General features: G+C 40.0%; 1 protein-coding gene across 4 annotated transcripts; it reads left to right on the forward strand.

Annotated features, from left to right (window-relative positions):
- Window positions 1-387: 387 nt before the first annotated feature.
- Window positions 388-140,807, forward strand: CDK8 (cyclin dependent kinase 8). 4 transcript variants are annotated; one of them, XM_012441713.3, is made up of 13 exons: window positions 388-1,033; window positions 79,555-79,630; window positions 89,203-89,313; window positions 93,937-94,077; window positions 118,152-118,209; window positions 120,566-120,697; window positions 129,161-129,304; window positions 131,738-131,807; window positions 132,609-132,681; window positions 136,005-136,102; window positions 136,840-136,918; window positions 137,037-137,195; window positions 139,532-140,807. In XM_012441713.3, the coding sequence occupies exons 1-13, from the start codon at window positions 906-908 to the stop codon at window positions 139,655-139,657; spliced, it is 1,395 nt and encodes a 464-aa protein (XP_012297136.1). In that variant the 5' UTR covers window positions 388-905; the 3' UTR covers window positions 139,658-140,807. The 4 variants fall into 4 exon arrangements, with proteins under 4 accessions (XP_012297136.1, XP_012297146.1, XP_021533070.1 ...); XM_012441723.3 differs by having other exon boundaries at window positions 137,040-137,195; XM_021677395.2 differs by lacking the exon at window positions 118,152-118,209.
- Window positions 140,808-284,173: the final 143,366 nt, after the last annotated feature.

A 284,173-nucleotide genomic window follows, 5' to 3' on the forward strand; every position in this document is an offset into this window, starting at 1 on the left:
AATAAATAGAAATAGAAATTTCCCCCAAGTGATTGAAACGAAATCTCACTCTGGACTACGAGTCCCGTCATGCAACGCTCCCATATTCCCACCGTGTGGGGCGGAGTTGTAGTAGGGGCTGCAGCGGCAGCGGCCTGTGGATTCTGGGTATTGTAGTCTGGGGCCCGGCCACTGCTGGGGCTGGTCCCACGTGGTGCGTTTGGCGGCAGCTTTGGGCAGTGGCTCCCTCGCTTCCTCCGCACGGTCCTCAGGGTGCCGGCGCCTGCAAGGGTGGCGAACCACCGCGGGAGCGGGCTGGAGCGTGGCCCGGAGTCAGCCCGAGGCTTCGCGACGTTTTTGCGACAGCCGCGGCCGTGTTCCGCGAGTGCCCTCCCTCCTCCTCTCTTTGAGGAGGTACCGGCTGTTGTGCGGCTTTGCCTTTCTGTTTGAGTGTATGGGAGAGTGAGTGAGTGAGTGAGTGTGAGCGTGTGTGTGAGAGAGCGTGAGGCGTGAGTGCGCGTGTGAGAGGACGAGAGCCCGCCTGGCCGCCCCGCCGCTCCCGCCGCAGCAGGAGCAGAACACACGGCCGGAGAGAGCGGCGGAGCCGGCGCCCAGGGAGCCCGCGGGGACAAGGGCAGAGACACCGCTCCCCACCCCCAGCCCTCGTCCCTCGGCTCTCCTTCGCCGGGGGATCCTCCCCGTTCCTCCACCCTCAGCCGGCCTCTGCCCTGCCGTCCCCCTGGATGTCCCCGGCGCTTTCGCGGGGCCTCCTCCTGCTCTTGCCGCATCAGTCGGGCTGGTGCTGCGGCCGGCGGGCGTAGAGCGGGCGGGTTCCCGGGGACTGCGGCTGCCCGTGCTTCCCCGGTCCCCACCCCTGCCCCCCCCCGGCCCCCTGACCCAGCTCTCCGGCCTCGGAGGCTGTGACAATGGACTATGACTTTAAAGTGAAGCTGAGCAGCGAGCGGGAGCGGGTCGAGGACCTGTTTGAATACGAGGGCTGCAAAGTTGGCCGAGGCACTTACGGTCACGTCTACAAAGCCAAGAGGAAAGATGGGTGAGTGTGTGTGTCTGGGCCGGTGTCCGCGCCGGGCGGCGCTCCCGCAGGCCGAGGCAGGTAGCCCGGAGGGAGAGCGGGCCGCCGGGGTGCCCAGCTCTGACTTCCTCGACGCCAGTATCTGGCTCCGCCAGCCAGGTCTGGGGAGGAAGTGGTGTACGAGGGATCCAAACCCACAAGAAATCCTGCGTGCAGCATCTGTGTTGTGCTTTGGTGTTAAGAGGGAAGAGGAGCCTCTGCACCATGGGCTGTATACTTTTCAAGGATTTCGAAGCTGATTTATGAAAAAATTCGTTCTAAAACGCCGGGTTAAATGATTTTTTTTTTCCTTTGGTGGATTTATTATGGTAATCTGGGGATTTCCTCACCCGCCTCTGGAGTGTCATCCATCGGTCTTAGAAGGAAGGCTGTGATCCTTTCCCCCACCAGTTTGTGATCGATTTTTAATCAAATTTGGGTTTTATTTGAGAGAAGAAAGGCAGCGAGTGAATGTGGTTCTGAAGAGAGTTCCCCATAGTGATCATCTGCAACATGAATGTTGCAATTGCTATTTAGATATTATTAGCTATGAATTTTTACATAGAACAATGGGGGTTTGGTGCAGGGTGGGTGGTGGGGAAGAAGGCAAGTGGCATAGGTACTATCTCATTCAGGCTGTTTTCCCCAAATTTAGCGGTTGGCAGTGAACTTTAAATAATCCCTTTGCTTTAAATATTCTTCCCTAGTAACAACTTAATTAAATCCTTGACTGGTAATGCTTCCAATTTAGTTTCTTAACAGGCAAGTGAAGTGTTCATTTTTTCTCTTTGTCAGTAGATGAATGTCTTGTAATATTGACGAAAGACAAGGCAATTCTTAGTTGGGGGGAAAATATATTTTATTAACTCCAGGTTTTCTTGTAAAATGGATGTTGTCTCTGTTGCCTTTGACAGAATAGAAAATTATTGAAAAGTCAAAGCTTATTGTATAATCTTTGGATTTTATTAGATACAAAGTAGCATTACTTGAACATCCCAGTTTAGTTACCTGCTATATGATGTTTAAACTAGTCACTTAAAATTTCAAATTAGGTAGGAGAGTATGTTCAGACTACATTAGCACTAAAAAAACCCAAACCATTCATAAAGCTGAAGTTCCCTGGTGTGGGGGAGGGGGGCGCATATTTATAAATACTTCAGTGTTCTGGATGTGGAAAAAGAAAGTGAGTATTTATTCAACATTTTTCTTAGATTTACTGAAATATCTTTCTAAAAGTATTTAAAATGGACTCTATGAGGAAGGTAGGAGTTCTGATTCATTTGGAACGTGTATTGTAGTGCTTTTATGCAACAGTAAAGTGGTACAGATCGGCAGAAGGTAGGGATTTAGATGTGAAAACTTGATACTCGGGCGCCTCACGTATTTAAAAGTACTTTTTAGCGGAATGGATTGTCTGGTGACATTGGAGAAATCAGCGTCTGGAGATACTGCTGACTCTGTTGTTGTCTAATTAGACTTATCGTTGAAGTTTTACTCTGTGATGATATATGTTTTTTAAATTACGTTCATTAACTTATTATACAATATTTTTCAAAACCTTTAAACCATCTCCCCTTCCCCCAGTATTATGTAATTTTGGGCATATTAATAAAATCCCCAATCCCATGAGATTAGACATTACGGTACATTTGACTAAGCTGTCATGTTATATAAAATTCCAGCGCCTTTACATTATTTTTAATCTGTGTGAGAGAAGCCAGTTCTGTTTTCATAAATTACCAATTTAAGCTAATAAAATATGCATATTTGTTTTAACTTTGTACATTTTATTAAAAAACTATGATATTGTGTATTGGCAGGAGGTACTTAAGCACATTTTATATCTCTATGGTCAGGTTTTAATTTAGGCTGTTAATAATTTGAAAGAATAATTTCAATATCTTTGAATTTAAATATAGTTGAAGGTATAACTATGAACATTATCTTAGTCATCTGTGATAGAAAAAAGAACTTAGTATTTCTAATCCTTGGGGTTTGTTTTCCATCAGTCTTTAATGATTCTCTTTATGTGATGAACTTTTTTGTTTTTAGTGGCTCAAACGTCAAGAGAGTTTTAAAATTACTTAAAACAGTTTTTGTTTTCCAGAGGGAAACAAACAGGGATTTTTTTTCCGTTAGTCTTTTTTTTTGTAACCTCACTCTGGTAAAATATTGCATAGTATTTATGAGGTTCTTTTGATCTTATGTCAGTGAAATGTAATGCATTTTAGTCCTGGTAAAATAAAATTTGTGGCTGTTTAATATTTTATAATAAGATGATGATCAAATAATTTGTTTCTAGTATTGATTTACTTTCAAATTACATTATATATTCTGCAGCTGAGATTTGTTCTCTAGGAACTCAGACGGTAACACCTTCAAAGAGAACCTGAGATTTACCATAAAAGGAAATAACACAACTAAGCTTGGTTTAGACATATTTGACTACTGAAATGAATATATGTAAATGTTGTATCCTTTCAGTTGCCCAGTGAGCATAGAACATGAATAATTGGTAAAATAATTTAGATCAGAGGAGTTAGCTGCTTAAATTATTAAGTTTTAGGAAATAAAATAGCTTGAAAGATATCATTTCTTTGACTACTTGAGGCATGATTGCATAGTAGGGAAAAGGGACCTTTTATAATTGTGTTAATTTCAGGTTATAATAGAATTTAAAGAAATGCACAATAAATCTTGGGATTAATTTGTTCTCACTTGTGTTGCCATGAATGAGATAGTGTCCTTTGTGTCTGAACACTAAAAGGGTACTTAGTGGGGAGCAGGGAGGTTCATTTTTTTTCTGAGTTGATTGTATCTCCTCTGCAGAGTTTAGGCAGCCAAACTCATTTTGTTTTAAAGAATGGGGAAGCGTTAGAAGACAGAAAACAATCTGTGTTTTTAAATTCTAGACTTTCGATATATACACTGGATGTTTGGAGAATTTAAAATATCAATTTGAGATAAGCGGTTTTTCTTCAAAAAAGAAAAACAGAAGGAATTTTCTTAATTGGATTTTTAATCTGTTATAATCTATGTTCCAAATAATAGATAATTATGAGTGAGGAGTGAGTGTGTGTGTGTGCGTGTGTGTGTGTGTGTGTGTGTGTGTGTGTGTGTGTGTTAGATAGATAGAGGGAGAGAGAGAGAGAGAGAAATATACTGCCAGCTTTCTTTGGGGCACATTTGCTGAGAACCCAGAGATTAGTAGGCAGTGATAATGGCAATAATAGCTAAATTATTGAATAATTAAGTACTGGGTCCTAGGCACAGCACTTTATGATTATCATCTATTTAATCCTCACAAGAAGTATATCAAATCAATTCTGTTATGTTTCAGTTTTCCAGGTGAGGAAACTATTGAGTAATTAAGTACTGGGTCCTAGTCAGAGCACTTTATGATTATCATCTATTTAATCCTCACAAGAAGTATATCAAATCAATTCTGTTATTTTTCAGTTTTCCAGGTGAGGAAACTGAGGCTTAGAAAGGTTGAGTGAATTTGCCCATGGGTACACAGCTAACTAAATGTCAGCTAGGATTAGAGGATTAGGTGCAGGTTTTTTATTCCAGCACCCATGCTCTTAACCATTATGCTTCATATAATTAATATATTAAATAAGTATAAACATAGTTGTGGAGTTTGATTTCTAGTGGGTTACTTAGAAAACATAAATGCTTTGTAGAACTATTAATATTTGTTTCGATAAACTGGTATGCTTTCTGGGTATATTACTGAAGTGCCTGAGTTTTTTCAAGTGCTATAACACTGTTTATGTAGATATATGGGTGCGTCTATATGTATATAAACAAACATACTTGTGTATCTACGTATGTGTGTATGTGTAGTACTAAACTCTAATGAAAGCCATGTAGAAGCACTTCATCTAGTGGGAAGAACTCTAGATGAGCAATCCTGGAAACCCGAATTTGAATTCAGACTCTGCTTCTGGTAGCAGTATGACCTTGGGCAAGCCATTTGTCCTTACAGACCTTAGTAAGGGAGTTTCAGCAGATAATTTTTAGAGTCTTGTCTAGTATTATGATTTGAGGAAGTAAAAATTATGAACATAAAGTATAATATTTTTTGCAAGATTAGGCAAACAACCACTAAAATATTTTACTTTAGAGGATGCTGAATTTCCATATTTTTTAGTCTCATGCTTTAATGTTGGTTCTTATCAACTGCCAAAAAGCTTGGTAACTCCCAAAGACCTATCAGTTACTTAACCCAACATGTCTTATGCTACCTTACCATTCCTCTGTATTTATCTCAAGATGTTAAGGATTTATGGGGTAGTACCTGTTCCCACTCCCTTGAACCATTCATTTGGTGGTCAGCGCAAAGGGACTCTTCTGATTCAGTCTGCATTGGAGCATCCCATTACCTTTTCCCCCCTCTGACTATGATTGAACCCTGTATCTTAAGTTCATTTTGATTCAAATGTTTCTTTAAATGTCAGAAATGCCAAATACAACATGTAATTTCTATCACTAGAATATTCCATGTATGCAGTAAAGAGTATTTCTTATAACCTTCTAAAAATGTGACAGAAAGGGACAAGCAGAATACAGTTTGTACCCTGTATCTGCAGGTCCTGCATCTGTAGATTCAACCAACTATGGATCGAAAATTTTCGAGGGTATAGGGAGGAAGGATAGTTGCGTCTCTACTGAACATGTACAGATTTTTTTTGTGTGTCATTAGTTCCTAAAAAAAATAGAGTATAACAACTGTTTACATAGCATTTACATTTTATTAGGCGTTAAAAGTAGTCTAGAGATGATTTAAAGTGTGCGGGAGGATATGTGTAGGTTATGGGCAAATAGGACACCATTTTATATTAGAAACGTGAGCATCTGGGGATTTTGGGGAGTGGTCCTAGAACCTGCCCCTTGTGGATACTGAGGGATGACTGTGTTTACTGTGTACTTCTTAATCTCCATGTGGTTGAAGATACCTTCCTTAGATACTCAGTGCATTCAGATCCACTGTTTAGGCCATTTTGAGATTTCATGCTTAGATTTCATTTTTTTTTTTTAGTGGCAGCACTGGCAATCAGTTCATTGGGGATTTGTTTATGTGAGTTATTTTACTGTGTCTTTGAACATTTGAAGAAGTCAGTTACTCATTCATTCAACAAGTATTGGACCCTTCTATGTGCCAAGCACTGTCCAAGGTATCAGAAATGCAAAGATGAGTAAAATATTGCATTATTTGAGGAGATAACTACTGAGGAAACAAACATGTAAATAAATTGTTGCAATTTAATAAGCTCTATAATAATTAATACAAGGTATTATGGCAGCACAGAGAAGGAAGCCCCCAGCTGCTTAAGGTTTTTAGGAAAAGCCTCAAAGTTTACAGTGTTTGATTTGGATCATAGAAGACAAGGAAGATCTCATCAGAAAAGACATTCCAATAAAAATAGGACCAAGAGGGATTTTTTAAAATTGTGTTTTCTGCAGACCCCAGGAAATTCTGTAGGTGTTATTTTTTTCTTGCCATCCCTTTCTCCCCTTGTTTTCCCTGGCCAGCATTTTTTGAGCTCTTGCTGTACGTATGGTAGTATATATATGCACTACAAATGTTCCATTGCACCCATTGGACATGGCTAGGTCCCCATTATTTAACAGCAAAGATAAATTTATCAGCTTTTGCGCTGAACACCATAATTGTGTATATGTCAGTTTTCAATCATGAGAACATTGGCCATTCAAGACAAGCAGCCTCTGAAATCCAGAGGTCTCTGATTTAAGACTCTCTCATGTGTAAAACTGCCATGGCAGAACTCTATTTTGCCTGTGGCTCTGGATGGCAGATGATTCTGCTGTGGCCTTACCTCCATGAGTAAGGAGTCAGAATTTCCTTTGCTGCTGAGCTTGATGGATGGTAACAAATTGGAGGGGGAAAGAAGTTCTTTTGCTACTTAGAGTTTAGGAAGTAATGGAATTTCTCTTGTTGGGGCTCTGATGTGTGGAAAGATGGAAGGTAGAGACAGGGCTTCTGGCATACTGGATTTCAGCTAGGAAAACAGGAAGAATGAAAAATTATAGTTATTGTAGGCCATTTGCAAACTTAACTACTTTGACAGTTTCTCTGGGTGAATGTGTTCTAACTCTGATTTACAAATATTTGAAATGTGATTCATTTGTTAGATCGGAACTACATATGCCAAATCAATGTTGATAAATACATTTTGTTCCCTGTGGCTGGTGTTAATCTTTCTTGTAGTGCCTTTCACTATTGGATCCAATCCTCATTGTCTTTTTACTCTTTTTCTGTTCTTAGATGCTGCTAGAAAATGAAACTCCTACTATCCTTTCCTCCTTCAGAACACCTTGTGAATCCTTTCATTCACACCAGATTATGTAGCCTTGGTCATGTTACTTATAAATTACTATGATATATTTTATCTTTAGCAATCTTTTGTCACCTCAAGGCAGCTCTTGATGTCACTAAAAGGTGGCTTTTACCTGTTGTTTGGACTTTAATACTCAAAGACTTAATGGTATCAAGATTCTGAATATTCTTTAATATTGTTATTGTCAAAGTTCCCAAACCAGTCCCTGCTGTGGTAAGCTGCCTTTACTGATGGAGTTATGTTATGTTCTTCAGATGTGTTGCAGTAGAAAAAATGCTGAGAACTCCTTTTTAAAAATTGAGATATAAGTCACATAACATAAAATTCGCCCTTTTAAAAGTATGTGATCAATATAGTGGTTTTTAGTAGATTGACAAAGCTGTGCATCCACCATCGCTGTCTAATCCTAGAACATTTTCATGACTCCAAAAAGAAACCCCACACTCATTAAGCAGTCACTCCCATCCCCCTCTCTCCCCAGCCATTGACAAGTGCTAATCTACTTTCTGTCTCAGTGGATTTGCCTGTTCTGGACATTTCATATAAATGGACTGATTCAACATGTGGCCTTTTGCGTTTGTGTTTCTTTATTTAATGTAATGTTTTCAAAGTTCGTCCATGTAGTGCCTGTATCAGTACTTCATACCTTTCTATAGTTGGATCATATTGCATTGTATAGATATACCACATTTTGTTTATACAGCCATCAGTTGGACATTTGGGTTGTTTCCACCTTTTAACTAAAATGAATAATGCTTCTATAAACATTCATATGTGACTTGTTATGTGGACATATGTTTTCAGTATATACCTGGGAGTGGAATATCTGGGTCATATCCAGAGCAGCTGAGAACCAATTTTGAGTGGCTTTACATTGACTCTAGTTTAGGACCAAGTTCTTTGTCCTTTGTCTATAAGACCTGACTAGTCTATTTTATTCCAGGACAGTGCTTATACCATAATCTATTGCAGTGATTTTAAAACAGAGATTCATACAGCTGCTCCTCCTCCATCAACTCAGACCACTCTGACCTTTTTCTTAGGCAGCACCTTGTGCTGGAAATTTTTTCCCCTCAGTTGAAATGTACTAACAGCCTCAGAAATCCTAACTACTTAACATACAACTCCAATAATTCCCACTTTACCTGTCAACCCTGCAAAACATAGTTAGTTCTTCATTGATATGTTATGTAACTACTTCAGTGTATATGTGGTTAATGTTTATATGTCCTTTGGGTCTTCCTGGTGAATGTTTATGGGTTGAAATTATAGATTTCCTCTAGGGCAGTAATTGTGTTCGCCTCAGCTCCTGGCATATTGCCAAATTTTGACAGGTATTCAGTACTTTTGTATGTGCATGTATCTGAAATTCATATTTGAAAATCTTTTTTTAAACTTCCTAACATTAAACTTGAGGCATATTTTGGGAGAGTAGAAAAGCAATACCTGTGAAAATACCAGGAGAAGCAAAATTTGATGGGCTTGCTATATTGTTACCCAAAACAGCACTGAATAGTACCAAAATCCAAAGGCAATAGCAAGCTTGGTAATTGACTGAATCCAAATGGTGGAAGGCCAAGGTATTTGAAAATTGAGTCACTAGAAATAATATTTTTTTGAAATACACCTTGAAAATGAATCCTTTTAAATCTGCTCAAATCTGTATTTCTGAAATTAAGGAAAACATAATTAGTTTCTGAATCACTGTTGGCATTTAATTTTGCTTAAAATTATTGGTTTATATAGCATGATTGTTTTATTTGAAATTTACCTTTTGTTACATGAGTAAAAAATTATTTAACTTCTATTCAAGGTAACTCAGTTACTCATCTCACTAGACAAGCTCTTTAAAATTTATAACTTTATTATAGTCCATTAATTCTAACAAATAATCATCCTTCAGAGAGGAATTTTTACATCATGATTAAGGGACTACTCTGGGTGTTTCTAGACATATGAGTTTATAGGTTGTCTAGAGAACTAAAGGGACTGAATAAAAAGAAAACTTGTCAAGCAGTGCTAATGTGATTTATATTAAACAAGTCATATTTTTTGGGAAAGAGGGAGTAGGCATTAACATTTTTTTTTGAGCTGGAGTTTCACTCTTGTTGCCCAGGCTGGGGTGCAATGGTGCAATCTTGGCTTCTTGCAACCTCCGTCTCCTAGGTTTAAGCCATTCTCCTGCCTCAGCCTCCTGAGTAGCTGGGATTACAGGCATGCACCACCATACCCAGCTAATTTTGTACTTTTAGTAGACACGGGGTTTCACCATGTTGGTCAGCTTGACCTCAAATTCCTGACCTTAGGTGATCCACCCTCCTCAACCTCTCAAAGTGCTGGGATTACAGGCGTCAGCCACTGCGCCCGGCAAAAATTATTTTTTATAAGGGTTCTGTTTTAAGGAAAACCTATAAGTCATGTGAAAATTTAAGTTCATATGGGATAAATTTGGAGTTTTCATCACTTTATGAAGGACTCCCTTAAGTAAATGAATCTCCAGTGCTTTGTCATGTGACTTAGGTTGCAAAAATTAAGTTTATACCTGATTTCCAAGAAAACGTCATACGTGAAACAAGACATACTTGGAATTTGTTTTTAATGCTGACTTAACGTTGATGGTTTTTTAAAATGTAAAATTAAATTATTTAAATATTTGGCATTTTATTATGGTTTCCCTTTAGCTGCCGTTCTTTTTTTTCTTTCTTAAAATTAATTAATTAATTTTATTGAGACAGGGTCTCACTCTGTCCCTAGGCTGGAGTGCCGTGGTGCGATCATGGCTCACTTCAGCCTTGAATTCCTGGGCTCAAATGATCTTCCCACCTTAGCCTCTCAAGTGGGTGGGACTAGCATGCCACCCCTCCCAGTAGCTGCAGTTCTTTTAAGTTTGTGTGCTTATAATTTATTTGGTAACTGTTTACTAAATGTCTCTTATGTGCTAGGTTCTTATTTGTATAAATGTATGGGGCACACAAGAAATTTTGTTACATGTATATAACACATAGTGGTCAAATTTGGGTATTTAGGAAGTCTATCACCAGACTGCAGTGCGTTTTTGTTAAGTGTAGTACTCCTACTCTGCTATCAACATTGAATTTATTTCTGTTATCTTACTATATGTCTGCACCCTTTAACTGACTTCTTATCCTCTCCTCCCTTCCCACTGACCCTTCCTAGTCTCCTTTATCTGTTTTTCACTCTCTACATCCATGTGTTCACTTTTTTTAGCTCCCATGTATGAATTAGAACGTACGATATTTGTCTTTTTGTGCCTGGCTTATTTCACTTAACACAGTGACCTCAAGTTCCATTCATGTTGCTGCAAATGACATGATTTCCTTCTTTTTTGTGGATGAATAATATTCCATTGTGAATATATGTCGCCTTTTCTTTATCCATTCATCTGCTGGTGGACACTTAGATTGATGCTATACCTTTGCTATTGTAAATAGTGTTGCCATAAATATGCGAGTGCAGGTATCCCTTTGATATACTGATTTCTTTTCCTTTGGGTAGAGCTACCCAGTATCTCTTTGATTGCTGGATTGAATGATAATTCTGTTTTTGGTTTTTTGAGAAATCTCCATACTGTTTTCTATAGTGGCTGCAGTAGTTTACATTCCCACCAACTATGGCAGGGTTCTGTGCCAGATTTAGGTGATTCAGCAGTGAGCAGCCCATGGTTTAATAACTCTTTAGGGAACTTACAGACTTTTGAGGGGCACAGGCAAGTAAACAATTATAATATAGTAGGATAAGGGCTGCAGTAGGGAAAATTGTAGGTTGCCATGGAAGTACCTAATCTGCCCTTGGAGGGCTCAAGTATATATCACTTGTGACTGGAAAGATAATTAGAAATTGTGGCTGGGCAATAAATAAGCGTTAGTGGGGTTTTGAGGAGTTACAGTGCAGGTGAGAGAGGTAGCACTCGTGGCTCCAGAATTACTTTATGAGGAAGAAGCTACCGTCTAGTTGAAGAGGGAGTGCAGTAATATGTAGTAAGCAAGTTGTAACTTAAACTGTTTATTTGAGGTAATTTTGGGAGCTTGTGTGTTGCGTGGTAAAGCTATTCTTTAGAGCTGCCACTGAGTAGCATGCACAAAGATATAAAGGAAAGATGGTATATATGGTGAGACAATTGGAAGAATTTTGGTGCCAGATCTTGGAGGGGTGGAGGGAGAGGTATAAATAATCAAATTGGGGAAGTAAGCAGATTGTTGTAAATCATGTCATGGACTGTGTACTTTCTTCCGAAGGCAGCGGGAACCGTGCATAGGGTTTTAAGCAGATAGTAATAAGTTCAGATTTCTCATTAAAAAAGATTGCTTGGTAACACAATCAGAATGGCAATAGGAAGCTGTGGTTAGGAGAATGTAATAGTAATCCAGGTGAGAGATGCTAGTGACTTGAATTAGAGAAGTGAGAGAGGGGATGAGGAGGGAGAATTGATAGGACTTGTTGATTTACTGGATGTGAGAGATGAATGAGTGACAACCAAGGATGATGCCCAGGTTTCTGGCTTGGGCAGCTGGATATTGCCATTCCCATAGGCAAAAGAGAAAGAGGAACAAGCTTGAGGTGGAAGATGATGATTGAGCTATGATATATTGAATTTTAGGTACCTGTTAAACATCTGAGAAGAAATGTCCATTAGGCAGATATGTAAATGTAGTGTTCAAGAGAGGAGTCTGGATAGAGTTAGACTATGTACTTAAAAGTAGCAGCTTTGAGTGGTGGTGAAATTGCCTAGGGAGAGTGTATACAAGTAAAGGGCCTTGTATAGAATGTGAAGAAAGAGAGGTCTACCAGGAGGCCAAGGAGGAGAAAGGAGGAGAAAACCCAAGGTTACTATATTGTATAACAGGAACTGTGGAGTGTGCAGCTTATTGGCTGTATAGGGCAGCTTGGAGAAATACTAGAAGCTTGTAGGTAGAAAAACAGCCAGGAAGAAGGTCTTTCTAGGAGTCAGAGATAGGAAGTGTCACCTGTGGCTCAGAGGGCAAGGGAGATAATGAAGTGTCTGGGTTAAATAAAATGTTTTAAATGAAATAAAACTTCAGCTAAAGATTTTTGGACACCAAAGGTTTAGTCCTAACACACTTTGTAGGTTTTATCCAGCATTTTTGGTACTTTGATGGTTAGCCTTATCATTCAGAGCAAAGCAATGCCATTTCTGCTTCTCTCCTGACTGTATTACTGAAGCTAAACCTGTAGATGCCATTTATTTATTTTTTACTGCATGTTATTCAAGATAGTTATTTTTTTAAAAAAAGAAAATAGTTTTTTCTTTTTCTCATTATAAAAATAATGACTATTCATTGTGATGAATTCAGATAGTCCAGAAATGTATTCTTAAATTAAAACCCTAACTCTACAATTAGGAGACAATATTTTCCTTATCTTTCCGGATGATTCTATGAATATATGTGTACATTAATAAAATCTATGGTCTTATATTTTTTCATTCAAAAATATTATGCATCTTTCCATGTCAGTAAATGTAGCCCTAAATCACCATTTTTAATTATTGCAGAGAATCACATGATACGTATGCATATATTAATAAATATGCAGTTAACCAGTTTTCTAGGGATAGATATTGAGGTAATCTCTAAATTACAGCCATTACAGTTAGCAAGGGATATCAGTAAATATGCCTACAGTTCTCCCATGTGGTAGGAAGTCCTTGAAGTAGAATTTCAGGTCAAAGGTCATATACTTTCAACAACTGTATTTAATTGTAAAATTAGTTGGGAAAATTAATATAGTCTCATGATAAAACATTCAAATTGTACATAAGGATATCCAAGAAAATCTTAAGTCCCCGTTTTGCCTCAGATTCAGCTTCCACTTTTTAGGGATAATTATTACCAGTGGCTCCTTGTGTAGCTGCATATAGAAGCAAATATATGTATGCGTAGACTTTAGAATTTACTTTATTACTTTATTCTCTTTTTTTTTTTGGAGACAGTTTTGCTCTGTTGCCTAGGCTGGAGTGTCATGGCTTGCTCTTGGCTCACTGCAACCTCCGCCTCCTGGGTTCAAGCTGTTCTCCTGTCTCAGCCTCCTGAGTAGCTGGGATTTCAGGCACATCCCACCACGCCTGGCTAATTTTTGTATTTTTAATAGAGACAGGGTTTCATCATATTGGTCAGGTTAGACTCGAACTCCTGACCTCAGATAATGTGCCCGCCTTTGCCTCCTAAAGTGCTGGGATTACAGGCATGAGCGACTGCACTTGACCCAGTACTTTATTCTTTTTGAGCAGATAATACATGCCTGTGGGGAAAAAAATATGTATTATTCTGTACTTTGCATTTTTTAGTTCGTATGTTTTGGAGATCTATATCAGACCTGTAACTCAATTCATTTTATCAGCTTATTGTTCTGTTTTATGTTTATAATATACTGGTCCAATGCAAGGACATTTAGGTTGTTTTCATTTTTTTACATTATTGAAACAGAACTGCAATAAATGTCCTTTGCATGTGTCTTTGTATACAACATGCTGTCAGATGCAGGTAGAATTTCCCAGACTCCCAAAGTTCTTCATGGAGACGTTTGCTGTGGATGGTAGACTGGCAGGAAGTGAGGTTTCCGTCAAGCAAGAGTAGTTCCCTTTGCTAGATCCACAGGGAGTTTTAGTTTTATCCTTCCTGGCTTCCTTCAATGGTTCTAGAAACTCTGATCACTATGCCAAGGAAAAGTAACTGATAATAACCCCAGCACATCACTGCAAGCAGGTCAGTTTCCTAGGAATATCTCTTCCCAGGCCTGGGCCAGACTCTTTTGAGTTCTAATCTTTGTCATCTAAAAATGTTGCACCAATTATACTCACATCAAAACTCCAAAAACAAAACTTTTTGGAAAGAAAAAGTAGAAGTAAATTTAGTAATGACATGTTGAATCATGGGGTTAAGTACATTGTAAAGTCAGAATTGTTTAGGTCTTTTTTTTTTTTGGAAGTTTTGCTTTGCTCCCCCGCTGCCCCCAACACATACATACACAGTCCAGTGTATTTTATTTTATTTTGAGTCAAGGTCTTGTTCTGTCACCCAGGCTGGAGTACAGTGGTGCAATCATGGCTCACTGCAACCTTGAACTCTTGGGCTTAAGCCATCCTCCCGCCTCAGCCTCCTCAGTAGCTGGGATTACAGGTGTGTGTCACCACGTCTGGCTAATTATTATATTTTTTGTAGAGATGTGGTTTTGCCATGTTGCCCAGGCTGGTCTAGAATTTCTAAGCTCAAGTGTTGCTCCTGCCTCAGTCTCCTGAATAGCTAGGACTACAAGCACAGACTATAGGACTGTGCCACCACACCTGGCTAATCCTATGTGTTTTAGATTACTGGTGGGGATTAAAAAAAAATTGAGAGCCATATAGGTATTTAAAATTACAGTTATTTCATTATTTTTACATCTTATTTTATGTTTACTTTCATCAGATTTCTCTTATCCAACTTGGTAATGTTGATAAAATTTGTGACAAACGATTGGTGCCCTTGATGTATTTTGTCTCCGTCCAGTTTATTTAGCACTGACCTGTAGTAGTCTTACTCTTGCTTAGATCATCTCTCTTTCCATTTCTTGTTGGTTGGCCTTGGTCATCCTCTCATTCCCTGCCCAACACTGACATTCCTACTCCTGATTTTTTTCCTTTCTCCCCACTTTTTGGCTTGCTTTTTCTGTTTCACACTGATTTTGGCTTTGACATTGTTTATTGTTGCTTTTCTCAGTTGTGTTCACTTATGGGCTTGCCTCCATAGAACGAGAGGCTGGAGCACTTTTTGCTACCAGTAGAATTGCTTGACTTTTCATGTTTTACAGAGGTAATCATTCATATTAGGTAAGCAGCCAGGTGATTGTAAGACAGCTCTGAAGTATTTTGTTAATTTTAAAGAAGCTTTTAAAGTAAAACTTTAATACAGCTAAACATAATTCTTCATAGATTCAATGACTGGTTAACAGACTTTGGAAAGTACTACTTATAGATAGGAAGCTGAAGTACACATATATTTTATCTAAAAATCTATTTTAGTACAAATGAGTCTAGCTCTTCTTGAGCATTTAAACCAGATATCCTGGAGCTGAAAGTCAGTATTGTCTTGTTTTATAGCCAAGACTAGCTGACCTCCTCAGATTTTTTTGAGTTTGTGGCATAAGCTAAATTTGGAAGTGTGTAAATGAAAAACTTAAGGAAATCTATCAAAATAACACATACCTCTCTTACTTGATCTATTTCTCTTTGGGATTTTTTTTTTTTTTTTTGTAGGGGACCATTCAATTCTAAAAGGTGATTCAGTTTGATGTTCTTAAGTACATAAAATTTTCAATGCAAGCCAAAAATACTAAGTATATATCACTTAAAAAAAATCTTATATCTGGCATTTCTCTGGGGAGGAAGGCAGCAAACCACACTGACATGTATGTACCTATGCAACAATCTTGCATGTTCTTCACATATACCCCAAAACCTAAAATGCAATAAAAAAAAAATCTTTGACTTTGATCATGCAATATCTTTTCTCCATTTCTGTTGCACTTTGTGTAGCAGAACTTACTGAATTTAAAGTGTGCTTGCTGGTTTTCAAATCAGAATGTAGTGCAATTAGATTTTTTTTTCTTAGTGAAATTCTGTACTACATCCTTGAAAAGTTTTGGAATGTAAGATAACAATTGCATTAGTTATTTATTCTTATTTATTTAGTTTATTTTAGAGCAGAAGAACTTGATACTTAAGTATTTAAAAAGTAATTTTGATTTAGTTGTAGCATACAAAGCAGAAAAATTAAATCTCAATTGTCTTCATGGAGAAATATTAGTAATACCTTCCAAAAAGATATGTAAATTTGTAGTTAACAAAGTTTTTTTATATGGCTTTATTGAGATATAAGTCATAAACCATACAATTTACCTATTTAAAATATAGATTAGCTGGGTGTGGTGGCTTACTTCTGTAATCCCAGCACTTTGGAAGGCCAAAGCAAGTGGATCACCTGAGGTCAGGAGTTCGAGACCAGCCTGGCCAACATGGTGAAACCCCATCTCTACTAAAAATACAAAAATTAGCTGGGCGTGGTGTCACGTGCCTGTAATCCCAGCTACTCGGGAGGCTGAGTCAGGAGAATTGCTTGAGCACAGGAGGCAGAGGTTGCAGTGAGCCCAAATCACGCCATTGCACTCCAACCTGGGTGACAAGAGTGAAACTCCGTCTCAAAAAATAAAATAAAATATACAATTTAGTGCTTTTTAATATATTCACAGGGTGGTACAGCTATTACCACAATCTGATTTTAGAATATTTTTGGTCCCTCTAAAAGAAACTCTGTACCCATTAGCAATCACTCCTTGTTTCCTCTAATCCTCAGTTGTAGGCAACCACGGATCTACTTTCTGTCTCTGCATTTGCCTATTTTGGACCTTTCATATAAATGATGAAATCATACAATATGTGCTTTTTTGTGACTTTCTTCACTTAATGAAATGTTTTCAAGGCCCATCCGTGTTGTAGCGTGTATCACATTTTGTTCATTCATGGCTGGTAGATTTGGGTTGTTTCTACTTTTTGATTATTATGAATAATGCTGCTATGAACATGAGTATACAATTTCCTGAGTCTCTGCTTTCAGTTCCTAGGTATTCATTATAACCAAGAGTGAAATTACTGTGTCATGTTTAACTTTTTGAGTAGCCGCCAAACTGTTTTCCACAGCTGCTACGCCATTTTGCATTCTCAGCAGCCGTGCACCAGGGTTGCAGTTTCTCCACGTTCTTGCCACACTTGTTTTCTGCCTTTTTGATAATAGGCATTTTAATGGCTATTAAATGGTGTCTTATTGTGGTTTTGATTTGTATTTCCCTAGTAACTAATGATGTTGAGTATCTTTTTATGTGCTTATTGACCATTTGTGTATCTTTATGGGCAAATATATTCAAATGCCTTGCTCATTTTTAAATTAGGTTGTTTGTCTTTTTATTAGTGAGTTATAGGAGTTCTTTGTATATTCTGGATACTGAACTCTTATCAGATATATGATTTGCAAATACAGTTGTGTATTGTTTAATGACAGAGATACTTTCTGAGAAATGCGGCATTAGGCAACTTTATGATTGTGTGAACATCACAGAGCATACTCAGACACCTAGATGGTATAGCCTACAACACACTTAGGCTTTATGGTGTAGCCTATTGCTTAGTCTACAAACCGGTACAGCATGTTACTGTATTGACTATTATAGGCAGTGGTAACACAGTGGTTAGTATTTGTGTATCTAAATATGTTTTAATATAGAAAAGGTACAGTGAAAATATGGAATAAAAGATAAAAAATGAGCTGGGCAGAGTGACTCATGCTTGCAATTCCAGCATTTTGGAAGTCTGAGGTGGGAGGATTGCTTGAAGACACAGGAGTTTGAGACCAGCCCGGCCAGTATAGTTGACACCCCATCTTTACAAAAAAATTGAAAAATCAGCTGGGCTTGGTGGCATTTGCCTATAATCCCAGCTACTCAGGAGACCGAGGCGGTAGGATTGCTTGAGTCCAGGAGTTTGAGGCTGTGGCGAGCTGTCATTGTGCCACTGTACTCTGTCCTGGGGGACAGAGTGAGACCCTGTGTTTTTTTTTTTTTAAGACAGAGACATAAAAAATGGTCTACCTATATAAGGTAGTTACCATGAATGAAACTTAGAGGACTAGAAATTGCTCTGGGTGAGTCAGTGAGTGGTAAGTGAATGTGAAGGCCTAGAACATTACACCACTGTAGACTTCATAAACACTCTACGATTAGACTACTCTAAATTTATTTAATTTTTTTTCTTCAATAATAAATTAACCTTAGCATACTGTAGTTGTGTACTTTTCAGTTTTTTTAAACTTTCTGATTCTAATAACTTAAAGCACATATTGTACAGGTATATAAAAACCCTTTTTTATATCCTTATTCTATATACTTTTTCCTATTTTTAAAAGTTTTTGGCAGGGTGCAGGGGCTCACTCCTGTAATCCCAGCACTTCGGGAGGCTGAAGTGGGAGGACCACTTGAGGCAGGAGTTCAAGACCAAACTCTTCTTTTTTTATAAAGAAAAAGGGGAAAAAATGTTTTTATTTCATGCTTTTAAAACATGTTTGTTATGTTAGCCTAGGCCTACACGGGGTCAATATCATCATTATCACTGTCTTTCACTTCCACATCTTGTCCCACTATAAGGTCTGCAGGGGTAGTGCATACATGCAACTGTCATCTCCTAAGATGATAATGCCTTGTTGTGGAATACCTCCTGAAGGACCTGCCTGAGGCTGTTTCACAGTTAACTTTTTAAAAAATAAGTTGACGTGGAGTATACTCTTTACTTTTTATTGACCTCTCAGGGATGAAGAAAAAAGTACATTCTTAATGGTAAAAAGCATAGTATAGCATATACACACACCAGTAACATGGTCATTTATTATCAAGTGTTATGTACCATACATAACTCTTATGTGCTATACATGATGGACAGCGCATTAGGTTTCTTTACACCAGCATCACCACAAACATGCCGGTAATGCGTTGCACCATGAAGTTAGAATGGCTACAGTGTCACTAGGTGAGAGGAACGTTTCAGCTCCATTTTAATCTTGTGGGACAAGATGCTGTCTGTCCTCAAGTGAAACATCATTACATGGTGCATTACTGCATTTGGCTTGTCTTTTCACTTTCTTCTTGGTATTGTTTGTAGCACAGAAGTTTTAAATTTTGGTATAGTGCAGCGTATCTATTTTTGCTTTTGTGGCTGTGTTTTTGGTATTGTATATTAAAGAAACATTGCTTAATCCAAGGCCACAAAAACTTCTATGTTTTTTCCTAAGAGTTTTATAGTTTTAACTCCTAGATTTAGGTGTCTAAGGTGTTGAACTTCTTTCTTTCGGTGGTGGATATGCAGTTGTCCTAGCCTCTGAATTGTTTGGGCATACTTTGTTAAAAATCAGTTGGCCATAAATATAGGCTATTTTTCTGGCCTCTCAATATGTCTGTCCTTAAGCTAATACTACATTGTCTTTGTTGCTGTAGCTTTATAGTTAGTTTTGAAACTTGGACGTATAAGTCTTACAACTTTTACTTTTCCAAGGTCGTTTTGACTTTTTTATAGTTCATGACATTTAAACTTTACATCTGGTATTATTTTTCGCTAATAGATTATAATGTTGGTTATGTTAGAAATATATATGTATGTATAGTTCCAGGTAATTAAAGTGTTTTGGGTAACTGATTCACTTTTTATTCACCAAATCTTAATTATTGTGGATGAAAGTGATTTACTCTGTATTATGTAGTAAAAATTATACCTATACATGTATGGTATGCTGGGAACACAGTTTAGCTTTTTCTATGCAGTTCAGACTTATTATTGTAAAATGTTAGCCATTGTATGTTATTTCCAGGTGCTTTAAAAATATGCATATGTTGTGCATTTGGCTTCTGTACTAAATAGCTAGGTCTTCAGAGTTCATCCACCTATGATGTTTTCCTTTATTCTTCTCCTTATTGTCAGCTGTTACTTAAAAAAAAGCTTAATGTTTTATCCTTTTAAATTACAGAATAAATATCAATTGTCAAAAATTCAAATAAAATCTAATAAGAAAATAAAATAAAATTTACCTTAATTTGGCCACACAGACTTTTTAAAGGCATGTTTTAAAATTAGATTATACTGTGCATATTGTTTTGAAACCTACACAGATTGTATATTCTATCTTTCTAAAACTTTCTATTAAGTTTTAATGTCTTTATTGTATTATGTGACTGTACTTTGAAAAATATTTACATAGTTTCAGTTTTTCATTGCATTTAAAATTTTGTTGCTGCATCTTTGTAGACACCCATGATTTTATCCTTAGGAAAGACTTTTATAAGTGTGTTTGCTGGATCTATTTTTAAGGTTTTTGTTACATGAAGTCAGATTTTCTGACTCAGACAATTTTGAACTAATTTGTAATGTCTTTCATAATGAACAAGAGTAATGCTTGCCTCCTCCTTGAACAATAGTTTTATTACTATTTTCTTTGATCTTTGCAATTTGATGGGAAACCTATGGAATTTTGGGTTTATTTACATTTGTTTTAACATTTACATTTTTAGTTTCATGTTTATTCATTATTTGATTTCTTTTGTGAATTAATCATATTTTGCCTGTTTTTCTGTTACATTTTCTTAAAAATTTCTTTTTGTTAAGTTCTTTGTTTATTGGGATGTTCATCTTTTTATTCATGTTGCAGGAATTTTCAATTTTTTGTCTGTTTTTATATTTATGACTTCTTAAATGTGCAATCAAATGTATCTTTTTTTATTGCTTCTGACTTTTCTCTGTTATATGCCTTTTACTTACATTTTCACGTAACGTTTTTATAGGTTTTAAAATTGCAATTAAAGTTTTATTTAATCTTAAAATTTATTTGTTAAAACTTGTTAGGTAGGTTCTGATTTTATTTTTTCTACTTCTTTTAATGCTATTGAATAACTCTTTCTCAATTGATTTGAAATGCTACTTTTATCATTATCCTACATTCCCAACTTGAAGTTTATTTCTGGACTTTCTGTGCTAGTCCATTGATCTGTCTATTCCTGTGTTACTGTCCTTGTTAAGTCTTTTATAATAAAAATTTATAATATCTGGGGTAAGATTGGAATTTTTATGTTGCTCTTTGAAAAATAAATTACAGGGTTTTTTTTCCATTTATTCTAGGTAAGCTCTAAAATCAACAACTCAAAGTCTAAAAAGTATTTTGAGATTTGGGTTGAATTGTACTAAATGTATAGATGAATTACTCTCCATACTCAGCAATATGATTATGTTTTTTATTCAGATTTTATCTTAACCTTGATATAAAGGCTTGTAGTGTTTTTCATATGGGTCCTACATGTTGTCTCTTACAAGGAATTTTATTTCATTTATTTTAGTAGTATTGTGTACAGGTTTGTGCACCTGTAGGTCTCATGCTATATTTGTGACATTAAAATTTTTTTCATTGTTTATCTGAAATGCAGATTTATCTGGGTATCCTGTATTTCATTTGCTAAATCTGGCAACCCTCTGCATAGTTTTTTAACTATTAGAAAATTTTAAAAATGTACTCAAAAGTAGAGACAGTTCAAGAAAACCTCATTAACCCACTATATATCTCAAATAGTCATTAACTTTCTGCAACTTTCGACATTTCTTATTGAGGTAGTTTACATTTTTTAGTGCTGGTTTTTAGCTTGCTGTCTTGGATTTTCTAGGTAGATATTCATGTTACATAGTAATAGTTTTATTCTTTTCTAGTACTTCACCTTGAGAAAATTTGGTGTATTGCATTGGCTGTAACTTTTACATAACTTTTTAATAACTTTACATTTTTACTGGCAGTGTTGGAGATATTTTTGTCTTTTGATTTTTAAATGGGAATATTTCTAGTATTTCTCTGTTAGGTAAGTAAGAGTCCTTACTAAATTTTGTTTTCTTAATATTATTGGATTTGGGATTGACATATATGATTATTTATGAGCTCTTTGAGCTTGAGCAATTCATTCAGTCTCTCTGAGCACTTCTGATTTTTCATCTGTAAGATGAATTCATCCACAGAGATTTTTTTTATAACGTAAGACAATGCATGCAAAACAAGTTTTCAAGCTCTCATAAGGCCATGTAAGTTACATGTACTTTAATATATTTATTTAATTAATCTCTTTTGTTCAATCATTTGTGATTACTCATTTCTCCAGTGCCCGATTATTCTGACTTATATTTTTAAGAAGAATTTAAGATACTTAGTGGTAGATGATTATCCTAAATATGTCTGTTTGCAGATAGCAGCCTGTGGTTGTTTCTGCTGTAATGTCATGGTTATTTTTCTGCTAAATCTCTTATTATGAAAAATCTCTCATGAAAACAGCAGTTTCATTGGAGAAAGAGTACTGGAGAGTTTCTATAGGACTAATATAAGTATTAAGTAGCTTTACTCTAAAAATCATAAACATGCTGACTAAATTCAATAAAAACAAACCAAATTTTTCCTCCTTTACCCTTGAGTCCATCCACATACTCAGAAGGTTCTTGGCTTTTCCTATCACATTTGTCCTTGACCATGCAGTTTTACTTGTAGATCTGTTCACAACTGCCAGTGGTAAACAAAAGAATAAAAGAATCCTTGAGTAAACAAAACAATTCTATTTTAGAAGAACACGCAAGCAATGCAGCTCTGTGTGCTTATTCTTTGATGCAACTATTATTATTTTTTTAACATTGTACTTATTCTAGTTGGCATTGTAATAATGCTTTAGTGTGCTGACTTTTGCCCTTAATTGTTGATGTTATTATCTACATTAAGTTATAAAAACTCATGCTCTAAGAGACTTGCCTATATTTGCTAGTACAGGGTAAATAGTAAGTATTGTATTAATAAATTACCCTTGTTGATTGCAAATGGCCATTTCAAATATTGAAGCCCATTAAGGCTGTTAGTGCTCTCGCTAGATGTAGGTATTCAAGCCTGGCTCAGTAAACTGTACTTATTGGATACTGGTTCAAAACAAAGTAAAAAATATAATCCTACTATTGTGCAAAGTCATCATACCTTTTTACTTTTGACAAGTGTTGTTACATTATAGGAAGATAAGAACTAGAGTAGGTTTGGAAAAAGGCAAGCTAAATGACTAGGAGAAAGGTACCATAGTATATAAAACTACAGTACCATCTAGCATAGTAGATGGTACTATAAAACATAGTATATAAAACATAGTACCATCTACCATAGTAGATGGTTTGGGCGTTTCAACTTGGAAGGTAAAGGGTTGAATTTGCAGTATAGAAGACTGTGATCATATAGTCAAGTTGAACTTGTTTTTAAATCTCAGCCTGATTAACTATTGTCCGTTGTTTCTTCCCCCCTCCCCCAGTCTTGAAATAAGACAGTTGGATAGAAGCACCTTATTTTGAAACTGAAAATGTAATTAACTTCTCTGAAAGTTTAGCTGTATTCACGAATGGTAGATTCATAGTTAGTTACCAAATGGAATTAAGCTATTTTAAGGTTGTATCCTCAGCCTTCTGAGGTATAAATCAAGGGGCAGCATAAGCATATTCTACCATATCGGTGCTAGTTCAAATATTTGCTTTACTGTTACGTAGAATAGGGACAGAACTATTTTGTGACCTCAAGTATAGAACTGTGACCAATAATTTTGGTACTAAACACAGGGAGGAACTTTGAACAAAGTAGCCCAGATTATGGAATGGAAAAAGGGGAATTTGTTCTTTCTACAAATGGTTTCAGCATGTTCTAAATGACAATTTGGTGGAGTTGTTGTGGAAGAAATTCAAGTATTAGATGGATGTTTGGACTAGGTGACTTGTATGATCCTACCAGTTCTGATAATAAAGTGTCAGGAACCACTATTTGTTGGAGAACATAGACCTGAATGGGCTATAAATCTAGAAAAAGTACAAGAAATTTTGCTGAAATGTGGAGGTGGTTGTTTTGCCTTTAAAAGTTGATGAACCATAGCCTTGTTTTACATTTATAAAATAATGCTTTTTAAAAATGAAATGATCATGGAAGAAATATAGACAGTATAGAAGGGCATGAGCTAGAAAGTAATAGTGCTCGAATCCTCTGACCATTCCAACTAGTAGTGAGGGAAAGGGAGGTGTTGAGAATTATTCTTCATTTTTTGGCTTGAGTAATTGATTCAACAGTGGCAGTGCCATTAACCAAGAGATGGGATAAAACTGGAAAGAACAGGGAGCTGTGCAGAGCAAGCTTCCTGAATTGTCTTACGTTGTTCACTTGATTGAATTATTTAGACCTTCAATTCTGTTTGTGCTCTAGTGACATTTTGTCTTCAAAGTTGTTAAATTATGCCAAAAGTAATAGATGCTGACTTGGAGATGTTTTTATTGGCTAGATTTAGGATAATTTGAACATTTGACAGAATATACAGTTGGCCTTCTGTATCTGTGGGTTCCACATGTGCAGATTCAGCCAACCACAGATCCAAAGTGATCTGTAGTTGTGTCTGTACTGAGCAGGTATAGACTTTTTTCTTGTTATTTCCTCCTAAACAATATAACAATTATTTACATAGTATTTGCATTGTGTTAGGTATCATAAGCAATGGAAAGATGATTTAAAATACATGAGATGGTGTGTGTAGGTTTCATGCAGATACCACATCATTTTATGTAAGGGACTTGAGCATCTGTGCATTTTGATATTTACTGGGAGGTCCTGGAACCAATGTATCCCATATACTGAAGGGGACTGTATATTATAATTTGTCCTGTAAAGAATTCATGAGTCCATCTTGATAGTAAAAAAGGTCTGGTGGGGGTGGTTCTTTACAGAAGAATGCTAGTTGATAAAATGTAGAAGGAATGATGAAATCAGAAAAACCATTCTGTAATTCTCAATGTAGTAATTGATTCAGGCAGGAATCATTGATGGTGAAAGTTTCTTGGGAAAGTAAATATTCATTGGTTTAAAAGTATCACCTCACAAATTATTTACTAATTTCAAAGGAGAAAATATACCTTTGTAATTGAGAGATCTGGCAATCATCAGCTTAACCGAATGATGAATTTTAGCATCATGAACAGTGGGACAACCCATTATTTTTGCCTTCCATGGGATTCAGTAAGAAAAAAAAAAATCACTAGTATAGTTGTTCCACCAAAAAATGTTTAATTTAAACCTAATTGTGATGGAACAATGAGACGGATCTAGAATTTTTGCTGTTTTAAAGCACCACTGGCCTAGTCTCTTCAAGAAAGTCAGTATAATGAAAAGTGTTGTAGTAGTGGTGGGGGAGAGTCAATTAAAACAAGACTAAGGAGTCTTACCAACCAAATTCAGTGGATTAATAAAAATTTAGTTCAGTAAATTTTGATTTAATAAAAACTCATAAAAGACATTTGTGGAACAGTTTGTAACATTTGAGTATGAATTATACATCAGATGAGTTTATAAAATGTTATCTTTGGGGGGTGTTATATAAATGATACTTTGATTACATAGGAAAATGTCCTTATTCTCAGAAGAAGAAGTATTTAGGAGTGAAATGGCATGATGTCTACAAATTACTTTTGTTTTCTTTTTTTTTTTTTTAGATGGAGTTTCACTCTTGTTGCCCAGGCTAGAGTGCAATGGCGTGATCTCAGCTCATTGCAACTTCCGCCTCCCAGGTTCAAGTGATTCTCCAGCCTCAGCCTCCCGAGTAGCTGGGATTACAGGCAGTCACCACCAAACCCGGCTAATTTTGTATTTTTTTAGTAGAGATGGGGTTTCACCATGTTGGTCATGCTGGTCTCGAACTCCTGACTGCAGGTGATCCACCCACCTTGGCCTCCCAGAGTGCTGGGATTACAGGTATGAGCCACTGCGCCTGGCCATTACTTCTGTTTTTTTGTAATATCACCACATGAATCGTGTGCTACAAATTACTTTCAAGTGGTTCAGAATAGTGTGTGTGTGTGTGTGTGTGTGTGTGTAAAGATGTGGTAAAATGTTAACAATCTAGATGAAGGATATATAGGTGTTTATTATACATCCTTCATTTTCTCATTAGGTCTTTAAATACTACATTTTTCAAAACATGATTTTTAATGACTACATTGTAATTCCACATGGCTGTATATGACAGTTTGTTAAATAATTATGTGTAAAATTTTCAGTGAGAATCCTTAGGGGTTATTTTATAAATGGTGGCTTAGAACCTTAAATAAACTTTCATGTATTCATTTAACCTATACTGTAACTGAAATAGCACTACAAGTAACCTTGTCTGATTTTATAACCTTATAAACACTTTGCCCATTCCTCTCTGAAATCTCCTAGTCTCATTCAGAAGGCTGAGTTGATAAGGATTTGGTATACATAGATGGGGGCACTCACAACTAGACAGGTCCCAGGGCTTCCTAACAGTAAGTAGCTCATAGTGACTCAACATGGGAACTCGATATAACTTGTCTATGATTAAAGCCATTCCAGTGATATACAGTGGCACCTCAAAGTGGTTTTAGTTTTGTTTCACTGATAGCTAATGAATGTCAGCATCTTTTCATATGATTAATGGCCACTAAGTATCTTCTTTTGTGAAATACCTGTTCAAGTCTTTGCCTGTTTTTCTACTATGTTTTCTTGTTGACATGTGAGATTTCCTGTCTTGTTGAATATAAAATATATACACAGCTTTCTTCCTCCTTCTTGGTCCCTGTAGACATGCCTGATTCCTCTTTGCCTTCTGGCATGATTGTTCAAGATGTTGAATAGGAGATAGGGCTGACCTGCAGCTCTTAACTTGGATAGACAGAACAGTGTGTGGAGACTCACACCGTGGATTTTTGCTCCAGGAACCACCACAGGAGTGTAGTAAAAAAAACTGAAAGAACTCACAGATCCTTTGAAAGAAGCAGCAGGCTGCTTCAAATTCTGAGACAGGCAGAAAATTCTGGTGCTCTCTCAAAACTGCCACCTTCTGACTGGAGGCTAACGAATTCATAACATTACAGCAACTCATGACAGAATAATCCTGCTCCAAGGAAGGAGAAAACAGCAGCTCATTCTACTGCCTGCAACATCCTGGCCAACCAGTGGTCCTGAGTCTCTCCATGTGACAACACTGCTAGTATAACCAGCATCTGACAAAGCCAGCACACTAAACATATCTACAATCAAGGACTCTCACAGAGTCTACTGTCTACTTCACTACCTTACCATCTCCACCAGAGCAGGTGCTGGTATCCACAGCTGGGAGACCTGAAGACAGATTGTATCACAGGACTCTTTGCAGACATTTACAAGCACCAGCTCAGAGCCTCGTAGCCCCGCTGGGTGGCTAGACTGAGAAGAGCAGTAACAATCACTGCAGTCTGGCTTGCAGGAAGCCCCATATCTAAGGGGGAGTGCATCACATCAAGGGACCACAATGTGGTACAAAAGAATCTGAGCAACAGCCCTTGAGTTCCAGATTTTTCCACTGAAATAGTCTACCCAAATGAAAAGGAATCAGAAAAGTAATTCTGGTAATAAGACAAAACAAGGTTCTATAACATCCCCAAAAGACCACACTAACTTCCCAGCAATGGATCCAAACTAAGAATTTAAGTCTCTGAATTGCAAAATAAATAATTCAGAAGGTTGATTATTAAGCTATTCAGGGAGATGCCAGGGAAAGGTGAAAACCAACTTAAAGAAATTAAAGAAATACAGGATATGGATGAAAAATGCTCCAGAAGATATTTACTCTAGAGAAACAAATCTCATAGGGATATCTATTCCAGAGAATAAATAAATTATATTCCAGAGAAATATATATCATTAAAAATTCAGAGAATTATATTCCAGAGAAATAAATATCATTAAAAAATTACAACTTCTGGAAATGAAAAACTAATTTAGAGAAATACAGAATGCACTGGAATTTCCACAACAAACTAGAACAAGTAGAAGAAGGAACTTAAGAGCTCAAACACAAAGCTTACGAATTAACCCAATCAGACAAAGATAGAGCATAAAGAATTAAAAAATGAACAAAGCCTCCTCAAAGTTTGGGATTATGTTAAACGGCCAAACCTAACAATAATTGGTGGTCCTGAGGAAGACAAGAAATATAGAAGTTTGGAAAACATATTTCAGAGAATAATCAAGGAAAACTTCTCTGGCTTCACAAGAGATCTAAATATCCAAATACAAGATGCTAAAAGAACACCTGGGAAATTCATCACAAAAGATCATCATAGTCATCCGATTATCTAAAGGCAAAAGCAAGGAAAGAATCTTAAGAGCTACAAGACAAAAGCATCAGGTAACCTACAAAGGAAAACCTATAAGATTAACAGTAGATTTCTCACCAGAAATCCTACAAGCCAGAAGGGATTTGGATCCTATCTTTAGCCTCCTCCAACAAAATAATTGTCAGCCAAGAATTTTGTATTGATCAAAACTAACCTTCATAAATGGAAAGATAGTCTTTTTCAGATAAGCAAATGCTGAGAGAATTCACCATCGCCACAGTAGCACTACAAAAAGTGCTAAAAGGAGTTCTAAATCTTGAAGCAAAACCTTGAAATACACCAAAATAAAACCTTCTCAAAGCATAAATCTGACAGGATCTATAAAATAATAACACAATGAAAAAGAAAAGGTATTCAGGCAACAACCAGCATGGTAAATAAAACAATATCTCATATTGAATATAAATGGCCTAAATGTTCCTCTTAAAGCCTGGGTGACAATGTGAGACGTTGTATCAAACAAACAAGCAAACAAAAGAAACAAAAAACAAAAACAGAGAATGGCAAAGTAGATTCAAATCCACCAACCAAATGTCTGCTGTCTTCAAGAGACTTACCTAACACATAAGGACTCGCATAAACCTAAGGTAAAGGGCTGGAAAAAGATATTTCATGCGAATGGAAGCCAAAAGCTAGCAGGAATAGCCATTCTTATGTCAGACAAAACAAATTTTAAAGCAACAACAGTTAAAAAAGACAAAGAAGGACATTATATAATAATAAAAGAATCCAGCAGGAAAACATCACAGACCTAAATACATATGCATCTAGCATTGGAGTTCCTAAATTTATAAAACAATTGCTACTGGACCTAAGAAATGAGATAGATGGCAACACAGTGATAGTGGGGCTCTTTTAATATTCCACTAACAGCACTAGACAGGTCATCAAGACAGAAAGTCAACAAAGAATGGACTTAAACTATACCATAGAACAAATGGACTTAACACATAATTACAGAAGATTCTACCCAACAGCTGCAGAATATACATTCTCGTCAGCACATGGAACATTCTCTAAGATAGACCATGTGATAGGTCACAAAACAAGTCTCAATAAATGTAACAAAATCAAAATTATATCTAGCACCTTCTCAGACCACAGTGGAATAAAATTGGAAATCTACTCCAGAAGGAACCTTTAAAACTATACAAATACATGGAAATTAAATAATCTGCTTCTGAATGATCTTTGGCTTAACAATGAATTCAAAGTGGAAATTAAAAAATTCTTGCCAACTGAACAATAATAGTGACATAACTTATCAAAACCTTTGGAATATAGCAAAAGTGGTGCTAAGAGGAAAGGTCATAGCATTAAATGCCTACATCAAAAAGTCTGAAAGAGCCCAAATACACAATCTAAGGTTATACCTCAAGGAACTAAAGAAACAAGAACAAACCAAACTCAAACCCAGCAGGAGAAAATAAATAACAAAAATTAGAGCAGACCTAAAGGAAATTGAAACAGACAGAAAATACAAAAGATAAATGAAACAAAAAACTCTTTCTTTGAAAAGATAAACAACATTGACATTAGTGAGATTAACCAAGGAGAATATCAAAATAAGCTCAATTAGAAATGAAATGGGAAATACTACAACTGATACCACAGAAACACAAAAGATTAAATATTCAAGGTTACTATGAACACCTTTATGTACACAAACTAGAAAATCTAGAGATGGATAAATTCCTGGAAATATACTATTCTCCTAGATTAAATTAGGAAGAAATAGAAACGCTGAACAGACCAGTAACAAGTAGTAAGATTGAAACCATAATGAAAAAACTGCCAACAAAAAAAAAAAGTCCGGGACTACATGGATTCACAGCTGCATTCTGTCAGCCATTCAGAAAAGAATTGGTGTCAGTCTTACTAAAGCTATTCCACAAGATAGAGAAAGAGGGCATCCTCCCTAAATAAGTCTGTGAAGCCGGTGTCACCCTAATTCCAAAATCAGGAAAGGGTATAATAACAACAACAAAAAGAAAAAAAGAAGGAAGGAGATGGGAGGGGGAAGGAATATGGAGGAGGGAGGAAAAGAAAACCATATACCAATAAACCTTGTGAACGTAGATGCAAAAAAAAAAAAAAAAAAAAAAAAAGCCAGGTACAGTGGCTCATGCCTGTAATCCCAGCACTTTGGGAGGCCAAGGTGGGTTGATCACCTGAGGTCAGGAGTTTGAGACCAGCCCGGCCAACATGGTAAAACCCCGTCTCTACTTAAAATACAAAAGTTAGCCAGGCATGGTGCTGCATGCCTGTAATCCCAGAGATTCAGGAGGCTGACACAGGAGTATCACTTGAGCCTGAGAGGCAGAGGTTGCAGTGAGCCTAGATCACGCCACCGCACCTCAGGCTGGGCAACAAGAGGAAAACTTCATTTCAAAATATATATATGTACACACATACACACATACACAGAGAGACACACACACGCCAACCAAATCCAATAGCTTATCAAAAAGGTAATATGCCATGATCAAGTGGGTTTTATACCAGGAATGTAGGGTTAGTTTAACACATACAAGTCAATAAATATGATACATCACATAAACAATTAAAAATAAAAATCATATGCTCATATCAATAGTTTCAGTAAAAGCATTTAATAATATGATTAAAAAACCCTTAGCAAAATCGGTATAGAAGGGAGATACCTCAACGTAATAAAAGCTATCTATGACAAACCCACAGCCAACATTATACTGACTGAGGAAAAGTTTAAAACATTTCCCCTGAGAACTAGAACAAGACAAAGATGCCCACTTTGACCACTTCCATTCAATATTGTACTACAAGTCCCAGGCAGAGCAATCAGACAAAAGAAGGAAATAAAGGGCGTTCAGATTGGTAAAGAGAAAATCAAACTGCAGCTGTTCACCAATAATATGATCATATACCTAGGAAACCGTAAAGATTCAGAAAGCTCCTTGATCTGATAAATGAATTTAGTAAAGTTTCAGGATATAAAATCAGTGTACACAAATCAGAAGCACTGCAAAACACCAACAGTGACTAAGCTGAGAATCAAATCAAAGACTCAACCCTCTTTACAACAGCTGCAAAAAATAAATAAAATAAAATAAAATACGAAGGAGGTGAAGATCTCTGCAAGGAAAACTACTAAACATTTCTGAAAGAAATCATAGATGACTTAAATGAATGGAAACATATCCCATGCTCATGGATGGATAGAATCAATATTGTGAAAATGACCATATTGCCAAAAGCAATCTACAGATCCAATGCAATTCCCATCAAAATACCATCATCATTCTTCACAGAACAAGAAAAAACAATCCTAAAGTTCATATGGAACCAAGAAACAGCCCACATAGACAAAGCAAGACTAAGCAAAAAGAACAAATCTAGAGGAATCACATTATCTGACTTCAAACATAGTTACCAAAACAGCATGGTACTGGTATGAAAATAGGCATGCAGACCAATGGAATGGACTAGAGAACCTAGAAGTAAAGCCAAATACTTACAGCCAGCTGATCTTTGACAAAGCAAACAGCCTGTGTATCTGACAAAGGACTAATATCCAAAATCTACAAGGAACTCAAATCAGCAAGGTAAAAACAATCCCATCAAAAAGTGGGCAAAGGACATGAATAGACAGTTCTCAAAAGAAAATGTACAAATGGCTAACAGACATATGAAAAATGCTCAGTATCACTAATTAGTGAAACGCAAATCAAAACCATAAGGAGATACCACCTTACTCCTGGAAGAATGGCCATAATTTAAAAAATCAGAAAACAGCAGATGTTGCTGTAGATGTGGCAAAAAGGGAATAGTTTTACACTGCTGGTGGGAATCTAAACTAGTACAACCACTATGGAAAACAATATGGAGATTCCTTAAAGAACTAAAATAGAACTACCATTTGATCCAGGAATCCCATTACTGGGTATCTACCCAGAGGAAAAGAAGTCATTATTTGAAAAAGACACTTGCACACACGTTTATAGCAGCACACTTCACAGTTACCAAAAAAAAAAAAGTGTGTGTGTGTGTGTGTATGTGTGTGTGTATATAATGGAATACTATTCAGCCATAAAAAGGAATGAAATAGTGGCATTCACAGCAACCTGGGTGGAGTTGGAGGCCATTATTCTAAGTTCAGTAACTCAGGAATGGAAAACCAAACACTGTATGTTCTCACTTATAAGTGGGAACTAAGCTATGAGATGCAAAGGCATAAGAGTGATATAATGGACAGTGGGGCACGGTGGCTCATACCTGTAATCCCAGCACTTTGGGAGGCTGAGGCTGGTGGATCACCTGAGGCCAGGAGTTCAAGACCAGTCTGGCCAACATGGTGAAACCCCATCTCTACTAAAAATACATAAATTAGCCAGGTGTGGTGGCAGGCACCTGTAATCCCAGCTACTCAGGAGGCTGCAGCAGGAGAATTGCTTGAACCTGGTAGGCAGGGGTTGCAGTGAGCCAAGATCATGCCACTGCACTCTAGCCTGGGTGATAGAGCAAGACTCTATCTGAAAACAAACAAACAAACAAACAAAAAAAAACAAAACCAAAAAGGGGACTTGGAGGGAAAGGATGGGAATGGCGCGAGGGATAAAAGACTACATATTGGGTACAGCGTACACTGCTCAGGTGATGGGTGCACCAAAATCTCAGAAATCACCACTAAAGAACTTTTCTATGCAACCAAACACCACCTGTTCCCTCAAAACTATTGAAGTAAAAATATAAATAAATAAATAGATAGATAAAATAATTATAAAAAAATAAATGATTGAAATTGGTCAAAGGTAATAATACCTTATGACATGTAAAATGATAGGAAATCCCAGTTTTAAGACTACTCATATATATATCAGATATTTTTTGTTATCCTGTGACTTGTGTTTTTACTCTTGTAATGTTGTCTTTTAATGAGCAGTTCTTAATTTTGGTGCAACTTAATTTATCACTTTATGAGCAGTGAGTTTTTTTGTGTTATTTAGGAAATTGTTGCCTACTGTAAGGTTAGTTTTTCACATTTAAAGTTACCATACATTTGGTATTGATTTTTGCATCTTGATTTAGATAGGGGTCAAGATTTATTTTACATTTTGTCTTAATTACTGTAACCTTATAATAAGTCTAATTCATAATATAGGTAGCATAAATCTTCCAATTTGTTCTTTAAAATCACCTTAGTCATTTATTTCTTCTTTTCTTTTTTTAGAATTTGTTTATAAATTTCTAACCCATTGCACCCCCACCCCAAACACACACATAAACACACTACTGGGATTTTGATTGGGATTGCTTTGAATCTATTAATAATTTGGGGAGAATTAACATCTTTACGGTACTAAACTTACCAACCCATGAAAGTGGTATATCCCCCATTTTTTTAGGTCTTTCATTTCTCCCAAGCTTCTGTAGGTTTTTTTGTTTGTTTGTTTTAGACAGAGTCTCACTTTGTCACCCAGGCTGGAGTGCAGTGGCACTATCTTGGCTCACTGCAGCCTCTCCCTCCTGGGTTTGACTGATTCTCCTGCCTCAGCCTCCTGAGTAGCTGGGACTATAGGCATGTGCCACCACATCTGGCTAATTTTTGTATTTATGGTAGAGATGGGGTTTTACCATGTTGGCCAGGCTGGTCTCAAACTCCTGACCTCAGGCAATCCTCCCACCTCCACCTCCCAAAGTGTTGGGATTACAGGCCTGAGATACTGCGTCTGGCTGAGTTTCTGTAGTTTTTAAGTGTAAAGCTCTTAAGCATCTTTTATTAAATTTATACATAGGTATTTGATGTTTGTTTTTATATCCTTCTGTAAATTATATTGTTTGTTACTTTAAATTTCTGTGTGTTTGTTGCTAGTATATAAGGATACAGTTGGTTTGTATATATAGACCTTATATCTAGCAATCTTGAAATTTGCTTCTTAATTTTAATTATTTTGTAAATATCTTCTTGGTTTTATTTCTGACCTAAGATGTTTCTACCGGGAGGCCGAGACGGGTGGATCACGAGGTCGAGAGATCGAGACCATCCTGGTCAACATTGTGAAACCCCATCTCTACTAATACAAAAAAATTAGCTGGGCACGGTGGCGCGTGCCTGTAATCCCAGCTACTCAGGAGGCTGAGGCAGGAGAATTGCCTGAACCCAGGAGGCGGAGGTTGCGGTGAGCCGAGATTGTGCCATTGCACTCCAGCCTGGGTAACAAGAGCGAGACTCCGTCTCAAAAAAAAAAAAAAAAAAAAAAAAGATGTTTCTACCATGATTTAATGTACTAAACATTTTTAGTAAAACTGATTAGATTTTCTTGAGTACTGTGTTGCATTTAGATCGGAAGTCACAAATATTTGATCTAAAAAAAATGTTATGAACTTTGACTTTATCATGTATGAGTGGTAGTCCAAATGTTGTATAAAATGTGATTTCTTATTTATAGCAAAATTAAAGAAACTAGATCCAGGAAGTGGCTAATTTTTAGCATGTGTATTCTTCTAGAAATAACTTGAGTATAACTCTATATTAAAAAGTGTTAAAGTTGTTTTAAAAGCAATAATTCTCATTTGTGAAAATCATTTTAATCCACACTTTACACACACACACACACACACACACCCCTTTTCTCCTGGGTCCCTATGAATGGATTTCTTGAAGGTTACTTTAAATCTCTTTTTGCATTCTTTTCACTGATTAGTTAACATTGAAGTGAGTTGAGATACTTCATCATTATATTGGTATTTGGGTTTCTAAAGGAAAATCATTTTTTAAAGAAGGCGTGTATTCAGTGTCATGATCAGGCTATTACATTTAGCAGTCAACAGCATGGGTTTGTGGAAAAAAAAATCTGCTTATGTTTAGGTACACAAATACTGTGTTACAGTTGCCTATAGTGTTCAGTAACATGCTGTACAGGTTTGTAGCCTAGGAACAATGGGCTATATCATATAGCCTAGGTGTGCAGTAGGCTATACCATCTAGATTTGTGTAAATACACTCTGCGATGTTTGCACAACAGTGAAATTGCCTAGTGATACATTTCTCAGAACATATCTCCATTGCTAAGCAACATATGACTATACATATATGTATGTGTGTACATAAAGAAAGACTTGTTAGCTAGTCTTTTGGTAGAATTCTGAAATTGGGAGCCATATGAATGAGAATTAGGATAGGAACAATAAAATGGCAACTGTTCAAAATTTTAAAAAATCAAAATAATATATGTTCAGATGTTTAAAAGTAGAATTACACGGTAAAATTTATAATAAAAGGCTGGGCGTGGTATTTTGGAAGGCTAAGGCGGGTGGATCACGAGGTCAAGAGATCGAGACCATCCTGGCCAATGTAGGGAAACCCCGTCTCTACTAAAAATACAAAAAATAATGGCATGGTGGCACACGCCTGTAGTCCCAGCTACTTGAGGGGCTGAGGCAGGAGAATCGCTTGAACCTGGGAGGTGTAGGTTGCAGTGAGCCAGGATCGTACCACGGCACTCCAGTCTGGCAACAGAGTGAGACTCCATCTCAAAAAAAAAAAGTACAACAAAAAACAAACTTTGGCCCCAATTCTTTCTACCTCATGATTTTTGATTATAAGAAGCAAACACTTTCAAATCTTGGATATTTCTTCTCTATAATTTCAGCATGACATGGTATTATTTCTCCCATTTTTAAATTTAGAGTAATCTGTTGCAATTTGCTATCACAGAATATGAATGATTTGATTCTGTTACATAGTTTTCTCCATCCTCACATATATGCAAACTTTTTTCTCCATCTTCATGGGAAGTCTTTAGGACTTCCATATACCTTCATCCTGGATATTCCCCTTACCTCTCTCTTTTGTTGGAGTTTGATTTCTAGGTCTCCATCATCTTTCTGAGTTATTCCCTTATTTTGCTGCCATACTTCTCTGAGTCGTTTTCTGAAAGGGATTGAATGGACGGCACATTTTTTGAGTCCTTACATGTTTAAAAAACATCTATTCAGCTTTATATTAATTTATAATTTTATATTTCACACATCAGATTCATGTATTAGGTTCATAGAATATATATAAACAAATAAAACAAAGAAAATTAGGGTATTTTGAAAAGTTTTAGGGAAAGACAGTTATTTCATGTATTTAAATTAAAAAGTCAACTTGGAAAATAAAGTGTGTGTGTGTATGTGTATCAGTGGTTTAAACAATGAAGACATTTTTTTCAGTCATCCATGAGTGCAGGTGCCTTCTGCCTTGTTCTTACACAGTTTTCTACTCCTAGGCCTCATTACTCAGTGTGCTTGCCAGAAAGAGCAGCAGCATCAATTGGGAGCTTATTAGAGATGCAGAATCTCAGGACCAGCCCAAACCTGGATCCAAGTAATTCATCTGTTTTTTAAGAACTGCCTTAGGGTTTATCTTTATTTATGTGCTGTAAGATGGCTTACCATCACCCGGTATTCTTATTCCAACCAATAAGAAAGGAGAGAGAATGGAGGGCCTGCAGATTTGTTTTAAGGGCATGAACTAAAATCTGCTTACATCACTTTTGCTCATATCTAATTGGTCAAGTTTGTCATACAGCTATGCCCATTAAAAGTCACCCAGGAAGCAGGAAAATATAATATTTAGTTAGGTTGTTAGCTCAGCTCTATCTAGAGGGGATCTGTTACTAAAAGGAAGAAGAGAAGAAGGGATATTGGGGCAAACTGGCAGTGATACTTGGGCTGGATGTGGAATTCCAGGTTGGAAATCCTTTTTAAAATCCTAGAATTTTGAATATATCGTTACATTCTCTTACAACTTCAGTGTTGAAAACTCCAGTGTGATTGAGATTTATGATCTTTGTGTATAACTTACTTGTCTTCTAGAAAGCTTAAGAACTTTTTCTTCACTTTAAATTTCCATTTTTCTGAACTTTTATGATTATGTGCATTTGTAGATTTTATTTCATTTGTTATTCTCAGTCCTGCGACGTAGGACTGGGTGCTTTTGTTTAGAAAGTACTTGTCCTTCAATTTTAGGAACTGCTATTATTTGATAATTACTCTTTTTGTATTTTCTTTATGTTTCTCTAGATTCTTGGTTTTCGACTTTGTCTTTCAACCCTTGTATTTAATTTTTATTTCTGCTTTCATATGTGTATATAATTTGTCATCTGAATATTCTTTTTCATAACCTTATTTATATTTCACAGATGCAGTAGCTTACCTCTTTGTGATAATACAGTCTTAATTGACAAATAAAAATTGTATATATTGGCTAGACGTGGTGGCTCACGCCTGTAATCCCAGCACTTTGGGAGGCCGAGGTGGGCGGATTACCTTATCTTGGGAGTTCACGACGAGCCTGGGCAACATGGAGAAACCCTGGCTCTACTAAAATACAAAAATTAGCCGAGCATGGTGGCATACACCTATAGTCTCAGCTACTCGGGAGGCTGAAGCAGGGGAATTGCTTAAACCTGGGAGGCGGGGGTTACTATGAGCCGAGATCATGCCAGTGCACTCCAGCCTGGGCGACAGAGCGAGTCTCTGTCTCCCAAAAAAAAAAAAGGATATATTTATGGTGTCAACATGTTTTGGAATATGTGTAGCAAATTTTTGCGATAATACAGTTTTAATTGACAAATAAAAATTGTATATATTTATGGTGCCAACATTTTGAAATATGTATTACTGTATTACATTATGGACTAGCTAAGTTGAGCTTTGCATTAACTCATACTTATCTACTCTGCAGTTTTCAAATATACATTATTTGCTATAGTCCATTTGTTCTATAATAGATATCTTGAACTTATTTTTCTTGCTTATTTGAAATTTGGTATACTTTGGCAAACCTCTCTCCAATCATTCCCCTCCTCCTTCAGCCCCTGGTAACCACCATTCTACTCTCTACTTTTATAAGTTCCACATTTTTAGATTCCACATACAAGTGAGATCATGTGGTATTTGTCTTTCTGTGCTGGCCTATTTCACATAACAACATAATGCCCTCTGGTTTCATCTATGTTGTTGCAAATGACCACATTTCCTTGTTTTTAAAGGCTAAATAATATTCTATACCTTTTGTTTTCTTCAGAGATTGGGATCTTGCTTGGTTGTCTAGGTTGGAGTACAGTGGCAGGATTGTAGCTCACTGCATCCTCAAACACCTGGGCTCAAGCGATCTCCTGCCTCAGCCTCCCGAGTAGTTGGGAGTACAGGCGTGAGTCACCACGCCCTGCTCTATGTGCCATATTTTCTTTATCCATTCATCTGTCAGTGGATACTTAGGTAATACTGTATCTTGGCTATTGTGAATAATGCTGCAGTGAACCTGGGAGTGCAGATATCTCTTCAACATACTGAATTCATATCCTGTATACCCAGTAGTAGGATTGTTGGATCATATGGTAGTTCTGTTTTCAATTTGTTGAGAAACCTCCAGACTGTTTTTTTAAATGGCTGTGTTAATTTCCATTCTCAACAGTGTGCAAGGCCTCCCTTTGTTCCACATCCTCACAAACACTTGTGTTTTTGGTATTAGCCATTACAAGTATGAAGTGATATTTCATTGTGGCATTAATTTGCATTTCCCTGATGATTAGTGAGGCTCAGCATTTTTCCATATGTCTGTTGGCCATTTGAAAGTCTTTTGGAAAATGTTTATTCAGGTTCTTTGTTCATTATAATGTTTCATTTATTTATTATTTTTGGAATCTTTAATTTTACAATTTTATTATTATACATAAAGTTGTTTGGGAGACTTCTATTTGGCAAAATATAGAAAGTGTGAAATGAAGCATCACACTTGCTTAATTTGTCAGCTCATTAAACATTTTATGTGTAATATATAACTAGTGTTATTCTATGGCTTGAGACTCTACAAGAAAAAGATAGCTCGGTAGTTGTGAGACTCTCGGACAGACAGTTCTGGCTGTAAAGACAGACATAAGCTATTACAACAACAGCAACAATTTGGGCACAGTATAGGAATACCTTGGAGATACTGTAGATTCAGTTCCAGACCACCACACTAAAATGAACATTGCAACAAAGCAGATCACGTGAGTTTTTTGGTTTCCCAGTACATACAGAAGTTACCGTTTTACTGTAGTCCATTAAGAGTGTGATAGCATTATGTCTAAAAAAGTAAGCTACATACCTTAATTTAAAATGCTTTATTGCTAAAAAAAATACTAACAATCATCTGAGTCTTCAGCAAGTTGTAATCTTTTTGCTGGTAGAAGGTTTTACCTTGATGTTGATGGTTGCTGAATGATCAGGGTGGTGGTTGGTGAAGGTTGAGGTGGTTGTGGCAATTTCTTAAAATAAGACAACAGCAAAGTTCACCACATCTATTGACTCTTCCTTTCACAGAAAAGTTTCCTGTAGTATGTGATGCTGTTTGATAGAATTTTATCCACAGTAGAACTTCTTTCAAAATTAAAATCCATCCTCTCAAACGCTGCTGTTGCTTTATCAACTAAGTTTATGGAATATTCTGAATCCTTTGTTTTCATTTCAACAATATTCATAGCATCTTCACCAGGAGTAGATTCTGTCTCCAGAAACTACTTTCTTTTCTCATGTATAAGAAGCAACTACTTATCTGTTCATATTTTATCTTGAGATGGCAGCAATTCAGCTGCTTCTTCAGGATCCATTTCTAGTTCTCTTGTTTCTCCCACATCTGCAATTACTTCCTCTGCAGAAATCTTGAATTCCTCAAAGTCAGCCCTGAGGGTTAGAATAAACTTCCAGATTCCTGCTAATGTAATTTTTTTGACCTCCTTTCATACGTCATGAATTTTCTTAATGGCATCTAAAATGGTGAATCCTTTCTAGAAGGTTTTCAATTGCTTTTGCCTAGGTCCATCAGAGGAATCACTATCTATGGCAGCCATAGCCTTACAAAATTTATTTATTTATTTATTTTTTATTGCATTTAAGGTTTTGGGGTACATGTGAAGAACATGCAAGATTGTTGCATAGGTACACACAGGGCAGTGTGATTTGCTGCCTTCCTCCCCATCACGTATATCTGGCATTTCTCCCCATGCTAACTCTCCTCAACTCCCCACCTCCTGCTGTCCCTTCTCTATTTCCCCCCAACAGACCCCAGTGTGTGATACTCCCCTCCCTGTGTCCATGTGTTCTCATTGTTCAACACCCACCTATGAGTGACAACATGCAGTGTTTGATTTTCTGTTCTTGTGTCAGTTTGCTAAGAATGATGATTTCCAGGTTCATCCATGTCCCTACAAAGGACACAGACTCATTGTTTTTTATGGCTGCATAGTATTCCATGGTGTATATGTGCCACATTTTTCCTGTCCAGTCTATCATCAGTGGGCATTTGGGTTGGTTCCAGGTCTTTGCTATTGTAAACTGTGCTTCAATGAACATTCGTGTGCATGTGTCCTTATAGTAGAACGATTTATAATCCTTTGGATATATACCCAGTAATGGGATTGCTGGGTCAAATGGAATTTCTATTTCTAGGTCCTTGAGGAATTGCCACACTGTCTTCCACAATGGTTGAACTAATTTACACTCCCACTAATAGTGTAAAAGTGTTCCTATTTCTCCACATCCTCTCCAGCATCTGCTGTCTCCAGATTTTTCAATGATCGCTGTTCTAACTGACGTGAGATGGTATCTCAATGTGGTTTTGATTTGCATTTCTCTAATGACCAGTGATGATGAGCATTTTTTCATATGTTTGTTGGCCTCGTGTATGTCTTCTTTTGTAAAGAGTCTGTTCATATCCTTCGCCCACTTTTGAGTGGCATTGTTTGTTTTTTTCTTGTAAATCTGTTTTAGTTCTTTGTAGATTCTGGATATTAGCCCTTTGTCAGATGGGTAGATTGCAAAATTTTTTTCCCATTCTGTTGGTTGACGATTCACTCTAATGACTGTTTCTTTTGCTGTGCAGAATCTGCGGAGTTTGATTAGGTCCCATTTGTCTATTTTGGCTTTTGTTGCCAATGCTTTTGGTGTTTTGGTCATGAAGTCCTTGCCTACGCCTATGTCCTGAATGGTTTTGCCTAGATTTTCTTCTAGGGTTTTTATGGTGTTAGGTCTTATGTTTAAATCTTTAATCCATCTGGAGTTAATTTTAGTGTAAGGTGTCAGGAAGGGGTCCAGTTTCTGCTTTCTGCACATGGCTAGCCAGTTTTCCCAACACCATTTATTAAACAGGGAATCCTTTCCCCATTGCTTGTTTTTATCAGGTTTGTCAAAGATCAGATGGTTGTAGATGTGTGGTGTTGCCTCTGAGCCCTCTGTTCTGTTCCATTGGTCTATATCTCTGTTTTGGTACCAGTACCATGCTGTTTTGATTACTGTAGCCTTGTAGTATAGTTTGAAGTCCGGTAGTGTGATGCCTCCTGCTTTGTTCTTTTTGCTTAGAATTGACTTGGCTATGTGGGCTCTCTTTTGGTTCCATATAAAGTTTAAGGTGGTTTTTTTCCAGTTCTGTGAAGAAGGTCATTGGTAGCTTGATAGGGATCATCAACAAACTGGATGTCCACTCAGAGACCCAATCTGAAAGTCAACAACTACAAAGATGACAGGTGGATAAATCCACAAAGATGGGAAGAAACCAGCACAAAAAGGATCAAATCACCTGAGACCAGAATGCCTCTCCTCCTACAAGGGATCACAACTCCTCACCAGCAAGGGAACAAGGCTGGATGGAGAATGAGTGTGATGAATTGACAGAAACAGGCTTCAGAAGGGGGGTAATAAGAAACTTCTGTGAGCTAAAAGAACATGTTCTAACCCAATGCAAAGAAACTAAGAACCTTGAAAAAAGATCTGACAAAATGCTAACGAGAATAAACAACTTAGGAATGTAAGTGAATTGATGGAGCTTAAAAACACAACATGAGAACTTCACGAAGCATGCACAAGTTTCAACAGCCAAATTGACTAAGCAGAAGAAAGGATATCAGAGGTCGAAGATCAACTCAATGAAATAAAATGAGAAGGAAAGATTAGAGAAAAAAGGGTAAAAAGGAATGAACAAAGTCTCCAAGAAATATGGGACTATGTGAAAAGACCTAATCTATGTTTGATAGGTGTACCTGAATGTGACGAAGAGAATGAATCCAAACTGGAAAATACTTTTCAGGATATTATCCAGGAAAACTTCCCCAACCTAGCAAGGCAGGCCAATATTCAAGTCCAGGAAATACAGAGAACACCACAAAGATATTCCTCAAGAAGAGCAACCCCAAGGCACATAATCGTCAGATTCACCAGGGTTGAAATGAAGGAGAAAATGCTAAGGGCAGCCAGAGAGAAAGGTCAGGTTACCCACAAAGGGAAGCCCATCAGACTCACAGCAGATCTCTCAGCAGAAACCCTACAAGCCAGAAGAGAAGGGGGGCCGATACTCAACATCCTTAAAGAAAAGAACTTTCAACCCAGAATTTCATATCCAGCCAAACTAAGCTTCATAAGTGAAGGAAAAATAAAATCCTTTACAAACAGGCAAATACTCAGAGATTTCATCACCACCAGGCCTGCTTCACAAGAGCTCCTGAAAGAAGCACTAAACATAGAAAGGAACAACCAATACCAGCCACCCCAAAAATATACCAAATGGTAAAGAGCATCGATATAATGACAAAACTGCATCAACTAATGGGCAAAACAGCCAGCTAGCATCAAAATGGCAGGATCAAATTCACACATAACAATATTTACCCTAAATGTAAATGGGCTAAACGCCCCAATCAAAAGACACAAACTGGCGAATTGGATAAAAAGCCAAAACCCATCCGTGTGCTGTATCCAGGAAACCCATCTCACATGCAAGGATACACAAAGGCTCAAAATAAAGGGATGGAGGAAGATTTACCAAGCAAATGGAGAGCAATAAAAAGCAGGAGTTGCAATGTTCGTCTCTGATAAAACAGACTTTAAACCAACAAAGATCAAAAGAGACAAAGAAGGACATTACGTAATGGTAAAAGGATCAATGCAACAAGAAGAGCTAATGATCCTAAATATATACACACCCAATACAGGAGCACCCAGATACATAAAGCAAGTTCTTAATGACTTACAAAGAGACTTAGACTCCCACACAGTAATAGTGGGAGACTTTAACAACCCATTGTCAATATTAGACAGATCAAGGAGACAGAAAATTAACATTATAATGTTTTAATGTTCTTCTTTGTGCATTGTCTCTGTTTCTTCCAAGCTATTTTGGTCTCTTCTTATTAAAAGTTTTTCTTAAATATGGTGATTCTGGGAAATGTATTAACACTTAAGAATAAAGCACCAAAACATTGACTGAATGATCTGTTTGTATTGGCAGGTCCTTGCTTATAGGGAGATCAGGTAGGGAACAGGCCCATTTTTTGAGATCCCGTAGACTTTGGTTATGTGTAGATTTTTTTCTCTTGGGCTTTTCAAACAATTGGCCAAAATATCTTATTAATATAGCAATGCCTAGTTTATTCCCTATTATAATAAGGGAGTCTCCTGCCTTTCAAGAATCTTAGTAGTGTCTCAGAGAGGAAGGCAAAAGAGGAATATTTATGAGGCTTTTGGGTTTGGTTTAATGCAGATCTTTTCACCGCAAAGGCCTGTTTGGAATATGGCAGGATCATGACAATCAGCAAGGGTTTTAAGTGAGTCTTACAGAGTAAAGAGTCTTTGAAGAACTTTGTTGAATGAGTTATTGTCCTGGGCAAGGGTAATGAGTGGTCTGTTTTTCAGATAAATATATTTTGGAGATGTTCCTGAATCCAACTAGACTATTTAAAACTTAATCTTCCTGGGCAGGAGTTATTAAGTTATTAAAGCATTGTGGTTCCCCAAATCATGACTACTCTTAAAACTGATCCATTCTCAGTTTTCTATATATAGTTACTTGTCAGTTAACCATGAGGATACAGCCTGAGAAATGCACTGTTAGGTGATTTTGTCATTGTGCAAACATCGGAGTAGTATTCTTACATAAACCTAGATGGGCTAGGCTGCTACACACCTAGGCTGTGTGGTAGATCCTAGTGCTCCTAGGCTACGAACCTGTACTATACCTGGTATTGTGTAGGCCGTTGTGACACCACTGTCGTTTGTGTGGTTCTTTGTTGACAAAAACATCAATATATAGTTTGTGACTGTATTAACCATTCACCACTAGCTACACAGTTAACTGACAAGCTCTGCTGAATGCAGAGACTTCAGTCATCTGGGCATAGCTTGCCTCTAGCATTGGGTTTCATTATAGGTGTGAGTTGAGATCTATTCCAGAAAAGCCTGCCTCATATTTTCTTGTTTCATCTGAAGACATGACCAATCAACAACCAAGATTGAATCTGAATTTTTTAGAGGAGTTTCTGGTAAGTCTATTTAGGACATTGTTTACTGACAGTAGTTTTCTGCTTTTTAAGGAATAAAGGAGTAGCAAGGGTCAACAAACCCTTTTCTGTAAAGGGCCAGATAGTAAATGTTTTAGGCTTGGTGGGCCATGTATCTGTTACTAATTTTTTAAAACAATTCTTTAAAAATGTAAAAACTATTCTTAGTTCATGGTCAGTGCAGAAATGAGCCATGGGCCAAACTTGGTTAAATCCTTTAATAATTATATAATTAGAGAAAAATGGGGACCCACTACCTTCAGTAGTCAATGAGATACAGGAATCTCCATGATTTTCCTAGTGACATACCTCAGAAAGGTTTGAACAGTGTGCTGTCTGTCCAGAGTAAGAGGCATATACCTCCTTAGGATAATCATGCACTAGGTAATACAGTAGTCTCTCTGTATCCCTGGGAGTTACCTTTCAAGACCTCCAGTGGATTCCTGAAACCATGAACTTTGTATAAACTATGAATATGTTTTTTTGATCTGATAACCAAGACAGCTACTACGTGGCTTAATGGGTAAGTAGGGTATGCAGCGTGGATAGGCTGGATGATGGGATTAGTCACATTTTAGGGGTGACGGAGGTGGGCAGCATGAGATTTTATCATGCTACTCAGAATGGCACACCATTTAAAACTTATGAATTGTTTGTTTCTGGAAGTTTTTATTTAATATTTTCAGACTGAGATTGACCATGTTTGACCACAGGTAACTGATACAGCAGAAAGTCAACCATGGATTGAGCGGGGGACTACTGTATACTTGAGTAAGATTATAACTTCTCTTTGCTTATGTCCTGTCTGAGTTAAAGTAGAAAAATGTAATGTGTCTTGAAACCTACTTATTTTTCAGACACAAAAAAAGGTTATTCAGATATTAGATTAGAGTCGAAACACAGGGAAATTTAAGATCCTTGAGATACTAGTTGAGGACTTGTTGAAAAAGTGGAGTGTCTCAGTAAACTCTAGGGCATAACTGTTCAGAAGTATTGTTGATTTTCCCAAAGCAAGCAGGTATTGACTATCTTGGTTTAAAAAGACACTAAATTAAGACACAGGTCTACAAGTGTGAAATATGTAGCTTCAAGAGGTGGTGAAGATAAAATAATATTTGAATTTGGTTCTGTAGGAAGGTTGGGGTGGGGAGAGAGATTAATAGTCTATTTATAGCCCTGGCATCCTTAACAAAGCTGTATCCTTTCCATTGTGGTGTTTTTGTTTTTTGTTTTTGATCAGGAAGATAGGAGTACTGCAAAGATAAGTATGAAGTCACGAGTCCTTTCTGTATTAAGGCTTCAGCTGTTGGTTTTAGTCCTTTTCAGTTGTGCAGCTAGAGAGTATTATTCAAATTTGGGTGGATGTTTGCTATGGGTGGGTCAATCTGAGCCTTGATGGGTTCAACTCCAATAAATCTGCCATTATCAATAGATTTTATTTATTTTTTGGCCTACAGAAAGTCAAATTTCCTAGAGATGTTCAATGTGGGCTTGATGTAAATTAAGAAACACTAGTAATCAATGTCCAAATTAGCTATGGCCTCATTGTTGAATAGGGGTGACCTTGGGGATTTCAAGGAAATCGTCATTAGGCAAAATTTAATCTGGTAATTAATTTTTTTTTGTACAATAATTAATTCCTCCCTATGAAATTGCCTGTTGTGATATCACAGAGGAGGAAAGAATGTTTCTCTGTTAGAGGCCTGAGGATGAGATTTAAGGGTGGTATGTGGGGGATGTCTGAGCATTATGAGAGATGCCACCATCTGAGTAGTTTGTTGGCTCCATTGGAGAGGTTCTGTAACAGTGCTAGAGTTTAAAGTTGATGTTAGGGCATTGGTATCAATACAGGTTCTACAAGGTTGTCATTTAATATTTAAAGAAATTTCTTCCTGTGAATTTAAGGATAGGATGGGACATTTCCCAGAATTTCACCTTTGATTACCCTCTTATCTAACAGTAGAATTATTTTTATTCCAGTTCCCTTCCTGATGATGGTATTTTTAAGTGTCTTCATCAAGAGACTCCTTGCTCTGGTAATTAATAACGGGAATGTGGGCATCTAGTTGTTAACATGTATAATGCCATCAGTGTATTCTGAGTCTTATCCTGCTTTTGTTCAGTGAGAAGTTGGTAGTCTGTGGAGCTATTTCCCACTCTGGTTTTTGCTTGCATATTACATTCTCTATTTCTAGCTTAAGATGGTTCACAGAAAGTGAGGAGAGAGAGTGGCCCCATCTGCTTCAGAATCTCCTGAATGCTGTCTACAGGTGTTAGTGAGCCTGGGCAACACAGCAAGCAAGATCCCAGCTCTAAAAAATGAAACAAAACAATAAACCTCATAAACTTCTGGATTAATCAAGGACCATGTAATTTAAAGTACCCATAAAACACACTAACTGCAATGAGTGCCTTCTTTATTTGCTTAAGAACTGAATTAGAATTCAGTCTATTTCCAAAAGAGAAATTGTGAATTAGCCTTCCAAAAACTTAGAACATCTGTAGTATTTCTAAAACTCTTTGGTTTCCTATAAAATTCAAGGTTTCACCCATAGGGTCTTTCCAATTTTTTGCATTTGTATTTCCTATATGGGAACCAATTGTCATGGATCTGGGAGCCTGGGATTATATATTCCTAAGAGTTCACGGTTCCTTTGGAAGGGTCTTTTCATGGGACAGATAGGACAGCTAAGGTAAATTTGGACCCAGAGGACTAAGTTTCTGTTCTTGGTGTTTTACAGTTACTCTAACCCTTTCCTATAGCTGCTTTTTTGCAGCTTTGTCTTTCATCATGTATGATTGTCTTATCTTTCACTTTTAGAAAGGTTCTTGTGGCTCGAATGGGGAGTAGATTGGATGGACAAGTCTGGAGACAAGAAATAAGATAGATCATTGTTATAGTTTAGGAGAGAGATATTGATGGTGGAGAGTATCTCCAAGAAACATTCCCAAGCCAAGTTACAAGTTTGAAGTCCACATGCCCATATCTTAACTGTTAATTTAAAATTCTATTGGGGTGTTTTATGGGTACTTTAAATTACATAGTCCTTGATTAATCCAGAAGTTTATGAGGTTTATTGTTTTGTTTCATTTTTTAGAGCTGGGATCTTGCTTGCTGTGTTGCCCAGGCTGGCTTCGAACTCCTGGGCTCAAGTGATCCTCTTGAGTAGCTAGTATTACTGGCAGGAGCCACTGTGCCTAGCTGGTTTGTTGGTATTTTTAATAAGTCTGTGTTTGGAATTGTTGGTCCTTTTTATTTTATATTTCTTTTCTATTTTATGTATGCAGGCATATTGTGTTTCCTTTATGTTTTATGTATGCACGTATATCTTTGGCTGTTATATTTTTTCTTTTTTATCTCCTTTTAGTTTAATTTTTTCTCTTTACTAACTGTAGCTTTAGTGGCATTCCATACATTTTTATTTGCAGTAATTTCATTATTATTTTTTCCCACATTTTTTTCCTAATTTTCATTCTGATATCTTTATTATTGATGCTTAGATTATCTAGAAATATATCTACGTATCTTTCTTTCTTTCTTTCTTTTTCTTTGTTGTTCTTTCTTTCTTTAGACATGGTCTTGCTCTGTCTGGAGTGTAGGGGCATGATCTTGGCTCACTGCAACCTCCGCCTCCTGTGTTCAAGAATTCTTCTGCCTCAGCCTCCCAAGTAAATAGGATTATAGGCACCTGCCACCAAGCCCAGCTAATGTTTGTATTTTTAGTAGAGATGGTGTTTCACCATGTTGGCCAGGCTGGTCTTGAACTCCTGACCTCAGGTAATCCACCCGCCTCGGCCTCCCAAAGTGCTGGGATTACAGGTGTGAGCCACTGCGCCCTTCCTAGAAATATATTTCTTCATTTCCCTTCTTATTATTGATTTTTAGCTTAATTTCACTTTGGCCAGCCAGAGAACATACATGAACATTTATGATCTTACATAGAAAACATTTATGATTTCAATTCCATGAAATTTGTTAAAACTTGCTTTTATGATCCAGAATATGGCCAACTTTTATACATGTTTCGTGTGTTTAAAAAACATGTGTACTTTGCATTTGTTGAGTAATTTTTTTATAGGTATCAGGGCAAATTTAGTTAAAATTATATCATTATAAACTTGACAATTTAGTAATGCTTTTTCCTTAAATATTACATTGTCTGTTATTAACCCAGCTATACTCGATTTCTATTGATTGGATGTTTGCTGTGATGTACCATTTCTCCTCTTGCTTAAACTCTTCTGAAATCTTTTTATTTTCATCTCTTACATGCAATGTATGTTAGATTTTGAAAATTAAGTCTAACAAATATTTTATTTATTTTACCTACTATTTCATTTAAATCTTTCATGCTATCTATCTCTCCAGCTTTATGTTTTTTCTACTTTTTGTATTAGTGTGTATTATTCTATTTTCCTCCTCCTATTAACTTGGATGCTCTGTATTCTTGCTACTCCTTTAATAGTTTTTCTAGAGACTAAAATATGCATTTTTTTTCAACTTACCTGTGACTAATGTTAATTGGTGCATATACCCTTTTTCCAAAGTTTAACTCCATTTACTCCCCAGCCCTGATTTGATAGGACAATTATGTTTTATTTTATTTTATTATTATTTTTAGCGACAGTCTCTCCCTCTCTTGCCCAGTCTGGGGTACAGTGGTGTGATCAGAGTTCACTGTAAACTCAAAGTCCTGGGTTCAATGGGTTCTCCTGCCTCAGCCTCCCAAGTAGCTGGGACTACAGGTACATACTACCACACCCAGCTAATTTTTTAAATTTAAAATTTTAAAATTATTATTATTATTCTTTAGAGATGAGGGTTTCACTGTGTAGCCCAGGCCCATCTTGAACTCCTGGCCTCAAGTGTTCTTTCTGCCTCAGCCTCCCAAATTGTTGGGGTTACAGGCATGAGCCATTGCACTTGACCTGACGATTATATTTTAATTCTGTGTGTTTGGAGCTTGTAGGATATTATCACTGTTGTATATAGTAAGTATTAATTTCACTTTCACTTTTACAGTTTGTTATTTCTTCCTGAATTATCATGCTTCCTTTTGGAATTATTTTTTTCTGACTGAAGAATACCTTTTAGTGTTTTGTTTCGTGTGGTACTGTTAACAAATTCTATTTTAGTTTGTCTGAAATGTCTTTATTTCACCTTTAATCTTGAAGGATATTTCTCTTGGTGTAGAATTCTAGCTTAGCAATTGTTTTCTTTCAGAATTTTAAAGATATTCTTATCCTTCTGATTTCTGTTGTTTTCATTTATAAATCAACTGTCCATCAGTTGAAACTAACTGTTTTTTTTCAGGTAATATAATTTTTCTCCTGGTTACTTTTTAAAATAATTTTTCAAAGAAGTACCCAGTGTGATTTTTTTTATGTTTATATCATTCATAATGCTTCTGAATCTGTAATTTTATGTCATTAGATTTAGAAAATTCTGAGTCACTGTCTCTTTAAATATTGATTATACTCCCTTTCTCTTTCTTGTCCCTCTCTCCTCTTTATGGATTCAATATGTATATTAGTCCTTTTTATCTGTATTGCTTATTGTTTCTTATCCTCTGCTTCATGGTTTTCATCATTTTGTCATTCCAATATTTTGAATATTTTCCTACAGTATCTCTTCCAGTTGGTTAATCATTTCTTCTACTGTACAGCGTTTGCTTTTAAACTCGTCAGTTGTGTTATTAAGTACAGTTGCTATATTTTGCAGTTTTAGAATTTTTTTCTCAAAAATCTGTGTTGTATCTTGAGGTACTCTGTTAGAATTCTGTATCCCATTGAATATTGTGTAATAAATATATATTCATATTATCAATATGCATATTATGAACGTACTATGAAGAGGAATATTATATGTAAATATATAATATGCAGTATAGACTGCTCTTCTATTTTGAACCCTTATGAGTCTCTTTATTGCTTGTGGTTTTTGCTAGTTGTCTTCTCTCTTCATGTGCCTGGTTATTTTTTTATTGTGTTTTAGACATTGTATTTGGAATTTTTCTTGAAAAATAACTTGATACTAAGGAGATAATATCTCTCAACAATGAGCATTTTTATTTGGTGCCTGAAAGAACTAGCAGTCTAGGACTACATCAGTCTATTTTTAGCTTTGATACTCGAAGCTGAACTGCAGCCTCTGCCAGAGTCAGTATACTTCTTGTTTGTATTGCTGTCAGAGGACTGCTCTTCAGGTCTCATCCAAAAGTCCATGGGCATTTCCTGGCATTTTTTCCCCCCTGTATCTTCCCTGGCATTAGTGGTTCCTGAACTGTTAATTTTTATCTCTTGAGTCCTACAAGGGTATTAGAGGCATCATTCAGCTCCTTAATAGTCTCTTTTGTGGGACTGAACATATTTCTTTGACTATCATTAAATCCTGAGTTACCTTGCTATTTACTTCTTGTAGCATATAAATAAGTTTTATTTAATTATAGTTTTGCTTATAATCTAATGCTAGTGATATTCTACTTTTTCACTTATTTAAAATAATTTGAATCCTTTTTCTTTTTAAAAATGTTTTGTAGAAAAGTAAAAGGCAATGAAAAAATAATCTGTTCAGATTGAAGCAGGGCCAAGGGCCAAGGCCTTGCTTCTTCCCTACTTCCCTCCCTTTGTCCCTTACTGCTTTTTTTTTTTTTTTTTTTTTTAAGTTAGAGTCGTGCTCTGTCACCCAGGCTGGCGTGCAGTGGCATTATCTCTGCTCGCTGCAACCTCTCCCTCCTGGGTTCAGGTGATTCTCCTGCCTTAGCCTTCTGAATAGCTGGAACTACAGGCATCCACCACTACGCCTGGCTAATTTTTGTATTTTTAGTAGAGACAGGGTTTCACCATGTTGGCCGGGCTGGTCTTTAACTTCTGACCTCAAGTGATCTGCCCGCCTTGGCCTCCCAAAGTGTTGGGATTACAGGAGTGAGCCACCATGCCCAGCCTCTGTTATTACTCTTGGGTGATGTTACTGAAATTTTAGTACTCTATGGAAGTTTAAAAAAGTTGCCTTAGGAGAGAAACTCATATTAAAAGCTTTAAACATTTGAGGCATATAGAAAGACATACTAAGAACACAATGAGCACCTTTATTGCCTACTTGAAGAATAAAACATTATAAAGTTGTAGCTCTTTAAATACATTTCTGTGGTAGAGGAGATAATACACCCCACCACCCCCCGCAAACATGTTCTAATCCCTGAAGTTTTTGAATATGGCAAGGGGATATTAACGTTCCAGATGGAATTATGGTTTCTAATCAGCGATCTCAGCAGAGGAAAATTATTCTGGATTATGTAGGTTGGCTCTACATAATCACCAGGATGCCTAAAAGTGGAAGAGGGAGATAAAAGAGTCGGAGAAGGAGGTACGACAGCAGAAGCAAGGTCAGTGTGATATTATGTGAGAACTTGACCCACTGTTTCTTGCTTTGAAGATGGAGGAAGAGATTCATGAGCAAAGAAATGTAGTGGCCATCCTTAAAGTTGGAAAAGGCGAGAAAATCGGTTATTCCTTAGGGACTCCAGAAAAGAATGCAGTCCTGCTGGTACTGTGATTTTAGCTCAGTGAGACCCTAAATATGGGTATTTATACCCATAAATCCGTAAGAATGTAAATTTGTGTTGCTTTCAGCCAAGTCTGTAATCATTTGTTACAGCTGCAGCAGAAAACCAATACATGTAGATCTCCTGCCCTAGAAGTAACCAACATGCTTGTGTTATATTTTATATGAATGCCTTTATACTTCTATACCATGTATAGATATATGTATCCCTAGAAGACGTGCATTGCTGTGCATGTTTAAACTTCATAAGAATGGTATTTAATGATACTTATTCTGCAACTTAAAAAAGTGTTAGCACTTGCTAACAATATCACATTGTTTTTTGTGATATGCATGTTGATTCATGTAGCTGTACATTACTCATTTTATTGCTATCAATTCCATTGTAACTTGTAAATTTATTTTCCTCTTGATGGATATTTGGATTGTTTGACAAGCAGACATATAGTTGTTGTTGTTTTTAAAGGAACCAGCATTTTAAAATTAGAAGATTTCCCATTAAAATCTTTATTTCTTGCTTATTCTTAAACAAGTGGTACATTTGCAAACAATTTTCTAGAGTTGTGCTGTGTGTAGTGCAATAGTCACTAACTATATGTGTCTGTTTAAATAAAATTATATTAAGATGTAAAGTTCAGTCCCTTAGTCACACAAGCCTTATTTCCTGTGCTCCGTACTGCCATGAGGCTGGTGACTACTGTGTTAGACAGAGCAGACTAAGACATTTCTGTCTCTCAGAATGCTGTGTTGGATAGTACCAACTATAATTGGAGGTATAGGTAGACACCAGAGTCCCCTTATCACATGCTTTGACCCTTTCTCTAAAAGAGGGCACTCAGGACAGGCTTAAATCCTGTCTAGCTCTGTGACCTTGGCCAAATACCAGACCTCTCTTTACATCAGTTTTCTCATCTGCAAATGGGCCACTTGGCTATTAGCATTACATTCATTGATAGATAAGACATGCTTTCAAGAGTACCTGGCATACAATAAATGTACATAAGTTTTGGTGACTGTTAGTATTATATAAGTTACCTTCCTGATCTTAGTAGATATTTGAGTTTGCTATTCTACCTCTGGTAACAAGTTTAACAACCAAAGTTTTTCTGGGCACTGAATCTTTTTCAAATTACCACCCTATCTTTCACCTTTCCTTACAGGCATATCTTTTAGAAGAGCTGTTTGTTCATAAAGCTTCTAGTTCCTCACTTTCCGTTTTCTCATCAGCCCACTCCAATTTGGCTTCTGCCTCCCTTACTCCACTTACCTGCACTTGCTAATGTCATCATAAACTCATTGGACACTTACAGAGTCAGTATCACATAATGGTCACGAATTCAAGTTCGGGAAGCTGCCTGGTTTGCTAGCTGTGTGACCTTGAACAAGTTACTTACCTTCTCTAGACTTTAATTTGTTCAACTGTAAAATGGGGACAAATTAAGAAGTTTTCTTATAGGGTTGTTGTAAGAAATAAAAGAATCAGCAGTTTCCCCATGCTAGGAACATAGTATTTAGTAAATACCTCCTGTCATTATCATCATCATTTTATATTTTACCATTTTTCTTCTGAAATATTTTCTTCTTTAGCTTTTGAATTATTATGCTTTAGTGCTTTTTATTTTATATGTATGGCTTTTTCTTCTCATTCTTCTATGAGAACTTCTTCTACCCTAAATGTAAATGTTGAGTTCCTCATAGCTGGATCGCAAGATGCCTGAATTCCAGACCCTCTATTCCTCTTCTTATGTTCTCTCCCTAGGTGTTATCCCCCACTTCTAGGCTCCAGATACCATTAATGTGCTGACTAATGTCACATTTACATCCCAGCCTAGATGCCTGTTCTGAGTTCAAGACCATAATGTAAATTTTTCTTTCATTCCTTCTTTTTTGTTTTTTTCTTTTCTTTCTCTCTCTCTCTCTCTTCTTTCTTTCTTTCATTTATTTTTGAGATGGAGTCTTGCTCTGTTGTCCAGGCTAGAGTGCAGTGGTGTGATCTTGGCTCACTGCAGCCTCCACCTCCCAGGTTCCAGTGATTCTCCTGCCTCATCCTCCCGGGTAGCTGGGATTACAGGCACACGACACCATGCCTGGCTAAGTTTTTGCATTTTTAGTAGAGATGGAGTTTCACCATGTTGGAAAGGCTGGTCTCGAACTCCTGACTTCAAGTGATCCACCTGCCTCAGCCTCCCAAAGTGCTAGAATTATAGGCATGTGCCACAGCACTCAGCTTTACCATCTTTAAATGTACAGCCTAGTGGTATTAAGTACATTCAGATCATTGTGCAACTCTCACCACTGTCTATCTCCAGCTTTCTTCATCCTGCAAAACTGAAACTACCCATTAGCTAACTCACCTTTCTCTTCTCTCCTTTGCCACCACCATCTGCTCACTGTATGTATTTGACTACTCTAGGTACCTCATATGAATGAAATTGTGCAGTGGTGTTTGTGAGCCATAAGTTTTTTAACTTGTTCCCTGAATGCCAGCAGTCCCCAACCATTTTGGCACCAGGACCAGTTTTGTGGAAGATAGTTTTTCCATGGACCAATGGGGGCAGCAGGTGGATTTGGGATGATTCAAGTGCATTACATTTATTGTGCACTTGGCCCTGAGCTTATTTTCTTGCCACTAGATGGTCCCATCTGGGGGTGATGGGAGACAGTGACAGAACATTAGGCATTAGAGTCTCATAAGGAGCGCGCAACCTAGATCCCTTGCATGCAGTTCACAATAGGGTTCATTCTCCTATGAGAATCTAATGCTGCTGCTGATCTGACAGGAGACAGAGCTCAGGTGGTAATGTGAGCTATAGGGAGTGGCTGTAAATACAGATGAAGCTTCTCTCACCTGCCACTCATCTCGTGCTGTGCAGCCCAGTTCCTAACAGTCCATGTACTCTTATTGGTCTGAGGCCTTGGGGGTTGGGGACCTCTGCCCCCCGTCATATTTCCCTCAGTTTCATTTTTTTCTCCACATAGTAGCTGGTTGTGATCTCTCAAAGTTACTTTGATCAAATCTCTCCTTGGCTTTGCAATGCATTTTATGATTACCCAAAAATCTTTAACATGCCCTGTAAGTCCTGGGTTATTTGTGCTTTGCCCTTCTCCCCACCCACCCACAGCATCACTTCTCATCATTTTGTCCTGTTCACTGTGCTTCAGCTTGATTTTCAGTTCCACTTAAGCAAGTACCAGGCTCTTTTTTTTTGACCTTAGGAAGCTGGTGTCTTATAGACTGCAGATTTTTTTTTTTAGACTGCAGATTTTTAACATCTGTAACAAAATCTTGAAAATGGTAGCTGTGCATTAAAAATGGTTGAATAAATGGACTCACGGTATATTTTACTTAAAAACAATGGGGACCCCTAGCAGATTTTTCTCATCCTGCCTTTTTTCACCTTAATTCCTTGTAACATAATTTTAGAAAGATCTTTCATTTTTTTCCTTTACCGTATCTTTTTGTTCTTCTCCACTTATTCTTACTTCTTTCTCTTTTATGTTCTTCCATCTCTTTCCCAAATAAATAAAAAATATTTATTAAGTCATTGTTTGTCTATTAGGATGCATTTGGCCGCAAATAATAAAAAATTCTGATTCAAAGTGATTTAAACTGTAAGGAGATTTTAGTATCTCACAAAACCATTAAGCATGATTTCAGGCAACTTCTAGTTACATTACTCTAGCCACAGTACCTCATTGATGTCATTAAGATTCCAGATTCTTTTCCTCTCTGTATCTGTTATCCTCAGCATCAACTTCATCCTGAGAACAAGTCCCTCTCGTGGATATAAAATAGTTACCACAGGCTGTGGGGCCGTGTGTTTCCTGAGAAAGTCAGCCTCCTTTTATCTCATCAGCATTGGCCAGAATTGGTTCATAGCCTGTTTCTTAACCAGTCACAGGCAAAGGAAGTAAGATTATCTTTGGATCAGTCTGACCCATTGTCTTTTGAGGCACATAGTTACATTAGGTAAAAGGAGATAAATCTGGACAAAATCAGCATTCTATAAAGAATCAGAAAGAATGGATATTGGGTAGTTAACCAGTAGCATCTGATGCTAAGCTCTGTAATGACAAATACTTGTCACTGCTTCCTGAAGGGGTGTCTCCTTTCTAAGGTCTGCTCCTCCCCTTGTGTGTCCTCTTGCTTCTGTGCTCTTCTTGTTTTGATTCTTCCTTATGTTTCCCAAATGTGAGCATAGTATTGTATTGGTACTCAGCACTTTGTACATTCAGTAAATTTCATTAGAAATTTCCCTTAATAGCTTCAGATGTCACTTATGTACAGTTGATTCCTGTGTCTGCAATTTGTCTCTTGGTCTCTAGTCTTCATTTCTCTACTTCTTCACTGCATATTTCTATATAAATGCTGTTCTATCAAGCTCATTTTCTCCTGAAATCAATTACTTGGCTGTTTTTGACTCATTATTTTCATCTTCCATCCAGTTAACTCCCAGGTCAGATTGGTTATCGTTTCTTTGGAACATGAATTTATACCATCTATTATTTTTATTTCATTCTCTTCACTTAGATTGTGACTGCCTTAAAGGCAAGGGCTTGGTAGAGTTTTTTCTTTATATCTCCATCACTAGTCATAGTACTTAGCACATTATAGGTGTGTATATGTACTTAATACTATGTGCTGAGTACTAAGAATGAAAAAGAGGCCTACTACACATGAGACTCTCAAGTAGGGTGGTAAAAAGGAAATGGAAAAGAGATGAAGAATTGATAATTTGTTGACTCAAACCAATTCTTAAGAAATGGATAAAAAGTTTCTGAACTTTCATGTCCAGTTGAATGTGAAATAGAGGCTATCATTAACATAAGTAGGGAGTAGGGAAGACATATTTGGGTTTTAGACATAAGTTTGAGGTGCAGGTAGAACAGTAAATCAATAATGTCTAGTAGTTTAATTGGGATATAGGACTGAAATCCATTTTACTTTATGCATTTTCAGGATATGTATCAAGCTATGCCTGGGAGATTTACATGTGTTACCATATTTAATCTCTATAATATATGTTAATATCTGGTGATACATGATCATCCACTGTCCTGTATCACTTTTCAGATGAGTAAATGAACTTCAGAGAGATTGACTGATGTCATGAATCTGTTGATATGAGCAGAGTAACTTGATGTAATTGTTGTGAGTGAATTGAAGTAAGGTGGAATTGGTGATAAGGAGGCCTGTTAGATGTCTACTCCTTTAACTCAGAAAGGAGGTGATGTGGACAAGGAGTGGCAATAGGTTGGAGAATAGGGATTTGATAACTAAATAGATAGATGGAATAAAGGAGAAAAAGAAAATGATACTGAGGTTGGATAAATGGTGAACCACTGAGTTTGGCAAGTTTTGAGGGTCTAACGACCAGATGACTGGGTTGAGAGGGGATAGGACAAAGGTTTAGAATTTTTAAGCATGGAAGCAGATACCTCTGGACTATTGTGTTACTTTCACTCCAACCACTTTGCTAATCCAGAGTTTGAAGGCTGAGGAAAAGATCTCTGAGAGCTGTTGCAGATGTTAGTTTTCTATCATGCCATGGATGGCCATCATTTTAACCTTTTATTCACAAGATGTTTTAAAATTTATTTAATTTTTTTTCTTTTTCCAAGATTTATTTTGGTGATAAGTCTTACAAAATAATTTTGTCCAAATTGTCCTATATATAACTTTCAGAATAGATCTCTTCTGAGAAATACAGTTACTATTTCTAAGTTTCTGTTAACATCATCAATCTAAATTCTTTGCTTTTAGCTAAATTTAAAGAAAGAAATCAAACATTAAAATACAAGTTAACTGTAGCTATGGCTAATACATTTTGGAAAATTAGGTTACTGGGATGAAATAGTTTTGATATTTGTAGTTATAGATCTGTTTCATATCTAAATCACTTCTTAAATTCAAACAGATATGTAATTGCAGAGTTGACATTCATGCAGGTGTTTTCATTCTTATAATTAGATGTATATGTATGTTTTCATCTTGAGATAATAGTCTAGAAATGTGTAATGTGGGAAAATTTGGCATTGTAGTAGTCCATGCTGTACCTGCTCTGTAGTCAGAAAAATATACTTGTTATATTCAGATAACTGACTTCTGGCTATTGACCTTCTCTCCAGATGTTTATACAGAAAAAATTTTATAGGTGCTTAATCACAAATATTTTATTAGTAATACATGATCCAGATTATTTCTGTACGGGCTTTTATACAAAAATTGTCATTAGAAGTATTTAGCTCTTTAAAGATATAAAAGTCAATTTAATATTACTAGCAAAGCTCATCAAACATGTAGGAGATATTAATGTCTTTTTTAATAAAGAATCTAAATTTATGCCTATTTTTATGAGCTAGTTGGAAATGAATTTTTCCCACTACCTTTATATCTGGCATTAGTCTAATTCTGATAATCATTGATGTTTCTCTGCTTTTCTTTAGTCTATTGTGCTTTTTCTGTTGGCTTGAAATCACTCAAAGTGTACAATTTGTTGAATTGTAGTTTTTATATACAATTTAAAATTTTCAACTGTTTCCTATTTTTTAGTTTTATATAAAGATCATAGATTTATGAATGATACAAATAAAACTTGAAACTTTAGGTCTCTCATCCTTTGTGTTGTTGTTACAGAATATATAACAACAGCTTTAAATGAAAGGCTTCTGACAGCTTATGTCTGTTCATTGCCAGAGCAGTTAGATGAGCACTGACAAGAGCGAGGGGAAGATGAATCAGTGTGTGTGTGGTGTGTGTGTATGAGTGTGTTTTGTATTAATGATACATGTATTAATGATAAGCAAAAATGGTCTTTTTTTTAAATCTTACTTAGCTAGGGGAGGGGTGTTCCTTCATTACATTATCCATTTATGGCTGTAATGACGCTACCTAACACAGTTTTAAATGGTGGCAATTTGTAAAAGAATTGATAGTCACATTTCTTTAACAGTGAAGGGACTGTTCACTCTTGGCACATTAGCAGCCACCCATCCTCCCTGCCCAACTTTCTGCCAGGAAGCTAAGCATGTGTTCTGGGAGCAGCTTGCACATAGCTTGAGGGAGCCAGAGTGGACAAAAAAGGACCCTCTGCTCCAGATATTGGGAATTTGTGCTCTGATCACTGATTGCTACTTCTGATCAAAGAGGTATAGGCAAACAGGCCTGGTGGCTTATGCCTGCAATCCCAGCACTTTGGGAGGCCAGGGCTGGAGGATTGGTTGAGTACAGTTCTAGACCAGCCTGGGGAACATGGCAAAACCCTGTCTCTATAAAAAACATAGAAACTTAGCTGGGCATGGTGACACATACCTGTAGTCACAGCTACTTGGGAGGGTGAGGTGGGAGGATCACCTGAGCCCAGGAAGTCAAGGCTGCAGTGATCGTACCACTGCACTCCAGCCTGGGTGACAAGATGAGACTGTCTCAACAACACAACAACAGTAAGAAGAGAGATAGATATAGGCAAGGAGATGGGTAGTCATCATTGTTCCTCCTCCCATTGTTGCAAACCCCTTTCCCTCCATCTAGTGACTTCTGGCAGATTTAAAAAGCTGCCACCTCTTTATCCTTTTTTAGAAAAGGGCATTCAAGTCTAAGATATTCAAAAACAACTGCATATGTGGGAAATAAAGAAAGTGACTGCTCATGCCCCAGGAAAGGTAAAGACTCAGAAAAGACCTGAGAAGACTAAGTATATGCCTCAGGCTCATCCTTAGTACAAAGGCAGTCTATAACAAAAAACCGACACACAATAACACAAAAGTAGCAAACCTCAGGGAAGAAGAAGAATCTTTCTAGAGTTACTGCATTACTAGATTCAAATGTCCGGTTTTCAACAAAAATAATGAGGCATAAAAAGAAACAGGAAAATGAGGCCTATTCAAAAACTAATTTAATACATATTCCTTGAAAAAGACCTGATAGAAAGTCAACTAGGCAAAGACTTTTAAAAACAACAGCTATCTTAAACATGCTTAAAAAAATTAAAGGAAGATGTGGAGAAAGTAAACACACACACACACAACAACAACAACAACAACAAAACATCTAGAAACAAAATGGAAATGTCAGTTAAGAGATAGAAAACCTAAAAACCTAAAGGACAATTGAAATGATATCAAGTCTGAGGAACAGAAAGAGAAAGGGTTGAAGAAAAGTAAAGAGAGTCTAAGTGACCTGTGAGACTCCCATCAAGAGGACCAACAAAGGCATTGTGGGAATTCCAGAAGGAGAAGAAGCAGGGAGAGAGCGTATTTGAAGAAATAATGGCTGAAATGTTTCCAAATTAAATCAAGACAAAGAAAGAGATTATATATTAGTACAAAATTCACTGCAAGAAGATATAACAATTATAAGCATTTATGCACCTAATGACAGACCATCAAAATGCATAAAAGGAAAAAACTGATAGAGAGAGACAGACAGTTCTGTGATAATGAAGTTGGAGACTTCAGTACCTTCTCTCAATGATGGACAGAAGATAAGTAAGGAAATAGAAGACTTAACACAGTAAACTAACTAGATCTAACAGATACATTTACAGAATATTTTACCTAACAACAGTGTACGCATTCTTTTCAGGTACACATGGGACATTTTTCAGGATAGGCAATATGTTAGGACACAGATTAAGTCTCAATATATTTTTAAAGATAGGTATCATACAAAATGTATCCTCCAGCTACAGTGAGGTAAAGTTAGAAATTAGAGACAGAAGTAAAACTGGACAGTTCACAAAATTGTGGAAATTAACACACTCTTTAAACTTCTATTGATTCAAAGAAGAAATTACAAGATAAATTAGAAAATGCCTAGAGACAAATGAAAATGAAAACACAACATACCAAAACTTATGGGACACAGCAAAATCAGTAGTAAGGGGTAATTTTATAGCTATAAACGCCTACCTTAAAAAACAAGAACAATCTCAAACCAACAACCTAAGGAGCTAGAAAAAGAAGAACAAACTAAACCCAAAGCTGGCAAAAGGAAGGAAATAAAAGAGTAGGGGGCAGAGATACACAAAATAGAGAATAAAACAAACAGAGAAAATAACAACCCAAGAATGTGGTTCTCTGAAAAGATCAACAAAACTGACAAACCTTTAGCTATGTGGACCAAGAAAAAAAAAAAGTAAGCAGACTCAAGTTGATAAAATTAGAAAAGAAAGCAGGGGTATTACCACTGATTCTACAGAAACAAAAAGTAGTACTTTTATTTATAAGAGTACTGTGAACATAATTGTATGCCAATAAAGCAGATAACCTAGATGAAATGGGCCAATTCCTACAAACATAAAACCTACAAAGACTAAATCATGAAGAAATAGAAAATCTGACTAGACATATAACTAAGGAAATTGAATCGGTAATCAAAAAGCTCTTGATTAAAAAAGCCCAGGACCTGATGGCTTCATTGGTTAATTCTACCAAACAATTCAAGAACTGATACCAGTCCCTTTAAAACTTTTCAAAAAAAATTGAAGAGAAGGAAACACTTAACTCATTCTGTATGAGGCCAACATTACCCCAGTACCAAAGCCAGACAAGCACTCTAAGAAAACTACAGACCAATATCTCTTGTGATCACTGTGCGGAAATTCTTCAGAAAATACTAGCAACCTAAATTCAACAGCATATTAATGGGATTATATTCCACGACCAAATTATTTTATTTATTTACCATGTTTATTATTACCTTTTATTCCTGAAATGCAAACATGGTTCAACATATGAAAATAAATTGTTGTAATGTACCACATTAACTGAATGAAGAGAAAAACACTTGTTCATCTCAATTGATGCAGGAAAAAAATCTGACAAAATTCATCACCCTTTCATCATAAAAACTCAACAAACTAGGAATAAAAGGAAACTACCTCAACGTGATACGAGCTATACATGATAAACTAACAGTGAACATTATACTCAATGGTGAAAGACTGAGCACTTTTCCTACAGAGCACTTTTCTTCTAGTACCAGGAACAAGGCAGGGATGCCAGCTTTTACCACTTCCATGCGTTATAGTACTGGAAGGTCTAGTTAGAGCAATTAAGCAAGTAAAAGAATAAAACGGCAGATTATATGATCTTATATATAGAAAATCTTAAAGATTACACACACACACACACACACGTAATAAATGAATTGAGCAAAGTAGCAAAATAAAAGTCAATATACAAATATCAGTTGCATTATACTAACATAACAATGTGAAAAGATTATGAAGAAATTCCATTTATAAAACATCAAAAATAATAAAAGACAATGTCTTGTTCAGTGAAAACTGTAATGCATTGCTGTAAGAAACTGAAGACATAAATTGATGGAAACATATCTTATGTTCATGAATTGGAAGATTTAATATGGTTAAAATATCAACAGGACCCAAATTAACCTACAGATTCAGTGCAACAACTAAAAAAAAGAAAAAACCCATTCTGAAATTCATAGAGAAAGCCTAGGGACTCCACATAGTCATAACAGTCTTGAAAAAGGAAAACAAAACTGTAGGACTCACAATTCTCAATTTCAAAATTTATTACAAAGCTACAGTAATCAAAATAGTATGGTACTGGCATAAAGTCAGAAATGTATACCAATGGAGTAGAATAGAGACCCTAGAAATGAACTCTTGCACATATGGTCAAATGACTTTTGATAAGGATGCTAAGGTTATTCGATGGGGGAGAAGACAGCCTTTTCAACAAATGGTACTGAGAAAACTGTATATCCACATTCAAAAGAATGCAGTTGAATCCTACCTAACACCATATACAAAAATTACCTTTAAATGGATTAAAGTTATAGATGTGAAACCTAAGACAGTAAAACTCTGGCCAGGTGTGGTAGCTCATGCTTGTGATCCCAGCACTTTCGGAGACTGAGGAGGGAGGATCATTTGAGCCCAGGTGTTAGAGACCAGCCTGGGCAAGATGGTGAGACCTTGTCTCTACAACAAATGAAAAAAAAAAAAAAAAAAAAAAGCTGGTCATGGTACACACCTGTAGTCCTAGCTACTCAGGAAGCTGAGTCGGGAAAATCGCTTGAGCACAGGAATTCGAGGTGGCATGAGCTATGATTGTGCCACTGCCTTCCAGCCTCAGCAATAAAGCAAGACCCCATCTCTTAAAAATTAAAAAAAACTCAGTAAAACTCTTAGAAGATAACATAGGGCAAAAGTTTTGATTCTTGGATATGGTACCAATAAAATTTAAAAAATGGACAAATTGAACTTCATGAAAATTTTAAATTTTCTTGGATCAAAAGACCCTATCAACACAGTGAAAAGACAACCAACAGAATGGGAGAAAATATTTCCAAATCACATATCTGATAAGGGATTAATAACCAGAATATATAGAGAGTTCCTAAAACTCAACAACTAAAAAACAACCTGATTCATAAATTGGCAAAGGACTTGAATAAACATTTCTCCAAAGAAGATATACCAGTGGCTAAGAAGTATATACAAAGATACTCAACACCAATAACCATTAGGAAAATATAAATCAAAACTACAGTGAGGTACACCTCACACTCATTAGAATGGCTACTATAGAAAACAAAAACAAAATGACAAGTGTTGGCAAGAATGTGGAGAAATTGGCCGGGCGCGGTGGCTCAAGCCTGTAATCCCAGCACTTTGGGAGGCCGAGGCGGGTGGATCACGAGTTCAAGAGATCGAGACCATCCTGGTCAACATGGTGAAACCCCATCTCTACTGAAAATACAAAAATTAGCTGGGCACGGTGGCGCGTGCCTGTAATCCCAGCTACTCAGGAGGCTGAGGCAGGAGAATTGCCTGAACCCAGGAGGCGGAGGTTGCGGTGAGCCGAGATCGCGCCATTGCACTCCAGCCTGGGTAACGAGCGAAACTCCGTCTCAGAAAAAAAAAAAAAAAAAAAAAAAAAAAAAGAATGTGGAGAAATTGCAACTCTTGTGCACTGTTGGTGACGATGTTAAATAATATAGCCACTGTGGAAAACTGCATAGTAGTGTCTTAAAAATGCAATTACTATATTCAGCAATTCCACTTCTGGGTATATACCCAAAATAATTCTAAGGAAACCTTTAAAGAGGGATATAAATTCCTCTTTGCATGTATCATGCAAATATATAAATACTGCATGATTATAGCAGTATTATTCACAATAGCTAAAACATAGAAGCAACCTAAGTGCCCATTGAAGGATGAATAGATGAGCAAATGTGTAAGGACCATTAGTAAACCTTAAAAAGGAAGGAAATTCTGACATATGATACAACCTAGATGAATCAGGATGTTTTGCTTAAGTGAAATAAGCCAGTCACAAAAAAGATAAATACTGTATATTTCCACTTCCATGAAGTACTTAGAATAGTTAAGATCATGGAGACAGAAAGTGGAATGATGGTTGCTAGGAGCTGGGGGAATGGTGAAGGGGGAGTTATTGTTTAGTGGTTTTGGTTTCTTTACACAAGATGAAAAGTGTTCTGGAGATGGATGGTGGTGATGGTTGTACACATTATAAAGGTATTTAATGCCTTTGAACCGTACTCTTAAAAATGGTTAAGAAGGTAAATTTTATGTTAATCATATTTTACCACAATTAAAAAATGGGAAAAATGTGACAGTGTAATAAGCTATGTAAACTATATAACTATGATATTTTTTCCTTATGAAATACCTGTAAAATTGTTCTACTGGCCTTATAAATTAAAAACAGTACTGTAGGCAGTGAGTGACCTAAGTATAATAAGAAATTGTCTCATCTTCCTCTTTTCTCTTTCTCTTCTATATATACATGTATATCTTTATGTAGCTTTATATCTGTCTATATGCAGATATGTAAATGTATATATTATATATGTGTACATATTTATGCTATTTTTTATATATTTATATATGTATAGAAGAAGCATGTATGAATACCCTATTATACATACTTACAGACACGTAAAATACATATTTTGTATAAATAATTTCAGAGCGCATGTGGTGCTGGCTTCAACATGTATCTTAAATGCCTAGTATCTTGATATATGAAAAGTGATTGCTAAATGTCATCATCATCTTATAGAAATCCCATTCCTGATCTTCCTGCCAGGAGGTCCCATTGATTGAAGAGTCCCATTCACTTGCAGAGAAATGGGCTTTTTGGTATTCTGGAAAGTTAGAGGCAATGGTGTTTTTCTGACTGTTGGGAAATGATGTGGTTTCCTCCCCCCAAATAACACTGAATTTGATTCAAGAATTAGGAGAACTTAGGGTCTATAAATCTATTAGAGCATTTTTTTTTTTTTTTTTTTTTTTACAGAATGGTATGAAATTCTCAAATAGAAAAGGTTAATATTAACAGTGCTACAAGACTTAAGCTCGATGACCCTAAATGACCCTGCCTTGTGAGATTTGCTGGCCGCTGATGCTCCCATTCATTCATCCCCATCCACTGTGACATATACTGATCTTTTCTCTCTCTGTGTGGTTATTTCACTTTTGGTAGGATGTTACATATTTACCTAATTACAGTGAGACCTTAATCTACCTCTATCTTATGTGTAATTGGGGGTGGGTGGTGAGTAGAAGGAGACGGGAAAACGTGGCAGGTTTCTTCTTGCCAGTTTTTAATTCATGCTAAACACCATACCTATATCTGGTACTATTATTAGGCAGCCAAGGTGAGTTTATCACTCCCTGAGTTTATCACTCCTCTTGCTTATTTGTATACTGAAAATAGAAAAATTTATTTTATATAAATAATTCTGTAGTGTAAATCTCATTGTTTTAAATAAAATTTTTCTGCTCATATATACACACACACACACATTCAGTTCGTGACTTTTGACCACGTATTCTCTTTAAATGTATCTTTAAATGCATATACCACGGGTTACTTATCTATTTCCAATGATACCTCTATCTATTTGCCTCTGCAAAGATGCTACTTTTTGCAGCTATATGAAACCTTTCCTGTGGTTTATAATCAGCAGACACATTGGCTGGCATAGGAAATACACATGCTGTACTTAATCACTATGCCAGATTGGTCCCTAACATGTGTGTACAAGTTTATACTCTTAGTAGCAAGGCATGTGGAATGGTAGCCATTCCTCCATATCCTTATCAATTTAATTGAGAGCCATTAAGTAATGTTAAATGTTAGTCTTAAAGCATCCTGGAAATAATTGATAAAGAGTGCAAGAGTGAGAAGGTATATTAATTTCTTCAAATAGCAAAGCTTGTGGTCAGATATTTTTGTTTATAAACTCAGGCAGGTTTAACATTGTGTTGCTAATGGTTCAGTAAAGACTCTCCAAGTGAGAGGCAGAGTTGTAATGATTTTAGATCTCTTATTTTTTCAACAACTAGCATTGATAAAATATTCTTTACAATTACTGAGTATCGTTGATGGGCTAGAAAGTAACTTTCTATATTTGGTGGCTATATTGATAAAGAGATAGAAATGTTAGAAAGTCACTTAAGGAGACAAAGACATTTTTAGGGTGCCTTATTAGCACATGACTCTTGAGTACTTATTTATAATAACACTTGGGAGTATAACATGAACACTTCAGAAATGTTCAGGTGCATTCACATGTCTGAATGTAATAGTGCTTTTAAGAAAAATGTGTTTCAGGCCAAATGGAAATAAATTAGGTAGATATATGAAATAGCAGGAAATACTAACCATTTGGGTACAAAAGTATTCTTGTACATTAATTTCTGTTTTTAGGGTTGCCTATGTTTTCTAGCATGAATGTTAAGGAGAAAAGAATGATTATAAATGATCAATGTCAAAATATAGTTCTTGAAGTGAAGATGCAGTAAGTGTATTGTTTTTCTTAACAGAGTTGTTGTTAAGGCAGATGACTTTGGGAAGATAGTTTAAGAAAGACTGATTGATAAATAATTTAGTGGAAAACCTCCATATTCTAATTCTGATAATGTACTCTAATTTTATAACTGAAACAGACAGGAAAAGACCAAGTGTTTCTTTCAAACTCCAAGGCAAATATATTTTTTTAAAGCTCTGCTAGCTGTTTCTCCAAACAAGGTAAAGATGAATTTGAAGTATAAAGCTGGCTTGAATTTTATGAGATAATGCAGATGAGAGGTATTCATTGCTAAGTTTATAAGAAGCCTTGTAACTTCTTAGAGCTTGGCATATGGAGCTGCCAAGAAACTTGGAAGTAATTCCTGTTGAATCTATCTTCTTCAGTGCCGTATCTCAGAGATTATAACAGTGCCAAGCACAGGAACTTCCCCCCAAATTGCCAGGAAATTCCCACAAATCTAGAACTAATAGTTCTAATAATCTTTTGAATAAACTTATGTCATTAACTAAAAAGTTACCTTGTCTATTTTATTTGTCAGAGTGATCAAAAGAGCAGTATGTGTTAATATGGCAAGGAACCTTAAAGAAAATGTAGCATAACTAGCTAGAATGTGCTCTTTCAGGTTTTACCTCATTTAAAAGAAAGGGTTGTTTAATTTGCTGTGATGCATTGAAATCTTATATAAGATTATTGGGCATGATAAATGATAAATACCACCAGGAGTGCACCTTTAGTCAAAATTTATTAGCCTGCTCTAGCAAGGGAGAGCTCATGTCAGATGAAGTATGAGGTATCTCAGTAAGAAAAGAGCAAGTGCTTTATAGGGATTGGGTTTGGGCTGAATGATGCTAAGGAAAGAATAGAGGAAGTAGACCAGATCTGGATTGGATACTGTCATGAAGTGAGGTCAGTTTGGTAATTAGGTGCTTCAGCATTCTGTTTGGGAGAAGTGAAGCAGAGGGGACCATTGCTACTGGCCATGCTACTGATCTTTTAGGGAAATCATAATTATCAGTGGGGCTTCATTTCACTTTCTCAGTCCCTCCTTTTGGCCAGATTCAGGGTATTCAGATAATTGTTCAGTGAAATCTAGATCTTTAACATTGCTAGGAGATAGGAGATTATTAAGACAGCCTTATCTGTTGTTGGACTGAAGTCAGTTTTTTATGTATACCTTTTGTTATTGTTTTAAGGTTAGCTGTTGAGTCATCTGAACCAAAAATGGCTGTACACATTTAAGATTCTGGAAGTCACATTTGAGTAATTTAACATTGACAAATACCGAGAGATTATTAACAGAGTTTATATTCCACTTCTAAGTCAAGAGCCAAGGTCCCTAAGTGTGGTTTTGGTGTTGACAGAAACTTTCCTAAGTATGACATCATAGGGGTATCTGTCCTGTTCACTATTTTTAGTTTACTATTTAAAGAGTTGCTTAGTAGTTGAATGTAATTGCCTAGGAACTAGAGTAAGCTGAGTTGTACCCAAAAGAAAGTGGCTACAATCTCAACCATTGGTTTGATTGCATGTTTTAGTAAAATCATGAGCAAATTGTAGACTGACAGTAGACTCATACACAGAGTGACTAGGAATGCATAAAGCAATATTAATGGTAAGGTCTTATAGATATCGTTATTGGAGTTAACAATTGCCTGTTAATTTAGAAATTTAAACTAGAGGAAAGAAAATAGCGTGGACACAAAAAAAGAGCATGCAAGTTAAAGCATGATAATCTATGGTTCTGGTCACCTTGATCCTTGTTCCATGGGCCCTGAGTAGAAGCTGTCTTTTTCATTCCTCTTGATCCAAAAGTCTTGGGTAGAAGCTATATCTGTCTCTAAGATCATCTTCTGGAAGATTCTTAAGAATCTTCAGTTTGAGGTCTCTGGCTGGGACAGAGCTTTAGTAATTTGAGGATCTGTTGTGGTGCTGTAATTCAGAGCTACAGAGCCAAGGTATTTTACTGCTGCCTTAGTTCTTAATAGAATCTGGCAAAGTCACTGGAGCGTGTTCAAGTGCAGTCTTTGGCTAATGATGCTTTAAAAATAGCCAGACACCTAATCTAAGACCATATACAGCTGATTAAGTACTTAGCAAAGGAAAATAGTTGTTTCCATCAGTGGTAAGTATTATCTTAACTAGAATTATTAGAATAGAAAAGGCTGGATCATCTATTGTCACATAATACACAGATTCAGTCAGTAATTGTGCAGGGAGTTAGAACATACTATGAATAGTGAGGACTTTGACAAATCTACGTGGCTCTTTCAATAAGGATATTGAAATCTAGAAACAAAAATCAAATTGAAGTAGTTATTGTACCAATTTTTGTTCATGAGCACGAATTTGCCTTTTCTCAACTTAAAGTACATAACCATTGAAGATATATTCATTAATGTTTTATTTGCATATAATTGTTTATAGAGCCCAAATTTCTCTTGTGATTTACCAAATTAATTTAGAAATAAGAATTTTTATAATTTTGCATTAAATAACATTGTAGGAATATTGACCAAATGTAATTATTTCTATTATCCCTCCTTTTTTAAGGTAAAGGAGTAAATCTTTGTGTTACCTCATGGCCATTCCAGGAAATTTAAAGATGTTTTAGGCATAAAATGCATTTTATTAGCTTTGTTATTCTGAATTTGGGATCTAAATCTAGAAGAGTTTTAAATGATACAATTGTTAACCTAAGTCCTCATATCCAAGGTAAGAAATAGTTCTGGGCAGTTTTTGAAAATAAAGCATGAATAGCTGGGTGCAGTGGCTCATGCCTGTAATCCTAGCACATGGGGAGGCTGAGGCGAGCAGATCACCTGAGGTCAGGAGTTTGAGACCAGCCTGGACAACATAACACAAAAATTAGCCAGGGGTGGTGGTAGGCGACTGCAATCCCAGCTACTTGGGAGGCTGAGGCAGGACAATCACTTGAACTCAGGAGGTGGAGGTTGCAGTGAGCCTAGATCAAGCCACTGCATGCCAGCCTGAGTGACAGAGTGAGACTCTGTCTCAAAAAAAAAAGCAAGAACAGTAATTATTAGGACCTTTAATTGTTTTAAAAAATGATTTAAAATATGCCTAAGACCCAATAATATGTATTTCAGAGCCATCTTTTTTTTTGACCTTTTCCTTTTTTTCCCTAATTGGAAATACTATGGTCATTAAAAATACCAAAGATATCACACCAAAGCAACTTAGACTGTTCCTTTCACATCTCTAAAGTATTTGGACCAAACTGGTTTATTATCTTGCACGATCACTAAGATGTTATGTCATAGTCTAGCATTCTCACAGACTTTTCCCCCGTTAATAACCATCGTATCTCAGCATGCAATGGCAGTTGTTTATAATCTTACACATTATCACATATATAAGGTAATTAAATCTTAGACCTACACATTAGCCTTTAGGTAATTCACAGTTCTTACTACATGAGTAAACACAGTGATTATTTCAGCTGTTTTGTTTTCTCTAAAGCATATTTTTTTCCATGAAAGAAGTAATGTACTGATTTAGATTCTGGTACAAGCTTCTTGATCTGGTTGGCTATTCTAGAATATTTTCCTATCATTGCAGCTGAATATTTAATTCTCCAGAATAGACTCCTACACAGAGCTTAAACCCTAAACCACATCTGTTGACAGTATAATCAGTATATAATGATTTTATACAATGCAGAGCTAGTCTAGAACATCTAGCTTGCAAAACGCATTTTGAGAGGACCAAAAAGGTCTCCTGATTCCTGATCCCCTTCCTTTTTTTTTTTTTTTTTTTTTTTTGGAATGCAGTGGCGTGATCTCAGCTTACTGCAACCTCCACCTCCCAGGTTCAAGCGATTCTCCTGCCTCAGCCTCTCAAGTAGCTGGAACTACAGGCATGCACCACCACACCCAGCTAATTTTTGTATTTTTAGTAGAGACAGGGTTTCACCATGTTGGCCAGGATGGTCTCCATCTGTTGACCTCATTATCCATCCGCCAGGGCTTCCCAAAGTGCTGGGATAACAGATGTGAGTCACAGTGCCTGGCTGATTCCTGATCCATTTCTAAGTGATTTGTTACCTATCTCCCCTGGAAGCTTGTAAAATGTAAAATGTACTATTTGTCTTTACTTTTCTGAAATATCTAGATATTGTATCTTGGGATAGGCCTATTTTCATTTAATTGTGATGGGATTTTGGTAGACCCTTCCAGTTTTGGAAATTATGTTTCAATTTGGAAGTTTTCTTGAGTTCCTTGAACTGCTCCTCCAATTTTCCTATTTTTCTTTTCCCCCTCTCTCACTTTGTCTTACTATTCTATTCTGGGATATCTCCTCCACTTTATCTTCCATTCAGCCATTTCTACTTCTAGCAGTATCTTATAGTCTCAATTCTCTGCTATTGCATGATTTTGCTATGTAAATCTAATTGGTTCTTGGCTTTCTTCACTGTCAGCTTCTGATTTTGTTTTCTTGAATCCTCTTAATCAGTTACTTTTTGTCTATTTGCTTTCTAATTTCCACATTTTTATGCTATCTTCTTTCTCAGTTTTTATCTTTATTGTCCTTGTATCTTTCAGAAATTCCCTTTACCATAGTTTGAGTTTTAGGAAGCAGCGTAGTTTGATTTGTGTGTTCTATACGCTCTTTTACCAAAACACTGCTCAGTTTTTTAAACCAATCCTTTGCAGCCATTTTATATTTTCATCCTACTCCTCCCACCTCTTAAAGGTGAATTTTCATCATGGTTGTGTCTTCCTATTTTTGGTTTTCTCACGCAACCATTTTCCCTCAGCTTTATTCTTTTATTTTCTTTTTACTTGTTTTGCACACTCTACATACCTCTTTTGAGACAGGTGGCATAAAAGATTCCCCATCTTACCTTGCCTATTTCTTTTTTTTTTTTTTTGAGATGGAGTTTCGCTCTTGTTGCCCAGACTGCAGTGCAGTGGCACAATCTCGGCTCACTGCAACCTCTGCCTCCTGGGTTCAGGTGATTCACTTGCCTCAGCCTCCCGAGTAGCTGGGATTACAGGTGCCCACCATCATGTCTGACTAATTTTTTGTATTTTTAGTAGAGACAGATTTCACCATGTTGGCCAGGCTGGTCTCGAACTCCTGACCTCAGGTGATCTGCCCGTCTCAGCCTCCCAGAGTGCTGAGATTATAGGTGTAAGCCACTGTGCCTGGCCACCTATTTCTAAAATCTCACCTGTCCTCAGGGCTGTCACTGGTAGCTGTTTATTTTGTGACAGTTTTAGTGATATTAAACTACTTGCTGCTAGTCTTTACTATTCTCTGAGCATGCCAGACCCTTTCCATGCTTGAGTAACTTTGTATATACTGTTTCCACTTCTTGGGGTGTCTCATATAACTACTGATTTATCTTCCCAGTGCCTCCCTTTCTTCCTGAAAAACTTAAGTCTGTGTGTGTGTGTGTGTGTATGCGCGCGCACACCCAAATTTGAACATTTGTCATTACATCTATATAATACATAGGGATCAAGTCAGGGAACTCAGGATGTCTGTCATGCAACTACAGTATATTTTTGTTAACTATAGTCATCCCACTCTGCTATCAAATATTGAATTTATTCCATTTATTTATTTATGAGACAGAGTCTCTGTCGCCCAGGCTGGAGTGCAGTGGCACAATCTCAGCTCACTGCAACCACCGTCTCCTGGGTTCAAGTGATCCTCCTGCCTCGGTCTCCCTAGTAGCTGGGACTACAGCTGCACACCACCATGACCGACTGACTAATTTTTGTATTTTTAGTAGAGACGAGGTTTCACCAGGTTGGCCTTAAACTCCTGGCCTCAAGTGATCTACACCCCTCTCACTCCCAAAGTGCTGGGATTACACGCATGAGCTAACATGCCCGGCTGAATTTATTCCTTTTATCTTACTCTATGTTTGTACCCTTTAACCACTTTTCATTCATCCTTTTGCCTCCCACTTATCTTCCCAGTGTTTGTTATCTAGTTTTTCACTCTTCCTTTACATATTCAAAAAAATTTTTTTTAAGCTCCCACAGGTTAAGTGAGAACATGCGATATTTGTCTTTTCGTGCCTGGCTTATTTCACTTAAGTTGTTTCCACCATGTTGACCTCCAGTTTCATCTATGTTGCTGCAAATGACATGATTTCCCTCCTTTTTTTGTGGTTGAATAGTATTCTATAGTGTATATATACCACATTTTCTTTATTCATTCATCTGTTGATAGACACTTAGGTTGATGTCATACCTTTGCTATTGTGAATAGTGAGCGCTGCCATAAACATGTGAGTGCAGGTATCAATTTGATATATTGTTTTTTTTTTGTTTGTTTTAGTAGATACCCAGTAGTGAGATTGCTGGATTGAATGGTAATTCTATTTTTAGTTTTTTGAGAAATCGACATGCCATTTTCTATAGTGACTGTAGTAGTTTACATTCCCACCCACCATGTGTAAGAGTTCTCTTTTCTCTGTGTCCACACCAACATCTGTTATCTTTTGTCTTTTTAATGAAAGCCATTCTCACTGGGAAAAGATGGTATCTTATTGTGGTTTTGATTTACATTTCTCTGATGATTAGTGATATTGAGCGTTTTTTTCATATACCTGTTGACTCTTTATATGTCTTCTTTTGAAAAATATTCATGTCCTTTGCCCACTTTTTAATGGGATTATTATGTTTTCTCCTGTTGGGTTGTTTGAGTTCCTTTTATATTCTGGATATTAGTCCCGTCAGATGAATAGTTTGCAAATATTTTCTTTGGTTCAGCAGGTTGTCTCTTTACTGTTATTTCTTTTACTGTGCAGAAGCTTTTTAGTGCAACAAAGTCTCATTGTCTGTTTTTCGTTTGTTTGTTTTTGCCTGTGCTTTTGAGCTTAGTCATAAATTATTTATTTAGATCTTCTGCATGTGGCTAAAGAGGGTGTCCTTTCCCCTGTTATTAGTTTTTGTCAGCTCTGTCAAAGACAAGTTGGCTCTAAATATGTGGCTTTATTGCTGAGTTCTTCATTCTCTTCCTTTGGGCTACTTATATGTTTTTCTACCAATACCATGCTATTTTGGTTATAGCCTTGTAATGTGTTTTGAAGTGAGGTAATGTAATGCCTCCAGCTATTTTCTTTTTGTTCAGGATTGCTTTTGACTACTTGGGCTCTTTTTTGGTTCCATATGACTTTTAGGATTATTTTTTTTGATTCTGTGAAGAAGGACATTGGTATTTTGATAGGGATTGCATTGAATCTGTAGATTGCTTTGGGCTGTATGGTCATTTTAACAATATTGATTCTTCTGATCCATGGGCCTGGGATGTTTTTCCTTTTGTTTGTGTCATCTTCAATTTCTTTTAACAGTATTTTGTAGTCCTTCTTGTAGAGATTTCTACCTCCCTGGTTAAATTTACTCCTAGGTATTTTAATTTTTTCTAGCTTTTAAGTGAGATTGACTTACTGATTTATTTCTTGGTTAGATCATTTTTGGTATACAGAAATGATACTGACTTTTGCATGTTGATTTTGTAACCTGCAACTTTCCTGAATTTATTTACCAAATCTAAGAGGTGTTTTTGGTGGAGTCTTTAGGTTTTTAAAATGTCAGATCATTTGGGAGGCTGAGGTGGGCAGATCACTTGAGCTCAGGAGTATAAGACCAGCCTGGCCAACATGGAGAAACCCTGTCCATACTAAAAATACAAAAATTAGCCAGGCATGGTGGTGTGTGCCTATAATCCCAGCTACTCAGAAGGCTGACTGAGGTAGGAGAATCGCTTGAACCCGGGAGGTGGAAGCTGGAGTGAGCCAAGATCACACCACTGCACTCCAGCCTGGGCAACAGGGCGAGACTCCACATAAAGTATATATATATATATGTATATATATGATCGTATCATCAGCAAAGAGAGACAGTTTAACTAACTTGAATGTTGAGGCCTTTTATTTCTCCTGTCTGATCGCTCTATCTAGGACTTCCAGTGCTATGTTGAATAAGAGTGGCAAAAATGGGCATCCTTGTCTTGTTCCAGTTCTTGGAGGAAAGATTTTCAACTTTTTCTCATTCATATGATGTTAGCTTTGGGTTTGTCATGTATGACCTCTATTATTTTGAGCTATATTCCTTCTATGCCTAGTTTGTTACATATTTTTATCAAATTTCTTAAGTCTTCAGAATCTAGTGTAAAGAGGCTTTCTAAAGCCTTCTTTCATCCAGCTTCAAACCTTGAAGATACGGTGCATTGTCTCTTTCTATAGTGCTTAGTATACTATCCAGGTTGAGCACCTCTAATCCAAAAATCAGAAATTCAAAATGCTACAAAATCTGAAACTTTTTGAGCACTGGCCTGATGCCAAAAGTGGAAAATTCCACATCTAATTTCATGTGACTGGTTGTAGTCAAACGTAGGTGCATAACACACTGTTGATTCAGTGTCCTTAAGGGAGAAAAGATATTCTGATGATGCTACTGTGCTGCTTAGCATTACCCTGAACACATTATTTTTTCACAATATTAATTATATGCCTTCTTTTTTTTTTTTTGAAACAGAGTCTCTCTCTTGTCCCATAGGCTGGAGTGCAATGGTGCGATCTCGGCTCACTGCAGCCTCCGCCTCCTGGGATCAAGAGATTCTCCTGCCTCAGCTTCCCAAGTAACTGGGATTACAGGCACATGCCACCAAGCCCAGCTAATTTTTGTATTTCTAGTAGGGATGGGGTTTCACCATGTTCTCCAGGCTGGCCTCAAACACCTGCCCGCCTCGCCCTCCCAAAGTGCTGGGGTTAGGGTGTGAGCCACCGTGCCCAGCCGATATGCCATATTTTTTTTACTATTAAGTACTTAAGTGTAAGAAAATAATTAGTTATCAGCATCATATAAATTCAGATTCATGAATGATGGTGATGCCAAACAACTACAGATTGTTCACAGGAGTGGCAGAGATAGTGATACTTTTGCTTTTTGATGGTTCAGTGTACATAAACTTTGTTTTATGCCCAAAATTATTTCAAATATTATGTAAAATTACCTTCAGGCAATGTGTATATGGCGTATATGAAACATGAAATGAAATTTGTGTTTAACTTGGATCTCATTCCCAACATATCTCATTATATATGTGCAGATATTCCGAAATCTCTCAAATCAGAATTTCAAAACACTTCTCATCGCGTGCATTTCAGATGAGGGCTACTTAGTCTGTATTGTAACCATTCGTTTAATCTGACTACTTCCCCTAGACACTAGTGAACAAATCTTTTTCATCTCCTTTGTGTCTTTTACTGAAAAAATGGGTGGATGGGGAGATAAATTTGCCATGTAAACCGCATAGCACTATTATATTATGTTGTAATTATATTAGAGAATTTTCCAGAGAAGGTTGCCTTTTTTATAATCAAATATCACTTATAATTTATTTGGTGTCAATTTTGTCCATTGCACATTTCTTTCTAATAATTTACTTTTATAAAGTAAAAAAAATGTAATTACTTGGAGTAGGGGAGAAGACTGATTGAATATTATAATTTTTTTAGTTCACAGAGAAGAAATTATCATATAGCACCTTGCACATTTTAAATAAGAGAAAGTGGTGGATATTAAGGAGGTGAATGGGTAAATCTTTAGCTTAAATTATTTTCTTTCCCACCACTCTCTTTCTTAGTAGGGGGTTCAATTCTAGGATGTAATTCTTAAACAGTAGATTTAATAGAATGTGTTATACCCTTGAATTGACCATCTGGTTAAATCAATAACCCTGCCCATGAAAGTGTCTAATAGACTATTCTGATTCCAGTTTTGTTTTGTGTATCCTTAACTTCTTCTTTCTTTCAGAAACCATTCAGATTTAGTGAACATTAAGTACAGGCACTCTTAATGTCTTTTTCATATAGTGAGTACCCGTGATGCTTTACTAGATATATGAGGTAAAACCAATTGTCATAAAACAAATTTTTTTTCCAGAAAAATACTTTTGTAATTGGGATTTGTTTTCCCAAATAAGGATTTGGTATAAGATATGTTGTAAAAACAAAGATAAAACAATGTTAAGCTTTAGGAATGATTTAAAATAATAAAGTATTAAATTGACTTAAATTAATTGATTTTATAAAAACTTATTAATTTGTTCACTTAAGCTATCATGCTACTGACATCTCCAGTCCTATCACCTTTCCCCTTCCTTTTAGAATATGACCTCATTGGCACTTTCAAAAAAAATGAACACTATCAAAATGGGAACTCCCCCCAGCGTTTTGCCTCAGAACCAACTTCTTTCCATCTGTATTCATTCCTTTATCTATCCTTCCTTCCTATTATGGTGGGATAGGTGTTTCTCCTTCAAGACAGAGAGCAAAGACCCTGAAAGCTTGCTCTCTGGATTTTTTCTCCTCTCTTATATTATCAGCTCTTTTTTCTGGGTTTTTTCTGCCAGTGCTTATCATACTCAAGTCTCTTCCATCTTAAGAAATAATAATTCCTTGGAGTCAGAGATGATCACTTCAGAGCTTTTTTAAAAAAAGAGAGAGAAATAATAATTCTTTAACCTTGTGTATTAGTCTAGCACGTGCCTTGTTTTTCCCCTTCAAAGAATTGCTTACGTATGTTGTCTTAGTTTACATATGTCTCATTCACTCCTCAGCCTTCTACAATATAGACCCTGCCACCACATCACTTCAACTGTTTTTGCCTACTCCGGTATTCATTGTTGACTTCATCATTGCTAAATTTAGTAGATACTTTTCAACTCTTACCCTACTAGACCTCTCTGCAGATTTTTATACTATTTGCTATTGTGTCCTTTTTGCAAATCTTTTTCTTAACAGTCCTTCTTTTTGCTCTCACTCAGCCTACTCTCATGACTTCCATCACTGCGTCATGCTGATTCCAGTAAATATGTATCTTCAGCTTGCTCTTTAGCTTTACTGTTTACTCTGCTTGCCAAGAGCTATGCCACTTAGATGTCTCCCAGGTCCCCAAAACTCAGCCTGTGCAGATGGAGCTTTCACCTACCTGTTCCCTCAAAGCTTTTCCTCCTACCTGGGTTTTTATTTCAGTGAATAGTGCTGTCATTACTTTGTTGCCTGTGGCAGAAATCATTATCTTTAATTTCTTCTTCCTTACCCACAATAGTCAATCATGAAAGACTCTACTTCTTATCTATCTGTCTGTTCTCTATGGTAACCACCATTCTGCAATAGCCATCATCATCTCTCACTGAATAATTTTAATACTAGTTGCTTGTAACTGTTCTCTCTGACTCTTGTCCTTACTTACTCTCAGTAGGCATTCACGAGGCAGCCAAAGATAAATTTCCCAGATAAAATATAATTGATATTCTCTTGTTTAGTAATAATTTTAAAAACCTTTAGAGGAGCCCTTCCTGTTGTTCTTGGAGTGAAAAGACTTTTATGTTGTGGTTTCTGATTTTATCCCCAGTCTCATCTTCAGTTTTATACAGTATCCCATCTCCCTCAAATGCTTTATTTTCTCTTTCCTCATGTGACTACTCTTCTCTTAAATGATACACACACACACACACACACACACACACACACACACACACACGTTATCAAAGTGTGATCCTGGAGCCCCCTGGGTGTCTATGAGATCCTTTTAGAGGGTCTGCAAGGTCAACACTATTTTTGTAATAATATTATGACATTATTTGCTTTTCTCATTCTCATTCTAATGAGTATCTAATGGATCTCTTTAAGAGGTGATTCACCATGTGATGATGCCATTCCATTGCTCTGGTGGCTAATGGATATATATTTTGTAGTTTTAAAAGTTCTCATTTTTAAATTCATATAGGGCACATATTGTGACAGATATAATAAGCCAAGCTCGTCAGGGTCCACCGTAATTTTCAAGAGAATAATAGGATTCTGGGACCAAAAGGTTTGAGAACACCCATTTAGGCCTCAGTTAAGTGGCATTTCCTCTGAGTAGTCTTTGCTTGGTCCTCCACCAAAGTCCCCTTTGAGTAACCTTTTCTATTGCACTTGCCATATCATAGCACTTATCATATTATATTGTGGTGGGTTACTTATCTTTTTAGGCCAGTAGACACAGAAAACTCTCTAAAAGAAGGAACCTGTTGTATCCTCAGTACCTAGCACAGTTCTGGGTACGTAGTAAGTGTTCAATAAACACATGTTGCGTGAGTATCTTTGAAAGTCTTTGGAGATGACCTGAATTATTTATTATCAAATTATGATTACTATAACATGTTTTAAATTATAACCATTTTGTGCCTTAGGGACACATTCATTTCTTAACTCTTTCGACCCACTAATATCTGAATAGGTTTTAGAAGGCAAGTTTTAGTTTATATATGTGTGTTATGTTCATATATATTAGAGCAGAAGGAATCTATTACTGGGAGTCAGAAGCTCTGTATCTCAATCTGTGTCTTCCACAAGTAACTGGAGCCTTGGAAAAGTCTTTTTATTCCTTTGAAGCTAACTTCCCTCATCAAATAATGGGACTGGACTAGGTTATCTAAAAAGCTTTTCCTTGTACAACATTGTATGATTATATTGAATGATGTCAAATGTAGATTAAACATGTGATTTTATATTATGTATATTTTATTAAAATGCACATAGAGTTATCTATATATTAAAATAACTTTGTTTTTACAGGAAGGATGATAAAGACTATGCTTTAAAACAAATAGAAGGAACTGGGATCTCTATGTCGGCATGTAGAGAAATAGCAGTAAGTGAAGTTCTTTTTATCATTATTATCAACTGACTTATGAGTACCAACTATATAAGGCTCTATATTGTATTTGTCACATTAATTGAAAGTTAGTGAATATTTTTTATATCAGCTATATGTAGAAAAAATATTTATTAAGGAGATGTAAAGGAGGCATGTAGTTCTGTCTATATAAGCTCTTCATTTGGGGTAAATTTCAGTTGTTTATATAAATACATATTTCCTAATAAATGTCACTAACAGTGAAGGGTTCAGTTATTTCATTGAGAGCAGTAAAAGTGGCATGTTAGTCCATATAAAATTAATCTTTTTATTTTAATAGAATGGGATTAATGTAATTAGTTATGTCAAAATGAGATTGTATTATTTGATTTTTATTGCTTGTATCTGTTCATTTGAGTATGTAAACATTTGTGCCCTTTTATTTTGGAAGCATAGTTTTCCATATTGTGAGTAGAATCTCATTTTGATTCCAAAGAGAAGTAGTCTTTGGGTTAATGCATTACTTAATAATTATCCATACATTTAAATTGAGCATTACTTTTTCAGATTGTACTTCAGTTTTTACTGTTTTAAAACTGTGGGTCCAAATTTGTCTTTTCTAGCTTTACACAGAATATTCTAGGATATATATTATAATCTTTGCTTTTGTTGCTCTCAGCCCTTCTATTATATTTACCCATAATAGTCTATTATGACCTGGAAATGTTAATTTAAAGAATTTTGCAAGTTTACCAGATTCTGTACCAATGAGTATTCAACCAACTCAAGTAGGTAAAAATAAACAGAGCAAGTCAGTCAGGGTCTCTGGCCTAAAGTATTTACACTGTGTTGAGGAAAAAGAGTCATAAATCTAAGAACTGTGTGTCAAGTACTGTGATAGAAGTATTTCAGAATGGAGAAAGGTGTACATTTAAACTAAAGTAGAAAATCAAGGAAAGTTCCAGGTTTGGAAACACATGTGAGAGTTATATCCATGAGGGAAGAATAAGGGTGAGATGGAGGATATTGTTAACTAAAGATAGACCATGCTGGAAAATGTCGTTCATTTAATTGATAAAATTTTCATACTTTTCAGTCTTGAGATCAGGTATCTGTATGTTAATCGTCAGTTCTTCAACATCTATTCTGTATGTACTAGTCAGTTTTAAAGAATTAAAAGCCATTGAAATATGGTTAGTGTGTTAGAAGGCAGGATGTTGATTATCCTTGGAGGGAATACAGAGCTTTCAGGGTGCTGGCAATTCTTTGATGTTGCTCTGGGTCTGGTTTCACTGGTTATATATGTGAAAATTCATTAAGCTGTGTACTTATTGTTCACGCTTTTCTCTGTTTATTAGTCTTTAACAAAATGTTTTTTTTTTTTAACAAACAAAAAACAAAACTCAGTTCAGAAACAGACATGATTATCTTTACATGTATCATGATAACTCTAAATGCTCTCAAGCACAGAAAGAAGCATGAAAGCCTACATTTAATGTACTTGATCATGGTTATTCAATCTAAGATGAGCAGAAATTTTTAATTTTTATGAAGTCTTACTAATTTTTCCTCTTATGGCTATTTTCTGTATGTGGCTGAAGAAATCTTTACCCACTGATTGTGAAAATATTTCCCAATATTTTCTTCTAAAAGTTTTATAGTGTTTTTATTTCTAGTTTATGAGATAGTCAATTTTTGTTTGTGATATGATACAGAGTTTGAATCCCCTCCCCACCGCTGTCCCATATGAACGTACAGTTGTAGCATCATTTTTGGAAAACATTATTTGCCATAGAAGTCCTTTGGCATCTTTGTAAAAAAAAAAAAAAGTATACATTTATACATTTGGACTCTGTTTTGTTCCATTGTTCTCTCTGTCTAGCCTTATACCAATAGATAACTCTACCTTTCTAGCAAGACTTGAAGCAAGGTGGTGTAAGGCTACCAGCTTTATTCTCTGTCAGAATTGTCTGGGATATTTTAGGTTCTTTAGCATTATCATATAAATTTTTACATCAGCTAATTATTTTCTTTTTTTTTAAAAAAAAAGCCTGTTGAGATTATAATTTGGATCAATTCAAAGAATAGTAGTATTGAGACTTTCAAGCCAGCAGAAAGATATACTTACCATTTTATTTATTATATAATTACTTGAAAAAAAAAAAAATATATATATATAGTGTAGTATATATCCTGAGACATTTCTAAATTAACTGGTAGGTTTTTGGTGATTCCTTGGGATTTTTTTCTACATAATTATGTCATCTATGAATAGGAGTACTTTTACTTCTTTCCATATTTATGCTTTTGTTTCTTTTTTTTTCTCTTACTGAACTGGTTAGGCCATCTCACACAATGTTGAATAGTGGTGAGAGCAGGTATCTTTGACTTATTCCCAACTGTGAGGAAAATGTTTCCACTTTCACCGTTCAGTATAATGATAGCTACAGATTTTTCATAGATGCCATTAATCAAGTTTAGGAAGTTATATTCCTACTTTCTTAAGAACTTTTTTCATAAATGATATTGAATTTTATCAAATACTTTTTTCTACATAGATAACAATAACCATATAATTCTTCTCTTATTCTGTTAATTTAGTACAAAATATTTTCAGTTTTCTTTGTGAATTTTTTCTTTTTATCTGTAAGTTATTTAGAATTATATTGCTTAATTTTTAAACGTGAGGTATTTCCAGATAACTTACTGTTACTGATTACTAATTTATTTTCATTGTGGTCAGAGAAAAGAGACCTTATATTTTAGAGATACATACTGAAATATAGGTGAAATCATACAACATCTGGGATTTACTTCAAAATAATACAGGTTTGAGTGGGAGGAGTGGATATTAGTACAAATAAAATAAGCTTGTGAGTGGCTAATGGTACATAGGGGTTTGTTTTAATATTCTGTTTCCTTTAGTTTTGAAATTTATATAAGAAAACGTTAAGAATGAAATAATTCTCATTTTTTCTGGCAAGTTTTTATCAAGCCTTCCTCCTTTGCATTTATTAATTCTTCCTCAAAGAAGTCCTGTGTCCCCAGCATTCACCTCTGTTACTCTCAGATTATACCCAGTTTGTTTCTTTAATATAATACTCATTACAAATATAATTACAAAGGGGTTCTTTTGATCTGTGTGTCTGGTTACTTACATTGTTATCTGTTTCCTCCCAACTCTAGACTGCAACGCGTTTCTTCCCCAGGGTGTGCTAGGTCTGGCATATAGTCCTTGCTCCATAAGTAAGTGTAGAAGGGAGGGAAGGAAGGAGGAAGGAACTCTGAGAATTTCTTCTAAAAGCAAAGAGCATTGCATATGTTAGTCTTCATTTTATTGTAAGTGGTTTGTCTTATACATTTTCAAAATATCCTGTGAGCTGTAGTTCCGTTATTTTAGACATTTTTCAAACTGCACATGAGTGGATCATCAGTATTCCACAAAGCTGCCTTATATATAGTTGGGATGTGGAAACAGAGGTAAAGCTCCGGACTTTACTTTTCTACTTACTTCTGCTTTAACCTAAGCATACCTCAGTTTTTATCAATTTGCAAGAATTTGGTTGAAAAAGGTTTCACAGGTTTAAATATATTAAAATAATTTTGGAATTGTTTTCTGTGTTTTTAGCAGTGATTTCAAGTCAACTGTCATCATACTCATACATTTAGAATGTATTTTTTAACCTTTGCTACATTATTAAATGTTAATGTTAAAGATGCAGTTTAGTTTGGTGAATATTAGGTTTTTTAAACCCATTTTCTCACCATTGTGATATTTATTGAGAATACACAGTTTTAAGTATTTATTTTTTATGTATTTGTACTATAGAAGTTCAAATGAAATGTGATATTGTATGTAACAGTTGGAATAAATTAAGTTTATGGTGAATTCTGTAGTCAGAACAGCAATCTTAATACTCAGAAAATAAGATTGTTTTTTCTCTCCTAGCAGAATTGGGAAAACGTAGTTGGTTTCTGTGATGGAAACTATTATATGAGTATCTTTAAACCTTTTGTTTTCAAAATATTTTCACACAAAATCTTTAAAAAGGTAAAAAATAACTTCTACAGTATTAAAAACTAGGATCTATATGCTGTTGGCTCTGAATAGGGTCATGCAGTGCTAAAGTTCTTTTCATCACCAAGGAAAACCTGCTACTCTCTCAGCATCAGAGCATCAACCACACAGGAATGCATAAGGATTAACACCTTCACTAGACTCTTTGGGCTCCTACCCTGGCTCTGCCACTTCACTGGCTTTTGGTACCCAAAACAAGTTACTTGATTTCTTTGTTTCAATTTCCTCATTTGTAAAAATGGGACAGTGCCTGGTATGTAGTAGGCATTTAGCAAATGTTACCCCTGCTAAATACAGCATAGCTCTTAGGTCTTTTGGAATTTCTTCAAAAAAATATTTACTTAAAGGTAATTGTCCACTGAGACTTTCACTTCCATCACCAATCCTCAGTGGCCATTCTCTTTTAATCCCAAAGTGACCTATCTGTCTCCTAATATGTCTCCCTAAAAAAACAACAGCAGCAGCAGAACACCACTAACAACAAAGGTGTTTTCCTTATTCAGTAGTAATAGTTACTCACTGTAATGGTTTGCTTTAGTTGCCCTAACAAAATGCTACAGGCTGGGTGGCCTAAATAGCAGTAGTTTATTTTCTTACAGTTGTGGAGGCTAGAAGCCTAATATCAAGGTGCTGTCAGGGTTAGTTTCCTCTGAGACCTCTTTCTTTGGCTTGCAGATAGGCTCCTCCTTCCTGTCTTGTCAGATGGTCATTTCAGAGACACTCCTGGTGTCTCTCTGATGTCATCATCTCTTCTTGGGAGGACACTAGTCAGATTGGATTAGGGCCCACTGTAAAGACCTCATTTTAACTTAATTACTTCTTAAAGGCCTTATCTCCAATACAGTCATGCATCACTTAATTACTGGGCTATGCTCTGAAAAATGCATCATTAGGCAGTTTCAGGTCCTGCCATCACAGAGCGTACTTACACAAGCCTAAATGGTAGAGCCTACACACACCAGGCTGTTTGTAGCCTATTCCTTCTAGGCTGCAAACCTATACAGCATGTTGCTATACCAAATACTATAGGCGACTGTAACACAATAGCAACTATTTGTATCTCTGAGCATATTAAATAGAAAAGTACAGTAAATATATGGAATAAACACAGAAAAAGTACAGTAAAAATATGGAAACATAGAAAAGGTACAGTAAAAATACGGAATAAATGATAAAAAATGGGCTGTTCTGCCTATGGAGTAGCCATTCTTTAATCCTTTACTCTCTTATTAACCCTGCTTTCACTTCACTGTATGCACTCACCCCAGATTCTTTCTTCTTCTTCGAGAGCCCTCCCCCACCAAAAAAAAAACCATAAAAAATGGTACATCTATATGTATGGGACTCTTATCATAACTGAGACTTACAGGTCTGGACGTTGCTCAGGATGAGTCAGTGAGTAGTGAGTGAATGTGAAGACCTAAGACATTAGTGTACACTACTGTAGACTTGATGAACACTGTGCACTTAGGCTGCATTAACTTTATAAAACATATTTTACTTTCTTCAGTTAACTTTAGTTTACTGTAACTTTTTTACATTACAAACTTATTTTTTTTACTATTGTAATAACATTTAGCTTAAAATACACATTGTATAGCTGTACAAAAATATTTATATTCTTATTATATAAGCTTTTTTCTATTTTTAAAAGTCATTTTTTTACTTTTTCAACTTTTAGGTTCAGGGTGTACATGTCTAGGTTTGTTACATGAGTAAATTGCACGTCACTGAGGTTTGGTGTGTGAATGATCTCATCACCCAGAGGTGGAGCATAGTTCCTATAGTTTTTCCCCTTCCCCCTGCCTCCCCACCCTCCTTTCCTAGTTCCCAGTATCTATTGTTGCCATCTTTATGTCCATGTTTACCCAATGTTTAGCCGCTACTTTTAAGTGAGAACATGTGGCATTTAGTTTTCTGTCCCTGTGTTAATTTGTTTAGGGTAATGGCCTCCAGCTGCATCCATGTTTCTGCAAAAGACATGATTTTATTCTTTTTTATGGCTGTGTATGTACCTTGGTGTATATGTACCACATTTTCTTCGTCCAGTCCACTGTTGCTGGGCATCTAAGTTGATTTCATGTCTTTGCTACTGTGAATAGTGCTGCAATAACCTACGAATGCATGTGTCTTTTTGTAAACTAAGACACACTTACATTAGCCTCGCCTACACAGGGTCAAGATCATGAATATCATTGTCTTCCACCTCCACATCTTAGCCCACCAGAAAGTCTTCAGGAAGGCCAGGCGTGGTGGCTCCCAACACTTTGGGAGGCCAAGGTGAACAGATCACTTCAGGCCAGGAGTTTAAGACCAGCCTGGCCAACATGGCGAAACCTTGTTTCTACCAAAAAAAAAATAATAATAACAGAAAGTAGCTGGGTGTGGTCGTGTGCGCCTGTAGTTCCAGCTACTTGGGAGGCTGAGACATGAGAATTGCTTGAATCCGGGAGGTGGAGGTTGTAGTCAGCCAAGATCGTGCCACCGTACTTCATCCTGGGTAATATGAGACTCTGTGTCAAAAAAAAAAAAAAAAGAAGGAAAGGAAAAAGTCTTTGGGACAATAATTTGCATGGAGCCATCAGCTCCTATGATAACAGTACCTTTCAGACTGCTCTTAAAGTACCTGCCTGAGGCTGTTATACAGTTAACTTAAAAAATAAGTCGAAGGGGTACACTCTAATGACAAAAAGCATAATGTAATAAAAACATACGCCAGGTATAGAGACATTTGTTATCATTATCAAATGTTGTGTGCTGTATATAATGATATTTGCTAGACTTGTATGAGACTGACAATGTGATAGGTGTATTTATACCAGCAACACCACATACATGAGTAATGCACATTGTGCTACAATATTATGAAGGTTGTGTGTCACTAGGTGATATGAATTTTTTAGCTCCATTATAATCTTATGGAACCAACAGTGTATATGCTCTCTGTTATTGACTGTTACATCATTATGCGGCATATTTACATTACAAGGTATTGGGGATTAGAGCTTCAGTATATGAATTTTGAGGGAACACAGTTCAGCCTATAACACTATCTCTCACTACTCTGGCGGTAGTTACTTTCAGTATGAAGTCTTTACTCTCAGAGACTTGTTGTCTGGTTAATCAGATAGATGAATCTTTTTTTTTTTTTTGAGATGGTGCGGTCTTGGCTCACCGGCACCCTCCACCTCCCAGGTACAAGTGATTCTCCTACCTCAGCCTCCCCAGTAGCTGGGATTACAGGCATGTACCACCATGCCCAGCTAATTTTTGTATTTTTAGTATAGACATGGTTTCTCCATGTTGGTCAGGCTGGTCTTGAACTCCCAACTCAGGTGATCCACCCACTTTGGCCTCCCAAAGTGCTGGGATTACAGGCGTGAGCCACCATGCCGGGCCCTATGAAATTTTTTTCAATTGGTATTTAATGAAGTAGAAATATTTTTGTTCTTTCTGTTTTGAGATGGAGTCTCGCTCTGTCACACTGGCTAGAGTGCAGTGGCGTGATCTCAGCTCACTGGAACCTCCACCTCTTGGGCTCAAGTGATTCTTCTGCCTCAGCCTCCCGGGTAACTGGGATTACAGGTGTGCACCACCACACCCAACTGATTTTTTGTATTTTTTAGTAGAGATGGGTTTGATCATGTTGGCCAAGTTAGTCTTGAACTCCTGACCTCAGTGATCTGCCTGCCTTGGGCTCTCAAAGTGCTGAGGTTACAGGTGTGGGCCATTCACCCTGGCCACAACATAGATTGATTTTATAAAGAAAGCAGTGACCTTAGTTCATAGATCAGAAACCAAAGAGTGGGTTGTATGACTTCCTTTAGTTTAGTTGTGCCTTTTGTTAATTTACACAATCATTTATTCATATGTTCACCAAATAGTTAGTAAGGGCCTCTGTGGTACCAGGCCATATGGTAGGAGCTGGCCATGCAGCCATGAGAATAAATACACAGTGCCTACCATTGTCAAGTTTACTACCTGGTATGTATTTAAGACTTTTGTGTCTCTGGATTATAAAGACACATAATAATCGTGGAGAACAACCTGATTTAAAAACGGGCAAAGGACTTATTAAATAGACATTTCTCTAAAGACGATCTACAAATGGTCAGTAAGCACATGAAAAGATGTTCAACACCGTTAGTCGCTAGGGAAATGCAAACCAAAACCACAGTGAGATACTACTTCATACTCATTAGGATATATGTTAATTTTTAAGGACAAAAAGGGACAAATAACCAGTGTTGGTGAGGATATAAAGAAATTGGAACCCTCATGCATTGCAAATGGGAATGTAAAATGCTACAGCTGCAAGTTTGGTGGTTTCTCAAAAAGTTAAACATAGAGCAATAATTTGATCTGCGTTTTCCAGTGTTAGGTTTATGCTCAAAGCATTGAAAGCAGGGACTTTGTACAGGTAGTGGTATACCAGTGTTCATAGCAGCATTAAATCACAATAACCAGAGGTGAAAGCAACCCATGAACATCAACAAATGAATGGATAAACAAAATGTGGTATATATACATATGTTTACAGTGGAATGTATTAACCCATAAAGAATGAAATTCATACTTGCCACATCATGGATGAAGATATTAGGCTAAGTGAAATAAGCCTGGCATGAAAGGATACATATTGTATGGTTCCACTTACATGAAATACCTAGATTAGGAAGATTCTTAGGGACAGATAGTAGAGTAGAGATTACCAGGGCCTGGGGAAAAAGGCAGTGGGGTTATTGTGTAATGCAGGGGTCTCTGGGCCAGCACTGGTACTGTTAGGAACTGGGCTGCACAGCAGGAGGTGAGCCACAGGCAAGCAAGCATTACCACCTGAGCTCTGCCTCCTGTCAGATCAGCAGTGGCATTAGATTCTCATAGGAGCTCGAACCCTATTGTGAACTGCGCATGTGAAGGATCTAGGTTGCATGCTCCTTATGAGAATCTAATGCCTAATGAATGATCCGAGGTGAAACGGTTTCATCCCAAAAGCATCCACCACCATCCCCTTGTACCTCTTTTCCATTGTCCGTGGTAAAATTGTCTTCCACAAAACTGGTTTCTGATGCCTGAAAGGTTGGAGACCACTGGTTTAATGGATTCAGAGTTTCTGTTTGGGATGACAAAAAAAAATTCCAAAATGGATAGCGGCGATGATTGCAGAACATTGTGAATTTACTTAAAGGATGCTACTGAATTGTACACTTAAAAATGGTTAAAATGGTAATTTTTATGTTATATATATTTTACCACAATGAAAAAATTAAAACGAAATAACCAACCAAACAGCAAAATAGATTTACTCAGATATACCTGTTCAGTGTCTTTTTCTCACAGATTTTTTCTCATTTGTTACTGAAGCATTGGTCTCAAAATTGTGTGGGCGCTTATTAGATTTTTAAGATTGATCACCCGGGGTTTATATTGCCTTTGAATTACAAATGGTATGGGTTTTTTAACATTATTTTTTGGCAGAAATTGTTAATGGATCTCCTTTGTTTTGCAGTTACTTCGAGAGCTTAAGCATCCAAACGTCATTTCTCTTCAAAAGGTGTTTCTCTCTCATGCTGATAGGAAGGTGTGGCTTCTGTTTGACTACGCTGAACATGACCTCTGGGTAAGGTGAATTGTTGGCAGACTTGAACGATTGGTTTCAGTCAGGGATTGTTGAGTAACTAAAAACAATTAGGTGTTCCGCTTATTATGAGACTTATGTTTTTAAAATAAAAGTAACCTCATAGAATGTGGTTGGTGGCATTACCAAAGCTAGAGTATTCGGCTTTGTATTATTACTCTTCAGTCTTGTCACTTTGATCTTTTAACAGATACTAAAGAAAACAACAGACTCTAAAGAGTGTTCAACAAGCATTCAGTATTGCTTCATACAGTTTTTGACCAAATAAAAAGTAACTGTAATAACTGAAATTTTGCTCTAAAATATAAAAGTAGCATATTTCCTTTTATTCCATCATATAAAGGGAATATAAAATGAGGAGGTGGTATCCTCATGAAGGAGGACAAATATGCTATCTTTGGAGAGATCTAATAGTTCTACTGTTATTTGTCATATAGCGTTAGGCAAGTCTTTTAGTGGCTTTGAAGTTGTAGTTTACCCCATCTATAAAATGTAATACTTTCTTGCCTTTTTTGTTACAACATTTTTCTGAGGAACAATCTTGTATTCGAAAAATTTTATAAATGAAACATACAAATGTAGGAAACTATTATTAACTATTCACAATCGAGATTTAATATTCTAATTCTTGTTTTCATTGGCATTAATTTAATTTAGTATAGTCATACACCATATAACGTTACTGTCAACTACGGACTGCATATATGATGGTAGTCTCATAAGATTATAGTACCATATTGTTACTGTACCTTTTCTGTGTTTACATATGTTTAGATAATACAATTAATTACTGTTGTGTCACATGGCCTTCCTTATTCAGTACAGTAAGATGTATAGGTTTGTAGCCTAGGATCAGTAGGCTCTACCATATAGCCTAGGTTTGTAGTAGGGTCTATCATCTAGGTTTGTGTAAGTACACTCTGCGATGTTTTGACAACTGTAAAATCACCTAACAATACATTTTTCAGAATGTATCCATTAAGTGATGCATGACTGCATTTTACTTACTTGAATTGGGCATAATCTTATATTGGAAGAATTATTATGGATGAGAGCTCTATTACAAAATGAGATTAGTGTGAAAATAAATTTTAACATCTCTTGTGACTTTTAGTTCTTTTTTTTGTTTTCTGACCTATGATAAGAATAATTTTAGGCCAAGTGTAGTAGGTCACACCTTGTAATCCCAGCACTTTGGGAGGCCAAGGCAAGAAGATCACCTGAGGGTTTGAGACCAGCCTGGGCCACATGGCAAGACCTTGTCTCTACAAAAAAAAAAAAAGAAAAAAAAAAAATTAGCTGTGCTCAGTGGCACACGCCTGTAGTCCCAGCTACTCATGGGGCCGAAGCCCAGGAAATCGAGGCTACAGTGGGTCCTGTTCACACTGTTATAGTCCAGCCTGGGCAGCAAAGCAAGATGCCATCTCCAAAAAAAAAGAGAATATATATGCAGACTCAATTAAATATTTGAAGATTTCTCAAAATCAAGTTATTACAGTTTATTAGTTCATCTTTTTTTTTTTTTGAGACAAAGTCTCACTCTGTCACCTATCTGGAGTGCAGTGGTGCCATCTCTGCTTATGCCCAGCTAATTTTTATGTTATTAGTAGAGACAGGGTTTTGTCATGTTGGCCTGGCTGGTCTCGAACTCCTGATGTCAGGTGATTTGCCTACCTTGGCCTCCCAAAATGCTGGGATTGCAGGCATAAGCCACTGAGCCTGGCCAGTTTATTAGTTTATTAGTTTATCTAATGCAATGCAGAAAATGATGCTCTATTGAAAAAAAATTATTATAAAATAAGAACTTAAATTTATCTTGTCTAAGTAGCTGAACTACAAACACCAGCTTCAGTATTTTGCAGTTTACTAAGCAGATTATTTTTTAAATTGCTATTTGAGGAACTTTGAGGTAACTATAAAATTTGCTCTTTTATTCAGTGTAACATTTATGTTTTTAAAAAATCTGAAACATTACCTTATGGATAAGACTTTCTGATATATATATATATATATATCAGAAACATATTCACAAAATTTACCTTCTTACCAATCTGTAGAAAGAACATCTATCTGTTAATACAGATTATAGTTTAAGAAACAAGTAAACCAAACCTCTAACATTACCTTGTGTTAATTAATTAATAATTACTTTACTCCTGTGAACTGCTTTTAAATGATATGTAATAATATCTTTAAACATGGATTGAATTGCATACTAATCTGTATTTACTGAATTAGCATGGCCATGCTTTTATTACATATACATGAAATTTTCTCTCTGTCTTTTATGAAACTCTTTCCAAGGTTCATGCTGAGTTATTTTTTCTTCTCTTTTTAAATCTTTGGGTCTAATATTCTGTTCTTTTACTTTAAAAGAAATCTAATCAAATCAACCCTGTTAAATCAGGGTGGCCTGTGTTAAATTGAATACTCACCATACTGAGCCTCATAAGAAATAGTCATATAATTTAAACTTAAGGCATTTTCCAGGATGGTTATAAACAGGATTTGTGATAAACCACAGTAGAGCATAGAAGATAGTCTAATATTTCACTCAGTATGACTTCTGGCTGCTGGTTTGTAATATTTAATTTTACATGTTGGTTCAATGATTATACTTTAGCAAATTATATTGCATGTAATATTGTACAGTGCATATAAATAGTTCATTAGCTTTATCATCTTAATATTTAAGCCAAATAAATATTTTTAATGTTCATTTTCATAGAAAACAAATGATAATTTGGCCTACTGAAACCCACTCCTTTATCTATTTTAATTGGAATGTTGAAGTGAATTGGTAGGGGTTAAGCAGCAGAGGGTAGCAAGGCAGCTGCAATAAAAATAGTTGTTTTTAAAAATCACTTAGGCCCTGGTGAGATTTCATGGTATGTATACTTTGCATTTGTTATGTAGCCCTGGAATATAAATAAAATGACAGTAGGAAGTTCCCCCACTGTAGTTTCTTGTCATTTTAAAACATTGGTTAAAAAAAAAAAGCCACTTGTAATACTACCGAAGAAATATATATGAAATTGATTAATTACCTTACCTCTCCTACATATTTGCTCCTTTCATTCTTACTCTGGCAGGGTTTTAATATTTTTTTAAGGTGCTCTATCTTTACCTATTTTTATTAAGCTTGGAGAGAGCCAAAGAATCTTCTTCTTAAGGAGAACAGACTTGAGTGTCACATCATATTTTAGGAGAGGTGACAAAACAGTCTAGATTACTAAATTGTTGTAGCTCTGTTTTGTTTGTCTGCTATTAAATACCTTGAAAAAAAGGCTGAGGAGAAAATTAAATTAATGCCGGTAATTTAGATTAATCATGCTACATATGTGCAAACTGCTACACTTTACCTTCTCATAGATATTTGCTATACATTTTTACCTTTACTCAGTCATCATTAGTTATTCCTTATTTGTGTCATATTCTATATATCATAAGAAAATAGCAAGTGAAAATGTTAACTTATAATGTTAAATATGTCTTATTTTTATTATGTTTACTAATTTCAAGAGTATGCTTAATATTTACTTACAAATATTGGCCAAGGGTCTGCTTTGTGCAATATTAGGTGTCAGGGATATGCACAGTGGTGTGCAAGGCATAGTTGACTGCAGCCAAGTTACAGATTTTCCTGCAATTTAAGAGTGAATCTAATTAAGATAATGAGCCCTATCAAGAGCATTTGAAAGTTAAAAAAAAATTATACATTTATTTATAAAGTAATTTTTCTGAGTATAAAGTTGTGCTTTGTTTTGCTGAATGTCCAACATTATACATAGAAAGCTTTGATGTATGGTACAAGGCAGTTTTTTTTTTCCTCAGAATCTTTTCTATTTCTACATTTTTCCATTGTGAGCTGGTTTATCATTTCTTTGTGCTTGCGTGTATTTTATTGAAGCATCTCCCCACTTGCTTTCTTTATAACCTATGTCATAAATAGGTTCCAGTTCTGTGCCATGTCAACCAGCCAGAAGTATCTCTTGAACTTTGTTCTATTTTTTTTTCCATTTTATCTACCAGATAAATAGGGATCAAGTATACTCTGAAAGTAATTGATTTTTAATTATGTTTTAAAAATGAAAACACAGGGTGGGTACAGAGGCTCACACCTGTAATCCCAGCACTTTGGGAGGCTAAGGCGGGCAGATCACAAGGTCAGGAGCCTGGCCAACATGGTGAAACCCCGTCTCTGTTAAAAAATACAAAAGAAATTAGCTGCCTGTAATCCCAGCTACTTGGGAGGCTGAGGCAGAAGAATTGCTTGAACCCAGGAGGTGGAGATTGCAGTGAGCCGACATCATGCCACTGCACTCCAGCCTGGTGACAGAGTGAGACTCCATCTAAATAAATACATACATACACAATATTTCCTAATTCCCTATTGTGATAATTTATTTCCTGAAATGCTATCATATGCTTAGGAAATGGAGTTTTAGCCTCAGTTATTAGGGAATTTTAAAGTTATTTATGTTATTCAGCAGCATATGAAACTGTATTTTCCTTAGTGTTTCTTTTTCTGTTAGGAAAATATTATACATCAAATTATTTTTTCCTTTTTTTTAAGCTTATGGTGATATTTTTTCTTTCTTTCAGCATATAATCAAGTTTCACAGAGCTTCTAAAGCAAACAAGAAGCCAGTTCAGTTACCTCGGGGAATGGTGAAGTCACTATTATATCAGATCCTAGATGGTATTCACTACCTGCATGCTAATTGGGTGTTGCACAGAGATTTGGTAAGTTGATGTGTAGTTGGTTTAGACTACAAAGATGCATTACAGTTGGATACTTTTCTAGTTGTCTACAGATACCAGTGCTATATGTAGGCCTGCAAACCTTATAGAGGTAGCGAGAATGGCTACATTCTCAAAACATGGCCTAGTAGTGTGTTTTTATATAATGCATTCTGCTTCTCTGATGTATACTAGATGGTATTTATTTTGAAGTGAAAGAAGACACATTTGTTTTCCTAAGTTTCTGTTTGCTTTTAAGTTCATAAATAAAGCATTGGCTTGCTTTACATTGATTATTAGATGGTTCAGACACCCATCTTTCAAATTCTTTAGTTTCTGAAGGAAAGACTCATTTACCATATATGTACATTTTAAAATGTGAACACCTTCCTGCCAACTGAAAATTAAGTTTTAAAGTTTTGATGTTTATAGTGTTTGAACAATAGCTACATATGATACTAATATATGTAGTAATATGATATTAACTCTCAAGAACATTGTTCAGAAGCTATATAACAGGATGTAAAATAATACAGCTGCTGTGGAAAGTACTGTGGCAGTTTCTTAAAAAATTAAAAATAAGTTTACCATATGATCCAGCAATTCGTCTTCCAGGTATATACCCAAAATAACTCAAAGCAGAGTCTCAAATAGGGATTTGTATATTCATGTTCATAGCAGCATTATTCACAGTAGCTTGCCAAAAGGTAGAAACAACCCAAGTGTCCATCAGTGAATGGATAAACAAAATGGGGTATGTACATCATGAATGGGTAAACAAAATGGGGTATGTACATACAGTAGAATATTATTCAATCTTAGGAAGGAAGTTCTCAGCCTGGGCAACATAGTGAAACCCCATCTCCACAAAAGTAAAAATTAGCTGGGTGTGGTAACATGCACCTATGGTCCTAGCTATTTAGGAGGCTGTGTGGGAGGGTCACTTGAGCCCAGGAGTTTGAGGCTGCAGTGAGCTGTGATTGTGCCCCTGCACTCCAGCCTGGGCAACAGAGTAAGACCCTGTCTGTAAAATAATAATTAAAAAAAAATTCTTTTGGGGAAGGAAATGTTGACATATGTATAAGGATGAACCTTGAGTACATTATACTAAGTGAAATAAGCTAGTCACAAAACGATAAGTACCATATGATTCCACTTTCATGAGGTAACTGAGTAGTCAGATTGATGGAGACAGAAAGCCAGAGCTGGGAGGAGGGGCCGGTACTGGACATTATTGTTTAATGGTTACAGAGCTTCAGTTTTACAGAAGGAAAAGAGTTTGGAGATATATGGTGGTTGCACATTATGAATGTATTTAATACTGAACTATACACTTAAAATGATTGATACATTTTATGTTACGTGTGTTTTACCACAGTAAAAGGAATTGGGAGAAAATGTGTTTAAGTGATTTGTAATAAGGAAAAGTTTGGTCTGTTAATCTGATTGGATTCAGTTTGGTGATTTTTCTTAGCGCAGTCAAGTAACAAGACATAATGCAACGAAGTTGTATTGTGATACTGTTTGTATAGAAGCCCAGGTTTGATTTGGCAATGGTATCTGAACTGATGTCTGAAAAACTAGTCCTCCTTTCTAGATAGGGTTAAAACACATTGGGAAGGGCATGAGTGGGTTTTCACTGCTGAAGCCCGTGTTGTGACCATCTTGAGAGCATCTAGACAAGTTCACTAACTGCAGATATCTGGCCTCTTTCTTTTTTTTTTTGAGATGGAGTCTTTACTCTGTTCCCAGACTGGAGTGCAATGACGACCTCAGCTCACTGCAACCTCCACTTCCCAAGTTCAAGTGATTCTCCTGCCTCAGCCTCCCAAGTAGCTGGGACTACAGGCATGCATCACCACACCCGGCCAATTTTTTGTATTTTTAGTAGAGACGGGGTTTCCATGTTGGTCAGACTGGTCTCAAACTCCTGACCTCAAGTGATCCACCCGCCTTGGCCTTCCCAGGTGCTGGGGTTACAGGCATAAACCATTGCATCTGGCCTGGCCTCTCTCAGTAGAACTGATTTCAGTAAAACTTCAAACTGTTTTTTATAAAACTTAAAAAAGATAGGAATGCTTTTCTCATTCAGTTCGTGAAATAAATTTCAGTCAGTTAATATTTCTTTTACTGGGAAGAATTCTGTGATGAATGAAAAAGTTGAGGCAAAGCATGATGGCTCATGCTTGTAATCCTAGCACTTTAAAATGCCAACGTAGGAGGATTGTTTGAGGCCAGAAGTTAGACACCAGCCTGGGCAACATAGGGAGACCCTGTCTCTACAAAAAGAAAATTGAAACACACTGTCAAATATGCTGGTATTTGTGAATCTAAGTGGAGACCGATACTGTAGTCCAGCTAAATTCCACTTTTCTTTCCCTATCTCACTCCTTAAGCTTATTTTCCAGCCAACCCAGAGGGTGCCCTGCCTACCTGAATCCCCTCTTCCCTTCATCTTCATAGCTTGAAATTAAAGCTCTCTCTAGTCACCCTAGCTGAAAATGAGAATGTTTACATTTAAAATCCTATTACAGCTACTTTGAACCACCCATGGGGCACTTACTAGTTTTGGTAATATGGTAATCTATTTGATTATAATTTCCTGAGGGCAAAGACTGTGGATTATCTGTATTTATATCCCTCCTGGTGCCTAACAAAATACACAATTTGTGTATGTAATATTGCTTATGTTTGTTGAATGAATGAACTGGCTTACTTGTAACAGAAACAAAGTGGCTCCCAAGGTTTTTCTGATTTTATCTAATGCTTATCCATATCTACAGACATATGCATATCCTTTTGCATTTCTTTTTACTACCCTTTTATCTCTACTATGATTTAATGCAGTGAAATGGTGCACAAAAGCTTCTCCCATCCATACTGCATTTTAAATCCTTTCAGCTGCTTCCCTCTTACTACTCAAAAGAACTCAGCTCTTACTAGTCAGTTTAAAGACCATTCAACTAATGATAATGACCTATTGATCTCTTTTATTGCCTTCTTCTTCTATGCAGTATTTTTATTTCACCCAATGAAACCTATTTGCTGATCCTTTTTCTATTTGCTCTAATATTCTCTTCATGTCACTTATTTTTCCCAATTTTTTTCTTTAATCTTAAGGTTGGAACATTACTATCTTAGTTCATACACATCCCTCCTTTTATTCAAAAACGTCTTAAGGTTCCTTCTGAGTAAACTATTTAATTACAAAAAAGGTGGCAATACCTACCTTCTTCTAAACATACCAACTGTTTGGAACATGAAACTTATATTTCACTTTTACACTGCATTTAACTGACCAGTCTGTTACTTGTCATAATATATTTATGGATGCTCCTTGACTTACAATGGGGTTACATCTCGATAAACTCCTCATAAGTTGAAAGTATTGTAAGTCTAAAATGCATTTAATACACCTAACCTACCAAACATCAGAGATTAGCTTAGCATATCTTAAACATTCTCAGAACACTTTACTCAGCCTAGAGTTGGGCAGAATCATCTAACACACAGTCTACTTTATAATCAAGTGTTGAATATCTCAGGTAATTTATTGAATATTGTACTGAAAATGAAAAACAGAATGGTTGTATGGGTACTGGAAGTACAGTTTTTACTGAATGCATATTGCTCTCACATCATCTTAAAAGACAAAAAATTACAAGTCACACCATGTAACTTGGAGACCATCTCTAATTTCTAGCTCATATAGTTGCTTATTTTGGGGCTGCTTTTATTTTTTTAAGTAATTTCCTTTTTTTTTTTTTTTTTTTTTGAGATAGGGTCTCACAGTGTTGCCCAGGCTGGTCTTGAACTCCTGGGCTCAAGAGACCCTCCTGCCTTGGCCTCCCAAAGTGTTGGGATTACAGTTCTGAGCCACCATGCACAGCAATTTTGTAAATTAATTTTCTAATGCACTTCCTATTGACTGTATATATTTTGCGTTTTGTTGAAAGTATTCATAAAGCTGTATTAGACCATAGGACTGATTTATAATTAAGTCAACATATAAGTATTAAAGACTTGGTTTTGATGTATTTTCTAAGAAAATTAAGTGAAGTAGAATAGTAGTTATATGACCGGCCCAGTAGCCATCAATTTTTGTAAAGTATATGTATTAGAGTTCTCCAGAGAAACAGAATCAGTAGGACAGATAGGTAGAATCAGTAGGATGGATGGATGGATGGATGGATGGATGGATGGATGGATGGATAGATAGATAAATGGATAGACAGACAGACAAGATGGATAGATGGATAACAGGGCATTTACTAGAGGAATTGGCTCATGCAATTCTGGAGGCCGAGAAGTCCCATGATATGCCATCTACCAGCTGAAGAAACAGGAAAGCTGGTAGCATGGCTCTGTCTAAGTCCAGAGACTTGAGAACTAGGGAGCTGATGGCATAGCTCTCAGTCTGAGGCCAAAGGCTTAAGAAGCTGGGGGGGGCTGCTGGTACAAGTTCCAGAGTCCAAAGGCCAGAGAATGGAGAGTTGTGATTTCCAAGAGCAGGAGAAGAAAGGTATCTCAGCTCTAGGGAAAGAGAATTTGCCTTTCCTCTGCCTTTTTGTTCCATCTGGGCCCTCACCTAATAAAATGATATCCATCCATGTACATTGCTTGAAGGTGGATCTTTCCACTTCAGTCTGCTGTTTCACATGCCAGCCTCTTCCGGAAACACCTTCACAGAAATACCCAGAAATAATGCTTTACCAGCTATCTGGGTATTATTTATCAAGTTGACACCTAAAATCAGCCATCACAATCTGTATCAAATTCTCATATGGTCATTAATGTTTTCTGTGTTTTTAATACCTGATATCCAAAATTTCATTTTAATAGTTACCTTAATGGTTTTATCTTATGGTTTTGGAACTAGTAGGCACACAGTGTATATTGTAGTCCTGTTTTGCTAAATGACACATAATGTTAAGTGAGATATACTATAACCTTTCATTGTAGTTTGGGTTTTTTTCAAGCTGAATTACAGGGTTGTATAGAAATGTGGAGTATTTGAGCTATTGCAGCCATCTGCTGATTGGCCACTCCTGCCCTTAACTAATTCAAAATAGTGTTTTTTAATATCATCGTAAAACTTTCTAGATAATCTCTAGCTATTTCCTTTGGGAGTGTTTCAGTTGAGATGTGCTGTGCTGGGATTACAGGCACGAACCACCTGGCCCAGCCTGATATATTATTACTTTTTAAATCTGATAGTGCTGCTGTCCTGCACTCTATTTTAATTATACTGGGTAATTTGGAATCACTTAGTGGGACTTCTTATGTCCTTGTGAAGGATATGTTGGTTTCCTAGCAACTGTTAAATAAGATTAAAATCTTGTAGTGAGCCATTGACTCAAACTCAGTTTCATAGGGCACACTTTATCAAGGCGTCTTATTGTGTATTGATGATAGCATGATGAATTATTAGAGCATTTTGGATCTGATTCTTTTTATTTGAGTGTCAAAGTGAAAAAACACCTAATGTGTTTTACTTACTGATACTAATGTTTGCTCATGGTTATATGACATTTTTGTTTTTGTTTGAGATGCATTTTCTTATTGTCTGCTCAACTCTACTACTAGTAAGCAGAAAATCTGAGGAGTAAAGAGTCTAAATGATTTTATTATGGTTATTCAGAGGTAGCAAAGCTGGACTACCGAATTTAGGATTTTTCCTCTAGGTCAGTGATTTTTAAATTGCAGATTATAAGCCATAAACAAATCAAGAAATCACACAAAATCAGTTTTTTTGTTGTTGTTTTTAATGAATTAGAATATGAGAGTGCATCATGTATGTTAAGGGTAATTACTGTTTCAAGAAACTTTTGATTCAGTTATATATATTTGTCATTATTGTCATTTAATATTAAATGTGTCATGTAGTATTAAATTTTCCTGTTGGTTATGTTCAAAAAGGTTTGGAAGCCATTGTACTAGAAAATACTCAGTCCCAAATTATAGAACCTTAATGTTTTATGTAAGCTTTTTGACATTGGTAATAAAATCATTTTGAATAGCAGTTAGGAGGGATTATATAATGGTAGTAGAATTTCGGGAAAGTTTCACTTTCTTCCTTTTTACCTTTCAAATTGTTGAAATAGTTTGTAGTTAACATACATTATTGTTACAGTCAGAGGGAAACAGTGTTTTAATCTGGACCATAAATCTGAAGAAAATGTTTATTTAATATGTTATTAAAGCTCAAATGTAACATTCAGTGTAGTTTAGCATATTTTGTTGGTTAAGAGTGATTGTTATTTTTAAAAAACATCCATACGTATACTGTCTTTCTTTCTAAAAAGAGACATCAGTAAATTCTTTAGAAAAGAAAAACTAAGCAGAAAGGACCCTGAAATTACCCATAGACTGAAAGAGGCAGAGCAATAAAGTCATGCAACAGTGGGAAGGAGAGGAGTCTGCATTCTAGACCTCTGGTCTACTCTTTTTCCTTCTCTGTGCTGTAGTAGCTTCCTTGAAATGAGAGCTAGGAACATATTAAGCATGTTTCTTTAAAACAGAGCTTTTTCAGAGAAAAATGCTCTTTAATTGTCGGGTTTAATTATTGCTCATGACTTCAGATTTGCTTCATTTATTGGAAACTCCAAGGATTTGCTCTAATTGTAACTTATTTGTTTAATTGGGTAGCTAATAAAACACCCAAGATTGCAACCATAAAATTTAGGCTTGCAAATAAAATGTGGGTTTGGTAACAACTGATTAAGGCAAATTTAAATGAGATTTGCATTAATTTTAGTTAACATCATGACTGTCATGCTTATTCTGAAGTATTCTTACTTAAATGACCAACTGGGCAGTTTTCCTTCTGTAAACTGATTATAAACAATCCTTTTGGCTTTTGGGTACATGCTCCATTTGCTTAATTTTAATATTGGCATACACAATGTACTGTTTTATTATTTATAAATTAAAAAGTGGCCCACGTCATTTTATTAAAAATCACAATTGCAAATAGCTTATGTATTCACATGGGTAGGTTACAAGTTAATAATAAAAATATGTCATTTGGTTTGCATATTACTTAGTCAAGCATCTAACCAATCAAGAATGGTTATTTTAAATTATCTCATCAAGATTTTGTTGAATTAAATAGAGTTTCTCTAACATGTTTTTCTGCAATCCTGGAAATTGACTGGAAGTAAAGGGTTATTGAAGTTTTTCTCCATTCGTAACATAACTGATGTGATATATCATTATGTATTTTACATAACTCCTCCCGTTTTTATAAACAAAATTTACTAGCCACAGCAGTGTGTTTTCAAAAACCAGGACAGATTCGGAGACAATAATTTTTTATATCTCTGCCTGCATCTGACATAAGCTATTACTTGATTTAATATGATATTAATGGTGACCTCTAAGTTTTTCTCTTTTGAGCTTTAGACTTTCACATTAGCAAAACAGAAATATACTCTTATCAGAATACCAAGAAATGATTTTTCCAAAGAGGGTTTCAGAATACTCTGAATTATGCTGTGAAAAAAACATAGAAATTAATATTCCAGTCTAACTTTGTAGTAATAGTCAGGTTTTAGAGTTATTTTCCAGACTTCTGAAGATTTGCAAAAGTACTTGAATCTTTAAAGATGGAATATATTAGATAAGATTTTCTCTTAGCTAATGCTGTTTTCTCAACCTGTTTTAAGTCATTCGCGCCCTTGGCCACATAAAGCTTTCATTAAGTCTTTTTCAGTTTGAGGACCATATCTCCTTACTGGATACAAGCAAATGAGAAATGGTCAAATAAGAGAACAAAACTTAAGTCTTCTTATAAAAACAAGCACAAGCAGCGAGCCATGTTTCAAAATCAGTTCAACCCAGAAGTTCAAGATCTTATGTACATTTTTATACATGTTGTTTGACTCAACATACAGGAAATTTTTCCTTAAGATTTAATAAAATGAGAAATTCCCTCAATACAATTAGATGTAAAATCAGTGACCGTTATTGAATTAACTATTGAAAGAAATATTTGTTTATTGAAGTCTTCTACTCCTCCAATACAACTGGATTTTACCTTCCCTTTTAATAGTGATCACTGTTATATGACTTATGTCTATTTTTTATTATTTAATTTATATATAATTTGCCTCCAGATTTTTATCTTACTAAAAATATAATACTCTAAGTAGGTATGCATTCTGAAGATTCCTAACTCTCTGTTCTCAAATAGATGTATGAAGTTCTAAAATCAATTTCTATTCTAATTTCCAGTCTTTTCAAATCACAGACAGGCTTGTAGTTCAGGTCAGTGCCTATTTAACAAAAACATAGAAGGTGGGAAGACAGACTGCTAATTTTTAAAAACTCATTAGTCTAAACATCTGTTTTTGTAAACACCTTGAACCATTTGAAATAAAGATCATTTTTTGTTTTCCCTAATTTCACAGACTAATATTAATATGCCTTAAAGTTGGAAGGCATCTTAGCAGTGACAGACTATTCCAGTCTCTTAGCTGCTACAGTAATTCTTGGTAATATCCAGGCAGACAGCCCTCCTGACACTGCTTGAATATTTCCATCATGGCTAACTTTCTGCCTTATTAGAGTAAACTTAATGTTAACACAGCTGTAATCCTTAGAAGGTAGAGTCAGAAATTTGGAATTCATAATACTCATTCTTTGGGTCCTCTCTTCCTTGATTAGTCTTCTCTTTTCCCCCCTTCTGGTTAACACTAGATGGTAAAATCAAATGTTGTCTGAAAAAAAACAAACAAAAAAACAAAAACAAATGTCTGAACCTTCATGCTGAAGGAGGGGCTAAGGGAAAACTAAAAATAAAAGGTAGAGCAAAGTAAAGAATAACAAAAAGAGAAATTAAGGAGAAAAATAAGGAAGGATTGCACATGGTAGAGAGTGATAGAAAATCTTGGGTTATTTATCCTTGAGTAATGTTTTCTTTATCATCATGGGCCAAAGAGGAAAAATTAAGTCCCTATTATAGTGGACCTGAGGTTTGTTTGAATCAGTTCCTCCACTTAATTATGTTACCATGGGAAACATTAACCTCTCTGTTTCTTTTCTCATCTATAAAACGGTGCCAGACCTATTTGGTTTTTCCTTTGGGTAAAGACTGATATGAAGACTGTGGCACATAATAAATGTTCATTAAGTACATTTCACTTTTCAAGTTGTCCTGTGAATATTAAGTCCATAAGGATTAAGAGCTTTATTCATTTTTTTACTGCTATATCATCACTATCCAGAATGTCACACGGTGCATATTGGATGCCCATAAATAACTTAGTGAATGAATAAGTGGATTTTTTGTCAGCTCTTTCTTCAAAACATATCTCAAATCCAGGTATAGTGAGATCTTATTGTAACTCAAATTTGAATAAAGCACAATTGGCAATTGGTCCTTATTATCTGCCTGGCATTTTTTCTCAAAGAAGAGTCAACTATAGTGCTTATTTTCAGGGAAAGAATCCATGAAAGGAAGGGCAGATTTGGCAGGGATTCTAGACTTCTTCTAGTCCAGTGTCCCTGGATCAATCCAATAAATCATTAGCTATCTAACGAAGAGATTTCAGAATTTTCTGCTGCCAGGAAACGGATTTGGATTACCCAGATGGGCATCAGGATTGCTAGATGTAGAGATTCACCTTGTTCATTTCATTAATATCTATTTACCCTACCCCTAGCTGGCCTTCACATTTTACACAGTCTAATTTCTCAGACTCCAGTAATTGCCTCATGGCCTCACTTCTCACCATTTCTGTCACCAGTACTCTAATCCAGGCCACTTGGATTACTGCAGAAACTCCCCAGTGATTTTCTTCTCTTGTTGTCTTGTGTTTGTTTGATCTAGTAAGTACAAACAAAATGATCTCTCTAAAAAGTGAATCACATCATGTCATTCACCTGTTTAAAATTCCTCAATAGCTTCCCAGCTGGGAGACTGATACATTCAAAGTCTTTCCTAAACATATTGTACAGTATGATGTCTTTTTACTGCAATGAAAGCTGCACCATTATTTTATGTACCACTAAGAAAGAAAACATGCAGCCAATTTCATTGTCATACAGCGGTTATGAGACATATCTTGCTTTCAGAAATTCTAAAATTTAAAGAGAAAAGTAAAAATTGGAATCCATGAAATGCATCTTTTTTTCTTGTCACATAATGGTTAGGATTTATTCACTAATACAGTGGCAAATAAAATGATAGAGGTGACTTATTTATGTATTTAAGAATTCTTAAGTTTTATTGTTAGATATGACATTTGCTCTGAGGTTTTATTAAAGATAAGGTTAAAGATGTTCCCTTCTATGCCTGGCTGTTTGTTTCTATATCAATAATAGATAATGCTTTTTCTGCCTCTTCTGGGATGATCATGTGGTTATTTCCTTTAATCCATTAATGTGGTAAATTACATTTACAAGGTTTTCTTTTGTTTTTAACATTGAACTCTCCTTGCAGTGGGAGGGTTCCACTGTCATGATTTCTTTTTTCATTCACTAGTAGATTCCCTTTGCTAATATTTTGTTTTTTTCTATTTTCACAAATCAGATTGGTCGATAATCTTCTGTTTGTATATTACCTTTATCCTGTTTTGTTATCATGATTATATTAGCCCCAGAAGACGCTTTTAGTCTCTGGAATAGTTTATATAATAGAAATTATTTGTTCCTTGAAAGTTAGTAAAAGTCAGCTGGGCATGTGGCCCATGCCTATAATTCTAGCACTTTGGGAGGCTGAGGTGGGAGGATTGCTTGAGCCCAGGAATTCAAGACCAGCCTGGGCAACCTGGTAAAATGCCATCTCTACCAAAAAATGTGAAAATTAGCCAGGTATGTTGACACATGCGTATGGTCTCAGCTACTTGGGAGGCTGAGGTGGGAGGATTGCTGAGCCAGGAGGCTGAAATTGTGTGAGCCAAGATTGCACCACTGCACTCCAGCCTGGGTGACAGAGTGAGACTCTGTCTCAAAAAAAAAGAAAGTTAGTAAAAGTTATTTTGTAAAATTCTTATTCTGGTGCACTGAAGTGAGGTTGGACAATTTTTTACTATCATTTCAATTTCTTTAGTAATTGTTATGTTATTTAGATGTTCTGTAGAACTCTGGATTAAGTAAGCATTTTAAAATAAAGTACAGATTATCACAACTGGTCCTAGAAAAGGTCAATAAACAGATCAATAACTATGAAAGAAAGACATTTGTCACAGGACTACCTCTAAGAAATGTACAAAATGCAAATAGTTTCACTGTTGTTTCAGACCCTCAAACAAATAATCCTACATTGTGTAAATTGTTCTAGAGTTGTGTAAAAGAAAGAACATTTCTTTAATAACTTTATAGGAAGAAAGCATAACACTGACATAGGACCTGATCAAGGTAATGCCTACAACCCTAAACCAGTATCACCTGTATATATTTATGCACGTCTTAAATAAAATATTAGCAAGTAAGACCTGGGTGATCTTAAGCTCTAAGTCAGTGAAGTGCATTTTGTGTGGATGATTCCATATTTGGAAACCTGTTAACAAAATTCATCTTATTGATATTGCTGAGTGGATAACCCTGTGATTATCTTAGTAGTCATAAATATAACACAAAATTCAATATTTGGTGAAATTCAGTGTTCATTTCTGGTTGAAATTCTTAATAAAATAATAAAAGGAAACTTCCAAGCGTCAAAAGTATATATCCCCTGTCTCATCTTATATCCCAAATCAGCAGCCTTTATATACTTCTAATGTTCTAGCACCACTGTTATTTAACAGTGTTCTGGAACAGTTCTGGTTCAGAAATAAACAATCATGATAGGGGATTCATTAAGTTAAATAGGACAAATGCAATAGTGCTATCCAACTGTTAAACCAGTTTCTATATGTATACATAGAAAGAGGACAAGAGAGTTATTCACTGTTGAGTAAACAAAAACAGGAATCAAAAGAGCCTTGTTAAGATATTTATATCACCTATAAGAAATAAAGGTTTAGAGAAATCTGGAGCTATGACTAACAAAATGTTTGTAATGATCTAACTTTGTGAGGTAGGATTTCAGGTACATTTTCCTTTTCGTATACTTTTCTATGTTTTGATTTTCTGAAAGAAATGTTTATTTTTGTTTTTTTTTTTTTTTAAATGTTGCTTATAATTTTTTAGGCATAGACTAGAAGCTAGAAAGTGATCAGAGACAGTTAGGGGTATCTCATGCGTGGTATTGAAAGTTCATCTTGTGGACTTTATCCAGTCATGCTGAATCCCATCCCCTGAACCCCCAGCCCCAGAAGTTTTTACTTAAGAGTCACTGCAGTAGTGAATCATTGTTAACAGATTATAGTGTGAGCTGCCATCTTAATTATCACTATAATGTATTTAGGACTTTTATATATCAAGTGTCTTGTTAAAGCCTTTCATGTATATTAGTTACATTTAGTCTGTCTGACAACACTAGGTTTTCATTATTTTTATCCATATTATATAGATGAAGAAATGGAGGTTAAGGTTACATAACTAATAGCTAATGGCATTTCTGATTTTTTCAGCCTTATTCTTAATCACCTAACTGTATTTCCTCATCTTCTGAAGAAGTCCATCATATTCCTCAATATTTAGGGGAAGGAGAAAGTTGGAGAACTAGTCTGAAGTCTCCTGTGTCTGTTGGAATATAGAAGTTATTGTCACAGTGTCAGATACAGTTTATGTCAAAAGACTGTGACATATTTTATTATAGCAGAAGGATTAAAGTAGTGAAAATACAGTGAAGAACTAACTGTCTGTTCAGTTTGGCAATTGTACAAAAAGAAATAGAAATATATGTACCTTGACATTTTCTATCAGATTATGACAAAATTTTTTAAATAAAGAATGAGCGGCCGGGCACGGTGACTCACGCCTGTAATCCCAGCACTTTGGGAGGCCGAGGTGGGTGGATCACCTAAGGTCAGGAATTTGAGACCAGTCTGGCCAACATAGGAAAACCCCGTCTGTACTAAAAATACAAAAAATTAACCGGGTATGGTGGTGTATGCCTGTAATCCCACCTACTCAGGAGGCTGAGGCAGGAGAATCTCATGAACCCAGGAGGCAGAGGTTGCAGTTAGCTGAGATTGCGCCATTGCACTCCAACCTGGGGCGGCAGAGAAAAAAAAAAAAAGAATGAGCAAAAATTATAGATTACAGTAATGTAATAGGTTATGTGGTATTTAGGGATATATAAGAGTATATATTTCAAATAACCACTCAAAAATGTGTCTAGGAAAGTTCAGTGTGTATTAGAAGTAGAGATATGCATAGTAAGTATTGGCAAAGGCACAAGTCTGCATTAATCTCTCAGAACACAATAATAGAAAACTAAAAATTTTATTTTCTAGTTAGCATTAATTGAAAAATGTGCTATTCAGAGTTTGAAAGTAGAGACTTCTGAGTGAAATATATGCATTCTTTGCAAATTGAAACACCTCAATATTAGAATAATGTGAAATTGTACAAATAGGCAGAATTATATAGCTTTAAACCAGTTGTTTGAAAGGCACATTAAAACAGAAAAACTTTTAGAACATATTAGAAAAAGAAACAATAATAAATCGTAAAAGCCATTTAGAAAAACACCAAGACTAACCAAAAGTTGGACCACAAATGATATGGTTAATATACATAATTTGTGTGTGTAAATATTTATTTTTTTAAAGTTCAATTTTATTAGTAAAGTTATGCATTGAAATTTAGGTGATGCCATTTCTCCTATCAAATGGCAGTGCTCAGTTGTTGACAGTGCACTGGCATTATAATGCAGTAGTTAAGAGGGCAGATTCTGGACCCACACTGCCTGCATTTGAACCCTAGCTCTGCTACTGATGAGCCAGTATGAACCGCTAATAGGAACTCTGTCAGTTCAGCTGAGGCCTTTCTGGCCTTGTCGTCTCATCTGTAAAATTAATCTGTGTAGGGCACTTGACATATAACTGACATTCATGTTGCTCTTGTCAAACCATCACTTTAAAATTCTTCAGTGAAATTTCCTTTCAAAGATAAAAGGAACATTTTTTCTGCAACTAGACCCTACACGGTCTGGCCCCCACCTGTCTTTGCAACGACATTTCCTGCCAGTGTACTCCTGTGAATTATGCCATACCTACAAATGCCTTCTTGAATAAACCCAGGTATTTAACATTTCAGAGTCTTCTTGTTTTAGCTTTTGTTTGAAAAGTTCTCCTGTCCATGCCTGCTTAGGTACTACATACATGAGTAACCCTTTCCTCTGGTTAGTTCCTTCTCATCCTTCAGTCCTTAAATGTCACCTTAGAGAGAACTTCCCTTACCATCCTGTACACACTAATGCCCCCATTATTCTAATCTCTTTTTCTCTCATTGTACTAATCATAATTGTAGTTTTTTTACACATATTTGTTTGCATTTTCTAATGTCTGGCTTCCTTATGTGATAGATACAATGTCTGTTTTATTACCCACTATGACATGCCAAGAATGGTGCCTGATACATAATTGGCCTTTGGTATGTTGAATGAATGAAGAAACACTAACTGCTATGACATAATTACAGCCTTTCTAGAAAGCAAGAATTATAAAGAATTTTTAAAAAATATTCATTCCTTTTGATCTAACAATCTTTTAACAAACTTTCCTGAAGATACTATAAAGAATGGTACAAGGACCATCACAGAAGTAATGGTACTAATTACAAATTGTAAAATATTTACATGTCTAACAACTAGAGAATCGTTTCATTGAGTGATTATGACACTTAGAAAAGATGAACTGTTATGTAGTCATTAAAAAATTTTTTTTGGTAAGTTTAAATAATGTTTTAGTGTTACAGACAAAAGCAGACTATAAAATAGTGGAAATAAAATACAGTATAAATATATCAACAAAAGAAAGAAAATTTATCAAAAATACAGTTAAATTTGAGTAGCTAATTATATTTTCTTAATTGTATTTGAAAATTAACTTTCCTACAAAAGCATATGTTACGTTCTGGAGGGGAAAAAAGGTGTGTGTTTTTTTAAGTATCAGAAGTATAAAAAAATTTCATGAATAGATTCATGCTATTATGAGAACTTGTAAGAATCCAGAAGCTATGTCACAATAAAGAAGGTCCTCACTCCTTATCGTCAGTAAGTAGGGAGAGGAATTTTTCTTGCTATAATTTAATTTTTGTTATTATTACTTGTATATTAAACTATTGTCTAGTCCATGTGGATCATAGTATATTAAATGTGTGTAAGAAAATTAGCATATTTATTCCAGCTATAGCAGGCAGTAAATTCCTAAGAACTGACAAATATAACTAAAGATACGATAAATAGGCTGAATATAAGAGCTCTAGTTAAAATACTGTTATAGAATACAGAACGTAAATGTAAGATTTAGTAGCAAGAGAAAAGCAGTATGTTAGGAAAATGGCAAAAATAATTGAATATACCTTTACTATTTAGAATATAGAGAATCAACATGAATATGTTAGCTTAATAACAAAAGCCTTGTCAATAAAACAAAACTACAGAGTAAGTCATAACATGATTACCAATGAAAGATATGCAAATTAAAATATTTATGTTACATTATATTTCAAGCTAATAAAATTATATGATGTAGATAGGAGATGCACATTGCTTTTGGTTTTACAGATTGATTTTATTATACTTGATGGTGTTATTTCTGTAAGTGATAATGTTGAATTTATAAAATCTGTTAATATGTATCAAAAAAGCCTTAAAAATGTTTATAATCTTTACCCAGCAATTTTGATTTTAGGAATTTTTGATAGATGCATACAGAAATGTTTTCAAGGCAGTTTTTTTAAATTTAAGGACCTAGGAACAACCTTAATGTTTAATAGGAAATGAGCTATATAAATTATGGTAGATACATATCAGAAAAGTAATTTCGTAAAGATTCTATTAGAAGAGTAATTTCTAGATTAAAAATCTTAATGATATAATATTAAGTGAGAAGGATGCAAATAATATATTTAGTTCAGTGCCTTTTAAATTTTATAAAGAGAAAAATAGACAAAAATATTCCAGAATGTTTAAAGTGATCGTTGTTAGTTCAGACATTATAGATGATTTTGTTTTCATTGTGCTTTTCTTCATCTTATGAGTTTTATCCATTGAGTATGTATTACCTTTGAAGCTTAGAAAACAAAACACACAAAAAAAGTCTCTTGAAAACCCAAAGTGTATGTGTTTTGGAGTTGATGAATAGGAAGATGGTGCCCAGCTTCACTGCCTGCTCACTGTCCATGCTCACCAAAATACAGCCTACCACTCTTAACATATAGACACCCTTTTATATTGCAAATAGAAATGCAAAATGATTCAACACCTGGAGAAGTAAATTTGTTGATAACAAATCTACCTATTCATGCATCTTTCCACACAGTAATTCTGCTTTTAGGAATTTATCCTAAAGATATACCACACAGTATAAACATACATGCACAAGATTAATTCATTCCAACATTGTTTCTCATTACAAGATATTGGAAACCAAGTAAGGATGCAAGAATATGACACTGAGTAAACTATGATATAAAATATGCATGCAGTGGAGCATCCACGGCTATAGAACAGAATGAAGATCTCTGTAAACTGATAAAATATTATTTATAGGAGATATTATTACATTAAAAATTTTTTTCAAGTCCAGTTTTAGAACAATAAATCTGTTAGCATGATTTGATCTGATACACTTCTACTTTTGAGATTTTATTCCAAGGAAATTATATGGTGCATGTATCAGGGCTTTGGGGATGGGCGGGGAGCATAATTTTACAGTGGCAGTGGGAACTTCGTTAGGGTTACTACCAAAAGTACGGGATGGGAGTGGCATAACCAAGTGTCTGTTAACAGAAGAGTATAGTTGACTCAATCTCCAATTTGCCTTGATACATTACTAAGTATCTGAAGACTTTATTTCACCCCTAGAATAAGGTTCTTGCCGTTAACTTGACAAACATCTAGATTTGTCAAGGAAGTAATACTTGGGAAGATGGTACACAAACCGAAGTCGGTTTTGTTATACTACCAAATCTATACATTAAAATTGTTTTGAATAATAATTGGAATTAGAGTGATTTTCAGATTCGAATGTAAGCTATGTTCACTTTTTAAATAAATCGAGTTAAATTCATAATAAAGAAAGGAACTATTTTGAAAGCTAAAAGGTTTAAGATACTGTCTCTGTGCCTTAATACTTCTCCTTTAAGATGAACTTGATCTCCTTGATGTTATTCAACCTTCTAGTCTTCAATTTAGTTATCTCTTCTTTTTTACTCGACTCATTAGAATTTGTTTAAACTATGTTATAAAATTTTACAGCTTTGTAAAAGTGCAATTAATGAATCGGATTTGAAAAAATCAATTTCCATCTATTTAAAAATATACACACAAATATTAATATGTGCACACATTCTTTATCAGAAGTTATATTTGTGCCCAGAAATTGAAAAGTGTATTTTTTATTACCATACAGTTTTTGTACTGTGCACCCATGTTCCATTGTGAAGGAAGTAATATTGCCTGTGCTAGGCTCTGCTGCAGGAAATAAATGACCTTTGTGTTATTGAAAATAGAAGGTTCTGTCCCATATTGATTTCTTAGCACTTAAACTAGTGTGCTATGCCCCAGCTGACTAAAATAGGCAGTTTAAGAATTTTGTAATTTAAAAACTCAAAACCCCATAGTATCTGGAGGAAAAAACCCCTTAGATTTTAAAGATATCAACTTAAAACCAATCTGGACTGTGTTTATTATTTTAAATATTTTTGACGATATTTACCATTGGTGAAAGACCATTGTAATTTAATTTTGTCTTAATAGGAATAGGTGAAAGCAAAAGGTAAGGGTATTAGAATGGATTGGAGAAAAATATGAGTGAGTTATAAAAAGGAAATGTCATTTCTTATTAGCACTATTACTCCTGTGAAGTTAGTCCTTGTTTCATAAAATACCTTGATTTGCACAGTCAAAGAACCCGGCCTGTTCTCCATAAGTCAAAAACTAGTTAACATTCCTATGGTATTTGAATACTGCCAATGTGTGGCACACTCTGAGTGCTCCCTTTATCCCTAACAGACGGTGCAGCCCCAGCTCTGTGGCTTTTGCATGCGGGATCTCAGTGAGTCCTGGAGGCACTCTGTTCCTCAGATGCCAAGTAGTCACGTCTGTGAAGCTCTCCCTTTCCTGAATTTATCTCACGCATTTATTCTAGAATATGACCTCTTAGAGGGCAGGAACTGTTTGTTTGTTTGTTTATTTGTTGGCTGGTTTGTGTCTTTGTTGATCCTCACTGCCTCTTAATTCAGTAAACATGTGAATGAATGTGTAGTACTTGAACTGTTTACTGTATAGGATGAAGTTAGGTGTTTTTAAGTAACATCCATGTTGTTTTTATCAGGACACAGAATTGGTTAAGAATTCTATGCTTTTTTCAAATTTAAACAGAGGAAGGCAGGAATAACTTTACTAGAAGTGGGTAATTTCTCCTTGAGCTTAAAGGTGTTCAGTAATACTGGTGTAAACTTTAGTATAGTATTAGAGGTAGAAAATTCATAGCTTTGAAAAAAAAGATGAAAAACTGTATTGTAAAGATATCTTCACTAGATTTCCAGATTTCTCTCTATCACTTAACTTTTCAGAAGATTTAAGTAAAACAGTTTGTAAAACTTACTGAATATGTCCATTTAAGACTTTGCTGCCTACTTATGAATCTCATAGGACTTTTGAAATGTGAGATAATGTGTCAGTCAGTCCCTTCAGTGTGTATTGTACAGAACATCATAGAGTAACTAAAAAGTTTGCCACCAGGCTGTTATTTACAAGTTTGTGGAAGTTTAATTCTGGGCAAATGACAGAGAAAAAGCACTGATAGTAGTTTCTTACGGATCACTGTCTTATTTTAATAGAGAGATCCATCAAGAATCAACTTTTCCTGTTGACTCAATCTTCAATTTTCCTTGATGCATTAGTAAATATCTGAAGACTTCATTTCATCCCTAGAAGAAAGGTCTTGCCGCTAACTTGACAGATGTGCCACCATTCTCCACTTCTGTGCCTATGTCAGATAGCTCTGACAAATGCTGGCATTTTCTTCATCAACCCAGTCCTTGTCTTTTTCAAGATAGAGCTTTTTGAATTCTTTAGTTTTCCATCAGAGTTGGCTCCTAAAATGAAACCAATTTGCTATCCTTGCTGTATGCCAAAATCATCGGTGTACTCTCCTACAGCATGACAGATGCTGGAGAACAGAAAGCTTCTGCCAGAATGGTTGTCCCTCCAGTATAAACATCTGCTTTAGGAAATATCAATGATTGTTTTGGGAGTTCAGCAGCAGAAACAAGAAGAAAAGCCTGGGAGAAATAAAACAACAGTTAGAGAAGGAAACCATTGCTTCAAATAGTAGTGTCTCGATTTATATCATTTTTCAGCTGGCAATCAGGGATGATCTATCGTCATTTCTGTGTATGGCTTTGCTGTATTTGAAGATGTTTCCATGGTATTATAATACTTTTAAGTCATGTAGATTTCTGATCTCCATGGCAACAGATACAGTTTAATAGAGTATATGCCTCATCAGAATGTCACCAGCAAAGTTCTATATGTTCTTTTAAGGTGATTATGTTTGATAGTATATAAAAGATCAGAGATTATTTTCCAAAGTTACCTCTAATCACTTCATATAGAGCAACTACTAAAGTTTTGGCATGAGAGCTTAAAAACTGCTACCAAATTCTGCTACTGATAGACAAGGAAGAAAAGGAAAGAAATACGTTATCAAGAAATTAGTTTCAACATGGCATTAAGTACTAAAACAAAAATTATTCGTCAAGTCTTTTTAAAAAAGTTGTCCTTAATACTGATTAAACAACAAAACAGAACCCATGACAAAAGTAATTATCATTAGGACCTTTCCTATGTTTTTCTCTTGAGATTCCCATTAGATTACATTCAGAAAAGAAGAAACGTAGAGTTTGATTTGTCTACTAAATCATACTATCATTCCCTGGGGACATATGCAGTGTTAATGGAAAGTTAACATGAGGAGGGTCCCATTATTTCTAAATAGCGCTATTACAACAACATTTAAGACCATTGTCTTTTGTTTATGACTATATATAGCATGCCCAAACTGAATCTGAATTCACTAAAGAGAGTGTTGGGATAAAAGTGAGATGGTTCAGATGGTGCAAGGGGCACTGAGTTACAAAGCAAAGTAATTTTAAAAATATTAACTGGAGCTTGGACCCCAAACTCTAATACTAAGGCCGGACCTCGACAAAGATACTATTTATCTCCCCCAGCTCTCAACTTAGATTTAGAACTCGACCAGTTCAGTAAGTTTAGAATAAAAGAAACCTGAAATGAAAAGCAAGAGAGGGATTTTGCCCTTTGTCTAGCACCAAGCCAATACTGTCCATCCCAGGGCTTTTCAGATCTGTGTCCCAGCTGCTGATTGAGTAAGAAAATGTGTTTAAAAAGAGGGAAGGTGAAAAAAAGATGGTGTGAGAGTGAGATCTTTTCCTCTCCATCTCAGATAGTCAGAGGAGAGACATGTGCTTGTATACATTGTGCTTTTGCCAGTTATGGAGAGAATCTTTTAGGATTGAACTCTCCAGTGTTAGAAAAATCAATCACAGCAATCCAACTAATCAACTTGTTTCTCTGGAGAAGGTAGAGGAATTTGGGGTAGGATAAAGGAGGGATGGGTGGTAAAAGGGTCTTTTAACTGTGTGCAGCTTTATAGTTTGAATTGTTTGAGAAAATGTTTGTGTATTATTTCTGTCATTAAGGGAGAGGGGAAAAATCCAATTTTAGTGCAGAAGAAAGGTCCTTAGGGGCAGAAAATGGCATAATGATGACATAATTGTGAAAGGTTACAGTCTATTCAAAGAATTCTGAAAAGATGAAAACATGCATCCAGCAGGAGCAGCAGCAAGCGGGAAGGCAGGGCTGCAGATGATGGGAAGCAGCCTGCCAGGTGCCTTGCATCCCATCACAAGGACTGGATCTTATGCAGGGGTGGGGAAGGACCAAAGTTAAGGTAGAAGTCGGTGTTCTTTTTTTTAGACAGTGTTTGCTCTGTTACACAGGCTGGAGTGCAATGGCCTGATCTTGGCTCACTGCAGGCTGTGCCTCCCAGGTTCAAGCAGTTCTGCCTCAGCCTCCTGAGTAACTGGGATTACAGGTGTGTGCCACCATGCCCCACTAATTTTTGTATTTTTTAGTAGAGATGAGGTTTCCCCATGTTGTCCAGGCTGGTTTCAAACTCCTGACCTCAGATGACCTGCCCACGTTGGCCTCCTGAAGTGCTGGGATTACAGGTGTGAGTCCCTGTGCCTAGCTTTTTTTTTTTTTTTTTTTTTTTTTTTTCGCAGCGGCCTGATCACAGCTCACTGCAAACTCCACCTGGCAGGCTCGAGCAACTCTCTCACTTCAGCCTCCTGAGTTTGTGTGCCACCCTGGCTAATTTTTTCAAAAAAAAATTTTTTGAGGCAGGGTTCTACTGTGTTGCCCAGGCTGGCCTTGAGCTCCTGGACCCTAGCAGCCCTGCTGCTTCATCCTCCCAAAGGGTTGGGATTACAGGCGTGAGCCACTGCACCTGACTGAAATAATATTTTAATATTTTTAATAATATTAGTCACAAGGGCATACAGCATGCTAATAATTCTACCATCAGTTGTGTTCACTTGAGTCAGATTAGATGAGCACATATGCTTCTGTTGACCTCGTCTAGATTAGGAGTTATTAATACAAACTCTAGGGAAAACCATGAGGCTGGATAGGTACAGAACCTTAAGTTCTAACAAGACTGTCTTGTAGTAGGCCTTTGCCTGATGGAAAAAAAAATTAATGGGCATTCTGTACATATTTTCTGATAGCTCTGTTTTCTTACATATCAAAGCAAAATTTTACCCACTCTGGTCTGATAATCTGTAAGGATAAAACTAAATTTATATAATCTGATTTTTTTTCATTGTCATTTCCAACTTTAATCAAGCATAGCAAAAGCAAAGACATTTTTGAAAAGGTTCATTCATACCTCTACCGCTGTACACTTTTGTTCTTCAAATCTTTATTCATAGGAACTTTTTTTTACCTAGTTCTAGTCACAATCTATATATCATTTTGTGTTCTGCTGTTCTTGTAATAATTTTCTCTGCTATTTTTACCTAGGGTTCTTGTAATAATTTTCCATGTTTCTGTGGAAGGTTCTAAGCAAGAGAGTGACATAATCAGATTTGTCTTTTATGAATATGACCATGGCAGCAGAACTGAAGATAAATTTGATGGAAAGAGATTCAAAATGGGGTTAAAGAGAAGGGACTATATTCAACAGGTGTTTAGGGAGTCCTGCTCTGAAGAACGATGAGAAGAGAATTCTAGCATAAACATGGAAGTTCCTTCCTGAGCCCATATTGTGAATTGGGAGCAAACCTTTTCCCCTTAGCCAAATAGAAATGCTACCTGATTCCATTTGGAAAGCCTTTCTTTGCCTTCAACATTTTGCATTATCTCAGAAATCTGGCTTGTCTCTGAAGTAGGCTGGGCCCTTAGAGACTACAGAGACTAATGGTCTTGATTGATTACTGTGGTGATTGAAAGCAATTTTATTTGTCCTGGGTAGCACCTGTGTGTAGCTCCCAGGGAATGCTGTTAGTGTTGTGGTCAGGAGTGTGTATGTGTGTGTGTAGAGGTGGGGGGCAGTTAGTGATAGAGGTTCTGAGATTTTTTTGTATGTGAATAAAACATCAGTATCATTATTATTATTATTACGCAGTACATATTAATTCCAAAAATTGCTACATAAAATTCCAGGATGATAAATTAGGACAGAGCCCCAGACTATTCAAAGACAGGGTAGACTCTGCTGCTGCCCAGTCTTGCTGACTATATTTAGGGCAAGTCATTTAACCTCTCTGGTGCCTAGTGGACTCAACTTTAAAAATTGTAGAAGTTTTTAACCTCTGAGATGTATATGGTGCCATTCATTGTAGCAATACCTTTTTTTTTTTTTTTGCTTGTAATAAAAAAATGTTGCTCTTTGGTAGTTGATAGAGTAGTATACTACACATTAAACGTTGGCAGTAATAGCTTAGGGGTCATCACTATATATGGTTAGGGAAGCCTATGAAATGGTTACCACTATAAACAGACTTCATTACAGTCTTTGATTTTAAGATGATTTGTGTCGATATTCAAAGAGATGTTCTAATCTAGTTTCACTTTTATTTAGCAGACTGGTAGAATTAAAGTCAAATTAAGTAGATAGCAGGATAGTAGAGTGAGTAAGGAGTAAACCAGTTGCCTTTTTCTTCCCCTCTTTGCTTTCTCTCCCCTCATCCCCTCCTTACTCCTTCTGTTCCTCCTTCCCGTTCCTGAAGAAAGGGCAGCCTTTATTCATTAGTGTAGTAGTTACCACCATAAAAGACTGTAGATGACAATCAGTATATTTTTTAAAGATTTTAAAACTGAAATATTTACTTTTATAAACTCTTTAAATTTTAGCTTACTTTTTCACTTAAAAATGAAAACCTCAAAACTATTCCTGTCATGAAAAATTCCTATGACTTAACTAACTTGTTTCTAAAGTACTTTATTAAATTTCTCAATAATTCATTTATTTAAATGTAGGTGCATACTTTGCCATTGCCAAAAAAGGATTTCAGGTGATACCTTGCCTGTAATTAATTTGCTACTTGGTATTATATCGTCTTTGCTGATTTGTTTGTCCTTTAAAGTCAGAGCGAGACATTTTATGTACTTGAAAGAGTGAGAAGGAACCACAACATGACTTTGTGAGATGCTTGCCAGTAGTGAAAACAGACTGATAAGAGGGCCAAGAAAAGCCTCAGCCTTCTGTGGAGAAAAGCACTGCCATATCTGGGCCTTCATGAAATTTACATACTGCTTTGCCTTTATACACGCACAGTTTCTTTGGTGACTTCCTGTATTTGGTTTTAATTTTTGAATAAATGAGATTTTTTTTAAAAGATGGATTTGTGTTATATTGGCATATTGTCTATTTAAAAAAAAAAACCACTACTGTCTACTGAAAAAAAACACTATTTTGTTTCCACAGAAACCTGCTAATATTTTAGTTATGGGTGAAGGTCCTGAGCGAGGAAGAGTAAAAATTGGTATGTTATATCTTTGCTAAGTCACAGTGTAGCACTCTTTTAAAACTTTTGCAGGCAGCTATATCACTTCTAATTTTTGCTATAATAATATGCATATATTCATGTAGTTCCATATGATCGAAGCAATTTCTAAAGAGTATGCATAAAAGTGAAAAATGTTTCACACTCTTGAAAGGTGTCAGACTCTTCTAAAGACTGAAGCATTCTAATTATGAAACAAACCATGCAGGTTTCCTAGAAACCTCTGCTTTCATTAAAAATAGCCTGTAGAGGTGAGTGGCTTCTATCCCTGTTAGAGGCCAGCCTCACCTTTAGTCACAAGGGCACACAGCATGCATATAATTCTACCATCAGTCGTGTTCACTTGAGTCAGATTAGATGAGCACATATGCTTCTGTTGACCTCGTCTAGATTAGGAGTTATTAATACAAACTCAAGGGAAAACCATGAGGCTGGATAGGTACAGAACCTTAAGTTCTAACAAGACTGTCTTGTAGTAGGCCTTTGCCTGATGGGAAAAAAAATTAATGGGCATTCTGTACATATTTTCTGATAGCTCTATTTTCTTACATATCAAAGCAAAATTTTACCCACTCTGGTCTGATAATCTGTAAGGATAAAACTAAATTTAATCTGATTATTTTTTTCATTGTCATTTCCAAGTTGTGTTTGTCACATATGTTTAGTTTGTTTTGTGTGTGTGTAGAAGAAATGTTTAACTCACTTGTATTAATTTAAAGACAGCAGGATTGCAATGAAGTTAATAGTAACTTCTCATCACAAGAGTTAATAGAAATTGGAAGTAACAGCTGATTTGTGTCACTTCGCCAACAAAGAAACACATGTGTGTTCTTAACCTTTCTAATATTCTTCCTTATAAACACCCCCAAATCTCACTTTCCACTTCTAATTAGATTCTTAAAATACTCTTTTTTTGATAAAACTTTGTAATTGTTTAGTTACGAGAACATTTGATGTGCCTTAATGTACTCCAAGTTTGGCTTTCCTTGAGAAGCAGGCCCTGTCAGCACTCACCCTAGTGACCTCAAAAATGCCTGTTTAAGTCTTTACATGTGCTTTTAGAGGAGTCTCTTCAGTCCATTTTGGTGGCATCAAATTCAAATGTAAGTTCAAAGCATGCAAAATAGAAAAGAGCCAGCCAAACAGTAATTACAAAAGTGTTCTTTACTGTATAATTTAGGGGAAATTTATGTAATACACTAAAACAATTTAGTTTGGAATTATACTTCTATGTAATGTATATCACATTGGCAGATTTGGGCAACACTGTCTTAAAGCATTCACATTTAAGAAGAAATACTAGTTCTTCTGTAAATCAGTATTTAGTAATCTTACTCATAGTTTTAATTATTTGCCAACTTTGGGGGTTTTTTTACCTTCATAATTAAGTTGATTAGAGTAAGGCCTGCTTTATTTTAAAAATGTGAATTAGGAGAATAGGACTAAACTTATCAAATGGTGGGTGAATTTTGAAATTTTTGAATAGGTGGTATGAATAATGATCATTCAGCATGTATTAGGCAAAAGGTACGTGTAATGACAACTGTACATGATACTGTTAGGAATAGACACGAAAGAGACAGTTTTTGCTTTCAAAAGATTATGGTATAGCAGGATAAGCAGCCATGCCCAAATAACCACACTACATGTTAAACTGTGTTAAATGCCATGACAAACTGTATCTAATCTCAGTTCTAGCTCTGAGGTATGAGTTTGTGACCTTTGTCAAATCACTTAACTTCTTGAACCTTATTCATATGAAGAAGGAGGTGATTTAATGAGATGACCTTTAAAGTCTTATCTAGCTTTTAAAAAAAAATACTGTGATTCCTTAAAATTAAGTTAGTGAAATTCAATCCAAGTAATGGGGGAGATAATGGTATTAAAATATTGCGTAGTCAACTTCTGATTAACTACACCAGTGAACAGGCTTGTTGATGCAAATAATGGAAAGCTTTACTCTAACTGATCCCGTTTCCTGGTGCTTGTGACCAGTACTAAGAATGGAGATACAGCTCAACAACCCTGTCCCTAACGGTGGGGTGACAGTTGGGAAAAAAAATTCTGCCCAGAGAAGCAGGGTCACCCTTGACTTCAGGCAGCAGAGCTTGACTATAACCCTCTTGAAGAACTGGGTAACAGTAATTTGAAGAGAATGGAGCTCTCAAACTTGCTTTATGTAGACTTATAAAATGGATAAGATGTTTTGTGGGCTTCTTCCCTAGAATTCAGCACATTTTTCATCTTACTGAATAAGATGGTAAATTAGACTAATTGGTTAGATTTGTAAAAACCGTTTACTTAGCTTGATTTTTTTTTTCTTTTTTTTTTACAGCCGACATGGGCTTTGCCCGATTGTTTAATTCACCTTTGAAGCCTTTAGCAGATTTGGATCCAGTGGTTGTTACATTCTGGTACCGAGCCCCTGAACTACTTCTTGGAGCAAGGCATTATACCAAAGCTATTGGTGAGTAGAACTAATTAAAATTCCATGAATTTTTAAAAGTTTCTCTAAAAGATACACATTCCTATAAATTTATAAATTAAGTAGCATAGCAAATTATAAAAGTAAGAACAGGCTGGGTATAATGGCTCAAGCCTGAAATCCCAGCACTTTGGGAGCCTGAGGCAGGTGGATTGCTTGAGTCCAGTAGTTTGAGACCAGCCTGGACAAAATAGTGAGACCATGTCTCTACAAAAAGTTTAAAAAAAATTAACGGGGCGTGGTGGCATGCACCTGTAGTGCCAGCTACTTAGGAGGCTGAGGTGGGAGGATCACTTGAGCCTGGTAGGCGCAGGCTGCAATGAGTCATCGTCGTGCCACTGCACTCCACCGTGGGCTACAGGGGGAGACCCTGTCTCAAAAAATACAAATAAATAAATAGAGAGCAAAGCCTAGCCCAAAATTCTACTACCTAGAAATACAAGCAGTAGCAATAGGGGTATATCATTCCACATACCTCTCTCTGCATAGAACTATAGATATCAAAAATCTTTGTAAATAAATGGGATCATATTAATGCATTCTATTTAAAGTAAAAGTTTTGTATTTAATTTATAAAACAGTACATTTTGAAGTCCTTTTACTTCTTAACTTCAGACAAATGTTTCCTTTACCCAAAGAAATACTAACTTCTAAAAGATCCCCCGAAAATTAAAGGAAAGATGTTATGAAAAAGAAATAGCACTTTAGGACGTTTTAATCTACTTTTCTATTTTTGGTAGTATTAGTTACCTCCCTGTTACAAAGAATGAGGAAATTAGTGCTCTTACACTTCTTCCCCTACCACCCTCTCAATCCATAAGCAGCATTAGTAATATCATCATTGTCATGACTTTGTCAATGTTGACATTTTTTATTTGCTAACCATAATTCCCACAATTGTTTATACTTGATTTACAAATTGTTGTGAATTGAATGCTCAGCTACCAGGCCTTTTACCACTGCTTGTCCATTACTGATACCTGATTCTGCTTCATTCTGTTTGGTTGCATTATCATCAAGTAATCTTTTTGTGTGCTTTACCTTTCTTCTTTCCTTTGTTTTGTATCTTTATGGTTTCCTCAACTTGTTCTGTATCCTCCAGGATGGTATTAAACCCACTTTTCCTTTACTGGATAACTTCATCCTCAAGTTTTCTATTTTGGATTGGTTGGTCTCCAGGCATATTGTACCATTTCATCCTGCCAAATTTTCCCTTTTTCATTCCTCTGAGTTAGATCTGTTGCTTTCCCGATTTCATGATTTCATTTCCTATATTGCTATAGTATGTTCTCATGTAAATTCCTTTGGAACTGTATTTTAGAGGTACATTTTCTAGTTTTTGTATTTCTGAAAAATGCCGGTATCATACTTGCTAGCTTGCCAGGGTTTACAATTCTAGGTACAAAAGAATTTTCTCTCAGAACTTTGACGACACCTCTCCATTGTCTTCTAGCATCAGTATTGCTAATGAAGTCTTCTGCCAGTCTTGTTTCCAGTCATTGGTTGATCACACAGGTTTTTTTCTTTCTGGAAACAAATAGGATTTTTCATCTTTATATTTCGCAGTGATATACTGACCACTTGGTGGGCACTTTCAGTCTGAAGTTCATATCCTGTGTCTGTGGAAAATGGTCCTTCGAGTTCATTCTCAGTGTTTTCTGTTTCTCTTTCCTCAAGTCAGTGTCATCAGATGTTGAATTTATTGGATTAATCCTTTACACTACTTTTTTTCTCATGTTTTTCTGCCTTTGTCATTCCATTTCTAAAAACCTCTTCTTGTTCTCTGATTATTACTTTTTCATAGTATCTTGTATTTCTAGTAGAAAGGAAAGCCTAATATCTATGAAGACAGTGATAACATTGCCGGTTTGTTTGTACTTTGCAGTAATCTCAGAATAATTTTCTCTGTTTTCTTTATAGTCACTCTTCATTTGTATGTTTTGATCTCTCCCTTCCATGTAGCAAGTGTTCTTTAGCTGTTTGGTGACCCTTGCATGTCTCTTTGTATTTAAAAATCAGGTTACTAAAACTGCTTGAGAACTTTGTATAAATCATGGGGCTTATAGTGTGAGAACTTTAGGGTGATCCAGCAGAGAGCCACCATTGCCTGGCGTAACCTCTAAATGCCAGAAGGCCCAAGTCTTTCCTCTGAGGCCAAAGTCTTCAGGGAAGAATCCTCCAACTTTTGGCCCATGCTGTATGTACCTGGCAGCCCCAGGGTGATGATAGAGAGTAGGGAGGAGGATCAACTCCTGTTCAAATACAGACTTTGTAGCTGGTATTTCCAAGAACACAACCTTTGCAGCATTGTAAGGGAAGTCTGCTTTCCACTCAACAACAGCACTGTGTCCTGACACCTTCTCTGAACTGTCTTGTCTGCTTTCTGTCTTCTAGCCTCCACGTGGCCAGTTTATTCTTTTCATTCAGACTTTAGTGAAAATAGTACCTCTTCAGAGAGAACTTCCTGGATCACATAGTACCCTACCTCCCCCTTCACACTTCCTTCCACCTTATTGTCTTCATTGACTCAAAGGGTATCTAAAATCCACTAAAACAGGTAGACCTCACCTCACTGTTCACCATTGTAAGCCAGTGCCTACTAGTACCTAGTGAGAACTCAATTTTCTTTGTTCAATAGGTGAATGAATCTTGTCTCTGACAGTCTCCTCCTGTTCTTGTTACTATGCATTTACACTTTTATTACTTTGCTGTCAATTAAATATAGATTCAAGAAGGGAAAAGAAACAGTGTTTGTGATCTTTCACCCATGTTAATCTTGAATCCAATATGTTTTTTCCAAAATTCTTTATGTTCATTAATCTTCATACATGCTTTAAGATCACATTTTATTTTACAGAAAAGTCATTAGATATGGGAATTTTCTATACCATCTTTGTAACTTTTCTATAAATACAAAATTTTAATATTTAGTTTTTAAGTCAGTTAAAAGGAAGAATAAGGAATATTTATTTTAGTCCTATTTTGGAATACATGTTATCATCTAAATACATATTTGGGTATCTTTTTTGCAAGTGTACTCTAAATGCATTTAAGGTCATATATAACCTAATGTGATACACAGCTATTTTTTCCACTTGGAAAATGAATATTTAAAAGCAGTGTTACTTTTAGTAAAGCATATTAACAAACTATATAAACAAGAAAGTGATTGCCTAGTCTTATTTCCTATTCACTGAACACCTGAGACTTGAATTGATTTAAATTGAGTAAAATCAGCTGTAGCATACTATCACAGAAACCTGTGACTCTGGCTCATTGTTTATTATCTTATTATTTTTCCTGAGAGGCTTATGTTTTATTGGAAGCATTAAGATTTATGTAACCTTTTATTTACTAGGATATTCTACAGTCCAGCAGTTCTACTGTAGGGTGTGTGCCACAAAGCTAAACTACCAGCACTTAAGGTAGATTCCCTTGTCCCAGTGGCTGTATGATTTGGTAGAGAGAAGGTCTTTCTTCATATTTTCCTCCCTCATTCTCCTACTTTGTAAACTTTTTAAAACTTAGGTGGAACAAATATGAATTCCAATTATGGGCCTTACCCTGAAGAGATTTAGAATCCGGTTGAGAAGACAGTACGAATATATGCATACAATAATTTAGTCTGGCACTCTGGGGATGTGTTTATGCATTTAGTGCTTTAGCCTCAGTTTCTGAAAATGATAATTTCGCCTGAGTTATCTCTTAGATCTCCCTCAATTCTAAAGTTCTGTGCTTTTATTTATTTATTTAGAGACAGAGTCTTGCTCTGTCACCCAGGCTGTAGTGCAATGGTGCAGTCTTGGTTCACTACAACCTCTGCCTCCCAGGTTCGAGCGATTCTGTTTCAGCCTCCCAAGTAGCTGGGATTACAGGCTTGTGCCAGCACACCCAGCTAATTTTTTAACTTTTAGTAGAGACAGGGTTTCGTCATGTTGCCCAGGCTGGTCTCAAACTCCTGACCTCAAGTGATCTGCCCGCCTTGGCCTCCCAAAGTGCTGGGATTACAGGTGTGAGCTATCACACCCAGCCAAAAAGTTCTAAGCTTTTAAATAAAAACAGCTGCCTTCTGAGGTCAGGAAGTTACAGAGGGAACTGACTTGGGTGCAAATGATTGAAACCAGGGTCAGTGCCATTTTCTTAGGAGTGGTGATCCCAGCCCACACTCTCGTCTAGTGTACACCTACTTGCCCAAAATCAATCTTGGACAACAGTTTCTTTTACTGAAACATTGATTCAAAATTTATAATATACACAAACCATTTTTAATTTAGGTTTTTAAAAATAAGGCCAGGTGCAGTGGCTCACACCTGTAATCCTAGTGGTAAATATAGTGAACTCCAAGTTTCTCTTCAAAGAATCAGTATGACAGTATGTTCAGCTCTCTTATTCTTAGTTCTCCATTTTAAAGTTAACTTTCTGGTTCTCTTCACCCCCTTGCCTCTAGTTTCAGTAAACAACTTTCCCACCAGTTCTAATCAGTAGTTCACATCTGTTCCCCTGGTCACCTGCTTTGACCTGAGTCACGCCTGAGTCACCCCTAGTCACCTGCTCTGACCCGTTCTGTAACCATCCTTCCTGCCAAACTACCCAACCCGCCACTCTGGCTTGTACCCCTGCTCTCTTTAAAATAGCCAATCGGAGTTAGCTTAGACTGTGTGGTCTAACCCAAGCCAGTAGGGGAACGACACAGCAATAGACGCTACCTGCGTCAGGAATAAGAACCCCTTCCCCTCCCTTGTCCAGGTGTGCACTCGCCATTGCTCCATCTGTGAGACATTCCCTTCTATAGAAGTAAATTGCCTTGCTGAGGAAATTTATATTCAAGTGCTACTTATTTTGCAGCACCAAAAATTTACATACAACACCAACACTTTGGGAGGCTGAGGCAGGCAGATCACTTGAGGTCAGGCGTTTGAGAACAGCCTTGCCAACATGGTGAAACCACATCTTTACTAAAAATATAAAAATTAGCCGGGCAGGCACCTGTAATCCCACCTGCTCGAGAGGCTGAGGCAGGAGAATTACTTGAACCAGGAGGCAGAGGTTGCAGCGAGCCCAGGTCATGCCACTGCACTTCAGCCTGGATGGAAGATTGAGACTGTCTCAAAAAAAATAAGAATAAGGAAGTACAAAATGAAACCTTTTTCTTAATACCAGCCTCTACCACAATCTCATTCCTCCTGTCTCCTGCAAAGGTAGCCTAAAGATTGAGTAAAATGCTCAACAAATTTCTCACACCACCATTAAAGCTGCTTACCAAGAACTTCCCCAGCATTTTGACTTCCCTGTCTGATAGCTGAATTGTGAGCAAGTGATAGAAGAGCCTTTCTAGTTGAACATATATATAATTTGCTGAATACATTCCATTTAGTGAAGGGGTTAAATCTGTTACTGAACTACTAAGAGGGAACAAAAGCATCGGGAAGCAAATCTGATCAGAACACATCAAACTCACATGTGCCCCCTCTACTACAAACAGATTTTAGTGCTGTGGTCATTTATTCCACTGTACAGAACTGCAAGCTGAGTCACTAAACCAAAGAGAGGAAATGATAAGTTAGTAAACATTGTAATCCCAGGAACAAAGTTTAATTCGGTTTTGAGTGTTTTTTGTTTTTTTATTTGTTTGTTTGTTTGTCTGATTTACTTTGGGGAGAAAGCTAAAAAAGGAATATCAATCTCTAATTCAGTGCCACTAAAGTAGTCTTAAAAGTCTTACTAAAGTATGGACTTTTAGGCTCAGGTGTTTGTCCTCAAATAGCTGAATGGCCACTAAATGTGAGGCATTCTGCTAAGTGGGAAATATACATTAAAATAGAGAAAATGAGAATTTCTTCCCGTTTATCAGAATAAGAAACTTGCTATTAATACACTTGTTGATTCAAATATTATTGAGCAGATTCTTTTTCTCCTCTCAAATTTGGTCTATGTGGCATGCCAATTCCTACTATTTCCTTTGCCTGGCTAGCTCAGTAGCTACCTATGAGCATCACACATTTTGGGAAGTAGATGAAATTTATATGTTTTTAATTTGGAAAGCTATTTTGTAAGGAGTTTGGCAGACAGGTGAACGCTAAAGAGACTTTCTATTAATATGGCACAATTCGGAAAAAAAAAGACAAGGTAGGAAGGAGAAACTTATTTACAAGAATTAGAAATTTATCTGAAATAGCCTGATCAGCTGACTCAAAGTTCATGATTAATGTATAGGTCAGGATTTTGAAGAAAGGAAGAATGGTAAAATTGATAAAGGTGAGAAAGAATAACAGATATAAAGAAAGAAGAGTACTAGATGGGAGATAAGCAAGGTTCAATAAACTATTTTTTCTGATGACCTGACTTTTTCTTTTAAAAGCAGTGTAGCTTTACATACCTTTTTTTCTGTGAAATGGGGTCTTGCTATGTTGTCTAGGCTGGATTCAAACTCCTAGGCTCAAGCTATCCTCCCACCTCAGCCTCTTGAGTAGCTGGGACTATAGGCATATGTCACTATGCTCAGCTAAGAGCAGTATAGCTTTTATTATAGTTAAACTACTCACCTTTCCTCTTCCTTTACATATTTTATTTTCTTCTTTGAAGGTTTTAATTATTAACCAGATGAATTGTTACAGTATTTATTGGGTGTGCTTCAAGTAGAATTTTAAACATGCAAAGCGATCCAATTCCTCATTCCTTTTTATGATCCTACTTAGCTGCCTATGTGGCCATTGATTATCAAAGGTGAGATTTATAGGGCATACCCATATAGAAAGAATAATCACAAATGAATTAATTTTACCATTTACTTTCGATGTCAAAAACAAAATAGGTTGGCCTGTATTTCTTGATGAAACTTTTCCATATGGTGGCATTGGCTAGGCTTGGTTCTCTGATATGTAAATACAATGTCATTTTTTAAAATCACTTGTCACAGTCAAAGTGTGAATCTTTAAGTAAATAGATGAGTAACTTGTTACTTTGAAATGTAAATGTATATAATTTTAGATTAAATTAAATGTCTCTATTCCAGTGTTGGAATTTAGGAATTCTCATTTTAGTTTTTTCTCATTTCCTGTTTAAATGATGGTTATTAACATACCTGAATAATCAGCTTTGATAAAATAGTAATTTTTATTTGTCCCTTTGGTTTTTTATATTTGTCACAGGTATTGGCGAGGTCTGTCAAAAACCATGTGTTGAGGGTCTGCTATGTGCACACCATGGTACTTAATGTAGGATTTGTTAAGAGTAGAAATGAAATATTTTCAGTTTTAAATTCTAAATTGGCAAATAGATCTTACCTCTACTAATAGTTCTTTTGAGTACTCATTTAATATGAATGAAAGTAAGTCTGTATCTTGTGAATGAAAGGAATTTACTTTGTTGTGTACAGAGAAACCCATTTGCCTGACTTTTGTCAATAATTCATTTGAAATTTATGACCCTTTTTTTTTTTTGAGACTGAATCTCGCTCTGATGCCCAGGCTGGAGGGCAGTGGCACGATCTTGGCTCACTGCAGCCTCCTCTTCTTGTGTTTAGGCAGTTCTCCTGCCTCAGCCTCACGAGTAGCTGGGACTACAGGCATGTGCCGCCATACCCTGCTAATTTTTGTATTTTTAGTAGAGACGGGGTTTCACCATGTTGGCCAAGGCTGGTCTTGATCTTTTGACCTCGTTGGTCCTCCCACATTGGCCCAAAGTGCTGGGATTACAGGCGTGAGCCATCGCACCTGGCCAAATTTATAACCTATTTTAACAGTAATATTTTGCTTTTATTTCCTGTCCTTCATATTAAATACTTAAATTTGTAAAATGTGACACTGCTGTAGCATCAAGAACCACTTTGAAAGAAAAAGTAGAAATGCTGTTAATTATAGACTTTTTGAGGTCAGGCATTGTCGCTTGGTGGGATACTACCTTACTCCTTAGTGCTAACATGAGAGGGTAATTATTAGACCTTGCAAATTAGCAAGTAAATAAAATAAAAAATATTTTCTCAAAAAAATTATGCTGATGTGTTAGACAAGTGCCCAATTTCAAAGACTGTTTAGGTTTTCCGTTTGTTTTTGTTTAGTTTTCTTTGGTTGTAGTTCCCATGCTCCATATGCAGCTTTACTGTATTTCATAGAAAAGGTATCATCTGGGGCATTGAAAACTCACCAAACATCCAGCCAATACATTTAATTGGGCCTATGGTGAAATCATTGGGTGGTATGGAGATATACAGAATGAAAAATTGGGGTGGGTGGCATGGGAATATATACTCACAATAATGTTTCGTGGTTGTTACTAATTATAATTGCTTAGGAATTAAAATCAGTTACTAGGGAAGGAAAGAAAAAAACACTCCCCAAGAAAATAAAAATGCATTTTCTTTTGGAAAGAACCACTTTATTTTCCACCTTTCTTTTTCTTTTTTCCTTGCCTTTTTTTCTTTCTTTTTTTTTTCTTTTTGTTTTAAAGATATTTGGGCTATAGGGTGTATATTTGCAGAACTACTAACGTCAGAACCAATATTTCACTGTCGACAAGAGGACATCAAAACTAGTAATCCTTATCACCATGACCAGCTGGACAGAATATTCAATGTAATGGGATTTCCTGCAGGTACACATTATACATTTTTGTTTTTGTTTTTAAATCACTGTTGTTTGAACTTAGATATCTTCGTTGGAGAGGTATATATTTTTAGCTGATCAAAGCTACTCTTATTTGAGTCTGTTTTTTGACTACTTTATCAAAGATCCTTAGAAACAGCAAAATTTGTAGAGTGTACATATTGGCATGAAAATATTTATGAGTTTCCTGAATTTGAGGATCGTATTTTCGTTTCATTTTGTTTTGCTTTTTTGTTTTGTTGTTTGATATTTGAAATGATAATATATTTGCAATATCTGTATTAAAAAGGTATCTTTAGCTCTTAGCAGTAGAAACTATAAATGAATTCAGTAGTAGAAATTTTTTTCTGTCAGTAAATATAATACTGCCTCTATATGGCATTCAAATATAAATTTTGAACATTATTTCTATTTAGGGCACTTAACAGAATTACATTATATTGAATAATAGCACTTACGTCTTCTCTTAGAACAGTCACAGTGTGGGTGAGAGTCATAGTACTCCATGGTGAGTTAGCCTGCTGTCTTGCAGCAGAGATGGTTTACATGTATCCCATCCCTGGCGTTAGATCTCTCCAACTGTATCTCAGTTCCTAGTTATACTACAGAACTGTAGTCACCAAAAACTGCTCAGAGGTCCAAAATAATGGGAATTTGTTTAAAACACCTAAATTTTGGCTAGTCAAGTACTTAGTAGAATGTGTTTCTTATTAGGAATATTTCTCAGGTCACTATAACTCAAGACTAATACAGATAATATCTGAGAGTTTTAATTCTGCATTCCCTTGTAAGGGTGTTAATTATCAGTCAATGCCGAATAACTACATAGATACTGCCTTTCTCCAAAATTGGTCACAGTTTGGGGAAGACCTCTGTGGTATGGGAATTTTATTCAGTAAATATTTATTGAGTACCTGCCATGTGCCAGGCACCATCTTAAGCAAAAAGTTACTAATGATGTAACAGACATGATTATTGCCCTCTTGGAGTTTACATTGTACTGCTATATGTAGAATGTTTAAAAAGTAGGTATGCTTTGAATGGAGACAGAAGAATTATCTTTTCTTCCTGCTTCTGAATGTGTCTACCATTTCTGAACCCACTGGCAAGGCATAGCTTCTGTGAGGGAGTAGATGAAGTGAGGACGTCTATCAGCAAGTCTTAATGTGTGGTTCAGAGGTTAGGATGGTTTATAAAGGAAGCTTGAAAAGCAGGCAGCAGAGGTTAGATTTGATAGCTAAAGAATGAGAATTCATAAGTTCTTGAGTACGGAGACATGATTTATGTTATGTTTTAGAAAGATTAGTAAGGCAGTGGTAGGTAGAAGTCAGTTAAAAAGAGGCAACTGAAATCAGAAACCAGCTGTAGCAGTGCTGCAGACATAGAGTGAGAGTGATAATAAGGATGGAGAACGCTTTAGGCAGATGGAAATGTTTTATAGGAAGTGTATAAGTGAGGGAAAACTAAAAGATTATCTTAAGATTTTTAGCTTGAGAAATTGGAGCCTGGAAATGGTTAAGGAGAAAATTCCATTTAGGAGGGTAAGTGTATATTTACTTTACAGTATGTGATGTCTTTGGAGGATAGTTACCAAATATTTTTACAAGTTCAAAGAAAAGCAAGCCTCTAAAGGCCATTTAAAAGCTAAGGGTGCTGTTAAGCTGTCTGTTACAGTGCTGTGCACCTAGTAGACTCTCAGGAAGACCCATTGGCAGTGATGAAGAAAACAAGTTACGTAGCATGTATTGTTTGAGCAACTCTGATGCCAGCAAAAGTAGCTGAAACATTTTGTACTTAACGTATTTAGGAGCTGGGGTTGTTTTGGGTAATGTTATTGAGACTAGCCAAAGTACCAACTGACTTATTAATATACTAATTATATCCTACCCTGTTCTACTGCAGATAGTTATTACTGCTTACATTGATTGTCTATGTAAAGAAATATATTTAGGAAGGTGAAAGGAGGGCTGCATCATAAAAAGAAGTATAGTTTAAAGCCACTGAGGGGAAGATCTTAGATTTCTCATTGAAGAAATTAGTTGCTGATTTAACCAAGAAATTTGGTATAAAAGGGAAAATAAGTGGTTTTACTAATAGAAATAGGACTATTTAATAAGAGAAATAGAAATATTTATAACTCATTCATCTCTAATGATAGAAATTGAGGCAGCTTATAGTAAAACACAGAAAGTAGGCAGTTTAAAATTTAAAAAGATAAACAGGTATCTAAAGTTATACAAGGGATAAGGAATTGTGTTTATAGTTCAAGATGTTTGCTGTCACTGAACATTTATTTGAAATCTGAGCTTTCTTTGTGGAGGTTGAATGTATAGGAAATGTAATGAATGTGGTGATAACCTTTTTAAAAATTCTTGAAAATAGGGACTTAGGCAACATAAAAATTTATCAATGTATTTCACAGATAAAGATTGGGAAGATATAAAAAAGATGCCTGAACATTCAACATTAATGAAAGATTTCAGAAGAAATACGTAAGTTGGAAAAAAAGATAGACCCTTTGTTGATTTTTGCTTTACCAAAATACCCAATGTAAGACTGAATATTCAACATAATAAAATACTCAATATAAGATTACTCTAATAAATAATTTTACTTATTTACTTTAATAAATATTTTTCATGATGGCAGTCTTCATTTCTTAAGATGCTTCAATGATTATATACAAAAATGACTAATATTAGCAGCTGATTTGGGTATAAGAAAAAAATTTATTTCTTTCCATATTTACTACTTTTTGGAAGCTAGGCATTAGTGAGAAGTATCACAGCTGAATAAATAAAAGTCTAAAATAAACTTTGCTAATAGCCACTTGCTTGCCAATCTAGGTTATAGTAATTTTAAGCAAGTTTTAACAGAGAAGAATGAACATTTCACCTGTTTACAGTGCAAAGCCAGGGATTGGGAGAGTCCAGTTTATATACCTATAACAAAAGTGTTTTACTTTACACTTATTGGTAAGGCTGAATTAAACTTTTGACCCAGATGTTATCTAAAATAATTGTTAAAATATAATTCATTTGGAAAAAAACCAAGCTATTTAGTGTCTGTTATTTGTGAAATTGTCTTACATTTAATCATTGGTATCCATTCAAAAGTGGATATTGAATGAAATATAAAATTGATTTAATTCTACTCATTTTGTGCTTATTATACTGTTTTCAATATATATTTTATATCAGTTATGATCAAAATAATTCTCATCAAAAGGACTTAAGCCAATGTAAAATTAACCTCAAGTCTAATATAGCTATTTCATAGTATTTCTCTTTCAGGTATACCAACTGCAGCCTTATCAAGTATATGGAAAAACATAAAGTTAAACCAGATAGTAAAGCATTCCACTTGGTAAGCTTTAGATAACAGTATTAATGAAATGTATTTTTTTCCCTAATTGACTAGCCCAACTAAGGATTTTGTGGATCAATTTATATGGTTACTTAGCACTCAGAGTGCTTTCGTGATAAATGCAGAGATCTTGTTAGTGCATACCACTAAAGACGAAATATTTGCTTTTCCAAACTCATATCGTGGTTTGACAGACTAATGCTTGGACACATTAGATTTTCTAAAGATAGTGATGGTAAGAAATCTGTCAAAACATTTATAAAATTAGATATATTGTTTCTCATCTGTTACTTTAAAATTTTAAAATGATTAGAGGAGTATCAAGAAGAAAATAGTCTCACAGTTGATAAATAATTAGATTGTTTTATATTTTAGCTCTTTGAAAGACTGTTTACAAAGTTCTTAACTTCCACAATACCTCTTATAACCTTAAATGTTAACAGTCCTTCAGTGATTATATGTGCTATTTGGTTTTTCTGGAAGATTATGACAGATACCATATTTATCAATGTGTAATGGAAAAATGATTTAACCTAGAATCTAATTGAATCCGTGCACTAACAAGGTAATTTGTGATGAAATTTATATTCACCATTATGAACTTAAATTTGTTTACAATAAAATTTCCATTGTTACAGCATAATAATTAAAAATGTTTTTCAGTTTTATGTTTTCAGAAAAAGGTTTATAACGCATAAAGGGGGAGTTTGGGGAAGCAGGTTATATTTTGCTTGGCTTGAAATTCTTTTAATTCTTATTCCCAAGTTCTTAATAAATGAGAATTCTTTCACCTTGAAAAGTTAAAACTTTCCTTTATTGCAACCAGGCCACTTGGCAAACATTTCTTCTGTTCTACTTCTGTTTCTCCTTTTTCTTCTCCTCCTCCTACTGCTTCTCCTTCTATATTTTGTACTTACCATTACCTCAGTTCACATTTTATATCATGTATGTCATATCTTAGCAATTTAAAAAGTCATTCTTAACCTACCATATTACCACACAATCTATTATCCAAATAATGGTTTATTACAACGTACTTATAGTAGGACCCAAATTAGAGGTTTAAGTTAGTTCCTTCAAAATTATGGACATACTGATTCTAATAAAATAATGATAGTGGCAGTAGATTAGAAGTCATGACTTAGAAGAATTATTATTCTCCTTGATTCCCTGCTGCTCATTATAGTCTAAGACGACTCTGCCTACCATCACCACTAAAACTCTAGAGATATACCTTCCTTGTAGCTTATTTGCTTGTTTTTACCGGGGTGACCCATCTTAATTGGAAGTAATCTTCAGTAGTCCCTTATGAAAGCCCTGTTATAATTCCATTAAAACTGTTGGGTATTTTAAACAGCAAATTCAGGCCTTTCCTCCCTAAAAATAAAATTGCGCTTTCTCTGAAATATCAGCTCATTAAAATTAAATTTTAATCTCACCATTCTTTTTATCTGCATCTTAAAATATATTGTATCTTTTTATCCTCTAAAATTTGTCATCTCTCTTTAAGTCTTTTTTTTTTTCTTTTGAGACACAGTTTCACTCTGTCACCCAGGCTGGAGTACAGTGGCACATTCTTGACTCACTGCAACTTCTGCCTCCAGGGTTCAAGCGATTCTCATGACTCAGCCTCCCCAGTAGCTGGGATTACAGGCACGTGCCACCATGCCCAGCTAATTTTTGTATTTTTAGTATAAATGGGGTTTCACCATGTTGACCAGTCTGGTCTCAAACTCATGACCTCAGATGATCTGCACATGTTGGCCTTCTAAAGTGCTGGGATTACAGGCGTGAGCCATCACGCCTGGCCTCTTTTAAGTCTTAATGCGTCTGTTAGCTCATTGGTTTTCAAAGTGCACTCTCAGTCCAGCAGCATAGCATCATGTAGGACCACGTTGGAAATGCAGGCTTTTGTCTCCTGTTCACATCTACCAATCAGAAACTCTGTGAGGAGGGCCCAGCAGGCTGTCTTAAGAAGTTCTCCAGGTGATTCTGATGCATCCTAAAGTCTGAAAGTCACTGCATTAGATCAGAGTATAAACTAAGAGACCACATATTAAAATCCAGTTGAATGCACCATGTTTTAACTAAAAAATACTGAATCTTCACATTCGTGTGGCTTTATAGCAATAATAATAACAGCAAGCACTTACATAGTACTTTCGTTGCTCTAGGCACCATTATAATTACTCTCCATATATTAACTCATTTAATCCTGAAAACAATAGGTACTATTTTTCATCTCCATTTGACAAATGAGGTAACAAAAATATTAAGTAACTTACCCACTGTCACTCATCTGATAAATGTTGCATCAGGATTTGAATGGAGCAGTTGACTTTCAGAGTCTCCACTCATCACACAACTCTGTACTTTATAAGCTGTGTATCACCATTTTTATTTAGACTAGAACAGCACTGCACAGTACAACTTTCTGTTATGATCTGCACAATGCAGTAGCAGAGCCAGTAGCCACATTCCACTCCTGAAATGTGCCTGTTGTAATGGGGAGATTGACTTTTTTATTTAATTCAGTTTTAATTAACTTGGATCTAAATCTGAATCGCTACATGTGTTAGTGTATTATTTGTGTAACAACAGCTTTTTTCCTTAATAGAAAAAGAATAGAAAATATAAGAATTTTGGTCTTGTTCTCAATTGGATAAAGTAATTTAGATAATGGTGGTGGGGAGCATTTGTTTAGTCAGAAAACACAAGCAAGAGTAAAACAAGTGAAGTTATGAATATTGGAATGACTAAAGTGTGAATTACTACATTAAGTTTAACAACTAGGAGTTTTTGTTGTTAATTGGAATGAATATTTTCCAAATTCTGGTGTTATTCACTAGAAATACATATTCCCAAGGCCAGGCACAGTGTCTCATGCCTGTAATCCCAGCACTTTGAGAGGCCGAGGTGGGTGGATCACCTGAGGTTAGGAGTTCAAGACCAGCCTGCCCAACATGGTGAAACCCCATCTCTACTAAAAATACAAAAATTAGCTGAGCGTGGCAGCATGCAACTGTAATTCCAGCTGCTAGGGAGGCTGAGGCAGGAGAATCGCTGGAAGCCAAAGGTGGAGGTTACAGAGAGCCAAGATCATGCCACTGCCCTCCAGCCTGGGCGATAGAGTGAGACTTTGTCTCAAATATATATATGTAATGTATATGTGTGTGTGTGTGTGTGTGTATACACAGACATGTATACACACATATTATAGAAATTACCGTATTTTCTATATATCTGTATATCCCCTTCACATAAGTGCTGAAAGATAACTGTGAGAAGCAGCACAGTCATGTTTTTATGATTTGTGATTTCAGCTTCAGAAGTTACTCACCATGGACCCAATAAAGCGAATTACCTCAGAACAGGCTATGCAGGATCCCTATTTCTTAGAAGACCCACTTCCTACATCAGAGTAAGTGGCCAAGTTAACTCACCAGCATGATGCAGTTTTTGGAGTATGCTTTCTTCTGGTTGTCAACTCTAAGTTGCTCCTCCTTTTATATGGGAACCCAAGGAAATCCTTTATGACAAGCAAAAATGAACTCTGCTGATTAAAGTGTCATTTAGGGGCTTTCCGGCTAAGAGGCATTCCTGTTCATCTCTTGCTTTAGGAAATGCTGATTACTTTAGTTTCAGCAGTGATCCAGCTATTCAGTGGCAGGTTGGTTATGCATGCTGTAGCTCCTTCATCGCACCGAGATTGCTTTCTGCCTGCAGTTACAGTTTCATGTTCCCAAATTGCAAATATCATTCCCAAATGTGTCCCTATACTATCTATCTTTTGTTTTATTAATAAATGTAGTAGGAAGGGTAAAACAAAAATTGTCTTTGAATTGTGACACGTTTCAGCTGGAATCTATACTTTGGCTGTAGTAAAAAAGAGTAATGCTGGGCTAAAAGAAGAAAGCTGAATCATACTCGATGATTATTAATCATTTGTGTACAACTCAAGCCCTCAAGTAGCCTGCTGTAATATTACTAGTTACAAAGGAAAGATTCATTTTGTCACAGCTGCATGAAAGGTGCTTATATTTGCAAATATGGAGACAAAGTTCATCTTAAAAGATTAAGATGAGAATCTCCTAAATGGAGCATTTGGAATATTGATTAGTATACCAGAAACTGTTTTTCTCTTTTTCTTACTATCAGCGTTTTTGCCGGTTGTCAAATCCCTTACCCAAAACGAGAATTTTTAACGGAAGAAGAACCTGATGATAAAGGAGACAAAGTAAGTATTAAAGTACTGCTGGCAGCTTCTTGTTTCGGGAATGACTCCATAATGCTTTCCGTTGTGGGTACATTTTGTTCTCCCTCTGAGCTGAACTTTTTCTGTTTAACCAATTGAGAAGAACCAGCAGCAGCAGCAGGGCAATAACCACACTAATGGAACTGGCCACCCAGGGAATCAAGACAGCAGTCACACACAGGGACCCCCGTTGAAGAAAGTGAGAGTTGTTCCTCCTACCACTACCTCAGGTGGACTTATCATGACCTCAGACTATCAGGTATTCCAAGTTTATTTTGTATTGACTGCATGTCAGTGTTTATATATGGGTTTATGATCGTGGGAAAATGTGATTTAATTGAGAAATACTGACATCTGTATACTGAGGGAAGTACATTGACATGAAATGTTATTGGCATGGAAAAGTACTGACAGTGGTATAGTAGCAAGGGTTTAGACTTTTGAACCAGACTTGGAATGATCAAATACAAATTACTCCGTTTATTAACTGTGTGACCTTGGACAAGTAGGATAATATCTCCTGGCTTTAGTTTTTTCATCTGTAAAATGAGACTAGTAAAACCTAACTTGCAGCTGTTGTCAAATTAGACATGAAGTGTCTTAACACCTAGCTTGCAGTAGGAGCTTGGTATCTATTGTTTTGAAACAGTATTCCACAGTGATTAAGAACATGGGCTTTCAGATCCCAGTCTGGCCACTTACTTCTCTGTATCCTTGAGTACGTGATTCAGATGTTCTCAGTTTCCATGTTTGTAGCCTGTGGATAATAATCAATATGAAGCTGTAGTAAGGATTAAATGAGATACTCTGGGAGGTAAGTATTGTTGGCATTTCAGGAAACTGAGGCTTGCAGAGGTTAAATAACTTTCACATGGACCCCCAGCAAGCCAGTTGTAGATGCAGGACTCATATTTTGATCTGACCACAAAGGCTGATCTGTTGTCTGCTTATGGATCCTATCACAGAATTGTCAATTATGTTGTAAAAATTGTATACTGCTTCCCTTTCTCTTCTGCTTGTTCTAACCATATTCCCAACTACACTGGGTTTCAGTGTTGGAAGGATACTGAAAACTTGAACAATTAGAATTATTTACATACCAAAAAAGAGAGAGAGAAATGTTATGAAACTGACAAGGAAGGTCCCCAGTGTCTGTTACTGTACTTTCAGAATTAGGTTTTAACTCTTTCCTTTGGTTAGGGAAGAAGTCTAGCCCATCACACCATAGAAATCGTTGTGTGAGTCGTAATTCTCTCCTAGTTAGCTAAACAAGGACACTAAGGGCAGACATCTGTGGGAGTGGTTTGTTCCGGTATCTTTTTCTCCCTTTCTGTATGGGGAGAGTGTACCTCTCTTGGCTCACAAATGTGTCTGCACTCTAAGGTGACGGCATCCTTAGAATGAAGCAGAGCAGTGCTCTGACCTTTGCTTCTGGAACCGAGAAAATGTGCTGCTTTGCTGATGTGATTGTTGTGGTTAGTCTTGTGTGGGTGATTTTAAAAATAGTATTTCTGACTATGATTTCATGTGCCCACTCTTTTTAAAAATGTTACTTTGCTAGGATTGGCAGAATTTGGAATTATATGACTTATTAAATATGCTTTGAAAGAGAGAAGTAATAAATTCTGGTTAATCTTTTATAGTGTGTCTTGGGAGCAAATAGAATGAGAGAGAGGTGTGAGAATGGGAATAATAATCTAACAGATCAAATTAGAGAACCTCAAACCATCACATTCTTTCTCTTTGTGCCATTTTAGAATTGAGAACGCCACCCTTCTTACATGTCTGTGATTATATTTTTACTTTTATATATAAACTTGTAGCAGAAGGTAAGATTCAATAGTTTAAAGGGGCCAGGCATAGTGGCTAATGCCCATAATCCCAGTGGTTTAGTAGGCTGAGGGGAGGATCACTTGAGGCCAGGAGTTCGAGATCAATCTGTGCAACATAGCGAGACCCTGTTCCTACAAAAAAGTTTCTTAAAATCAGCTGAGCATGGGGGTGCATGCCTATAATCCTAGCAATTGTTATACCATTACACTCCAGCCTGGGTGATAGAGTGACACCCTGTCTCAAAAGAAAAAAAAAAGTAGTTTTAAGGGCATAAACATGTATTAATGCCAAAGAAATGGATTCTGTGGTACCTTCTCTTACATTCATTTTTATTCTTTAGTCATGTGTGGGTTGGGGGGATTTCTACTGAAGAAAGCATGGAAATAAGCTTTGAATTGTTTATGTATATATACATCATTAAGTTTCTTGTGTAAACATCTTAAGCAAATTTACCAAGTAGATACAAAACAGCATGAAAAGGGGTTACTGCTGTAGAAAATAAAATGTATTTGCACAGCATAGTGATAAGCCTAGGCTTAATATTATTTACTGGCAACATTTCTGACCTTCCTCAAGAGAAGAGGATGTTAAAAGATTGGGGGTTTCTGTCTTTAATTCTAAAGTTAGTATGTAGCACAAAACCTATACATACTTTCTTCCTTGAAATATAATGATGCTTCAGTCACATATAAGTTTTGCTGCTTGGGATCGAACTGCCCCGAGAAGCTCCTGAATCACACTTCTCCCTCATCTCCTTTCCAGCGTTCCAATCCACATGCTGCCTATCCCAACCCTGGACCAAGCACATCACAGCCGCAGAGCAGCATGGGATACTCAGCTACCTCCCAGCAGCCTCCACAGTACTCACATCAGACACATCGGTACTGAGCTGCATTGGAATCTTGTCCATGCACTGTTGTGAATGCTGCAGGGCTGACTGTGCAGCTCTCCACGGGAACCTGGTATGGGCCATGAGAATGTACTGTACAACCACATCTTCAAAATGTCCAGTAGCCAAGTTCCACCACTTTTCACAGATTGGAGTAGTGGCTTCCAAGTTGTACCTATTTTGGAGTTAGACTTGAAAAGAAAGTGCTAGCACAGTTTGTGTTGTGGATTTGCTACTTCCATAGTTTACTTGACATGGTTCAGACTGACCAATGCATTTTTTTCAGTGACAGTCTGTAGCAGTTGAAGCTGTGAATGTGCTAGGGGCAAGCATTTGTCTTTGTATGTGGTGAATTTTTTCAGTGTAACAACATTATCTGACCAATAGTACACACACAAACACAAAGTTTAACTGGTACTTGAAACATACAGTATATGTTAACAAAATAACCAAGACTCAACATGAGATTATTTTGGTACACCTTTCTTTTTAGTGTCTTATCAGTGGGTTGATTCATTTTCTACATTAATGAGTGTTTTCTGACCAAGAATATTGCTTGGATTTTTTTGAAAGTACAAAAAGCCACATAGTTTTTCCAGAAAGGTTTCAAAACTCCCAAAGATTAACTTCCAACTTATAAGTTTGTTTTTATTTTCAATCTATGACTTGACTGGTATTAAAGCTGCTATTTGATAGTAATTAAATATGTTGTCATTGATATAAACCTGTTTGGTTCAGCAAACAAACTAAAATGATTGTCATAGACAGTGTTTTATTTTTCCTGTTGGTGTTGCTGATTTGTGAGCATGCTTTAAGATGAAAAAAGCATGAATGATAACTTCCTTAAAAAGGTGCGGCATCCAATTCAAATATTTTTGTCCTGATTTTAAAGCTGGTTGGTGTAGTGCTATTAAAATTTCGTTCAGTTAATTTTCCTTTTGAAAACTTGTTCGCACGTTGTTTAGGGTGCCCTTACTTCAGCAAAGGAGAAGGAGTAGGAGAGCCTTAGAATTTTTGAGGGAAAAAACCCTATAACATACAATGTACTGTATCAAGCTATTTTACATGAATGACACAAGTATTCTGAATAAAAAATAATTGAACATTGTTAAAAACAAGGTGTTATGTAATAAATTTATTTTTCATAAATCAAAATATGGAGTCAGCTGTATTTTTTATATGTACAAAGAGTTTTTGTTTTAATTTTAAAATATGCCTTAACCAGTGGCCTCTGAAGAAATCTCTTCACTCTTCCTTAATAATACCTATGTGTGTGTTTCCACAATGGAGTAGTGACTGGAGTCTTAGATATGGATCCTTTTTTCTGTTATACTTGGTACTATAATGTAAGATATGAAACACAGACACCTTTCTAATTGGAAGATACTACTATCTAATTGGAAGATTGAAGGTGAGCCTTCAATCACTGAAATAATTCCTCATCTATTCTGTGTTGTACTGAGAAGGATTTGATTGTTATATCCTTAATAATTCGTTTTCCTCCTCCTTCAGAAATTACAGAAGATTAGGGAAAACACTAACATTTTTTCTTAAAAACCCAACTCAATGATACTTTGTTCTAAAACAAAGTAACTGAGGAATCTCCGTCCTAATAGGCATAACCATACAGTAAGGGGAATTTCTAGGAGCTGAAATGTTTCCACTTTAAGTCCTCCGCCCCAGTGCATTCTCAGGATGTGTGGATCTGGTTATGAGTTCCCCTTCTGAGATCCCCCACTCCATAGTTTGGTTTGGGGTTTTTTTCTTTTTTTCTTTCTTTCTTTTTTTTCTCCAAGACAGAGTCTCACTCTGTCGCCCAGGCTGGAGTGCAATGGCACAATCTCCACTCACTGCATCCTCGGCCTCCTGGGTTCAAGAGATTCTCCTGCCTCAGCCTCCCAAGTAGCTGGGATTATAGGCGCCCACCACCGCACCTGGCTAATTTTTGTATTTTTAGTAGAGAAAGCATTTCACCCTGTTGGCCAGGCTGGTCTCAAACACTTGACCTCAAGTGATCCGCCTGCCTTGGCCTCACAAAGTGCTGGGATTTCAGGCATGAGCCACGCAGCCCAGCTGATTTCTGTGATTTTTACCTCTTAACTACTGTGCCTTCTTATTCCAATCCTTTCTCATTGTTTTCAATTTTTTTTCCTTGCCTTTAAAGCTGAGATTTTCAAGCTTAGTGGATATGAGAATCCTCTGGAGTATTTTTCTTCCCTTCAGTATCTAGTCCCCGAGGTTAGAGTTAGGATGGAACATGAAAACTTCATTTTTGTTTTTTGAGACAGAGTCTCGCTCTGTTGCCAGGCGCCCAGCTAATTTTTGTATTTTTTAGTAGAGACGGAGTTTCACCATGTTGACCGGGATGGTCTTGATCTCTTGACCTCATGATCCGCCCGCCTCAGCCTCCCAAAGTGCTAGGATTACAGGCGTGAGCCACCACACCCCGCCTGAAAACTTCATTTTTAATAAGCTCTAATGGTCTGAGGAATGCATGTTAAAACACACACAAACACAAATACACACACACGACTCTAGGGTCACGCACCTTCAGGCTGGTCTAAAGATTGAGCAAACATTAGCAGCAAAGTGGCTTGGAGAGAGGGCTACTCTACTGACAAGCACTTTCTATGTGAATTTCCAAAAGCAAAAACCCTGACAGTCCAAGAGCCTGAAGGCTCAGTTCTCAGATTTTTGTTTCTCTGTCTGTCCCCATTCCCTGAGTTATCCTGCTCTGTCTCCTGTCCTGTCATTAAACATGGAGGTGACCATTGAGTGTACATCCAGCTGGCGTTCTCCCCAAACACCTGGTTCCTGCGTTTACTTGGATCTGTGACAAGTACCATCCACACCCACGTGCCTGCCAGCACTCTCTATTCCATCCCCTGGCTTTATTTTTCTACATAACCCTTAGACATGACTGATGACATCTATTTGCCAATTTTCTGTTTCTTTCCAGTGGGATGGAAGCTCCCTGAGAGCAGGAGTATCCTGTTCCATCTCAGACCTAGCTTCTCGATCTACACTTGTGCCTCGGGTGCTGCCATCCAGGCTTATGACTGATAGGCTGATAATTCCCAGACTTCTAATCCAGACCTCCCTGTCCTGTCTGATTCATTCCCACATATCTAGACTGAACGTGTCCATGCCCAGAAAGGTGACTCCAGCCTCCAGCCCCTGCCTCCTACAGACTCAACCAGCTAGAGGAGGCGGAAGGAGCGCCTGCCCCCCTCTAGTTGTCCAGGCCAGGCGGCAGCCCTGGCACCATCTTCCTCACACAGGACATCTGTTCCAAATGCAAATCCTGCCAACTTTCCCTTGAAAACATCCTGAGTCACTCTGTCCTCACCACCCACACTACCTCCTTCTAGCAAGGCACCGGCCTCTTTACTAGACTGTTCCAGTAACCTCTGCCCTTCTAGTCTTCACACAGCGCATCCTGAGTGAGCCTTGGGCATGGAGGTCACATCACTCCTTGTTCACATCCCTCCCCTGCCGTACCCAGAAGTCCATAGTGTCCTGGCCTCCTTTCCCTGGTTGGTCCCAGCTTCTGTCCATCTCCTCCCAGTGACTGCACTCCCACTCCGCCACTCTCCTTGCTGACCCTCAAGCGTGCCAAGCACGTTTGGTCTTAAGGCCTTCACTCATGCTGTTCTGTCTGCATCTGCCTCCAGTGCTCTCCCCAGCAAGGTTCTTGACAATATTTTGGGGTCTGCTTAAATCTCATCTTTAGAGAGGCTCTCCCTCTCCACTTTAAAAATCACAGCCTGAGGCCGGGCATGGTGGCTCACGCCTGTAATCCCAGCACTGTGGAAGGCCAAGGCGGGTGGATCACTTGAGGTCAGGAGTTTGAGACCAGCCTGGCCGACATGGTGAAACCCATCTCTACTAAAAATATAAAAATTAGTCTGGTGGCCAGGCGCGGTGGCTCACGCCTGTAATCCCAGCACTTTGGGAGGCCAAGACGGGCAGATCACCCAAGATCAGGAATTCAAGACCAACCTGGCCAACATGGTTAAACTCCATCTCTACAAAAATACAAAAATTAGCCAGGTGTGATGGTGGGTGCCTGTAATCCCAGCTACTCAGGAGGTGGAAGAATTGCTTGAACCCAGGAGGTAGAGGTTGCAGTGAGCCGAGATCATGCCATTGCACTCCAGCCTGGGCGACAGAGTGAGACTCCATCTCAAAAAAAAGAAATTAGCCCGGTGTGGTGGCACATGCCTGTAATCCCAGCTACTCAGGAGGCTGAGGCAGGAGAATCACCTGAACCCAGGAGGCTGAGGTTGCAATGAGCCGAGATGGTGTCACTGCACTCCAGCCTGGCCAACAGAGGGAGACTCCACTTTTAAAAAAAAAATCACAGCCCGCCTGCCTCCCCTCCCCAGTACCTGCTTGGTTTTCCAGCACAGCACTGAGCATCAGTGAGGTGTCTACTTGTTTACTGGTTTTTCTCTCCCACTAGAAAAGAAACTCCAGGAGGGAATTATTTATTTACAATAGTCCCAGTGACTAGAAGAGTGCCTTACAGCAGTGCCCATAAATATGTGCTGAATGAATGGATGACTTTCTGTTGGATGTCAGATACTATCTTGAATCTCAAACTGAACATATCCAAAAGAACTTTTTTTTTAGATTTTTTTTTTTTTTTTTGCTAAATACGAAAGAAGGCAGTATTACAGGTAATGAGGGAGCTAAAAGTCATAAGTTATGTAGAAAACAAATAGCAAAATGCCAGAAAGAAGTCCTTCTTATCAGGAATTACTTCAAATGCAAATGGATTAAATTCTCCAATCAAAAAATGAGGATTGGCAAACTGGATTTTACAAACATAATCCAACTATATGTTGTCTATGACACTCACTTTAGACCCAGTGACACAAATAGGTTGAAAGTAAAAGGATGGAAAAGAATAGTACATGCAAATAGCTGGCGTGGCTATACTAATCTCTGATAAAACAGACTTTAAATTTTAAAAAATTAGAGAAAAATATATTATATATTAATAAATGTATTGATATAACCAGATACATAGCAGTTATAAACAGTTACACGTCTAATAACGGATCTTCAAAACATCCTCTGCACTCCATCTATTTTAATGCCTCCTCATTCTAAGGGTGGCTCAAAATAAAGCTACCAACCTAATACATCAGATTAATGTAACAAAAGGGGAAAATGACATGATCAAGTCAATTGATGCAGACAAGGCGTTTGGCAAAATCCTATACCCTACCGTAATTAAAAAAAACCTCTCAGAAAACTAGGATTATAGAGAAAATTCCTTAACATGATAAAATACCTAAACATGATAAAAAACACATCCAATATTATACTCAAGGGTGAAAGACTGAAAGCTTTCCCTCTAAAATCAGGAAGAAGACAAGGGTGCCTGCTTTCACAACTTTTATTCAACATCGTACCAGAAGTTCTAGTCAGAGTTATTAGACAAGAAAAAGAAATTTAAAAACAAACTGAAAAGGAAGAGAGGAAACTATCTCTAATCACAGATGACGTGATGTTATATATAAAAAATTCCAAAGACTCCACAAGCAATCTATTAGAACTAATAAACAAATACAGCAAAGTCTCGTGCCCTCACAAAGTCAACGCATAAAAGTCAGTTGTATTTCTATACACCAGCAGTAAAAATTAAATTAAAAAATATTAGGAAAGCAAGTTGAGTCCTATCAGCATTTAAAAGAATTAAACGGGGCCAGGTGCAGTAGCTCACGTAATCCCTGTACTTTGGGAGGCTGAGGCAGGCGGATCACTTGAGGTCAGGTGTTTGAGACCAGCCTGGCCAACATGGCGAAACCCTGTCTCTACTAAAAATACAAAAATTAGCTGGGTATGGTGGTGCGCACCTGTGGTCCCAGCTACTTGGGTGGCTGAGGCATGAAAGTTGCTTGAACTCAAGAGGTGGAGGTTGCAAGGAGTAGAGATTGTGCCACTGCACTCCAGCCTGGGCAATAGAATGAGGCTCTGTCTCAAAAAAAAAAAAAAAAAGAATTCAGTACTTAAAAATAAATCTAACCAAGGAGTTGAAAGGCTTAGACACAGAAAACTACAAAACACTATTGAAAGAAGTTATAAAACACACTGAAAATAAATATTAAAAATAAATAAACAACACAGGTGAGTTGTGGAATAATATCAAGGGGTCTAAAGGATTAATATTCATTTTTCTTTTGTCCAAAGAACTTCCTTTAACATTTCTCTTTTTGAAATCTTTTTTGAAATAAGGTCTGACTCTGTCACCCAGGCTGGAGTGCAGTGGCAGGATCATGGCTCACTGCAGCCTCAGTCTCCTGGGCTCAAGCAATTCCCCCACCTTAGCCTCCCAAATACTTGGGACTACAGGTGCATGCTACCACACGTGGCTAACTTTTTAAATATTACAGAGACAGGTCTCACTATGTTGCTCAGGCTGGTCTTGAATTCCTTGCCTCAAGCAATCCTTCCTCCTTGGCCATTATTATTATTATCATTATTATTATTTTGGAGATGGAGTTTCATTCTTGTCACCCACGCGTGAGTGCAGTGGCATCGTTTCTACTCATTGTAACCTCCGCCTCCTGAGTTCAAGCAATTCTCGTGCCTCAACCTCTTGAGTAGCTTGGATTACAGGTGTGCACCACCATGCCTGACCAATTTTAATATTTTCAGTAGAGACGGGGTTTCGCCAAGTTGGCCAGGCTGGTCTTGAACCTCTGACCTCAGGTAATTCACCTGCCTCGGCCTCCCAAAGTGCTGGGGTTACAGGTGTGAGCCACCGCACCTGGCCATTATTTTTTCCAATGTTCTGTCCCCTCCTCCTTGTGGGACTCCACTTGAATGTACCTTAGACCCCTTGATATTATGCCACAACTCACTGTTGTTCTGTTTCATGTTTATTTTCAGTGTGTTTTACTTTGGATCGTTTCTACTGTATGCCATCAAATTCCCTGTGGGTCTCCCTCTCCCTCTTCTTGTCTCTCTTGCTCATGCTTATCTGCCTTCCTGAATGCAGGCACACTTTTAGTGCCCTTTGCTTTATAGTGCCTTGGTGGTGTTGCATTTTTTACAGATTGAAGGTCTGTGGCAACCATGTGTCAAGCAAGTATACCAGTGCCATCTTCCCAGCAGCATGTGCTCGGTTTGTGTCATGTATTGCTAATTCTCACAGTACTTCACACTCTTCATCATTATTAGATCTGTTATGGTCCTCCGTGATCAATGATCTTCGAAGCTACATTGTACTTGCTTTGCGGCACCACAAACCATGCTCATATAACAAATTTAAGCAGGGTGCGGAGGCTCACGCCTGTAATCCCAACACTTTGGGAGGCCAAGGTGGGTGGATCACCTGAGGTCAGGAGTTCAAAACCAGCCTGGCCAACATGGCAAAACCCCGTCTCTACTAAAACTACAAAAAATTAGCCAGGTGTAGTTGTGGCCACCTGTAATCCCAGCTACTTGGGAGGCTGAGGCAGGAGAATTGCTTGAACATGGGAGGTGGAGGTTGCTGTGAGCCAAGATCATGCCGTTGCACTCCAGCCTGGGTGACGTAGTGAGACTCTGTTTCAAAAAAAAAAAAAAAAGAATTTAGTCTACAAATACTGTGTGTGTTCTGACTGCTTCATCAACTGGCCATTCCCTTGTCTCTCTCCCTATCCTCCAGTCTCCTTGTTCCCTGATATGACAATTTTGAAATTGGACCAATTAATGACCTTACAATGGCCTTTAAGTGTCTGAGTGAAAGGAAGAGTTGCATGTCTCTTACTTTAAATCAACAGCTAGAAATGATTAAGCTTGCTGGGGAAGGCATGTCAAAAGCTATGATAGGCTGACAGCTTAGTCTCTTGCACCAAACAGTTAGCCAGGTTGTGAATTCAAAGGAAAGCTCTTGAAGGGAATTACAGTTGTCACTCCAGTAAACACACAAATGACAAGGAAGTAAACAGCAGCCTCATTGCTGATGCGGAGAAAGTTTGAGTGGTCTGGATAGATCAAACCAGCCACAGCATTGCCTCAGTCAGTCTAATCCAGAGCAAGACCCTAACTCTCTTCAATTCTGTGAAGGCTGAGAGAGGTGAGGAAGCTACTGAAGAACAGTTTGAAGCCAGCAGAGGTGGGTTTATGAGATTTAAGGAAAGAAGCCATCTTCAGAACATAACAGTGCACGCAGCAAGTTCTGATTGAGAAGCTTTATCCAAAAGATAGCTAGATAAGATCGTTGATGGAGAAATCAACGCTTGGCTTCAAAGCTTAAAGGACAGGCTGATTACCACTGGGAGCTAATGCACTGGTGACTTTAAGTTGACTCCAATGCTCATTGACCATTCCTAAGATCGTATAGTTTTTAAGAATTTTGCTAAAACTCTGCCTGTGCTCTTAAAATAGAACAACAAAGCCTCAATGACAGCGCATGTGTTTACGGCATGATTTACTGAATATTTTAAGCCCACCATTGAGACTTACTGCTCGGAAAAAAGATTTCCAAAATATTGCTGCACGTTGACAATGCACCTGGTCACCTAACAACTCTGATGGGGGTATACAGGAGATGAATATTGTTTTCCTGCCTGCTAACTTAGTATTTATTCTGCGGCCTAGGGATCAAGGAGTAACTTTGACTTCCAAGTCTTATTATTTAAGAAATCCGCTTCAGAAGTCTGCAGGTACTGCCGGTAGTGATTCCTTTGGTGGATCTGGAAAAGGTACATTGAAAACCTTCTGGAAAGGATTTACCATTCAAGATGTCATTAGCATTAGTCATAAGAGGAGGTCAAAATATCAATATTGGGCTGGGCGCGGTGGCTCACGCCTGTAATCCCAGCACTTTGGGAGGCCGAGGCGGGTGGATCATGAGGTCAAGAGATCGAGACCATCCTGGTCAACATGGTAAAACCTCGTCTCTACTAATACAAAAAATTAGCTGGGCATGGTGGCACGTGCCTGTAATCCCAGCTACTCGGGAGGCTGAGGCAGGAGAATTGCCTGAACCCAGGAGGCGGAGGTTGCAGTGAGCCGAGATCGCGCCATTGCACTCCAGCCTGGGTAACAAGAGCGAAACTCCGTCTCAAAAAAAAAAAAAAAAATCAATATTAACAGGAATTTGGAAGAAGCTGATTTCAGTGAAGGAATTTGAGGGGTTCAAGACTTCGGTGGAGAAAATCATTATGGATGTGGTGGAAACAGCAGGAGAACTAGAATTAGAAGTGGAGGCTGAAGATGTGACTGAATTGCTACAATCTCATGATCAAACTTGAATGGATGAGGAGTTGCTTCCTATGACTGAGCAAAGGAAGTGGTTTCTTGACATGGAATCTACTCCCGATAAAGATGCTGTGAACATTTTGAAATAAGGACAAAATATTTAGAATATTACATAGGCCAGGTGCCATGGCTCATACCTATAATCCCAGCACTTCGGGAGGCCAAGGTGAGTGGATCACTTGAGATCAGGAATTCGAGACCAGCTTGGCCAACAGGGAGAAACTTCGTTTCTACAAAAAATACAAAATATTAGCCAGGCATTGTGGCAGTCACCTGTAATCCCAGCTACTCAGGAGGCTGAGGCAAGAGAATTGCTTGAACCTGGGAGTCGGAGGAAGTTGCAGTGAGCCAAAATTGTGCCATTGCACTCCAGCCTGGGCAACAGTGGGACTCCGTCTCCAAAGAAAAAAAAAAGAATATTACATAAACTTAGTTGATAAAGCAGCAGCAGGGTTTGAGAGGGTTATCTCTAATTTTGAAAGAAGTTCTACTATGGGTAAAATATTTTTAATTTTTTTTTTTTGAGACAGAGTCTCTCTCTGTTGCTCAGGCTGGAATGCAGTGACACAATCGCGGCTCACTGCAACCTCTGCCTCTCGGGTTCAAGTGATTCTTCTGCCTCAGCTCCCCGAGTAGCTGGGACTACAGGCACGTGCCACCATAACCGGCTAATTTTTGTATTTTTAGTAGAGATAGGGTTTCACCATGTTGGCCAGGCTTGTCTCGGACTCCTGACCTCAGGTGATCCACCCGCCTCAGCCTCCCAAAGTGCTGGGATTACAGGCGTGAGCCACTGGTGCCCAGCCCCTAATATGGGTAAAATATTATCAAACAGAATTGAATGCTACAGAGAAATATTTCATGAAAGGAAGAGTTGAACATCATTGCTGTCTTATTTTAAGAAATTTTCTCAGCGACTCCAATCTTAAGCAATCACCACCCTGACCAGTCAGCAGCCATTAACATCAAGGCGAGATCTTACACCAGCAAAAAGATGATGACTTGCTGAAGGCTCAGATGAACGTTGACATTTTTAAAACAATAAAGTCTTTTAAACTAAGGTATGTAAATTTAAACTAAGGTAAGGTAAATTGCTTTTTTAAGCATACTGCTATTAAACGCTTAATAGACTACAGTATAGTGTGAGCATAATTTCTTGTTTTTAGAGATGGAGTCTCACTGTGCTGCCCAGGCTGGAGGGCAGTGGTGTGATCATAGCCCACTGCAACCTGGAACTCCTGGGCTCAAGCAATCCTCTCACCTCAGCCTCCCAAGTAGCTAGGACTACAGATGTGTGCCACCATGCCCAGATAATTTTCTTTTTCTTAGAGATGGGGTCTCACTGTGTTGCCCCAGCTGTCTGGAACTCCTGGCCTCTAACCATCCCCCTGCCTCAACCTGTAAGCCTAACTTTTTTTTTTTTTTGAGACGGAGTTTCGCTCATTACCCAGGCTGGAGTGCAATGGCGTGATCTCGGCTCACTGCAATGTCCGCCTCCTGGGTTCAGGCAATTCTCCTATCTCAGCCTCCTGAATAGCTGGGATTACAGGCACGCGCCACCATGCCTAACTAATTTTTTGTATTTTTAGTAGAGACGGGGTTTCACCATGTTGACCAGGATGGTCTCGATCTCTTGACCTCGTGATCCACCCGTCTTGGCCTCCCAAAGCCTGACTTTTATATGCATTGAGAAACCAAACAATTCATGCGACTGCCTTTATTGTGTTATTTGCTTTATTGCAGTTATCTGGAACCAAACCCACAATATCTCAACGGTGTATCTGAATATAGGCTTTTCAAACATCCTTATCTCCGCCTTCTAGTATCTCTGTTATTTTTGGATCCAGGTTTACTGATCAATTTTTCTTTCATTCAGGATCCATATTTTGCTATTTCTCTGCATGCCTGAACATTTTTTATCGGATGCTGGACATCATGAATTTCGCCGTGTTGGTTGCTGTGTCTCGTTGTGTTTGTTTAGTGCTGGATTTTGTTATGACACACCGTTAAATCACGTGGAGTCAGCTGTATCCTTTTGATACTTGCTCTTAAGCCTAATGCGTCAGGTCCAGAATAGCCTTTAGTCCCGGGCTGATGAAGCCCCCACTACTACAGAAACATTCTTCTGAGAATTCTGGCAGATGCCCCAGCTACAACTCTTCACTGGTAGAAACAGGGACTATTCTCAGCCTTGCTTCAACTCTAGGAATTGTTCTACCTACTGTTTTTCGGAGTTCTTTCTCTGACCTCAGATAGTTGCTTGTCATGCACACACAGATCTGTACTCAAAGGCTACACGTGTTTCCAGAGCCGTATCCACTTCCTTGCCACAGTTCCCTCCTCCCCAACACACCTTTTGTTAAATTCCAGCCACCTGAGCTTTGATCTGTTCAACACACAAAGACCACTGGGTTTTATTTGAATTTTCCTCCCTGCACTGCAGCCTGCAAACTGCTTTTAAGTGGTAAGTTCATGCAATAATAAAACACATATTGTTTCTCAGGAATCACAATACTGTGCTGCCTTTTGTCTGGTGTCTGAAAACTGTTTTTCAATATATTTTGTCCAATTTTCTAATTGTTTAAGGGGAGCAGGGTAAATTGGGTCCCATTACCCCTCTTGGCTGGCAGTGGAAGTTGCAGCTGGTGACAATTTGTTAAATGGGTGAAAACTTTAAGCTGGCTCACATATTTATTATCGAGGTACACCTGAGTTTGATCCTGATATGCCAATCAAAACATTGTCCTGAAATTTATGGATATGATGTCCATAATTGCACTATGTTTTGTTCGAAAATTTTTAGACATGTGGCCAAACCATTAGGCAGTCTGGTACATAATGTGAGCTGCTGGTTTCCCAATGAGAAGATTGAAAAAAGAAAGAAGAAAAAAAAATACCTCCTTTTAGGGCTGGAGACAGAATGCTTAAATATCTACATTACAATATTCAAGTAAGTTACAAATATATAAAATTACACGCTAGATAAACTAATACATTATTTTAGAGTATTGCCTTTCCCTACTCTTGCTGAATCACTGAAATGATTCTATTCAAACTCTCATCTGCATCTTTGACTTTAATAATTTATTTTGTCATTGCTATAATCTGAGTTATCTAAAACCTCATTTCTGTGCCATCGAAGTTGCTTGAGATCCAGCACTATTTGACTTTCTGTGTATGTTGCTGGACATTTTACCCAGGCAGCAAGTATTCATTCACATTTCAGGCAACAGCTGGTTGGGTCTTTTTTTTTTTTTTTCCGTTTGGCGGTCACCATATGTAAAACATTTACTGTGTGGCTTTGTAAGTGATTTTTATAAGGTTTGTTTTCAATACAATACATCCAACAAACTGTAATTATGTGTATGTCACTCCCAAGAATAACTCCTAAATACTAAACCTGCTGGATGTCTTATCTTTTTTTTCTTTTTCTTTTTTTTTTTTTTTGAGATGGAATCTTGCTCTTGTTACCCGGGCTGGAGTGCAATGGAGCAATCTCGGCTCACCGCAACCTCTGCCTCCCGGGTTCAAGTGATTCTCCTGCCTCAGCCTCCCAACTAGCTGGGATTACAGGCGCCCATCACCACACATGGCTAATTTTTTGTATTTTTAGTACAGACGGGGTTTCACTATGTTGGTCAGGCTAGTCTCGAACTCCTGACCTCAGGTGATCCACCCGCCTCTGCCTCCCAAAGTGCTGGGATTACAGGCGTGAGCCACGGCGCCCAGCTCTTGTTCTCTTTTTGAAACCATCTGCTCCATCAGGTGACCACTATATTCATCCAAAACTAGCATTTCCAGGTCAGTTTAGACTAGGGTTGCATGATAATATCCAGGGAGCCCAGTTAAAGTTGAATTTTAGATAAACTACACAAATGTTTTAGGGTAAGTATGTCCCAAATAGTACACAGAACATACTTATACTAAAAAAAGTGGTTTAACTGAAATTTAAATTGAAGCAACTGTGTTTTTATTTGCTAAAACTGGTAACCCTATTTTTTTTAAATCACTGCGTCTTCCTCAACTAACCCATCTGTAACCTATTTATAACCAATCCATTTGTAAGTGTTGCTTGTCAGTGATTTCCCCTGTTTTGAATAATAATAATAATAGAAGAAAAAAATTCACTTTGTATTTAGGGATATATAGTAATTTTTACTTTCACTTTCTTCCGAAGGATGTAATACCATAAGCACTCTTGAATATATTTGCAAGTATTCTTCCTAAGTGAGAGGTAGCGATTAATTCAGGGAACGAAATATTAGAAGATTGGGTTTACCAGTTCTCTATGCTATGAAAGCACGAGTCATGAATTAAAACATGGTGTTCATTGACACAGCTTCGAACTAGGTAAGGATGTTCATTTCTCTTTGCACATTTTCAGATTTATGCCCCTCATTCTTTTGGCCATATCAGCATGTTTCAAAGGCAAATGTCGTCTTTATCGCGACCACCCTGCCTTCACAGATTGCAGGTTTCCTAGGCCACATGTACCAGGAAAGCCATTTAGACGGCAAATTGTAGTATATTGGAAGAAATGTTCCTTTCCCTTGAGTTGAATTGACTGTTAAAGGGGGAAAAAAGCCAGAAATCTCAAGGACTGAATTTCTTCATAAAACTAAAGATGTTTCCTCCGTTTATTCTTAGGTATGGAGACTCTAATACTTTCATTTTCCCCTTCTGTATTATTTAGGAAGAGTAATTCAATTTCCCTAGTACTTCAGAATCCTGGTGGAGTGTCAGATCTTCAGTAACTTAAGTTGTTCTGTCATTTTATTAAATTAGGGGGAAAAAAGAACCATTTGCCACTTTTGATTGCATTTTAGAAGATATGAGAAAGTGCTAAGTTGCTTTGTGGCTCCTGCATGTCCTCAGTTAATATCAAATTGTCCCCAGCTTGAATCATTTCCCATGATTCAGAAAATCATTTTTGTTCGCCCCTAAGGATACAAATTGGAAATAAAGTGATAAAACTTGAAAGTAATGCAATAAAACATCCGTAGGAAGCTTGAGCATCTTAGATGAAGCAGTTGGTGAGTTTAAGATCTTGCCCAGATGTGCTGAAAATATCCTTTCCACACAGTAAAAATATGCACTGCCTTCTTTTTAATTCAGTGACTTTTTTTTTTTTTTTTTTTTTTGACAGAAAGGCAGCTGCTGCTGCTCTTGCTGGCAGATGATAACACTGGTTCCCAGGAAATCAGAGTGCTCATTGCCTTTGAGGCTGATGCAATGGGGAGGTCTAGTAACTTCTTTATACCCTGGCTTAAAAGGCCTTTCTCCCAACACATTCCTATCCCTAAAGAACATCCCTGCTTTCCTTTCCAGGGCATTTCTTTCTCTCCGAGCCAGAAGGTTCTCTGCCAGGGCCCGCAGCCCTGCACTGACATTAACCAGAGCTGAGTCCGCCCTGCAGTCCAACGCCTCTCCCACATTCGGTACTCATTTTCACAGGAAAGCAAAGCTCATGTGTGCTAAGTCAAGCATCTTTAAAGAAAGAGTATTTTGAAAGATTCATTTCACAAACGCTATTTCCTTTGCACTTGTTCCCCACCCCCCCTTCTTAAGGGCAGGTGCACCAGGAACCATGATGTTGGTAGCATTCTCTCTCACCCGGTAACTCCCAAACCAACCTGAGAAGACGCCTGACCTGAAAAGATTTCCTGTATACCATGGTTTCTTTCAGGGTTTTTGATACTGAATGAAAAAGTGATGATGTGTGGGTTACAGTCAGACTGAAACTGGGCCATCAGCTCCTTGTCTGGGGAAATGGCATGTTCTGGAGGAGGGAGCGTGGAGCTGCGTTCTGGCCTGAGCCGGGCTCTTGGGGCAGAGTTGGGCAAATGGCTCCAGTTCTCTGTGTCTCAGATTTTCCCTCACGAAGTAGGAAGAATGGAGAGTACTAGATGGAAGCAGGCAGGTCACTTTTGGAGCTGAGGCTGGCGTCCGCCCAGGGCCCCAGTCCCCACCCGCGTGAGTAAGCTGAACCTCTAAGGGGGTCTGCAATGGGACTCACATGAGCCAAAACACCTTCGTTCTCCTGCCGAAGGAGGAGACCATGGTATACAGGAAATCTCCCACACTCTGGGGGCTTTTGGGGGCAGGAGCAGCCTCATACCTTCCCCCACCTCCCCAACAGCACCAGGCACAGCAGCTGGCAGAGATGGGACGCTTGGTGGTTAATTGTTGGTTAAAGGAATGAGTCTGGGAAGATGACGTTGACGGCTACGGTTTTTCTTTGGTTTCCCTCCCAAGCTCCCCAAAAATGAGCAGAACTCAGGAAGAATGGCAGGCGGTAGGGAGACGGGAGCAGAAGTGCAAACAGAAACTTCGGAGTGTCAGATGTCTTCAGCTGTATGGTTATTTTAAATATACTTTGATCGCTTTTTCTCTTCCCCAGGGAAGGCCTTTTTGATTTTTGATAGCTACTCAAAGCATCGGACATTTCTTTTTTTTTTTCCTTTTTTTTTTTTTTTCAGGACGGAGCCTAGCTCTGTCACCAGGCTGGAAGGCAGTGCCACAATCTTGGCTTACTGCAACCTCTGCCTCCTGGGTTCATGTGATTCTCCTGCCTCAGGCTCTCAAGTAGTTGGGACTACAGGCACACGCCACCATGCCCAGCTAATTTTTGTATTTTTAGTAGAGACGGGGTTGCACCATGTTGGCCAGGCTGGTCTCGAATTCCTGACCTCATGATCAGCTTTGGACATTTCTAAGCACAGTTAAGTACTTGCCCTAACATCATCCAGAAATAATGACTAGGAAAATCCTGTTTCTACTCCTGTGCCCTCACAAGACTCTGCACCACACACGTTCTCAAAGGGAGTCAACAGCACTCAGTTTTTTCTCATGATATTAGAGTACTTGGTTTTAATTGAAATGAAATATGTAACCCAATCTGTGTTTTACATAAACGAGTCTAAAGACCCTGAGTGACACTGGAAGCCAGTGTCCCCTTCCTACCATTTTCTCCTGCTTATCTGTTATCTACAAGGTGTCGATCTGACATATCTCCAGTCCAGCCCCTGTTGCAGGGGCAAGGCTGTCAGGGGTAGGATCCCTACCACACTGCATCCTGGCAGTCTGGTTGCTCCTCTGTCTTTCCACTTACTCTCATCTCCTGAAGCTAGCATGCTGCCTAGCTCTGGGTGGCATTCAGTAAGTTCCACAAAGACCAAGAATGAGCTCCTACACTTATGAAATGCCTGCTGTATACCAGCCACCATCTCACCATCTCATATAATCCAACAATCCTAGGATATCAACAGTATGATTGTTCCTGTTTTCCAGATGAGAAAGCTGGTGCTTAAGAGGTTCACACTGTGCGTAAGATGCACAGCTTTTGAGAAGAGCAGGATTCCAATCGGGCCCATCAGCCTCTAGAAAGTGCATTTTCACCCCCACAGTGAGTGAGTGAAGCCGCCTTGTTCCATTAAGGTGATGGAGGGAAGATGGAGGAGCAGAGAGACCACAAGAAGCCAGGGGCCTGACAGGGATCTATGCCCTGGAAGTCTGATCACCTCTGGACTTTCAAGCTACACAAGCAGGTAAATATCCTGACCCTTTAAGCCATTTTTGACTGACTTTTTTTTTTTTTTTTTTTTTTTTTATATAGACGGAGTCTCGCTCTGTTTCCCAGGCTAGAGTGCAAGGGCTCAATCTCGGCTCACTGCAACTTCTGCCTCCCAGGTTTAAGCAATTCTCCTGCCTCAGCCTCCCGAGTAGCTGGGATTACAGGTGCGCACCACCACGCCCAGCCAATTTTTTGTATTTTAGTAGAGATGGGCTTTCACCATATTATCCAGGATGGTCTCGATTTCCTGACTTTGTGATCTGCCCGCCTTAGCTTCCCAAAGTGTTGGGATTACAGGGGTGAGCCACCACGTCTGGACTTAACTGACTTTTGACTGTTTTCAACAGAAGCACCAGCAAGCTGGATATGAGATCCCTCGTCCACCACTACAAATTATTTACAAATGTGCTTCTTTTCTGGAGAAAAGTATTCTTTAATGAAATTTTCATTGATATTTATCAGATACTAGTTGGAAATCAAGCTGTATCAGTAGATTACTTTAATCATCAGTAGATGATTAAAAATGCATTCACATGCCTTTTTGTTTTTGTGAATTTTTTCATCTTTTAACTTCTGTGTTTATTTCATGCCCCTAAGAGTTTATGAAAGTCTCCCACTCTACCTCAAGACAGAGGTGACATTTATTTCTCAGAGGTGCATTCCAAGAACACTCTCTGTTTGCAAAGCCCTCTTAACGCTCATTTCTGAGCTCATTTATTTATTTAAGAGCTGCACAATCCCAGCCTTGTCTTGTAGTGGAAAGAGATTCTACCACATTCAGATAGCAATGACTGGTTTAGAAATGATTTGTTTTAGTCCAAGCCAAAGTCTCTTCTGCATCTTTGATTATGTCTAAATGATGCTCTTATCCTTAAACAGAACCCACTTTCTAGTCCACCAGGAAGCACTTGATTTATTTACCAACCCCAGGGACAGGAGGAAGCAGGCGTCCAAAGGGTAATCACTCAGCCAGGTGAGCTGCCACTCAGCTGTGGCTCAAGAGAAAATAGTTTTAAGTGCTGAAAGGGTTTGGTGTCATGCCAGCCTGCTAGCTAAGGAACTTGCTCAGCCCTGCCTGGGAAATTAGATGGGCAGGCAAGCAAGGATTCAGAACACTTCCAAAGGGGGACATAGGCAGCTGTTATTGTCCTGGCCAGGGGCGACAGTCGCGAGGGGACGGTGCCCACACTGTGTGTGACGTGGAGAAGAGAGACCCGGGAGAGTGCAGGTACTCACAGCAACCCAGCCCTCAAGGGTAGAGAGCCTGAGGCTCCTGGATCCGTAGTAAATAACTGGTTTCCCTAATGAGTGGCTTAGATGATACATTTAAGGGACAAGTACAGCCAGTGAACAAGGTGGCAGCACCAGATGTCTTAGGGAAGACAAATATCTTGATTGGGTCTCTATAGGAAGAGAGATGACCACCCTGGCCCATCAGGTGATGCTAGCACCCCAGCTATGTGGATTAAGGGGGTGCTCTCCCCAAGAGTTGGCTAGCGCTCTAAAGAAACAATTCCAGGCACAGATGCAAGATTACAATTTAATAGGACAGCTCTTAAAACTTCACTTGTTCACTGAGAACTGCTATGCACCAGACATCACGTTAGGTTCCAGAAATGCAATGAGAGAGAGAGAGAGGGAGAGAGAGAGTTTGGCAAGTCAGGGAGAGTGTGTGTGTTGCAAGCCTAATGACAGTTTAGGGATGCTAAACTAGCTCCTATTCAAAGGCATGTTATCATTCCTTTCCTAAAATGAAAATGTTCTTATTGAAAGCTATCCCTTTATTTAATACTCAAACACTGGAGGGTTCAAGAAACAGACCCACCTGAGGGTTTGGAAAGCCTCAGAGTAGCTGGATTCAGCTTCTGAGATTCTCTGAAAGGGATTCTATAGATGTGGGACCAGGGCCTACACCTCCTGTGTGACAGAGCAGCCACAAGCATCCTCTGCTTCCCTCAGTTCCAACCCCACTTCCTGGTTTGTTCCATGTGAATCTCTGCCACTCACTGTGACATGTCCTGCAATGTGCATTTGAGGCCACAGGGTCCACCTACTTCTCTGTGGATGAAAGAGGGTGGGGATTCCCAGAGGAATTAGGGTACCAGGCCTCTCCAGAGCTGTAGCTTGCAAATACTAAACAAAACAGACCAGAGATCGGATAGCAGAGGGAGTGAGGGAAGAGACATGAATGGCTGGATCATTCCTAGTCTCCACTCCAAAGATCTAGATTCTCTGGTGGGCCCAAAGTCTGCATTTTTAACTTCCAGGTGATAGTAGTGATGCAGCAAGTCTCGGAAGCCCGTGGCCTGACTGGCCCACAAGCCAGAAAATCAGCCCCTGCATCCCAGTTGGTTTTACATACAGTAAGAAAGTCTGTGGATGGCCACTGGGACAGAAAGGTGAAAAGATTTTCTGTGGGGACCCAGGATCACTGAGTCCCAGTCCTGGCTCTGTCCCTACTGATAATATTGACCCAGCTGTCAACTACTGTGATCTCAGTTTTCTTACTAGAAAATTGGGTAAAATGATCTCTAATTAAACTGATAAAAAAAAAAGATTAATAGTTACACAAAAACATATATAAAACTCATGGATAAGAGTAAGCACACAGCATGGTGGCATGTACCTGTAGTCCTATGTTCTCAGGAGGCTAAGGATTGCTTCAAGTCCAGGAGGTCAAGACCAGACTGGACAATGTAGTGAGACACCATCTCTAAGGAAGAAAGAAAAGAAAAGAAAAAGAAAACTAAGCATGCAGTCAAATTCAGAATACCTTAGTACTGTAATGGTGGTATGTAAATGATTTAGTATCAAGGTTAAAAGGCAAAACTATTAAAAATATAATAGCTACAATAATTTGTTAATGGATACACAACATAAAAAGATGTGAATTGTGACATCAAAAACACAAAATGTAAAAGTGCAGAGTTATTTTATGCAATCAAAGTAAAGTTGTTATCAGCTTAAAATAGCCTATAATAATTATGAGATGTTTTATGTACATCTTATGGGACCCACAAAGCAAAAAATCTATAGTAGATACACAAAATATAAAGAGTAAGTTATTAAAGCATACTACTGGAAAAAAAGTCATCTAACCACAAAAGAAGACAGCAAGAGAGGAAGAAAGGAACAAAGAATCTACAAAACAATTAAAAAAATAGCAAAGAATCTGTATTAAGTTATTATCTATCAATGATTATCTTGAATGTAAATTGATTAAATTCTTTAATAAAAAGATATAGAGTGGCCAAATGGATTTTTTTAAAAAAGACCCAACTATATGCTTCCTATAAAAGGCTCTCCTCACCTTTAAGTACATTCATAGATTGAATGTTAAAAAATGGAAAAAATGTATTCCATCCAAAAGGAAATCAAAAGAGAGCAGGGATAGCTATATTTGTATCAGATAAAACAGACGAAGTCAAAATCTGTAAAACAAGACAAAGAAAGTCATTATATAGTGATAAAGCAATCGATTTATCGAGAAGTTATAACAATTGTAAATATATATGCACCAAATATCAGAGCACTTAAATACAACAAGCAAATGTTAAGATACCTTAAGAGAGAGCCAGACAGCAATATATAGTAGGTGATTTAATATCCCACTTTCAACAATGGACAGATCATTTGGACAGAAAACAATAAGGAAACATTGAAACGTGACCTACACTTTAGACCAAATGGACTTAACAGACATATACGGAACATTGTAGTCAATAGAAAAAGAATACATGTTCTTCTCCAGTGCACATGGAGCATTCTGTAGAATACATAATATGTTAGGCAACAAAACAAGCCTTAACAAATTTAAGAAGAATAAACACATATCGAGTATTTTTTTTTCAGCCACAATGGTATTAACCTAGAAATCAGTAATAGGAGGAATTTTAGAAAATTTTCAAATCTGTGGGAATTAAACAACATGCTCCTAAACAACCAATGGGTCAAATAAAAAATTAAAATAGAAATTTAAAAATATTTTGAGATAAACAAAAATGTAAACTTGACATACCAAAACGTATGGGATGCAGCAAAGGCAGTTGTAAGAGGCAAGTTTATGACAATAAATGCCTATATCAAAAGAGACTAAAAGAAAAACTAAGCCTTAAGTTAGTAGAAGGAAGGAAGGAAATAAAGATAACAGCAGAAATAAATGAAATAGAGACTAGAAAAACAGTAGAAAAGTCTTCAATGGAAGTAAGAGTTTTTTTTTTTTTTGACAAGATAAAAAAATTCACAAACCTTTAGCTAGACTACAAAAGAAAGTGTCTAAATAAAAATAAAAGAGGAGAAATTATATGTGATACCACAGAAATACAAAAGATCATAAGAAACTACTGTAAACAATTATATGCCAACAAATTGGATAACCTAGAAAAAATGAATAAATTCCTAGACACATCCAACTTACCAAGACTAAATCATGAAGAAATAGAAAATCTGAACAGGTCAATAATGAATAAGAAGATTTGATCAAATATAGAAGTCTCCCAAAAAATAAAAGCCCAGGACCTGATGGCTTCACTGCTGAATTCTACCAAACATTTAAAGAGGAACTAATATCAATCTGTCTCAAACTCTTCCAGAAAAAATTGAAGAGGAGAGAGAACTGACAAACTCATTTTACAAGGCCAGCATTACCCTGATACCAAAGCCAGACAAGGACACTACAAGAAAAGAAAATTGCAGGCCAATATCCCTGATGAATATAGATGCAAAAATCCTCACAGAATACTGGTAAACGGAATTCATAGCACGTTAAAAGGATTGTTCACCATTAGTAACATAGTACTGGAAGTCCTAGTCAGAGCAATTAGGCAAGAGAAAGAAATAAAAGGTACTCAAATCAGAAATGAAGAAATTAAATAGTCTCTGTTTGTAGGCACTATTGCCTTATATTTAGAAAGCCCTAAATACTCTATCAAAAAATGGTTCAAATTAATAGACTCCACAGAAATACAAAAAAAAATCCTCAGGGATTATTATGAACACCTCTATGCACACAAGTTAGAAAACCTAGAAGAAATGGATAAATTCCTGGAAACATGCAGTCCCCAAGATTGAACCAGGAAGAAATTAAAATTCTGAACGGATCAATAATGAGTTCTGAAATTGAATTCAGCAATAATAAGCATACCAACCAAAAAAAAGCACCAGACCAGATGGATTCACAGCTGAATTCTACCAGAGGTACAAATAAAAGCTAATACCCATCCTACTGAAACGATTCCAAAAGATCAAGGAGGAGGGAGTCCTCCTCCACTCAATCTATGAAGCCAGTATCATTCTGATACCAAAGCCTTGTAGGGACGTAACAAAGAGGAAAACTTCAGGCCAATATCTCTGATGAATATAGATGCAGAAATTCTCAACAAAACACTAGCAAAACGAATTCAGCAGTGAATCAAAAAGTTAATTCACTATGGTAAAGTAAGCTTTATTCCTGGGACGCCAGTTTGGTTTAATATACACAAATCAATTAGTGTGATTCACCACATACACAAAATTAACAACAAAAACTAAATGATCATCTCAATAGATGCAGAAAAGGCTTTTGATAAAATTAAACATCCCTTTATGTTAGAAGCCCTCAATAAAGTAGGCATGAAAGGAACATACCTCAAAATAATAAGAGCCATGTATGACGAACCCACAGCCAACATTATGCTGAATGGGCAAAAGCTGGAAGCATTCATCTTGAGAACTGGAACAAGACAAGGATGCCCTCTCTTACTACTCCTGTTCAACACAGTACTGGGGCAGATGCCCTGGAGCCGTGGCCAATTCTGCTCTTTCCGTGGTGATATCTGATTTTCTGTGGCCTTAAAATAATTGTTAAGTTTGTATCTTATCTGGTGGAAATAAGAAAAAAAAAATCTAGCTTTCATAAATCTAGTATTGTTTACTCCCAATTCTGCATGGGGGCCTGGATATATTCATAAGCAAAATTCGTAGATAATCACTAACTTAGGATTTGCCCAGCCCCAAGTGCCAGGTCTCTCTGGAGCTGCAGCTCGCAAACACTAAACAAAACAGACCAGAGATCAGGTAGCAGAAGGAGTGAGAGAAGAGACATGCATGGTTGGAATCATTCCTAGTCTCCACCGCAAAGATTTAGATTCTCTGGTGGGCCCAGGAATCTTTTTAACTCCGGGGTGGTTCTGATGCAGCAAGGCTTGGGAGTCTGTGGCCTCAATGGCCCACAAGCCTGCATCCTAGTTGGCTTCACATAAAATAAGAAAGTCTATGGATGACCGTTAGGACAGAAAGATAGAAAGAACCCCTGGGGGGACCTAAGATCACTGAGTTCCAGTCCTGGCTCTGTCCATACTGATAATACTGACCCAGCTGTCAACTCCTGTGACCTCAGTTTTCTTATCTTTGAAGTAAGAAAATTGGGCAAAATAATCTCTAATCCTTTCCTGTTACGAATTTATCTTGACTCTTTGAGAACTGATTTTCTTATTACAGGGTAAGTATATTTTCAAAGGAATTGGGATCAGTCCCCAGAGAGGAGTTGTGATATTTTCAGCATCGCCTCCTGATTCTGTTAAGGAATTGGCATCCAGCTCTCTCATCTTCCTTCCCTCCATTAGGTCAGTGATCTTCGACCCAGAGACTGATCTCTCCTTGCAAAATTCTAAGAAATCTCTCTTCTTACTCTCTGTTCTTCCTGCCACTGGAAGCCTCAGAATCACAGTTTTCAAGATAACTGTAGAATAGTCTCCTGGGAGCTTTTATATATATTAATACCCCAGGCAATTAAATCAAAATCTTGGAGGCATGGCTTAAGCAGCACCTGCATTTTGAAAGCTTGCTGGTTGCTGGTGATGCCCAAGAACATTCAAGCCACTGAGCTAGGATATCCCAGAGCTGGTCTGAATTCAGCAGGGGTGACTAGAAGAGTCTTGCCCCAAGTGAAAGCAATGAGAGTGTAGGGTTGGATTTGCTGCATCGCCAGGTCTTCTCTGCTTAGACCTACATGCCAGCATTTTAGATACACCAGATCAATGCTTACAGGAGCAAGCATCACATATACGTAGAAGTACAATGTAAAAGCCAGGCCAAGTGGTGCCACCACATACCCACTTGTTGACCTAGGTCGTCTCTTGAGATTCCATTTTCTCTTTTGCAACGTGAGGCTGGCATTTCCCTTTGATCTTAGAGGGTTCTTAGGTGGATCAAATAGGATAATGTTTGTGAATCTGCCTTTAAATACAATAGGCGTAAACACCTTGTATGTAGAAGTTCACAAATTCAACAAATATTATGTCAATTATTCCCAAATTAATGTATAGATTTAAGCCAAACCAATACCAATCAAAATCCCAGCAAGCCTTTTTCTTTTTTTGAGACAGAGTCTTGCTCTGTCACCCAGGCTGTATTGCAGTGGCATGATCTTGGCTCCCTGCAACCTCTGCCTCCCGGGTTCAAGTGAATTCTCCTGCCTCAGCCTCCCAAGTAGCTTGGACTACAGGCACACACCTCCACGCCCAGCTAATTTTTTTACTTTTCAGTAGATACAGGGTTTCACCATGTTGGCCAGAATGGTCTCGATCTTTTCACCTTGTGATCCACCTGCCTCAGCCTCCGAAAGTGCTGAAATTACAGGTATGAGCCCACCGTGCCCGACCTCAAGCTTTTTTATAGAAAGCGACAAGTTGATTCTAAAATTTGCATTAAAATGCAAAGAAACTTAGTCAAAACAGTTCTGAAAAAGCTGCACAAACTTGAAAAACTCACGTTACCTAATTATGAAGCAACAGTGCTCAAGATAGTGTAGTATCAGTGTAAATATAGGCATATAGTTCAATGAAATAGAATATTGAATTCCAAAATAGACTCACATATATATGGCCATTTGATTTTTGACAAGGTTGTCAAGGAAATTGAATGCAGAAAGGCTGATCTTTTCAGAAATGGAACATAAACATAAATAAAAGAACTCTAATAGTTTTATACATAAACTATAAGAAGAAAACATAGGAGAAAAATCTTAGTGATCATAGGCTAAGCAATGATTTATTAAATAGGACGCAAAAAGCAAAAATTGATAAATTAGAGTTCAACAAAATTTAAAAGTTCTGTTCTTCCAAAAATAGTGCCAAAAAAGTTAAAAAGCAAGACATAGACTGGGAGAAATTATTTCCAAAACATGTATCTGACAAAGGACTTGTATCCACAACATATGAAGAACACACAGAACTAAATAAAAGATCCAACTTAAAAAAATTGGCAAAGGATTTAAACATATAGTTTACCAACAAAGATATATGTACAGCAAATGAATACATGAAAAGATGCTCACCATCATGAATATGAGATACCGCTGCACATGTACTAGAATAGCTAAGATTAAAAAGACTGTAGCAAAGATGGAAATGACTGAAACTCACCAACTCACTGACGATCAGAATGAAAAGTGTTATGATCACTTGGGAAAGCAGTCTGGCCTCTTTCCTAAAGTTCAGCATACACGTACCATATGATCCAGAAATTCCACTCTTGCCATATGTCCACTATGCCTCGCTTGAAAACTTCCTTATTAGCTCTGTTTATAACAGCCAAAAACTAGAAATAACTTAAATGTTAATCAACTGGTGAATGTATAAACAAAGTATGGTATATCCATACAAAGGAATATTCAAAGAAAACTCAAAGAAAAAGTAATGAGCTAGCAATATACATAGCAGCATGAATGAACTGCCAAAACAATATACTAAATGAAAGAAGCCACAGAGGCTACATACTATTTGATTCCATTCATATGAAATTCTACAAAAGGCAAAAACACACTGGTAGAAATCAGATCAGAGGCTGTCAAGGGCCAGGGGGTGGGAGAAGGGGATTGAAAACAGACGGAACTGAGGGAAATTTTGGGAGTGATGAAAATATTCTGTCATGACTGTAGTGATAGCACAGAACTACATATATTTGTCAAAACCCACTGAATTGTTTAATCAAGAATGGTGAATTATGTTTATAAATTATTAAAATTCAAGAGAACTGACAAAGGTTATTGAAGGCGTCTGTGTGCCAGGCACTGGACTGGGAATATCAAGAGAAATCAGACATGCTCCTGCCCATACATGCTTGCAAAAAGAAAAAGTGCAATAAAGCATTGCAAGTGTTGTGACAGAGATCTGTATACAGGTTAGAGAAGCTGATTCTAACTAGGGGCAGCACAGCAGGCTAGGCGGTATTTGTGCCAAGTCTTAAAAGATAGGAAGCTATTTGCCAATCGATTAAGGAGAGAAAGTGATTCGAGGCAGCAAGAGCAGAACAAAGCCTTGCAAGCTCTAAATAGCTTAACATGTTCCTGGAAATGCAAATGGTTGGCTGAAGCATAAGGTTCCAGGAAGAGTGTGTCCAGAGATGAACATGTGGATGGTGGCAGAACTTGAAGGTTTGCATACCATGTACTAAGATATTAAGGTGTTATCCTATAAATAAAGAGAAACTAAAAGATTAAGTGGTAATATACATATTCAATTTGAGGTCTTATAAATATTACTCTGGAAGCAAAAAGGAAGGCAGATTAAAGGGTGGTGCCGGCCAGATTGAAAGCTGAGAGACCAGTTGGAAGACTATTGCAGTCATTCCGATAAGATAAACCATGATTTTGTCCTGTGGAGTAGAGCGCTATAGAGGGGAGATTTATGAGCGCTATTAAAAATGAATAGAACCAGAAAGAAGGGCTTGAGGGTGCTGCATGAGAATGACGAAGAGTCTAAGATGACTTCTTGGATTCTGGCATGGGTGACTGGGTGGCTGGACTTGACATCTGTCAAAATCGAGAATGCAAAGGAAGAGCGGGGTTGGGAGGGAAGCATGAGTTCAGTTGGAGGTATGTTGAGTTTTCTGTGGTCCATTCTAGTGGCATATCTAAGAGGAGATCAAATACCCAATAACAAAATTCAGAAGAGAGATCTAGACTGGATGTGTAGTTCAAAACGATCCACACATAGACATCATCAAAGCCAAGGAATGCATGAGATTTCCCAAGGCAATCACATAGAGTGGCAAGGAGGGCATGTATTATGAAAGGGATAAGCAGAGAATGGGAAACCTTAAAAGAAGCTGAGAAATAAGAGGTGACGTCGGTGACGTCAGCAAGATGGCTAGCTAGAGATTCCTTGGGCTCGCCCCCCACCAAGAAAGGACAAAAGTAATAACAATGAAGATTCAAGTGGACTGTCAAAGGGAGAGTAGTGGAGTGTAGCAGGGGAGTGGAGAGGTACCTATGGGCATTTGGAAGACCCCAACGGCAGGATAGAAAAGGGAGTGAAGCACCCTGACTCTACTGCTTCATATCCTTTGCCTGGATTGGCCCAAAGTCAGGAGGGACTTCCTTTGCAGGGAAAAGGTAAGCAGAAGAACCCCACCAGTCCCCATTTTCACCACAAACACCTGTAGTCCTTACTACAGGAGAATCGTATAGTCCTTGTAAGCCCTAAGCCCAGCTTAGGAATTCTGCTAGGAACTCATGCAGCTGCACTTCTCCAGATTAAAAGCACAGAGTGTACACTCCCAACTCTCACCCACCCACCTCGAGCCAAGCTGCTGCAGCACAGCACTATCTTGATATCAGAGCTATTTCTGGAGTGTGCCAGCTCTAGGGCCAGTAGCTACCGTACCTCCTGAGCCCTAGAGCTCCTTTTTCATTCCACCAAGCCCACGTGGGTGACTGCAATGCCCCTACCCAAGCTGCATGAACCTAGGCCAAGGATTATCTATGACTCTAGTCCTGTGCAGCAGGAAAATCAACTCCCATCACCAGCATTTCTAATCAGAGGAACAGTCTAGTGGACTTACCCAGGACAGTTCCTCCCTTTAGCCAGCCAAATCGCCACATGACCTTGGCCCAAGTAGGTGAGGCCTTCATACCACTGAGGAGCTGATATGCTCACAGGTTGGCTAAGTGGTTGCATGCCTATGCCCAGGGCCTGAGAAACAGCCCAGTGGTCCCGCCCATGGTGGATGTGCCCCTAGACTGGCTGAGCCTCTCTGTGCCCATGCCTGGCACCTGAGAAACCACCTGGTGAACATGTATTTCCCTGGCAGATATGCTCCAGGCCAACTGAGCAGCCTTGTGCTCTGCCCATGGTCAGAGAAATAGCCCAGTGGTAGCACCTTGATATGTCCCTCAGCCTGCTAAGCATCTGCACCCTTGTGCACCTAGCCAGAGTAACATTGCCATAGACCCCAAACCAGCAAGCTAAACCCCAAGTTGGCCAACCCACAATGTGCATGCATATAACCCCAGCCTAAGAAACAGCCCAGTGTGCCCACTCCATTCCTCATAAATCTCCACCACCACTGCCCCCAAACTCTTGTAGTCTAGGCCACTGAGATACTCACAACATTACTAGCATGGATTACAGCTGAAGAAACTACATGGAAATTACACTACTGCATCCACCTAGAACCAAAGTCAATGCACTCTACCCAACCAACACCCTAAGACCCATAAATAAGAATAAGTCTTTCTTTATGAAACCTACTGCATAAAATTTAAAGAGGCAACTGTTTCATCAAATGCATAGAAATCAGCAGACGAACACATCAAACATGAAAAATAAAGGCAACATGGCACTTCCAAAGGAACACAGTGATTCTCCTGACAACAATCATAAGGAAAGAGACAAAATATCATAAAACATTTCAAAATAATAAATCTTAAGGAAAGTCAGTGAGATACAAGACAGTACTGGTAGGCAATTCAATGAGAAAGAATTCATAATTTAAATGAGAAATTTAACAAAGTGGTAGTTATTATTAAAAACAAAACCAAGTAGAAAGCTTAGAGCTAAATAATTTAATGATTAATATAAAAATACAATTGAGATCTTCAAGAAGAGTAGGCCAAACAGAAAAAAGCATTTCTAAACTTGAAGAGAAGTCTTGTGAAATAACTCAGGCAGAGAAAAAAAAGAAGACAGAGAAAGAAAGAAAAAAAAGAAGAAGAAAGCCCACAAGATTCATGGAACACCATTAAGTGGATAAATATTTGCATTATGGGAGTTCCAGAAGGAGGAGAGTAGGAAAACAGTGTAGAAAAATCAATTTAATACAATAATAGCTGAAAACTTCTGAAGTCTTTGAAGAGAGGTGAAATATCCTGATTTAGGAAGCTTAAAGATCTCCCAAATATATTCAACCAAAACAGGTCCTCTCCAAGGTAACTTATAACCAAATTGTCAAAAGCTGAAGACAAAGAAAGAATTCTAAAAGCAGCAAAAGAAAAACATCAAGTCACATACAAGAGGATCTGCATTAGACTAACAGAAGATTTATTAGCAGAAACCTTACAGGCCAGGAGAGAACGGCATGATATATTCAAACGACTGAACAAAAAAACCCTGTCAACCAAGAACACTACACTCAGCAAAGCTATTTTTTAAATGAAGGAGAAATAAACACTGTCAGACAAGCAAAAACTAAAGGAATTTATGACCACAAGTTCAGCCTTACAAGAAATGCTTAAGGAAAACCTACATCTGGAAGCAAAAAGATGATAACCATCATAATGAAAACAGGTGAAATGATAAAACTCATTGGTACACAAAAGAATGAAGGACACAAGCCATATGATCATTTCAATATATGCAGAGAAAGCATTTGAAAAAATTCAACATCTGTTATGACATCTATCTCAACATCTCTTTATGACAAAAATTCTCAATAAATTAAGTATGGAAGAAAAGTACCTCAACACAATAAAGGCCATATATAACAAACCCACAGCTAACATCATACTGAGTGGGGAAAAGCCAAAGGCTTTTCCTCTAAAAACTGGAACAAGACAAGGATGCTGACTCTCACCACTCTTATTCAACATAGTACTGCAAGTCCTAGCCAGAGCAATTAGGCAAGAAAAAAATAAGACTAAGAAAGGTCATTAAAATTGGAAAGGAAGAAATCAAATTGTCTCTGTATGCAGAGGATACGATCTTATATATAGAAAAACCTAAAATCTACATACATTTAACAAAAAGACCCTCTTGGAACAGATAAACAAAGTTGCAGGATACAACATCAAGACACAACAAGTAGTATTTCTATATGCAACAGCAATCAATTTGAAAAAGAAATTAAGAAAGCATTTTCATTTACAATAGTCATGAAAAAATTAAATACTTAGGAACAAATTTAACCAAAGAGGTGAAAGATCTCTACAAGGTAAACTATAAAATACTGATGAAAGAAATTAAGGAAGCCACACACACAAAAAATAGAAAGACTAGAGTCCATGTTTATGGACTAGAAAAAATAATTTTTTAAATGATCATACTACTCAAAGTAATCTACAGATACAATGCAATCCTGACCAAAATACCAATGACATTTTTCACAGAAAAAGAAAAAACATCCTAAAATTTGTATGGAAACACAAAAGACTCCAAATAGCAAAGGCAATTCTGAGCAAAAAGAACAAGGCTGGAGGCATCACACTACCCAATTTCAAAATATACTACAAAACTATAGCAATCAAAACAGCATGGTACTGGCATAAAAACAGACACATAGGCCGATGGAACAGAATAGAGAGCTCAGAAACAAATCCACACTTTTACAGCCAATTGATTTTTTTTTTTTTGAGACAGAGTCTCGCTCTTTCGCCAGGCACCAGGCTGGAGTGCAGTGGCATGATCTTCGCTCACTGTAACCTCCACCTCCTGGCTTCAAGCAATTCTCCTGTCTCAGCCTTCCAAGTAGCTGGGACTACAGGTGTGCGCCACCATACCCGGCTAATTTTTGTATTGTGGTAGAGATGGGGTTTCACTATGTTGGCCAGGATGGTCTCATTCTCTTGACCTTGTGATCCGCCCACCTTGGCCTCTCAAAGTGCTGGGATTACGACATGAGCCACTGCACCAGGCCAACTGATTTTTGAAAAAGGTGCCAAGAGCACACACTATTGAAAGGGAAAGGACAGTCTCTTCAATAAGTGGTGCTGGGAAAACTGGATATCCATATGTAGAAGAATAAAACTAGATCCACATCTCTCATCCTATGAAAAAAAGTAACTCAAAATGGATTAAAGACAAATTTAAAACTCAAAATTGGAAAACTACTTGAAGAAAACATAGAGAAAATGCTTCAGGACATTGGTTTGGGAAAAGATTTTATGAATACAGCCTCAAAAGTACAGGCAACCAAAGCAAAAATAAATAAATGGGATTATACCAAACTAAAAAGCCTCTGTGGAGCAAAGTAAACAAAAGAGTGAAAAGCAAACTATATAATAGAAAAGAATATTTGGAAACTATTCAATCAACAGGGAATTAATATCCAGAATACACAAAGAATTCAAACATCTCAACAGCAAAAAAAAAAAAAAAAAAAAATTCAATTTAAAAATGGGCAAATGATCTGAACAGATATTTCTCAAAAGACATACAAATATCCAATAAATATATGAAAAAATTCTCAACATCACTAATCATGAGGGAGATGCAAATCAAAACCACAATGGAATATCATCTCACCCCAGTTAGAATGGCTATCATTGGCCAGGTGCGGTGGCTCATGCCAGTAATCCTGGCACTTTGGGAGATTGAGGTGGATGGATCACATGAGGCCAGGAGTTTGAGTCAGCCTGGCCAACACTGCAAAATCCTCTCTCTACTAAAAATACAAAAATTAGCCTGGTGCGGTGGCGCACCCCTGTAATCCCAGCTACTCAGGAGGCTGAGGCTCTAGAATCGCTTAAACCCAAGAGGCAGAGGTTACAGTGAGCGAGATCCCGCCACTCCAGCCTGGGTCACAGAGCAAGAATGTCTCAAAAAAAAAAAAAAAAAAAAAAACAGAGAGAGAGAGACGAAGAGGAAGACTGGGAGCAGTGGCTCATGCCTGAAATCTCAGTAATCCCAGCACTTTGGGAGGCAGAGGCAGGTAGATTACGACGTCAAGAAATCGAGACCATCCTGGACAACATGGTGAAACCTTGCCTCTACTAAAAATACAAAAAAAATTAGTTGGGCGTGGTGGCGCGTGCCTGTAGTCCCAGCTACTCTGTAAGCTGAGGCAGAAGAATCGCTTGAACCCAGGAGGCGGAGGTTGCAGTGAGCTGAGATTGCGCCATTGCACTCCAGCCTGATAACAGAACGAGACTCCGTCTAAAAAAAAAAAAAAAAAAAAAAAAAGAACGGCTAGCGTCAGAAAAACAGAGCATATGTTGGTGAGGATGCCTAGGAAAGGGAATTCTTAGGCACTGTTGCCTAAGAACGTGAACTAGTACAGTCATTACGTAGAACAGAATGGAGGCTCCTCCAAACACCACAAATAGAACTACGTAATGATCCAGCAATCCTGCTACTTGGCATTTATCCAAAAACAAGGGAAGTTAGATGCCAAAGAGATATCTCCACCCCATGTTTATTACAGCACTTTTCACATTAGCCATGATATGGAATACGTTCAACAATTGATGAACAGATCAAGAAAATGTGGCATATATACACAATGGAATACTATTCAGCCATTAAAAAAGACTGAAATCTTGTCATTTGCAGTAACATGGATGAGCCTGAAGGATATTATGTTAAGTGAAATGTCAGGAACAGAAAGCTAAACACTGCCTGTTCTGATTCATACATAGAAGCTAAAAAAGTTGATCTCATTGAAGAGTATCTAGAGTCTGGGAAGGGTAGGGGGAAGGGAGTATGGGAAAGATTTGTTAGATGATACAGAATTATAGCTAGATAGGAGGAATAAGTTATAGTGTCTTATAGCACTGTAGAGTGACTGTAGTTCACAATAATACAGTATATATTTCAAATAGCTAGGAGAGAGGATGTTGAATGTTCCCAACACAAATAAATGATAAATGTTTGAGATGATGGATATGCTAATTATCCTGATTGATCACTACACATTGTATGTATTGAAACATCACAATGTACCGCATAAATTTGTACAATTATTATGTCAATTAAAAATACATTCAAAAAAGTTTTGAGGTGAGAATACTGGTCAAAGAGGCAGAGATGAACCAGGGAAGTGCAGTGTTATCAGAGAAGCCACAGAACAAGGGAGCTTTTAGAGAAAGTAATGGTCACCACTGTCAAATGCCACCTGAAGGTCAAACCTGACAAGAAGGAGTCCACTGGCGTTGCCCAGTGGAAGATCATTGGTGTTATGTCCCAGAGTGGTTGCTATGAGGTTGTGGCAGCAGTCTGATCACAGAAGACCAAGGAGTGAGTGAGCTGGGAGGAAGTGGAGGCAGTTGGGCTGTGAAGTGAAAAAGAGAGAAAGGGAATGAGTGGGTAGGGAGAGATGCGGGATCAAAGTATTTGTTTTTAAGATATTGAAGAGACTTGACAAATTTCATTCATAGGTTGTTAAGGAAAAGCCAATGGCATGGAATAAATTGAAACTATACAAGAGTAGCCCAGTGAATAAGTCTTACTCACGAAGGAGACAGACAGGGTAGAAATAGGAAGAGGACTCCTTTTCCTCTGGGAAGGCAGAAGGAAGCAGAGGGCAGGTACAGATATGGATAATTTTGAAGGTTTGGAGGTAGACGTTGAGGGGTTCATAGCTGAAGATTAATTTCTCAATGAGGAAATAAGTGAAAGTTGGAATGGCTGTTGCAAGGTATTGGAAAGAAAGCTAATTTGTGAATTGACAAGGGCATTGAAGGTTGGACTCCGTATATCTGTCCTCTGTTTAGGAGGGTTTTGTGATTTTTCTGGATGAGGATTGAGCTGCCTCTGTGTGGCATCCAGGAAGATAGATCACTGGATTGATCCAATTGTTCGGATGAAATAGGAGGATGTGATACAACAGCAAGGTGATGAGACACCTCCAGATTTATTAACACAGTGGAGAAAAATGAGGAGCTCCAGGAACTGGGCTGCATGAAGAGAAGGTAGAGCCATGGTGATGGAATTGATGGGAGAGAGACAGAGACGAGAGGCATAGGGGTCTCTGTGAGCATGATGAACAGATGTATTGACAGAACAGGCTGATAGAAGGCTATGATCAAGAGTAGGACACTCAAGTATAAGATGTAAGAAGGATGAGGTTCTAGGCAATGCCAAGATCTAAACTATGGCCATGGGACTGGGGAGTGAAGTGAAGGAGAGGGAAAGTCATGGTGTCCAGGACAGGATAGTGCATGAGTCTTCCCATAAATGTTAAAGTCCTCAAGATGATGCAGGTAAAGAGGAGTACTGGCCAGGCGCGGTGGCTCACACCTGTTATCCTGGCACTTTGGGAGGCCGAGGCGGGCAGATCACGACATCAAGAGATCGAGGCCATCCTGGACAACATGGTGAAACCCCATCTCTACTAAAAACACAAAAATTAGCTGGGCATGGTGGCGTGCACCTGTAGTCCCAGCTACTCGGGAGGCTGAGGCAGGAGAATCACTTGAACCCAGGAGGTGGAGGTTGCGGTGAGCCGAACTCACGCCACAGCACTCCAGCCTGGTGAAAGAGCGAGACTTCATCTAAAAAAAAAAAAAGAGGAGTATTGTGAACAACATGTCAAAGTCTTCAATAAAGGGGGAAAGGAAGACAAGAAGATCACAAGACATCAGCCATATGTATGGTGAGTGTGGCCTGGACTTCAAAGGAGAGGCTTGTGCAAAAGAGTGGCAGAGTAATGACCCGAACAAAGCAACGGGGAGTAAGTATGCTGCCGGCAGCAGAGGGTTCAAAGATGTTTGGGGCATAAAGGAAAATGGGGTGCTCACTTGAGAAACAGGGTGGGAGACATTCTTGGGGCTTGGCCCGGTTTCCAGCAAGAGTAGGAGGTGAAAGAGTTTAGAGATGATGGCACAGTCGATCTGGATTATAACAGGGCACAGATGGTGGGGGGAGGGTGCTGCTTCTGGGAAACTAGGGAGAAGGAAGCATGGCATGGACTGGGGACGTGAGGATAGCATGAGGCCCACATCTTGGCTGGTAATTGAAGATGGCAGGGCTGACGTACAGGTGGAGTTTGTTGGCCTCAAGGCTGTAGGCAACTAAATGAGGCATAGGCGTCTCAGATGCAAACTGAGTGTGATGAGTTTTGCCAATGCCTTGGGGGAGGAAGAACCAGAGCCTCTATACGCAGATCTTGCCTGGAAAAGATTCCTGCCTGGGAGGCTGAAGAGCAATTTCTTAGGACGTTTGCCACTTGGTGGAATCAGCAATTGCTTATGGTTAGTTGAAGGACAAAGGTTTTGCCTACAGACTTTCTTTAAAGGGCAAAAATTATCCCAAAAGGTCTCTGAATAGATATTTGTTCAACTGCATTGAGAGAAAGAGTTGAGCACATCAGTTACTTGTGGAATAATAGAACTTCAGAATGAAAGGACCAATGGGATGGAGTCTGCACCTTATAGTGAGCTCCACGCTCAGGCCCTTGTCTCTGTCCCAGCTCCTCCTGACCCCCTCCCGCCACTGCCGCAAGGGTTGCCCTTCAGCAAGTTCCTGTGAACCCACTTCCCTAGATGCGTCTGACTCTTTCGTACCTTTCCGCACATGCTATCTCTTTTTTTGGAAGGAATCTTCCCCACTTCTGTCTGACTAACTCCTACTCATTTTCCAAGTGTCAGGCAAAGCCAAATGTTCCTCCTTAAGCTCTTCCTGGCTCTCCCAGGCATACTTAGGGGCTCCTTCTGCTACATTCCTACTGTGCTGTCTCATACTTTCTTTAAAGCAGTGATCTTATCCCAGTAGAATTGCCTGCCTGTCTCTTCACTAGACTGTAAACTCTTGAAGTTAAGAACTGCGCCTTTTCACATTATAGTCCTAGCTCCTAAAATAGTGACAAGAACATCGTACGTTCTCAATTACTAGTTGAAACAAGAAGGGAGGGAGGGAGGGAGGGAGGGAAGGAAGGAAGGAAGGAAGGAAGGAAGGAAGGGAAGGGAAGGAAGGGGCAAATGAGCAAACAAGAGAATGAGTAGTGGAGAGACATTTTGGGGTCAAACAGCCTGGGACTCATGTCTTTATTCTAGAATTCATTGTTTTATGACTTAGAGCAAATTAGGCAATTTGTTATCTATACAAAGCCCATAATAATACATTCCATAATTGGAAAAAAAGTCTATAAACTCCCTGCCCCAGAGTTGGCACAGGATACGTTGTAACCATTGTGTTACTTCCAAAGTCTCCAGAGTCTGATAATGTGAAAGGAGTGTCTGGCTCTTCCTGGAGAGAGCGGCCTCATTCCTTACCTTTCCTCGTCAGATGCACCGTCATCCTTCCAGCTCTGTTCATCTTTTATTCTGACACTTTCTGTAAATTGTCTCTCAGAGTCTACCTTTTCCGTTATTTCTGTTTTAACTACCCTTACTTGGGTTTGGATCGTGTCAAAAAGTCTCCTAATGGCTTTCTTGACTCCAGTCTCTCTACTGTGGAGTGTGTAACAGCTCAGTAACTTGCCATGGATCCCTGTTCCTTTTTTTTCTTTTTAGACATGGTCTTGCTCTGTCATCCAGGCTGGAGTGCAGTGGCACAATCTTGGCTCACTGCAGCCTCCGCCTCCTGGGTTCAAGCAATTCTCCTGCCTCAGCCTCCCAAGTAGCTGGGATTACAGGCATGTGCCACTGCACCAAGCTAATTTTTGTATTTTTACTAGAGAGTGAGTTTCACCATGCTGGCCAGGCTAGTCTCAAACTCCTGGCCTCAAGTGATCCATCCACCTCAGCCTCCCAAAGTGCTGGGATTACAGGTGTGAGCCACCACAGGTGGCCCCTGTTGCCTTTTGATTAAAATCTAAATTATTTATCCTCATGGTCAAGGCTTTCTATGAATAAGCTCCACAGTAGCTGGTCAGTTTCTCCTTTCACTGTTCACTGTCCTACAGCTAGGTTATTCTGTTTCTTTCTCAACTTCTGTCATTGCTAATCTCTCTCATTCGAATATTTTTTCCACTCCTCTTAAGCAACTGACATCCGATCCTTGCAAGTTTAGCTAAAAACTGGTCTTCTCCTTTAAATATTCTTTGTTCCCACTGTGCATCGTGGTCTTTCTTTCCTGCACTGATTTTCTTCTACACTTTTGAATTAAGTCTGGACTAAATTTCTGCCACCTGATTTGTAGATTGCTACAGAATTTTTCTGGAGCTATTTTATGTCTTCATCTCATCTTCAAGCTTTCAAATACAAGGGCTGGATCCCTTGTTTGTGTTGTGTAACCCCAAACACGTGGCGCACGGCTGGGTTTTGTATAAATACTTAAGTAGATGCTGATTTCACATTCTCGGCCTCCTTATCCCAGGAGAAGCAGAGCATATATAAATCGCTGTAGCAGACCGAATCATGGTCAAAGATACCAGGCCCTAACCCCCAGAACCTGTAAACGTTACTTTACATGGAAAAAAAGTCTTTGCTGATGTGATCCAGTTTAGGCTGTTGGGATGAGGAGATTATCCTGAATTATCTGGGTGCTCCCTAAATGCCATTTCTTGTGTCCTTCTAAGAGAGAGGTGGAAGGAGCTTAGATACACACACACCAGAAGAGAAGACAGTGTGACCACAGAAGACAAGGTTGGAATAACGGGGCCACAAGCCAAGGTATACTCGTTCAACCCAAGGCACAACTTTCCTCTAGAATCTTGGAAGGCCCTTGGCTCAGCGGACACATTGATCTCAGCCCAGTAACACTGAGTTAATACTTCTGGTCTCTGGAACCATCAGTCAGTAAATCTGTGTTGTTTAAAGTCACCAAGTTTGTGGTACTGTGTTATGCATGCTACAGGAAGCCAAGATAGTCATCATGTTCATATTTATAGATTAAATTGGAGAAATACTTAAATGAGATGATTTACCTGCAAAAGAGAAGTAAAAGATTGTGGAAAAAAATCAGACTCTCTTGAAAGGATGCAGGAAGAGATCTGCCTTCCTTCAAGTCGATCCCAGGGACTGCTGGGAGGACCCGGTGAGCTCTGCCAGCCCAGCTTCATAGGAGCAGGCACCCTACATGTACGGTTCTGTTTAATCCTCTTAATAACATTTGAGTTAGATACTATTCGTTACGCTTACTTTACATACAAGGAAACCAAGGCTCAGAAAAAATAAATGCTTGTCCCAGGTTACACAGAGCCTCATTTGCTGAAGGGGGCTCCCCAGGTCTCTTGCTTCTACTGTATGTCTCTGTATCTGGCTCTTTTAAGCCTTAGCATCTCAGCCACTTCCACCGTCTCAGCCAGTGATTAAATGAGTGTTTTCTGCAGCCAGATGAACCCCGGACTCAAATCCCAGCAGTTCATTATTTATGAAATGGAGATGGGCATGGGGGTGGGGTGGTGTAAATAGTGCTGTTTTAAAGTTTAAGTGAGATCATGTATACAAAGCTCTTCCCACAGCGCCCAGCACACAGTAAAGACTCAGTATAGCTTAACGATCACTTTTATTGCTGGGCTGTTTTTTAAATAGGTTCAGAAATGGTTCTTATAATCTCAAGCTCTTCAAATTCTTGTGATGTGATTCACACCACTTTATAAACCAGAATACCAAATTATTAGTTCTCAGTAAGTGTGCCAAGCAGACCAGACACTATGTTGCTCTCCCTACCTCCTCCCTTGGGACAGTGCCTGGGCCATACTGAGAAATTCTCATTACCCACCTCGCATTATTTTAGCTTCTGATGAGATGATTACTCCTCTCCTTCTAATGTAATTTTAGTTTCTTTTCATGGCATATCACATTTCCAAGTTAATTTACTTTGAGCTATAGCAGTGAAAATCTCCTTAATTGAAACCTTCGATCAAAAAGCATAGCCCTTCTCTGACCATGAGTCCAAGATCTTGGGCTGTGTTTCACTTTGGGGACTGTAATCACCCTCCCCCGTTCATTGATGTTACTGTTCATCCTTAAAGGAAAAAAAAGCAGGTTTTTATATGGGGGGAAGATGAGGTATTATATAGAGTTGCAAAGAATTTCCTGCTGGAAATCTCAGCAGCAGAGGGCCAAATGAGTTAGTCAAAGACCCTATTGATGGAAAGGGAATGGCAGCAATGTCCTCAGCCGCCCTTAGATGTCTTTCCTGAGGTGTTTGTCTGGGGGTAGGTCTTATATTTCTCATATTTACAAAGGACGCTGTGGGACTGCTGTCTTAAGCATAGGAACCAGCTGGGAGCCCTCTCTTACAGCAACCCTGAAATGATGTGAAATTCCTTTGTGTCCAATGGCAAGACCTGAGTGGGTAATCACAGAATGCTCTTGAAGCAAACCTGGATCGTGACCCCAGAATTAGTAAACATATTCTCTGCTGTCCTTCTCTCTACGTATTTCTCTCTTTTTCTTTTTCTCCTACCTTTCCTTGTATTTTCTCTTCTTGTGTGTGTGTGTGTGAACCTCCACAGATACTCTAATTAAAGCAACAATTTGAAGCGTTTAATTTGGAATTAAATGAACTTTTATTGTAACTCTTTTTAAAATTACATAAAAATCCTGAAAGACTGGCATAGAAGTATCAGGAAAGAGCAAATTTCACGTCTTATTTGATACAATAAGCTTTAAATATGGTTTTATGGTTATAGTCTCCCCAGAACCAAGCTTCAAATCTTAGCCCTCCATTCAGATGCGTGTGGCTATGTCTAGCTGGACTGTCCATTTTCTCCTACATAAGAAAATGGAGTGTATTATATTTAGGGGTCTCATTTGCTCACACTCTTAATGTGTCCTCTTGTCCAGTCTTCATTTTGGATGATTGAACTATTCTCCTGGGTGATGGACTGGGTGGTTTTAGTAACATTGTGAGTCATCACCCATCAAGCCTTGACACTGGCAATGAAAAGTTTCTAAGGCATTAAGCACAACAATCCAAAGAAAGATCATGCTGTAATGAAGGCTTGCTTTGCTAGCTACATTGAAAATCACTTTTCCTCCTCTTAGAAGAAAACATGGGCAAAAAGCTTCTTGTAGACATTGAACTGAACAATGATTTCTAGGACATGACATCAAAAATACAGGCTACAGAAACCAAAATAGGTAAATGGGATGGCATAAAACTAAAAAGATCTGCACAACAAAGGAAGCAGTTAGCAAGATGAAAGGGCAGCCTAGAGAATGGCGGAAAGTATTCACAACCATATATCAGGTAAGGAGTTAATATCACAAATAGATAAGGGGCTCCTAAAGCTCAGTAGCAAGAAGAAACCTGATTTTAAAATGGGTAAAGGTCCAAAGATGACATGCAAATGGCCAGTATGTATATGAAAAGGTGCTTGATGTTACTAATCATAAGGGAAATGCAAATTAAAACCACAACAAGGTAACACCCCACAAACATTAGAATGGCTACGATGAAAAAAACAAGGGACAACAAGAAGTAGCGGGGAAGTGGAGAAAAGGGAACCCTTGTACACCGTTGGTGGAAATGTAAGTTGGTACAGCCATGGCAGAAATTAACTTGAAGCTTCCTCAAAAGCTTAAAAATCGAGGTCTCTAGGTGAAGGCAGAGCAAGATGGTGGAATAGCGATCATTCCCTCCTCACAGGAACACCAAATTGAACAACGATCCATGCAAAAAAGCACCTTCGTGAGAACCAAAAATCAGGTGAGTCATCACATTACCTGGTTTACAACACTGAGGAGGGTAGGAAAGACAATCTTGAATTGCCTGCACCAACCTCTTCCATCTCCTGGCAGTAGCTGCGTGGTGCAGAGAGAGTGTGTGTTCTTGAGAGAGAGAGAGCACAGTGATTATGGAGCTTTGCAATGGAAATCAGTGCTGCCCAGTCACAGTGCAAAGCGGACTGAGCAGAACCCAGCCGATGTCCATGGAGGGAGCATTTAGACCAGTTCTAGCCAGAGGGGAATTGCCCATCCCAGCAGTCAGAAACTGAGTTCCAGCAAGCCCCATCACCATGGACTGAAGTGCTCTGGGGCCCTAAATAAACTTGAAAGGCAGAATAGGCCACAGGGACTGCAACTCCTGGACAAGTCCTTGTACTGTGCTGGGCTCGGAGCCAGTGGACTTGAGATGCACATGACCTAGTGAGGCACCAGCTCTGCTGCACCCCTCCCCCGACCCCAGGCAGTGCAGCTCACAGCTGCAGGAGAGACGCTTTCCTTCTGCTTGAGGAGAGGAGAAGGGAGAGTAAAGAAGGCTTTGTTTTGCAACTTGGATACCAACTTAGCCACAGTAGAATAGAGCACTGGGCAGAGTCCTTAGGCCTCTTTTCTAGGTCATACCTCCAGGACATTTCTAGACACACCCTGGGTCAGAAGAGAATCTGCTGGCTTGAAGGGAAGGACCCAGTCCTGTCAGGATTCATTATTTGCTGTCCAAAGGGTCCTTCGGCCCTGAATAATCAGCAATGGTAGCCAAGCAGTACTCACCATGGACCTTGGGTGAGATTCAGAGCCACGCTGGCTTCAGGTGTGACCCAGCACATTCCCGGCTGTGGTGGTTATGGGGAGAGACTCCTTCTGCTTAAAGAAAGGAAATCATAAAGGGGACTTTGTTTTGCAGCTCGAGTACCAGTTTGGCCACAGTGGGGTAGAGCACCAGGCAGGCTCCTTAGAGTCCCTAGTTCTAGGCCTTGGCTCCTGGATGGCCATTCTGTATCTTCCCTAGGCCAAAAGTCCACCGCACTAAAGTGAGCGATCAAGGCGCAACGACATTCACCACAAGGTGACCGGAAAGCCCCTGGCCCTCGGTGAACATCAGTGGTAGCTAGGCAGTACTTTCTTGCTGTGGGCCAGGGGCAGTGGTGGCAATAGAGAGAGGCTCCTCTGTTGGAGGAAAGGGGAAGAAAAAGTAGGAAGAACTTTATCTTGCAGCTTGGGTGCCAACTCAGTCATAGAAGAATAGAGCAGCAGGTAGATTCCTAAGGTTCCTGACTCCAGGCCCTGGATCTTGAATATCATCTCTGGACCCATCTGGGGCTGGGAGGAGCTTGCTATCCTGAAGGGAAGGACACAAGTCTGGCTGAGCTTGCCACCTGCTGACTGTGGAGCCCATGGGCCTTTAGTGGGTGTAGGTGGTAGCCAGGCAGTGGTCACTGTGGACCTTGGGAGAGACCAGTACTATGCTGGCTTCAGGTCTGATTCAGTGCAGTCCCGTTGGTGATGGCCACAGAGATGCTTGTGTTACCCCTTTCCCAGACCCAGGCAGCTCAGTACAGAGACAGAGAACCCATTTGGGAGAAAGTAAGGGAAGAGAACGAGAGTCTCTGCCTGGTAATCCAGACAACTCTGACACATCTCACACAACAGACCACCAACGCGGTGCCTCTGTGAGTCTGCCAGAGTCACAGAATTATTGGGCTTAGGTTTCCCCGTAACGCAGACATAGCTGCATTGACCAAATACTTAGATCAAAACACCCAAATCCCTTCAAATACTTGGAAAGTCTTCCCAAGAAGGACAGGTCCAAACAAGCCCAGACTGCAAAGACTACAAAAAATACCTGGGCATCAGGACCATCCGGGAACACATGACCTCACCAAATGAACTAAATAAGGCACAGTGATCAGTCCCAAAGAGAGAACAATGCATGACCTTTCAGACAGAAATTTCAAAATAGCTGTTTTGAGAAAGGTCAGTAAAATCCAAGATAACATGGAGAAAGAATTCAGAATCCTATCAGATAAAGTTAACAAAGAGATTAAAATAACTTAAAACAATCAAGCAGAAATTCTAGAGCTGATAAATGCAGATGACATACTGAGGAATGTATCAGAATCTCTTAATAGAGTTGATCAAACAGAAGAGCTTGAAGACAGGCTATTTGAAAATACACAGTCAGAGGCAGCAAAAGAATACATAATAAAAAAGAATGAAGCATGCCTACAAGATCTAGAAAATAGCCTCAAAAGGACAAATATAGGAGTTACTGGCCTTAAAGAGAGGCAGAGAGATAAATAAGGGTAGCAAGTTCACTCAAAGGGATAGTAACAGAGAACTTTCCAAACCTAGAGAAATATATCTATATTCAGATAGAATAAGGTTATGCAACACCAAGCAGATTTAACTCAAATAATCTTACCTCAAGGCGTTTAATAATCAAACTCCCAAAGGTTAAAGATAAAGAATCCAAAAGTGACAAGGGAAAAGAAACAAAAAACATACGAAGGAGCTCCAATACATCTGGAAGCAGACTTCTCAGCGGAGTGTCTCAGAGTGGCATGACATATTTAAAGTGCTGAAGGAATAAAACTTTCTTATCCTAGAATAGTATATCCAGCAAAAATATCCTTCAAATATGAAAAAAATAAATACTTTTTCAGAAAAACTAAAGCTGAGCAATTTCATCAGCATCAACTTGTCCTACAAGAAATGCTAAATGGAGTTCTTTGATGTGAAAGAAAAGAACGTTAATGAGCAATAAGAAATCATCTGAAGGTTCAAAACTCAATGATAATAGTAAATACACAGAAAAATTACAAAATATTATAACATTGTAATGGTGGGGTGTAAACTACTCATATCCTGAGTAGATAGTTGAAAAGATGAATCTACTAAAAATAACAACTGCAACAACTTTTCAAGATATAAACAGTGTAATAAAATATAAATAGAAATAACAAAAAGTTAAAAAGTAGGGGGGTGAGTTAAAATGTAGTTTTTATTAGTTCTATCTTTGCTTATTTGTTTGTTTATGCAGTCAGCATTAAATCTTCCTTAACTTAAAATAACAGGTTATATTATTTGCACTCCTCATGGCAACCTCAAATTAAAAAGCATACAATAGATACACAAAAAATAAAAACAAGAAAGTAGAACACACTACCAGAGGAAATAACCTTCACTGAAATAAAGACAGGAAGGAAGGAAAAAAGGAAGAGAAGATTGCAAAGCAACCAGAAAACAAATAACAAAATAGCAGGAATAAGTCCTTACTTGTCAATAATGACATTGAATGTAAATGGACTAAATTCTCCAAACAGAAGACAGAATAAGTGTCTGAATGGGTTTTTAAAAAAGATCCATTGATCTATTGCCTACAAGAAACACACCTCCTCTATAAAGACACACATAGACTGAAAATAAAGGGATAGAAAAAGGTATTTCATGCAAATGGAAATCAAAAAAGTGGAAGTAGCTACCCTTATACCAGACAAAATAGATTTCAAAACAAAAATGATTAAAAGAGACAAAGAAGGTCATTACATGATGATAAAGGAGTAAATTCATCAAGAGGATATGACAATTGTATATATATATGCACCCAACACTGAAGCACCCAGATATATAAAGCAAATAGTTTTAACGCTAAAGAGAGAGCTAGATTCCAATACAATAATAACTGGAGTCTTCAACATCCCACTTTCAGCATTGGACAGATTATCCAGACAGAAAATAAACAAATAAAAAAAAAATCTGCACTCTCTACCAAATGGACCTACTAGATATTTACAGAACATTTCATTCAGCAGCTGCAGAATACATATTCTTCTACTCAGCACATAGGTTATTCTCAAGGATAGACCATACAACATCTGAAAAATTTGAAATTATTTTAAGTATCTTCTCTGATCACAGTGGGTAGACCTAGAAATCAATGACAGGGTGAATTTTGGAACATGCACGAACACATGGAAATTAAACAATATGCTCCTGAATGACAAGCGGGTCAACGAAGAAATTAAGAAGAAAATTAAAAAACTTCTTCAAGCAAAGGAAAACAGGAACACAACATACCAAAACCTATGGGATACAGTGAAAGCAGTACGAAGAGGAAAGCTTATAGTAAAAAATACCTACATCAAAAAAGTTAAAAAAGAAAAAGCTTCAGATAAACCGAATGATATATCTTAAAGGACTAGAAAAGCAAAATTAGTAGAAGAAAAAAATAATAAAGACCAGAGCACAGAGGAAAATAGATCATTATACCAAAATGACACATATATGTTCATCACTACGCAATTCACAATAGCTAAGATGTGGAATAAACCTAGGTGCCCATCAGTGGTGGACTGGATAAAGAAAATGTGGTACATATATACCATGGAATACTATGCAGCTATAAAAATGAATTAAATTATGTTTTGCAACAACATGAATGGAGCTGGAGGGCATAATCCTAAGCAAATTAATGCAGGAACAGAAAAGCAAATACTGCATGTTCTCTATGTGACAGCTAAACATTGTGTCTGACAAACATAAACATGGGAACCATGGACACGATGGACTTCTAGAGCGGGGAGGGAGTGAGAGGGGCATGGGCAAAAAACTAGGTTTTGGCTCATGCCTGTAATCCCAGCACTTTGGGAGGCCAAGGTAGGTGGATCACCTGAGGTTGGGAGTTCAAGACCAGCCTGACCAAAATAGAGAAACCCTGTCTCTACTGACAACAAAAACAACAACAAAATTAGCTGGGCATGGTGGCATATGCCTGTAATCCCAGCTACTTGGGAGGCTGAGGCAGGAGAATTGCTTGAACCCGGGAGGCAGAGATTGCAGTGAGCCAATTGCACTCCAGCCTGGGCAACAAGAGCAAAACTCTGTCTCAAAGAAACAAACAAACAAAACAAAACAAAAAAACTAGCTTTTGGGCACTATGCACACTGCCCGAGTGCAATGTACCCATGTAATAAACCTGCATTTGTATTCCCTGTAACTAAAAGTTGAAAAAAAATTTTTTTTAAGATCTAAACAGAAATTAATAAAATTTAAATGAAAAACAGTACAAAAGATCAAGATAATGAAAGTTGGTTTTTTGAAAAGATAAACAAAATTGACAAACCTTTAGGCGAACTATGAAAAAAAGAGAGAAGAGACAAATAATCAAGAAGAAAAAGGAAACATTACAGCCAAGACTGCAGAAATTCAAAGGCTCATTAGAGGCTACTATGAGCAACTATGTCAATGAATTGGAAAACCTAGAAGAAATGGATAAATTTCTAGGCATGTACAACCCACCAAGATTGAACAACAAAGAAATCCAAAACCTGAACAGACCAATAACAAGTAACGAGATTTGAAGCCATAATAAAAAGTCTCCTAGTGGCGGAGGTTGCAGTGAGCCAAGATTGTGCCACTGTACTCCAGCCTGGCACCTGGAGACAGAGTGAGACTCTGTCTCAAAAAAAAAAAAAAAAAAAAGTCTCCCAGTGAAGAAAAGCCCAGGACTTGATGACTTCACTGATTAATTTTTCCAAACATTTAAAGAGAACTAATACCAATCCTACTCAAACTATTCTGAGAAATAGATAAAGAGGGAATACTTCCAAACTCATCCTACACAGCCAGTATCACCCTGACACCAAAACCAGAAAAGACACATCAAAAAAAGAAAAAGAAAAAGAAAACCACAGGCCATTATTCCTGATGAACAGTTATGCAAAAATCCCCAACAAAATATTTGCAAACCAAGTTCAGCAACACATTAAAAAGATCATTCATAATGACCAAATGGGATTTATCCCATGGATACATGGATGGTTCAACATATGCAAATCAATTAATGTAAGAAATCATATTAACAGAATGAAAGGCAAAAGCCATATGATCATCTCAATTGATGCTGAAAAAGCGTTTGATAAAATTCAACATCTCTTCATGAAAAAAAAAAAACTCGAAAAACTGAGTATAAAAGGAACATACCTCAACACAATAGAAGTCATATATGACACACACATAGCTAGTATCATACAGAATGGGGAAAAACTGAAAGCCTTTCCTCTAAGGTCTGGAAAAAGACAAGGATGTTCACTTTCACTACTGTTATTTAACATAGTAGTGGAAGTCCTAACTACAGCAATCAGACAAGAGAAAGATAGAAAAGGCATCCAAACTGAAAAGGAAGAAATCAGATTATCCTTGTTTGTAGATGGTATTATCTTCTATTTGGGAAAACCTAAAGGCTCCACCAAAAAACTACTGGAACTGATAAACATGTTCAGTAATGTTGCAGGATACAAAATCAACATACAAAAATCCGTAGCATTTCTACATGTCTACAGTGAACAATCTGAAAAGGAAATCAATAAAGTAATGTCATTTAAATTGCCACAAATAAAATAAAATAAAATAAAATACACATGAATTAACTTAACCAAAGGAGTGAAAGATCTCTACAATGAAAACTATAAAACACTGATGCGAGAAATTGAAGAAAACACAAAAGAAGACACAAAAGATATTCCATGTTCATAGATTGGAAGAAACAATATTGTTTAAATGTCTCTATTACTCAAAGTAATCTACAGATTCAATGCAGTCTCTGTTGAAATACCAATGGCATTCTTCACAGAAATAGAAAAAAAAGCCTAAAATGTATATGGAACCACAAGAGACCCAGAATACCCAAGGCCATCCTGAAAAAAGAAGAAGAAGGAGAAGGAGAAGGAGAAGGAGAAGACTGGTGAAATCACATTACCTTACTTCAAATTATACTTCAGAGCTACTGTAACCAAAACAGCATGGTACTGGCATAAAAACAGACACATAGACCAATGGAACAGAATAGAGAACCCAGAAATAAATTCATACATCTACAATGTACTCATTTTTGACAAAGGCGCTAAGAACGTGCTTTAGAGTAGAAACAATCTCTTCAATAAATGGTGCTGCAATAACAGAATATCCATATGCAGAAGAATGAAACTAGACCCCTATCTCTCACCACATACAAAATTAAACCAAAATGGATTAAAGACTTAAAATATAAGATCGCAAACTGTGAAACTACTACAAGAAAACATTGGTGAAACTTTCCAGGACATTGGACTGGGCAAAGATTTCTTGAGTAATACCTTGGAAGCACTGGCAACCAAAGCAAATGTGACCACATAAAGGTAAAAAGCTTCTGAACAGCAACAGACAACCACAGAATGGGAGAAAATATTTGCAAGCCACCCATCTGACAAGGGAATAATAATCAGAACATATAAGGAGCTCAAACAACTCTATAGGAAAAAGTCTAATAATCCAATCAAAAAATGGGCAAAAGATCTGAATAAACATTTCCAAAAGAAGACATACAAATGGCATGAAAGGGTAGTCAACGTCATTGATCATGAGAGAAATGCAAATCAAAACTACAATGAGATACGATCTCACCCAGTTAAAATGGCTTATATCCAAAAGCCAGACAACAACAAATGCTGGTGAGGATGTGGAGAAAAGAGAACCCTTGTATACTGTAGTGAAAATGTAAATTATTACAACCACTATGGAGAACAGTTCAGAGGTTCCTCAAAAGCTAAAAATAGAACTACCATATGATCCAGCAATATCAAAGTACATACTAAAGTACATACTAAGAACATACCCCAAGGAAAGGGAAGTGCATACCCCCAAAAAGGAAATCACTATATCAAAGAGATATCTGTACTCCCATGTTTATTGCTGCACTATTCACAATAGCCAAGATTTGGAAGCAACTGAAGTGTCCATCAACAGATGAATGGATAAAGAAAATGTGGTATATACACAATGGAATACTATTCTGCCATAAAAAGAATGAGATCCTGTTATTTGTAACAACATGGGTAGAACTGGAGGACAGGATGTCAAGTGAAAAAAGCCAGTCACAGGAAGACAAACTTCACATGTTATCATTTATTTGTGGGAGCCAAAAATTAACACGATTGAACTCATGAAAATAGAGAGTAAATGATAGTTACCAGAGGCTGGGAAAGGTAGTGGAAGGAAGGGGTGGGGAGTGAGATGATTAATGAATACAAAATACAGTTTGAATAAGATCTAGTATTTTGATAGAACAATAGCATGACTAGAGTCAACAATAATTTATTGTACATTTTTAAGTAACCAAAAGAGTATAATTGGATTATTTGTAACACAAAGAAGATAAATGCTTGAAGTGATGGATACCCCATTTACCTTGATGTGATTATTATACATTGTATGCCTGTATCAGAATACCCCTATACCCTATAAACATATACACCTACTCTGCATGCAAAAAAATTAAAATTTAAAAAATTTAAAATAGAATTTCCATTTGCTCTATCAGTCCCACTTCTGGGTATATATCTAAAGGATACAAAATCAGAATGTTAAAGAGCCATCTGCATTCCCGTGTTCATTGCAGCAATATTCACAACAGCCAAGACATGGAATCAATGTTAATATCCATTGACAGATGAATGGATAAAGAAAATGTGGTATATATATATGTATATATATACACAGACACTCACAAACACAATGGAATATTATTGACCTTTAAAAAGAGGGAAACCCTGACATTCAGGACAACATGGGTGAGCCTGGAGACATGCTAAGTGAAATAAGCCAGATATAGAAAAGAGATACTGCATGATCTCAGTTATATGTGGAATCTAAAATGGACAAACACATAGAAGCAGAGAGTAGAATGGTGGTTGTAAGGGGATGGGAGGTACTGGTCAAAGGATAAAAAGTTTCAGTTATGCAAAATAAATAACATATGGAGATCTACTTTATAAGGCCTATGATTAGAAATACTGTGTTGTATACTTAAAATTTTTCTAAGAGGTTGGATCTCATATTAAGTACTCTTACCAAAAAAAGTTGAAAAAGAAAAACAAAGAGGATGGGAGAAAACTTTTGGAGTTGAGGGATATGTTTATGGTATCCATAGTGGTGACAGTTTGATGGTTTCATGGTGTATAATTATCTCCAAACACAGTAAGTTGTATACATTAAATATCTACAGCTTTTTGTATGCCAATCATACCTCAATAAAGTGATTAAAAATTTATTTTTCTTCAAGCATAATTTTCTTTAGTTCTGACCCAATTTCTTTCTATTGCTGAGATGTGGAGTTGTCACTCAGTTGAACCAGGTGGGTTAGGAGGTTTAATAACTCCATCACCCGAACCCATGCAGTGATGCTTTCCACATCCTGCCCTCACAATCACTCATGCTCCCCAACCTCAGTATCCCCACCTGGCACAGTGACATATGGCACTTTCTAAACCTTGGAACTGTTTCCCTTCCCCTCTCCCAACCTCATATCCCTCTATCTCAATCTACCTTTCAATCCCTTCCTGTCCATGGTATTCATCCACCCAGCCTAGAAACAGTGGTGCGCTGGTAAGTGTGTAACAACTGCCTAGGCATGAGGGGGAAGTGGCTGATTTGTAGCACTTGCCAATTTCTGTAGGGTAAACACTCCAATCATGGGCATATTTCAAGCCAGTTTAACAAGTAGCTCATAGAATTCCTGGAAATTTCATAATCAGTTTTCTCAAAGGTAGGCAGCTTCTAGCACATTATCGACTGAAACCTTCCCTTGGCTTACCACTACTTATCTTTCTCTTCTTTGTTGTGCGACTTCTTCAAGAGCAATCTACAGTCATTGCTTATACTTCCTAATCTTGCAATCTCCCTTGAGACATTTACAATCTGGTTTTTAGCTCTGCAAGGTCATTAGTAATCTTGTCATTGTTATTAGAGAAATAATCCATGCAAAAACACAAAAGCAAAAACACAAAAGCAAAAACAAACTTTCAAGGACAAAAATGAAGAAGAATGTAAGAGAGGTATCATCCACAAGCCTTGGATTGCAAAACTACACACGTGCTCCTCCTTTTCTGCAACTTCTCTGCATGTTGGTCCCTAAGCCACCTCTTCCTTCTGCCAGGAGCTCCTCCTTCTTTGGCTTCCACAACACTGCGTTCTCCAGTCTTCCTGGCTCTCTCATTACGCTTCTTTGTCCCCTCCGCTCCCACTTCCTCCTCCACCCCACAATGTCCATGTCCCAGAGCTCTGTCCTCAGCCTTCTCTCTTCTCTTCATCTCTCCATCCACCTTGATGACTCACAAGCCTTTCTGCATGGGAATCTCTCCTCTGAGCTCCAGTTAGATCCTCAGTTGCCTGCAGGCGCTCTCTTCTCAGAAGTCTGAGTAACCCAGGATAGAATCTTCCAGCATGACCTTCAGTATCATCTTTGCCATCTGTATTTTCCCTGTTTCTGTCTACAGAGGCCACCATTCTTCCTGTCACTAAGGCTACACACAGCAAATAACTCTCTATGCTCTCACCCACACATCCTCTCCTTGGTGCCTCTCCAGATACCTTTTGTTCCATCTTCATCACCATAGTGTAGATTATCACTGCCTATTGTCACACCTTCTGGACTCTAGAATTGCTGATAATTCTTCAATAGATAAGAAACCAGCTATATGATGTGTATATTAAAGTATTGCTCGACTGTTCTCATCTTCCTGGTGAAACCCCTTTGCTTTCACTTGAAGTTCCACATTAGCCTGGCACTCCAGGCCCCCCATGCCATGATCTCTCATCGCCTCCCAGCATTACCTGTCACTCTACCTCTTCTGTTTCCACACATCCAGATTTGCTCACCTTCAAAGCCAAGTTCAAATGCCACTCTTCTGTGAACTCTTTCCTGAGTCCCCGCCTCTCCCAGCTGTAAAGAATTGCACCTCCATTCTTTAAACTTTCAGAACACTGATGTGTATTGTGACACATCAGCTTCTTCCTTGCATCACAGTCATCTGTGGGAGAAAGGAGGGGAATGAACATTGATTAGGTCCATTTCTTGCACTAGGACTTTTTATTAGCAACTTCAGTGTTTATATGACCTGGTGAGGTGCATGATATTACCCCCTTATTACAGAAGAGGAAATGTTGGCTCAGAGTGGCATCTTGAAATTGGATTCTGATGGTAGTCTGTCTAACTCCATTGCTGTGCTCTTACATCTCCATGCGCACGTGTGTGTGTGTGTGTGTGCACGCGCGCGCACACCTTAGCTTCCCTCTGCATGGTAACCTCCTTGAGAGTAAGGATCTTGTTTTGCATTTTCCCACACCTCACATTCTCAGTGCAGGGTTTGGCACATGGCTGGCGCTCAGTGAGCACTGCAGACCGAACGAAGGATGGATTGACGGATGGACCTCCCCGGTTCCATTTCCCAGCTGCACTGAGGATTGCAGCTGTGCATTCCAGAGTTACACTGGCTGTAAATATCTCACCGCCCATTCACATCTTGATGTTTTTTCCTGCTCTCTGTGTCCTACTTCTGTGTTTCTCTTAGATTGACAGGCTTTGGGGAGGCAGAGATTGAATCTGTGGAATGCTTTTGTCCAGATCCTGAGCCTAACAATCAGCAAATGATTTCTGGTGATGAGAATAAGTTGTTTTTCAGGATGATTTAGTGCTGCTTTTTGGACCAATTCTGCTTGCATTTATTTCCTTCACCTCATTTTAAAGGATAGAAACTTCAAGTAGAGTTGACTTTGGCATCACTCATTATGAAAATTATTCATTGTTGAGACCCATAGACTATTTTGATCAATTCCACACTCCCCTACCCCCAACTAGTTGCCAATGCCCTTGTTCTGCGTGGGCACAGGGCTGCCCTGCAAGCCGCATTCTGGTCTGGACTCCCTCCCCTCTAAGCTGAACTGTCCTCTGCCTCTGCTAGATCTGCTTAACTAATCTTATAAACTAACTGGGACTAGACAACTGTTCATGGGATTCCTTACTCCTCCCAGTTGATCCATAGCTTTATGAAGTAATTTAATTGAAAAAAAAGTAAGTAATGGTGGGAACTCAGGCACCACGGTCCCCTGTTGGGAAAGATATTTTAGGTGCAGGGTCTTTTCTGAGGATCCTCCTATTGCACCCTGTGGGGGGCCCAAGGCAGTAACTGGATGGCTGGCCCTGTCCACACCCATCTCCCCACATCCCTAACACACCCCACTTACTGTGCAGTCAGGAAGTGCCACACTCTCATTGCTGACCCTGTTAACCATCTGATATGAGATATGACTCACAAACTGGTGACAAATATAAACCTAATTTCCCTGAAGAATAAGGGTGACATACACTGTGTGGGGCTGGGCACCGCCCTGGGCTGAGGGAATGGTTGTCAAAGCCAGCCAAAGAGCCTCAAAGACAAGCTGGGCCAGGGATTCTACTCTTCTGACTCCTCATCTATAAGTGATGACTTTGACAGAACATCACACCGATCCATCCCATGACACACCACCCCTTTGGTGGAATCAGGGAGAGAAGAGAATGTAATCTTGTCTGTTGACAAGGAGGCCCCTGGGACCCCAGAGCTCTCGGCAGGGTGTTCACCGTCCTGCAGATGGTGGACCGGCAGGACCCTGCACTTATTTTTGCTTTTTCACAAATGCCAGAGAGTCTCTGACTCGCTTGGTGTGTTCCTTTGATATTAGAAAATCCTTGTTTGACCTCCAAATTCATGCACAAATCCTCTCAAGGCCCTGGATTTATGGTGGATGAATTTCATGGGCATCAATAGTTCTGAGCAGCTGCTGCGGTATTTCTGAACTTCTGAATGCACATTCATTCCCATGAAGTGCTCCAGGGACATCTAAGCTCTTGGATGCTTCCTCCTCTGCCTGTCCTCTTTGTGTCCCAAATTGTAGGTTATTGCAGCTATTGCTGCAATTGCTCTGGGCTCGTTCAGTAAAAGACTGTCCCTTTTAATCCAGCATTAATAAAATGTGTTCTGGTTTCTTTGCATACATTTATTTGTATCTTATCAGTGTATCATGAGATGAAATGTACCATTAGAAAGTACAGTTGCTCTACAGTGACTACAGATAATGCTAATTATTATTAGCCACTTTTTGGATGTGGGAAACATTTCATTTGTGTCAAGGTGATATATTCAAAGAGAGAGTCCATACCCGTGATAGAAGGATTAGGAATTGATAGATAAATGTCAGACATTGCAGAGAGAGAGACAGGTAGATAGATAAATGATATATACACACACACACACACACTTATGCACATTATATTGGTACACATCATTTATAATTTTAAATATGTAAGATATTTACGTATTACATCTGTAAATATGGAGAGTTGCTAATCTCAAGTACTCAATAATGAGAATTCAAAGTCTCTGCTTTAGGGAGAATAAAACTGAGGCCAGACACTGAGAGAGAGGAGAACAGGCTGAGTTCCCAAAGGAAATGAGGTCCAGTCTCCTGCACAATCACAGTCCTTCAGCCATGTGCTGGCTCTTGGCCTGACACCATGGGTTCACCTCGGACCTCACCAGTTCACAAAGGAAGGCAGATGCTCACAGCTGTTCCCAGACATCTGCAGAGGCAGGCAATCGCCCAGCATGCATCACAAGGCAAGACCATGCCAATGCTCCAGGGAATTCACCCTGAAATGCTCTGGGAACTCAGCCTTGAGAAAGACCTGGCTTGTGCACTTGACCTTCCAGCTGGAGCAGGAAGTAGTCCCTAGTGGCAGCCACATCCTAGAATCTGAGGAACAGTGCAATCCTGACTTGGTGTTGAGGAATGAGTTTTGAAACTTAGCCCTTTAAACTCTGTAATATTTTGAACAGTTTCTCAACCTCTTAGAATCATCATAATGAAAAGCACAAATGTGATCTTTACTTTAGAGGCAAGATCCTCTAATCCAGTGGATCTGAGATGCCAGTCTCACGACCAACTGCATCAAAAAATCTGGTAACCTTGCTGAGCATACAGATTCCTACCCACCATTCTGAATTCTCACATAAGTAGGTGTATTAGAGTGTTTTCACGCTGCTGATAAAGACATACCTGAGACTGGGCAATTTACAAAAGACAGAGGTTTAATGGACTTACAGTTCCACATGGTTGGGGAGGCCTCACAATCATGGTGGAAGCCAAGGAGGAGCAAGTCACATCTTACATGGATGGCAGCAGGCAAAGAGAGAGCTTGTGCAGGGAAACTCTCATTTTTAAAACCATCAGATCTCATGAGACTTATTCACTATGATGAGAACAGCACGGAAAAGACCCACCCCCATGATTCAGTTATCTCCCACCAGGTCCCCCCCATAAATTTTGAGAGCTAAAAGATGAGATTTGGGTGGTGACACACAGCCAAACCATAACAGCAGGTCTGGAGTGGGGCCTGGGATCTACATTTAAACAGATGATGTAACATCCAGATTTGGGGATGCTGTCCTGGTCCATCTCCCTACAAACATAGAAATCCCTCCCACAATATTCCTGAGCCAAGGAGTCTTAACATTAATCCTTTCTCTTACAGAGCTGAATATTGCCACAGAGCAATGATTACCTATCTGCCCTGGTTTACCCACTGGCACAGCAGATCAAAGCCCTCAGGATTTGAGGGACTAGGACTACAGCGCAGGGCAGGGGAATCAGTGTGTTTGTGCATGCATGTGTGGGTGCACGTACATTTCATGCATGCTCTCATGTGTTGGGGCGCTGGCTGGAGCAAGTACAAGGCAGAAGGGAAACGGCCATTTAGAGATCAAATGAAAGCTGACATAGCTCATCCAGTAGCCATCAAGAACTAAGGGAAGCAGAGATTGGGGCAGATGGAAAAGGACAGGTGTGCAGAAACAGGGCACTCCTGGTGCATGGCCAGTTTGTCCATGGGATTACATCAGTGTTGCGACTGACAGAGGCACAGAGCCACATCCTCAGAGATGGCGGACTGGAAGGGAAGGGCAAGAAGCCAGCACCAGGCAGTAGCTGACATCAGGGAAACCTTAAAATACCCAAGAGACTTGAGTAAAAGGAAGCCAACCAGTCCTTTTCATAGAGGGAAGAAAGGGAGTTCTGACCACAGTGCCAGAGTATGGCATGGGACCCTTACCACAGAGCTATGGAAACTTTCTAGATCCCACTAGTTTGTGGGCAAGGGCTGTCATCAGCACAGCCCCCTCGGTTCTGGGGAGGAGCAGGGGAGTGACAGAGGGACAGATCTCACTTGATGCTTCTCCTGTGCTGCCAGATGGAGCCGGATGGCCCCCAATTGTTGGGGCTTCAATTGCTTCTCCATTTTTGTAGTCTCTGGACTTTGCCACCCAAGTGGAGTGCCTTCAGTTAGTAAAGACTCCAGAAGTCATCTAATCAGTGCAGAATAGAGCGGGGCTAACACAGAACTGATACCTTCTTTGTTCTGGACATCACACTATTATAGCAGCCCTAAGGCGGTTCCTCCACCATTTAGTAGTCCTTTAATCAGATTGGGTTATGTTGAACTTGCAGACATCTAAACCCTCTAGAACCCTTTCCAGAACTTCTCCAAAAATCTTATCTGAAAGTAAGTGATGACTTTACATTTTTCCTTAACAAATGTTATCTTTTAATGTTGACATACCTTTTCTAGGTTTCAGAGTTCTTCCTGCATCTTGATGCATGGTCCATGTATGAGCTATCCTCACAAGTTGACATCACTGGCAAATTTAATCAACATGACTTTGGTATCTTCATCTAAGTCTTGAAAAGGGTTTGCACAACACGGAACTGATATAAAGCTTTGTGGTGAGGGAGTAGAGATTGTTTTCCACCTTGATGTTGAATAATTAATGTTCTTCAACCAGCTACAAAGTCACCTGGTTGTCTCACCACACATAGCACTTTCTAAATGACTCAATTACAGCATTTATCAAAGTGTATCATAATTTTTTTATATAGCTGTCTCACTCACCAGGCTGAGATTCTCTAAGGCAAGGTCCATGTTTTATTCATATTCGTGACTCCAATGTGTAGCCAAACACAATTGGTGTGTGGCAAGTGTGACATAAGTGGTACATTTCCACAACTTCTCTACAGTGGCAAATATCTAGAAAATGGAAATCTTGCCAAAATTAAGGTACTGTCTTTTATGTTGCATTTTAGGCTAGCAAGAAATGGAATGAGGTGTGACGTCAATCAAATGCAAGTTAACTTCCCGGAATCATTCATTCCTTTCCTTATACATGAAACATGATACTAATATTTGATAATATGCCATGTTTTGGTTAATATAATCCAGACTTTTGCAAGGACTCAAGGTCATTTTCATTGCTCTGTGGTTTTTGGTATCCTCTTTCTTCTCTGCTCCTTCTCCCTTTGAATATCCACATTACTTTTGCCTCAAACCATTCCCTGGGATTCCTCATGAACCCCTTGCCATGCCCCCTGTGCCTCCAGCAAGCCTCCAGGTTGCCCAGGAGATCCTGCATGGGCCCGCCTGTCTGAACTGATGGAGCGCTCCCAGGCCACTCCGTTTCCTCCTCCTTTTTGAACCACACCTTCCAGATATCCAGGACTCAAGATTGGCCTCTGTGGCCAGGGCTGGAAGAGGGTGAGAGGTTTGCCTGGGGAGCCCCACGATGTCTCGTGGCTGGCCTGAGTCAGGACAGGAGACGTCATTAAGTGGCCTGCAGGGCACTGCTATGCACCACCCTCCAGGGACTGTAGAATGATGCCGTGGGGAAGAGGCCTTTCCCCAGTCACGGAGACTGGATTTCCTGCTAACCCTTGAAGAAGTGGGATTGTGAAAAATAAAAAAAATATGACTTATCTTCCCTTATGAGTGTGTCAGAACTAATTGATACCATTACTGAGGTCTCGCTCCACTTCTGGTTTTAGGGTCATTTTCATTGAGAGAGAAGGCAAAGGCAGCGGGCCAGGACTGTGTGGCTCTGTCTTCATGAAGCTCTCCCCATCATCAGGCCACCTGCCCAGCACAGCTTCCATGCTTCTGCTTCTGGGCTGCATGCTTCCTGAATCTAGCCTGAACATTTGCATTACCCTGACTGTATGTCTTCAGCTAGATGTCACTGCTTCCATTTATACATTCATTCAGCACACAGTTATTGAGCACCTGCTGTGTACCAGACACTTGGCTGATGGGGGATACAGCACTGAACAATACAGAAAACACAAACTCTGGCCCCTGGAGTGGATATCCTACCAGGAAACAGACGGCAAACAAGACAAATAAGTCAAATAACTTTTGCGTTGGAGGAGGAGAACCGCCATGCAGGAGAACAGAGCAGAGAAGTGGATCAGGTGCTGCAGAGCGAGGGACAGGAGAGTGGAGATGTTAAATAGTGTGGCTGGGAAGGTCCTACCGAGAGGCATCTGAGTCCCCTCAAAGGCAAGGGAAGTGAGGGCCCAGGCCATGCAGGTGCCTGAGAGGGGTGTCCCAGACAGAGGGAACCATCAACTTGAGGTACAGCCTAGCTGCTTGTTTAAAGAGGCCAGAGCAACCACAACAGGGAATTGGAACATGTCCAGTTAAAATCTGCATTTCCCAGAAAACCTGCTAGTTTCTCCTTTTCTGTGTCAGAATAGACAGTTCTGGATGCTGCAGCAGCACAGCTTTTAGGAGCCATGGCAGCAAGTGGCCGGGGCTCTTTGTCCTACGCTAGGTGGCCCCAGATGGTTATGCTTTCTGAGTACTTGATATCAGGCCTTGGGCTGTCAGTTCGTTAATGTGTCATACACATTATTACTGAGGACCCATCATGCAGCTATGAAAGAAGCATTCACACTCTTGTCCTCTTGGGCTTGGGGATGCCGAGGACACAAGCGCTTGTTCTGACTGAGGACGTGAGCCACTAGGAGGCACACAGAGAGACCCAGGGTGCTTCTAGTGGGAAACGATGCCCAAGCACACCCTGAAGAATGGACAGGGCGCTTTCCAGGCAGCATGCCCGGGGTATCCGAGATCCACACTATTCAAGACACCCTTGGAATGGTTCTAGATGCCCACAGAGTGGTGAGGGTATGGGGCTGTCAGGAAGGATGCAGGGGAGGATGACAGGGAGGTGAGAGGGTGAGGTGGGCAGGGGCCTGGCATGCCGGCTTGCATCCGTGAGTCACGCAGGACTGCATTCCAAATGGGGTGGAGGTCACTGGGCAGTTTGAGCCAGGCAGTGACGTGTCCCATGTGCTTTCTCTGGGGACTTGAAGAGAACATGTTGGAGAGAGCACAGCAGGACCAGCAGGAGCCACGGGAAACCAGGGTGGCCGACGGCAGCTGCTGTCCATGGGATGAAGGCCAGTGGGCCAACTCAAGATGAGGAGCTGGTTGGTGGGCTCTGGGGTGGACCTGCTGTCTGGTGTGAGTGCAGGCTGGATCACTCAGCAGCCAACGTGGAAACAGTGGGTGGTGGGGCCTCTGCTAATGCTGATGGACATCTCTCCTTCAACCCCTCCACTCCAGCTCAGGTTTTGTAGAAGCAGAGCCTGAGATGAGGATTCTGATGCCCATGATTGATTGAGGACATGTTCTCAGGAGAAAGGCCCAACAGGGGAAACCCCCTCAAGGATGCATCTCAGCTGGGGGCGGGTGGCACCCGGAGCTCGGGAGCATGAATTGCATCCACAGTTGACTCCCCTTAAGTCAGGCAGCCGAGCTTTTGTTCCCTGTCAGTCCCTGGCTGCAAGCTTCTCTGGAGTGGGGATGGGGCTGCTTGTACGCTTTGGGCAAATTGGATTTTGTTCTGCCAAGGACAATTCTCCTGAGAAGGGGGCACTTGTGAGTGTCTAACAACCAATATTCCAAGGAGCAAGGGCGTAAGGGACAGGTGCACAGGCCCCATAGGAGGGGGCTGGGAGAAGCATCCACTTTGCTCACAGGATCTTCTTACCTTCTATTGGCTGGGAAAGCAGACGTATTAGTGAGGGTTCTTTGAAGAAAGAACAAATAGGAGCTACATGTGTGAGAGAGAGAGATTTATTATGAGAAATTGGCTCATGCCATCACAATCTGTCATCTGCAAGCTGGAGACCCAGAAAAGCTATGGTGTCATCCAGTCTGAGTCTAAAGGCCTGAAAACCTGGGGAGCCAATGGTGTGAACCCCAGTTTGAGGGCAAAGAAGATGAGAGGAGATGTCCCAGCTCAGGCAGTCAGGCAGAAAAGCAGGAGTGACTTCCTCCTTCCTCCACCTTTTCTTTGACTCAGATGCTCAATGGATTGGATGATGCCCACTGATAGGATTTGGCTGTGTCCCCACCCATATCTCATCTTGAATTGTAGCTCCCATAATTCCCACATGGCGTGGGAGTAACACGGTCGTGGGAGATAATTGAATCATGGGGTGGGTTTTTCCTGTGCTGTTCTCGTGATAGTTATTAAGTCTCACGAGATCTGATGGTTCTATAAATGGGAGTTCCTCTGCACATGCTCTGTTGCCTGCCGCCACGTAAGACGTGACTTTGTTCTTCCTTCGTCTTCCACCATGATTGTGAGGCCTCCTTAGCCATGTGGAACTGTGAGTCCGTTGAATCTCTTTTCTTTATAAATTACCCCAATCTCGGGTATGTCTGTATTAGCAGCATAAGAATAGATCAACACATTGGAGAAGACAGTCTGCTCTACTGAGTCCACCAAGTCAATTGTCAATCTCATCCAAAAACACACCCTTTCACAGACACAGAAATAATGTTTCGCAAGATGTCTGTGCACCCACTGGTCCAGTCAAGTTGACACATAAAATTGACTATCACACCAGGTAACCAAACTGACTTGGAGGGTGTAACAGAGAAGAGAAAATTGCTCTGAGAGCCTGATTCACTTGCCAGTGAGTAATATTTTTAATTTTAATTAAAACTTTTTTTGCCAGCTCCATTAACATATAATTGATAAATAAAAATTATATGTTTTTAAGGTGTACAATGTGATGGTTTCATATGTGCCTACAATGAGAAATAATTACTGGCCGGGTGTGGTGGCTTGTGCCTGTAATTCCAGCACTTTGGGAGGCCAAGGTGGGTGGATCACTTGAGGTCAGGAGTTCGAGACCAGCCTGACCAACCTGGTGAAACCCTGTCTCTACTAAAAATACAAAAAATCAGCCAGGCGTTGTGGCAGGCGCCTGTAATCCCACATACTAGGGAGGCTGAGGCAGAAGAATTGCTTGAACCTGGGAGGAGGAGGTTGCAATGAGCCAAGATTGCAACAGAGTGAGACTTCATCTAAAAAAAAATTAAAATAAAAATAAACAGCTAATTACCACCATCAATTAACACATTCATCACTTCACAAAGTTACTTAAAAAAAAAACACCAGAAAATCTGTTTCTCTGCTTTGGATCTAGCTCTTGGTTGCGTTCTACATTGTTGAGGTTACTCAAAAAAACTGAGTTCTGGATACTACGGGCTGTTGTTTGGGTTCCAAATAGATTATTCTAGTTTTCATGCAGAGGGTGGTTGGAGGGCGTCATGGCCTCATAGGCCTTCTCATTGCACCCTATGAAACCACGCCCAGGAGCTCAGGGGTAGCCACTGCACAGCCCTGCACTGAGGCCCCGGATGTTCTGAACTCCACACTAAAGAAATGCACACATGAGGCCAACAAACATGTGAAAAAATGCTCATCATCACTGGTCATTAGAAAAATGCAAATCAAAACCAGATCGAAATACCATCTCACGCCAGTTAGAACGGCGATCATTAAAAAATCCGGAGACAACAGATGCTGGAGAGGATGTGGAGAAATAGGAACACTTTTACACTGTTGGTGGGAGTGTAAATTAGTTCAACCATTGTGGAAGACACTGTGGCAATTCCTCAAGGACCCAGAAATAGAAATTCCATTTGACCCAGCAATCCCATTACTGAGTATATATCCAAAGGATTATAAATGGTTCTATTATAAGGACACATGCACACGAATGTTCATTGCAGCACAGTTTACGATAGCAAAGACTTGGAACCAACCCAAATGCCCATCGATGATACACTGGATAGGGAAAATGTGGCACATATACACCATGGAATATTATGCAGCCATCAAAAACGATGAGTTTGTGTCCTTTGTAGGGACATGGATGAACCTGGAAACCATCATTCTCAGCTAACTGACGCAAGAACAGAAAATCAAACACCGGATGTTCTCACTCATAGGTGCGTGTTACACAATGAGAACACAAGGACACAGGGAGGGGAGCATCACACACTGGGGTCTGTTGGGGGGAACTAGGGGAGGAACAGTAGGGGGTGGGGAGTTAGGGAGAGATAACATGGGGAGAAATGCCAGATATAGGTGATGGGGAGGAAGACAGCAAACCACATTGCTATTTGTGTACCTATGCAACAATCCTGCATGTTCTTCACATGTACCCCAAAACCTAAAACACAATTTTTTTTATATATATATATTTAAAAGAAATGCACACCAATATTGCTCTCAATTACTTCCTGGCATTCCCATTGTTTCTGGCTGAAGGGCTGTGTGGCTGGCAGGGCAGGCGGGGATCACACAGATCCCTGCAGGAGACCCGTGCCTGCCAGGCTTTCTGCCCACGGGTGTCCACCTTGTGACCATGACCTCACCCCCAGCTGGATTGTGGCTCTCTCACAACATTGCTGGGATGCGTCCAGGTTGCTGTGGGGACATTTGGAGGCTCTACTGTCAAAACCAAACCCCTTGGATTGTGGCAAAAACAAACAAGATCTACAGGGACAAGTCCCTGTTTCGATGGCCCCTAAGGCAAAGGGACAAAGGGTCTGGAAGGGTCGGTGTCCTGCTGTGTACTTGTTTCCAGGAGAAGGTGCCCTCTCTTATTTGAGGAGGCTCTGCTCACACAAGGAGGTAGGAGAGGGAGTGAAGGGTCTTGGGGAGAGGAAGGTTTTGCAATCAGGAAGACAAGATTCAAATTCAGGCTTCCGATCTAGCAATCCCTTTACTGGGTAAACAGTATACCCAAAGCAAAGGAAAATCAGTTTGTAAAAAAGCTGTCTGCACGTCCACACTCATTGCAGCACTGTTCACTGCGGCTGTGATGGGAAATCAACCTAAGGGTCCATCTGCAGACAAACGGATAAATAAAGGTCGTGTATATACACAATGGAGTTGTTTTTTTTTTGTTTTGTTTTGTTTTTGTTTTAGGCAGAGTTTTGCTCTTGTTGCCTAGGCTGGAGTGCAATAACACGATCCCAGCTCACTGCAGCCTCCACTTCCTGGGTTCAAGTAATTCTCCGGCCTCAGCCTCCCAAGTAGCTGGGATTACAGGCATGTACCACCGCACCCAGCTAATTTTGCATTTTTTTGCATTTTTAGTAGAGACAGGGTTTCACCTTGTTGGCCAGGCTGGTCTCGAACTCCTGACCTCAAGTGATCCACCTGCCTCAACTTCCCAAAGTGCTGTGATTACAAGTGTGAGCCACAACGCTCAGCTACTTAGTCTTTAAAAAAAAAAAAAAAAAGGAAATCCTGCCAGTTGTGACAACATAGATGAACCTGGAGGACATCACGCTAAGTGAAATAAGCAGGAATAGAAACAAATACCACATAATCTCACTCATGTGGAGTTTTAAAAAATGGAATTGATAAAAGGGGAGAGTGGAGCAGTGGTTACTAGAGGCGGTGGGTCAAGGGTTGGAGAGATGTTGGTCAAAGGGTACATTTCAGTTCACCTTGGAGGAGTAATTTCAAGAGACCTACTGCACAGCACGGTGACTAGAGCTAATAACAATGTATTGTATTCTTGAAAATCTCTGAGAGTAGATTTTGTGTTCTCAAAATGAAAACATGAAATGCATGTGAGATCATGCACAGGTCCACGAGCTCTATTTAGTCATTTCACAGTATACACGTATTTCAAAACAACACGTTGTACACAATAAATATATACAATTTTTTATTTGTCAATTAAAAAAATTAAAACAGCAACAACAAATAGAGGCTCGGGCACCCACTAGCCGGCCTGTGCCACAGGGCACTGTGCTCACCTCTCAGGTTACCGCTGGGGTTAGATGGGAGAACATGGTCCAGTGCTGAGCCCCACAGCTGCTGCCTGGCCAGTGTCAATGAAATGATAGCATCGATTGTCAGAAGGGAAGCCAGCTTTCTGCTGACGGCAGTGTGCTATTTGCAAATTCATTGAGTCCTCGCTCACATTTGGTGCCTGGAGCTTGGTAAACACGGGGACTCTACTTCCAAAGTGATTGCTGCTTCCCTGAATGGTTCTTCCCTTGCCATTGAGTCCAGTTATTGATTTTTTGGTTTCCCTGCATGATTCCATGTTGCACAAGACCTCAGCCTGATGCACACATTTCCTCTTGGTAACTATGGCTTCTTTTGCATGCTCTTTTCATGAGCCAATGAGGGATTTATTGTTTTAAAGAAGCCAAACTCTAGTAATACATAATCACTGTAGAAAAATTAGGTAATACGGATAAGCAACAAACAGAAATAGAACTAAAATAATTCCCAATCTTTCTACCCAGAGACAATCACTGTGACATAGATTCCAGACTTTTCCCTATGTAAAAATATGTGTCATCTATCCTTTTAAAACAAATTTAATTCATATATAAAAATGGTTCTGTTTATTTTATTTTATTTTTGAACTTTTATTTTAGATTCAGGGGGTACATGTGCCAGTACCTGGGCATATCATGTGAGACTGTTTGGGCTATAAATGTTCCATCACCCAGGTAGTCAGCTTAGTACCCAACGGTTAGTTTTTGAACCCTTGCTCCCCTCATTTCCTCCCCTAAAAGTAGATATATATGTACAAGAAAACACATAGTTCTACGAAAAAGACACACGCATGTGCGTGTTCGTCACAGCACAAGAGCAAAGACATGGAATCAACGTAGATGCCATCAATGGTGGATTTATTCTCCATTTGTAACTATGGATTTTTCCAATCCATCAACGGTGGATTGGATAAAGAAAACGTGACACATAGACACCATGGAATACTATCCAGCCATGAAAAAGAAAGACAGAAATCATGTCCTGTGCAGCCACATGGAAGCCGTTGGAGGACATTATCCTAAGAGAATTAACCGAGGAACAGAACACCAAATACTGTCTGTTTTTACTTTTAAGTGGGAGCTAAACATTGGGTACTCCTGGACATGAAGATGGCAACAAATGTCTCTTTAAACTGCTTTTTCAGCTCAAAATGTGAATTATTCCAAATCAGTAAAGACAGAATGATCATCCACAGAATCATTTAAAATGGCTGTCTGATATTCTTTTACGTAGATATAGTAAATTTACTAACTAGGAAGCTAAGATTCTTCTTGCGACTCTAAGCAACATTGCAGTGAGTAATCTTGTGCATGTGTCTTTGTGCGCATGTCTGCTTATTTCCAAAGAACAAACTGCCGGAAGTGGAATTATTTGAAGAGTACGTATCTTTTTAAGGCTCTTGATACGTATTACCAAATTGTTCCACAAATGTACTGATCTAGGGTCTGTTTAATCTGAGAATTGGCATCATTTTCTTCATACTGAAGTTGGCACTGGTTGCAATTCTTTTTATTTTGTTTTCCAACCCACTCTATAAAAAAATTCATTCTTATTATTTTCTTCCATGTTTGATTACTAATTAGAGTTTTCATTTTTGAGATTTCTCGGCCATCTTTCTTTTCCTTTCTTTTTCTTTTTTCTTTTTTTGAGGCAAGTTCTCACTCTGTTGCCCAGGCTGAAGTGCAGTGGCACAATCATGGCTCACTGCAGCCTCAACCTCCTGGGATCAAGTGATCCTCCTGCCTCAGCCTCCCGAGTAGCTGGGACTACAGGCATGTGCCATCATGCCTGACTAATTTTTTACTTTTTGTAGAGTAAAAAAATTATTTACTCTACAAAAAGTAAATAAAAGTTTATTTTATTATTTATTTTTTACTTTTTGTTGCCCTGTTGGTCTCAAACTCTTGACTTCAAGTGATCCTCCCACCTTGGCCTCCCAAAGTGCTGGAATTCCAGGCATAAGCAACTGTGTCCAGCCTGTATTTCTTATTTTATTAAATGCTTCTTTATTACTCCTCTTAGCCGTTTTCACATTAGGGTGTTTCTCATTCTTCATTGACCTGTATGAGCATTCTATATTGTAAGCTCTGCAAACCTCTGCCTAGGGAATATTCCCTTTCATGCGGCTGAGAAATCCCTGTGTGGGCACCCGGGTGGAGGTGCTCCTGAAGTCAGGTTAACTGAACGGAGCCTTCAAGGAAGAGAGGTCACTCACCCAGTGGAGGGTGGAGCACAGGAGCTCCTGGTGTTTATGGTCCAAGCTGGTATTAACCGAGAAGAATGAGCTTGGGGGAACAGAAGACCCGACATTTCACCTTGGCCTGACGATGGATCCCGATGCTGTGAGGTGGAAGTACTGACCTGAGTGCTATGCAGTGACCCTGGGACCAGCAGCATCAGCACCACTCAGAAACCTTTCAGCAATGCAGATTCTCAGGCCACAGTACAGGAGACTTGTGACCACACTTTTTTTATTATCATGGTAAAATACATATAACATGGCTGGGTATGGTGGCTCACACCTATAATCCCAGCACTTTGGGAGGCAAGTGGATCACCTGAGGTCAGGAGGTCAAAATCAGCTGGCCAACATAGTGAAACTCTGTTTCTACTAAAACTACAAAATTAGCCAGGCATGGTGGCACATACCTGTAATCTCAGCTACTTGAGAGGCTGAGGCAGGAGAATCGCTTGAACTCAGGAGGTGGCGGTTGCAGTGAGCTGAGATTGTGCCATTGCACTCCAGCCTGGGCAACAAGTGAAACTCCATCTCAAAAATGTGTGTGTGTGTGTGTGTGTGTGTGTGTATAACATAAATCTTCCTATCTCACCCATTTTTAAGTGTTCAGTTCAGTGGCATTAAGTACACTCACACTGTTGTGCAGCCATCACCACCAACCAACCACAGAATTCTTTTCATCCTCCCAGACTGAAATTCTGCATCCATTAAATAGTAATCCTCCATTCTCCCTAACCCCTCCAGCTCCTGACAACTGGCATTCAACTTTCTGTCACTATGGATTTGCCAGCTTAGTTCCAACATCTAAGTGAAAATGTACCAAAGTTGTCCTTTGCATTTGGTTATTTCATTTAGCACATATCCTCAAAGTTCGTGTGTGGCAGAATTTCCTTCCCAGCTACTCAGGAGGCTAAGATGGAGGATCGCCTGAGCCTGGGAGGTCAAGATTGCAGTGAGCTGTGATCCCACCATTGCACTCCAACCTGTGAAAAAGTAAGGCTCTGTCTCACAAAAAAAAAGGAGAAAAATTTTCTATCATATTCCATTGTATGCATATACCACATTTTGTCTTTCTGTTCCTCTATTGATGGCACACACTGCAATTTGGCATGCACTGTGCATGGGATTTGTCAGGAATGTGGTTAAAATGCAAATTTTAATCAGTCATTCTGGGATGGGGCCTGAGACTCTACAGGAACCCTCTGGGCCACTTGGCCTGCAAGTTGGGCGGATTCTTCATCATTGCATCAAATCCCACTCGTAGAATCAAGCCACAGTACCAAGGGTTGAGTTCAGGAACCAAGTCCCACACACTTCCTGGGAAGCTGTAAGAAAATGAAAATGCTCTCGTCTCTTCTTTGCAGGCTGCTGCACCCTCCTCCTACCTCTGCTGACTGCAGCAGGTCGGAGTGGGTCTGAGGGCCTCTCTGCCGTGGCTGTCCTGCTCCACTGGCCCCATTCCCAACTCCCTGAAGGCTGCTCACCTGCTTCCCAATGCCTCCAGCACTGTTTTTATCTGTCACATATATTTGACTTCTTTTACTCGAAATGAGCACCCTGAGGCTAAAAGCCTGTATTCTGCATTCATTCATTCAACAAATATTTATTGAGTGTGACTGTGTGTGAAACACTGTTCTTTCTAGGCACAGAGGATGCCGCAGAGAACAAAAGGCAAAAATCCCTGGCTTTGTGAGCTTTCATGCTGGTGGAGACATAGATCATTTGATAAATGAGCAAGTATTAGCTAGAGATACATATTAAGCATGAAAAATAAAGCAGAGAGACAGCAAGGAATGTGGACGATGTGGACACTTTAGAGTGGTAAGCCAGGGCAGGCTTCACTGAGGAGGTGATGGTGCGGTGAAGACAAAAGGGGAGGGAGGCAGCCAGCCTTGCCGGAATCCGGAGGGTCACTCCAGCTGGAGAGAAGAGCTCATGCAGAGGTCCTGAGACAGTAGCAAAAAGGCAGTGTGCAGCAGATGGAGTGACAGAGAAGGGACAAGGAGACAGAAAGGCAGCAGGGTGAGTCGGGGAGGATGCTTAGACCAGCAGTGTCCAGTGGAAATAGAATAGGATGTTGGACACGGCGCCTTGTGCCTGTAATCCCAGCACTTTGGGAGGCTGAAATGGGCAGATTGCCTGATCTCAGGACTTTGAGATCAGCCTGGGCAACATAGTGAAACCCCATCTTTACTAAAATACAAAAAATTAACAAGGCATGGTGGCAGGTGTCTGTAGTCCAAGCTACTCAGGAGGCTGAGGCAGGAGAAGGCTTGAACCCAGGAGGCGGAGGTTGCAGTGAGCCAAAATCGCACCATTGGACTCCAGCCTGGGAGACAGAGTAAGACTCAAAAAAAAAAGAATAGGAGCCGCATGAGTCATTTCCAGTTTTTTAGTAGCTGTAGTAAAAAATAAGCAAGGAAACAAATTAATTTTAATGTGTTTTGCTTAACCCAGTATAGCTAGAATATTATTATTTCAACATGTGGTTGATATAAAAACTAATTGATGTGCTATTTTGCATTATTTTTTATTTTGTGTTAAGTCTTCAAAATCCAGCGCATTTATGTATGTATTTATTTATTTTTTGAGACAGAGCCTCCCACTGTCACCCGGCAGGAGTGCAATGGCTCAATCTCGGCTCACTGCAACCTCTGCCTCCCAGGTTCACGTGATTCTCCTGCCTCAGCCTCCCGAGTAGCTGGGATTACAGTCACACACCACCACGCCAGGCTAATTTTTTGTATTTTTAGTAGAGACGAGGTTTCACTATGTTGGCCAGGCTGGCCTTGAACTCCTGACCTGGTGATCTGTCTGCCTCAGCTTCCCAAAGTGCTGGGATTACAGATGTAAGCCACCGCACCTGGTCAACCCAGGGCGTATTTTACACTCAAAGCACATCTCGGTTTTGACCAGCCACATTTCAAATGCTCAATAGCCACATGTGACCAGTGGCTTCCAGAGTGGGCAGCAGAGCTGAGATCACCTGAAGACCTTGGCTTTCCCCTCTGAGCATGTTTCAGAATGTAGGCGTTATTATTATTCAGAACGGCAAGGCCAACAGATCAAGAGATGACTGCCAATGCAAAGTCCGCTAGGGCCCTCCACGCCATGGGGGTCCCTGGGGAAGCACCAAGGTGGGTCAGGAGGCTGAGGGAGTAAAGGGAAACATGGGCGGGAGCTTTGATTGTGATTTTCATGGACTACAACAGGCAAGGCATTGTAAGCAAGTTTAGGATTGGCTGGTCTGAGTAATTTCAGCAGGCTCTGGGCATCTAACATTTCTACTTGTCTGGTACCTGGCCCTGGGGTGATTAGGGCAAGGGGACAGTGGCCAGGAGCCCAGTGGGGTGGCGGGGTGTGAGGGCTGGCTGAAATGCTTTGCATATGAAAGGTGCTTGCACTGTCATTTGCTCTCTGTAAGACCTGGGTAACTGGGGAGAGGCAGCCTCTCTAGGGTCAGCAGAGCCTCAAGAGGCCAAAGCATCATAAACACATGGTTAACGGAGAGGTGACAGGAGCTGCAGGGCTGGGCTCAGGAGGGTGAGCTCAGGAGGGCTGGGCTCAGGAGGGTGAGCTCAGAAGGGTGAGCTCAGGAGGGGTGGGCTCAGGAGGGGTGGGCTCAGGAGGGGTGGGCTTAGGAGGGGTGGGCTCAGGAGGGGTGGGCTCAGGAGGGTGAGCTCAGGAGGGGTGAGCTCAGGAGGGGTGGGCTCAGGAGGGGTGGGCTCAGGAGGGGTGGCCTCAGGAGGGTGAGCTCAGGAGGGCTGGGCTCAGGAGGGCTGGGCTCAGGAGGGCTGGGCTCAGGAGGGTGAGCTCAGGAGGGGTGAGCTCAGGAGGGCTGGGCTCAGGAGGGGTGGGCTCAGGAGGGGTGGGCTCAGGAGGGCTGGGCTCAGGAGGGGTGGGCTCAGGAGGGTGAGCTCAGGAGGGCTGGGCTCAGGAGGGCTGGACTCAGGAGGGCTGGGCTCAGGAGGGGTGGGCTCAGGAGGGGTGGCCTCAGGAGGGCTGGGCTCAGGAGGGTGAGCTCAGGAGGGGTGAGCTCAGGAGGGCTGGGCTCAGGAGGGTGGGCTCAGGAGGGCTGTGATTAGGAGGGGTGGGCTCAGGAGGGTGAGCTCAGGAGGGGTGGGCTCAGGAGGGGTGAGCTCAGGAGGGCTGGGCTCAGGAGGGCTGGGCTCAGGAGGGGTGGGCTCAGGAGGGGTGGGCTCAGGAGGGCTGGGCTCAGGAGGGTGGGCTCAGGAGGGGTGGGCTCAGGAGGGCTGGCTCAGGAGGGGTGGGCTCAGGAGGGCTGGGCTCAGGAGGGTGAGCTCAGGAGGGGTGGGCTCAGGAGGGCTGGGCTCAGGAGGGGTGGGCTCAGGAGGGTGAGCTCAGGAGGGGTGAGCTCAGGAGGGGTGGGCTCAGGAGGGGTGGGCTCAGGAGGGGTGGACTCAGGAGGGCTGGGCTCAGGAGGGTGAGCTCAGGAGGGGTGGGCTCAGGAGGGCCCTTATCCAGCTGCTGTGTTGGTGGAGTTCTGGTTCCTCCTGGAGGAGAGGTGGGATGGAAAGGGGGCAAGGATGGGAGCAAAGGAGGCTGTGACCACACCCCAGGGGAGGAGCGGGGCTTGGGTGAGGGTGAGGCTTCATGGGTGGAGGGAGGTGGTCCCTGCTACACAGACTGGCAGACCGAGCAACCACGGCTGACTCCTCACATAAGCAGCTGGATGTTGAACTGAATGACAGCGCCGCTTACTTTAGAGGAAGAGGGGGATAGCACATTTGTTGAAATACTTAGGTATCCAATAGAATTCCAGGGGAGTTTAGACAGTGAAGTAATGCTGAGAGAGACAGAGCTATTCTCCATTGGCTGCTCACCAAAGTGACCGGTCCTTCTGCCAGGCCTGGTTAGGTCATTATATTTCCTGTGCAGGAGCACTGGGTCACCAAGTCCCTGCTGGCCTTGGCGGGGTCAGCAGCGGGGTCAGCAGCGGGGTCAGGGGCGGGGGCTGTCCCCAGGGTTGGTGAGAACCTAGAGAGGGCAGCAGGCAGGCTGGGCTGAGCCCTCTTCTGTCACGCAGGACGCTGCAGCGCTTTGCTGTGCCACTCAGGCTTTTTCATTCAGAGTCAGTGCTAGGGAGCCATTTGTCACTCTGCTTCCAGAGGCAACTTTATTCAGAAGTCAACCACTGCCTGGCCCCGGGGTCAGTGTTGGGAGTCAGTGGGGGCTTGTTCTGGCCAACAGCCCTCTCCTCCATCACAGTCATCCCCACATCCAGCAGGGGAGGTGCTAGAATTATCTGTTCCTGTTTCCTTCAGAGTCTGCACAGAATGCTTTGGATTCCCGAGATCTGGCTTCCTCTGTGTGTTGTCACTGACTCCAGCCCAGCTGCTCGCAGCACAGCCTGGGAGACGTTTCCCTTTGCATTCAAAGACACAGGTAAAACAAGCCATCCATGCAGCTCACCAAGGCGTGAAGTCCAATAGAAGTACTGAGTCCAATAGAAACCACCACTTTCTGAGAACGCAGGTGGTACTGGGTGGGGACATTTCACTGGCTGGTCTATTAGTGCCTGTGCCAGAAATCGCAGGCTTCATGGAGGGGCCCCTCAGAGAAGCCCCTTGGGAGGTTATACTCGCATTCCAAAGCTTTTCCCACACTCAGAGCACATTTGGAACTCCCTTCTCTTGGCAATGGCCTTTAAATTCCATTTAAGCCACATCGGAAACCCCATGTCATTTTTTAGAAAAAGAAAAAATCTTATATATATAATCTACCAGATTTGACCCTGAATTATTTTTTCTATTTTCTAAGCCCATTAAAACACACACACACACACACACACACACACACACACACACACACGACCCATGATGGCCCGAAAGCAATGACTCCAAGGCCATTCATCACTGAAATAAGGGCATAAGGGCATCATTCCACTGGATATGTATTTAATCTTATTGAAAGTTTATTCTGTATTTATATACAGAAAGTGCACCAGCCATATGTGTACAGGTTGAAGAATATTTACCTGGTGCACACAACACCCAGGTGGAGACACAGAACAATATTAATGCTTGGATGTCCTCACGGATTACCCTGGATCGCTCACCATTAAGTGTGTGTGAAGTCTTTAGCCCACACCATCCAGAATAATCGCCACTCTGACCAAGGTTGGGACAGGGTGAGGCGCCTGGGGTGCACAGTTTGGGAGGCCTCCCCTCTCAAGGTCAAGCACGTCTAGCCCCTTGCATTTTTCTCTAGGCGACTCACAGGCCTCACCCATAACTGACTTTTAGCAGCACCAAGAGTTCTGCCCATTTCTGAGCTTCGTATAAACGGAATCTTCAACATGCACTGTTTTGAGTCTGACATCTCTTGCTCAACATTATGGCAGAGATTCATATGATTGCTTAGAGTTGTAGTTTCTTCAGTCTTGTTTCTATATGGCAGGTTCTCAAACTTTAGCCTGCACCAAAGTCACCTGGAGGGCTGGCTAAAACGCAAGATTGCTGGCCCCACCCGCAGAGTTTCCGACCCAGGAGGTCTGAGATGAAATCCCAGGGTATGCTAACGGATTGCCCTGTGGTACTGATGCGCATTTCATTTTTTGAGACAGGGTCTCACTCTGTCTCTCAGGCTGGAGTGTAGTGGTGCGATCATGATTCATTGCATTCTCGACCTCCCAGATTCAAACAATTCTCCCATCTCAGCCTCCTGAGGAGCTGGCACTATCAGTGCATGCCAACACTCTAAGCTAATGTTCTTATTTTTTTCTAGAGACGGGGTTTTACTATGTTGCCCAGGCTGGCTGATGCCACACTTTTGAGAACCAGAGATGAATAGCATTCCATTATGAGAATATCCCGCCTTTTATTGACTGATTCAAATTTTGATGGGCAAATGGGTTTCTAGGTTTGGACAATTATACATTGTGTTTCTCCAAACAATTTTGTACATGTCTTTTGGTGCACAGTGCATGCACTTTAGATGGGCGTATCCTAGGAGTGGAATTGCTAAGTCACGGAATATGCATGCAATCGGCTGTAGATAAACACTGCCAAGAAGTTTTCCGAAGTGGTTGTATCAACTTACTAGGTCGGTACAAAAGTAATAGCGATTTTTGCCATTCCTTTTAATACATTCCCATCAGCAATTTACGAGGCTTCCTATTGCTCCATATCCTTGCCAGCACTTGATATCTATGATTTTTATTTAGACATCCTGGTGAGTGTGTACTAGTATCTTGTCATGGCTTTAATTTGCTTCTCGCTTTTCATGGGTATCCAATCTCATCACAGGTCCCCGTTGAGCTGTGGACTTCAGCTTCATGTCACCAAAGTCCTCCATGATGATGATGATGGTGGTGACCTGCTCCACACAGCCTCCTGGGACCACAGCACCCATCTCAAGATGACCAACTGGGTCAGAGGCAGTCACGGGCTTTCCTTCTCAGGCAAGAGTCCTTCCTTTCAAGGAAACATCTCTGTGCTCACCATTACATTCCCAACCTGGATGTCCAAAATCCTGAATGCCATGGCAGGATTATAGAGCAACGTCAATCTCTTAAAATTGGATTCAGGGCCAATCCAATTCTGAGGACTGTGTTTCTCGCATTGTAAACCCGCCTGCTGGTCTACCATGCCGGAGTGGTGTGGGGCCAGGGCCCAGGGACAACAGGACCCACACAGGCTCCCATAAGCAAGTAGGTGCTGGAGGCTTGCGTTCGGAGTGGGAGAGGGAAGGGTCAGGGGCCAAAAGTTTACCACAAGTCACCAAAAGTGTTCACAGACACAGAGGCTGGCAAGGAAGTGTTGAGGGCATCATGCTAGAAGAGGCTTGGGACCAGGCCAGCAAGGCAGGCACTGGGACGTGTGGCTTGAAACCTTCTCCTAGAATGTGCTTGCTTTGCATACCTAAGAAACTTTTTCTAATCACTTGTGTGATCTTCACTATACAAGTCTTGGCCCAGTTCTGACACAGTAAGCATCACTCTTCTAAGGGCTAACAGTCAATTAAAGCACACATGTGCACATGCACACACACACACTCAGACACACACACACGCAGACACACACACGCAGACACACACACACACACAGACACACACTCCTCTCTGGCCAAAGTGGTAGATAAAAATTGTCCTAGGCTGGGCACCCTGGATATATGTCCATTGCAGATAATTTTGAATTGTCCATGTTAATGAAGCGATCAGAGATGGAAACAGAACACTCAAATTTATTTGTTTTACTTTGTAGAGTGTGGGGAATTTTCTTCCATCTGCAGCTCTGCCTCCTTTTCTTGCTTTGCCAAGTCTAGTGTTATACTTCTTGTTTTCCTGCACATGTATCAGTGGTGGGGCTCTGGGCAATGGTGGCACACCAGCTAAATATTCCAAGTACACAGCACACGGTGGACAGCAGGCATGCCAGCCAGGCTTGCGGGGAGCAGGAGCGATCTGCATGCCAGTCATAGCAGCTTTCAAAACACGGCCTTCTCACTCCTTTTAACAAGAATATTCTCCACTACTTAGCTCTCTTTACTTTTTATATCCTTGCTTGTTTTCTGGCAGCTTCATTTTCAGCCGAGCTATGGAAAGGCGTGGATGTCCTCCCTGCTTTCTTCCTCATTCCTCCCTGCTGATTAACTTCCCAGCCATCCTCCATGAATTGCCATCATCCTCACAATTCAGTCTAAAAGGCGAATACTTTCGGACCTGCCAATTATCACCGTGTTTCTGCTAACTCTCTGGTTTAGATCATGTATTGCTTAGGAATATACGGATTTCTCCTCATTTACCAGTGGTAAAATTTAAATATGAAAAATCAAAATTTAGTATTCCAAGAAAATAATCATGGATATAAGCAAAGGCTACCAAGTTGTTCATCATGACACTGTCTTCTACAATAGCAATGATAGTAATAAAAATTAGAAAACACTAAATATCCATCTACAGAAGATTAAGATACATTCTTGCAATATGAGATTAAAGCCATATAAATGGTGCTGTAGAACAATATTTGATGATGTAGAGAGTTGTTAATGACAGATTATTGGTGAGAAAAAGTTAAAACCAATATGTATAAGACAGTTCCATTTTTGTAAATGAACCAAAACTATACATCTATAGTCACAGAAAGAAAAAAAATACCCCACTGTGAATAAGAAATAACAAATGTTAACATGATCAGCTCTGATTGCAGGGGGACGCGTTAGATTTCATTTTCTTATTTTTCCTGGTCTACATTTTCTACAACATTTGTATATAAGTTTTGCAATAAGAAACAAATGGCAGAGAGAGATCCAAGATGGCTGATCACTAGCAGCTCAGGCACGTAGCTCCCAGTGAAAGCGCAGAGAACGAGAGGACGCCACACTTTCAGACGAATATTTGTTGCTCACGGACCAAGAGATTCCCAGCGGAGGAGCCCCACGGGTCGCCAGAGCGACTCTTGTGGCTGGTGCGGCAGTTTTGCTGGCACCTTAGCGCAGCAGTTCTTGGTGCAGAGTCCGGAGATTCCCGGGCAGAAAAGCACCATCAATCTTAACGCCGCTGTTTTGGCCGGCGCAGTGGATTGCTCAGATTTCGGCGCTGGGAATCAAAAGTTGGACGTCCGCTCAGAGACCTAGTTGGAAAGTTGGTAATTACAAAGACGACAGAGGGATAAATATATAATGAAGAGAAGAAACCAGCCTAAAAAGGCAGAGAATACTCAAAATCAGAATGCCTCTCCCTCTACAGGGGATCGCAATTCCTCATCAGTAACAGAACAAGGCTTAATAGATTACACGTGTGTTCCAATAACAGAAGCAGGCTTCAAAACGTGGGTGATAAGAAACTTCTGTGAATTAAAAGAACTTGTTTTAACCCAATGCAAAGAAACTAAGAACCTTGAAAAAAGGTTTGATGAAATGCTAACGAGAATGGACAATTTAGAGAGGAATATAAGTGAATTGATGGAGCTGAAAAACAACACGAGAACTTCGCGAAGCATGCACAAGTTTAAACAGTCAAATTGATCAAGCAGAAGAAAGGATATCAGAAGTCGAGGACCAGCTCAGTGAAATGAAACGAGAAGACAAGATTAGAGAAAAAAGGATAAAAAGGAATGAGCAAAGTCTCCAGGAAATATGGGACTATGTGAAAAGACCTAATTTACGTTTGATAGGTGTACCTGAATGTGACAAAGAGAATGAATCCAAGTTGGAAAATACTCTCCAGGATATCATTCAGGAAAACTTTCCCAACCTGGCAAGGAAGGGTAATATTCAACTCCAGGTAATACAGAGAACACCACAAAGATATTCTTCAAGAAGACCAACCCCAAGGCACATAATCGCCAGATTTATTAGGGTTGAAACGAAGGAGAAAATACTAAGGGCAGCCAGAGAGAAAGGTCAGGTTACCCATAAAGGGAAACCTATCAGACTTACAGCAGATCTCTCAGCAGAAACCCTGCAAGCCAGAAAAGAGTGGGGACCAATATTTAATATCCTTAAAGAAAAGAACTTTCAACCCAGAATTTCCTATCCAGCCAAACTAAGCTTTATGAGTGAAGGAAAAATTAAATCTTTTGCAAACAAACAAGTACTTAGAGACTTCACCACCACCAGGCCTGCTTTACAAGAGCTTCTGAAAGAAGCACTATACATATAAAGGAACAACCAATATCAGCCTTTCCAAAAATATATCAAAAAGCAAAGAGCATTAACACAATGAAAAATGTACACCAACTAATGGGCAAAACAGCCAGCTAGCATTAAATACCAGTATTAAACTTATATATATTCTAATTGGATAAAAAGCCAAAACCCATCGGTATGCTGCATCCAGACCCACCTCACATGCAACAATACACAAAGACTCAAAACAAAGAGAAGGAGGAAGATTTACCATCCAAACAGAGAGTAAAAATAAACAAATAAACAAAAAGCAGGAGATGCAATTCTCGCCTCTGATAAAGTAGCCTTTAAAGCAACAAAGATCAAAAGAGGCAAAGAAGGATATTACATAATGGCAAAAGGATCAATGTAACAAGAAGAGCTAATGATTTTATAGATCAACCAGACAGAAAATTAACAAGGACATCCAGGATTTGAACTCAGACCTGGAACAAGTAAACTTAATAAACATTTATAGAACTCTCCACTTCAAATACACAAAACATACATTACCACCTCACACCTATTCCAAAAGTGACTACATAATTGGAAGTAAATCACTCCTCAGTAATCGCATAGCATTTCATAGGTTTAAATGAAATATTGGTTGGCTGTTTGTTTGTTATTTTCTTCCCTTGTTCCTTCCTGTCTACATCAAGTATAATTATTGGTATAAAAGAGGTTTTCAATACCCATTACTAAATTGCATTCTAGCCTGGGCAAGAAAGCAATACTCCCATTCTCTCTCTTTCTCTTCCTTTTTCTTCCTCTTCTTCATTCCTTTTTTCTTTCTTTCTAAAAAAAAAAAAAGGAACAAATGGCAGCTTTCAAATTTTTTAAATTAAAATTTTTAACAAATAGAGACATAGTCCTACTAGGAATCCAAAGGAAGACAGACAGGTGATCAAATGCTCATTTTGAATCAACAGTGTGCTACTAGTAAGCTCCGTGATAGGCCCTGACCCTTTCACATGGAGGCAAAGTGTGGGTTTCATCTGAATTAGACTGCAGTTAACCACAAAGAGGCCCCTTCATGGATTAGACGCAAGTTTAAAGAATAGATGCTCGATGATGCACTGAATGCTTACCCTCCTTGTCATTGCAAAGCTTGCTCCTGAGTGGCGGCTGCATTAGTCCACTAGGGTTCTCATGACACAGTGCCACCGCTTGGGGGCTTCAGTCACAGACATCGATTGTCTCCCAGTGCTGGAGGCTGGAAGTCCAAGATCAAGGAGTCTGCAGGGTTGGTCTCTTCCGAGGCCTCACTCTTGCCCGACAGATGGCCGCCTTCTCACTGTGTCCTCATGTTTCTCCTTGCACAGGCCCCTGGGGTCTCTATGTACTTGTTTTTTTTTTTTTTTTTTTGAGACAGATTCTCACTCTGTTGCCCAGGCTGGAGTGCAGTGGTGTGATCTTGGCTCATTGCAACCTCCACCTCCTGGGTTCAAGTGAGTCTCCTGCCTCAGCCTCCCGAGTAGCTGGGATTACAGGTGCATGCCACCATGCCCGGCTAATTTTTGTATTTGTAGTAGAGTTGGGGTTTCACTATGTTGGCCAGGCTGGTCTCCAGCTCCTGAATTCAAGTGATCCACCCGCCTTGGCCTCCCAAAGTGCTGGGATTACAGGCGTGAGCCACCACACCTGGCCACAATCTCTTCTTATAAAGATACCAGTCAGGCCGGATGCAGTGGCTCACGCTTGTAATCCCAGCACTTTGGGAGGCCGAGGCAGGCAGATCACCTGAGGTCAGGAGTTTGAGACCAGCCTGAACAACCTGGTGAAACCTCGTCTCTACTAAAAATACAAAAATTAGCCAGGCATGGTTGTGGGTGCCTGTAATCCCAGCTACTCGGGAGATTGAGATAGGAGAATCGCTTGAACCCGGGAAGTGGAGTTGCAGTGAGCCGAGATCACGCCACTGCACTCCAGCCTGGGCAACAAAAACCGAAACTCCATCTCAGAAAAAAAAAAAAAAAAAAAAGACACCAGTCAGATCGGATCGAGGCCCACGCACCCTCACAGACTCATTTTAATGTAGTCACCTCTTTAAAGGCCTTACCTGCAAATACCGTCGCATTGTGAGGAACTAGGGGTTAGGGCTTCAACACATGAAGCTTTGGGGGACACAGTCCAGCCCATGACAATGGCTTCCCTGTCTCCTAGGTGAGAAGCACCTCAGACAAACAGAAAGGGAAACGCTGCCTGACTTAACCATCACATTTCCCTGACTTTGTTTGCATTTTCCCCTCTGTCCACCAGAGGGCAAACTTCTAAAGTGCTTATTTGAAAATTCTTGGTCCATGGAACTGTTTTCATGAGCCTTGATTTTTAACCCTTTATAGCCTAAGCAGTTTCACTAAATAAATTGTTGGAAATAGAGAACACTGTGCTGTTTAGTAACATCACGTATTATCAGCTCAAGTCTCAACAAATCATTCTTCCCCTTCTTTGAAAGTCGAGGCTCATAGACTAATAGTTTTCCATTACTGGATTTGAATGTCTCAACAACTTCAAAGTCAGTTGTATGAAAAAAGCAAGTCTTTGCTCATATTTTTTTATCATAACTCATACAAGTTTAATTACGTCATCTGCTAAGCACCTTAGGAGATACTTAAAGAGGTATCATGCAAGAGTAGATAGAAAATGAAATCTGAAGTTAGAGGGCTTGAATTTATTTATTCATTTATTCAATCATTCATCCAATCAACAAACATCTGTCATTTCCAACCAGGGACTGAGCTGGGTTTTGGGTTCAAGTCCTCATTCTGCCACTTGGCGGATATCGGTACCATGAGTACGTGAAACTCCCAGTATTTCTGCCTCCTTGTTCGTAAAAGGGGAATAAGGCTGAACTTAAAGGACTGTTTTAGGACTTGTTGTGGTCAGGTGCTTTGAAAGGTTTGGAAAACTTCAGTGTGCAAAGCCTGTCCATTGTTACGTATGTGCCGTGGCTAACCTCCACTTTGGAGAGCAGTTTGTTAAGTGTGTCTAGAGCCCACCTGCTTCTGACCTGTGGGCTATGTACATGGGTGGGAAGGGTGATGGCAGGAGGTAACTTACCCCAAACATTTTAATTGAACATCTCTGGGAGTAGTGGCCAGGAAAACCCACCTGCTAATACATTCACCAAAGAACCACAACTTCACCCAGGGCGAGCGCCTCCCCAAGCACAGCTGACATTGGGGCTGGACAATTCTTGGCTGTAGGGGGCTACCCTGTGCATTGCAGGGTGCTGACAGGCATCCCTAGCCCCCACCCAGTAGATGCCAGGCGTACACCTCCCCACTTTGCCAGAACAAACATGTCTCCTGACATTGCCAAATGTCCCTTGGGGGACAAAATCACCCCAGCTTGAGGACCACTGAGCTACAGAGATTAGATTGGCCACATTGTTGCCATCAAGCAGAGCCACAGTTCAGCCTTGTCCCCTCTCCTGGGTCCAGTGCCCTCAGTCCAGCCCTCCTGACCGGTCTACACTGTCTGTACCCTCATTTAAAACCCATTAGAAACCCACGTGGCTTTACTTAGAAAGCTAAGTAAAATCAGCAACTTTCTATGTAAACTGATAAAATATTTTCAAATAGTGCAGAAAAGGAAGGCTCTTAAGGCTGAGGTCATTGCAAATAAGATGCCAATACATTAGAAGTGAGCAGTGAGAGTTCCTGGAGCCTCCTCAGGCTGAGGTCACTGTGGTGGACGGTCCCTAGCAGGCTTCGGCAGAGCCCAGGTCCCCGACCATCCACCTCGCGTAGGGCAGTGGGTCCCTGTTGTGTCTGCTCCCTCTGAAGTGCTGGTGAGGTCTGAGGGCCCCGGCCTTCAAACAGTGCTGCTCTTCCAGAGCCTGGCTCAAGCCTCAGAGCTCATAAGACTCATGTTGGGAGTGAGAGCCTCTCCCCTCCTGTGACGCCCTCTAGTCCCTCCCACAGTGGCACAGGATGCGTGATCACACGTGGGTTTCTGCACACCCCTCCTTCATTGGATGAACACCATGTGCCAATCATGCTTGACATAGATGAGCCCAGTGAACACACATATGTCCCCTCAGAGGTGGGTTGTCATGACGAATTCTGGTTTATGAGTGAGGAGCAAGCGTTCAGGCACCTGCACCCACAGTCACAGGTGAGTCCGGATCTTCCCCTGGACTCACTGCTTTGGCATCGCTGCACCCACTGGGTAGTTAATTACATCTGCCTGGTCAGCCACCTCGTGTAATCTACCTGATCCAATGACAGCCTCCACAGGGCAGGGGCTGTGGTCTAGAAGACTGTGAATATCCGCAAAGGCGCTGATGATGTACGTAACCCTGTGGATTGGCTTAGTGGCTTCGCTGCTCTCTGCTGAGAAGGTATGTACTTGGTCTCTTAAAAAATCATCAGGGAACTAGGGACTTAGTGTCTTTGTTCCCGCTCATGGAAAGGGCTGTTATTAGTGTTACAATCATGCAGTACATCTATGGAGATGGCCCTTCCCCTGGGAAAGCCACAGAAGTCTTTTTTTGTGTGGCTTTCTTACTGTTTAGTGGACAAAATGGAAGCAGCACTTAAAATCTCATGCTGGAGATTCCATCCCTCTATTGTTTGGGATACAGAGAGTCTGTGAAACACACACATATCAAGAGGGAAGCTGAGCTGAGCACCAGTCAGAATTGATGATGGGCCAGAAATCAGCAGGCTGAAGGGAAAACAAATATGGCTTCAATGAAAAAAAGAAAACTGAGAATCAGATGCGAACGCACTGAAACCAGCACAGCGCGCGGTACCATGGCGGGTAAAGCGGGTGGGAAACGGGTCACAGGCCTCAGGGTTCCTCGCTGTACGGTGGACACACGCTATTGCCAACTGAGTGGGCTAGTAGCTTGTGAGTAGCTTGAAATATTCATACAGAAATGGTCTTTCTGTCCTCTGTCATCTGTCTTTTTGCTCTTATTCTTTTCTGGAGCTCTTAAGAGCCTTCTACCTTGTTTGTTCTCCAAAACGAGGAGTGTGCGGAAACCCATGTGTGATCACACATCCTGTGCCACAGTGGGAGGCCTGCTAGGGACCCTCCACCACAGTGACGTCAGCCTGAGGAGGCTCCAGGACCCCCCACTGCTGGCTTCTAATGTATCATCATCTTATTTGCAGTGACCTTCCAAGTGTGTTGCCTGCTTGGGTTAACAGTCTTCAGAGCCTTCCTTTTCTGCACTGTTTAAAAATATTTTATTAGTTTACATAGAAAGTTGCTGACTTTACTTAGCTTTCTAATTCTTTAAGATGTCTGGCCTGTACTTGATCCATTTTTAACTGCCTTAAATTCCTTCCTGTCGCTGTCTAGAATTTTTCCCTTAACTTTCTGTATTCTATCTTTAAAATTCTCCTCATTCCTTTTGGTGTGACTTATAAATCATTTCAGTTTCTTGAAGCTGACACCCTTTATCATCTACATCTTAATTTTTACCTACCTGAACACATTTCTTCATGAAAGCAAATTACCACCCTTTAATATCTCCTTCTTACATTTGGTTCTGCTTAATGTCTTTTCTTGTTCTGTTCCTTTTAGTTTCTTAGTTGGGTTAATATCTGCTTTCTCTTTTTGCTCTGGCTTGTAAGACACAGGCGAGATGTGTGTGTCCAGGCTGAGAGGATGGGGAGGGAGTGCAGGCTGGGAGTGAGGGCCAGGGCAGGGATCGCTAACTGCAGCCAGCTGCGCTGTGGCTCCACGTTACACAGCTTCCACTGTCTCAGCCACAATCTCAGTCTCTGAGGACTGAGGTGCTCATGCTCCTCCCCAGGACAATGACTATTAACCCGGGCACGCGGCACACTTGAATTCATTCATTCAACAGATAACCTGGTGCTGCCGTGGGAACAGGGTGCCTCCCTCCCTGGCTTGTTCTGGTGGTGGCCAGACAAAAGCCAGCTTCCAGAGGTGATGGGAACCGGAAAGGACATTTAATAAAAATTAATAAAACACGAGGCACACGCCAAAGAGAGAGGAAGTGAGGAGCAGGAGGTTAGGGGGCTTAGGAGAGAAGGTGGCGGAGTGCTGATCCTGATTTCTGTCTTTCTAAAGACAGGCGTGGTCCCTTCTGCATTAGCGGATGATGTGTGCAGACAGAGCCGGGGAAGGTCTGAGGCAGGAAGCCTCGAGGACTTTTCAAGGAGCTTTGTACTTTGTGCTTGTATGATGAAACTCATAGCCATTCATTTCGCTTTGCTCTTCTGTTGTTTGTCTGTTTGGATCCACGGGACTTCCGGAAGTAAAAATGATCGGAAAGTTCCATTTAGAAAGAATGACCAGAATGGCGTTGATGTGCCACTTGTATATGTACCACTTCCCCTTGTCAGGCACGAAAACGTGAAAATCAAATACAAACAAGCACAAGGAAGGGTCTGTGCCACATGGATAGTCCGGACCATGGGCAGGCTGTAGACGGCCCCTGCTTCCCTAGGACGGGAGGTGGGCCGTGTTCTGCCCCCTCCTCTCATGCGGAGGTCAGCGCAGTGATCCTGCAAGAATGGGCAGTGACATGAGACAGCTCGAGGTTGAGAGTAGCCATAAACAGAAAACCTCTCTCTCCTCGTGAGCACGTGGTGTAGGGTGGTTGGTGTAGAGAAGTAAGCCCCGAGACTGTCTTAACTCTTGAGCCACGGCGCCCAGCCCCGAGACAGTTTTTGAAGGGGCTCTGCCTCCTCTCCCTCCTTGCAAGATCACTAGAGGGTCCTCCTGGAGTGGAGTCTTCTGCAGAGGATGAGGGAGAAGTCAGGTGGGCTGTGAGCATCCTCAGCCATCTCAGGAGTCTCCCTCCACCCGTAGGACCTCTGGCGCCTTAGCTGGGCAGGGACATGTTCCTGGAAGTCCACCTCGCTACAAACCCAAGCAAGGGTCTGTCTACGTGAGGGCCCCAGTGGGCAAACAAGGCAAGATGTCCTCCAACTGGACAAGGCCTGCCACAGCCTGGGAAGCCCGCCAGCCGCTGGAATCTCTTTATCCCCTTCTCTGGCAAAAAAAGTTAGATGAGGCTGACCAGGCCAGCAGGCGACTCCAGGCTTGGGCTGGGAGGGAACAGCTTGTCAGAGGGGGAAGGTCAGAAGATAAGCAGGGAGCAGTGATGACAGGCCCCCATGAATCGCACAGGCAGGCCCAGCCCTTTCCAGGGCCCAGGACAGAACTGATGAGGGCAACGCTCCACCTGGGACCTCCGTGCAGTGCCTCTAGTTTCACTTTGGGAAGAGGCCCAGGGCTAAGTCTTCTGTGAGGTCTCCAGGGAAGGAGGCCATATAAAGAATGCAGAGGCAGGGCCCTGAGACCTTTTTTTTAAAAAAAAAAACAACAACAGAGGTCTCACTCTGTCACCCAGGCTGGAGTGTACTGGTGAAATCTCAGCTCACTGAAACCTCTGCCTCTCGGTTCAAGTGATTCTCCTGACTCAGTCTCCCAAGTTGCTGGGACTACAGGCATGCACCACCACGTCCGGCTAATTTTTGTATTTTTAGTAGAGATAGGGTTTCACTGTGTTAACCAGTATGGTCTCGATCTCTTGACCTTGTGATCCTCCTGCCTCAGCCTCCCAAAGTGCCGGGATTTCAGGCGTGAGCCACCGCGCCTGACCCTGAGACCTTTTTTGAAGGGGCTCTGCCTCCTCTCCCTCCTTGCAAGATCACTAGAGGGTCCTCCTGGGGTGGGGTCTTCTGCAGAGGATGAGGGACAAGTCAGGTGGGGCTCTCCCTCTTGCTTCAGTGTTCACACAAATGGCTGGCCCCTCTGGAATGCTCAGTGCCTTGGACAAAGGTGCCCCTGTAGCATCTTCTCATCCTAAGTCTCACCTCCTCCTGCAAGGGTGTCACACTCCCAGTGTCCTTCTAATTGCCTTTTCTCCATTGAGTCCTGTTACATGCACATTTGCCTTAAGCGAATTCAACTGTAGGTGCTCAGAGAAAACTTTAAATGAAAAACACTGTAAATAAAGTGTGTGGTTCTTCCAGCCCTTCCCCACAATAAGCATATGCCCCAGAGAGCGGATCTGCCAACACTTGCATCCAGTTCTGAGCCTCTCCGAGGTGTGAGCATCTCGAACACCAGTGTTTAGAGTGACAATACATCTTTTTCATACAACATGACCTCGAAACGCAAGCCAGACGGAGTGCTTCCTCTGGTGCTCAGCCACAGAGACGGCCATCTGTCCCAGTGTTGCAGGAAAACTGGCTGCGCTGTGTTTACGAGAGGCTGTATTTCAGACGCCAGCCCCCCGTCCCCCTGGGGAATTCTTTCTCCCCAAGGTAATTTTGGTTAGACTTGATTTTCTCCTTAACGTTGACTTGAGAATCTACCTAACTGCTGTCTGAGACGCAGCTCTGCTCTGGCTCTCTTCCTACTAAGCTGTGAGCTCCTTGAAGGGTGGAGCTCCTTGAAGCTCCATGTCCGCTTCACGTTTCCAATCCTGGCACATACCTGGCACACAGTAGACATGGCGCTATGGAGGAGTGAAGAGGCCAGAACATCCCCAGCATGGGTTCCTGGCCATTCTCGCTCCTTTCCCTAAGGGTGGGCAGACTGAGATCTCTGAGGATGATTTGATTCCACTTCAGATCGGGATGAAGATGCTGCAGCTCCGCTCTTATCTATCTATGCTGTTTCCGCCCATGACACCTTCTCATCTTTCCTTGGAGAGTCCCTGACAATTTTCTTCTGATGGCGAATGCTGAACAGCTGACACACACAGGGACTGCCCCATGCTGTCAACTCCTGCTTTTCATAAGAACTGCCCCGGACACATGGTAAGTGAGTGCTCAATAAACACACACTGAGTGTTGAGTGAACATATGAATAGAGGAATACCTAGTCCACCAGGTAACCACTCCTTAAGCTCCTTCCCTTTGGTCCTCAGGCTCTTGCTGATATACAGCCCGCTCTTCCCAGGAACAGCCTTTAGCAGAGTTTCCTAAGCACAGTGTGTGAATGTTACTTCTGAATTTATTCCTTACTCCCAGCAGGGCGAATGGTAACCCTTAGAGGCTACAACGATGACACTGTTTTTGCCTCTATTCTGTACATCACATGATGGAAATAAAATTATCTCTGTAGATCTGAATGCCATAGGCCACCATGGCCTCTCCTCCAATTGATCTGGACCAGAGGGATTTTTGTCCAAAGCTCTGTCTCCTGGAGATTGTTATGTTAATTTCAGTAGAAAATACTTCATCGGCATCAGGTTCAATTTCATACGGTGCAGCTGGCCACCCTGCAGTTCCCTAAAAACCTAACCCGAGAGATCCTGCTTCAGCTGGTCTGTGGTAGGGCCCAGGCTTTCGTGTATTGTAAGAGCTCCCCAGGAAATTCTAATAGGTGTCCAGGTTCAAGAACCATTTCACTGAATGACTTCTCTCTGCCACCCTCTGGAAGATTGGATCACACCTTTCTTCCCTGCCTTCCCTTTCCGAATGCTCACCCCTCAAGAGAGCATTGCCCCATCCTCTCGGCACCACGTGGACACACCAGCTCTTACACCCAAGCACTGTCCTGGATCTCACCTCAACACCAGCTTAAGCCTAAGTGGGGCTTCTCTTCCACTCTTGATCCCTTTCTCTCGCCTGCACCATTCATTTCTCCTTCTCAACTGAATCCCTCTCCAACAGTGCAAGAGGACCTCTTGTTTAAAACACTGTGTCCAGCCAGGCACAGTGGCTCACGCCTGTAATCCCAGCACTTTGGGAGGCTGAGGCCGGCAGATGACAAGGTCAGGAGATTAAGACCATCCTGGCCAACATGGTGAAACCCCATCTCTACTAAAAATACAAAAACTAGCTGGGCGTGGTGGTGCGTGTCTGTGATCCCAGCTATTCAGGAGGCTGAGGCAGGAGAATCGCGTGAAGCCAGGAGGCAGAGCTTGCAGTGAGCCGAGATTCGGCTACTGCACTCCAGCCTGGCAACAGAGTGAGACTCTGTCTCAAAAAAAAAAAAAAAAATAACCCCAACAAAAAAGCCCCCACCCTGTTCGAGTCCCCCCTCCCTCCAGCCACGGACTTCCTCTCTGCTCCCTTCCACGCCAGTCCCCTCTACTCCAGGGAGCTGACTGCAGTCTTGCTCTCCACGTCCTTATCCACCCTTCTCCTCATTCGATTTTCATCTCATTATTCGATTGAATTGCTCTTGCCAAGGTCACCAGTGACCTCTACATAGCAATCTACATAACATTGGACCTCTACATCCAATGGTCACTTCTTACCTGCATCTCATAGGCCACTGGTGCTATGCATTCTCTCAGCTCTCAGGTTCCCTACTCTCAACCCTCATTTGCCCCATTGGACACTGGTCTCAGGCTCTTGTGCTGGATCCTCCTTCTCTTCTTAGCCTCTAGACATTTGAGAGTTCTAGGCTCAGTCCTGGCTCTGTTCTCTGCTCTCCTTTACCCGCACACGCATTTGAAATGCTCCCGCCCAGCCCCAGAGGTTCAACACCATCTGGCTCTGAGTTATCCAATATGGCAGCTGCCAGTCACACATAGCTACTGAGCACTTGAAATGAGGCTGGTCCAGCTGAGACGTGCTGTCAGTGTGAAAACACACCCAACGTTGGCAGCTTGATATAGGAAAATAATGTAAAATAGTAATGTTTTTGTATTAATTACATGGTGAAGGGATAACATTTTAGGCTAAGTAGAATATGTTAAAATTAATGTCTCTTGATTCTTTCTACTCTTTAAAACAGAGCTGCTGGAAATTTTTAAATTATCTCTAGTCCACATGGTGATGACGCCTAAATTTTCTAACTCTAGCCTCTTATCTCTGGGTTTTAGAATGTTATACTAATCAGGGTTCTCCTGGGAAACAGAACTAATTGTGTGTGTGCATGTATGTGTGTGTGTGTGTGTCTGTGTGTGTGTGTGTAGAGAGATTTATTCTAAGGAATTTGTTCATATGATTATAGGGGCTGGCACATCTGAAATTTTCAGGGCAGGCCAGCAGCCTGCAGACTCAGGAAAGAGGTGACATTGTTGGAGTCTGGAGGGAGACTGCCGGCAGAATTCCTTCTTCCTTGGGGGCCTCAGTCTTTTTCTCTTAAGGCCTTCAACTAATCGGATAAGGCCCGTTCACTTTACAGACTGTCATCTGGTTTACTCAAAATCTGTTGACTTAAATGTTAATCTCATCTTTAAACAACTACCTTCCCAGTCACATCCAGAATGGTGTTTGACCAAATATCTGGGCACCACAACCCAGCCAGGTTGACATGTAAAATTCACACGGGTCCACTTGAGCATCTAATGGCCATTGCAAACTTCACATTTTCCAAACAGAACTCTCTTGCTGTTGCCTCCACAACTGCTCCTCCCCACTTTGGTGCATAATACCCTCAGTCACCAAGTTGCTCAGCCCAAGCCCTGGGATCCCCACTGACCATTTTCTTCCCTCATATCTCATATCCTGTCTGTATTAGCGTTCTCTAGAGGGACGGGACTAATAGGATAGACATAGATATATGAAGGGGGTTTATTAAGGAGAATTGACTCACATGATCACAAGGTGAGGCCCCACAATAGGCTGTCTGCAAGCTGAGAAGCAAGGAAACCAGTTTAAGTCCCTAAACCTTAAAAGTAGGAAAGCTATCGGTGCGGCCTTCAGTCTGTGGCTGAAGGCCCAAGAGCCCCTGGTAAACCACTGGTCTAAGTCCAAGAGTTCAAAAGCTGAAGAACTTGGAGTCCGATGTTTGAGGGCAGGAAGCCACATCCATCCAGCATGGGAGAAAGATGAAGGTGGGAAGACTCGGCCAGTCTAGTCCTTCCACACTCTTCCACCTGCTTTCATCCTAGCTGCGGACTGGCAGCTGATTAGACGGTGCCCACACAGATTGAGAGTGGGTCCGCCTCTCTCAGCTCACTGACTCAAATGTTAATCACCTTTGGCAACACCTTCACAGACACACCCAGGAACAATATTTTGCATCCTTCAATCCAATCAACTTGACACTCAATACTAACCATCACATCATCCATCAGCAGGTTCTCAGATGCTGACTCGGACAATGGCACGCGGTCCAAGCCACCATCCTCTCTCACTGTCTGTGATGGTGCTTCCGAGTGCCTCCCCACTCCCCCCGTCCCCCCACTGCCACCTGCAGACAGATCTCCACGCAGCAGCAGCTGGAATCACCTTTTAAAAATACCAACCTTACCATGTAACTCTTTATCTCAAAATCTTAACGACTTGCTATCACACTCAGAATAAAATCAGAAATCTTGACCAAGGCCCACAACACGCAAAGACCAGCCCTTGTCGATTTGTCTTATCTCACGGCCTAACTCACTCACTTAGATCCAGCCACACCAGGCTTCTTGAAGTTTCTTAGACGTGTCATTCTCACCTCCAGGTCTTTGTGCATGCAGCTCACTTACTGGGAGCACTCTTTTAAAAGTTTTTAATTGTTATGGGTACATAATAGGCTGCAATGCATAATAATCACAACAGGGCAATTGGGGTGTCCATTACCTCAAGCATTTATCATTTCTTTGTATTAAGAACAATCCAATTCCACTCTTTCAGTTATTTTTATTGGCTTTTTTTTTTTTTTGAGATGAGGTCTCACTCTGTCATCCAGGCTGGAGTGCAGTGGTGTGATCTCAACTCACTGCAACCTCTACCTCCCGAGCTCAAGCAATCCTCCTGCCTCAACCTCCTGCGTAGCTGGGACCACAGACATATGCCACCATGCCTGGCTAATTTTTGCAATTTTGTAGCAACGGGGTTTCATCATGTTGCCCAGGCTGGTCTCAAACTCCTGGACTCAAGCGATCTACATGCTTTGGCCTCCCAAAATATTTGTATTACAGGCATGAGCCACTGTGCTGGGGCTTTTAGTTATTTTTAAATATACAATAAATTATGGTTAACTGTCCACACCCCGTTGTGGTATAAAGTATAGATCTTATTCATTCTAAGTATGTTTTTGCACTCACTAACCATCACTCATATAGGGGAACTAAACATGGAAACAATTGAACTCAGGAGTTGGAGAGTAGACTCCTGGTCATCAGAGGTGGGGTAGGGCACTGGGGAGGTGGGAGCACCCTTCCCCCGCATCTTATGTTCATTCCCTCTTTTCCTGTCCTGCTGCACCTGGCTTGGTGTCTTGTGCTTTCCATCAAGAACCACCTCCCCTGAGCCTACACATTGCTCTTTGCAGGTCAGCGGGGTGCCGATTTGACTGTCAAGCCCTTCTCCAGGCCATGCTCTGTCTTTCCAAGAAGACAATACAAGCCAGGCACGGCAGCTCAGGCCTGTAATCCCAGCACTTTGAGAGGCTGAGGTGGGTGGATCACCTGAGGTTGGGAGTTAGAGACCAGCCTGTCCAACACGGAGAAACCCCGTCTCTACTAAAAATACAAAAATTAGCTGAGTGTGGTGGCGCATGCCTGCAATCCCAGCTACTCAGGAGGCTGAGGCAGGAGAATCGCTTGAACCTGGGAGGCAGAGGTTGTCGTGAGCCAAGATTGTGCCACTGCACTCCAGCCTGGGCAACAAGAGCAAAACTCTGTCTCAAAAAAAAAAAAAGAAGACAACGCAGAGGGGACTTTGCTCATCACGCACTGCTGGGACCGCTGGGTTCCATCCAGGCCACACTCAGTAAAGTGACAGTTACAAGAGCTTCCATCTCATAGGTTTGTTTGGGGATTGCATGACAATCTTCGTAAAGTGCTGACGTGTAGTAAATATTCAACAAATGCCAGCTAAGATATTGCTGACCTTGTTAGTCACACAGCTGAGGAACTGAGCACCATGTAACGAGAGAGTGGCAGCCTAGAATCTGGGCTTGTGACTGTAACAACTTGTCCCTGAATAAGAGAAGAGGCTGAAGGATAGAGTTATTCATATTTGCAGGAAGGGTGCATGATCCAAGTGTTAAGAGAGAATCAAGTCTCACACTGGATACAAAGTTAGCAACAGCTACCAAGAGAGGGTTGGATATTTTTTCCCTTTTCTCTGCATTGGCTTTATTGGGTCTTCCTTTTTTCTGACTCAGCACATTTGGCCCTCTGGTCCCAGCAAGTGATATACTGATTTTTTTTTTTTTTTTTTTTTTGAGACGGAGTTTCGCTCTTGTTACCCAGGCTGGAGTGCAATGGCGCGATCTTGGCTCACCGCAACCTCCGCCTCCTCGGTTCAGGCAATTCTCCTGCCTCAGCCTCCTGAGTAGCTGGGATTACAGGCACACGCCACCGTGCCCAGCTAATTTTTTGTATTTTTAGTAGAGACGGGGTTTCACCATGATGACCAGGATGGTCTCGATCTCTTGACCTCGTGATCCACCCGCCTCGGCCTCCCAAAGTGCTGGGATTACAGGTGTGAGCCACCGCGCCCGGCGTGATATACTGATTTTAAGGTGAAATTTGTTATCCTGGCAAGTTAAGAGTATATTGGGAGAATGAGCTTCTCACTGAAACTGGCACATAAAATAAGAACTGAAGCCCCAAATCAATGAAAAGGATAGGAGGAAGCAACACGCTGCTTTAAATGAGTTTTGGTCTCAACCAGATGTAGAGGGATTGTAATCACAGACTGCTGACGGGATTTGCAAATGTCGTCTCAGAACCCCTATCTGCAATCTCCAAGAAACGTGACGTGGGAGGAGTGCCAAAGGACTGAGGATGGATAATATGATAGGAATTTTCAACAATAAGAATGCATTCAACACCAGATTGAATTTAACCCGATCTTTCTCTTATGATCCAGAGAACAAATTAGAATTGTGCATTGTTTCAAGGTCATTGCACCAAATGAAGCTCACTGCATTCTGTAAATGGGCAGATGTTCACGTTAATGCACAAACTGTTAACAGTTAACAGCTTTCTGGGCAAGAGGGCTTGATTTGTTAATAATCTCTGCCAGTTACTGGGCACCCCCTGTGCCAGGAGCAGTAAGTATTTTCCTTACATTTGCTTTTTTCATCCTTTCTGCCACCCTGGGAGATTGCATTTTGAGGGCATTGAAACTTAGAAGGAATCGCACAGCTATACAGCTAAAATGGTAAGAGGTGAGACGCAGCACAAATGTTAACTGAATTTAAAGGCAATTGCTCTTAACCCCTACTCTGTGCTGCCTAGAAACATCCAGACTGCATTCCATGAGCCAGAGGCCAAAGAGAAGCCAGCAAAGGAGACAGAAAATTGGCAATCACGAGCACAGGCAAGTGAGGCTCCTGAGACATTCCTCACCTCTAGGGCACACTTTCCATGTTGCTTTTTCTGCAGGATAAATACACTTTTACATGAAAATGGCATGAGCTACTTTAAGTCAAGGGTTCAAATTCATGTCACGTGAAGCAGGTCTGATCTGATGAATAGGAATCTAGGCATTTTCCCTGTTGATATAGTTATGGTTCCCACTGTTATGGCCAATACACATCTTCTGAGACCAGTCTATTATTTATGTTTTGTTCACATAAACAACACTCCAGCTTTCCTGTGTTCTGCACTACATTACTTATTTTTAGTAGCCATGGGCCCTGGTAGGAAGCTAACAAAACCCTCAAGTTAGATAATCGAGGGAAGTTTAATAAAGGAGCTTGGCACAAAGATCCAGGCAAGGTTGAGGAAAACCGACAGGGTGAGGATGAAGATGCCGCAGTTCCGCAGCTCACCCACCACAGAAGGACCAGGAGCAGGAGCGGACTCCAGGGCTTGGGGAGGATGGCTGGAGGCAAGGCTGTCTGCCCTGAGCCAGGACCTGCAGAAAGACCAGCAGGGAGCAGGCTGGGGAATCTGTATTCCAGCCCCACTTCCTTCCCACCCATGAATGCGGGCAGGGCCTCTCCACATAAGTCCCAGAGCGAGAGACTGATTGTTCCCAAGACACAGAGCAAAGTGGAGGAAGATGCAAGAAGGATCTGGGGAAGTGAATAGAAGATACCCTAGCACAATCCCCTACTCCTCCCCCAAAATGAAATTAAAACAATGAAAACAAAAGCAAAACAGAAAAAGCAAAGTCATAAAATAAATGAAATTATGTGTGTGTGTGTGTGTGTGTGTGTGTGTGATTTTTAAAAAATCAAAACAAAAAATACCCATCAAGAGACCACATACTGGAGGCCGGGAGTGGTGGCTCACCTCTGTAATCCCAGTACTTTGGGAGGCCAAGGCAGGTGGATCACCTGAGGTCAGGAGTTCAAGACTAGCTTGGTCAACATGGTGAAATCCCATCTCTACTAAAAATACAGATATTAGCTGGATGTTGTGGTGGGCACCAGTAGTCCCAGCTACTTGGGAGGCTGAGGCACGAGAATCGCTTGAACCCAGGAGGTGGAGGTTGCAGTGAGCTGAGATCACGTCACTGGACTCCAGCCTGGGTGACAGAGTGGCTCTGTCTCAAAAAAAAAAAAAAAAGAAAAGATAAAAGAGGTCACAAACTGACCCTTGAGCAGAAAATAGCCCCAAGACAATTTGATTTGGCCTGATCCTTGTCTTACAGAAATTTGAACATTTGAATTTATTGCCAATATATAAACTTGGGAGGTTTTACATAGAAATCTGGATTTCCTGTGTTTGAACAATCCAAAGATTCTACAGTGGCCCCGCAGTGGGAGCTGAGGGCCTGCTGCCCTCTGGAGGGAAGACAGAGAGGTGCAGCCTCCAGGCGCTGTGGCGCCTGACTCCGCCTCCCACCCCCACTTGATTGATGTCTGTAAACTGCAGGGGCTGGGTAGGCAACTCAGCCTCACACCAATCCAGAGAGGCCCAGGCAGCTGAGTAGAAACGGTAGTTCTAAGCTCTCTAGCCACCAAAGCAAAGAGGGAAATGGATAGGGTTCTTATTATGAAAGTAAATATGCCAATTCATCAGAAGAAGAGTTTTATAGTTCCAGTTTCTGAAAAATACCCACAGCAGTAAGGCACATCAACTTACTTTTCTCCAACTTTTGATGCTCATGAGAAGCTCAGACAAAGGAGAAGAGGAAATGGCTGTAGCAACAAAGACTTCGGAGTTTCTGCTATCAGTGGCTCAAAACCCCTCAGTGGCTCCCCATTGCCCTTGAGCAATGATTCTCAACAAGGGGCAACTTCATCACCCAGGGGACACTGGGCAGTGACTGGAGACGTTTTTGATTGTCATGACTGGCAGGTGCCACTGGCACGTGGAAGGCCCAGGCAGAAATGCTGCAGAACATCACACAATGTACAGGATAACGTCCTGCCCCGCCTCACAGCAAACAATTATCCAGCCCCAGATGTCAGTAGTGCCAAAGCCAAGAAACTCTGCTCTAGAATAAAGTCCAGACTCATACAGCTTCCAGGATCTCCCTTGCCTGGCTCCTGCTCTGTCAACCACCTCTGCTTGCAACCAACCCCTCCTCCCCAACTCACACTTGGTCATCGCTTGCCCATTCCTTTTGTGCCGTGTCCTGCGTTTGGCCCTTTGAGTATGCCGTTTCTTCTGCCTGAGACACAAACTCCACCTTCATCACCCAGGGACAGTCTACATTCCACAGAGATCGTCATCTACATCCCTTATACATCATCCAGTTCTTTCTGGGACCCTGTCTCCGAGACCCCCCAGGACACTTGGTAAGATGGTAATGACCACACTCTAGTGCCATCTCTGGACTAAGTCGAAGGGGTACCAGTACCTGCAATAGAACAGGAACTCAATCTGGCCGCACACCCTCTAACCTTGGTCCTCTACTAGTCTTAAATAAATAAAATCCAACTCCCACCAGAAGCTTTAGTTTTGTCTCCAAGATAACCAGCATGAACCAAGCAGCTCTGGGGAGAAAGCGGGTGAGTTTGAGAGCTGCACTAACTTGCTTCCCAGTAGGAACTGGCTCTGGCAAGCCCTTGCAATTCCACCTCTCACGAGAAAACATTGGGTTTACAGGTTGATCTGAATTAGCTTTGGAAAACCAAGAACACATTCGATATAAGTACCAGTCAACGTTAGTCCGCATGGATTCACAGAAGTCCTCACTCTACATATTTATTAAGAAATCCATCGACCCTCATTTTTCTAGACAGAGCAATTTCAGACACTTCCTGTCTCCAAGAAGTCATTGTTAATACTGAATTCCAATTGTATGTGAAACTGTGGCTGGCAGCCAATAAGAGATGCTTTAAACCCCGACTCTCCCCTGATAGCCTGGCAGTTTGTGAGTAACTTAACAGGCAGCAGAATTCGTGGAGCTCTGAAGGCTGGACTTTTCCCCTCTGGAAGCAAGAACTGAGTGAAAATTGATAGCACCAGTGGAGCCACTTTTGGAATCAAAGTTACATCCGGTCACTTGCCCTGAATCCACAACAGAATATAACTTTTCTAGAAGACTTGTCAATGTATCCCAAAGTGACATGGGGCAATGCCGGGACACATTTGCTTCCTCCAACTGGAAGGCAGGTGCCATTTCTAGACCTGACTAGCCCAAGTGGGGTTTGGAGGGGGTGCCGGTGCCAGCTAGCTTGGACCCCTACCTGCCGCCGGACCTCAGGTCCTCTGGGGATGAGAAAGCCCATCTGCCTGCCCAGCATGGCCCCACTGTAACGAGTACAGCGGGCGCCTTGCATTTCCTCTCTGCTGGGAACTTGTAATGTCTGTTGAATGGAAGCAGAATCTCGAAAGCAAGCAGCCTTAGGGAGAGAGGGCCTCAAGCTGTAAATATTAATAGCAGCTGAGTAAAACACAGTGTTTTTTGTTGACGGGTGTTCCCTGGGGAAGGACCCCCCCACCCCCGCAAGGAGTGACTACATCACCAGAGTCTTTCTGCACCCCTGACAGTAGACACGACAGTCCACAGAGGTGTGGAATTGACAGCTCTGTTACTATAATAACGTTAAATGAGACTCACGGTCAGGAGCAGGAAACAGCAGCCATGTTGTTTTTCTTTCTTTCCATAGTAACGGTCTGAGCTGCTGGGCCGTGCACATTCTCTAGGAGTCAGTCTGTCATGCAGTTAACAACTGGTTTCGCAGACCCGCGGGCTGTTACAGCTAGAAAAGAACTTTGAGGCCAATGCTCTATGAAATGTGTTTCACAGACAATGCAACTCAAACCAGAGGGCCTGAGTGACATTCCCAAAGAAAAACTGGGAGCTGGCAGGTTAAAAGCAAAGAGGAACTGAATTTTCTAGTCCAACCTGTTGCCCTTGGTTCCCTGCCACCTCCCAAAGCTGCTGGAAGGACACAGGCTGCACGCTTCCCGGTGATACCTGTGCAGTAAGCCCAGAACCTGAGTGTCAAAAGGTCTTTGCACACTTTGGGTTGGAATCCTGGCTCAATTAATCACCAACTATGTGACACTGGCCAATTATCCCATCTCCCCGTGTCCTCATCTTTAAGCAGGAACAATAATATGCCCCTCCCTCAGCCTTTGTGAAGGCTAAATGAGCTATTCATGCACAAGCATGCACGGCCCACGGTGAGCACTCTGTATGTGTCGGTGAGACCTGAGAGTGTGTGCTTTGCACACATGCATGTTTAGCGCATTTAGTGCTTGCTTTACCTACAAGAAGAGAAATACAATAACATGTTCACTTTAGTTCTCCACCTGTCTTATTCTGATTTGCACCTTTATTTTATGTTAAGAAGATGCAGCAAAGATAATCCTAGCACTTTGGAAGGCCGAGGTGGGTGGATCATTTGAGGTCAGGAGTTTGAGACCCACCTGGCCAACATGGTGAAGCCCTGTCTCTACTAAAAATATAAAAATTAGCTGGGTGGTAGTGGCACACGTCTGTAATCTCAGCTACTCAGGAGGTTGTGGCAGGAGAGCCGCTTGGACCTGGCAGGTGGAGGTTGTGGTGAGCTGAGATGGCACCATTGCATGCCAGTCTGGGCGAGAGAAAGATACCCTATCTCAAAAGAAAAACAACTTTTAAAAAAAAAAAATTTTTTTTAAGGTTTTTCTGCTGCAAATGATGTAGAGTGTCTTTTTAGGACACATACTGTCCCATGAAGTGAGTGAAGTGGCTGTTTGGCTAAGAAAGTTCGCCAGCCTGCCCCACACTCTCCACGCCGCTTCCCTGTGTCAGGCCTTGCCCAGGGCAGGGGGAGAAGTGCCTGGCAGTTCAGCAGAGGTGAGGTTCACAGCCCCTGGCAGTCACAGCTGATGCCTTGACCCCACAGAAGTGGCTGCAGGCAGGCAGGATGGCAGGCAAGATACAAGAGCCAGTCTTGGGCTCCCTCCTTGTATGCCTGGCATGCAGGTTGGGGCTCACAGGATCCTCTAGTCATTCTGGCCGACTGGATGCCCATTCGCCTTCTAGAAGATACCCAAACAGACGCCCTGGGTGTGAGCTGCTTTCCAGTGTGGCAGTCTGGGGCGGCTGACTCTCCTGGAGAGGAGCAGGCCCCTTGGCTCAGAGAGAAGGAGCCCTGGGTGAGGACAGAGCCTGGATAGCAACTGGGCGGAGTCCTGGCCTTAGCATCCTTTCCCTTAGCCCTGGCTCCATGGTAAGGCCCTTGTCAGGAGGATGTGAAGGAGCAGGAAGTATCGGGCTGCACTGTACACAGCTGCCCAGCTGGGAGAATTCAGCCTTCTATCCTGTGGCTCTGCCTTGTGCCAGCTTCTGGCCTGCCTTTCTTTGCTCCTAACTCAAGAGACCGGAAATGCAAAGGGCAGGCCAGTTTGCAGGATAGCAGACAGCGCTGCCAGTGGTCTGTACATCCTGAGGCACTCAGGTTTTCTGGTGCCTGAAGGCTGCCCACGTGCAGCCCATCCCACCAGTCTCTTTCAGAGCTTTCTGAGCACAGGGTGATTGACCTCTGTGACTGGGAGGCCCAGCCATTTCCTCCCATCAAAACAGATATCTGCAAAGGGACCAGTGTCAAGGCGCTCGAGAGGTTTGGGGGAAGGGGGCACCAGATGCCCCAGATGAAAGGCCTGACTGGGAGGGAGAAGGGAGCTGGGGGGTTCCCATTCTTAGATGAACAAACCATGCTGAGGTCGTTCCCTGACCTTGATCTTGGCACATTTGTTTCCATAGCCATTCAGTGAAGGAATTCCCAAGTCATTATAAACCATACCTGATGTTGGCATTGGGAGGAATGAGCATTTCCAGGCAGCCCAGCTTTCCCACCAACCCCTGTGGGGTGAGGGCTAATGAGCGTCCTGCCTCTTGACCTCTTGAACGAGCTGGGAGAACCGTGCGGGTCAGGGAAAGGGCACTCCCAGGCCTTTCACGCCTCTGCAGGCAAAACAGTGTCCACAACAATCCCGTCCTTCATCAATTATGCTGACAGTCATTTAAATGGGCTTTCTATAATAAAGCAGGGGAGGACTAGGTAGGGAGCCGGGCCCACAGGATCTATCAATTCTACTTCCTCTGACACTTGACATGAAATATAGATCATAGATCTCAGAGCGTATGAGGGAAAGGGGCACTTTAATTCCCTCACTCCATTCACTGGGAGGCAGGCATGGAGACAGCAGCCTACTCAAACAAGCAGCCACAGAGCTTGGCTTTCACATTTGTTTAATGCTGCCTGATCGTTAGCTTTTCTAAGAATGTTCGCTATTTAAAAACACTTTTAAATAGTAAGAATTATTTTAGGGCTTGTTTGGAAGTGGGTAACTTGATTTTCTCAGCAACAGCTAAATCTGTTGGTCTCTAGTAAAAAGGCGTATCTCTTCCTTACTCCAGGGTAAGTAATTCTACCTTTGGGAATTTACCAAAGTAAATCAACCTAAATTCTGAAAAATCTACATTCATGACTATGTCTATTATAGCACTACTCTTTAACATAGAAGACAGTGAACACTTTCAATATTCAACAACAAGATAATGGTGAAATACATTGAAGGGAATATTATTCAGCCATTACAAAAGATGAGAAAGCCAGGAATGGTGGTTCACACCTGTAAGCCCAGCACTTTGGGAGGCTGAGGCTGGCGGATTACTTGGGGCCAGGATTTCAAGACTAGCCTGGCAAATATGGTGAAACATCCTTTATATCATGGTAAAACTACAAAAAAATTAGCTAAGTGTGGTGGTGGGTGCCTGTACTTCCACCTACTCAGGAGGCTGAGACACGAGAATTGCTTGAACCCAGAAGGTGGAGGTTGCAATGAGATCGTGCCACTGCACTCCAACCTGGGTGATAGAGTGAAACTCTTGTCTCAAAAAATAAAATTAAATTAAAAACAAATAATGAGAAAATGTCAAAATCACTAAAAACAATCAGGATATATTGGCTGGGTGTGGTGGCTCATTCCTGTAATCCCAGCACTTTGGGAGGCTGAGGTGGGTGGATCACAGGTCCAGGGATCGAGACCATCCTGGCCAACATGGTGAAACCACGTCTCTGCTAAAAATACAAAAATTAGCTGGGCATGGTGGCACACGCCTGCAGTCCCAGCTAATCAGGAGGCTGAGGCAGGAAAATTGCTTGAACCCAGGAGGCAGAGGTTGCAGTGAGCCAAGATCATACCATTACACTCCAGCCCGGGTGACAGAGCGAGACTCCATCTCAAAAAAAAAAAAAAAAAAAAAAAATCAAAAAAATCAGAATATAAAATCAAACGCTATTAACAGTGACTGTATAGGCTGGCAGGGTCATAGATAATTTTTTTCTTTATTTTCAAATTTTCAGTTACATAGTTATATTTTTATAATGGAAAAATATGAATGTGACTTTCCAAATAAAAAATGTTGTACTGATTCACTAAGATACTTAGTTCTCCTGGACCTGGCAGGCAGCTCTCTGACATGAAAGAAGCCCACGTGCAGAGGATTTGGTAGTTCGGTTGACTCAGGGCAAGTCGCTGATGAGGAGCTCAGTGTGAATCGTGTGAAGCGGTTGCTGTAACAGCTACTGCATGCTAGGGGGCATGAACAAAAGCACAGTTTCTAGAACTCCTGCTGTTTCCTGCACTGGCTGGGTAGCATGCTGACTTTCCCCTCCAGAATTGTATGTTAAGGCAGCCGGGACGTAGATAAGGATGAGACGTCACGGCTAACGAGAATGCTGAAAATCACATCACGTGGGCTGGCTGAAGGAGATGGCGCAAGTAGACTGGAAAACGAAGAAGAAGCAATGGCATGCTGGTTGTCCTCAAATATTAGGGAAAGTGGAATCATGTTGGCCTTAATATCTCATCCCTCATCAGCAAGAAGTCAGTATCTTCATCCAGGAGTGACCACAAGAAAGGTCTTTGCCTGGTAGTCTCCTCTGTTTGTCACCCTGCTTCTGGTTCTCTTATGTGCTGCGCACTATTCCAATCCTGTGCCAGTTGGCAATGGAACGCTAACTCCTTTATATCGGGATTGCTTTGCCAACTGTAGGCAGAATTCCTCCTTTGTGATTGCTTAAATTGAGATATCACCTGTTAATTTTTCCTCATTATTTCTATAAATATAACTGCTGCTCTTTCTATGCTGCGGCTGCACAGATCCATGCTATGCTAGAATGTTTCATTCATTCATGCCACAAATATTTAAATGAACACCTACCACATGCCAGCCCTGATCTAGGCACTGAGCTACTATAGTACACAGAAGAGACAAAATCGTTGCCTTCAGGAAGCTTCCGTTCCTGTTAATGTTTATTGAGTGTCTGCAGGGATTGACTTACGTAATACCCATCTCAACCCCACTGGGTAAGTACTGCCATTATCTGCATTTGACAATGAGGAAATGGAGGAACAAAGATGCTGAGCAACTTGTCCCAAGAGACCGACAGAGGGTCCTTGCTCTGCCCCACTAGGCTAGATTTGCCTCTCTGGAGTGGGAGCTCCTAGAGGCCCACACTACGCAGGCGCAGAGCCGTTCTGCTGCAACTGTCTGCTGTCTGGAAATGACTTCTCTCACTGTGCTGCAGTGAGGTGGGAGGTGTTAGAAGGATTGGGGTGTGAAAAGAGCGACTTCAAAGTTCAGTACTACTTGAAAAATTGATTACTACTAAATGACTTTCTGTGTTGCCTTATCCTACAGACGCTCTCAGTGTAACATCTGCAGGCTTCCTTGGGCCAACTCACGACAATGCCAGATACATTTCTTAGAGTACAGATAATATATTTCTTTTAAAGTAATAGATTTTCTTACCTGTACCACACTTTGGGAATGTTCTAACCAACCGAGATAACTGCTAAATACATTTCCCAAAGTGTGTGCCATGTTCCCGGGGTTTGTGGCAAGAGGCACATTGACAGTGCTGGAACACGGGGGACCTCAGTCTCCAAAGGCTGGAGCGGATTCTAATACGCAGAATTAGATGCTGAGTGTTCACAGGGAGTGTAATTTTCCTGATAACTGTTACACTTATTAAATTACTGACTTTTTAAGGGCATGAATCTAATAGGAAATGCTAGATGCCCTGTTAATATTATGTTGCCTGCAAAAATTTTTATTGTTTTCTGATATTTATTGTTTTCTCATATTTTGAAAAAAATACTTAATTAGGAAAATAAATTTTTTCCTGGCTGTAGTGTTAAATTAAGTGGGAAGATATTCTATTTAGGATACTCCCATAGAGCTGTTTTTCCTTTAAGGGTTACATGCATTCCTTTGATTTTGTTTGTTTGTTTTTGTCTGGTTTTGTTTTTCGGACAGAGTCTCACTCTGTCACCCAGGCTGAGTGTAGTGGTGTGATCTCGGCTCACTGCAAATTCCATCCCCCAGGTTCAAGCGATTCTCTTGCCTCAGCCTCCCAAATACCTCGGATTACAGGTGCCTGCCACTGTGCCTGGCTAATTTTTGAATTTTTAGTAGAGTCGGGGTTTCACCATCTTGGCCAGGTTGCTCTTGAACTCCTGACCTCATGGTCCACCCACCTCAGCCTCCCAAAGTGCTGGGATTACAGGCATGAGCCACTGCACCTGGCATGTTCGTTTTTAAAATTCATTTTATTATTAATGTATTAGCTCAGTACTTATTGAGTGTCTGCTAAATGTCAGGCGTTTTTCTGGGCACTAGGAATCAGAGATAAATAAGGCAGACAAAACACGGAGCTTATACTTGGTGAGAGGGAGATAATCAATAAAAAGAACACAGTAATTGTATGATACAATGTCAGTTGCTAATAAACACAGGGAGGAATATAAGCCAGGCTAAGGAGAAAGAAAAGGAAAGGAGAAGGTGGTGTTAGATGGGTCAAGAGGCAAAGCATCTCTGAGGAAGTGATCAGGGGCCACCATTTGAGTAATAGCAAGGGAACAAAGGCCACCTCCCCACCCATGTGCAGTGGGACTTGGGCAACTCTCAGAATGCTTCTATATTCTCATCACTAAAATGGAGATAATTATAGTACTTATATTATAGGGCTTTTTATTAATTATACAATTTTAAAATACTTTTTGAATTACTTTCCTTTCCTTGTCTGCCTACTTTTCTTAAAAACCTATAGTGAGGCTGGGCATGGTGGCTCATCCCTGTAATCCTAGCACTTTGGGAGGCTAAGGTGGGTGGATCACCCGAGGTCAGGAGTTCGAGACTAGCTTGCCCAACCTGGTGAAACCCTGTCTCTACTAAAAATACTAAAATTAACAAGGCATGGTGGTGCACACCTGTAATCCAGCTACTTGGGAGGCCGAGGCAGGAGAATCGCTTGAATGTGGGAGGCAGAGGTTGTAGTGAGCCAAGATCATGCCACTGCAACAGATTGAGAGTCCATTAAAAAAAAAAAAAAGAAAGAAAGAAAGAAAGAAAAAAACCTATGGTGATCATATTTTCCAAAGAAGAAGGACAAAGGACACACTTGCCTTTCCAAATGACTCTTCTGATTTGTGAATTTACAGGAGCCTCCTTTATCCTCAATTTCGCTTTCCATGGTTTTAGTTACCTGTGGTCTACCTCAGTCTGAAAATATTAAATGGAAAATCCCAGAAATAGACAGCTTACAAGTTTTCAATTGCACACCATTCTGAATAGCGTGATGAGATCTCACTCCATCCCTCATGGGACATGGCTCCCTTTGTCCAGCAGATCCATGCTGGCTATACTCCCTGCCTGTGAGTCATTTAGGATCAACTGTTACAATATCACGTTGCTCGTGTTGAGAAACCCTTATTTTACTTAATAATGGCCCCAAAGCACAAGAGTGATGATGCTGGCAAATTCACGCCAAAGAGAAGCCGTGAAGTGCTTCCTTTAAGTGAAAAGTTAAAAATTCTCAATAAGGCAAGAAAAAAAATCCTATGCTGAGGTTGCTAAGATCTACAGTAAGAACAGATCTTCTATCCATGAAATTGTGAAAAAGGAAAAAGAAATTCATGCAGAGGACACATAGGGTTCAGTACTGTCTGTGGTTTCAGGCATCCAGTGGCAACCTTGAAGTGTCTCCCCACAACCCACCCAGGATAAGCGGGACGACTGTGTTTTAACTCTCACAAACGGTATAAAAGTCAAAGCACATTTCGATGCACATGTCACGTATTACATACATATATTTTAAACTTTTTATTTTGAAATAATTTTAAATGTACATGAAATTATAAGAGTAGATCAGAGTCGGCCAGGTGCAGTGGCTCACGCCTGTAATCCCAGCACTTTGGGAGACAGAGGCAGGCTGATGACTTGAGGTCAGGGGTTGAAGACCATCCTGGCAAACATGGTGAAACCCTGACTCTCCTAAAAATACGAAAATTAGCCAGGCGTGGTGGCACACACCTGTAACCCCAGCTACTAGGGAGGCTGAGGCAGGAAAATCGCTTGAACCCAGGAGGTGGAGGTGGCGGTGTGCGGAGATCACGCCATTGCACTTCAGTCTGGGCGACAAAGCAAGACTCGGTCTCGAGAAAAAAAAAGAAGAGTAGTTCAGAGTCCTCTGTGCCCATCAGCGGCTTCCTTCTAGAGATGCCTCCTAGTGGGAGGCAGCTGTGAGTAGCCAGGGACGAGTGGGGACCCCGGAAGACCAATCATGTTCTGCATTGGGACCTGCATGATGATTCATTGGGTGTTTGGGCTATACACATACAGGTGTGAACTATACACACATGCTTTGTGTATTTTTCAGTGAGTTATATTTTATAATTTATAAGGCATTCAAGAGAAAACGAAAGAGCAAGAATGAAATCTCCTGGAAATTTTGACATAGAGCAGGGATTCCTTCATAGGGGCCTGCTGGGCTCCCCTCTACCCCAGCATGGAAATAAAGAAAAGATTTTAAATTTCTAAGGGACATTCCAGGCTAACCCTGCAACCAGCAGTTACAGAAGAAAATTAATAACCTGCTAAACAAGAAGATAATCATAACTTAAACAATAACCACTCACATAAGTCAGTCGCAAGACATTTGGTTCCCTGTAGAATCTAAAGATAACATCTTGATGTATGTCTTGGAGTTGTTTTAAAAACCAGGAGCCTCGCCCAGTGGAAAATGCCGACCACAGTTGCATAGACCTCAGACAGACTGAAACCAAACATGCGCTAAGGAAGTTCCTCACTTTCTCTTGCCACAAATCCTAGTGCCCGTGTTTGGCTTTTTCTGATCACTGGGCGAGCAGACTCACGTTTGGTTTGACAACACATTTTTCTCCATTCCTCTGCAAGACTTTACCAAGCAACAGTGAAAATGATTTTTTAAGTACAAGTGCAGAAGAAGGGAACACGGCAGAAGGAGAAGACAAAATACTTCAACCAAGATTTGGAAGATGAACTGAGTAGACACAAATCTAGCAGAGTGGGAAAATTTAAAACCTCACTTCCTCTGAAGGCAACTGAGGTAACAGAACAGACCAAGAAGAAGCAAAATCTGACCTAATAGTTCCGTGCAGGGGACAAGGAGATGAGGGTCTGGGGTGGCAGCAAGGCCAAGGCATCTCCAAAGAGGCACCTTCTTAGTGTCTGTGGGTTTTTGATATACGCAGGTGATGGTTTATTCACAAAATGAAGAGTTTCAAGGGGGAAGGGCAGCTGAAGAAGCAAGATGATTCTGGCTGCGCAACCCAGAGTGCAGAGAAGGCCAGGATTTGGGGGTGCCTCTTCAGGTCCCTTGAAAGGCAAGGGGTGTTAGCATTGGGGTCAAGAGCAGGTGGTTCGTGGAAAGGTCACACAAAGAGAGTTACGCTCTAGCTCCCTTTTCCCTCACATTCTGGAGAGTCTGAGATGGACATGGGATCTCAGGGACTCCAGGTGCCACTCGGGGTGGGATGAAGTGATGTTAGAAGTGAGTGTCAACTGATGAAATGAGGAGAACCCATCCATGGCCTCCACCCCCGGCTCAGCAATCAGGGCTCTGGGAAGCCAGGCTTATGCCTGTCCCACCCCATCTCCAGGAGGGATAGCAGGAGACACTGAGAAAAGGCCTCAGGGGAGGGACAGAAAGTTCCAGCTTGGTAAAACAGCTATAGCATGCATGAGAGCTGCCTCTGTGCCAGGCCCTGTTGCAAATGCTCAATGCAGACAGACCCCTTACGTCCTAAGGGAGAGTGGACGCTATCACCATTCCCCCTGCACTGGAGGGAAGCAGACAGACAGAGACTTCTGTCAGCATCCCTGCCCCCTACAGTTAGGCTGAAATTTCCTACATCACAATTTCCCTCACTCGCCAATCCTCCATCTACTTTGAGCCTTCAAGATATTGTTTGAGGCTAGTGGCAGTGGCTCACACCTGTAATCCCAGCACTTTGGGAGGCCAAGGCGGGTGGATCACTTGAGGTCAGGAGTTTGAGACCAGCCTGGCCAACATGGTGAAACCCTGTTTCTACTAAAAATACAGAATTAGCTGAGTGTGGTGGTACATGCCTGTAATCCCAGCTACTTGGGAGGCTGAGGCATGAGAATCGCTCGAACTCAGGAGGCAGAAGCTGCAGTGAGCCGAGATCACACCCCTGCACTCTGGCCTGGGCAACAGAGTGAGACTCTGTCACAAAAAAAATAAAAATAAAAATAAAAAAGATGTCTTTTGACATTTTCCTCCTGGCCTTTGGAGTTAATTAATATTTTTAAATTAATAGAGTATTTCCTTTTTTTTTTTTGAGATGAAGTCTCGCTCTGTTGTGAGACTGGAGTGCAGTGGTGCAATATCGGCTCACTGCAACTTCCACCTCCCAGGTTCAAGCGATTCTCCTGCCTCAGCCTCCCAAGCAGCTGGGTCTACAGGCGCGCACCACCATGCCTGGCTAATTTTAGTATTTTTAGTAGAGATAGGATTTCACCATGTTGATCAGGATGGTCTTGATCTCTTGACCTTGTGATCTACCTGCCTTGGCCTCCCAAAGTGCTGGGATTATAGGCATGAGCCACTGTGCCCAGCCTGGACTATTTATTAGAGAAGTTTTAGGTTCGCAGCAAAATTAAACAGAAAGTTTCCATATACCCTTGAGCTCCCAGTAGCCTCCCAGTTATCCACATTCTACAAAGTGGTGTGTTTGTTACCATCGGTGAACCGGCAGTGCCACGTCATCATCACCCACGGTCCACAGTTGACATGAGGGTGCACTGTTGGTGCTGTGTATTCTCTGGGGTTGGACAAACGTATATTGACATGTACCCATGATTGTAACATCATACAGAGTTGTTTCCCTGCCCTAAAAATCCTCTATAAGCTACCTGTTCACTAATTCTTCCCTTCCCAAACCCTGGCAACACTGATCCTTTTACTGTCTCTAGAGTTTTACCTTTTCAAGAATGTCAGACAATTGGATTCATAATGAATGATTTTTAAATATTTTAAGTTACCTTACTGTCATCTGAGTGGCTTTGGGGAAAAAGAAGGGATTAAAACTAGATGGTGCTTAATGTGCCATATTCAAGTAGAAGGTAGTGAGCCCCATTTTTTTTTTTTACTAATTTTTCTCTTAACATTGAATATGGATTCCCTAGGAAGAGAAAGCAACCATCTGTAGGTTGAGTTCAAACCCTGTGAGCAAGGGTTAGATGTGGACAGACCCAGGGCCTCCTGGAGCTTTCAGTCTGGGGTGCTTTAGCAGTGCTTCCAGAAATGCTTAGGGTCCACCTTCGGGACAGCCAGGACTTCCCAGCTAGGGTGGCAGCCTGCAGTATTACACTCCCCATCTACAGGCTCACAAACATACTGTGAGGGGCTGGACTGGGTTCCACACCCCTATTCCTCAGAGTGTGGTCTCATTTGGAGATAGGTAGGGTCTTTACAGAGGTAATCAAGTTGCAATGAGGTCATTAGGGTAGACTGTAATCCTAAACAACGCATTCTTATGAAAGGGGATATGTGGACACAAACATGCAGAGGGAAGAAAGAGTGAAAACAGAGGGAGAGGCTGGGTATGGTGGCTCACGCCTATAATCCAAGCACTTTGGGAGGCCAAGGCAGGAGGATCTCTTGAAGTCAGGAGTTTGAGACCAGCCTGGGCAACATCGGGAGATCTTGACTCTACAGAAAATTTAAAAATTAGCCAGGCACGGTGGTGCATGCCTGTAGGTCCAGCCACTTGGGAGGCTGAGGCAGGGGATCACTTGAACCTGGGAAATCGAGGCTGTAGTGGTCCTGAGAATTAGCCTTGGAAATTCCTTTCATGTTCATGGCAATGCACTCCATCCTGGGTGACAGAGTGAAACCTTGTCTCAAACACAAACACACACACACACACACACACACACACACACCCCCCACACACACGGAGAATGACAGAAGATACCTGAGGCTCCCACAAACTAGCAAAGAGACATGAAGAGATCCTCCCCTGAGGGTGTCAGAGGAAGCAAGGCCCTGCAGACACCTTAATTTTGGACTTCCAACCTCCAGCCTGTGAGCTAATAAATTGACCTAAGCCGCCCAGCGGCAGTACTTTGTTACTGCAGCCCCTAGACTAATAGAAACCCCCACCACTGGAAATTTTACATGATGAACTTCCTAAAATAAGGCTTCTTGCAGTTTGAAGACCAGATTAAAGAGTTTTGTTTTGTTTTAATAGCATAGGCTTTTAAAATATAAACATGAACTAGACCCTCTTGTCTGGGGAATTCCCTATCATTTTGGCTAAAGTAGGATTTTCTTTTTTTAACTCATCTGAATAAAAGGGGAAGGAATGACAGATATTTAAATATCAAGGTCTTTTTCCTCCTGGGCTTTGAAGAGGAAGAAAAGCAGCTTAATTGGCTCTGGACTGTCTGGGGGTGGTGGTGGGTGATTTGATATTCTTTTTAAAAAGACGAATGGAAGAAGAGAATTTTTTTCATCTTGAAATGCAACTCCCTGGGTCTCTAGTTTCAAAGGAGGCTTCCCAGGCATCCTTCGTGCCTCCTGAGAGCTCTGCCAGGCTTTCTCATCTGCCCTTCATGGCCAGCTCACAGTACTCATATGATCTTTAGCCGAGAGCACGGACTCGAGGACGGCTCTCTCTTGCTTCCCTGAGCTCACTCTCTGCAGTTCCATTTCCTCCACCTTTTTAGGATTTTTCCCTTTCAAGATATATCAGAATCTCAAGGGAGTTTGGAAGAAAAACGTGCAATCCTTTGTGCTTGCCACAGCGTCTCTAACCCCCGAGGGGTTAGTCTCTGTCCTTGACTCAGGGAGGCTGTGTGACCCCTCTCTAGCCTCCGCCTTCACGCACATTCATGTGTGAAGCATCATTAGCCCTTGATGGCCCAGCTCCTCAGTTCAGTCACCTATGCCAAGTCATCTCCGGCAGCTGTAGTGGAGCCTAAACCTGGAATTTCAAAGTGAAGGAAACATTTTGAAACCTCTTTAACTGTTGGCGTCTTTTCCTTTAGAAACTCTAGGCCATAAAATTTGCTTCTTTTATTTTTATTTTTATTTTTATTTTTTTGTGATGGAGTCTTACTCTGTTGCCCAGGCTGGAGTGCAGCGGTGCAATCTCAGCTCACTGTAACCTCTGCCTCCACATTCAAAGGATTCTTGTGTCTTAGCCTCCTGAGTAGCTGGAATTACAGGTGTGCACTACCACCACGTCTGGCTAATTTTTGTATATTTATTAGAGATGGCGTTTCACCATGTTGACCAGGCTGGTCTCAAACTCCTGACCTCGAGCGATCCTGCCACCTCGGCCTCACCAAGTGCTGGGATTATAGGCATGAGCCACTCTGCTGCGCCTGGCCTGTTTGGGTATTTTTTAAATGCCAAGTTCTTTTGTGCCCTGATACATTTCAGGCCACCTTTCTGCCTGCATAATTTTTTGATTATACAATCACATTTACTGATAGCAAAAGACCACCAAAAATATCTCCTTGTCTGTCACCTTGGCTTAATTTAAGACTGTCGCTGAAGCATTTGGTGATAATGTCTTAAGCATCTAAAATGGCAAAATTGCAGCCTGTGGACAAGTAAAAAAATTCTTCTTCGGTTCTTGCATTGGAGGTTCCGATACTTCAAAACATAGACTCCTTTATGACTTGTGTTAAAGGGAGAGCACAATAGAAGGAAAAAATCAGAGTCACAATGCTGTTATCGAAAATCACGAACCTTTCTGGTATTGTGTTTCATGCAAAATTATAGCCTGTCTTCAACTTCCTTTTTGCAGTTGTGAGTTGTTTAGTGTTTAACCATGCAACCTTAAATTACAGAGAAGATGGGGAAAAAATCCCTGTTCAGGGCGTTGTCTTTGCTCATCTTTGCAGATATCTTGGTGTGAACATAGCATAGTATTTCCATTAGTTGTTATACAGACTAATTCTAACACCAATTTCTAGGTTCTTTATGTAGTTTTGACAGTGGTGTATTCATAAAATGGAAAATCTGGAAAATTTTCAAAGCCGAGATAATATGGCAATGATTTGGAACTAAAATCAAGGTTCTAACCTTTAAAAGACATCAACTTCATTGTAAATTTCCATTCAAACATTTTCTGGGATCTGGAGAAGGCAAATTGCAGAAAGGTCAGCCAGATTGCAGTTGGGCGGAAAATCTCAATTAAACTATATTATCACAACCAACAAGCACTATCTGGGAAATCAGACATAAATAATGCCAAGCAATCAGGGAGGTAGGAAGAATGGGTAGATCTCACAGTGTCTGCCCCAGCCCCCGACTGCCTCTGACGAGAGGTGGACATCTGCTTCTCTCCAGGGGCAGAGGCAGGGGTATAGGGGTCTAGTGCCCCTTTATCACCCAATAGCCAGTGGCCTTGGAAAAAAAACAAATTAATTTTGGAGGCTTCAGTTTCCTCATCTGTGAAAAGAATGGGTGAAAAGAGATGATCTTTAAGGTTCCTTCCAATTCAAAAAAGTTCTGATTCCAGGTCATTTTCTGATTCGCTCACATTGTTTCCTCATAGGGAGACGTCAAGGAAGAAATGAAATGTGAGCAGTGGCATGAACATTTGGTTCAAGAGTTTCAGGGATATTCTTGGCTGAAAACTGGTGTAACTGATGATTTAGAGATAAGTGAGAAGAGACTGAGGGACGGTGTTAACTTCTCTTCCCAGGTCCACAAGGGGCGTGGTTTCAAAGGCAGAAATTTCCCAGTGACATGCCCAACTTGCCTTCATTCACGTCCCCATCCGGGAACTAGAGTTCTTTGTCTAACTTTCACGCACACAGGAAGGGTAGACAGCCCAGGTGAGCTTCCTTTGTTTAGAGAGCCTGCCAAAAGCCTTGGAAGGAGGGTCTCTATTGCCAGCCAGGCAGCCAATCCAGCATCAGAGTCAAAGATCAATCACTCCAGCGGAAGTTTGGAAGAACTCCTTTCACTGGATGAGAACTTAAATGGGGTGGAAGCAACTCCGGGGTTAAATTCCCCCCACTCCCTTACCTGTACAGATTTCCCTCTCTGGGATCCCCTCCCACAACAGAGTGGGAGCCTTCTCTCTCGCTCTCTCTCTCTCTCTCTCTCTCTCTTTACCTGTGTGGACTCCATCTCTGGATCCCCTCCCACAACAGCATGGGAGCTCTCTCTCTCTCTCTCTCTATTTTGCTTTCTCTCTCTCTGCCTAATAAATCACTTTTCTGCAAAACTCTCTGGGTCCAATACTTACTTGAACAAGCTCACTGTGCCACCAGGGCTCTCTACCCATTCTTGGGTGAGTGATGCCCAGGGACTCAGGAAAACACATCCGATTGGGGAACAGTGAATGTCTTTGGAACATCCCTGTGACCTGCTCCCATCCCCTGGTTACAAGAGCACCCTTAAAAGGGTGGATTAGGCTGAGTGTGGTGGCTCATGCCTGTAATCCCAGCACCTGTAATCACAGATCACATGAGGTCAGGAGTTGGAGACCAGCCTGGCCAACATGTTGAAACTCCACCTCTACTAAAAATAAAAAAAATTAGCCAGGCATGGTGGCACACACCTGTAATCCCAGCTACTCAGGAGGCTGAGAGAGAATAATCACTTGAACCAAGGAGGTGAGGGTGCAGTGAGTGCAGTGAGTCGAGATTGTGCCACTGCACTCCAGCCTACGCAACAGAGCAAGACTCCATATCAAAAAAAAAAGAAAAACAAAATGGGGGGCGGTGGATTAAAATTCTTGCTCTGCCATTTCCTTCATTGTGCTGATACCTACAAATAAAATAAAGCATCTAGCATCAGATCATGCACCTTGGAGGTAAACCCCGAATGGAAGCTATGGATGATGTTGAAAGTTAACCACCCATGGAACCAGGATAAGTGCGTGTACAGAAGAACACCTGAGAGGCAGAACTGCTGACATAGTCTAAAGCCTTTAATAACAAACTACAAACTACTGTGAGAGGCCACTGTGAACTATCGAGGCAGCTACAAAGAGAAACAGCCTAGGTGGTTGCTTTAGAAGGATGATTCCTTCCACCAGGTGGAACAGAAGTGGGACAGGTCACCAAGCTGGGGGGGATACTCAGCCTGCTGTGGTCAATCCTCAAACCTTGTGGCCCTGAGAATTAGCCCTGAAAATTCCTTTCAAGTCGATGGTGATGAGAATCACACAAATAACTATACCAAGAAAGCCAGGATCAACACAAAATAGAAAAGTCCTAGGAATTAAGCCTCAGATGCCAGCCTTGGAAAGAGAAGGGCAGGATCCGAGGAGGAGCTGCAGAGGAAATGTAAATCAACGAAGTGGCTCAGATAGGCCAGGATGGCTTCTGGCTTGTCTTGGACCCTTAATATAAGCCTGTCAATATTTATTCATTGACAGGCTCAAAGGATGGATGGATGATGTGCTTGAAATTAAAGATAAAGAGGCAGGAGGGGCTAAGAAGTGTCGAAAATGGCAGAATCCATGTCTGAAAAAGCTCTGTTTCCTTCTGCCCTGGTTATTTTTTGGTTCCTCACCTCCTTTCCTGTCTGAGGACTGTCTCAGGCTTTCCCAAACCCGAGTGAACCCCAGAGATTTCCTGAATAGGGCCTTGCAGCAGCCTTTGCCAGTAACGCACACGGTAGTGGTTGCCACTGTGTCTTAATCTCCCTGTCTCTTTTTGTTCTCATTGCTCTTTCCTCAGTCCGGCTCACTGACTACTCTGACATTCTGGTCCAATGGCCTCCTCATGGTGCACTCCAGGATAAACCATTTGATCATGTAGCATTCCAGAAAACTTTCCAGGGCTCTGCACTGTGCCTCAGTGAAAACCCCAGTTGTTTGTTTGACATGCCATCATTTGTCCTGGTATGACATTCCAAGCGTACTTTCTACTTTCCTTTAGGAACCTCCCAGGCCAATCCAAACTTCTCGTCCTCAATCTCCACTTTCGTCCCCACCCCACTCACTGGTGCTTATGAGCTCATGCATTTCCTTTGTCTGCAATGACCTTGGCTCTTCCATCCATCTATTCAGCCGCTCACCCATCCTGAGTTTCCCACCAGCCATCAGGTGCCGGTCAATATGCGCTCACTTCCCTGCATGTGCCTCTCCATACCCCCAACTCACTTCTTCCCGGGCTCTTTTCATCTACTAACTCCTGTTTAGTGACTGTACCAGCAATCCCAACTAGATAAGAAGCACCTCGAGGGAAGGATGATGTCCCGTGTTTCCTTCCTGGCATTGTCTGCTGAACAGAAAAATTAAGGAGACCTCTGAGGCACTTGCGGATTGACAAAGTCATTTCCAATAAGTTTTATTAGTTCAAGTGAAGTGGAGCTAACTTTCTGAAGGCTATCTAAAAATAGAATTCTAAAACCAGCATTCCCATCTGAGTAATAAATTCAATTAGATTTTTGGATTTTTAAAAAATGTGATATGGGCTTTCCATTTCTTCTGCGAGTTGTTTCCAGGCAACCTTGAACTTGTCAAATAAAAAAGTATAAACAGAAGACTACGAGTTATATGACCTTACCTTGAAAATCCTGCTCTCGGCAGGCTAAACATACTCTCAGCATTATGACTAGACATTTCTTAAAGGCCAGCCCCTAGGTTTTTCTTGGGAGATTTTAGGATGAAAACATAGCATGTGGAGTTATACACTCCAAATAATTTGAATCCTGACTCTATCGCTGTGAGATTGGAATAAATCATTTAAACTTTCTGACCTTTGGTTTCTTAAATTCTGAAATAGGCATAATTCCCCAACCTGCCTACCTTATAGTGAGGTGACTGAATAGTTGACAGAATAACCAAAGATGACTTTTGTCATCGTCTTTGTCCATCACCATCATCATCCATATCACCTCTAGAAGTAATATAAAAAAGGCAGAGAAAGAGAGGCGGGCCCTTGGACTTCACGCTTGGTTGGGAATGTTGGAGCAAGCCCCCAGCTCCTGCCAGGGTCAGCACACACAGCCATGGCCAGTTCCTGAGGTGCAGCCACCCCCTGCAAAGGTCTGCATCCCAGAGCCACCTCTACGCAGGAGAATTAGGATCAATCTGGCTGTACCTTCTTGCTTTCCAGCTCCTTAATCCTTGGCCAAGGATGGCTCACTTCAACCCATCACTTGCTTTGGCTCTGGGCCACGAGCTCCCTGAAGGGCCCAGTCTTTTCCAGCTGCTGGGACCAGTTTGGGGTAACCCTTGCAGCAATGGGAATGGCAGTCCCAGCTCCGGTCTGGGGTAAATCGAGGAAGCCTTTGCTGTTTGTTCTGAGCTTGTTTTTAGCTCCCAAGAGCTGCATCTGATAGCTCCCCTCTCCCTGTTAACACAGTGGAGGAACAATTATCTTCCTGGTGAAAATTGTTGGGACTCCCTTCCCTCATCTTTTCGCAGGCAGCACCAGGTTGGGACAAATAAAATAAGAATGTGAGAGAGAACACCCGGGGTTCTTCGCATTCACAAACCCCTTGGGTCCTCAGACTAATTCTGAAGATCACCAGGAGAGAATTTCTAAATGAAGAAAGGGAACATTGGGCTTATTAAAAAGGCTCCTCGTTCTTGCAGAGTAGAAGGATCCTTCTATTTCACCAGAAAGTATGCCATTTCAGAAGAAAGCGAAATTGTTTTCTTCTATGACAAAATGAAATGTTCCTTTGTCAAGAATGAGCAAGCCTCAGAAGAGAGAACCCTTCCCTGCCCAGCCGGGAGGAGTGAGGACAATTTCTGTTCATTTTAAGATCAATACAGATTATTCTCGTCATTTGAGAGCGGTGGTGGAGGGCACTTCTGGGGAGAGATTTCCAAACGGTGTTTTAAGTTCTTGAGGTCGGTTCCCAAGACAGAACTGGACCTTCTCGATGACTGGGACCTCGTTATTCCTGGAATAACATGTGATTATGGGACACAATTATGCTTCATCCTGACTCCATGAAGTTTATGAGACAGGCCCAATTATTAAGCCATATGGCAAAGAGAAATTTGAGTAAACAAATTTGTATTTCAATAAAATTTAAAGTCCCATAAAATATAATAATTAAGATGTAAATGACAGCAGGTGCATTTGCTTAAAGCTGCCTTTGCAGCTCACCAGATGGTGTGCCCTGGGTGATTCATGTTGCAGGAGCAGAGGATTTTCAGGCAAGTAATCTTTGCAGTATTCTCTTTTGTCCAATTTTCTTTTGGGCAGTATTTCTGATTCATTGTGTATCAGCCCCTCCAATCCGCTTTGTTTTAGGGAATTTCTTAGGGCCTGCCTCCAGCAACACAATATATTGAAGGGGTTTTTTTCCTTGATTTTTTTCTTTTTTGTTGTTAATTCACATAAATTCTCTTCTCCAGGATTGAAAGGGAAAAAGCAAGAATGCTTTCCCCACATAATGCCCCCCATCTCTGCTTTTAATGGCAAATGCCAAGAAAAGCTTTGCTGTGTGAAATATTTTCCCACCTTTGCCAGAGATGTTAGAATTAAATTAAAGGAATAGCAGCTATTTTTCTTACTATAAGGCAGAATGGGGGAGGTGAGCACCAATTAGCTTTTTCTTCTTTACATTCACTCTATCCCCAATTTGCCTTTTTTTAAATTTTTTTATTTTTGTTTTGTTTTTTTTTTTAATTGTACTTTAGGTTCTGGGTGTGCAGATTATGCAGGATTGTCGCATAGGTACATACATGGTAATGCGGTTTGCTGCCTCCATCCCCCCATCACCTATATCTGACATTTCCCCCCATGTCATCCCTCCCCAACCTCCCCATTCCCTGCTATCCCTCCCCTAGCCCCCCGACAGACCCCAGTGTGTGATGCTCCCCTCCCTGTGTCCATGCGTTCTCATTGTTCAACACCCACCTATGAGTGAGAATATGCAGTGTTTGATTTTCTGGTCTTGTGTCAGTTTGCTGAGAATGATGGTTTCCAGATTCATCCATGACCGTACAAAGGAACCCTAGAAGACAACCTAGGCAAAACCTCAGGACATGGGCATAGGCAAAGACTTCATACCTTTTCTTCTTCACTTCTTGGCCTCTTCTTTCTCCCCAGGAGCAGCAGCCCAAAGCTGCAGGAGGAGAGGAGAAGGGAGGAGGAAGTGTCTGGGACTGCGAGCAGCAGGGTGTGAGGTTACAGAGCTGTTGAATTGTCTCCTGCCTGGACTAAAGGTGCTTAAACACTTGGAACACTCGAAAGTAAAAGAAATCCCAACTCTAAGCCTCTTTCCATCACGTGAATGTCATCTTTTTTTACTCTCCTTCAAACACACACACGGTAGCCTGCAGCCTTGCTTTGAGCAGCCTTTTTCTTAAAGTAGCACTAACCAGCGGGGAGATGTTAGGAGACTGAGATTCCAATTAAGGCTGCCACTGATTGCACTAGACAAGTCTCTGCTACTTAGAAAACAAGGCTGAAAAATCCCAGATTAATGTTGTAGAGGATAGCATGGATCAGAACCAAGGAGCTCACAAAAGCACTCTTCCCATGGAAATTATATGAAATGGGGACCATGCAGTCGCTCATTAACAATAAAAATATTCAACAGGAACACTGCTGGCTAAATCACAAATTACGATGTAGCACAGGTCAAATCATGGTCCCCAAACTTTACAGCTATCCCTGGTTAAAATGTTGTAGAACATCATGAGCCATGAGGATGAGGGTGGGGATTAAGGGTATGTAGACCATTCAGTCAAACCAGCAGAGTTCGGCCAGGCACATTGGCTCACGCCTATAATCCCAGCACTTTGGGAGGTGGAAGCAGGCAAATCACCAGAGGTCAGGAGTTTGAGACCAGCCTGACCAACCCGGTGAAACCCCGTCTCTACCAAAAATTCAAAAATAAGCTGGGCATAGTAGTGGTACATGCCTGTAATCCTAGCTTCTTGGCAGGCTGAGGCAGGAGAATCACTTGAACCCAGGAGGCGGAGGTTGCCGTGAGCCAAGATTGCACCACTGCATTCCGGCCTGGGCTACAGAGCGAGACTCTATCTCAAAAACAAACAAACAAACCCAGCAGTGTTCAGTGGCTCTACCAGACTCAAGCCGGTGTTCTTCTGTCTGAAGAGTGAGAGATGGGGTTGACTTTTCCATTTGTGGGGACAGGCAGGGTCTGACAGCCATCTGGAATACCCTTCTTCCTTCCTCCCAGTGGCCAATCTGCAGGCCAAAGTTGGGGTTCAGACAGTGGCCATGAAACTTAGCATCCTGAATATGTATTTAATGTTTGACATTATCCTATTTACTATGAGAGAGACAGGCTAGATGGATGATTAGAGAAGTAATCCAATAAATGTTGGATGAAATTAAATGAGTACAGGAATGAATGAATGCTTAAATAAATGATTGCCACTTTCCCAGTGATCTGGTTCCTGCTGGGGCTTTACAGCTAACTGGGAAGCCAAGATAAACATGCATGACACACAAAGCTCACCTGAGCACTGTTTCCTAACCTGAGTTAATAACATTTAGGGTCAGCTTGCCCATTGGGTGCTTGAGAGGGCCCCAGGAAATGTGGTGGCTCCCTTTCTATCAGCAGAAACCCAGTAGCTCAGAAAGGTTGAATGGCTTCTCCAGGCCACTATCATCCACAGATAAATGCTAGGCGAAGATAACTATTTAGCTACAAGGATAAATTTGTATCTAACAGGATTTATCTTTTAGTAACTTTTAATTTAGAAATATGTAACTTCAAACCTACAGAACATTGCAAGGGTAAGTATAATATATCAAACCTCCACATCTCCCAGTTTCACCTATTAATATTTTGCACCATTTGCTTTGTTTGTGCACTCACTAATATATGATTATATTATATATTACATATAATTACATATTACATTAAAGAGAGACTATTTTTTAAGTATTTAAGGGTCAGAGTCAGTTGCATATATTTTGCCCCTTGACCTATAAATACTTCACTATGTACTTTCTATAAATGTGACAAGAATTTGTTTGTTTGTTTTCCCAGGATTCATTTCTAAGTAGAAAAGTTGCTCTAGGTATCCGAGTAACAATAAACACTATAGAATATTGTCATCTTGAGGCAGGGGCCTTATTTCTGTTGGTTCTGCTTAGGCTCTGGCACCTCCAAAGTGGGCATTGAATGGAAAACTGAGGGTTTTTGTCTCTCTTTGGAGAATAAAATGTTTCCAAGAGCACTACTTCAGACACACATCTCTGAGCTCTGTGTCTCCCTGAGGACACCTGCGGTGGTTATCCAGAGCTGTGTAACAACTCATCCCAAGCCACAACAACTTACTAGGAATGCTTCCATTTGCTTATGGTTCTGTGGGCTCATGTGGTGGTAGGTCAGCTGCATGATGGGTACATCCACGTGGACAAGGCCTGCTAGGGGCTGGGCAGGGCTGGAACGCCACAAGGGCTTCCCACAGCTCTGGCAACTCAGTGATCCTCCACACAGCCTCTTTCTCCATGTGGCTAACTTGGGCTTCCTCATAGCATGGCAGTCTCACAGAAGTTAAACTGCTTTTGAGACTTTAACATGGTGCATTCCAAGTTACAAAAGGAGAAGATGCAAATCTCTTGAGGGCTGCCTCAGCTATCACACAGCTTCACTGCCACTCACTCTGTTGATTCAGACAAGTCACAGGACCCAATCAGATTCAAGGGCAGGAGAACTCCCCTCTACCTCCCCAGGCAAAGAACTGTTGGCCATTGTGAATCTACCACAACGCTCACCATTTTCGATCTGGTGGGGCAGGTGTGTATGTACAATTCTCATGTCCCCCACTACATTCTAAACAGCAAGCTCTTTGGAGGCAAGGTCCCGGTCTGATTCATCTTAGCAACCCCACTCATAGTACTTAGATCAGTGCATGATATACAGTAGGTGTTTAACTTTTATGAAATAAATATGGACTGGGTGTGGTCACTCATGCCTGTAATCCCAGCACCTTGGGAGGCTGAGGCAGGTGGATCACCTGAAGTCAGGAGTTTGAGACCAGCCTGACGAACATGGTGGAACCCTGTCTGTACTAAAAATATAAAAATTAGCTGGGCGTGGTGGTGGGCACCTGTAATCCCAGCTACTAGGGAGGCTGAGGCAGGAGAATCACTTGAACCCAGGAGGTAGAGGTTGAAGTGAGCCAAGATCATGCCACTGCACTCCAGCCTGAGTAACAAAGCTAGACTCCATCTCAAAAAAAAAAAATTAAAAAAAAGGAAAATAAAACGAAAAAGAAAATGTGGATGAAAACCAGACTCCTTAGGAGTCCAACCACCTCACATTATTTCTAAGGACCCCAGAAGCCTATAAAGCATATGAATTGTCTCTAGATGGCCAAGTCTCCTGCTATTAATCCCGGTGATAGTCCTATGGGTCAGTGTTTCAGCAAAGGAGAGGAGGCAGGGCCTCAGGAGAGCTGCTAGGGTCTGTGACAAAGAAGAATGGGAAGGAAGACTGACTTTCTCTTGTGAACCCTGAAAGCCAATCCTTCAGTGGATCCTGAGTGGCTAACTGGGTCTGTATTCAAAATGGACCCAAGAGCCCATTTGCTGAGTAGAGATTACAGAGCTTCCTGGAAAAACCACACAATCAAGTAACTTTGGGAGTTTCATAGTTGTCTGTTCCTGTTTACGCCCGCTGAATCGATGGTTGCTGGAAAGTCCCATTTTGTCACCTGGAGCTAACCAATGGACCTTCACTGGCATGACCAATCAGAACTAAACAAGCTTGCATCCATCATTTGCATAGTGGGCCTGAGGGAGAACCTGGGTGGGAAGTTTCTCTAAAAAGGATAATCCTTCTCTTTGTTCTCATGGATAGAACCTTTGTTCTGTACTAAAGTCTCTATAGCCCTGGTTTGCAAACTGCTCACTGGAGTAAAGCCTTGTTCTTTCGTTCTTTTTTAAAAAATTCCTTTTCAGTGGATTTGTTAAGACTTTGTTGTTGGTTTCTATGTCTTTGAGTAAAAATACTGCCTCAAATGGTTAATTGGCTTATCTAGGCCATAATTTGTCCATAAAATATCTTTTCTCTAAACATCTTTTCTTCCTGTCTGCTGACAGAGTAAGGCACATGTCAGAATCAAAGTACCACAAGAAAGTCATGGAGGATAGAAGGATTTGTGGTTCTGGAAGTAGCAGTGTGGATGGCTGAAAGTGTGTCCTGTCAACTTTATTCCTTCCTTGGTCTATAGAGACTGCTGCCTAGAAGTCCATAAAACAAGCTTGATCAGAGCACAGGCCGGAGGTAACAGTACTCAGAGCCTGAATGCAGCTTTGCTCAGGATTAAACAGGAGGTTAATCACTTGATTAAAATTAAAGCATGGGGGATTAAGCATCTTCCCTTAGTTGCCAGCATGCCCTCCACCCCCTGGGAGCCAGAGCCCAATTAGAACCAATCGTTCTCCCGGGCCAATCTGCTCAACTTCAATTTTGGTCCTTGAGATTTTGTTTTGACATTGAAAAAATTGCCTTACCATTAGATGGGTCCTGATTTGTGTGATGGTTCTGAATGAATTCTAACAAATTAGCATATCTTTCTGGATCTTTATAGAGATGTAGGAAGATGAATTGCATCTGTCTTCCAGGAGAGTTACAAATTCAGCAGAACATCAGTCTGGGAGGCAGAAAGGAAGTGTTCCTGACAGTGGCTCCACAGAGTAGCCGGCACGTGCTGAACCACAGCCTCTCTGCCGAAGCAGATGGAGCACAGGTGAGAAATATAAATGAACCCACAATCGGGACCCCTGGGAAACTGTTTCATAGGACTCTCCATCATTTGGCCTGAAAAAGCAACATCTCGCTTATCTAAAAGTCATTTAGATGGCAATCTCAACTAACTGCCATGCTGCCAAAATCTAGGAAGGGAATTAAACTGTTCTCTGAGGAGTTAAGAAACGTCACCAAATCTGTGCACAGAAATCCATGTACATTGCTCTTCAGGCCTTCCTTCAGGGCCTATTTACTCTTCCTTTATACAGAATTCCATTAAATTTCTTACCCAGGCTGGGCATGGTGGCTCCCACCTCTAATTCCAGCACTTTGGGAGGCTAAAGTAGATGGATCACATGAAGTCAAGAGTTTGAAACTGGCCTGGTCAATGTGGCAAAACCCCATCTCTACTAAAAATAACAAAAATTAGCCAAGCATGGTGGTGTGCTCCTGTAGTCCCAGCTACTTGGGAGTTTTAGGCAGGAGAATCACTTGAACTTGGGAGGCAGAGGTTGCAGTGAGTTGAGATTGTGCCACTGCACTCTGGCCTGGGTGACAGAGTAAGACTGTCTCAAAAAAAAAAAAAAATTAGTTGTCTGGTATCCAACTCACAGGCAGTTAAAAGCCACATTAGGAAGAAGGCAGAAGGCTTCTAGAGGCAGGCACACAAAAAGCAGAAGGAAATGGTAGCCTGACAGAGTGGGAAGAACCCAAGACAAAACCAAAATAAACCCTAAAGACCAACAACAAAGGTCCTCAACAAGCACAGCATCCAGGGGCTGCGCAAGGAGAGGCAGGAAAGTCATCTGAGCCCTCTGATGGCATGGCAGTACCTCACACAGTCTGCCATAAAAACACAAGGGATTACAGGCATGGTGGCTCACGCCAGTAATCCCAGCACTTTAAGAGGCCAAGGCAGGAGGATCACTTGAGCCCAGGAGTGTGAGACCAGCCTGGACAACACAGTGAGACCCCCATCTCTAAAAAGACAAATGTTAAAACTTAGCCAGCCATCATGGTATGTGCCTGTGGTCCCAGCTAATCGGGAAGCTGAGATGTGGGGATCGCTTGAGCCTAAAAGCTGGAGGCTACAGTGAGGTGTGATGGCACCACTGCACTCCGGCCTGGACGACAGAGCAAGAGCCTGTCTCTAATAAATAAACAAACAAACACAGGCCAAGACAGAGTTGACGCCATCAACAAGGAGTTCAAGCATGCTCATTACACAGTCAGCCCTCCGTATCCACTGGTTCTACATTTCAGAATTCAACCAACTACAGATCAAAAATATTCAGAAAAAAAACATTGTGTCTGTACTGAACATGTACAGACTTTTTTGTCATTATCCTGCAAATAATATAGTGTAACAACCATTTGCATAGCATTTACATTGCGTTAGGTATTATAGGTAATCTAGAGATTATTTATTTATTTTTTTTTTGAGACGGAGTCTCGTACTATCACCCAGGCTGGAGTGCAGTGGTGCGATCTTGGCTCACTAGGGCCTCCACCTTCCCAGGTTTGAGCAATTCTCATGCCTCAGCCTCCTGAGTAGCTGAGACTGCAGACGTTTGCCAGCACGCTCAGCTAAATTTTTTTGTATTTTTAGTAGAGATAGGATTTCACCATGTTGGGAAGGCTGATCGTGAACTCCTGACCTCATGTGATCGATGCGCCTTGGCTTCCCAAAGTGCTGGGATTACAGGCGTGAGCCACTGCGCCAGGTCTAGAGATGATTTAAAGTCTACAGAAGAATGTGTGTCAATTATAGGCAGAAACCATGCCGTTTTCATTAAGGAATTTGAGCATCCACAGATTTCGCTGTCCCCAAAGGTCCTGGAACCAATTCCCTGTGGATGCTGAGGAGAGACTGTGTTACCATTTATAGATACAGCTTAGACATATGCCTTTACAAAATAACTAAATATTTTCAAAGTTGTTACACTTAAATGAATAGATTTCAGTTATCTGGAAAATCTGTTTACTGATTGTATTAGTCTGTTGAGACTGCCATAACAAAGTACTACAGCCTGGGTGGCTCAAATGACAAACATTGATTTTTTCTGGTTTTGGAGGCTGAAAGTCTAAGATGAAGGTGTCCGCAGGGTTGGATTCTCCTGAGGCCTCTCTCCTTGGCAAGTAGATGGCTGCATTCTCCCTGTGTCCTCACATGGCCTCTCCTCTGTGAGCCGCATCCATCGTGTCTCTTTACGTGTCCAAATTTCCTTTTCTGACAGGGACACCTGTCATCTTGGAGTAGAGCCCACCATGACAAACTCCTTTTACTTTAATTACCTCTTTAAAGGCCCTGTCTCCAAAGACAGTCATATTTTAAGGTAGGGGCTTAGGCCTTCAGCATATACATTTTGGGGGAACAAAATTCAGCCCATTACACTAATGGTACTTATTCTTTTGTTGGTGCTGTGTTGTACGTCAGTGTAACTAATTCCGAGTCAAACAATTAACAGAGCTATCAGGGCAGCCTCTTGTTCCAGTTATTCTGAACCTATTGACAAGAAGGTTGAGAAAAGCATTATTTTATCTTACTCCTCCCCTTTCTTACTCCCTCTTACACACACACACACACACACACACACACACACCCCCGTAGGAGATAAAATCTGGCTTATTCTCTTCCTATACATCTTTGAAAGCTCTCCTGTCGCCTGTCACTGTCTCCATTCAGAACCCCATCCTCTCTTTCCTGCACAGTAGCAGCTTCCTCACTGCTGTCCCTGTGAGGAGGGGATTTCCTTGAAACATGGATTCCATCACATTTCTCACTCACATAAAGCTCCTCAGCGGTTTCTCCACTTGCTTCCAGGAACAAGTTCAAACTTCTCTCCTTGGAGGTCTTTCCTGACCCCACTCAGCCCCAAGTTGTCAAATGCCTCTTGCAGGGGGTTGCTGAATTATGACCCCTTCAACACTCATATGCTGAAGCCCCAACCCCCAGTACCTCAGAATAAGACTGTGTGTGGAGATAGGGCCTTTCAAGAGATGACTAAATTAAAATGAGGCTGTTAGGGTGGGCCCTGGTCCAAACTGAATGGTTTGGACCTCTCCTCATAAGAAGAAATTTGGACACACAAAGGGACACTCACAGAGGGGTGTGTGCTCACAGAGGAAAGGCCATATACGAGCTGAGGAGAGAGGCCTCAGGAGAAACCAACCCTGCAGACACCTTCCTCTTAGACTTTCAGCCTCCAGAACTGTGAGGAAAAAAAAAATCAATGTCTGTCATTTAAACCACCCAGGCTGTGGGACTTTGTTATGGCAGCCTGAACCAATTAACACACTCCTCTTCTGCACTCCGATAACACCTTGAGCATATGTCTAGCAGCGTGTGGCCCAGAGTCTGAGAATCGCTGCTGTTCTTATTTCTCCTCCTGCTGGATCATGGGCTCCTCAAAGGTAGTGTGATTTCATCGGCTTTCACTTCCTATCACCCAGTGCAGTGCTTGACATCAATATTCATAGGATGAGTGAATAGGCAGAGAAATCCTTATCTCATTTAGAATCTGGAAAAACTGTAGCTGCTGGTGCCATTAGAAGCTCAGATGAAAGAAATAAATTTTATGAAAAATATATTTGGGAATGCAGTTTTGTTCCATAAAATGTGTACAATGTAGATAATACAGTGCTTCCGGGGAGAAATGATGGCTTCCCCTTTGCTATGGGGTTGGATTCTATCCATGCTCTAAATTTAACTGCTATCACTCTTCGCCTTTATCTTCATGCTGTAACAAAGATCAACAGTTTGCTGCTTCCTCACTCTGCCTCTCACCCCACCCATCCTGACCCCCCTGCACACCACGCTGGTCCAGACCTCCTTGCTGGTGCCCACACAGTCTCTTGGCCTGGAATGCCTCTCCCCGTTACACCCTGGCAAGCCCAGTCATCTCATAAGACTGCCCAGATTTCATCTCCTCTAGGAACTCTTCCATGAGTGATTTAGATGAGGTCAAATGCTTTTTCACTATGCTACCTTTACGCCCTGTGAGTACAACTATCATATTTTCCACATTACATCAGATACCTGTTTCCAAAGTTGCCTTTCCAATATACTATAAATTCCTTGAAGGCAAAGATCTTGTCTCTTTCATTAAAAAACTTAATTCCTGGTATATGGCAAAATGCACAGAAATAAGACACTCAACACATGGTAGCGCTTATTAATCTTCTTTTTTTTTTTTTTTTTTTTTTGAGATGGAGTCTTGCTCTGTTGCCCAGGCTGGAGTGCAGTGGCACGATCTTGGCTCACTGCAACCTCCACTTCCTGGGTTCAGGCGATTCTGCTGCCTCAGCCTCCAGAGTAGCTGGGATTACAGATGCATGTCACAATGCCCGGCTAATTTTTTTGTATTTTTGGTAGAGACTGGGTTTCACCATGTTAGCCAGGACAATCTGGATCTTCTGACCTCATGATCCACCCACCTCAGCCTCCCAAAGTGCTGGGATTACTGGTGTGAGCCACTGTGCCTGGCCTATTAATCATTTTTAGTAAAATAGTAATAAATCATGGGGAGAAAAAGTAGGTGTCTTGTAAGTTACTGTAAATTATTTACAAAGAAAATATTTTTTCTTTTCAGTTTCACTTCTTTCTCTTCTGTTGATTTCTTAACATACTTTGTTTTCAAACTGCTGATCTCTAAGACTGGTGAGGAAAAGTAAGAGAAAGAGAAGAGAGTAAAAGGTGAAGACAGTGGAGGAGGACGTACTTAAAGGGTCTTACAGAAATTGAAGATAATAATTTTACATATTTAATACCCAAGTTTCATCACTACTTTACTTAGCGCCCTAAGGTGAAGTGGACATAATCCTGAGTCTCCAAAAATAGGGAGAGAGAACTCACCTCCTTCCACAGGGAGCTGAATGTATTAATTAATGCTCTTAAAGTTCGAGGATGAAGATTTGCACACAAATCCTTATTAGTACTGGATGTGCTCTGCATAATAAGTCTTAGATGCGGCATTTATGCAATAAATTGAGTAGCATAGTTCCAATGTAGAACAGCACATATAATGTACATGCTCAGCATCTGCATTAATCATAGAATCAACAACTCCCAAACACTCATTCCAGACAGAACTATCAACTCCTCTGTGCACATTCCAATGTGATTATTGGTCCAGTGTAGAGTTTTGTAACTTTTTTTTTTTTTTTGAGACGGAGTCTTGCTCTGTCACCAGCTGAAGTGCAGTAGCATGATCTCGGCTCACTGTAACCTCCGCCTCCCGAGTTCAACTGATTCTCTTGCCTCAGTCTCCTGAGTAGCTGGAACTAGAGGCATGCCCCACCACGCCTGCCTAATTTTTGGTATTTTAGTAGAGATGGGGTTTCACCATGTTGGCCAGGATGGTCTCGGTCTACTGACCTCATCATCTACCCACCTCGGCCTTCCAAAGTGCTGGGATTACAGGTGAGAGCTGCTGTGCCCAGACTGAGACATATATTTTAATGCACTTCTAGAAGATTTTTCTTTTTTGTGTTAGATATGTTTTAAAAAGACCCCATTCTGATGGATATTTTCCCCCCAGTGAAGGAAAAAGTAGACGGCCCAAAGAAAAATCCTATATTGCATTTTATGAGGTTTGAAATGCTGGGTTTTGCATTATGCATCCATTGTAGAGGTAACAACCAGGCTATTATCATGATAACGATTTCCTATGTCACTTTTCTCCATTTTGGATAGGAGCCCTTAAGCTCTTTATAAGAAAGTGGTACTTTTCACTTCTGTGAAACAGGAACATCTTTAGGTGATACACCCCTACTTTATGGTAATTGCTTTTTAATGCTTGCCTTATTTTTCAGATGGAAGCTTCACAAAGCCAGAAACTATGTTTGCCTTCTCACATGGTATTTTGCACACAGCAGGTGTTCAGTAAACATCCCACAAAAAGAGGAAAAGATAGATGGGAAAAGGTCAGTAAACATCCCACAAAAAGAGGAAAAGATAGATGGGAAAAGGGGGAGAATAGATATTAGTGATAAACAATACTATCTATGAGAGAGCGAGAGACGGAGAGAGAAATATAGAGGAGAGACTGAGAGCTTGTTGTCTAGAAGGCAATAGAACAAGGTTTTGAGATTCAGCAGAAGGGTCAAGTTTGCCAGGGTTGCCAAATCCTAGTTCAAAAACCCAGTTATATAAATATGGTTTTCTAATAGTTAAACTGTATGATCTGAGAATAAAAGAGGAGAGCATGATTAGCTTTGAAACTGCTTGCCCTAAAGGGAAGTATATGGCTTGCAATCAGTCAGGCAGCACTCTGAGCATGCTAGAATTCAGTCTCATTAATTTGGGGGTGCCAAGAGCACATTGGATAGCATTTGGCACTTAGCTGTTCCTCAGTACATTTGTGTGGGTTGAGTGTTGATCTCATTGACTATCATTTATAGAGTCCTTACTCTTTGTCAAGTTGTGCTAGCCATTTTACCTGTTTTATCTCTGATCCTCACAACTATGTATGGACTACATCTTTAGACATATTTTACAGAATGAGGAAACTGAAACTCAAGTTTCACACAGCTGTTAAGAGGTAGAATGGTTTTAAACCCACTTGCTCTAAGTGATCTTTCCTTGCACTGTGCTATGTCACAGCAGAAACTAGTTTTAGGATTTAAGCGTGTGACTTCTGTAGGTATGTAACTTTTATGAGTATTGGTTTTCTCATCTGTAAAGTGGCGATGTGAAATAGTTAATATTTCAGGTCTATTTTTTTTTCTAAAATTCTACATGTGGAAGAACAGAGGCAGGAGATGTTCCCTGCTATGGCAGAGCTGTCCGTGGTCCTGAAAAGCCTGGACCCAATAAAGCAATAATCAGCTTCTCAAAGGGGGAAGCACAAGAGGCCAGAAACGCTTCCGTTAATAGAGATCTAGCTGCTATTCTCTAGTCTCTTAAGCAATTAAGCATGCTATCTCTTACTGCTGAGTATATGGATTATGCCATGAACCAAGCCACTGCAAATTAAAGATGTAGACAGACTTGCACAACCCTCTCCTTTCCCCCCTCACACCTTAAAGAGCCCATGTGTTTCAGCCAAATGGGCTGTAGTAATATTTGGTCTCCATTTTTTATTCTTTTGCCTTGAGTTACAGATTCTCTCATGTAACAGATGTTCTGAGCCTGATTTTCCAAACTTAGCCACCCCAAGAACCAAGTAAGATTAATTTAATGAGTTCTCTTAAAAAAAAAAAAAGTTCCTTTGTTTCAGTATATTCCATTGCCTCTTCCATTTATTCATAGGGATATGTTATCTTGCATATGCTTGTGTCAAAGGACAAAAAAAATACTATATGAGTAGCAATATAAGAAGCAGATTCATTTCCAGATAATATGTGGTGGACACAGAGCATGTGAAAACATACAAGATATTCATTCTTTCACACTTTTTTCTGTCAATCATTGTTAGTTACTGAAACTTGTACATCCTTTCTTATTTCCAACTTCTAATGCATAATTTAGCTTCTAAAATGACTTTGATAATAAATCTCTGGTATTTTGAATCTTTGTTACTCTGTGATGACCTTTGCAAGTTTTTTTTAATAGCAATGTTTAAAGGTATAAGTAGATTTTTAAAAACATAGTGAAATAGTGTGTCCCACTGAGAATTAATTATAAGCTAGAACTTACGTTAGTAAGGATGCATTGGACTGCAGTAAAAGAAAAATTCTAAATGTAGCAAGTGGTAAATTTATGAGGTTGGCATTGCTCTTAGTGATTGTTTGAGTCCCTCTTTAAGTGTGCTCAATTGATAAATCAACAGGTATATATGTAATGCCTGCATATTGTGGGGGTAAGGGAAAACTTCCCCTTTGCTCTCTGAAGATTGACTGAAAAAAATCAACCCACAAAAGGCAAACTGATTGGAGAAATGGCATACACACTTCTTAGTGTGCATGGAGGTGAATCACAGAACAATTGCCTAATATCCCAATGGGGTACAAATGCTAACACATCCTACTTTTTTTTTTTTTTTGAGACAGAGTCTCACTCTGTTGCCAGGCTGGAGTGCAGTAGTGCGATCTTGGCTCACTGAAACCTCTGCCTCCTGGGTTCAAGCGATCCTCCTGCCTTAGCCTCCTGAGTAGCTGGGACTACAGGTGTGTGCCACCACACCCAGCTAATTTTTTGTATTTTTAGTAGAGACAAGGTTCACCATGTTGGCCAGGATGGTCTTGATCTCTTAACCTTGTGATTCACCCGCCTCGGCCTCCCAAAGTGCTGGGATTACAGGTGTGAGCCCTCACGCCTGGCCAATACCCTACTTCTTAGGAGAAAGGGAGATGGGAAACTGTGAATGATTTTAGGAAGATAGTAAATGATTTTTAGGGGAATTCAATGGACTTGAAGAATATACAACAGCCTGAAACAAAGTCTTTTGGAACCACAGAGTAGACAATGGTTTGTGATAAAAGTCCATCCAGGTATGTTGACAAACTCCAGTCTTTATTCCTGCAATATGAGTTCAGTTCTTGAAAACTCAAGGAAGAGACCAGAGGTCATTGTTTTCTTCTTTGGTGGGTCTGGACTTTAGGCAGATATAGGAACTTCAGAGAATGACTTCATCCTGCTGTGGTTTGGGAGAGACAGAGGATTGAGACGTGGGGTGTGGAGGGAAGAAGGTCAGAGAGACCTTGAGGCTTTTTCTTCATTTCAGCATGTCAAAGCACCATATTTTGGGGTATCAATTTCTGAGCCCCAATGATATAAATATGATTTTACATTTTCAAATACACATATATGTAACTCTGTATATGCATGTATAAGTAAACATGAATGTGGTTGAATCTAAGCTATTTGCATATGAGACCAGAGATGATACTGTTTTCCTCCCTTCAAATTATGTGCCTGAGTGATTTGCAGAGGGAAGGGAGTCTTAAAGGAGAATATTTGGAAGGGTCTTTGTAACAAACAATGAAAGAGGTGAATTTATAAGTCAAAGCAGGGAAAAGAATCTGGTGCTCATCCCAGCTCCAAAGACTAAGATAAACTCTAGGGAGAGAGGGACATTTTCCCAAAATCATGTGCAAAAAGACAGCTTAGAAAGCTGTGAGGTTGGAAGGGAACAGAGGGCCATTGGGCTTCTAGCGAGCTTGCAGCTTTGTGAATGTTGGATGCAGCACCCCCATTTTGAGGGGCAGCTTTACCTCAGGAATGCTGTGACAGAAAGAATGAGCAGGAAATGGAGGGTGCCCAGCACTCATGGTACACGTCCATAGGCCTGGCCAAGTGGCAGCAGCATCCTGCTTATGAAGACAGAATAAATTCCACAGAAGGCAGTGAGGACCTGGAGATACACAAATTCAGCAGCTTTTGGGGAAAGCAATATCAATCTCTTGATAGTTAATTTTATGTGTCAACTTGACTGGGCCACAGGGTGACCAGATATTTGGTTCCATGTGATTCTGGGGATGTCTGTAATGGTGTGTCTTGATAAGATCAGAACTTGGGAAACAGAACAAAGCAGGTTCTAATCTCCCAATATGTTGAAGGCATGAATACATTAAAAAGTCTGAGTAATGGATAACTGGCTCTCTTTCTGCTGCTGTCTTTGAGTGGACATCAATCTTCTATTGCCTTTGGAATTGGACTTAGACTAGAACTTATACCAGCAGCTTTTTTGATTTCTAGCTTGCCAACCGCAGATCTTAGGACTTCCCGGCCTCCATAATCACATGAATCAATTCTTTATAATAAATCTCTCTTCCCCACTCCCACTTTCTCTCCCCGTATATACAGTCATGTGCTGCATAATAATATTTTAGTCAATGACAGACCACATATAACAGGTGGTGTCACAGAATTATAATACCATATTATATTTTACCTCTTCTATGTGTAAGTGTATTTAGATACACAAATACTCACCACCATGTTACAGTTGTCTACAGCATTCAGTATAGTAACATGCTGTACAGCTTTGTAGCCTAGGAGCAATAGGTTTGTAGTAACCTATCCCATGCAGGTTTGCATAGGTACATCTATAATGTTCATACAATGACCAATGACAAAATTGCCTAGCCATGTATTTCTCAGAACATATCCCCGTTGTTAATTGATGCATGAGTGTATATACACACACACACAAACATATGTATATATATACGTATCTATATATCTATATCTCCTGTTGATTCTGTTTCTCTGAAGAACCTTGACAAATACAATGTCCAAATCAGTTACAATATATTTTTATCACATTATCGCCTATACTTATTTAAAATTAAATTAATTGCATTAGTAATATATGAATATATACTTCCTTAGAAAGTATCCAACAATTAGAGAAAGACTAAAATGCCACTTGCTGTCACCCTCAAACCTGGTTCTCTCCTTTTCTCCAGCAATAAACAAAATTTATTCTTGCCACATTAAGAAACACTTTGTCAGAAAAAAATTGTGGACTGTAAGTCTATGAGAATGCAGGTTTCAAAGTTGCCTTAAAAAAAGAACAACCTGAAAGATCAAGAATTTTGTGATACAAAACAGGGCAAAAAAAAAATAAAAAAAGAGCTTCAGATGAAATGTTGACATATTTACCTCTGTAAGCTCAGATTAATAAATACGATATTTCTTAGTAGAAGGAAAATGAAATGAAAGGTCTGGGTGACTAATTGATGCACTATTCTAAAGTGTTTCCCAAAAGAAAGAAGGAGCAAGAAGGAGGGAGAGAGGGAGATCACAGTCCTAAGGCTGTCTCCACATGAGACAAGACCCTGCTGATGATGACGAATCACTTTTTCCCAAAATGGTGTTTTAGCCTTCTGTATTTATAATGTAAGGTATTTAAGAACTAAAAAGATGGACAACCTATCATGGTGGCCTATTAACATTGTATCAAGCGACAGATATTTGAAAAATCTTATAAAATATTATAAACATTCCTTGTTTGAAAAGTTTCCCAAAGTGGAAGTGATTCCTAGGGGACAGAATAAATACTCAAGGCCTCCATGCGCTAGTTAATTCCTGCTTCATATGTTCTAATGTAGCCATGTGATTATTGCTACGTAATTTAATGAGTCAAGTGCTTGATTGTTCTGAAACAGTAATTTGGTAAGGGGCATTTTCATGGCATGAAAGAGCAAATGAGCTTCTGAAAGAGCTAGGTGTAGACACTCTGGTCTACTCTCCAGGGCAGGATCCTTGGCACCAGGGTCTTTTATTCTTGCTACCAGGCTGATAAGGCATATGGTAGGGTAGATGACTTGGCAATTCTCTGCAGTGTCAAGCAGAGTAAACAGGAATTTCTTCACAGGTATGGGAGGGAACTCCCCTGCTTTCACAACCTGAAGGGCAACTTGAGGTCACACTTGCATAATCTCCTGCAAGAGAAGACCCTGTGGGCTCTAGAGAAGAGACCATTCTTGCTTTCTCAGTCACCTATGCTCAGGCAACTTGGCTTATAACAAATTCGAGCAGAGCGTTTCTTTAAAGTTAATTGGAGCTCAGTGTGATAGCATGCACCTGTAGTCCCAGCCACTCCAGAGGCTGAGGTGGGAGGATTACTTGAGCCCAGGAGTTGGAGGCTTCAGTGAACTATGATAACACCACTGCATTTCAGCCTGGGAAACAGAGTGAGACCTCATCTATTTAAAAAAGTTACTGGAAGCCAGATTATTTTTGGATTCATACAATTTTCCAAGGGTTTGTTAAAAAAATGATTAGTTGGGAATTATGATGACCACACATCTCAAGGGGAAGATGATCCCGTGACCTGAGCCTGAATTCTGGATTGCCCTGCTGTGTATGGGCATCGAAAGGGATTGGGGGAAAAGAATCTCTCCCTTGGATAAACTTACAAAGCAGGGGAGAGGGTCCCTCAACAAGTGAACCATCTCCCAACCATTGGCGTCCAATGGTGAATCGTGTCTATCTGTTCAACAATGGAGGAACTGTGTGGCATGAGAGATATCACCAAAAATACAACCCAGTCTCTGCCCTCGAAAGGATGATGTCATGTACAAAAACAGACATGTACATCCAGACACGGATGATTTGTTCACCTCTCTGTCATGTGTGCCCCACACAGGGCCTGGCACATAGCAGGTGCTCAACCCAGATGACTTAATATAAGTAGCAGTAGAAGCCAGGTGCAGTGGCTCACGCCTGTTGTCCCAGCAATTTAGGAGGTGGAGGCAGGTGGATTGCTTGAGCCCAGGAGTTTGAGACCGGCCTGGGCAACATGGTGAAATCCTATCTCTACAAAGAATACAAAAAAGGCCAGGCGTGGTGGCTCGCATCTATAATCCCAGCACTTTGGGAGGCTGAGACAGGTGGATCACCTGAGGTCAGGAGTTTGAGACCAGCCTGGCCAACATGATGAAACAATGTTTCTACTAAAAATACAAAAAATTAGCTGGGTGTGGTGGTGGGTGCCTGTAATCCCAGCTAATTGGGAGGCTGAAGCAAGAGAATCGCTTGAACCTGGGAGGTGGAGGTTGCAGTGAGCCGAGATCGTGCCATTGCACTCCAGCCTGGACAAGAGTGAAACTCCATCTCAAAAAAGAAAGAAAGAAGAGAAAAGAAATTAGCCAGACATGGTGGCACATGCCTGTAGTCTCAGCTGCTTGGGAGGCTGAGGTGGGAGGAATGCTTGAGCCTGGGAGGCAGAAGTTGCAGTGAGCTGAGATCACACCACTGCATTCTACCCTGGGCAACAGAGCCAGACCCTGTCTCAAAAAAAATTAATGTAAGTAGCAATGATGGCCAAAGTGTTATGGGGACAGGACAGATAAAGTTGCAGATTGTGCCTGCAGGGGTGTGGGTGTGGGTGTGTCTAGGGTGATGGGGAAGTGGTGAGGGGTAAGGTGGGTTTAAGGAAGGATTTGTAGAGATAGAATCTGAGTAGCATTTTGAGAGGCACAATCTGGCCACGTGGACATGTGTTTGAGAGCACTGGCTTTGGAGTCAGTCAGCCCTGTTTAAAATTCTGACTGCCACTCATTAGCTGTGGGACTGTGGGAACATTCCAAAATGTTTCTTAGCCTTAGTTTTCTCATCTGTATAATGGGACCAATAATACCTACCTTATAAGATTACTTGATGAAACACCTAGTAAATAGAGGCCAATGTTATTATGTGAAAGGTATGGAAGAGAGACATGTTCAGGGAACTACAGGAAACTTAAGGGTGGAGCTGGGCCACACATGTGTCAAGAGAGAAGAGATGGGAAAAGGCAAGGTCATCTCTTACTAGCCTTGTGGATTAGAGTTTGGGCTCCGATCTAAGACCAGAGAGAGCCAGTGAAAGGTTTAACTGGGATAGGAGTGAGGGGTGGAGAGTTGAGTGGAGAAGGAAAGAAGGGCAGAAGCTCACCTCTACCTGCATATGTTGAAGTGTAAGCACAATGTCAACATAGTTATTTGCTTTAGACTCCTTGCGTAACTGAAAGAGGGAAGATGATCAGCTCAGAAATCCTCACTTTCCAACCTGTTGGTCACAAGCTCTCGCATACTTTTATTAACTTTGTATTTATATATGTCTTAACAACAAGAAGCACTTTCGTGTGCCAAGTTTAGATTACTGCAGAGAGTGAAGATGAAGCCCACCGGGAGCTGGCCTGGAGTTGCACATACAGCGGGCTCCCATGTAACTGGACTCTTCTACTCACTCTGATCCTTCCATTAATTTCTATCTCCAAGTTTTCTGTAACTTTCTGAGGTCAGTAACAAATACAAATACTGATTTTAGGGGAAAAAACTTGCCAAAAGAGCAGTTTGCCACTTACCAGCTCTGTGATCCTAGAGGAGTTACCGCCCTCCAGTTTCTCCGTCTGTGAAATGAGCCTAATGGTGCCTGCCTCGTTCGGTTGTTGTGGTTCGTGACAGAAACTGTGCGGGTTGCCTGGCAGTATAGGAGTCAATAAATGAATGAACAGGCTGCTGCCGCCGCCGCTGCTACACTGAATGGTGATGGTGAAAGAGCCCCTACTGCCTACCAAGGAGGATCCAGACATGAGAACACCACAAATAAAAAGCATTAATTGGCCGGTGCAGTGGCTCACACCTGTAATCCCAGCACTTTCAGAGGCCAAGGCAGGCGGATCACCTGAGGTCAGGAGTTCGAGACCAGCCTGGACAACATGGTGAAACCCCATCTCTATTAAAAATACAAAAATTAGCTGGATGTGGTGGCTGGCACCTGTAATCCGAGCTACTCAGGAAGCTGAGGCAGGAGAATCGCTTCAACCTGGGAGGCAGATGTTGCAGTGAGCTGACATTGTGCCACTGCATTCCAGCCTGGGTAACAGAGCGAGACTCTGTCGCAGAAAAAAAAAAAAAAAAAGCAATAATAACAACACATCCCTTCCCACCCCTGTCTCATAAAAAAGCAAAACCCACTTACTTCAGGGCCTGCCTGCTCTTTGCAAAATTTTGAAATCAGCAAAATTTATTTTTGGACTTCATGACCCTTAACTTTAAAAAAAAATTGTGGAAAAATACACATAGCATAAAATTTACCATTTTAGCCATTTTTAAGTGTACAACCCAGTGGTGTTAAGTACATTCACATTGTGCTCTCCAAAACTTTTTTATCTTGCAAAACTGAAACTGTCTACCATTAAACATGAACTCCACATTCTCCCCTCCCCTAAATGCTGGCAACCACTATTGTACTCTCTGTCTCTATAAATTTGACTACTCTAGATACCCCTGTAAGTGTATTCATACAGCATTTGTTCTTTTATGACTGGCTTATTCCACTTAGCATACTGTTCTCAAGTTTCATCCGCATTGAATTGTGTGACAGGGTTTTCTTCTTTTTTAAAGGCTGAATAATATTCCATTGCACTCCAGCTTGCTGAACTGCTGCCAATTAAGATGGTGTCAAATTAGGTTATTTCTGAGACATTTATCTGGGAAAGCCACTTTTATAGAGATGAAGTTTTAAAATTTATCCTTCTATTGAAGCTTTTAGCTCAATTATGAATGTTGAACAAATTTACAAATAAACTCATTTAAAGATTCCATTGAATGTATATGCCATATTTTGTTTGTCCATTCATCCATTGATGGATGCTTTAACCATCCGTTGATGATGTTTTGTCGTTTGGCTACTGTGAGTAATGCTGCTGTGAACTTGGGTGTACAAATAACTACCCCTAACCTTCCCTCTCTCTCTCTCTCTCTCTTTCTCTCTCTCTCTCTCTTTCGTAATCCAATGTTCTGATGCTTTCACTGGAACTCAGCCTCTGTCATCAGGAAAGGAGCTATGAGGATCATTAACACGTTGGTACATGTGGGCTTGATGTGTTATCCCGAAATCAGAGTGTATGCATTTTTAAAAGAAGACTAAAGAGAAAGTAATGCGAAAGGAAACAAATATGAAATTGTCTAGTTTCGGAGAGAGATCCAAGATGGCCGATGACTAGCAGCTCGGGCACGTACTTCCCAGTGAAAGCGCAAAGAACGAGAGGACGTCACACTTTCAGATGAATATTTGTTGCTCACGGACCAGGAGATTTCCAGTGGAGGAGCCCCACGGGTCGCCAGGGCGACTCTTGTGGCCGGCGTGGCGGTTATGCTGGTGCCTCAGCGCGCCAATTCTAGGTGCAGAGTCCGGAGATTCCTGGGCAGAAAAGCACCATCAATCTTAACACTGCTGTTTTGGCCAGCGCAGTGGATTGCTCAGATTTCGGCGCTGGGAATCAACAAGTTGGACGTCAGAGACCTAGTTAGAAAGTCGGCAATTACAAAGACGACAGACGGATAAATATATAATGAAGGGAAGAAACCAGAGTAAAAAGGTAGAGAACACTCAAAATCAGAATGCCTCTCCCTCTACAGGGGATTGCAATTCCCCATCAGTAACGGAACAAGGCTTAATAGATTACACGTGTGTTCCAATAACAGCAGCAGGCTTCAAAACGTGGGTGATAAGAAACTTCTGTGAATTAAAAGAACTTGTTTTAACCCAATGCAAAGAAACTAAGAACCTTGAAAAAAGGTTTGACGAAATGTTAATGAGAATGGACAAGATAGAGAAGAATATAAGTGAATTGATGGAGCTGAAAAACACAACACGAGAACTTCGTGAAGTATGCACAAGTTTAAAGAGTCGAATTGATCAAGCAGAAGAAAGGATATCAGAAGTCGAGGACCAGCTCAGTGAAATGAAACGAGAAGACAAGAATGGAGAAAAAAGGATGAAAAGGAATGAGCAAAGTCTCCAGGAAATATGGGACTATGTGAAAAGACCTAATCTACGTTTGATAGGTGTACCTGAATGTGATGAAGAGAATGAATCCAAGTTGGAAAATACTCTTCAGGATATCATTCAGGAAAACTTTCCCAACCTGGCAAGGAAGGGTAATATTCAACTCCAGGTAATACAGAGAACACCACAAAGATATTCTTCAAGAAGACCAACCCCAAGGCACATAATCGCCAGATTTATTAGGGTTGAAATGAAGGAGAAAATACTAAGGGCGGCCAGAGAGAAAGGTCAGGTTACCCATAAAGGGAAATCTATCAGACTTACAGCAGATCTCTCAGCAGAAACCCTACAAGCCAGAAAAGAGTGGGGACCAATATTTAACATCCTTAAAGAAAAGAACTTTCAACCCAGAATTTCCTATCCAGCCAAACTAAGCTTTATGAGCGAAGGAAAAATTAAATCTTTTGCGAACAAACAAGTACTTAGAGAGTTCACCACCACCAGACCTGCTTTACAAGAGCTTCTGAAAGAAGCACTATACATATAAAGGTGCAACCAATATCAGCCTTTCCAAAAATATATCAAAAAGCAAAGAACATTAACATAATGAAAAATTTACATCAACTAATGGGCAAAACAGCCAGCTAGCATCAAACGCCAGTATTAAACTTATATATATTTTAATTGGGTAAAAAGCCAAAACCCATCGGTATGCTGCATCCAGACCCATCTTACATGCAACAATACACAAAGACTCAGAGAGAAGGAGGAAGATTTACCAACCAAACAGAGAGTAAAAATAAACTAATAAACAAAAAGCAGGAGATGCAATTCTCGCCTCTGATAAAGTAGACTTTAAAGCATCAAAGATCAAAAGAGGCAAAGAAGGATATTACATAATGGTAAAAGGATCAATGTAACAAGAAGAGCTAACGATTCTATAGATCAACGAGATAGAAAATTAACAAGGACATCCAGGACTTGAACTCAGACCCGGAACAAGTAAACTTAATAAACATTTATAGAACTCTCCACTTCAAATACACAAAACATACATTACCACCTCACACCTATTAGAAAAGTGACTATATAATTGGAAGTAAATCACTCCTCAGTAATCGCATAGCATTTCATAGGTTTAAATGAAATATTGGTTGGCTGTTTGTTTGTTATCTTCTTCCCTTATTCCTTCCTGATTACATCATTAAGTATAATTATCATTATAAAAGAGGTTCTTAATAACCATTACTAAATTGCGTTCTAGCCTGGGCAAGAAAGCAATACTCCCATTCTCTCTCTCTCTTTCTCTTCCTTTTTCCACCTCCCCATTCTCTCTCTCTCTTTCTCTTTTTTCTTCCTCCTTTTCTTTTAAAAAAAAAAAAAAAGAAAGAAATTGTCTAGTTTCAGGCAGAGGTCTCTGAGTGGGCTGCTCTGCGGGCCTGCTAGCCCACCTCAGAATAAACTGGAAGTCTTTTGCCAACAGAAGCATGGCTCTGTCCCCAGTAGATGAGAACTCTTTCATCTTATGTGCCAGTTCCAAACTGAGCCCATTTTAATCATTAAACTTACATAAGAAATACAAAACATTAGCACACATGCATCTCAAACTGCTATCATTTCATTTTCCACTGGAAGGGAAAAGCTTTATAATATACTAGAGAAGGCTCATTCAGCTCAAATTATGGTTCAAGTCAAACCCCAGTATACTCCTTCACACTAAGCCTTTTCCTGCACGGTTCTAATCCTCCCCACCGTGGGTTTACTAATCTCTTTCTATTATCTTTTCCTTTTGACAGGCGGCTGCTCTGCCTGCCACGCCTGCCAATTCATTCTCCTCTCATAGTCAACCATCACGATCACATCATTACCTGAAACACAAATCCTCCTACAGCTAAAGACGTGCAACCTAGCAAGTCTTTTGCTTCCTACAGACTGTACACACCGTGTTCTCAGAGGTTTTCAACAAGCTGCAAGAATTCTTGGTTGTTCAATGAAATCTCACTCTTCTTTCTCCCAGTTGTAATGTCACAATCATATCCTGTCACATCCCATCAGTTGCCAAAACCAGTGTTTCCTTTTTTCAGTGCCTCTCGGATCCCTCCCTGTTCATCTGTTCACAGTCTGGGGATAGTGGCTTGCTGGGGCTGGTACCAGGAAAACAGTGAGTAAATATCAAATTGAGCCTGGAAGGCAAATGCAGAATTTGGAACCATAGCCAAGGTTAGTTACCGAGCATTAGGGTGGCTGACCAAGGGGTAGGTGAGTCTGGGGGGCTGTTGAGTAGAGGTGGAGGAGGATGCAAGAATGATGGGCCTGCATGCAGGATCTGGTGGGAAAATGAGAGGGAAGGAACCAGAGACCCAGGGAGAAAACAGCAAAGGCAATTTAATTCTGCAAATAGCTTTTTAGTTGACTGCTTTGAAAAGAATGAGTATGCCTTTCCTTAGCTGGGTTTTAGAGGCATGCTTTTCTTTAAGATTTTCCATTCCCAGTTAAGACTCTCATGGTATTAAAAAAAATATATGTCCCTCAGATCAGTGAAAGTAGTCTCTGAAGGTAGTATCTAGGCATTAAATTAAAAAAAATAAAATTGTCCCAAGTGATTTATAGTTGCCAGAATTAATGACTGCCCTAACCCCTTATCTCCACCCCATCACACATCTGTCTTCCATGCTGCTTCTAGAAAAATCCAAGTCTGATGCTTCGATGGCACTCTATTTCCTTCTGAATCTGAGATTCCTTGGCCTGTTTTTGGAGATGCTTCCATTGTGGGCCCAGCTCCCATTCCTTGTCCTGGCTTCTGTAGTTTGCCTGAATTTCTTATTACTGGTTCACTTACTAGTTTTCCTGGAATGTCTTTGAACACAGTTGGGTATAGCCTGGACATCTTCTACAGGGCAAAGTCCCTTCGAAAGGCAGGTCCGTGGATAGGTACCAGAAGGAAATCCCAACTGGCAGGCAGAACACAGTGGCTGGGGGGTATGAAAGCAGGTACAAATGAAGTGTTGTGCAGGCATCAAAGATGTGCTGCAGAGCAGGGGTAGGAATATCCCAAGATTTGAGCAGACGAATCCTGAGCCAGGACAGGTCCCAGCCATGGTTTGTGGTCCAGGGAGCAGAGCCCTAGAAGGACTGACCATCAAACCTGGCTGGGCAACAAAAACAAGATAGAACATCAGTCCCTGCTTCTCCTGCTCCATCTCAGGTTTTAATATTCTAATAACCATCCAGAAATCTGCCATTCACTCCCATCTCCCAAGGCAACAGAATCTGCCCAGAAAGTATAGCAGCAGTCCAGGGCCCATAAGTGGAGCTGGAACAGTCCTTGGTTTCTGGACCCTTGAGGGCCAGAGCCTTGAAGACCCTGGCTGGAAGGCCAGACCACCTGCCCAGCGTGCTCTCCTTCCACTGTTCTGGCAACCTTGAGCATTGGCCTGGCTCCAACTTTCCTGCAGCTCACATCTTCATTCTCTGGACTCCCTAGGGTGGCCTGCCTCTGTGTCCACCCCTCCCGAACACCATGCTCTGCTCATCTGAAGTCTTATCCCAGGATCAGTCACTGACAGAGTGCCTCTTGGCTCCTGCCACCAGCTTGGAATTGAGTTGAAATTAGCCATGCCCCTCCCACCCCATCTGGGCTAGGTTTACACTTGAGGTCCCCTTGCCAAGACCGTGTCTCTGCTCCTGCTTCATCTGTGTTTGGCCAATTCCAGGGTCTTCTTCTTCCTTGGTTTAGATCTCCAACGACTCCCTCCCCGACCTGCACACTTTGCATCTGCCCTCATCTAACTCCTTATTAGGAGATAACACTGAGAAGAACCATTTAAAATCAGACTATAGAGAAAGGCTGGTTGACATGCTAAGATGTTTGTGTTGGTGCTAAGTGGAAAAAGAAGATTGCATGATAGTTTGTATGTGCTCATTCGAAGTATATACATGCACAAAAATGGTCTGGAAGGATGCTTAGTGATATGTTAAGAGTGCATGTCTCTGGGGTATGGAATTATGGAAGTCTTTTACTTTTCTTCTTTTTGTTTATTTCTATCATCTAATTCTTCCACGGTAAATAAGTATTGCTTTTTTTTTTTTAAATAAGGGAAACAATTTTTTACAGTTATTTTTACAAATACACAATGTAAGATAGCCGCCCCAGGGATCCTGGTTCTCAGAAACAAGGCAGAGATCCAACCGAGAGCACTGGCCCAAGAGGAGTCAGATTTAGCAGCTAGAGGTTGCAGCCCAATGTGTTGGGCCCAAAATCTCAAGGGCAGGGAAAGGGGGAACTTAAGACTGCACCTGAAAACAGCTTGCCTGGGTTTGCATTCCAGCCTGCCACTTAATAGCTGTGCAATCTCAGGCAAGTTGCTTAGCCTCTCTGTGTCTTGTTTCTCTGAACTGAAAATGAAATAAGATTATTTTACTGATAATCTTATAGGAATATTTTGAGGATTAAATGGATCATATTATGTAACAAGCACTTAAGTGGTGCCTGGTATACAGTAAGCACTCAAGCAGTGTTAGCTATTACAGGGAAGAAGGCAGGCAGGCCCTGGTAAAGAATGTACCTGGCCCTCTAACACCTTTCTTCCCAGCCCCTTTGGGTTTCTCCTTTCTACTTTTGTTTTTTTTAGTAGAAATAAGGTCTCAAACACCTGGGCTCAGGTGATCCTCCAGTCCTGGCCTCCCAAAGTCCTGGGATTACAGGCATGAGCCACTGTGCCTGGCCAGAGCCCACCATTCTTTCAATTCCATCTCAAATGCTACATCCTTCCCTCAAACCTCTCTTTGTTAAGCCCCCAACCAGGATAGGTCTCACTTTCCTCCTAATCCATCTGTCATTCTGCACCACTTCCCCAGCCCTGAATGTACCCAGCCTTCTCTGCCAGGTATTGGTGTACCTGTTTTATTCTGCCTTTGGAGCTGTACATGGGGAACTCTATCGTGCCTGCCTGACATACTGTGGTACACACTAAGCACTTGAGTTGAATTGCGTAGTTTGAACATGACCCATTTGCCTTACAAAAATCCTACTGAAATCTCCACCGAGGCACCTGCAGAGTGTTGAGATTTACTGCTTCAAAGAAACTGTATTTACCTTGTTGCTTCACAGATGAAAGATGAATTGCACACTTAGAATTATGATCTTTGGCACATATAAAGGCTCAACATGGCAAAGAGTACCCCCTTCACACCTTTGTTATTTGCCATGTGGGTTATAAATAAGATTGTAGGTTGTTTGAATAAACCAATATCTGGCCACAAACTAGCAAATGTCTGTTACAGTGTCTAAATGTGGAACAGTGATGGCATCTCATTCTTGGCCAATTTTAATGCAAGGAGCTGTGCAAAGCTGTGCTGTTGGCCTGTAGTCAGCAGCATTATATTTGGAGAAGGAAAATGCTAAATTTGCTGGAGTTTTGTTTTATATTTACCTCCTACATGTCTTGGCAAATAAACTATAAATCGTTTGTTATTCTCCATCTAGATCGTACTTCCCTTTCAAATGTTTTTGTATTCCATTTGCCAGAGAGCCACAGAATCTTAATTGTAGTACTGCATCAAAATCTGTCAGTGAGAAGTGGTTAGAGTATTGAGCACCTATTCGCACAAGGCTATATATTAGCCACATGCATTGAAGTGACATATCTGAAAACGAGAGTTCAATGTCATGCACCTAACACATTTTATCTGGGTTAAACAGCACTCTGTGTCACCTCCTGTCTGAAACGTGTTGTTAATTTATCAGCAACAGCTGTTGTTGCCCTGGCCTAGAATAGGTGCTCAATAAATGCTTATTGATTAATTGCCTTGGGGCATGATTTTTTAATGTCACTTTCTGAAAGGCAATGAAGGGAGCATGCAGAGGTAGTATCTGCACATAAGGAGCCTGCAGCTGTAATGCAACGAAGAATTTCTGAACACAGGCTAAAGAAGAAGGAGTATGTAAAGAAGGTAATGAAAAGTAAAACATGATGGAGGGTAGTGGAGGGCTTTGGGACATCAAGTCCTTTCAGTGTCCTGTGTGGGAGCGTCAAGCCCTGCTTCTTTAAGGCATTTCTGAGCACAGGATGTTGGGGTGATGGGGAGGTGGTGGGAATGTGTCTGCCTGGACTCTGACCCTGGAGTCTTTGTTTACCTAGAAGTATTCCTGCTCTTCTTCTTGGCTCTCGGGACTTCCTCTGCATGTGCGGGAGAGAGTTAAGCATAGATGGTGGGTAGATGTCTGCTGAGTTTGAAAACAAACACTTGAAACTGGGACGCCATGTGGGTCAGCATCCGCAAAGTCCTTGGGAACGAAAATCTTATTTATTCATTCAGAAAGCTTTTAGCTTTCAATATAATTTCTAAAATACAATAGACTTAATTTTGAACCATTTGAAGAGAAATATTACTATTATTGTATATGAGGATGAAGTGGAGAGAGTAATAGATTAATGTACTTTTAAATTTCAGATCTTAAAGTCTCAATTCTAGGGAAAGAAAGAGAGGAGAAAGGGCGAACAAATGGTGGGAAGAGGGGACAAGGATAAATCAGCATAACTTCCCAGTGCCCTCATGGCCTTCACGGGGTGTGGAGAGCTGATCCATTCTCAAGGCCCCGTGGCTGTAGCCATAAGTTCTATGGAACCTGCCTCAAGGTTCCCTTTCAAAATCCCGGAATTTCAGAAAGACTGTGGGGCACTGATAGCTTCCCCAGGCTTGCTAAGCTTGACCTCTTCTGGTTCCCATTGGCAATCGAGTGGAAAATTGCTTTTAGCAGGGCTTCACTGCAATAATCAATATGTCATTAGCTGTAGCTATATTTAAACCTACAAGGTCCGATTTCTAAGATCCCAGCAATTGCTATTGACATATAGGTTGGTTCCTTAAAAAATAATGACTAGCTCTGGGAATGGATGGATGGATGGAGGCTTTGCAGCCATGCATGCCTGTATGTAACTGCCCTGTTCTACTAACATTATGATTTGAGAGGCACAGGAACAATTCACAAAAATTCTAACCAGAGTTGGGAATAAAATCCTTACAGGGGCATCTAGGAACTGTCTTCCCAGATAATTTAGTTTTCAAGGGGTGGGAGAAAAGGATCAGTGATATTAAGAGTAGATACAACAATACAAGGTAAAATGAAGCTCTTGATTTTCTTTTCAAACTGGGAATGAATCGTCACTATCTTACCCACTCTTCATCCTTCTTGCCTTCTCATAAGAAATGCTTATCTAAGTACATAAGATGCATAGTAAGATGGAAGCCCCAAACTGATTTTATACCAAGAGTATAGAAGAATTTTTTGTGGTGGTGTTGATGGGCCAGCAAATGTGCCTCTTCTCAGCACAGCATCCCCTCCAGCTATCCTGCACAAACACGGGTCAGTACTGCTGCTCAGAGGGAATGGGACACCAGGGCGCCTCCTACTATTATCAAAAGAGTTAAGAGAATCTCAAATCTCATCAAAACTCCAGTGTGACTACTAAGGATAGAAACGAAGTTAAGATCTCATTGTAACGTGTCTAAGGTGATGTCATGACACAAGTGGTTTTTTCACCATCGTCTATAGAAGAATCAGAGTAAGAATCTGGCACTATTTTTTTCCCTGTGCTGTATTGGTCAGAGTCAACAAGCATCCTGAGTGTGTTTGGTGAAGTCGGCTATCATGGGGACTGCAGGGCTCCAGGTCAAGTGATCTGACAAGGTCGCCTAAAGCTGTCAAGGTGAAGACCACACTGTGGCTTGGCAGCTCCCACCACACTGTGGACATCCCGGGAAGCTACATATGCTCCGCTTGTTTTTCTGACCGTTCCCTTTCTCAAGGGCACCCCTGGTCAGGCACAGAGCCCACCCAGTGTATGCTAAGCAGCATACCTTCCACTGACAAATGTCAGTAACAGAAGGACATTTTCTCAGGCATGATCAGCCAGTTGAAAAAGAGTTGTCATCATCAGGAACAGGGGAAACCATGCTGAAGGCACAGGGCATGGCTCGCTCAGAGCATCATGCTGTTCTATACCCCCTCCACTCTCCACCCCTGGGGCAGATGGGATCGACCGTGGGAAACCAGAGGCAACCCAGGACTTTGTTAGGAGCTCTGCTGCTGTTTGCTTTCTGCTTATTTTCCTTCACTCCCTTCCACTGTAGTAGCAAAGTTGGAGTTTTCCTCAGAGCTCTAGCTTTGTGCTTCAAGATTTATTTTAGGATACAGTATGTCATTTTCATTGTCCCTTTTTATTGTTTTAAGATTCCTGCATGGATTTTCAGACTGCTTAGATTTATTTTCTTTAAAATTGTTTTCTCTTGTAACGTTATTGCTTTTCAATTTCATTTTAACTTTTGACTTGTTAGTCTTCACAATGCCTTCTAGCTTTATGTTTTTAATTTTGATTGTAATAATTTTACCTTTTAATTCCTTGTTTTTTATCTTTTATCCTTTCTACTTTTTTGGTTTAATATTTTACTTTTCTAGATTTAAGAAAAATCTATCTTAGTCTAAATTGTATTTATCCTATCTCTATTTATGTATTTAATTTTTTTAGGGAAATGGCCTCACACCATTTCAAGGCTGGATTGCAGTGGCATTATCATAGCTTACTGCAACCTTGAATTCCTGGGCTCAAGTGACGTCTTGCCTCAGCCTCCTGAGCAAGTGGGACTACAGGTGCATCACCACATGCAGCTGATTTTTAAAATTTGTTGTAGAAACAGGATCTTACTATGTTGCCCAAGTTGGTCTCAAACTCCTGGCCCCAAGATATCCTCCTGCCTTGGCCTCCCAAAGTGCTGAGATAACAGATGTGAGCCACTGCCCCCAGCCTCGATTTTATTTTTAAACATGTTTTGGCTTTCAGTCTTAATGTGGTTTAATAAATTCTCTTACTTAAAATGTTTAATTGCTGTTTTTAAAATACTGTTAATTAATCTTATTAGATTTATTTTTCTCTTGAATGACTATCCTTCCTTTTACTCTTTTCTTCCTTTCTTTTATAATTTATTCACTTTGTGACATAATCTTAGGGATCATACATTGTTTAGGATTTTAGTTTTGGGATCACAAAGACCAGGCAGGAAAACACAAATATGCA

The sequence above is a fragment of the Aotus nancymaae genome, unplaced genomic scaffold, assembly GCF_030222135.1.
Source record: "Aotus nancymaae isolate 86718 unplaced genomic scaffold, 86718_ANA_hifiasm-v0.15.2.pri h1tg000009l, whole genome shotgun sequence".
Lineage (NCBI taxonomy): Eukaryota > Metazoa > Chordata > Mammalia > Primates > Aotidae > Aotus > Aotus nancymaae.

Excerpts from the sequence above, each read along its gene's own strand:
- CDK8 (XM_012441713.3), top strand. The coding sequence starts at position 906 with ATGGACTATGACTTTAAAGTGAAGCTGAGCAGCGAGCGGGAGCGGGTC. Across the intron at positions 94,078-118,151 it reads GGGTGTTGCACAGAGATTTG|AAACCTGCTAATATTTTAGT; the intron begins GTAAGTTGATGT and ends TTGTTTCCACAG. Across the intron at positions 136,919-137,036 it reads CTGATGATAAAGGAGACAAA|AAGAACCAGCAGCAGCAGCA; the intron begins GTAAGTATTAAA and ends TAACCAATTGAG.